Raw genomic sequence first — 250,946 nt, 5'->3', positions numbered from 1 at the left:
TGTCATCTTTGCTGCAGTGTCTCTGCGTGTCTTTTGTCCACTATTGATTCAGTTATTTTCTTATTGTTGAGTTGGAGAGGTATTCCTAAGTTGGGTGTGTGCTTTGCGGACATTTCTCCCAGTCTGTAGCTGGTGTTTTCATTCCTTTGACACTGTCTTCAGCAGATCAAATGTTTTTAATTTGGATGAAGTCTAGTTTATCGTATTTTTCTTTTATGGATTATGCCTTTGGCATAATGTCTAAGAACTCTGTCAAATGCTGGGTTACAAAAATATTGTCCTGTTTTCTTGTAAACATTTTAGTTTTATGTTTTACATTTATGTGTGACCCGTTTGCGGTGATTGTAAGGGGTAAGGTTCAGCTGTTTGCATGTGGACTACCAGTTGTTCCATCAGCGTTTGTTAAAAAGACTGTCCTTTCTCCACTGAACTGCTTTAGCACGATGGTCAGAGATCAAATTGCCCTATTTATGTGGGTCTGTTTCTGGACTCTAGTCTGGCCACTGACCTGAGTGTCTGTCCTTTTGCCAACGCCACACTCCTGATTGTTGTTGTGTTATTGAAAACATCAAAATTAGGTAGCATGATTCATGTTTTTCTCTGTAAAAATGATTTTAGCTGTCTTCGCTTCTTTACCCTTCCATAGTAATTGCGAATCATCTTATCTGTAGCTAAAGTGTCCTACTGGAATTTTTGAAACTGAGTTAATTCTGTGGATCACTTTGGGGGAGTTTGACCTCCTGACTGTGGAGTCTTCCAGCCTATGAGCATGTTACATCTCTCCACTTATGTGGGTCATCTTTAGCTTCTTTTATCAGCATGTTGTAGTTTTCAGCATATAATCCTGTATGTGTTTGGTTAGCTTTATACCTAAGTCTGACTGCCAGCCTTTCTCTCTCCCTCTCTCTCTTTCTTTCTTTTAAGGAGGCTATTGTTTTCAATTTCAATTTCCAATTGTTCATTGTGTTTTATTTCTTGTATATAGTAATAAGATTGATTTTTGTGTGTTATCCAGTGACCATGTTGTTGTACTTTTGGATTGGTCTGAGATTTTCTACATAGACAAACTTGTGCACAGGGGAAGTTTTATTTCTCCCTTTCCAACCTATATTACTTTTATTTCCTTTTCTTGCCTTATTGAACTAGGTAAGACTAACAGCATTGAAGAGGAGTGGTGAGAGAGGACATCATCAGCTTGTTTCTGATCTTAGGGGGAAAGCATTGAGTGTTTCACATTACATGTGATGCAATCACACAGTTCTGTGCAGTAAAATTCATAGAGCTTTACACTAAAAGAAAAAAATGTATATTCATGTATAATAAATTTCTTAAAAGTATAACTATCAGCAATGAACAATTGGAATTTCAAACTTAAAAGACTGTACCATTCACATCAGTACCAAAAAGAACAGAAATACATAGGTATAAATCTAACTAAATATGCACACAATCTATTTGTGGAAAGCTGTAAAACTGATGAAAGACATTAAAGAAGGTGTAAATAAATGGAGAGATGTTCCATGTTCACGGATAGGAAGACTCAATATTGTCAAGATGTCCGTTCTTGTCAACTTGATCTATAGATTAAATGGAATCCCAGTCAAAATCAGAGCACATTATTTGTGGATACTGACAAACTGCTACTGAGGTATGTATGAAGGCAAAGACCAGGGACAGCCAGCACAGTACTGAAGGAGAAGAACAAAGTCAGAGGACTGACACCACCTGACTTCAAGACTTACTGTAAACTACAGTCATCAAGACAGTATGGTGTTAGTGGAAGAACAGATAAATAGATTAATGGCACAGAATACAGAGCCCAGAAATAGATGCCCTCCTCCCACCGTAAATATAGTCATCTGATCTTTGACAAAGGAACAAAGGTGATACAATGGAGAAAGGACAATCTTTTCTGCAAATGGTGCTGGAACAACTGGACATCCACGTGCATAAAAAGAAACTCAGCACAGACCTTACACCCTTCACAATAATTAAGTCAAAATGGATCACAGACCTAAATACAAGATTGGACAAGTTCACGAACTCATCCTAGAAAAGGTGCCACATACCTCACTGCTGAATATCACTGCGGTCACCTTCGAAGGACTCCCCTTGGGAAGCTGTGCACCGACACCAGCACCTAGTCCTTCCTTCAAAGCAATTTTGGAACTCTTTTTCTGGAACGGCCATTAGAGCTGTGGTCGTTATTACCCCAGATGTCCTGAATGTCATCAAAATGTCTTCCTTTCAATATTTCCTTTAACTTCAGGTAAAGAAAGAAGTCATTGGGGGCCAGGTCAGTGGTAGGGAGGGTGTTCCAATACAGTTATTTGTTTACTGCCTAGAAACTCCCTCGCAGACAGTGCCGTGTGTGCTGGTGCATGGTCATGATGCAAGAGCCATGAATTGTTGGTGAAAAGTTCAGGTCATCTAACTTTTTCACGCAGCCTTTTCAGCACTTCCAGATAGTAAACTTGGTTAACTGTTTGTCCAGTTGGTACAAATTTATAAGGAATAATCCCTCTGATACCAAAAAAGGTTAGTGACATCGTTGTAAGATGTTCACGCACTTAACTGTCAGACCTCATATAAAATGTAAAAGTATAAATCTGATCTTCTAGAAGGTAACACAGGAGAAAACCTAGATGACCTTGGGTTTAGTAATGACTTCTTAGATACAACACCAAAAGAATGAAAGAAAAAATGATAAATTTGACTTCATTAAAATTAAAAACTTCTGCTCTGTGAAAATACACTGTTAAGAGAATGAAAAGACAAGCCTCAGACGGGAAGAAAATATTTGCAAATCACCGATATCTGATAAATGACTATTATCCAAATGACAGTTACACAAAGAGCTCAACAATAAGAAAACACACAAAATGGTCAAGAGACCTGAACAGACAGACACCTCACCAAATAAGATATACAGATGACAAATAGCATATGAATAAATGCTCAAAATCATGTGATTAGAATATTGCAAATGATACCTATGAGATCGATACCTATCAGAAGGGCCAACATCCAGGACACCAACACCACCACATGTTGGTGAGGATGTGGTGTGGCAGGACCCAGTGCTGGGAACGCAAATGGTGGGGCAACTTTGGAAGACAGTTGGGTGGTTTTATACAGAACTAACACGCTCTCATCATACAAGCCAACATTTGGGTTCCTTGGTCTTTATCCACAAAGCAGGTGAAAACTGACGTCTACACAAAAACCTGTACACGGGTGTCTACAGCTTTGTTCAGAATTGCCAAAACTTGGGAGTAACCAAGGTGTCCTTCAATGGGTGATGGATAAATGAACTGTGGTCCATCCAGACAGTGCAATATTACTAATCACTAAAAGGAAACGAGTTCTCACGCCATGAAAAGACATGGAAGAACCTTAAGTGCATGTTACTAAGTGACAGAAGCCAATCTGAAAAGGCTGCACACTGTGATTCAGCCATATGATATCCTGGAAAAGGCACAACTGTGGAGACAGTACAAAGCGGAGTCTCTGACACTATAGTGGTGGGTACAGATCATTATACGTGTGTCAAACCCATAAAATGTACAAGGAAAAGAATGAACTGTAACATATACTATGAACTTTAACAATGTATCTGTGGGTTCACAACTTTAAAAATGCAGCACAGGAATGCAAGATGGGGAACCGGAGAGGGGTTGAGGGGGCCTGTGAGAATACTGTGTACTTTCCACGCAGTTTTAATATGAACCTGAAACTTCTCAAAAAAACAAAGTCTGTTCATTTTTTAAAAAGACAAAAACCCAGTTTTTTAAATGGACAAAAGTTTCATGAACTGAGACTTCTCAAAGGAAGTCAGACTTCTCACAGGCCAACGAACACTGGTAAAAATGCTCATCGTTAGTCGTCAAGGAAATGCAAAGAAAGCCAAAATGAGAGCCCACGACAAACCCACCAGAATGACTGAAACTTTAAAGGCTGTTATGGACTGAATGTGTCTCCCCGAAATTCGTATGTTGAAATCCTGCCCCCCAAAGGTGATGGTGCGAGGAGGTGTGAAATGATCAGGTCATGAATGGGTTCAGCGTTCTTACAAAGGGGACCCCAGAGAGCTCCCTCGCCCCTTCCCCCACGAGAACACAGGAGACAATGCCATCCAGGAACCCCAGGAGGGCCGTCACCAGACACTGACTCCAGCCTCCAGACTGTGCGAAATCAATGTCTAAGCGTCCATCTGACAGAGCTACACTAGGGCAGCCTGAAGGGGCTGATCACACTCCCACTGTTGCAGACATTTGGGGTATTCTTCATGTATTGCCGCTACGACCACTCGAAAACAGTTCGGCAGTTTCTTCTAAAGTTAGACAGACACCTACCATGACCCAACGATGTCACCCAGAGGTACCTACCTAGAGAAATGAAAGCAAACTCCCATTAAAGGACGCACACTCATGCTTCGATTGCTCTGTCCAGAACTGGGTTCCAGCATAGAGTGTGGCGAGGTTTTACTCTTCCCACCCTTTCTGAGCCTGGTTTGCTTTTCCTGCCCTGACTAGGAGTGCTGCTGGGCTTCTGATAGCCCTGCTCACCTCCATGGCCTGAGAGCATTGCAGGGGGGTGGGCGTGTGGCATCTGTGCACAGAGCCCACAGTCCTGGAGCCCCTCCCACCAGGCGTCAGCCTCTTCCCTGGCCCCTATGGTTTGTCCCCCTGAGGCAGCTCAGACCTTGCTGGAAGGACCTTGCTCTTTGGGGCAGGGAAGTGAGAATGGAGGGCAGCAGCCTCGCACCACTCTCCCGTGTGGCTCGCAGGGGAGCTGGGGAGAGCCTGCACTCACCTCTTCTGTATCTTTCATTAGCTGCTGGTTGTAACAGTCATTTAATTTTTTAAGTACATTTTATTTTTAGAACAGTTTTAAATTTGCAGAAATATTGTGATGGCAGCGCGGTGTTACTGTCTGCCTGCACCCAGCGGTCCCCATTGTGAGTGTTTTCCATCAGAACAGCCCACTGTGAAATGTGTGAGCTGACTCACCTTTATTAATTGACGTCCAGTCTCCCTTCAGATGTTCTCACTTGTTACCTGATGTCTTTTTTCTGTTCTGGGCTCCCATCAAGGATCCACATGACATTTAGCTGTTGTGCGTTCTTAGGTGCCTCTTGGCTGGGACAGTTTCTCAGACATTCCTTGTTTTTGATGTCCATGACAGTTTTAAGGAGTGCCGGTCAGTTATTTTCGAGGATGTCCTGCACTTGGAGTTATTCTGATGTTTTTCTCACAGTTAGATGGTGTCATGGTTTGGGAGAAAGAGCAGAGGTGAAGTGCCCTTCTCCACGTGACTCATCACTGTGGTCAACCTTGACCTCCTGGAGGTGGTGGTTTCTGAGTGTCTGCACCGCAGTCCACTTCCACCTGCTGCTCTGCGGGGAAGTTCCTGCACTTAGGGGGGGGGGGCAGTGTCTAGGAAATTGCTTGGAATCTGCATGAGAGATTTCTCTCTTCCCCCCCAGTTTATTTATTCCAACCACTTATCTCAGCGTGCACTCATGGATATTTATTCTGTACTTGGGTTATAAGCCAGCACTACTTTGCTTTGCTGTCAGACTGTTCCAGCTTTGGCGAATGGGAGCTCGGCCAGCTGGCTGCCGTGCCTTTGACACACCCCATTAGTGTGGGTTTCTGTTTGTTCTTTAGCATTGCCTTGTTTCCAGGTTCATCTTGTATATTTCCTGCCCAGCAGTCAGTCAGTTTCTCCTGGTTGGGGGATTTTGATTATTTATTTATGTTCATTGAATGAGGAACTAACTGCAGGAGAAAGAATCTGTGAGGAGTGTCAATTGTCCATCTTAGCCTGGAAGTAGCAGCCAGGCAAAGCCCCTGTTCCCTGGCCCAAGTCCTGGACAGGTACGAGAGGTGCCATGGGCTGCACCCCTCCTTCTGGGGCCCCATGGCCAGGTCCTGGTGGACATGTGTGGACAGAGGCTGACTTCTGGATGACAGACCCTGGAATCTAGGACTGCTTGGAGAGAATCGGGGTTTTGCCCCCTGGACGCAGGGCACTTGGCCTCACTGTGGGCAACCTCTTGGTGCGGCTGCACGGAGGACCCACACCAAAGGTTTGTTCTCAGAGCAAATTACAGGTCAGTGCTTAGGCTGGCCTCAGAGGTCCGTTAATAAAGTCACATTTGCCTTTCCAAGTAGTTATCTTTGCACAGGGCCCTTTGAGAGAAGTGGGGAGACAAAGTGGCAGGCGCTGTGCCCCGGGATGTCCGCGGCCACCGAGCCTGGGTCCTGCTCCTACAGCGCGAGCTTCTGCCAGGCCCGTCATTCCACCCCAACCTCCAGGCCTCTCCCCATGCAGGCCGGGCCTCCTACCTCTCTCCTGGCGGAGTCCTCCTTCGCACACTACATGGCATAAATCTCAATGGTGGCACTCAGGTGCAAGAAACAGTTTTATTTTGTAGAAATCAACCAAAATTCAACTCCCTGCCTCATGCCTTGGGGCGAATAGAAATGCCCTGGCCCCCCCCATGGGCGCCTCAAGCCGGGTGCCCAGGCCTCAGTGGGCCCTGGGGGCCAGCGCAGGGCGACGCCGCCAGGCCCCACCCTCCGGAGGCGCAGTGCGAACAGCGCAGGGCTTGGGGTCCCCGCGGACCCGCACACCTGCCTGTGGGTCTCCTGCGCCCCGGGCTGCGGAGTGAAGCCCGGCGGGCCCGCACTGGCCCCTGGAGCCTGCTCCGCGCCCATGGCTCCCGGGGCCCTGCAGGAACCAACGCGGTCGCCCCCGAAGCTGGCCTCCGATAAGCACGGACCTCGGGGAGGCCACACGGGGACTCGAGGACGGGGTCTGCCGCGGGACCCTCCGTGCGCCTCCCGCCCGGCACTGGTGTCTCCCGGTTCCGATTGGCTAGGCACGCGCCACGGAGCCTCCCGGAGCCAATCGCGGCGATAGACCTCGCAGACTCTGATTGGCTCAGGCTGGGGCGGGGCGGGGCCTGGAGGGCCCCGGAGGCAGCGGGACCCGCCCTCAACCCCCGCTCCCGGGCGTCTGTGTGCCCGAGACGCCGGCCGCACTTCGCTCGTTGGGTCGCGCTTGGCAGGCCGGGTTCTGGTGCCTCGTCGTTTACAGCTCCCAGCTCGAGTGGCACTGGTCTGGGGTCCTGCCCTGATGTCCTTCCATCCTCGGGGCCACTAGGGGAGCCCCGCGGCAACCCCAGCCGTCCCCCACCCGCGACGCGACCCTTCCTGGGAACAGGCTGAGAAGCGACTGGAGCGTTTCCAACGCGGACAGGTGGCGCAGACCCAGGGTTCGCTGAGCCCCGCCGGCTGCGACTGTGGACAGCGGGATTCGTCTGGCTGCGGATTAGCAGAGCTGGACACACGGGCCTCAGTCGCCAGACCTCTAACGACGTGTCCTTCTGCTTCGAGCGGCTTGTGATTCAAGCAGCTCGCCGAGTGCAGGTGGCCGGCCAGGAGGGGCGACGGCACGTTCGGCGCAGAGCCCTGCCTGGGGCTGGCTGCGCCCCGGGACCGCAGGGGTCGCCAGAGCCGGGCCGTGGAGGACCTGCGTGCCCGGCGGAGGACGGCCGTGGGAGGTGGCCCGTCCCGAAGGGCGCTCTGCTTTGTCCAAACACAGTTAAATGCCCACCAAGAATAGAAACTGCCAAGAGTGTGTGACCAAAGCCAGGGCCCCGGCAGCTGTCACTCCACCTGAAATGCTCTCCCACCTGAGGTCCACGGGCCCCTCCTCCCCCCCTTGGGGCCTCCGCACACGTCACGCCCTCCGGAAGCGGCCCCCGTCTCCTGCCTGGTGTCCTCCACAGAAGGAATCACCCCTGGGCGTAGGTTCTTGCCTGTCACGTCTGCTGCCACTGGAAACATCAGTTCCAGGAGCGAGGACCCTCACTTACCCCAGCGCCCAGCACGGCTGGGCACGTGCCGGGGCTCTTCGCGCGAGTGAGCCCTAGCTGTGCGGCAGCCCGCGGTCACTCGCGCCTCGGGTCTGGCGGGGCTGAGGAAGGGCGCCGGGTCACCGGGCCCGTCTGGGCAGAGCGGGGTGTGGCGGGGCTGCGGGCTGAAAGCGGAGTGCTCTTCTACGGACGGCTCTCTTGGGGGCTGCGACGGTTTCTGGGCGGCTGTTGGACCCAAGGGAGGAGGGTCCACAGCTGCTCCCGCAGCGGGCGGAAGGCCATTGGGCGGCTGCTGTACTTGGGGCTGGAAGCCACCTCCGCCCCCGCCCCAGACAGCAGGTCGGGGATGGAAGACCCCCCACCGTGTGCTCCTGGAGAACAGACCCCCTCCCTGACAACACCCAGCGTCTGAGGCTTCCCTCGCAGCCTCCCGGTCGCAGCTCGGTGGGGAAAGGTGTAGGGGGGCAAGGGTGGGGGCAAGTGTGGCCCCTCTACTTGCTGAGACTGGACAGGCTTTGCCGCATGCTGCCTCTGCTTTCCCGGCCAGCAGAGTGACAAAAGTCACAGGTGACCCAGACTTGCCGCCCCCCTGGAGAAAGGCCCTCAGGAGTGAAGGAAGAACCAGGCCTTTCTGGGAACAGGAGTAGCTACCGCACCTTGGAGTGGGCTTTTGGGCAAGGGAAGGACAAGGGTGGAGGCTACAAGGGACAGCAGGGCTGTGCTCAGGTCCCAGCAGGTCCCAGAGCACCTGGTAGGGCGTCAGGGCAGATGGGCAGGCGGCCCCTGCAGGGTGTGGGCCCCAGAGCTGCAGTGGGGGACGGGGGCCTGCCTGAGGGCTCTGGACCGAGTAGACAGGTCCCTCTGGGCCCTGTGGGATTTTTCAGGGTGGGGCCAGAGGCGTGGCCAGCACAATGGGACCTGAGCCCCCAGGGAATGGCATAGTTGTGGGGAGAGGCCTGTGACGGAGCTTGCAGGTGCGGGTGGGAGAAGGCCTGAGGAGCTGGTCTGCGTGGTGCTTGGCGCTGCCTTAGGGGGAAAGGGTCAGAGGGGTGCAGCGGGGTCAGGGCGTTCGGGAGACCCTGCGGGGGCTTCCTGTCTGGGTGGGATGGGGGTCAGGGTCGCGCAGCGGGGCGGGAGGGTGTGCACCTGTGGGGTCCCACCGACACCGCCTCCCGGGCAGTCAGAGCTGTGGAGAGGCCGGCCACACGGCGTGAAATCACGATTTTATTGGCTGTGATTCCATCCGGAGAGAACACACGCGGCGCCCCCCCACATGCAGGAGGAGGTTCAGGCGCAAGGACAGATGTACAGACACGGACGGTCTACGCTAAGCTCGGCGGCTCCGGGCGCCCCACGCGCTGGGAACTGGATGCTGGGTTTCTACGCGACAATGGCCTGTCTGCTCAGGGCTGGCTTTTTAAAGTGTGAAAACAGGCATTTTAAAAAGACGTGGAATCGAGAGGAGTGAGAGGGCGCGGGCCGCGGGGCGCCGCACTGAGTATTGCAGTCTAATTGTATGGCTTCTAAACAGCGATGGAGGGCCGCGCCCCTGGCCCGCGACGCGTGGACACGATGAATTTCTGACGTGGACAGAAGGGCCCGGGGCGAGGAGACCGGCTTTCTGTCAAAATAAACTCCCCAAACACGTTAGACCTCATTTACCTGAGATTCAACACATTGTGATGCAAATTAAGGAAGGAGGAAACGGAGGGCGACGGGAGGCCCAGGAAGGGCGGCGCTTCTGTCTAACGCCCCCGGGGCTTCGCGCGAGGACACCTGCGCCCCGCGCAGCCCCAGCTCGGGGTGGGTCCTCACACGCGGCACTCAGGCCCCGGGGCTCTGGGCCTCCCCAGCTCTTGGTCACGGGGTGGGCGTCACGCAGTGAGGGCAGGGCCCTCCGAAGCCTCGGAGAGGCCGAGGTGCCAACCAGGGAGGGCAGTGGGTGGGCTCCGCTGGGCCCACGCACACAGAGGGGGCGTGAGTTATAGGGGGTACGTGAGAGACTGTGCCGCACTCAGAGGTGTGAGAATTTCCCCCCTAATCGTATTGCTTTGTTTCCCTTAGTTTAAGGAAAAGGCCGTGGCATTCAAAAGAAGCAAAGCCTTCCAGAGGAGTGGGCCAAGACGGGAGAAGGAAGGACAGGGGGAGACGGGGACAGTGAATGTGAGCGGTTCGGATGGAGCGAGGTGGGCAGCCGACAGGAAGATGCGAAGATCCAGCAACCAGGTGTCAGTACGGGTGGAGGGGGTCGGGGGCCAGGCTGAGCGGGCGGGGAGCGGCTTCCCACCTTGCCCCACGGGTGGGGCCCCGGGCACCAGCTGCTCGCCCCTCCCAGCACCCCCACTATGGCTGTGCTCCTGAGTTTGGGCCCGGACAAGCGCGCACCCAAGCGTTGATCGCGCACCCAGGGATGGTCGAGGGGCTGGCCCTTTCGGTAGCCGGGGCCTCGGGCGCTGCTGGGCGGGCGATGAAGGGCGGGAACAGTAAGGGGCGGTCCAGGCTCTGGGTGAGGGTCCAACCCACTCGCGGCCAGAGGCGCAGGGGGTCTGGCCCCGGCCCCTCCAGCCCGGACCGCAGGGCCCTGGGGGTCGGGCGCCCCTCCCACGGTGGCGGTGGCGACGGCAGTGCAGGGAGGGGGAGGGCGGAGGCTCCCGAGGCGCGAAAGGGCGTGGGGAGGATGGACTCAGGACTATGGCTTATATTGGCGCTGGGGGGCTGCACTCTGCTCCCGACATCCCTTCGGGGCCTCCGCGGAGGGCGGGCAGGGGGCGTGGGGGAGGGGCGCGGGGTGGGGGCTCCCGGCTCGAGGGGCTCTCCGGCGCCGGGCGTTACTTCTTGAACATGTCCTGCAGCGGCCCGGGCAGGTACTTGATGACCGTGTCCAAGATGCTCTCGTCCTCCTCCTCCGGCTCGTCCCCGCAGCCCGGCGGGATGGCCTTCTTGGGCCGCGTCAGGCTGCCCTCCGCGTTGGCCTCCATGGCGGCCTGGGCCTCGGCTTCGCGCTCCTCCTTCTTCTTGATGCCGTACTGCGGGGAGAGGGCGGGCTCAGGGTCTCCCGCCCGGCGGCGCCTCGCGGGAGCCGGAGGCCTGGACCCCGCCGCGCGGCGGACGGGCCGCGGGGCCTGGAGAGGCGGCGGCGGGCGCGGGAGCGCCAGGCCCCACCGCCGGCCCCCAGGCCCCCGGAAGGAGTCCCCAGCCAGGAGCGTGCCGGGAGGGGCGGGAGGCGGGGGACGCGGTGGTCCCGCCTCCAGGGAAGCGGTGCCGTGCTCCCCGGCCTGGTGCGGCGGGCAGTGGCGGCCAGGACGCTGCTCCCTGGCTGGCTGAGCCCATGCAGCCCAGGTCCCTGGTCCGGTGACAGGAGGTCGTGCCTTCATGCCAGGGCCGAGTCTCCCCGGATGCGGCCATGACCGCAGGCCCGGGCAGATGACTGCACAGTCCTTGGGCCGCTGGCAGAGGACTGTGCCCAGTGGCCACCTCATTGTGTTTGTCCTGGACGCCCCCGGGTGTGCCCTCAGCCAACACACTAGGCACCCGGGAACCCCCTATTCTGGTTTCCTGTGTCTGCCCCCCACCCTTACCCAATTCTCTTTGTAGAGGGTTGAATGGTGTGCTCCCAAAACCCATGTCACCTGGAACCTCAGAATGTGACCTAATTTGGATACAGGGTCCTTGCAGATGGAATGAAGGTAAGGATAGAAATGAGATGACCCTGGGCCATATTCTTCCAGGACCCGGAAGAAGTGTAATGAGAGTTTCCTGGTAAGAGAAAGAAAAGGACACAGAGAGGAGAAGGCCATATGAAAATGGACAAAGATTGGGAGTGACACTGCCACAAGCCAAGATTGCTGGACGGCAGATCCTCTCCTGGTAGGTCCCAGAAGGAGCACAGCCTGCCATCTTCATTTTGGCCTTCAGGCCTCCGGAAGCCAGAGGAGTTTCTAGGAGACCAGTACCTCCACACCCCCGACCCATGAGCATAGATACAGTGAACCTGTGGTCGTGGTCACCGTGAGGCCTCCAACCTTATGGCTGGGGGTACCAAGCTGTCAAGCTCAGGACCCACCCTTGCTGGGGGAGGGGACACCCCTCAGCTAGGTCTGAGATCCCTGTCACATTAGGGAAAGGACGGGAGCAGCAGCAGTAAGGAGGGTAAGAGGAGCACTGGGAGTGTGGAGGTGTCAGCGATTGACACCGACAGGCTGCAGAATCCTGCTGAGGGGCATACGGGTACTCGGCCCTGGCCTTGGGAGGGGGGCTGCCCCTTTGGAGACCCCCATGGCCCACTCATCCCTGTTCGTCAGTCCCTCCCTAAAGAAGTGTGGTTCTGCTTGGTGGTGGGGGGGGGGTGCCCTGGCTCTCCTGAAGGCCCTTCCTTCTGCTTCCAGATGGGGGGGGCTGACTGTGCCCCACCCCCAGCCTGCAGCCGTGTCCTCCCCTGAGGCTGTGGATGCCTTCAGGCATGGGGGAAGCAAAGGCCACGTTCAGCACAAGTCCTAGAAGAAGAAGCCAGGCTCTCAGCCCACTCATGACCAGAGCACAGCATCCTGGGCACCTGCAGGCCCTGAGGACAGGAAGAGGGTTGTGGGTGCTTCTCCAGCAGGGGCCCTGAGCAGCACAAAGCCCCTTTTGCCCCCTGACCAGGAGCGTTGGGAGGGTCTCCATGAGGGGCAGTGAAGGTGACCTGAGAATGTCCTGAGCAGCAGGCACGTTGCCCAGAGGGCCCTCCCTACTGAGCACTGACGTCAGGTCTGCAGTGTGCCGACACCAGGCACTGCCCTGGGACCAGTGTGAGGAACACAGGGCCCTTTTCCCAGGGGTCACCGCTCTGGGACAACCTCACCTCTGAGAACAGCGTCCCCAGGGCACAGAAGGGAGGAAAGGATGTGAGGCAGAGCGTGGGCTGGGGAGAGATGCCACCAGAATCTAGGTCAGACCAAGGAGAGGCTTCCTCCAGCCAGGGCATGGAGCCCAGTGGCCACCTCCTCCCACAGGATGGCCGTGCACACTGAGGGAACATGCATGTGTCAGGGTGCAGGTCTGGGCTGGGCCCAGGAGCTGCACTGCTCAGCCTGCACTCATCCAGAGGTGCATGTGCTCAGGGGAACATGTGAGCAACAGTGAGCACGCGTGTGGAGCAGGGAACATGGGGTATTCTGTTGAGCAGAGGGAGGGACTCTGACCAGGGAAGCAAGTTCAGGGCTTGTGGACGGACCCTATCTGCAAGCAGGGGTGGGGTCCTACCCTCGGGTCCAGGACAGAGACCCCAGGCCTCAATCTAGTTGCTCCACGGAGGCTCAGAGGCTTTCTGAGGCTACAGCCCCTCTGGGCTCCACCTGAGGGTCATGGTTACTCTCTGGGGATGGGGACCTGGGGTCCACCCCAGAGCCTGGCTCTGCTGTGGTCAGGCTGAGAGCCGCTTTGAGGCTTCCAAGCTCCAGACACAAATGCCCAGCCACACCCGGTCTAGGCGTCCATCTATTCACCAGGCCCCCTGACCACAGAGGTGCCTCATCATCATGTTGATCACCAAGAGGATCAGAGACCTGTGGCTGGTAGGAAGCCCCGGGGCACCTGCCACTCATTAGCGGTGAGAATCTGCAATAGGACCAAACTAATCGCAATCACGCCAACACTTGTTATAATCGGCACAAACCTCAGACCAAGCCTTGAGTGACTTCAGGGCCAGTGGGGACTGGGACCAGCCCGCTCAGCACAGAAAGGATAGTGGTTCTGGCTCAAAGTTGCCAAATGTGGACACGAAACACCAATCGCGAAGAAGAAGGTATGCAAACGACTTGAAGGTGGGCCAATCCCTCCTCCCACTTGGACCCACACAGGGGATGGGGTGGAGGAGGCGCTGCCCACCAGCCTGAGGCGACAAGGCTCCCAAGCTAGCTCCTGCTTCCTGGAATGAGGTCGCTCAGGGAGCTGGGTCCCAGAGGACGCGTGACGCCGGCCTGGCCCCCTGGCCTCCATCTGACGGAGGCCTGAACTGGGGCAGCTCAACACCCCCTTCTCTGACCTGCTCCCTCGAGACCTGGGGGTAGGGAGGAGGGTGGGAGGAAGCCAGGTCTGGAACCTGGAGGCCAGCAAGGGCCATCTGGGGGAGCCACACCTCAAGAGCAGGGTTCCCACCTGTGGGGAGCAGAAGGGCAGGGGACGGGATACCTGGGTGTGGGGACAGAGTCCCAGAGAGCAGTTTCCAGGCTCTCAGCCTCACGTGGAAAGATGCTGGCTTGGGTAATAGATGGTCATCAGCTGTTACTGGTTGGCCATTAGTCACTAATATAATTGCCATGGCTAAGGTAGCAAGTGCTGATTGTGGGTTGCAGAGAGGCGCAGATTGCAGTTAGCATGGCGGATTGCAGCTAGCGAGTGGGTTTCGTTGGTTGGCAGAGAAGCGGACAGCAGGTTGCTGATCGTGTGGATCCTGTTTCCTGTGTCTCCAACCCAGCCGCCAGCGAGAATATAGTGATTTGACTCCTGTGGGGACAGAGCCAGGAGTGCAGTTTCCAGACTCTCAGCCTCACGTGGAAAGGTGCCAACTCGGGTAGTAGATGGCCATCAGCTGTGGCTAGTTGGCCGTCAGCTGTAACCAGTGAGCCATTGCCACTAATATAACTGCTGTGGCTACGCTAGCAGGAAATGGGGGCTGAGCTAGTAAGGATTGTGGACTGCAGAGGCAGATTGCAGTTAGCAAGTGGGGTTGGTTGGCAAAGAAGTGGACAGCGGGTTGTGGATCCTGTGGCTCCTGCTTCGAGTGTCTCCAGCCCAGCCGCCAGCGAGAACATAGTGGTGTGACTCCCGTATCTATGGCTCCGTGGGTGTTCCTTTTTGGCCTCACCATGTCCTGCGTTCTTATGCGGGGAGCGGGACCTGAGACCCTGCATGACACTGGGTATACCCAGGTGGAGATGGGCTCTGTGGAGAATGGTGCAGACCTGGGTGACGGGCCAAGACCTCACCGGGGCAGGGCCCTGTGGTGCTGAGGACACAACGGGGACTTTGTCGGGCGGGAAGTGCCAGGCACTAAACCTCCCCATACCTGCCACCACGGGGTGCCCTGCCCCAACTGGTCAGGGGGCAGCTCTGGCCCTGCACGTTACAGCGTCGGAGCCCAACCTCTCCTCCCGCCACGCATGCTTCCCACTGGGCAGGGGGCTGGAGCAGGCGGGCACCTCTTTGCTGAACTGATGGCTCTCCCCGGGGTGGATCAAATTCTAGAGGCTGGAGTGGTGAGGTGGGGAAGACCTGGGTCTCCAGCATCCAGAACAGGTCAGACCCCCTCCTGAGCTGCTCGACCCAGCAGCTGGGGGGCTCTGTTTCTCTCTCTCTGGCATTCCCAGTCACAGCCTACTTGGTTGATGGTGCCCATTTCCTGGCTCTTCCCCAAAGAGCTCACAAAGCTCTCAGTAGGAGACTCCTGGGGGGAGGGGGCTGCCGAGGAGCTGCTGTCATAACAGAATCGACTGAGCTTTCTGCAAGTCCCAGGAAAGGCGTCCAGTGACCCATGGTGTAACCCATGTCCCATATATGTGGGGGCTCCTGTGGGCTCCGAGACCTGCAGGCATCCCACCTAGCTGCCCCACTCGCTAGGTCTGGCTTCTGCATTGGGCTGGATGGAGCTGGCCCTTCTCCGGGCACACTGAGGCAGAATCCACGGGCTTTCTTTCCCTGCAGCCCCCGCACTTCACTGGTCCAGGGCCAGGCAGCCTCAGCATGTCAGGCTGGGAGCAGTAAGGAACCTAGCAAGGCAGCACCCCCCCAAACCGAATCTCCCACCAGGGCACCTGGACCCCATGTCTTGTGAGTGCCTTCACAGAGGAGGAAGCCTGGCGAGGGGCCAGTGATGGGGGACAAACCCCATGGTACGGCCTCCAGGTCCTTGGGAGGCCATGTGGCTCACGGGTGCGCAGACCCACACCACTCATGCCGCCTGAGCCCCCAGGGGAGGGCCCATCGCCTCCCTCCTGGCGCCCAGCCGGGCCCACCTTGGATGAGTGGGAGCACCACCCCACTGCCTGCCTTTCCCTCTCCCACCCTCCAACAAGGCTGCTGGATGGACCGCTGAGGATGGCCATAGACTTGTCCCTGGGGCACTGACCACCTGTGGCCCGTCACTGCACCGGACACGCGGGTCTCAGCTTCCCCAGGTGACAGGTACGTGCTCCCAATGCCCCACTCCCGCAGGGGGAGGCCACCCAGACGGTGTGGAAGGGCTGCGGCTGACAGCTCACAGCCCCGCCTCTAGCCAGATCACACAGGTGGAGGGCCTGCCGCCCCCCACACCCTGTTGTCCGCGTGAGAATGTTGGGGGGGGTGTCAGGCTTCCCATGCCCTTCTCCTGGGAGTACCTGCGGCGAATCCTGGAGACAGCCAGGCTGGGGGGCTGTCCCCACCCACGAGGGCGGGACCAGCCTCCACAGGGGGCACTCCGATCCCCGCGAGCCTCTGGTGCAGATGTGGACCCTTGGGGCGCAGTGACCTCACCTGTCCTGCGCCCCCTAAAGTTCCTGAGTGGACCATCCCAAGGTGAGTTCTGAGAAGCGGGGCGAAGGGGCAGGCGCGGGCAGGGCTGCACGCGGCCCCTCCCGGCAGACGCCCGGCCCAGGCCAGGCCCCTCGGGGGTTCCGGCCCCAGCACCCACGCTGGGCCCCGCCGCCCGGCAGTGAGGTCCCCGCGGGGCTGTGGTCGCGGGGCCCGGGGGCTCCCCCGCGCGGCCGCACCTTGTCGCGGATGCCCTGGCGCATGGCCTCGCGCTCCGCCTCCATCTTGGCGTACTTGGCCTTGCGCTCCTCCTCCTCCTGCCTCAGCGCCTCCTGGCGCTCCTCCTCCTTCTTGGCCGCGTCAGGGTCCTTCTCCTCGTCGCCCCCGAGCATCTTCCCCATGTCCTTGGTGGCCCCTGGGAACAGAAAAGCGACGCCGTCAGGGCAGCCGCGGCGCGGAAGGCGCTGCCCCGAGGGAAGGCACCACGCCGGCCTGGCGTGTTCTGCCCACGGGGGAAGCGGGCCGTCGTGTGTCAGGTGCGCGCGGGCGAGGGCTGTGCGCGAAGCTCGCCGCGCTCCCTGCCCGGCGCTGCCGGCGGGGCCGCTGCTCGTGGCCCCTCTGGGTCCGGGGTCCGGCAGAGACAAAGCCTCGGGAAGGTGGTGGAAGGGGTGGCCAAAGGCGCGGGCCGTGGACGGAGGGGCATCGGGAGGCGGCGCGCCGGGCCCTGGCCTGCGCCTCCGCGGCTGCGTGTTGCAGCACCAGGGCCCTCATTTCTCCGCCGCGCCAGCCACCACTTTTCTCATGAGCTCCTGATTCACAGGAAACAACAGTCACCTCCCCAGACGCCCCTGTGACTCGGCCCACAGGACACAGCCGTGTAATTACAGCTGCGGAGCATGGCAGGCGCGCAGCAAGCCCTGGCCCTTTGGTGGCTCCAGGGAGCCCGGCGGCGCGCAGGCCCCTGGGGCAGCAGAGAGGCCAGCACTGCCTCAGCCCATCTCAGCCTGGAGCAGCCGGCCCGCAGGGACAGCCCGCGCACGCGTAGCGCCGCGGAGAGAGCAGGAGAGAGCCAGCCAACCCCATTGCAGGCTCCCTTGGGACCAGCCGTGTTCATGAAGGGACTCCCCTCTTGCTCCCTGTGCCTGCCATCCTCCTCCCACAGTCCCGAGTGGGGACCAGAGGCTGCATCCCCACTCCTGTCACAGAAGGTCATGCCCCTTCCTCTGGTCCCTTCAGGACCCCTCACCAGCACTGGCCAAGGCTAGCCGAACCCATGTTGGGAATAACCCGGCGGTGGACATGCACAAGAATCCCCCAACCAAGTTTGTGTGGATGGGTGCTAACACTACTGCCCGTGCCTGCCAGTCTCCAGAGGTGCCCATCCCTCCCTGGCTTTGAGGTCCAGCACTAAACCCCCTTCCCTCTGCCTTCAGCAGCTCCTTGTTCAGATTCTCCATTTCCAGGTCCTTGGTGCTCTTGGTACCATTGTGCTACTATGATACTGCACAGGTCTGTGCAATACTGAACCTGGAGAGGTCCCCTTTCCTGCAGGTGAGTGGGCCAAATGCTGCTTTTGCTGCAGCAGCGGTCCTCTCCCCCCCAGTGTGGGCACAGGGAGTAGTTTGGGAGGCCACCAGATGTTGGTGGGACAAGAACAACTTTGTGATTGAGCCCTGGGCTGGAAACTAGATGCCCATCAGGCTGGGCCACGCCTATACCACAGGGCCTTCTGGCTGCCGGAGGCTACTGTAGGGTCCTGGGGGGTGGGAAGGGCCAGGTCAGCTTGCCAAGCTATCACTGTGAGCACAGGACGTCTGCCTGTACCAGATACCAGTGGCACAGATCCACACAGACAGCCTCAGGGTCAGTTTGCAACCACTTCAGCAAAATTTTGTAAAGCAGATTTCAGGCCAATGAATGAAGGGAAACTGGGTCATATTGCCACTTATCTACTCTCCTTACAGTTCCCCCAGATAACTAGGCCAGAACCTGTCTGCTATCTCCGGCAGGTGGGGTCCCCAGCAGCAGCTGCAGTCTTCCCATCCCTCCCGGCCCCTTGGCTGCCCACAGCACTCTGGATACAGCCTCTCACCACTAGAATAAGCTAGTTCACACTGAAGTGAGAGTGAACAATAGCTTTCCCTCGAAGGTGGAGGTGGGTGAGCCATTTCACACACATCTCTCCTGAGAAAGAAAGGTATGTGGGGGTTGGAGGACGGGGTTTGAAGGGCCCTAACTCGGTAGGCTGGGCCTCTCAACCTGCCTCTCTAAGACATTACATGGGCCAGCATTCTCATAATCAAAACAGGTATTTATTGAGCACCGACTGTGTGCTGAGCTCAGCTCCACCAGCTTGGGGGCTTGCCCGGGGCCCTTCTGGCTCTGAGTGTCAGGGTCCCCAGCCCCCAGTTGAGCTCTGGGGTGTTTCACTTGACCAGAGGGGTCAGGAAGGCCGAAGGAGGAACTAGCGGGCGAGGGGCATCTCTGAGAGGCTGGGTGACCTCTCCTAGTCCAGGGTGAGGACATGGATTCACACTCTGGCTGCCACTGCTGTCCGAATAGACGGTGCTCCTGGGGTGTCCACAGCGTGACCTTGGAGTGCCACAGGACCCTTCTCTGCAAGGACACACCCCAGAGCCGCCCCCCTAGCTGGAGATTAGCAGAGGCTACCCTGCAGCAAACACTGCAGGGAGCTTGTTCCCGGCACAGAAACCCAACATGCTGTTTCCTGGCACAGACGCAGGGGAAGCGGGGCTGGTGTGGCCAGGTGGTGGGGGCCGAAGCGGGGCTAACTGGCAGAACCTGGGGGTCTCCGTTCCATGCCCTCTGCCTTTTGCCCCTGAACCTCTGTGCATGAAGACAACCCTACATTCTCCCCGGGGAGAGGGACTGCGCATCACCCGTTTAGAAGTGACAAAACCGAGGCACTGAGCAGTTGCACTGGTGCCCCAGTCTCTGACTGTGGGAGGCAGCTGGACTCGACTGGGGTCCAACAGCTGGGGTCTGGCACCGGACTTGCCATGCAGGCATGGCGTGGAGGGGTGTCCTGGGTGCCAGCCCCACCTCTTCCTTCACTCTTCTTAGAGGTTCAGTTTCCCCGGTGACACGTGGGGACCAGAGCACTCAAGAGGGTGGTTGAGGGGTGGATGGGGCTGGTGCTTCCCACCCTCTCCCGTATAGTCAGATAAAACTCTGAGGGCAGAAGGTCCCATACTGGGGTGGGGGGGTTATGCAGAAATCGCCCAACAGCTAGAGACAGCTACTCACCAACGTTCTCAGAGAACCTGCAAGGGAAGAGATGGGGGTCTGCCCTGCCCCCACCCACTCCTCTCACTGCGCCTACTAGTATCACTACAGGCCTGGGGAGGTGTGTGCTGTTCCCATCCAGAACTTTGTCCCACTTCCTCCCAACCCCGTGTCTCCCCAAACAGGTTCTCCCGGGAACCACACGTACACAGGTGCCCTAATGGTCAAAACAATGGACCCATGTTCACTACATTTTCCGTAATTGATACAACATACATTTAAGTAGTACATACATTAGAGTTGATTTTTAAAACTTCATTCTGAAATAATTTTAGATGCGCAGAAGTCAGACAGGTTGCAGGAAGGGTTCCCGCACACGACCAGCTTCACCTAGTGTCAACCACAGGCCAGCTGTCAAAGTAAAGACATGGACACTGGAGCCACACTGTTGACCCACTACAGGCTTGAAATAAAAGTATGAGAAAAATTATACAACTTAATGAAAAAGTAAAAAACAAAAGACACTTGTAACATTCATGGATGGGGAGACTCCATAATGTAAAGATGCCATTCTCCCCTAATGGAGTTATGAATAAGTGTCATCGCAATCAAACACCTGAGTTAAAAAGGAAATTCTGTAAACATCGACGAGCTGAGAAAGTTTCATATATGCAAAGGCAAAGGCCCCCATCAGCCGGGACAAACACAGGAAGGAGGAAGCAGGATACACAGTGTGGCTGGTGTGGCCGTGGTGTGGTTCGGGGAGGGTGGGGCAACAGCCCCACAGACACGGGACTCAGACAAGGGTCAAGGACAGAGGGGGACCCCAAGCCCTGGAGAAAGAACCAGGTTTCCCTAAGTGGGGCTGAGGGAACCAAGCAGCTTGTACGGAAGCATGAAACCAGACTCCTACAAAACATCACAAATTCTTGTTACTATAGATCTGAAAATTAACCCCAAATAAAAGTGGGCAGAGAAAACACAGCCCTCATCACCTTCTAGCCCTATTTTCATCCCCAGCATGTGCCATTACTTGAAATGATGCCATGTTTGCTTGTCAGTCTCTGCCAACAGAGAGTAAGCTCGTGAGGATGAGACTCTCACTGGCTCGTGGCTGCAGTCCCAGCACCCAGGTGACACCTGGTACATAGTCAGTGCCCAACAAATATTTGGCAAGTTGTGAATTGAAAACATTTAAGAGATAAGCGTCATGCACTCAGTCACAAATACCACCTTCATAAACCCTACAACTAACATCACGTAGTCTGTGCTGAGACGGTGCACACTTTTCTCTTAGCTCAGCAACAAAGGATGCTCTCTGTCACTGGTCCCATCCATAGAGGACCTAGCCATTGCACTATGGCAAGAACAGAAATAAAGGGCATGACGATTGACAAGAAAGAAGTAAAACTGTCCTTCTGAACAAACGACATGATCATCTGTGCAGAAAATCCGAAGGAATTTACAAAACCACTACCAGAACCACGAAGTGACTCTAATAATCACGAACAAATGGACTTTTATATACCAGCAGAAAACAACTGGGATATGAAATTTAAAAACAATTCCATTAACAATACTGACAAAAACATAAAATACCTGTATTTTTAATAGACGTGCAAGACTGCTTCACCTAAAACTACAGATTTGTTGAGAGACATGAAAGAAGACCTGCATAAACAGAGACATACCATGTCCATGGAGTCAGTGCTGCATGAGGTCAGCGTCCTCACATGCAGTGCAACCCCAATCAACATGCAAGTAGGCTTTATTGAACAAACTACCAGGTGATCCTAGGACTTATATGAGGTGGCAAAAGACCGAGAGCACACGAAACAGTTTTGCTGGAGAACAACTGTGGAGGGCCTGCACCACCTGATGTCAAGAGTGTGGTATTGATGAAGAACGGACGTGTGGATCAATGGGTCAGAACAGGGCCCAGAAGGAGACCCACCCACACAGTCAGCAGATGGTGTTTACAAAGCTGCAACGATCATTCAATGAAGAAAGGGTAGTCTTTTCATAAGTGGCACGGGAACAATCATATTTCCCTTACATCACACCTTACACAAAGCTCAATCATAGACCTAAATGTAAAATCTAAAATTGTGAAACTTCTGCAAGAAAGCATACAAGAAGAATCTGTGATCATGGCTTAGGAAAAGTCTTCCGACACAGATGACAGAAAGCATAAACCTTAAAATAAGACATTGAAAAATTGGACTTCAACATTGATTAAAAATATTTGTTCTTCAAAAGATCCAGATAAAATGGAACGGCAAGGCACAGAATGAGAATATGAGGTCGGACAATTAAGTTCACGAACTTGTTGCAATGATGTTGCTAACCTTTTTTTGATATCAGAGGGATTATTCATTATGAATTTGTACCAACTGGACAAACAGTTAACCAAACAGTTAACAGTTACTACTGGGAAGTGCTGAAAAAGCTGCGTGAAAAAGTCAGAAGAAAAAGACCTGAACTTTTCGCCAACAATTCACAGCTCTTGCATTACGACAATGCACCAGCTCCCATGGCACTGTCTGCGAGGGAGTTTTTAGCCAGTAAACAAATAACTGTATTGGAACACCCTCCCTACTCACCTGATCTGGCCCCCAGTGACATCTTTCTTTACCCGAAGAGAAAGGAAATATTGAAAGGAAGACATTTTGATGACATTCAGGACATTAAGGGTAATACGATGACAGCCCTAATGGCCGTTCCAGAAAAAGAGTTCCAACATTGCTCTGAAGGGTGGACCAGGCGCTGGCATCAGTGCATAGCTTCCCAAGGGGAGTCCTTGGAAGGTGACCGTAAGGATATTCAGCAATAAGGCATATAGCACTTTTTCTACGATGAATTCCTGACCTTAATTGTCAGACCTTGTATATTTACAAAGCATGTATCTGATAAAGGTCTTATATATCCAGAAGACATAAAGAACTCTTATAACTCAGTCACAAGAATACAAAGAACTTGGTTTTCGAAAGAGAAAAGACTGGAACAGACACTTCAAATAAGTGCAAAAAAAGATGCACAAATATCTTCAACATGGTCAGAAGGGCTGCAAACTCATCCACAGAAAGAAACCACCACAAGCCTCCTCAGTTCCAAAATGAAGAGGATGGACCACCGAGTGCTGGTGGGGATGCCAGGGGCTGGCACCCTCAGACACCGCAGCTGGGGGACACCTGGCGGTTTCTTATAAAATGGCACATGCCTTCCACACTGCCCAGCAGCTCCACACCCAGGTATTTACCCAAGAGAAATGGGAACAGAAGTTCTCACACAGATAGGACTGGGAATGTGCCTAACGCCCCAAACGAGAACCACCTCGAACGTCGTCTGCAGGTGGATGGGCACACAAACGGGTCCGTCCACTCAGTCACCAGAAGGCGTGAGCTGCTGCCATCAGCGACGCGAGTCTCCAGATTTTTACACCGAGAGGGAAGCCAGACCCAGGGCTTCACTTACGTGAACAACAGCACAAGCTAGTCTAGTGACACATTAGGGATTGCCAGACCCAGGGCCGAGGGAGGGCCAAAGTGATGATGTCACTGCTGCCAAGTGGGGGAAGGCGTCCTCTCAGTCCGCACAGAAAGATGGATGACCACAGCCGCTGGGAAAGCAACTGGAATTCCTGAAGCACATTTAGAACCTACCCACCCTTCACCACCACCCTCCGCTAGAGGTCTGTCCCACTAAAACAAATGCCTTCCCTATAGGAACACGTGCCCACAGACACTTATGCAGCCTGTTTGTTTTGGCTGTGGCCCTGGCAAATGACTGGAGATGAGCTGACATCTTGGGCACATGGCCACACAGGCATATGGCCACAATGCACCCACGTCAGGAACTCCCAGGTGGCCATGTGGACGAGGGGCCGCCGAGCTCCGAGAAGAGCAGGTGCAGATGCCATTTTTGGAAGGTGAGGAGAAAAAAACCTTGGGTATGAACATCCCTATCTAAAGACAGAAAACGGATTGGCGGGTACAAAGTAGGCTCACAGTACCTGCACCTGAGAAAAACAGCACACATTCTTTTCAAAGCCTCCTGGAATGGTTACAAAGAGCAAAGATGTGTCCCCAGCACAGTGATGGCACTTCATACCCGTGACAATGGCTGTTACAGAATCTAACAGAAAACCAGGCACGTGCTGGCGGGATACAGGAAAGAGAGCCTGCAGGTCAGGCTGCAGGGACCACCTCAGTGCATTTCAAAGCAGGAACAAGGCCGGGAAAGTGAAGAGCGTGAGGAATAACCCCACCCCCAGGTGCCTGTGAGAATGAACTCTAACGACACATGAGTTAGAAAATACGATGCTAACCACAATAGCTGCACATCTGGGAACTGGAGGTATGAGACTGCGATCTGGCACCACCCAAAGGACCACCAGCGCGGCACATGCCCCTCGGACAATGCTCAGGTCCCCACATCAGCGCACACATGTGCGTCACACCTGCACCTGTAGCCTCCAGAGAGCAAGACGAAGCAGAGGGCGGCGTGAGCACAGCTAGCAGCACAGTCATGCGTCCAGGGCACGCAGGCCAAGTGCACAGTTCAGAAGGTGGCCCTGGAAACAGCCAGCCAGTAGGGCGGTCTGCGCAGGAGAAACGAGTGACAGCCCGCAGCAAGGGGCCCCACAGCACACAGCACACACAAGTCCAACTCATTTGAAAACTTGAACGAAACAGACTCTCTAAAAATGCTGTCAAAACTGAGAACTGTGTCTAAGCATTCACAGATGGATTCTTTCAAACATTCAAGAGATATAATTCCAGTGATATTTGGAATGTTCTTGGAAGGGAGATGAGAGAAGGAACTCCGCAGGTTATTTTTGTGAAACCGGCATGAGGACAATGCCAAAACTTAGGGAAGAGAGAGAGAGAGAGAGAGAGAGAGAGAGAGAGAAACATGAATGAATGGCGGGCCAGGCGCCCGCATAAATAGCAAAATGGAACCCAGAGAGCAGTTGTGGAGTTTGGCCTTTCGTACAGAGTCTATACTCAGTGGGCTCATTTGGGGAAGTAAAGACGGCTCGACATTCGAGAATTGTTTCACTCCTGTTGCTGCCCACACTCCGTGGGGGTCCTGACCCTGACATAGGCCTTCTTCTCTGCAGGGGTACAGCCAGGGGGACAGGGGTATGCCGAGGCTCTTTCTCCTCTATGGGGCCCCTGTGGCTGCTAAGACCCCTGCCCTGCCTGTCCTCTGCCACCTCCCCGTCCCCATCGTGCCTCAGGTGGTGACCACTGCATGGCCATCACAAAGGCAGGTGGCCTCAGTGACACTCACAACCTGTTGTTAATACAGCTTTATGGAGGCGTGCTGCACACACTACAAATCACACAATCTGACACATGTGCTCCTCCCCGGACGGCACCGCAGTCAAGACAGTGCTCACATGCGTCTCCCACTTTCCTGGTGGGAAGAGAGAGAAAAGGAATTTAAAATATAATTCCACAAGGACAAACGGAGCAGGACCGGAGGGAGCAAAGTCAGAGATACCCAGCTTGGGGACAAAGGAGGTCCCACAGAGCTCCAGGGAGACGCTGGATGTGGGTGGGAGTGCCAGGTCCTGAGGGGCAGTGAGAGCTGGGCTGAGATTGGTATAAAGGCACTTGCACTCCCGGCCCTGGGGACCCACTGCCCAGCCAGCAAGAGAGAGTCACATAGTCCTTTCCCTGGAGGAAAAGAACCTGGACCCTCCAGACTCAGACCAGTCCCAGGCACTCTGGGCGCAGCGGTGACAAGCCCAGCTGCAAACGGGTTAAGTGGGTATTTGCTCCCTGAAAAAGGCCTTGCCCAAGCCCCTGTCAACTGCCCTGCTCGCAAATCCTGTCATTCAGCCACATAAGTCCATTTCTGCAGAAATGGGACCATGCCCCCAAAACAAGACCTAAAGATCCTGGCATTTGGGGCTCCCCAAGCCTAACAGCCAGCTTCCACGTGTCAACCCCCAGGTGAGCACAGAAGCCCCACACAGCACACAGGCCTGGCCAGGCTGTGCAGACAGGCACGCAGTAGAGCCCCAACACAAAGACAATGACCCAGTGACAAACGGGCCTGACAGGGCTCGGCGCAGGGACGGAAGCAGGCAGACACTCAGAACACACAGAAGACTCCCTGCAGTTACAGACACAAATGCAGAAATTAAACACTGAGCTGAAGAGTGAGAAAATGCAACTAAGAAAATACCCCAGAAAGTAGAAGAGAAGGTACGGAGATGGAGACCAGGAGAGAAAATATAAGAGAATGAAGGTGCAGGGAGCCCACAGCTGGCAGACAGTCCCCTGGACCAGGAGGGGAGGATCGTGATGGGGTCTTTGAGGAAGCGACAGACAGCAGTGGCCCAGAAATGAACCCCTGCCCCACAACGAGGTCCTGACATCTTGAAACTCCAGAATGCCAGGGTCAGAGAGAAAACCTAAAAGCCTCCAAAGAGAGAGAGAAAAACAGGTCATGGAAAAAACACCAGAAGTGAAAACAGCATCTGACTTTTCAACAGCAACTTTAGAATCTGGAAGACAACAGGAAAACGTCTTCAAAATTTTAAGGAGGAAATTCATTTGAATCTAGAATTTTATATCCAGCTTAACTATCGACTGAGCATGAGGAAAGGCTAGAGACACTCCATGCCTTCCTATCTCAGAAGGTGCCTGAGGAGCCAGCCGGGAGAGAAGCTGAGCCGGGCGGGCGCTAGACAGCCGACTGTGTGGACAGCAGTGGAGGTGCCAGAGTCCTGGGGCAGACGCCGGAGGAGAGAACACCAACAGTCCATCTGAGGCCTCTAACCACATGGAGGTATGGTGTTCAGGGGGCTGCCAGTGGGTGTGGAAAGAATTAGAGACAATACACAGGACACTAGGCAAATGGAAAATGAGACGTATGGTAATCATAGGGCGAACCAAAGGCTTTATAAGGAGGAAATGTAATCGCGTGCCCTGTTCCTTGGTGAGTGCTACTTGCCTGGTCACGGTCACGCCAGCACCAGTTGCTGACAGGACCATGGAGGAGGCGTGGAGCAGCAGGTCTGCACAGAGCCCTGTCCCCATCCCTGACAGGAAACTAACAAAACATCGGAGGTGACCAGAGCGAGCACGTCACCGAGAAGCATGGAGGGACACATGCACCAGGGCTCACCTCACAGGTGACAAGAAATAAGTCATTTTATTTCAGATGATCTTCCTTTGGGGATCAGAACTGTACCATCACCCCAAGCCTCTGGGAGCAGCTGGTGGGGCAAGAGGGGCAAGTATTCCCAAACCGCTCCAGGAGCTCTGACCCTGCAGCTCACCCTGAGGGTCGCTTTCTGAGTAAATCTGTTTAGAGACTTCCCTGAGACCCAGGTTCAAAAGGCCAACCTCGAGGAGCTCACAGCTGGAAGCTATTCTAAGCCAGTCACCTTGGGAGGCAGACCCTCCTGCAGCGTTGGAACCTGCCCCCCACAAGTCTAATCAAGAAACAGCATACACACTGTTGGTGGGACTGCAGATTGGTGCAGCCACTATGGAAAACAGTATGGAGGTATCTCAAAAATCTGAAAATGGAACTACCTTATGATCCAGCAATTCCACTCCTAGGTATCTATCTGGAGAAATCTAAAACTCAAATTCAAAAATCTTTATGCACCCCTATGTTTATTGCAGCTCTATTCACAATAGCCAAGACATGGAAACAACCGAAATGCCCATCGGTAGATGACTGGATTAAGAAACTGTGGTACATTTATACAATGGAGTATTATTACACAGCCATAAAGAAGAAAGAAATCTTACCATTTGCCAACAACATGGATGGACCTAGAGAATATTATGTTAAGTGAAATAAGTCAGACAGAGAAAGACAAGTACCATATGATCTCACTTATATGCGGAATCTAAAGAAAAGAATAAGTGAATGAACTAATCAGAAACAGTTTTGGGGACAAAGAGGAAAAACTGAGGGTTGCTAGATGGGTGGGGGTTGGGACGAGGGGGAAGGTGAGGGAATTAGAAAACAGTCGGTAACCACTAGATGGCCACAGGGTTACGAAAGTCAGCTTGGGGAACGTAATCAATAATGATGTAAAGATTTTGCAGGGTATCCGATGGAGACTTGTCTCATTAGGGAGACCACCTCAGGGAAGATGTAGATGCCTGACCACTGCGCTGTGCACCTGAAGCTGAAGCTGAACAATAATGAACGTCAACTACAATTTGTTATATATGTACATATTTACAAGAAGCGGAGTACAGCATTAGGAATAGAGACAGTGGAAATGCAATGGCTCTGTGCGATGTCAGAGGGATAATGGATGGGGGAGAGGGGTTCACACAGTGTGAGGGATATAAATGATAAATGTCTAAGTATTACTTTGTCTTGTGCACCTGAAACTAATTTAAAAATTAATTAAATAAATAAATAAATAAAATTTAAAAAATGAAACAGCATACAGAACTTTGCAGTCTTTTAAAATTAAAAACAGATCTAAGGCATTCCTCCTTCAAAAATATTTTTGAATAAAGCAATGAGTGATTATAAGGGATGAATTTGAAAGCAACGCAGTATCTCAATTTCCCATCTCACTTCTTCGTATTTTTCTTTATTATTTCAATTCCCTACAATGAATATTTACTATTTTAATGATAGGAAAAATACCCACTTTCACATTAGAAAATGAATTTGTATAAACATCTCTTATAAAAGTGAAAGCAAAAACCAAAATATTTTCATACATGAAGCAAACAGGCTGCAGCACCAGCCCTCCAGGCCAGTCACAAAGACAGAGTCCGCATGTGGGTGCGGGAAGAACCCTGGAAAAACCCAGCCTCATGGTGACAAGTAGAGGTTAAGTAATGTCCTGAAAGGGCACACAGGTTTCAGAACACTGTAGGGGGGTTGTAAAAAGATAATTCAGCCCATATATTAGCATAAAGTAAGCCAAACAGCAAGGAAGCATTATAAAAAAGCAAAAGTTAAGATGACAGAGGTCAGATCAGATCCGCTCACTGTAACACAAATGTCCCCTCATCAGACTGCCCACCTGTCTGTAACAGGAGGGGCCCAGCTTCCCACAGGCCCTTCTGCTCCCACCCCAGGTTGCTGGCCAAGGTCAGAAAAGCAAGGGTGAGCTGATTCAGTGGAACTCGGCTTTCTGCACCACCCCGCTGGCACAGACAGAGCCACCCCCTGCCTGAGAGTTGGGTTCTGGGGCTAAGGCCCTGTTCCTGAGGCCACTGAGGGGCGCTGCGAGGGGCTGGCTGTGTTGGGGCCTCACTCCGAATGAGGCTGAGCCAGGCCTCAGGGCAGCGACCTTCTCTGCCCTATTGAATGCACTCCCCTAATTTTCCACGATGCTTCTCTTGCTTTTGCACCCACTTGGAGGTGCGCCAAAAACCTCTTCTCCCCCACCCCTCCTTCAACGCATTTGCAAACCTCTGTTAGTCAACTGGGAGTTTGCCCCCTGCTGTGAACAAAGCCCTCCACCTCAGTGGGATCAGAGGCTCCTGGCCGGCTGTGCTGGGGCAGGCAGTGGCCTTGGGCCTGTGGGCCACAGCTGTCCCTGCCGAGCTGGCGTCAGGCACAGAGCGTCTGGTCTTGGCTTTCAGAAGAGGACAAATGGAGACAGAGGCGAGATGAAAACGCCAATTAGTGAGCCCAAACGGAGCCAAGCTGGGCGACAGATGGCACCAAGGCTTCTGGACAGCTGTAACCCTGTGTCTGTCCTGCTCAGGCACCAGGCCACTCACTCAGCTGTGCTTCCACCGCCGACACAGAACAGCGGTCTGAGGGGAGCTAAGTGGGCCCTGGAGCGGGACCCTCCATGGCCCCCATCCTGCGCCTCGGCTGGAGGCCAGGCTGCTGCCCTCCCCGGGGAAGTCTGGAAGACAGAAGCCCCTTCTAAGCTTCCACCTTCCCAGTGACTCTTCAGGAAGGCCCTGGGGGCCTCAGGTGAGTTGCAGGAACCTCCCACAATGCCCCCAGCAACACAGAATTGGAGTGCCCTGAGCAGACCCGGGGGTCAGCAGGAAGGTCAGGGGGCCACGCAGGAGGGCCTCCCCTCTCTTGGTCCGTCCTGACCCACGATGGCTCAGAGGCCTAGGTCTTTGGCTGTGCCTCGCCAGACATTCCTTCTGAGCTAATGGATTCCTGCTCCATGTCCCATCAGGATTCTCCCGGGTCGTCCTGGGTTCTGGAGGCGCCTCTGATGTCAGCACAGGCTGGATCTGACCAGGAGCACTTGAATCCGAACCAACAAGGTGGAGAACAAGTGACCTTATCAGCTGAAGCGCACAGTATCTGCCTGTCCCCACACGGGGCTGGGGGCTATGACTGGGGTACAGCCTGTCCTGAGGGAACACTCTTTCATGGTTTCGGGAGAAAAGGCAGTTTCTCTAAAGTGAGCCATGGGATGAGAAACATCTCGTGAGCCCAGGAAGTGAGCCGTCTTTCTCTACCTCACATGGCATTTGCGGCTGTGGGTATTTTCTCAAGTATTTGTGGGCTGCCTGTAGAGGAGGCACTGGGCCCTCTGGGGGCTCCTGGTCTGGGGGTCTTGAACCTGAAAATCAAGATTCCTGTCGACATGAGCCAGGCACTCTGAGCTGCCTGCCCAACATGCCCTGCCTTGTCTGGGGGGTGATGTGGCCCCCTCGGCCCTGACCTTCCCAGACCCTTCTTGGCCATGACACATAAAATGGAAACCTCGAGATTTCACAAACACACTGGCTAAACAGATGAAGGGCTGTCCCTCAGCTCCTCCCCTCCTCTCTGCCCTGACTGTGGACGTGATACTGGAGCAACCACAGCCACTCTGCCACCGTGAGGGGCAGGCTGAGCGTGAAAGCTCCACTGGGATGAGACAGTGGCACAATGACGGTCAGAGCCAGGTCCCTGATGGCTCTGCTGAGCCGCTCAGCCACCTCCTGACACCCCACACGTAAGAGAAACAAGTCTCGATCCAAGCCACTCTGTGGTTCTCTGTAATTTAAGTCAAAAGTGCCTTCCCGGTGCAGAGTTCTAAAGCTTCCCCTTGCCATCAGTTCCTCCTGCAACCCAGCTCGGCCCTTGGCCACCATTCCTCCAGGTGCCAGACAACCGGGCCCCACCAGTCAGTGTCCCAGTGGGACAGTGCCAGGCCCATGGAGTGCCCCTCATAGACAGACAGGCAGGGAAGGAGAGCCAGTGGGCCCAGCCCTGCTCTCAGGACCTGGGCTTGAGGCAGGAGGGGGTGACTGGCCTCCCTGTGGCTGTTAAGCCCCATGGGTGGACACTGGGGTCGGGACAGGAACACCAGGGGTCTCAGGCTGCCCCCACAGGCCTTGACCTGACATCCTAGGAGGTGAGGCAAGAGGGGCTCAGGGAGGAGCCCCGCCTGACCTCCAAGGACCTCAGGAGCCCCAGTACTGGGTCCACAGGGCAGCTGTAGACACACACAGGCCCCTGCTGGGGTCCCGTGCAGCAGCTGGGGCAGGGGGCTCAGGCTGCTGAACAGAAGAGGGGCCCGAAATGCTCCCAGCTCATAGAGGGAGATGGCCCTACCCACCTGTGGGAGCCCTGAGTGGGCGCTGCCCTCCCTCTCCCAGCCCTGTCCTGACCTGGACACATCTGGGGACCCTTGGCTGTTCTTGGGGTGTCCCAGCCAAGAGCTCACGGCACACACCCCCCACAGGGTGCAGAGAGCTCTTAGGGTGTCTCAGGGTGCAGAAAGCCCAGACCACAGAGTCCCCCGAGGCTCTCCAAGGCTCTCTCCATGAAGTGCTTCTCCTCCGTCCATAGAGGCCTGGAGGACAGTGGACAGTCTCACACACCTGCTGCCTCACCCAGCGAGGCTGCTGTCCCAGCTCAGCCTCAGGACAGCGGCTGTTGGTTTCCGCCTCCCTGAGACACACCAGCCTCCCTGCCGCCAGAACAGTGCCAGCCGACTCCCCAGACTCTGTCCACACTGACGAAGCGACTGAGAGCCACTGGGGGTTCCAGGGAAGACGCGAGCTCTGTGAGAAGACCCCTTGGACTCGGGGTCGGGGTCCTGTCATGATCTCCCCTGAATCTCCCACTGTCTTCCACACCCAACCCGTCCCCTGCAGCCCCTGGTCCTTTGCACATGCTGCGTCCCAGTCTCATCTGTTCATTCTTGGAGCCCAGCTCAGATGTTCCCTCCTGCATGAAGCCCTCCCCTGACCCCCCCATAGGCCCCAAGAACCTGAATGTGTTCCAGACACAGAACGTGTCACACTGAGGAAGAATGATGGGACAGCAGGCCACGAGCTGGCTGGGAGGGCGAAAATAGCCACACGGCCGCTGGTGGGCGTCTGCAGCAGCACACCGACCTGACACTGGCCAGGCTCTCGCCCACAGTGTAAATACAGCTCCAGGGCCCTTTGCCACTTCCCGGCCTTGGGCAAACAGTTTCTTCAAATGGCGCCTTGAGGACCTGAGCCTGCAGATCTGCGGCTTGGCCAGAGCGCCTGGCCCCAGTTCAAAGCCCCAGAAAGGGAGCCCCAGTGCCCCAGGCGAGCTGCCCAAGTCTGGCAGGAGCATTTCCTCCTTTCAGAACAGAGCACTGTGAATTAAAATGTGGGGGTGTCTGCAGGGACCGTGGGGTGGTTCAAGATGGGTGACAACCACCAGGACGTTCTGTGGGAGGGAACAAGTTTGCCGGATGTGTCCCTGGATGATTTGGCCCCGAGAGCGTCTCCTGCCAGCCTCGGGCAGAACCCAGAAGAGCTGTGGCCGGGGGTCACATCTTCCGAGTTTGAAGGACCAGAGACGCCCCAGGCAGCCCACAGAGCACTAAGCACAGACGCTCCCATGGGCCCCGTCTGGCCACTCTCAGGCTGCATCTCGACAGAGAGAGACAGCCACCATGTGAAGCCCTCCATGTCCACTCCGGTGCCCAGAAGCTGGAGTGTCTGCCAGATCTTGTCACCTCGGGGGAGGGACTCTGGGAGCCACCTGTCCCTTCCTCTGTGGTTCACAGCCGCCCACCTGCCCATAGAGAAACAGCTCGGCGCCAGGAGTGGCAGTGAGGTCATGCTGCTGGCCTTGCTGGGGTGTGACGAGCCAGGGCAGTCGGTGCGCTGGCACTGGGTCCCACTGCTCACACCATGGCCACGCCGAGGACAGCCCCAGCTTGCCAGCCCACTGTGCCGGCCCCTTCCCGTCTGGGGCCTGCCACCCTCCCTCACTGTCCCTCATCACCTGGTCACCTCCCTCCCCTCCCCCTTCCCGGTGCAGCAGGTGCCCCCAGGGGTCTGGCCCTGCTCCGAGTGACCTTGTAGTCCCCAGAGCGGCAGGCTCAGCGTCCACGCAGACAAGCCGCAGGAGGAGAGGGCTACCTGCAGAGGCAGTCAGAACAACCAGCTGCACGATGGGGGCTGGCTGCAGCGTCCGAGGGGCGCCCAGGGCGAGGATGTCACGCTGTCTGGCTGCACGAGCACTTCTGAGCTGCCTCCCCTGGTTTTGCTGTCCCTGCGCAGTGTCACCCAGGCCCAGCCCGGCTGTGTGGTAGGTACGTGCCTGGTGAGTGGCACAGGCAGAGGGCAGAGGCTGCTGGCGGGGACCAGACGACTGCGGGAGTGAGCAGCCTCAGTGCCACAGAGAAGCCTGGTCAACCTCCCAGCAATGACCAGAGATCGAGGGCTGGGAGGGTGGGGGCACAGCGCCAAGGGCAGGTACCTCGTCTGAGGCCCAGCCAGTGTGGGACCTGGCTCCCCCCGAGTCAAGGGTGCCCCAGAGTGGACACAGCCCCGCAGAACCAGCCACATGCTGGGGGGTCTGCGGGCATCCATCTGTCCAACACAGGATTCTGTCCCCAGCAGAGGTCTTTCCTGAGACACAGGGTCGTGTCTCAGGAAACAGGACAAACAGGAAGACACTGGGGTGTGTCCCCAGCAGAGGACTTACGGTTGCAGCCCACCACGCTGGGGACAGCCTCAGATGACCACCAACTAATTAGGCCACATCTAGTCCTGTCCCCAGCACAGCTGAGGAAGGCCTGCCTGGGGCGCTTGCGGGCCCGTCACCCCCTCCATTCTGCTGAGCCTCTGAGTGTGCAAGGAGGCAGTCTCTCTGTCCCTGTCCGTCTGTCCCGATCTCTCCACCTCTCTCTGTGTCTCTGTGCCCACGTACTCTGCTCCAACATCTCTTGCCCCGTTTCCTTGGGTCCCTGAGCCCCACAGTGCTTTCCCCTGGCTGCCCTGTCATCTGGCCTCAACAGTCCTTGCTGTCTCGCTCCGGCCCTGCTTCCCCACATACTGTCTCGCAGGTCCTAGGGCATTTCCGTTTCTGTCTTTTTCTCGGTCTGTTTCTGGGCTGTGTCTTCTCTCTCCAACTCCATACTCAGACCCCGTTTCTCTGGCTTCACCCAGCTCTAGACACTTTGCTCTGTCTCTGTCCCTCTGTCTGTCTCCCTGTCACTCATGCTCGTCCTGAGAGCCCACAGAGAGGAAGCACAGAGACAGAACGAAGGCCTCTCCCGCAGGTCTAATGCAGCCGCCATCCCCAGGCCAGTGAACGGGGGAGCAACGCCCAGCCCGGGGCACCCCACGGGCCTCCCCCTCGCTCCCTCACCGTCAGGAAGCCCGCTGTATCGTCCCTGCCACAGGAGAAACTTGGGTTGACATGGAACAAAGGGAGCGCAGACTGGCAATTACCCAGCTAATTTCAGCTGTGTAGACAGCCAAATCAGATATTGCAGTTTCCCTACAAGCCCACCTCAGGGCCTGAATTAGCCGCCTAATTAATTATCTGTACCGGCCTGGGGCTGGCTGGGTGGAGCATGGATCCCTCCCGTGCCAGGACGCTGCCTGCCCCTGAATCCCATCCCGGTGACGTAATCATTATAATTGACTCAACCTGCAGCCTATCCTTGACCAGGAAACCTCAGGGAATGTGGCCCCCGGGCCAGGCCCAAATGTCTTTTCATTTGTGTTGAGCAGAAACGCAGCCATTCTCTAGGACACAAGCCCACAAGTGGGGCACAACACCCCCCACCTACGGCCAAAGCTCCCGGTTCCTCCTGACCTCGCACCCACCCAGACGGTGGCCTTGTCACGTAGCACCTGACTGAGGCCTGGCTGTGAACGGCACCATGTCAGGGTGTGGCCACGGAGGCCGCCCAAGGAAGCCATCGCTCACGGCGACGTGGGGCGCTGCCCGCAGGCTCCCGTCACAGGAGGTAGGGGCTGGGGGGCACAGCCTGGGGTGATGCATCTAGGCCAGCGTGGCCCACTGCCAGCCAATGGGGGGCGCCACACCCAGCCTGGGACACTGCCCAATGGCCTGCTGCCCCCCCACTCCCCCACCACACACCCCTGGGCTCAGCCCACCATCCTACACCTCCTCTCCTGGGCTGGGGGTCTGGCCACAATGATGGTCTTCAGCCAGGTAGGCACAGGACTCCCTTCTAACAGGAGTCAGCTGGGATGAAAGGGGGTCCCTCCCCTCTGCGGAGGGGCCGTGTCTCATGTCCCTGTGCCCAGCCAGCCCTGGCCTCCTGTGTACCCTGCTGCTGCAGCCACCCCCTGGCTCTGCTCACACCAGGGTGCCACCGGCCCCACCTTAGTGCCCCTGACACCCACCCTGGGGTGTCTGTCTGAGGCTGAGTGGGGCCCTGCTGCCTTGCCCTGACCACAGCATTCCAGCGCACATCCCGCCAACCCCAACTCTGCCCCACTCTGCCCAGATATGTGCAGCCAGCTGAGGGTGACCCATGAGCCTGCCTGGCGACCAGCTCGGTGCAGCGGCCCCCTCCTACCTCCCAGGGCCTGTTTCATCACGAACTCCATGACGATGGCTTCGATTCCTCAGCAGCTCCTCTGAGGGTCCGAGCTCACATGCAAGTGCGGCTGAGTCCTCTGCCTGAAGGAGAGGAGGTGGTCACAGGCTGCCTCAACCGGCTGCACTTCCTGCCCCACGTCCCCGAGCATGGGCCTGCAGTCTGAGAGCGCGTCATTTGCTGGACCCTGGCACTGGGAAGGGGCACCTAGTAGGGTCCCTGTGGGGGGAGCTTTCCCCACACTCCCTGAACAGGGCAGGCAGATCCCAGGAGTACAGCTGGATCTGCAAAGGGGTCTCACCTGGCCCCGGGGCTTCGGAAGCCAGCTTTCAGCTGCTATTGCAGGGTGGGGGGTGCTCACCACTTGGCAGAGCCAGCTTGTGAGAAGCAGGGGCAGGCCCCAGGGGCATTTGAAGGTGACTGGCTCTGCTGCCTCCCTGGGCGGCCCTGGGCCTTGGAGGGTGGGGTCAATCTGAGAAACAGGGTTAGGGTAGTGGGCCCTGAGTGGGCGCCCCTTCAGGGAGGTCCCTGTGGCTGCTGATGGAAGTGTCGGGAGACGAGGCTCTATGAAGGGAGAATCAGTACCCACTGCCACCTGCCCACCACAGAGATGGGTGTGGGAGAACCAGCTGGGGGCCCAGCCTTGTAGAAACAAATGGAAATGGGGGGCAGGCCACCCCTCCACCTGCATCTCCATGGGTGGGACTTCCTGGGTCCAGGCCAGCTGGAACTCTGGTGGGGAGGTGCTTCCTGTAAAACCTGCAATTCCCCCCCCCTCGTGGTGTCTCTCCTGGCAGGGAAACCCAGGTCCCTGCAGATCCACTGTTTTGTGGTTTTTCCTCTCCTTCCTCCGAAGGAGACCAGCGTGTGTGCGGGTTGGGGAGGGGTGGCAGCCGGAGAGTCCCCCTCCCGCAAAGCGCTGGTGCGCAGGGGTGCCTTTGCCGCAAAGCGGATTCTCTTCCAAACTTCTCCCCTGGCCCCTGGGGGAGAGGGAACCGCAGGGCCCAGCCGCAGAGAGGTTGGGGTGCTGCTAGAGCTCCCCCAGGGGCGGCGGGCCGGGGGTCCCGCCGTTGCCGCACCCCGGCTTTGCGGGAGGGCGAGTTGCCCGGCTTTGCCGAGCGGCCCTCAGGCGGGAGCGCGCCAGGAAAGAAAGAAAGAGACAGAGGACGAGGGAGGGCAAGGGGAGCCGCGCGAGGCAGGGGCGCGGAGAGCGAGCGGGAAGGCGAGGCCGCGGGCCGGACCGCGCGGGCCGTTTCAGCACCGCGCCGGCGGACAGCGCCCGGGGCCGAGGGCGGGCGGGCGGGCGGGAGCGGCGGGGCTGGGCGCGGGGTGTGCGCGGGCGCCGGTTACCTTCCCGGGGCCGGACGAGGGCGAGCGGACGGGCGGTCAGCGGCGGAGCGCGCCGGGGCCGGCCGGGTCCATGTGGCGCCCGGGAACTGCGGCGGCGGCTGAAGGGCACGGCGAGGAGGGCGCGTCACACGGAGGCGCTCCCCGCCCCCCGCCTGCGTCCGGCGTGACGAGGAGGGCGGGGCCGAGCGCTCGGCGGGCGGGGCGGGGGGGGCGCGGGGCGGGCGGGGGGCGGGGCGGGGGGGAGGGGGGGCGGGCGCCGGAGCCCCACCCCGTCTGCCCGCTGAGCCGCCCCGGGCCGCATCCGGGGCCCGGGGCGCGAGTCCTCCGAGCCAGCGCGCGTGACCGTGACCCGCTCAGCGGTTCAGCATCCCAGATACCGTGTCCCCCGCACCGAGATCCTCGGTGTGGACCCGGCGGGGGCCGCCCTCTCTCCCAGACGGGGTCCTGCACCCCCTCCCGCCGGCGGGAAACCTCGTGAGCGCGTGCGGGACCGACACACGCGCGACCCCCCTGGAAGCAGTCCTTTCCTCGTCGGGCCGGCGCGGGGAGGGCCTGGGGCTGCGGGGAGCTCCGCCTGGGCTCGCACGTGGAAGGGTCCGCCGACCCGGCAGAGCACCCCGGAGCCCACCGCCCCGACCCCGTCGCTGGGGGCGGGAGAAGGAAGCCCCCACTCCTAAAAACCCACCCGCCCCGGCGGACAGAGACCAGCAGACGGCCCAGACCTATTTTTCAGTGTAACCGTCGCAGAGACTGACCCCGCCCCGCGGACAGTCGGCGGCCCACGGCGGGTGGGGGGCGTGAAGGTCACTCGGAACAGGCCGCTCCGCCCCCGCGGTCCCCGCAGCCCCGCCCCCGCCGCGCCTCCCCCACCCCGGGGCCTCCGAGACTGCCTCTGCGGCGGAAGCTGCACTGCGGGGACAGCCGGCTCGCTGCAAGGTCGGCGGCTGGACCTCCGATCTGCCGCCCCTCCCGGGGGTTGGCCAACGCGGCTTCGCGGCCCCTGAACGCGGCTCCGCTGAGTCCAAGTGTCTCAGAGCCAGCAGGGCCGGCTGCCTGGTCGGTGGGTGGACACCCCTGGTGACCACTGCATTAACTTGTCACCGCCCCCACAGGACTGAGTCACTGGCTCCCTGGGCCTTGGGTGGGAGGGGTGGCTCCTGCATCTGCCCCTGCCCCTCTGCCATCCCGGGGAGACCCTCCTCCTGCTCCTCTCCCCTCCTCTGCCCTTACCCGCCTTCGTTCCCCAGTCTTCTGCTCCCAGCTCCCACCCTTGCTGACCCTCTCCAGACCTAACTGTAGCCAGTGGCCTGGCAGGGGCCCTCAGCAGCCAACGATTGAGGGATGGAGAGGGGCGCAGGGTGCTGCTACGGCCCCCTGGGAGTGGTGGCCCTGGGGAGGCCCACGTTCCAGGACACACAGCTGTGGGCTCCAGGGATCCCAGGGCGGTGGAAGGTGGCCTCAGCACTACCCATTCCAACTGCTGACAGCCTGTCATGTACATCTGGGCCAGGAGGTGCAAGGTGGTGGGGCTGCTCAGAAGGGTGGGCCTGGGGCCAGGACAGAGACTCGGCAGGAGTGCAGGGAGCCCGGTGCTGATCCTCCCTGGCTGATCCCCGAGAACGTGACAAGCACCTTTCTGTTTCGTTCTTCACAAGAGGTGGTCAAAGCTTCAGGCCTTGTGCCGGTCTGGGAACAGGTACTCTGCGGAGAGGTCGCCCGTCTCCAGATGTCTGATCTTGAGAGTCTGGCCTGAGCCCCACTCAGGGTGTGGTCAGTCCGGCCCTTCTGGTGTCCTCAGACCCCGGTAGTGGGTAGACAGGGGAGAGAGGTGGGTCCAAGAAAGTGAGAAGTCACTTCTCACTGGAGCCTCTTCCCTTCACACCCACCCCAGGTGACCTGGGAGTGACCCACAGGTAACATGCTGACGGCAGCCCCACAGAGGACCCCAGAGCAGGCTCCATGACCAACGATCCTACCTACCCTCGAGAGTCACCTGCAGGGGGACACCCCACTGACCTTAGGGTGGCCAGGCTGGCCAGGTGTGGCCCACACAGTGTCAGGGGAGAGCAGGCCCCACTGAGTCCAGGGCCTCGGGTCTGGCTGAGCTGCACTTGCACCCAAGCCAGGTGCTGTGTGACAAGGGATAGGCTTGGGCACAGACAACAGAGGCCCTCTGCCATCGGACCCTCCACGTCTCTTAGTCTCCCTCTCCCTGTAGGGTCACCATCTCTCTGTCTCTGTTGTTGGTCCTCTTACACTCACCACACACAGTGGGCCCTCAGTTCTCACTTTTGCTCAGGCCCAGAGACCCTCCCACCAGGGGGAAATAGACAAGGTTGGTGACAACCTTGGGTCAGAGTGACTGGTGCTCCGGGAGAGGGAGGACGGGCAGCTATGGAGCGTGAGCAGGACTGGTGGGCAGTGCCAGCTCTGGGCAGGAGATGAGTACATAGAATGCCCAGGAGCAGCTCTGCCCTCATGTCTGGCTCCCACTGGGCCATGGGTCCACACCCGGTGGCACTCGTGGCCCTGTGAGTGTCCTGGAGAACAGTCTCCAGACCTGCAGCGAGCAGTAGAGACCCATGGGAACTAGTGGGAAACTTGTTAATGGCTGAGAAAGGCTGAGCCAAGGGAGGCGCGGTCAGCAGGCAGAAGGCCCAGGAGGTCGCTGGGGAAGCACCTGGTTGTGGCCACTGTTCGAGGTGGTTCTGGGCGCAGAGGAGGTGAGAAGTCGTAAGATGGGGAAGGAAATGGCCAGGCAGCTGGCGTGAGCGGGGAGGGTGTCCCACCAAGACGGCGGCATCTGGGGCCTCCGCCAGGCCTGGCCAGCGCAGCGTTCTGCACACTCTTCACACCACTGCCCTCTGCAAATCCGCCTGGCACCCGACACGAAGCAGGGTTGTGCTAAAAGAGGCATGGTGCTGGGTTTGAGGCCCCTGCAGTCCAGTGGCCACATCAGATGGCAGAGAGAGGTGGCAGCCGCTCTGCTCCAGCCCCTACCCTGCCTTTCTGGAAGCGGCTTCTGGGCTCTGCTCTGCTCCCGCCAGGGAGGCCTGGCTGGCACCTGCTGTCCAGCTGTCTCCTGTGCCCCCAGGCACCCTGCTGGGAGTGCTTTCAGGGAACAGTTCTCCAATCCTGGCGTGGGGGCTGAGAGGGGGTACAGGCTCCTTGGGTCAGGCTCACCCAGAAACTTCAAATGCAAACTTAGTAACTTGACAAACTGAGTAATTCTGTCCCAGCACCCTCACGGGTGTCCTGCTGGATTTTGTCATTAAAAAGGTAATGTGGGCCGGCTCAGTGGCTCAGGTGGTTGGAGTGCCAAGCTCCTAGTGCTGACGTTGCCAGTTCAATTCCCACATGGGCCAGTGAGCTGCTCCGTCTACAGCTAAGATTGTGAACAATGGCTCTCCCTGGAGCTGGGCTGCTGTGACCAGCCAGAGGTTGGCATGTGCTGCCGTGGGCTACTGTGTGCTGCCATGAGTGGCTAGTGGCCAGAGTGACTGGCCGGCAGCCATGAGTTGCTCTGAGTGGCCGACCAACGACTGGCGACCGACTGCCTCAGCTGCTGGGAGCGCAAGGCTCATAACACCAGCGTGGGCCAGGGAGCTGCGTCTTACACAACTAGACTGAGAAACAACGGCTTGAACCAGAGTGGGGGGCGGGGCAGAAGAAAGAGGGGGAGAAAAAGTGACAATGTGTGAAAAGCAAAGCGGCTGAGCCAGGGCAGTGCTTGGTCTCCTGACGCTGGGCTCAGCCCCTGCCCAGACCCCAGTGGTCCTGGGGATGTCCAGCTCCCCCTCAGACCCTGCCTGGGCTGGGGGTGCTGAGACACCCGGTGCCTGGTCAGGCTCACATGCAGAAGTGCACTGTCTGCCCCACTGTCCCTTTCCATCGAGGCCCCCAGGCTGCTTCTCAAGATGCAGACACGAGCGTCCTTGGTCCCCTCTTCCCGAGGAGCCGGTCCAGGATCTGGGCTCAGAGCACGTGATGCCTCCGACCCCTCTGCCCACCCTGCTCCTTTCCCCACTTGTGCCCCTGCTCTGCCTCAGAACCCAGACCCCATGGGGAGACCCACACCGCTCCCTGCTCCTGGCACACACCTCCACTCCCTGGCTCTTGGCTGGGCCAGCCCCCACCCCCAGTCTCTTGTCATTGCCCAAACAGTCCTGTCACACACAGCACAGCAGCCACCCAGCGGGCACAGCGTCAGACCAGAGGTGCCACTGTCCGAGGTACTCACAAAGGGGCCTGAGGAGGGCTGGGGCAGCCGTGAGTCCCTGTCTGTGTTCCAAGGGGAAGAAGAGCAGAGTCCATAGGGGCCTGAAAACAGCTTGGTGTTTCCAGCTGCCTGAGTGGGGCTAAGGGCCTCGGTCACGAATGGAGAGGTGGGGACGATGGGGGAGGCTGCCAGTGGACCCCTCACTGTTGGGCGGCACCCAGGGCCTCTGCCTTTCATATCAGGGGCTCCTCCTCAGTCACCAGCAAGGCAGATCCTGAAAGCAACAGGCATCCAGGCTGAGCAAATGCCCTGGGATGTCTCTAAGTCTTGGGGGTGACGTCTGGTCACATCTGCTGGAGTTTGGTGATGACCCAAACTAGTACCCACACATGGGCACTGGGCTCAACTGTCTCTCTGACCCGTGGTCACTCTCTGTAACCACTGCGTGACCCCCACAGGGGAGCTCCCTGAGCTGCAGACCAGATGTCTCTTCGTTGTGAGTGGCCCTGCCTGGGGCTCCGGCCCCCGCAACCCATCAGGTCTGCCCTCACCCCAACTCCCTCAGTTGCTCTGCACTCCTAGAGGCCACCTCCACCCTCCAAGGACCTGCCTCGTCCTCACCACTGAGCCTCCCTGCCCACCCTCAGAGGCCAAGCTCAGCCCCGAGACACAGGACACCCATCTGAGCATGAGGCATGGAGTGAGCCTGGACAGATGTGGGCTGGTTGGGGGGTCCATCTGCACACTGGGGGGAGACACGTGCTCGGCTGGACTGGGTCTTCCTGCACCCTGGGACTTGACCGTCTCCTGGCTATGCTTATGTCCAGGGGTGGGGCAGCCCTGGTCACACAGGACGGCGTTGGGGCTGGAAACTGGGTCCCTGCAGGGCTGTCCCCTAGGCTCCGCCGTGGTTGTAGACTGAGGCCCCTCAGCGGGAGACGTGCCCAGTGTTCAGTGACTTCCTGTGGGCAGCATGGAGCCCCTGCGGGAACATTTACACCGTGGGGCTCAGCAGGCTCTGCACTCAGGCCTGCTTGTCCATCATCCTCCCAAGGCGGCCAGTGGCGAATATAAGCACAGTGCTGCTTTTGGGCTCCTGTGCAGGCAGTGGGTGCGCCAGGCCCTCCTGGAGGAGGCCGCCGGGGCCCTGTACCCACACAAGTCCTGGGGAACCCGGGTGAGCAGCACCCCATGCCGTGGGCAGAGGAACGTCCCGACTCCAGCTTGGGGTTGGGTCCAGGTGGGGCACAGGGCGGTGCAGAAGTGCCCATGGCCCCACACCGCCTCGGGTGCTGGGTGGACCCTGGGTTTTGTGACTCCCTCAGCTGTGCTACAGGTGAGAATGTTGTGGCCCAGAGAGGTGAGACCTCCACCTAACCACACACCACTGGCCCTAAAGTGAGGTCATCTGAGCAGACAGGTTCCGGGCTGCGTCCTGGGCGGTTCAGAGTCAGGCACACCTAGGTCCATAGGTGGGAGCCCTGGAGGGCTGGGGCACCCCTTCCCCAGGAGGAGGACGAAGCTGGGTAAAGTCTCGACTTCTTCCTGGAGGAGCAAGTAATTATGGGAATTATGTGTTTAAAGTATTGGTGCAGAAGAACAAAAATGATAATAAAAATGATAATAAAAACGAAAGGTGTCCCAAACCACAGGAAGGAAGCAGGCACTTCCCAGAGAGGAGCCCCGGGCAATTACTGACTAAAGCTGTCAGCCTCGGCGCCCTCGGCGCCTGGGGTGGGGGGTAGGCTGACGTGCTGTTCCCAGCTGGTGCTTTCCTGGCCTGGCTAGGGGGCTGCACCTACCACCTCGACCATGTGGAAGAGGCAGCAGGGGGTCTGCCTCGAGCCGGGTCGTGCCATGGACCATCAATGCTTGCCCCAGCCGACACAATGGCCTGGCAGCCTTGACGCCAGCCCTGGGCCAGGTGTCCTGGTTTAGAGCCTGCTCAGGTCCTGGCTGGGAGTCTGGAACCACCTGTTCGGCTTCCCAGGCACCAGGGCTCCAGTTCTCCTACCTCCTACCTGTCCTGGGGGCCCGCGTCGGGGAAGATGACCCAACACAGGCCCTGCCCCGACCCCAGGTGGTCAGGTGCCTTCCATGGGAAGCAGGACCATCCTCCAGTGGCCCCTCAGCTGCCCAGAGCAGCCCCATCTGTCCCCGGACATAACCTCTGCCCGGATTGACCTGGCCTGAGTGCACGGGCCCAGGCCACACTCGCCCATCAGTGCCATGGCTGCTGGGCTCATAATGCTGCCTGAGGGGGACCCCTCCACCCCCCTCTGCTCCTGCTCCCCCACGAAATGTGTCCCCGTGAGGATGCCCAGGGCCCTTCCTCAGCCGGTGCTCCCACTCTGGTTGGATGCCTCTAAACAGACACTGCTGTCCTCACGCTCAGGCCAGCTTCTGCCTACAGCCGCGCCGTCGCCCTCTCCCACCCTCTCCAGGATCCGGGAAGGGCAACACCTCCTGGGTTAGCGATAGTCTAAGGGTTCCTGGAAAAGGCAAGGCCTACGCCCAGGAGGCTCTGACCCCCAACACTAGTGGACAGGTGGGGGAACCGAGGTAGGGAGTTGGGGAACAGACGTGGACAGTTAGCTCAGCAAGGACTCGGACCCCGCCCCGCTCCTGATGGGCGCCCAGCAGGGCAGCTGGCCCTGGTCAGCAGAGGCTGTGCTTGTTGCCCGTGGCTCGTCCAGGGCTCTGGGGACCGAGGCGGGGCCACTGCCACTGGATCTGTCTGGTTGGACGGGCTGAGGTGGGGCAGAGGCTCCAGGGCTCCCTGTCAGTGGGACGAGGGGCCCTGCCAGGTTGGCAAGCTTGCTGCGACAGACTCGCCCCTCCTGACCTCTGGGGCAGCCAGGCGGCGGCCGGTTTGGGGACCCAGCTGACAGATTCTGCTGGTGTGGAGAAGGGATGATGGAAACTGCACAACACTTAGATTAGATTTTCGGCCTGAACTGAGGTGGCGGATGGGCTGAGCTGGGAGGTCGCCGGCCTGTGCCCATGGGCTGCTCTCAGGTCAAAGGGCACATGTTCCCAGCGTCTCTGGGCTCACAAGCTGGTACTCAGAGCACAGCCATGCCCTCCCCTCAAGGACCGGTGACCCCTCTGCACCCACCAGCAGCCCCTGGTCAGCACTGGCCACGAGCCCTCTGCACCCTCGGCTCTCAGAGTAGCGCCCCAGCAGCTCCCGCTGGGCTCGGCAGGACCTGGGACAGGCTGCCTGCGTGGGGCTGCTCTCCGGTGGGATTCAGAGGCAGGGCCGTGTGCGGGGAGGTTGGGGTGCAGACTGGGGGACGAGGCCTGGAGGTGGGGCTGGCTTCTGATGCTGACCTCCCTCCTCACCCCTCTCTGCCTGAAGGGTACATGGAAGGAGACAGGTTGGTGGGGGGGCTGGCACCAGAGTCCTGCTCTGGTGGGCAGTACTGGCGCCCACGAGGGGACCCCAGCAGTTAGGACACAGCAACCCTGCTCTGTCCCTGTCGTTTCCATGGCAAGTGCTTCCCAGCCAGGCTGTGCCCAGGTGCAGCTCTGTGAAGGACACGCCTCGCGGGGGCTGTTTCCAGGGCTGCAGAGCTCCAGCTCACACCATCCGAGGGACCCCTCCCCACAGGACAGGAACCGGGAATCTGTGCCCGAGGAAAGGCCTTTGTCCTGCCCTCTGAACGTTAGCACAGGTGTGATGCCCGAAGGTGCCCAAACTTATGGTGTCACATTGCTGTGGGAAGGCTGGTGGCTCCTTGGTAGGGAACACACAGCTCCATGTGTGAGGACCGGTCCCAAGAATTGGAAATGGGTCCAAGCACAACGTGCAGCCACGTCCACAGTGGGCGAGTCACAGCAGCCCAGCGTCCTCGACCGTGACTGTGAACAAACCATCGTGTTTGTCCAACAACTGTGAGGGACCACATCCTGATGTGCTGATACGGGGGGGGGGGGGGAACCTCAGACCGAGTCCCCCTCTCCCCTCCCCCTCTACACGCCCCTCTCCTTCCCCTCCCCCTCTTTGCACACCCCCTCCTCAAAGGGGAGATGCCACATGTCCCTCTCCTGGGTCACTGGTGCACTTGGCCTGGAGGACTACACTGTCTCCCTGGGGAATGTGCCCTGTGCGCTGCGGAACCCTGCTTCCTCCGTAACTCCCATCGGTGCTATAAAGCATAAAACGGACTTGTTTAATGACAAGGGTCAGGACCAGTTATGCCAACTGCAGGCCAGTGGAGCCTCAGCTGTCTCGGGCCACCTGCAGGGGTTCCTCTGCTCCGCTCAGTGGGCAGAACGGGAGGCCCCTGGCTCTGGGTCTCCCTCCCTCCGAGGGGTGGGGCAGAAACATTTCCTCCTGGTGAGACACTGCTCAGGCCTCACCCACCACCCAAGAAGGGCTCCTGCTGAGCGTGGGGCCCATGGAGGGGCGGCCGACGGGCCTTGGTGGTAACAGAGCCAACAGGAGACACGTGTGTGTGAGGACGTGCGGGGCATGTCCCCACTGTACCCTCCAGGCACCCAAGGCCTCCTCCCAACCCTTGGCCTTAGCTGCGAATGTGTGTGTGGTGGAGGGTGGAGGGGGGTCCTCGTGGCACTGAGGCTTAGCCAGCTGTTGTCCCTGAAACAGGCAGGCCCAGGCTGGACCATAGGGCACTGGGTGGGCTCGGGGAGCTCCTGGCAGTGGCCCAGGCACCTGGGGTGGGGGCTCAGAGCAAGGCCCCACTGAGGCTGCCCAGCCGCTGGGGGTCTGGGCCAGCTTTAATATGACCCCATGGTTCCAGGTGGGGCTGCATCTCCCAGGATTGTCTCCAGACATGGGGACACAGCGCCACACCCAGGGCCTGATAGGCACCCAGGAGCTGCAGGATGGACGAGGTCCAGAGGGGGTGTCTCTGAAGGGACCAGAGCCAGCCCATGCCACCTGGGGCTTGGATCCATGTGGGGCTCAGCTGACTGCCACCCCTGACCACGGGGTCCATGGCTGACTGCTCATCACAATGTCGCATGTCACTCTAGCACCCCACACAGGCTGCAGGGGTCTGACCCTGGGTCCCCCAAGGCAGAGCCTGGACCAGTGTCTGCACTGGGTTTGTTTCAGAGGCCTGAGGACGAGCAAGCAGGGCAGGGCAAGCCGTTGGCTGCACGTAGCCAAGCCGGTCCCGGCTCCTCGGAGGCCCTGCCACAGACCTGTGAGGTCACCCTGCTTTGCTGGCGCCCAGTAGGTACTCACTGAGCAAACAAGTACTTATCTCCTGCAAATGGGTGCGTGCTGGAACCAGGTGGGGCTGGAGCAGAGGACACGGCCTCTCCGTCTCCCACCACGCCTGCGTGAAGCCACCGCCCGAGAAGGGGCCGCTCTGGTGGGCAGTGGTGGAGCTTTCTCAGACCCAGGACTGAGGGGACCACCCCCAAGAGCTGAGGGAAGCACAGCAGGTGCCGCAGGACTGGGGAAGTGGCAGCAGGATGCCTGAGGCACAAGACGTGCGGCTGGACGAGCAAAACTCACTAATCTGGGGGCGCTTTCAAGACATGGGACGCAACATTCTGGCCAGGACCCCAGGGGTCTGGGAACTGGTGGGGAGGTGGGTATGGGGGTGCCGCGCAGGCCCCAATTAAGCGGGCAGGCTGCCCCAGAGATCCCTCGTCCGAGATCAGACCCTCCAGACCTGGAACCCATCTGTGGAGCAAGGACAAGGGCTGGGTGGGAACCGCTCCCCGAGGCCATGGCCATTTGGCTGCAGACTGGACGTCACCTGTCCCCTTAGAGCTGGGGTAGGGGTTGGCCAGTCTGCGGCCCCTGTGGCCACTCCCTGGTCTGAGAGGTTCTCTGGTGTGGACACACCTGGTCTTTGGAGCAGCCCCTGCATGGGGTCCTGGCCTGTGAGAACCACCCTGGGCCAGGTCAGCTGGAAATGCTAGATGGTCACCCCAGCAGCGGGGGGAGTGGCATGAGACACATGGAGGCCAGTGGGCAGGCAGGGCTCCCACAGGCCCTGATCAGGTGAAATGTGGCTGTGCCCAACCGGCCAGCAACTTTGATGGAAACCTGCACTGGTTCCATCATCCATGAATTAAAATAACTAAAAGCTCCAAATACTGGCAGATACGTAACCATGGTGAGCCTCATTATGGCTGGCCGGCCACCAGCATTCTTTCCTGCCCCAGCGCAGCCCCAACCAGGTGCACGGCTCACCCCAGCAAGGACGCCCTTCTCTCCTGCCTCCTATTCAGGCCTAGGGCAGAGTGGCCCAGGGCAAAGTCCCACTGGCACAAGACCTCCTGTGGGTGCAGAAGCCGCAGGGTCCCGGGGCCACAGCACAAGGCAGAGCAGAGATTCTCTGAGCTGCCCAGCTGCAGGCCACTGTCACCACAGTGGGAGGCGGGGTCTGAGTTCCAGGTCGGGTCCCCACCGCCACCCCCGCTCCAAGGCCAGGCCTGTGTTCCATCCAGGACACTGGTGCAGGTTCCCCCCCAGGAGCTTCCTGACCAAAGCCCACGACAACTTGCACGTCCCATGGAGACAGCAGCGGGTGGAAGCACCCATCTCCTACCCACTCAACACCCAGGACACGTCTGAAATCACCTAAATCTGCCTGACACCACTTATGAGTCAGTCACTCACATTTTGGGTGGAGACATGGATCCTCCAAGGCCTGCAGTGCTGACCTGGAGTGAGGGGAGGGGTGAGGTCACGACACCTGACCCCACCTCCCCAAAGTCCTGAACTGGCCGCGTCTGCAGGGCCCAGGCAGCACCAAGCTGGGCGGCCGGGGGTCGGGTGAGCTCCTGGGCCCCGTGTGCACACATTCCCACAGAAGGCTCGGAAAGTCACTTCTGACCAAAACTGAGTCGCGGCCATTGCGGCCATGTGCACAAGTGTGTTGTCCCCTAAGCCTGCGGGGACTGCTCTTGTGCAGCGTCCCAGCCACGTCTCCATGTACAAGACTGAGCAGCTGGTGCTCAAAGAAAGTACTTTTTGTTGTACTTTCCCTAACCCTCCCCAAAGGCCCCACACCCATGGTGCTCGGAGGAGGACCCAGCAGACACAGGCAGTCCAGGCCCACAGGGGCAGTGACCACCAGGAGGCCAGTGCCCACGGTGAGTGCCGACCCTCAGACCCTGAGCCACAGCTGGCCCCTCCATCCCCACGCACCTGCTGCAAGTGACCCCCCAGCCCAGGCCACCCTGGGGGCCCCCGGGGGTCAAGGCCGGTTGTGACAAAGAGCCTGATTCTGCAGCACTGCGTCTTCCAGGTCAGAGCCAAGGTCAGCCAGAGAACAGCAGGACTGCAGCTACTCGGCACGGACACGGTGTCATCAGAAAATAGTTTAATTATGTACAGGTGGCCGCCCGGCTGACTACACATTGGGGACATGAATGTTCACGACAGTCAGGACAAGACGGCTGGGCAGCACGCACTACCCTGAGGGGACACGCTCTAGAGGGGACGGCCACTGACAGAATAAATCACAGACTATGACAATTGGAGGAGGGGCGTGAATCAACACTTTCCTTTGGGAAAAAGAAAGAAAACCAAGAGGCTTCGGAATGCTTTCTGTCCCCGCGCCTGCCAGGACGCAGACTGGGACACTGTGCCCAGGCCCACCGCGAGCAGGGCACGGCCATGGAGTGCAGGCGTCAGCAGGCCTCCAGCCTGCAGGGCCTCCAGGCGCTCTTGGCTGAGCGCAGCGGCTTCCAGCTCCGTGAGCCACATGCGCAGCCACGGCCACACGGCCTCAATAGAGGGGACGGGAGCCCTGGCTCTCGAACTCGGCCCAAGCGTCGCTCAGCTCCATGAAGATCATCCTGGCCTGCTGCTCGTAGGGCTGCCCAGCTGCCTGTGGGACCTGGTGGTCAGCAGGGCCTTGCCCACCCCGCCCCATGCCCCCCCTACCCCAGCCCCCCGCCCCATGCCCCCCCCACCATGCCCCCCCCCCCACCCAGCTCCACCCCTGCGCTCACCTTGTCCGGATGCACCACCAGCACCGCCCGGCGATACTGCTTCTTGACTTGTCCGGGCGTCACCAGGTCGGCCATGCCCACGGGTGTCCAGCGGCTCTCGCCATCCCACAGCACTGTGTGCAGCGTGGACAGCAGGGCACGTATGTTCCTCTCCTTGCCCTCGGTCCAGTCCAGGAGCTACGGGACATGCGGGTGCTGCAGAGCTGGCTCCTGGCTGCAGTCCCCCCCCCCCCCCCCCGTGCAGCTAGTGGTCATCCTGACGGGTCCCCAGGAGTCCGTCACACGGACCAAGATCCCACCACGAGGCGCTAGGCCAGGCCCACAGTCCCAATCTGTCCGCTGACCCCACCCAGGCAAGGTCCACATTGCTCCCTAGGCCTGGCTGGACACCACACAGGACCACACAGCACACAGGGCCTGGTGACCCTTGTTAGTGGGGACTCACAGATGACCCTCCCCTGTGGCCTCGCCCTGCCTGTCCTGCAGCCCCAGTGCCTGCCCAGTAGGGACGAGATCGGGCTCTTCGGTGGCCTGCCAGATGATCCCCAAGGCCATGGGTGCCCGCTGTCACCTGCAGACCTGTATCACCACTGACCCCACAATGAGGGCACCTGACACTGTGATGTTGAGGCTCACGGCCACAGTGCCCGGCTGGCAGGCGTCACCCCAGTGCCCCGAGCTGCTCTCCTGGGGGCACGTTTCCCTGACCAGGATTACGTCTGGTTAGGGCTTTACAGGAGTGAGGTGCTTAGTAATAAAACGAGAAGGTAAACGCCTCCTGTCATCAGCCACCAGGTGGACGGTGCTGAGGTGGGACAGCTGTGTCCGCCCCAAACCTCAGGAAGCCTCAGCGGAGGGCATCAAAGCCCCTCCTGCATGGGAGGTGGGCTGGGGGTGAGGTCCCTAGGCACATTCACCGCATTGGACACCCACCACCCTCAGACCCTCAGGGACCCCCGGACCCCGCAGGGCCACATGGGCCTCCACTCTGCTGGGCCTTCCCAGGCACTCCTGGAGGTGGGGAGGGGGTCTGGGGACCCCTGCCCACTCGGCCACCAGGCGGCAGCCTCCGGCACCTTCAGCTTGAGCGGGTCCGTGTCCCTCGCCTGGTCCTGCCGCCTCATCTCAGCGATGGTCCTTGGCCCCCTCCTGTCGGCCTTGGAGGAGAAGCCGTGATTGCAGAGTAGGTCCTCAAAGTCGGTCTCGGACACCCGCGGCTTTTGCACTGGAGGAGGACAGATGCTCTGCTGAGAGACACTCGGGCCGCAGACACGGGCGCCATCGACATGCCTCAAAAGCCAAGAAGCCCAGGATGTCCCATGCCTTAAAAACAGGCCTGCCTGCCGTCATAGCCCGCTGGGCTCCTTTATGACTGCGTTTCTGGCTCAGCGACTCTTTGGGAATGAAGGGCAGCTGAGAAAAGGGGAAAACATCCAACAGAGCTCCCTGGGCCCACACACTGCTGAGAGTGGCGCTGTCTCTGTCACCTCCTGAGGTCAGCACAGGACTGGCCACCCCCGTGACTGACACCACAGCCAGGCCAGGGCTGACTAGCTATCCAGCTGCCAAAAGCTGAGGAGGCTGAGTAAGGGTCTGGGACAGCGTGGGCCTGGGGAGGGAAGGGATGCCCACGGACACCCATCTGAACCATTTCCTCTGCCCAAAAGTGTCTGGCGTGGGTGACAGGGCTCTGGGTCTCACTGAACACTCTTCCCCTGGGCTGGGCTGTGAGTTAGAGAAAACCAACCAGGACATCAGGACACATCTGACTTCGAGCTCAAGAAAACCACACAGGGGAAGGGGAGGCCTTACCGAAGCTGGGGGCACGGACACCCCTCTCCTCTCGGCCACCAATCACGCTGAAGTTTGCAGCGTAGCTCGGCCTTGGCTGGGCACAGGACTTGAGGGGAGGCTTGGCCTGGGGCGGCCGTGGGGGGCCCGGGGCTGGAGGCCGACTTGTCTGCCAGGAGCCACTGCCCTTAGGTGGGGGGGCCGTTTTGGGACCAAAGCCCCCAGGAGCAAATCCACCGGGTGAGCCTAGGGAGACAGTCATGGCGGGCGAGCGTCAACAACACGTGACAGCTACCTAGCCCCGTGAGGCGCTATAGACGGCGGTGTCCTGGAGACACGTGTGCTGGGAAACACGCCTTTGTAAAATGAACATTCACGGGAGGCGGCCGGATGGCTCAGCTGGTTAGAGCACGAGCTCTGAACAACTGGGTTGACGGTTCGATTCCCACATGGGATGGTGGGCTGCGCCCCCTGCAACTAAAGATTGAAAACGGCGACTGGACTTGGAGCTGAGCTGCGCCCTCCACAACTAGATTGAAGGACAACGACTTGGAGCTGATGGGCCCTGGAGAGACACACTGTTCCCCAATGTTCCCTGGCATTTCCCTGGGGACCTTTTCAAGCTCGCTAGCCATCTGCTCGGCCCCTGCACTGGGGCGTGTCTTCCCTGCACGGAGACCCTCCAATAGCGCTGGTGAAGCCAATGGCGCTGTGATGCTGACCAGGGGACAGCAGGGAGCCTGAGCCTCGTTCATGCTCGTCGGCCCGTGGGACGGCGGGTTTCCTTACAAGCCCTTTCGCTTCGAGTCACAGATACGATGGACGACAGTAAGTTAAGGCTGACTGTACTTACACTTCCTCGACGTGAGTTCTGTCAAACGTGGGGTTTGAAAGCATTTCCTCCTGATTGACAGCTTGTCTTTCCACCCTTTTGACCGTCTTTAGCAGAAGATTTAGTTTTGATCAAGTCCAATTAAATCAGTTTTTTCTGTTATGGAGCATGACACTTATACCTAGCCCTAGGTCCCAAAGATCTCCTGTTTTCTTCTACCGGTTTACATTTAAATCTATGACCGATTCTGTTACCTGAAGTTTGAGGTGTGGAGTTCAGGATGAGGTTACCTGGTTGTCTACAGGCAGACAGACAATTGTTCCAGCACCAACCGCAAATGGTTTTTGCATCTCTGTCGCTCGGCCGGTCTTATTTGCGCGGGTCTACCTCCGGCCCTCTGCTCCCTTCAGCTGGCCTACATGTCTGTCCTTCTGCCAACACCATGTGCTCTCGATTCTGGCAACTAGAGGGAGCCCAGGGCCAGGAAAAGTGATTCCTCTACGTTACTCTTCCATCACAAAACTGTTACAGCTATTCGTGTTCTTCTGACTTTCCAAATAGATTTTACAATAAGCTTGTCTGTGTCTACAGAAACCCTGACTGAGCTCTGGGAGGAACTGCACTAACCCTGGGAAGGCCTGACGTTTTTACTGTGTTGGGTCTCTCTATTTATTCCATCATGTTTGGTCCTGTGGTTCCCCACACACGTCCTGTGTCTCTTCTTTCTTGGCGACTGCGAATGGCGCTGTTTATAGTGTGGGGTCTGGTGCACAGGGCCAGTAAACACTCAACTCTGTTGTCTGCTGGCCATGTATCTGAGCCGACTGGAGCTCTCTCCCTGGATCTGAAAGATGTTCAGAGAGACCTATAGGCCTGCCACACAGACAAACACGTCACCTACGACAGGAACAGTGCAACTCTTCTCTTTCCTTTCCTGCCTACCTGTGCGACCTGGGCCTGGCAGTGAGCAGGGGCAGGAGAGGGCACTCCTGTCTGGACCCGCTCTCGGGGGCAGTGCAGCCTTGCACACTAAATGAGGCTGGCTGCGGGGTTTGTAGACGCTCGTTACCAAGGTGATCAAGTCTTCTCATTCCCAGTTTGTTAAGCGTGCTTATCGTAAGCAGGTGCTGGGTCATCAAATACCTTTCCTCACTGTCCGTGCAGTCACACACCTCTCCCTCCTTGGCCAGCTGATGTGGCAGACTCTGTCAGCTGGTTTTGGAGCGCTGCACCTGCCTAGCGTCCTTGGAGTGGACCCTGCTTGTTCGGATGTGTGGTTCTTTTTATATCCTGATGGTTCTACTTGCACAGACTGTGTTGTGTGTCCAGGACTTTTGCATCTACATTTACGAGGTATGTTGAGCCCTGTAGCTTTCTTTTTCATACTATCTTTGTCTGGTTTTGGTATGAGGGTAATTACAGCTTAATGAAATCAACTGGAGATGTCGCCTCCTCTTCCCAATTCCTGGAAGACATTGTGTGGAATTGGTATGAGTTCTGTAAACATTTGGTAAAATTCTCCAATGAAACCATCTGGGACTAGAGATTTCCTTCTGGGGAGGTTTCTAACGGTTCATTTTCTGCACCGTTAGAACTAGTTAGATGGGCTCCTTTGCCCTGGGTGCTGGGTACTGAGGTTTGGAAGAATCTGTACACGTGCGCACACACTCACACACACACACACACACACACACACACACACACACAGCACGCTCACGTGTGCTGCTGGTACATCCCCTTACTATCATCTACACCTGTGCTGTCGTCCCCATAGCATTTCTGGTACTGGCAACTCGTCTTCCTTTAAAAAACTTGTTTTATGGGGCGGCCAGTTAGCTCAGTGGGTTAGAGTGTGGTGCTAATAACACCAAGGTTGCGGTTCGATCCCCACATGGGCCACTGTGAGCTGCGCCCTCCTTAAAATAAATAAATAACTTGTTTTAGTACAGCTTTGTCAATTTCATCCATCTTTTCAAAGAACCAGCATTTTGTTTCATTCATTTTCTTTCCCGTGTTTGTTTTCTATTTCACTGATCCCGTTGGCTCTTTATTTCCTTCCTTCCATCTGCTCAGGTTACTGTGCTTTTCTTTTCAGATACCTTCAGTGCAGCCTCACGATACTCATGAGACGTTTCATCTTTCCTAAAGGAATGCTCCCTGCTATCCCTCCCCTCTCAGCACTGCCTTAGTGGCTACCCCGGCCTCGCCATTTCAGGTTTCATCCTCGTTCAGGTCACCGTGTCACTGCCCGTGAGACTTCCTAGGTAACCGTGTTATTCAGGAGTGTGCGCCACTTCTAAGCGTTTGAGGATTTCTCAGTTGTCTTGTGTCACTGATTTCCATGCAGTCAGAGCACGAGGACGGTCTGCAGGTCTTCCGTGCAAAATTCGCCGAGGGGAAGACCATGGGCTTCCTTGGAGGTTTCCCAGGTGTGTGAGGGGCGCGTGGTCCCTGGCCAATGCCAGGTCCGGCGAGGGTCAACATGCTCCCCGGCCGGCCGGCGATGCCAGCAGCTTGTCCCTCGCTTACTGACTCTCGGCCCAGCCATTCCTCCACTTGGTTAGAGGGATGTGCATGTCTCCAACTAGAATTTGAATTTCTCTACTTCTCCTTTCAGTTCCATCAGCTTTATTCAGAATTCAGTTTTCCCAGGGATGTGACAGAGGGTCTTGGGTCACAGTGCAGAGCTGCGGGCAGGCTCCATCCTGAGAACGGGCGACCGGGTCCTGAGAAGTCCTTTCCTCCCACCGGATGTGGAGCCGCCAGCACCCAGGAGGCTCTGGGTGCCCCGCCCCCCAGTGCGCGCAGACAGCCTAAGACAGGCCGTGCAGGGGCAGAGCCGCCAGCACACGCCCACGCTTCCAGGAATGCCCCTGAGAGACACTGCAACCCGAAACACCAGGAAACTTTTTTAAAAGGGCTATTCAAAGAATGATCACCTCTCGGAGCCCTAACAACACGGAGATGTGGGGGTGGAGGCAAACAGCGGTGGGCAGAGGGGAGCAGACACAAAGCAGGGAGCTCCCCCAGCAGCCAGTAGCGGCCACTTCCAACCCGGGGCTCGGCAAGCATCTGTGCGGGGCTGCAGGGAGTGGTCACCACGCTCCCGCGGGAGGAGACACCGCCCAAGGGCCAGACAATGTATCCCCTCTGACAAGTGTTCCAAGGAGACATGATTCCCAACCTAGAATTTGAACATACCCGACTGTCAAGGGACGAGAGACACTCTCAGACACTCATGGTGTCTAACTACTTCATTCCCCATGTTTCTGGAGGAGCTGCAGGGCCCCAGGGACGTGTCCCCAGGATGTGGGATCAGCTCCAGGAGAGTCCACACCAACAGGGGCAAGCATGGCGTGGTCTCCCATGTGGACAGCCCGCTCCCCATACGGCCCCACACGCACGGCGATGCCCATGATGGCCAGGCCCCAGCATCAGTCTGGAAACTGCTTGTGTTAGCTTGGTTACAAAGCCCCTGCAACGCTAGCAGACAGGCTCTTTCTGGTGTCACTGCACCCTGGGCCTTGGTGGACAGAGGTAAAGGCCTCATGGAGGGCACCTGAGTCTGATGGGGGAGCAGGGCCAGAGGACAGACACACTGAGCCTCCTATGAGCAGGCCTGGCACTCTACACACCCGACGTGTCCTGCACGGTACCTTGGAGGCTGGAACTGAGGTCGCCGAGGTCTGCAAACGGGTCCAGGCTCTGAGACTTGGTCTGGCTGGCTGGGGGGCCGGGAGGGGCCGGCTGGCCTCCAGGAGAGAAGAAGGGGCCTGGAGAAGGGCAGAGGGTGTTAGATCGAGCGCCATGAAGTAGAACACAGCCTCTGCTCACCCTGTTCTGCTCCTGAAGACCGCACGCAGCCCAACGCCAGCACCGGCACGGCTGAGGCCCCCGAGAGCCCACAGCCTCGGGACCCGGCCGCACGCGTGACCAGAGCCGCCTCAGTTGCCCCCACGCGGTCCCCACAGACGACGCAGTCCCTGCTAGCGTAACAGGCCTGAGGGCGCACCCTTCTGAGGCTCCCTGGGGTCGGACATGTGAAGGTGCTTCACAATCGTCTTTGTAACAGTCAGTTTGAGAACGTTCCAAGTGTAAAATACTGAAATATCTAAGTAAGTTATTCTATAGCCACTTGATGGAATATACTTGTTACAAATAATGGCTATTCATACGTGAAAAGTTCTTACAAATTAACAGGCAAAAGATGAATTTCCTATGCAAAAAAATGATTAAAGAACATGAAATACTCATAGCTCTCAAAAGGATTACAAATAACCAAAAATATACGAAGTAATAGTGAACCTCATTTATAGTAAAAAGTGCAAAGTAAAATAAGGGACGGCCTAGCAAATTGGCAAACAAGTATTTACGCTTATCACCCAACTTTGGTGAGAAGCTGAGGCCATGAACTGCTGCTGGCCAAATAAATTAATGAAAGGTGTCTAGAGGGGGGCACGTGTCATAGGCGTCACCATGATCGCCTCTGACAGCTACTCACTAGTGGACATTTCCCAACAGGACAGTCACGGACGCACAGAAAGGAGGACATGCCCACAGAAGGAACGTGCTCAAGGGCAGGGCCCTGAGACGCCAACCACGGCACGGCCCCCGGGCCATCAGCAGGTTCCCCAGGGTCCTTCAGAAGGCACTGCCCCCACAGGACACGAGAAAATGCTATGAAACATGATGGGTGCAAGTGCCGGCAGTAAGCATGTGCGAGGCCCGAAACTGTCACCCACACGGGGCACCCACCGGGGGGCGAGGAAGGACCCGTGGGGACGGCACTGAGTGTGTGAACACCGTGTCCCGCCAGTGTGCCCGCCTGTCACTCCTTTTCTGGGGGGAGGGCTGTGGTTAGGTCACGGTGAGCGGGCATCCTGTCTCCAGGGGGCCAGGGCCGTACCTTCTGGGGCTGGTGTGGGGACCGGCGCTTCCGCCCAGGTGTCCCACCCGCCCAGCAGGTCTGGGTGGCTGGCCGACGCGGTCATCTTGCTGGACTCTGCTAGTACATCCCCTGGAAGAGAGCAGCAGTTTGCGTGTCCCCTGGTGGGGCCGGGCAGTGGCCTTCACAGGGCCTCCTGGGGGCCCTGTAGGCTGGGTCAGCCTATCTGTATCGCCCAACATGTGAGCAGGCAGCCCAGCGATGTCTGCCTCTGCCGGAGGCCGGGGCCTAGCTGGCTCATCGGTGCAGCGGGTCCCAGGTGGGGCTGTGCTCACGTGGCGGGGGGCGATCCCTGGCCTGCAGGGAGCCTTACTGAGCGCTGGGCTGGGCCAGCACTGACCAGCCTCCCTCCTCACCGGCTGAGGACGCGTCACAGGGACACTGAACTGACCAATGGACACGAGGTCAGCAGGTGGACGAGCTTCCAGAGCAATGCTGCATGCTACTCATCTGGAAGGGTCTTCAAAGACCACCGTTCCCTGTGGTTGGCCACACACCAGCTCCCCCAGAAACTGCCTCCCTCCCCCAAACTGAGCGGAGCACTCAGGGTGGACACCCGCCACGGCGTCACCTCCCCTGGGAGGGAGGACCTGCAGCCACGCTTGGTCAGCCCAGGGCCCGCAGCAAGGACCACTCACCCAGCTGTAGGAAGTCTGTGCTGCAGGCCGGGGGTGGGGCACTGTGTGTGGAGGGGAAGGATGCGGAAGGGGCAGCTGGAGAATCTGAATTAAGGAATTCGCCAAAGAGGTGGGGCCTGGAGCAGGGCGGGGCGTCTGGGTCACACGTCACCAGGAGAGGGTCAAACGGGTCAGCTGTGCAGACACATGAGAAGCAGGCAGAGGTGAGGGGCTGCGCAGACCGCACACAGTGAGCCGATCCCAGACCCAGGCTGAGACCGCAGCGTCCAGTCCAGGACAGCAGTGTGTTGATGGGCACACCCTTGCCCCATGCCCCCAGACTCGTGGGGAGACAGCAGCCTATGGGGGAAGGACTGGGAGTTCCCAGCCGTGAGCACAGGAAAGGCTGTGAGGGGCAGAGTGCTGACCCCTGGCCCTGTCACTGGCTCGCAATTCTACGAGGCCAGACCACAAACCGTATCACATGTTCAGCACGTACCCGCCACAGTGGGCCCTTCGCGAGGCGTGCTCCGTGCACTCAGGGGTGGGGCTGGGCTTGTGAAGAGCAGGGGGGCCTCGCTGCCCAGGAGATCGCCTGGGCAGCCCTCTGGGGCAGCCTCGGGGGGCCCCAGGAGGCTGCTGAGCAGGTCGGCGTTGCTAGGGGGGGCCCCGGAGGCCTGCGGGAGTGGCGCTGGCCCTGCTTCGGAGTGCAACCCCAAAAGGTCGACGCCATGCTCAGGCAGGGTGGGCTCCTGAGGGACGGCCGGTGTGTCCGCATCCAAAAGCAGCTCCTGGTCTTGTGCTGTCACTTCTGCGCCCGGCGTGTCCTCGTCAGCCGTGTCCCTGCTCTCAGCAGAGAACTCTGCCACATCCTCATCAGATGGCTGACTGTCCCCTCCGTCTTCTGCCAGTGCAGATGGGGTCTCCTTGGCCAAGTTCCTTTCAAGGCCCATCTCGGAGTCTTTTTCCTCTGCAAAGAGAAAAGCACGCTGACACGGCTGGCAGTCCGGAAGAGCGGACAGCAGGGCAGGCAGACCAGGCGGGCACCGGGCCTGCATGCCAGAGCGGACCGCACGTAGGATGCCGGCCGTGCCTGTACCTACCCTGCCAGTCCAGCGTGTGCAGGAAGTGGCTGGTGTCCGCGCTGCTGCTCTGTGGTGATTCTGACTCGGTGGGCTCCGCGTCTAGGGACCCCGTCTCAGCATCGTACTGAGCGGTGGAGCCAGGCTGCCTGGGGAGCTCCGGCTTCCCTGCCAGGGGGAGGGGTGTCAGACCACCCGGCGGGGGGAGTGGAGGGGGCACTGCACCACCAGGAAGGTGAGGGAAGGCGGTGTTGGGCTGCAGGGCAGGGAAGGCGGAGGCAAGGAGGCTCGCACCACCCAGCCCAGGGTGTCCGTCGCCTGCAGCAGCCAGCACCACGGGCCAGGGCGAAGCCACAGGGAATCTGTGCCAACAACTCCCTGGGGGCCAGCCTGTGAAGGAAGCCCAATGTAGGCAGAGATGCTGCCCCGGCTAATAGTGGAAACACATGTACATGAGTACACACATGTACACACATGTGCCCATGTACACGCCAGTGCATAGATGCATACATGTACACACATATACATACGTGTGTGCACACAGACTTTTTAGGGATACCGACTTGTCTTCGCATAAGAAAATGTAAAAAGGGCAAACCGAAAACATGAAGGAAACTGATGTGGCCGCAGACAGACTGAGAAGTCCTACCGGCCAGTGTACTTTTCATGTTACTTTTCTGCAACTGCTCTGAAATAAGGTAACAACTGAGCTGAAGGGATCCCCAGGAAATACCAGCTCTTATGCTGGTGGCCTCATGGCGCCCCGCTGGCCCAGAATGAAGCTCGACTGCTTCTGGGTCACAGCTGAAATGATGCGTGTCCAGAAAAGCAACGCTCTCTGAATTAGCCAGTGACTCGAACCCGACCCTCCCCACCCAAGTCCCAGCCCCACCTGTGACCCTCGGACAGCAGGTGCTCCAGTTCCTACAGAGGGGTCATGGTGTGTGACGGTCTGAGTGAGCGTCCCTGCACTCCACACACAGCCTGACCCTGAACTGTTTCTCGGGGACATGTCAGAACTGGCCACCCACCAGCACATTCGGAAAACAAAGATCTTACCGAACTTGGACAGAATGTCTTGCTGCTCGTCCCGGCTGGAAAAGAGGATTTTAGGGTTCAGCCCCCTCATGCCCGTGCTCTCCCAGGGCGGAGCCTCCCGGCTGGGTCTGTCTCTGGGCTCCACTTCCACTTCCAGGTTCACTTGGAATAAATCCGGGTATTTCTCCTGAATGTCACACGCGTCCAGGTCATACCTGTAGTGGAGGCCAGACACCAGTGAGAAGGGACCGTGATATGCTTCAGTCAGCCCAACGCCCACCAGAAAACAAGCACAGCTCAGGGCCGAGCGCTCTCCAGGCACAGGAGCGGACACCCCACCCTGCGCCTCACACGCGGGGCCCGCCGTGGCCCGCAGGCCCTCAGGTTCAGGTCAGGCCTTCTGAGATCTCCAACGTGTGCTTCCATACGAATGGGACCATCAGCCCTGGACAAACTCCTTGACTATCAACGGACACCCAGAGCACAGGACGGGCAGCTGTGGTCGCTCTGGGCCAGGCAGCACCCGTCTGCCCTGCTGGGCCAGGAATGGGAGCAGGGGGATTCTGGAAGGCCCTGCTCTGAGCGCTACCTGAGGCAGCGGCATGGGGCCCCGGCACAGGTGGGACACAGGTGTGTCCAGGGGCCTGGCAGTGATAACAGGACTCCGTGGCCCTGTGTCTCTCCAGGGAGTCGCAGTGTTTTTCAGCTCATCCCAAGACCGTCTCTGACAACTCTCACAAACCCGCTGATAAACCAACTCTCCAGCCGGCAGCGGCCCGAGCGTTTCTGATGCCACCCCACACTGCGTGCCCTTATTGTTTTACGTATCACAACAGTAAAATGACAAAACAGGAAACACAAAAGGGGTTCCAGAGACCCAAGGTGTTGAGGGAGGGGCCCTGCGTCCTCTGCCACATTCGTGTGGCACCAGTGACCCCAAATGAACCACACTCAGCTGGCGGAAGGACTGGGCAAAAGGGTGCACATGTGGTCGGTCTGGTTGGAGCCACCAGACTCTGATCTTACTTCTCTGGACTCCACACAACACAATCCGTGAGCATGCGTGACCCAAGGGAGCAGGAGCCGGCAGTTTCGATCCCACGCACTCCTGTGACAACACAACCACCTCTGCACAAGGGGACAGAACACCGTGGCGAGCCACACGCCCTTCTCAGGTGGCGGCGTCCGTCCACTCACTCCTGGCCCAGAGGCCACCACGGCCTGCCTGCCTTTCTAGGCCGGGCGCTCACAGCAGGAAGACGACACAGGTGACCCTTCATGCAGGCAGGAGCAGCTAAAGTGGGAACCACGTGGGGCCAGCCCAGGGACTCCAGCAGCCAGTGAGGATCAGGGGGCCTGGACCCAAAACCCACAGGAGGGGTGGCCAGGGAGCAAGGGAGGAGGGCGAGGCGGGGTCTACACCAAGGGCCACATGAGCTCTGGCTCAGCTCCGGGCACCACACTGGTCGCTGCCCATCTCGGCCTCACCCCCCTCCCCAGCTGGCCCCCAGACTGCCCAGGCCCGGCCTGCCCACTCACCCAGCAGGCCAGTGAGGGCACAATGAGGGTCTGTGAGCAGGGATGCAGCCCCCACGGGCCCTGGATTTCAGAAGGCACAGGGCCCAGGCCCCGCTAGACCCCTGACACGCATGGGCAGAAAACAGAAATGTCAGCCTGTGTGCTGAACCGCACTGGGGACCATCCGTCAGTCACGGGACACCTCACCGAGGACAGACCCACTCAGGTTTGTCTGACAGCACCTCCTACTAACATCGTTCCAAATCCCTCTCAAACTGCCATTTCAGCCACCTCTGCCCGCAGGACACACGTGTTCTCCCATCAGTGAGACAGCTCAACAGCTCCCCCAAGTCAAATGTCCTGGAAGCACAAGTCATGCCTAAATGGAAGCGTATTCAATGAGTTCCCAAACTTGTGTAACCACACAGTCAGAAAGAATCTCTTCTCTGGGCCCCAAGGTGCCAGCGCCTCCCCACGCCACCTCTCCCGGCCACCCACTGGCACCTACGATCACACACGAGGCCTGAGCTGACAGATGGTCATGTGACCTGAGTCCCCTGCTTCAGCCGTCTGTGCACACCGCACACCACAGCTCAGCGTCCATCCTGCTACCAGCGATGTTGGTTCCTTCCCCTCTGGAGCTGCTCAGGATAAAGCTGCCAGCTACAGCATGGGGTGTGATTAGGAATGCCGCACACATGCGTAGTCTGAGAGCCCTCAGGCATTAATAGCTTGTTGTGACCATTTGGTGACAGGCGCACACACCGAACCGTCACACCGTACACCTGAAGCTGACGTCAGTCATGTTGGTGACAGAAATCATGCTGCAAGGGGCCGTCTACTGAGCACACGCGTTTCTCTCTGGAACGCACTCGGGCACATGGCATCTGCAGGTTCCGGAGACGGCGCCACACCAGTGCCATCTGGGAGGCCCAGGGGCCCCACGTCCCTGCGAGCATCACCAGTGCCAGTCTCTTCCACTTCCGCCATCCCAGCCAGAGCACACTGGCTTTAACTTGGACCTCCCCGACGAGTGACGACCGTGAGCAGCTCTTGGTGTGCACGTGACATGAGACCACCCCATTTTTAATGGGCTGTCTTTCTTTTCAATCTGCAATTCTTCATAGATTCTGGACATGCGTCTCTTGTTTGAATACCTACTACAAACATCTCGTTTGTCTGAAACCATCTTTAATTGACTTTCATTTTTGGAGGATAATTTCACTGGAGATAGAAGTCCATGCTGGCAACTTTCCTCATTCGGCACATTTAAAAGATGTCCTCCAGTGCCCCCTGGCTTCTGTCATTTTGGTTAAAAGGCAGGTGTCAGTCTTGTTATTCTGAAGTTTCTCTTCCTCTCAAACCAGGGGGCTTTGAAGTTTTTATCTTCGGTTTTCAGCAACTTAACTATTATGTGCTCAGGTAGGGAGTCTTTTTCTTCTTTTATAAAAATCCTTTTATAAAAAGAGCTTTTTAGTTTATGGTTTGATGTCTTTCATTAGTCTAAGAAAATTTTTAGCCAGTAATTTTCCAAATATTACTTCTGTTCTAGTCTTTTTTCTCCTACGACCCCAATAAAAGTATGCAGACCTTGTCACGGCACGGCAAACACCTCTTACAATCCTTCCATTACTTTTTCTCTGGGCTGCAGTCAGTCTAAAGGTGTTTTCTTTCAATTCACCATTTCTATGTCCTACTGGGTCTATTCTGCCATAAACATGTCGACTGAGTTCTCGGTTTCACCTGTGAAAACATTCAGCTCTAGAATTCCTGCCTGCTTCCTTTATACTGTCCAGGCTGCTAGCGAAATTCCCCATCTCCCTACTCTCCTGAATGCATTAGCCAGTTGTTGGAAGCCCCTTCTGCTAAGTCTAGCATCTGACTCACCTGAGGGCCTTCACCTACTTTTCCTCCTGTCTTCAGTCCTTTGGTCTTCTAAAACAAATGCTTTTAAATGACGCTTGCATTGTGGTTAAAAACTATTGAAGCTTTGGGGGCTATCTTCCTCCAAAGGAGGGAAAGTAACCCAGAAACATTACAAAGTTGTGACATTTCTTGTCATTGCAATGTCTTTTTCATGTTGGCACTTTACAATTTTTTTAAGTGCCAATATGAAAAAGACAAGGCAGTAAAAACATTTAAGAGTAGTAACCTACGGAAACAGACGTGCACCGTTGGCCTCCTGACACTGAGGCGAGGGCAGCATGCACCACGTGCAGGCCCCACGTGCCAGGCCCTGGCTGCGTCCCAGGTACTCGCTTGCCAGGGGGCTACGGCAGAGCGCAGAGTGTAGCCCTGGGCGCTGTGGGCTCCACCTCTGGAGCTTCACCATGTGCTTCCGCCAGGAAAACACTCGTTTGCGTCTCTAACAGCATGTCATGAGTGTGCGTCACACACCAGCAGGCTCAGCCTGTCAGGCCAGCGGCCGAGCCCCAGTGTCTCCACGTAAAACAGAAGCTGACTGATACTTGCCACTCACAGAGGGCCAGGTGTGTGTTGCTGGGCCTCTCCCTAGTACCTGTTGTTTTAACAAGTTAATGTGTCTGAAAAGGACAGTAAACCAGAAAGAGCTGGAGGAGACCAGACGGGTTCTAAAAGCAGACTGTGAGCTCAGCTGAGTGACTGACGCCTGCCTCTCTGCCCAGCAGAGCTCTCTGCACACAGCGGGTGCTCAAATAGAGTGCCGCAGGCAGCGAGTGCCCGCTCACCGGCCCTGCCACGTCAGCGTGTGAGCACCTGAGCTCTAACAGGAAGTACACAGTGTCCAAAGGAAGCAAGGCACACAGCGGCAACCACCATAGTCCAACCGAGGGCCACTTGGAAACCAAACACCCTCAGTTCTGGGAGGACCCAGCACCGACACCGAACCTTACACATGGGTACCCATTCACTGGCACGCGGAGCACTCCACACCCCCCGTCCCCTCCCACGGATGACACTTGTGGGTACATGTGCACTCCGCCCATCCCACAGGTGACAGTGGTGGGCATCTGTGCACTCCATCCCTCCCATCCTCCCCCACGGGTGACACCAACATACTTGGCAAACTTCACAGTAGTGGCGTTCCGAGGCACGAATCCCGTGTGGAACTGGACCTGAAACATCTTCATGGATGCCATCTGCCGAGAGAGTAAACGGGGGAGAGCAGACCCTCAGGTGAGACACGTTTCAGTCAACAAGGCTGAGAGCCTCGTGTGGCTCCAGGTGCTGGGACACATGGATGGCACAGTCCCCTCCGAACAAGTGGCTTCGCAGGTCTGTGGTGGAACGACCCCCAACCCCCAGCCAGATCTGTAGTGGGGGTGCCCTGGGAGTATGGGCTTACGCCTCCTGCTTGGTGCTGCCAAGGTGGGGACTATGAGGGCAGCTACAGAAGGAGCATGAGCCACAGGTCCCTGTGTGAACCCAGCCCGCGAGGGCTCACCTTGGCCTGCAGCCGTCCACCCAGGGTGGACCTCGCATGGTAAATTGCAATGAGCACGTCCCCTTGGACAGTTGTGCCCAGGGGAATGACTGCTTTGCCATCCTCGATTTTAAAATCACTGAAAGACAGAATGATGAAAACTGCTCACTTAAGAGAAAAACGTAACGTTGTGATGAAGAGTCAGCTCCGAGCTCTCCAGAAGCGCCCTGCTTAAATCCACGCGTTCTTACCTTGCTGGTTTTGCTACCAGACTATTTCGGGGGGTGGTTCCAGGAGATGAGTAAGAAGCTCGCCCACAGCCTGACAGCATGGGAACCTCTCACCTGGACCAGCCACCAGGCCCAGGGCCAGCCTGCCACACTGCTCGTGGCCTGGACCATGGCTGCACTCACGCCCCCCCAGTGCGATCCCAACTCCGGTTTCCCAGTGGAATGAGCGTGACACGTGAGGGTCCTGGGCGAAGGTGGCCCTGCACTGAGCTCACCGCATCTTGTCGTACTCCTGGGAGGTGGTTGTTACACGCTCGTCCCCCACGTAGACCTCGCAGAAGGGCCTGCAGCCGCTCTTCTGCTTGTTGAACAGGGGCACAGGCGTCATGATGACAGCCCGCACCAGGACGGGCTTGCTGTGGGGCGTGATGGGCTCCTCTGCCACCATGTCACACATGTACTCGATGTACCTGCAGGGGCGGGAGGCATGGCATGGCACACGTAGGCTCTGTGCTGTCCACACACCTCATCACACGTGTTCTGTGAATAGCCATCTCACCACACATGTTGTATGCAGTCCACACGCATCACATATTCTGTGTAGCCTACACACATCACACACGTGTTCTGTGTATACCCCACATACCTCACCATACGTGCTGCATATAGTCCACACACCTCATCATGTGTACTTTGGGTACAGCCTACATGACTCACAACACATTCTGTATGTAGTCCACATGCCTCATCACACGTTCTGTGTACAGCCCACATTCCTCACCACACATGCTGTACAGTGCACACACCTTATCATACATGATCTGGGTATAGCCCACATGCCTCATCACAGCTGTGCACAGTCCACACGCCAGGCCACACACACGCGCTGGGGACAGGCCACACGCCATGTTCCAGGCATGCTGGGGACAGTCAGCATACCAGATCTTTTGGATCAAGTAGAAGTATTCAATGCTTTCCTCTTCCCTTGAAGCAACATTCTAGTTCCATCCCCCAAATCTGATGATTCAGTGCAAAATGTTTTTATATTTCCCTTCAGACTCCCTCTTTCATTCATAGGTTATTTAGAAGTAGACACTGAAATATTTAGGGATTTTTCCAGCTATCTTTCTGTTCCCAATTTCTAGTTCATTTCTATTATGGCTCACGAACATATTCTGTATGATTTCCATTCTTTTCAGTTGGCTGCGGTTCCATGGCCGAGCACGGCTTTCTCACTGAATGCTCCGTCCGTGTGCACTAGAAAGGAATATGTCCATTGTTGTGGAATGTTCTTAGAGGTCAGACAGGCCTGGCCGGTGGGGGGCAGTGTTTGGTTCCATCCCCATTCCATCGTCACTGTGAAAGGCATGCTGAGGTCTGCACTGTCACTGCGATTGCCCACTTTTTCCCACTCTCTCCGTGTTCTGCTTCTCGCATGCGGAGGCCCCTTGCATGTGAACTGCCGCAGCCTTCTCTGGTATGTGTCCCCACAGACCCCTTTTTGGCTCACACGAGTGACCGTCCCTGCCTCTGCTCCTGTCATGTGTGGCCCCTCCTTGTGTCGGGGAAGCAGTGCTGACTTGCTTCTAAACAACAGAAGGGAAGGGAGGTCACTTCTGTGCGGCTGCCACACACTCCACCTGGCTAATTGACCACCAGCAAGATGCAGGATGCCAGACCTTCCATCCATAACCGCCAACCAGAGTGAGCTGGGTAGCGGGTTCAAAGTGAAGGACAGCACTGGCTCAGAATCCAGGTTGTGTGAGAGCCCGTAGGGGAGGAGCCTAGATGGGCCTGGGCTCCTAGCAGGGGACCGGAGTGGGAATCGGGCGGTTGTTGTACTGGTCACACAGCTAGCGGCCCTCTGTCTCCCTCCAGCAGTGGCCGGAGCTGTCCCTGCCCTCTGTCCCAGCAGACGGTCCAGCACTCTCCTGCTCTTCCACCCACTGTTCACATGGATCCGATAGCCATCTGGCTGCTTGTTTCTGCCTTGTCTAGCTGTTCCTGTATTGACTGCGCATATTTTATACTTTCATTTCATTTCCCTGGGACGCCCTGATTAAGTACAGCACTTCTGATGATCACTGCTCCACGTCTGCTGGAATCGCCATCTTTTCCCCTGGCTATTCCAACTGTCCGGTGTGGTTTCAGCACTGAGCAGGCCATGCCTGGCTGGGTTTCCTGTGTTTGGTTTTCAGTCCTGCTTGGTGTCCTGAGTTCCGAGCTTTGGTGCTGTCACTAACTTGGGGAAATCCTCAGCGACTCCTCTTCAGTGTCTCTGACGGGTCTGGCTGCTCAGTTCCCTTACACAGTCCTCTCCTCAGTGGCTGACAAGCCCGTCCTCATGCACAGCATTCCTACGTGCCACGTGACTCCCCCTCACCATCCCATCTCTGCTGAGCACCTGGCCCACCAGTTCCTGTAGGTATGGTCACCCACCTCCTCCAGAAGTGTCTTCAACACGCGACTGAGTTATTTGTTTCCCGTGGGTAGTTCTGGATCTTGTGTGTTCTGACTGCTCCACTGGGAGGCTCCTCAGGCCCTCAAGGGGCCAGTTCTTCATCTCCAACCTCCATGGGCACCCAGCAGAGACGCAAGAGGCCAGCTTCCAACCTCTGCAGCCTCACCTGCTGAGCGCTCACTGACTCTGCCTGTCCCCGCGCCCTGTGGACACCTGCCTCTCCTTAGGTTCTCAGCTAGCCAATTGCTCTAATGACTGGCAGCTATTCAACGGGTTCGGAGAGTCATGAGTCTGAGTTGGTCACACTGTTTTCTAAGTAGACAGGGTGGGAACAGTGCTCCCCACATCTGCACAGCTCCAGGAAACAGCCTGGGGTTTGGGTGGGGGTCTGGGAACCAGGCATGCTCTGCCATTAACAACAGTCTTCCTGGATCTGCCCCAAATGTGAGCTGCTGCTCAGGAGGCACAACCAGGGAGCCCCTGAGATACTCAGACACAGAAGCAGAAACGGTTCCCAGGTCAACATGGAAACAGTCAGCTGTCCATCACTTTGCTTGGTGGCCTAGCCTGCTTCCTAGCCTTTCTGCATGAGTGACACAGAAGACACAACCCAGGCCGGCTCCCTAGGTGAGCCAGGGACAGAGTACGGCACCACACCCTGCCCCCATACAGGGAGGTGGACCCACAGGCTGTGTGACTATCTGGGGCAGACCGAATGGCCTTAAGGATCCCTTGCGGGCCTGGACACCTTCTTTTTCTTCCTGGAGGAAGCAAGGAAGGCAGGAGCAAGAGAGGCGGCAGGACCAGTGTCGGCTGGGCCCCCCCACCCTCGGGTCTGTGTGTCACACCCAGACTAGAGAGTGAAGCACTCCTGCCGGCACCCATGGAGAGGCTGTGCGTGGGGAGGTGACTCCACAGACCCAAGTATCAGAACAGCTACTCCTGCTGCAGGGAGTGGACAAACGTGGGGACAGTGACATGAGAAGCCAGCCTGGCTGGAAAGGGGCCTCGGGAGAGGAGAGAGCAGCCCAGGCAGGGCCAGCTGCAGTCATGAGAACCCATTTACTTTATGTCGTCAGGCGACGCAGAGCAGCATACAAGCCCCAAATCATCCTGCTCCAGCACCCCTGACAGCAGAGCACGATGCTGCTCCGTGCGTACGGCAGCTGGCAGATGTCACCCCCCCAAAGAAAACCACCGAGCCCCCTACAGAGGGGCTCCCGGCCTGCCTGGCCGAGGGCCTGGACCCGTCTGCACAGCACAGCGTGGACAGCGCAGGGCAGGGCTTGGCTCGCAAGGCCGCTGTTCCATCCCACACCACATGGCCCACACCCTTTCCCAAAACCCTCCCGCCTCCCAGGGCACACAGCTACAAGCAGCCCCGGGGAAGCTGCATCCAACGTCTCGCAGGGGTGCATGGTACCTTTTGTGGGACGGCCAGATGCCCGGTGGGCAGCGCTTCATGCTGAACATGTACACAGCGGCCTCGGCGGTGCGGAAAAGCCGGCAGAAGCACAGGAACGAGCAGACAGCCACGGCAGATGCCGCTCGTCCATCCTAGGACACACAGCAAGGGCAGCTCACAGACCGCACGCAAGGACAGCTGGCTTCCTACTCACCCGGTTCCCGAGGGGGCAGCAGGGCCCTGCCTCCTGGCTGAGAACACATTCCACAACTTACAGAAACACACCTGATGAGGTGAGATTCAAATCCAAAAAGAAAAAGCACAAGATGGCCAGCCTCTCCAACTGGACACTGCTCATGCTCATTGTTCCCCCAGGCTTCACGCTCACGCTCACTGTCCCCCTGGGCCTCACGCTCATTCTCACTGTCCCCCTGGGCCTCACGCTCACTCTCACTGTCCCCCTGGGCCTCACACTCACTCTCACTGTCCCCCTGGGCCTCACATTCACGCTCACTGTCCCCCTGGGCCTCACGCTCACTCTCACTGTCCCCCTGGGCCTCACATTCACACTCACTGTCCCCCTGGGCCTCACGCTCACTCTCACTGTCCCCCTGGGCCTCACACTCACGCTCACTGTCCCCCTGGGCCTCACGCTCACTGTCTCCCTGGGCCTCACGCTCACTGTCCCGCTGGGACTCACGCTCACTGTCCCCCTAGGCCTCACACTCATTCTCACTGTCCGCCTGGGCCTCATGCTCACCCTACTTAATCCTTGTCATCACCTACTGTGACTTTTGCCAACACAGATGGTAGTACTGACCTTCGTGTGCACATTTGGCAGGTGCCACACTGTGTGACACCCATAAACCTAAGCCTCGCTATGCGGCTGGAGACCTGGAAATAAGGCTGGTCCTCAGCTACAGTAAAGAGGGACAAAGACAGGGCCCCAAGAGGCAGAGTGACCAGGCCGAGACCCCTGGGTGCTGCTCTGTGGAAAGATAAAGGAATGACAACAAGGACCCTGTACGTTTCATGAAGAGGGGGCACCACCTGTGCTGGGTGTCTTTCCTAAAAGGCACCTGCTGCCTGGAGACCCAGGTGTGCGCCTAGAGGGCATGGTGCCTCTACTGTCCACCCAGGGCGGATCCCACTGGGCTGGGGCACGTAGGCCTGTGGGGGCACAAGGCCTGTCAGGAATGAGGCCTGTGGGGCACCAGGTCTGTCGGGCACCAGGCCTGGCCACTGGCTGCAGACACCAGGGCAGATTCTGCTCCTCCCTGGATGCCAGGAGTACACATGCTAGGCCAGCGCCACCTGCAGGCTCGCACATGTGCCCCCACCCCGCCCTGCGTCACTGCTGTGGACAGCAAGCCACCACCTGGCCCCCACCCTCTGATGCCCTGGGTCTTACTCCTATCCCATCTCCTCACTCCTATCCTATCCTATCCACTTACTGGTATCCTGTCCCTTCAGTCCTGTCCCATCCCCTCAGTCCTGTCCCGTCCCCTCAGTCCTGTCCCGTCCCCTCAGTCCTTTCTCATCCCCTCAGCCCTGTCCCGACCCCTCAGTCCTTTCTCATCCCCTCAGCCCTGTCCCGTCCCCTCAGCCCTGTCCAGTCCCCTCAGCCCTGTCCCGTCCCCTCAGCCCTGTCCAGTCCCCTCAGCCCTGTCCCGTCCCCTCAGCCCTGCCCGGTCCCCTCAGCCCTGCCCGGTCCCCTCAGCCCTGTCCCATCCCCTCAGCCCTGTCCCGTCCCCTCACTCCTGTCCCGGCTCTTCAGTCCTGTCCCATCCCCTCACTCCTGTCCCGTCCCCCTCACTCCTGTCCAGGTTCCTCAGCCCTGTCCGGTCACCTCAGTCCTGACCCGTCCCCTCACTCCTGTCCCGGCTCCTCAGTCCTGTCCCATCCCCACTCCTGTCCTGTCCCCTCAGCCCTGTCCCGTCCCCTGGGCCATCCAGGAATCTCCCTGGTTACCGTTTTCCTGGCAGAGCTGCACACTCACCATGCAGTGCACCACGCACACGTTCTTGTGGTCCTGCCGGAGCCATGCATGCATGTTCCTGCAAATGCTGTACAGGCTGTGAAGGTTTGGGGCCCGCCTGACTGCCCAGCCGCACTCGGAGACCTGCGGGGAGCGAGGGGAGAGCTTGGCTCAGCCAGGACTCCCTGTGCCACTTAGGGAGGGGGCTCCGGGTCACAAGCTCGCCCACTCTGTGAGGTGACTCCTGCCCCACTCCCACCCAGGTGTCTGCAGGATCTGCCCCCAGCCACTGGGCTCCTCAGTGCTACAGCATCCACGCCAGGCCTTCGCAGAGTCACCAGTTGTGAAATCCGTGTCTCCAAGGCTCATTTACCAAGACAACCAAGTGGCCTCAGGCTCCCTCACAGGCGAGAAGCAGCGAGCAGTGCTGGCTGCCACAATTAAACCACCTGACCTATTCAGTTTTCTTGAGAAGCCGTTGCCCCTGCCCCCCGCTGCAGGCAGACCCTGTGCAGCCCCGGGTCATCACAGCCCTGAAAACTCCCAACCCCAACTGTCAGAGCCCCAGGCTGCAGTGGCTGCCAGTGCCCGGGGATGTCAAAGGTCGGTGTAGTGCCATGCCGAGAACCAGCCCTAGGAAAACTGCCCTGAGGTGGCAGGGAGGAGGAGCCTGCCACTCACCCGGTTGTGAAACTTGGAGTGCCGATACGTTCGCGGGGACAGGTTATAGACCGCGTAATGGCCCGGGTGCTTGGAATCCAGAAACAACCGCACGTCTTCTATGTTATTTTTGATAGCTGACTCCACACCTTCTGCTGGGAATGACATCACTGCAAGAGAGCAGCCCACATCAGCCGCCTGGGGGGGGGCCCACACACAGCCAGCGCTTGCTGCACAGGCTGCTCCTCTGCTCCCGGGGCCTGTCTGGAGAAAGGGTGGCCTCCTGCAGACTCACCAGCCACTGGCTGGACAGTTGGCCACACTCAGGCCCCTGCTTCTTGCCCTCCTACGGCTGGTGACCGGTCAGCACAATGGGTGCTGAGAGCAATGGAGCACAGCCCCCCCCCCCCAACTGCCTGTCAGCCATTCACAAGGAAGACCCTTCGGACCTCCAGACGGCGCCTTCTGGGGTGTAGGTTCGGCCAGAGACTCGATATACAGCAGGGTCTCCATGTCTCCAGACCTTGTTTTTGGTTTGACTTTTTGACTGGAGACCCAAGTTTGAAATGTGCACGGCCTTGCATCATTCCTCTCATGATCTCAGAGTTCCAGAAAGTTCCAGAAAAGGGAGAAGCTGAGTGGGCATTGCCAGTGTCCGCCACTGGGCCTGGAGGTGTGCGCTGGACACATCTCATGTGAGTGGCTGTCTTAGAGGCCCCGTCACCTCTCCCAGCGGCCATGCCTTTCACTCCCCGCCTGAGCCTGCAACAAGGGTGTGCCAGACACCAGCATCCCATGACCGACCAGCATATGGGGAGAGTCAGAGTCCATCCTATGCTTCAAGCTGGCAAACGTACCTGCAATTCGGGATGTGATGTAAGATATGTCCAAATCTCCCTTTGCGTAACTGGAATAAAAAGAGCGCTGGGTTATTGCAGGAAATCTCTATGGTTCAGGTACAAGAGCTTAAACTAGAGCAGATCCTGGAGAAGCTGGGTGGGGGTGAGGAGTCATGGACTGCAGCGCATGGGAACATTGCATGTGCATGTGTGTCAGGGCGGTAGTGTCTACATGGTGTTGTGCGTGCGTACATGTGAGGATGACGTCCACACAAGAGGTGGATGACACATAATAAATTGTAAGTAGTAGAGAGGCAAGGACCCAATAAAAAAATTTTGACTACTTAATGTTATTCCACACTAAAGAGGTATGCCACCAGGAGCTGGTTTTGAAGGGAGACAGTAATGGACGATAGAGCTTTTGACCCAGTACATCGTATCTGGCCATCAGGAAAAAAATGACAAGGCACACCAAAGGCAAAGACACAGTTTGAAGACACAGAGCAGCATCAGAACCACATGTGGCAGGGGTGTTAGAAGTATCAGACCAGGAATTTAAAACAACTATGATGAACGTGCTAATGGAGAAAGTAGACCACATGCTAGAACAGACGGGCATTGTGAACAGAGAGATGGGAATCCTAAGAAAGAACCAAAAAGAAATGCTAGAGCTAGAAACACCATAGCAAAAATGGAGAATGCCTGTGATGGGCTCAGTGGACTGGACACGGCTGAGGAAATAATCTCTGAACTAGAGGATATAGCAATAGAATCCTAGAAAACCGAAAGCAAAGAGTGCTGAGAATAAACAAAGACAGTATGCCCAAGGGCTGAGGAACAACTACAGAAGGTGTGACGCACAGAACAGGGACACCAGACGGAGAAGACAGAGGGAGAGAAGAAATATTTGAGACAATAATGACGATTTCCTCCAAATTAATGTCAGACAGCAACCCATGGATCCAGTAACCTCAGAGAACACCAAGTAGTATTAAGTACCAGGAAAACTACGCCTAGGTATATCACACACAATCTGCAGAAAATCAAAGATAAAGAAAAACTCCTGAAAGAAGCCGGGGGAAAACCACCATACCTACAGATGAATGAAAGAAGAATTACACCAACTTCTCAGAAACCATGCAAGCAAGGAGAGTAGAATAAAATACTTAGTGTTAAAAGAAATAAACCACCAACACAGAATTCTCTGCCCTGTGAAATTATCCTCCAAAAGTGAAAGAAGAAGATTTCCTCAAACAAAAATTGAAGGAATTTGTAGACCTGCCTTGAGAAAAATATTGCTAAAATTCCTTCGAGAGAAAGAAAATAGAAGTCAGAAACCCCAATCTACATAAAGAATAAAAGCACATAAAAGAAATGAAGGTAAATAAAAACTTTTATTTTTTATTCCTAATTGATATAATTGTTCAAAATAATCGTGGCAACAACGTACCCTGTACGTGTGCTTATGTACACATTTTATGTATGTGCACATGCTTATGTGTGAGAAGAATGACAGCAATGATGAAGGGGATGAAAGGAGAAAGGAATCAGGACTATTAGTGGTAACACAAAGTACTCCCGACCCACCAAGAGGCAGTGTTATGTGAAAGTGGACTTGGATTTGCTGTAAATGTACACTGTAAACCATAGGACAACCATTAAAGAGTAAAAGAAAACATATGAGGTGTGATAAAAAAACATGGCGAATGTTTAAATTAAAAAATAAATACGACAATAAAAGACACATTGCCATTAATCCCCCTGGCTTCCAACACACTTATCCCATCATTCTTGCCACTTTCTGAAGCAGTTCTGGAAGTCCTCTTTTGTGAATGTCTTTAGTTGTGCTGTCGTGGCTGCCTCAGTGTCCTGAATCATTTTGACTTTGGGGAAGAGCCAGAAGTCACACGGTGCCAGGTCCGGTGAATAAGGTAGATGAGGACACACTGTAATGGTTTTACTTGACAGAAATTGCTGTACCAGACGCGATGTGTGACATGGAGCGTTGTCATGATGGAGGATGATTTACAGCACACTTTAAAACACACTTTCTCTCAACCGTAGCTCACACCCGACTGACGGTGCTAAACAAGTTGAAACTTGTCACACACTTTGTTACTAAAGTTCAACGCGCCGCTTCCCATATTGAAGGTCCCTGGCTTTATGTTGGATGGCACTCGGCAGCAGCATTCACCGTATTTCTTGATCACAATGGAATGGCTCTGTGTCACACATTGCTTCTGGTACAGCAATTTCTGTCACATAAAAACATTACAGTGTGTCCTCATCCACCTTATTCACTAGATCTGGCACTGCGCGACTTCTGGCTCTTCCTCAAAGTCAAAACGACCATGAAAGGTAAACGTTTTGAATCGATTCAGGACATCGAGGCAGCCACAACAGCGCAACTAAAGACACTCACAAAAGAGGACTTCCAGAACTGCTTCAGAAAGTGGCAAGAACGATGGGATAAGTATGTTCGAAGAGAGGGGGAGTATTTTGAAGTGGATTAATGGCAATTTGTCTTTTACTGTAATAATTATTTTTTAATTTAAATATTGACTGTATTTTTTAATCATACCTCATAGAACTGACACGCTAAGAATGGAGAAAATAGAATCAAATAAAATGATCAAGTAAAACTAAAAAAGGCAGAAAAAGAGTGGAAGGAAAAACAGGTACAAAGAACAAGGGCAGAGTAGAAAACTGTAACAAATGTAGTAGATATTAACACAGCTGTCGACAATCACGCTGTCAATCGTCTCAAACGCACCACCTGAAATAGACCCGACTGTATACTGTCTACACTGAAGCTGAACCTCTTTTCATAGTTTAGTCAGCATGTCCTGCTGTCTTCAAGCATTTTCACCTTTCTATTAATTTTCATAATTCACTGTACATAATATAGTATTCCTTTGTGAGTCATATAATTTAAACATACTTACTCCCGATCAATGCTGTATCTTTTTGTTATTTTAAAGAAATGTAGGGTTTTCTGAGGAATAGATCATTTTTATTTTAAATTAAATTTATTAATCATTTCCTCCATGGCTTATGTATGTTTTGCCTTATTTAAAAAATCCTCCTCACTCTAGTACTATAAAAATGTCCCTCTATATTTATTAATTTTTCCTCAAAAAACTGCTTTTCACAATCAAATCTTTTAACTAATCAGAACTAATATATTTGGCTGTTATTAGATGGGGATCTAATTCTTTCTTTTTCCATACAGATACTCATGTTCTCAGCATCATTCATTAATTAACCCATTATTTTCATTTGGTTCATACCTGTCCCACACAAGTGTGTCATTCATTAGTTTAACAACTCAGCTTGTACCAAGACTGATATTTGAAAAAAACTGATATATGTATATAACAGGTTCATACCCTATTGTTCTTACATTTTAAAATACTGCTGGTGATTTTGGGTAACATGAATTTTAATATCAAAATCTGTGGAAACAATATCGGAATTTTTATTTGCGTTGCAATAAATTCATAGAGTAAGTGAAGAGTAATACTTTAAAATATTAATTCACTCAGACACAAATTTGGGGTATGTCTCCACTTACTTGGGTCTAATTAGGGGGTTCTCATTGAACTGAGCTGGGCAGAGCAGGGTGGAGCGCCCCCCGCAACACACCGCCTGGGCAGGGAGGTCCCGCCAGCTCCAGGCAATGGCTCGGAGGGAGACAGCCTGTACAGGCGGGCTGCTCCACAAGCCTGCTGCCCCTCTTCCCTCCCTCCAAGGGCAGACAGCACGCATCAGGGAGGACAGGAAGGGAGCCCACAGTCCTGGGGACACGTCCCTGCTGGAGCCTAGAATCAGCACCATGGAGATGGACTGTCCCTAATCTGGTCAGAAAATGGATAAAACGCAACATCCTAAGTAATCATGCAGGCAATTGAACACATTTATTCTAGAATTCACCCCAAGGAACAGTTGAGGAAAAACAGCTGACATTCTTGGGAAGGAAGGAAAAAGGAGGAAAGTAAGCGTCCCCACACCACAGTGCAGAGGCTGCAGGGACTGGGGCCAGGTCTGCACCAGGACAGAACAGGAGCTCACACCCATGCACACACTCACGCGTAAGCACGCACGCCTTTACCTACTGATAAAGTTGGACGGGACTCTCCCTGACCACAATCAGTGGGAGAGCCTGTGGGTGGGGCCCGGGCTCATAGGAGGAGATCCTGACTGTGCAAGGTCCCTTGAACGAGAGCAAGCACGAGAGCGAGAGCAAGAGCGAGTGCGAGAACTGAGAACTCCCATTTATAATGAAGCCCTAGGGCTCTAACTCCTTCCCCTTAACTTCCTTCCCTCCGTCTTGGCACGCAGGTCGGAGGGTTCATGGCTTGCCACGTCTGCATGCACTGGCTTGCAACCCTCTCTTTTCCCGAATAAATCTTTTCTAGAACAAAACATCTAGTCGGTGTTCGTTTCCAGTCGACGTGACGTGGCCGACATAGGTGGGGACACAGAATGATCATGGCACACAAGAAAACGAGGCCAAGAAGTTTCCACAAGTGTCAGTGGAACGTGGTGCTCACAACCAAAGGCACGGGTGTTCTGACCCCTGGACTGAGCAGATGTGACACGTCAAAGACAATCGGGCTCAGCTCCCATGCACGATTCCTGAAACAGCCAGAACAGGGAGCAATGGCCACATGCTGATGCGGCCACCTCTGCAATGGCCGGCGCTGCTGGAGAGCTGGGCCCGCCCACAGGGCTCCCTGGCAAGGACGTGGGCCGTGGGCAAGCCTGCAGTGTGCAGACACATACACGCCCAACAGTTTGCTCAAACACGGTTTCATGCACCCAGCCACATCTGAGTGAGCTCACATTTGTTAGCGAGATGCCCTATGCCCCACGACTGCCCCGTTCTCTCCACCTCACAGAAAGGAAGCAGCGCAAACATGAGGGGGGTCACCACAGCGAGTGGGACGCTGAGGTGGGGATCACGGTCTCCACGAACAGGCCCCTTTGGCGAAGGTGACACTAGCCCACAGCAATGCCAGTGTGGCTCTGCTCTGCACCCGGTCCGTCCACAGCGGGGGTGGAAATGGGGCTTGCCACCGGCAGGGTCCTGTCAGGTTTGGAGGGGGGGCAACGCCCAAGACTGGGAAATGTTCACGCCAGAGAAATGGCATGCTGTCGCCTGAGACCTGTGCCGCGCGCGCCCGCCTCACCTGGCGACGGACTGGATAACCTTCGAGGAGGTGTCCTTGATGTTTGTGAGCAGGCGCCCAGTGCCCCCACGCAGGATGTCCAGCAGCCCGCCGTAGGGCTGGTCGTACTCGGCAACCACCAAGCCTGCAAGCAGAGATGGGCCTCGGGTCACAGCTGGGGCCAGAGCCCGATCCCCAGAACCTGTGATGAGCCACACCTCCTAGCAACTCCGACCGTCTGCGCGCCACATGCAAGCACAGGCATGAAACCAGCACCTACAACGTGCAAACCCAGGTGGCTTGCAAGGGCAGAGCTGGGCTCGATAATGCGAGCCAGGCCCCAGTGACGTAAGCTGGGCCCTGATGACACGTGCTGAGCCTATGGGTGCTGGTGGCCGACCATCCCTGTCTCCGGGATGTTCAACCAACACACTCTCAGCATTCCTGCACGCCAGGGGACCCCACCACCACACACATGCGTGCTGAGAGGCCCGTCAAAAGTAAGACAGCCTCTATCCCTGTGGCAAGGGGACACAGGAACACAGGGCACAGGAGTGGGGCCAGGCAGATGGCCCCAGCTGGGCACAGAAAGGTTGCATGGCAGGACCTCGGGTGTGGGTATGGTCCAGCTAGCTGCCCACGTGCAGGTGTGGGGCCCCGGAAAGGAGCCCAGCCCCCTGGCCACAGCTCCAGGGGTCCAGCTGGATGTGAACAGAGATGGCAGAGAAAGGGAGGTCCCAAAGCCAGGGCCCTGGGATGTAGCACTGGTGAAGTCACGGTGACAAGAGGCAGGTGTGATCCACACACTGCGTCTGTGCCCAGGGACGGCCTGCAGTCTCTGCCACAGCCTCTGTGACCAACGTAGCAACACCGGACACAGGATGACTGGGTCACAGGCGGGACCAGGGACCAGCCTCTCTCGGGCTGCCAGGCAACCACTGAAATGCAGCCATGTCCTACGTGCTTGTGCAGTAGGAGCAGCCCAGCCCCAGCAGACACGCGTGTGGTGTGGTCTTTCCTCAGCACTCTGAGAACCCACCCCCAGGGCAGTGCAGGCGGCCCCACATGCTGGGCACCCAGGGAGGCACCCAGGGCCAGAGGCGGCCAGCTGCTGGGAAACAGGAGGAAGAAGACCCGGGGGATAGACCCATACCCTAGAGAGAGAGGTGGCCAATGGATGGGGATGTGGCAGAGAAGTGCATCCTGGCATGACATTCCAGAACGTGCCTGGGCGTGGGCACAAAGCCCAGGCTGAGGGCTGCTGCAAGACACAGCACGTTGTGCCAACACCGGGCACCCTGACCCACATGGGATGAGGGGTGTGGTCAGTCACCAAACAAAGCCCGACCGTGAGGGCTGCAGGGCCACCTCTCCCACCAGGGCCGTGTCCTTCCTGCTTGGAGGGGCCCCAGCTTGTGCACCTGCAGACGCAGGCCCCTGCAGCCCTGCTTCCTGGCTTAACACTCTACTTCCCCACACTCCCTGCCAGCGCCCCGGCCCTCACGGTCACTGGACCCACCCTGCAAGGAGCCCTCGTCAGGCTGGACCAAGGTCAGGCACATCAGCCAGGCCTCTGGCCACGCAGGCAAATGACAGTGTGTGGCCACAACAGCCCTGTAACCTGGCGCCAGGGCTCGGCTCCCAGCGTCAGAGGAGCCTCAGAGAACGAGTGCCAGCCCGACAGCAGAGGTATAGGACTGCGCTCGCACCTCTTCCCTCATTACTGGTCCTGAACAGTGGCCCGGAGTGACACCACGGCCGAGCTCAGGGATTGCTGAGGGTTCCTGGGGCCCCAGAATGAGCAGCTCTCTCGCTGCAGGGCCAAAATCAAATGGCCCAGGACAGCAGCATCCAGGTGCCCAACACACGGCAGGTACATCAGCCCCAGGACACAGGGCGGGTGTGGCAGACACTCACCTGCACGGCAGCCGCTGCTCGTGGGGCCCCCGGGCGGGGGTGAGGCAGCATTCCCATAACCTCCATTCTGTTCCAGAAGCTGTGAGGGTGCAAAGGGCAAGGACTCAGTTCCACAGTTCAGGGCCAGTACATACCACTCCACGCCACGAGACAGCCAGCTCGCAGTGACGGAGGGCTCCTCTCACCGTCTGAGTTATCGCCACATCCGAGGGAAGAGCTTCTCCTGCCTGTAAACAGTCCCCCTGCACTGAAGGGCCGTCACACCAGCCACAAGCTCGGCTCACAAGGTCTGTCAATCCAGCGAGCATCTCCATGCGCAGAAGGCAGCTGCAGACCCCGCGTGCCCGGCTGTGCACTGAGAGACCAGCACTGCCAGCGCCCTGGGCACAGCTCCGCCCTGGCACACGGGCCGCGGCCCGCCCAGCCCCGCTCAAGCACCGGCCGCAGCCTGCTGAGTCCCTGCACACCGTACCCACCGTCAGCCCTGTAAGTTACTCGGAGGTGTGCTTCAGCCCCATGGGATTTGAAAAGGTACTTTGGGTGTTGAGCTCACATCCTGTCACATGAAGTTCGGAAGGCGGGAGAGTCCGTGTGTGTCTGTGACCCGGCAGGCGGCTGGGGCTCTGCACGCTAAGGCAGCTTACAGCTACCAGGCCGAGCTGGCCTCTTCTCACATCCTTAGTACCATCGATTTGTTCTCGTTGCTGACAGTAACGAAACATCTTCCGCTGTGACCACTGTGACACCCACACGTCACACAGTCCCTTTGAGGCCATGATGTCAAGGACGCGTAGGTGGCAATGTCCCCTAAATCCCACTGAGCGGAGCGCCCCATCCTAACGTGGCTGTTCCTGAGTTTCAGGTTCGGTCCCTGTGTTCACCCTCTGGGGCCACGTCTGCCCCCTGTGGGGACAGCGGCTTCACTGCCCAGGACACAAGACCCCCAATCAGGGGTCTAATGCTTGCAGCACGGTCCCGGGTTCGAGAAGCGCTAAGACCAGAAGGTTGAGGAGCCCACTGCTCAGCGGCCTGCGTCTGTCCAGCGGCACTACTGCCACCCCGTGGAGAGCTCCCAGAGGCACACACGCAGTGATGGTAACATGTCACGGAAGATGTCCCTACACCAGCTGACACCAGCTAGCCCTGCCGTGGCAGCTGCCGCACACATGCTCTCCCACTGCCGCCTCCTCACACTGGAGGCCGCCAACACGCCAGTTGTTTCCTGGGGACAAGGACAGGCGCCCAGCGCTGTCCAGTGCAGAATCACCTGCTTCGCTGGCGGGAACCCCACACCCAGTTTGTTCCCCGACTCCCAGGACCCAGAGCACATGCTTCTCGTCCGCTGACCCCGGCCCCAGGGGCACTGGGGTCAGGCACCCCAGGCGGGTGGGCAGGCAGGCGGCATGGGGGGGGGGGCTCCTCCTGGCACAGTAGGCACGAGCTCCCCAAGAGCTGCGTCAGTCTTACTGCAGGCAGGGCCTCGGCCGTACACTTGGAGTGACACCTGGGAGACCTACCTCGGTGACAGGCGACTTGGGGTTCACGTTCCTGGCAGCCGCAATCTCCTGCAGCTGGTTCACCAGCTCCGTGATGGACAGCCGCTCCTCCGGGTTCACCTGCAGCATGGCACCTACAGTGGAGGCAGCACGTGCTCAGTGGCCCAGCAGCCCAGCGTCCCGCCCTGGCAGAGGTGACGCACCCACAAGGCCCCTCGTTTTACTTCCATGACTGATTTTAAAAGCAAGCGAGGGAATGATGACAATAAAATGGAGTACATTTATCAAAATCAGCCATTCACAGCACCATGTAGTCACAGGGGTGGGCACCCCAGGAGATGCCCACGCGGACGGCCACCAAGCGCAGCACTTACGGATGAGGCCGTGGAACACGCAGTACCGAGTGTCGTCAGGTGGGATGGAGAACTTCCCGTTCACTATCCGCAGCTTTGCTCCATCCTCAAAAGGGTGCTGCCGGAAGCACAGCAGGTACAAGATGCAGCCCAGGGCCTGTGGGAGCACGGGGGTGAGGGCCGGCCCATCCCAGACCCTCGAGGGGACCGGCCAGGCTCAGTCTCTGCTTGCCCGTGACTGAGCCACACCTGGTCTGATTCACACCCATGAGCACAGAGTCCGGACTATGAGCCTCGAGGTGCGGGGCTCAGGGAGGTCTAGGGTCATTGTACCATTGTTCCTGCTCTTAGGGAGGCCAGGGAGGGGGCAGGTCACCAAAGGAGCCCAGCAAGGCATAACGCCCAGCCCACCGATGCCGGACTGTACTCTAGCCAGCCCCAGACAGCACAGAGCTCCAGCCGTGTGCATGCCCAGGGTCTGGCCATGTGACCCGTGGCTTCGTGAATGCACAGACCCTCTGAAGGGGCTCTGGCCCGGACAGCAGGCATTCCTGTGTCAGCGGAGCAGCAGGACGTCCGGAGGGACCCGTGCTGCCTCCACTCCACACTGACACCCACCCAGGTTCTACTCATCCATCTCCTCTAACCAGTCACAGCAACTCTTAGAAAAATGAAGCCACAAGAAACAGAAATGGAGGCCAAAAGGAATGTGGCTTCCTGAGCTGTGGGCAGGCCTGATCTGTGGCCGAGGGCCTGTCGCCCACCCAGCGCAGGCACACCCTGGAGCCACACACAAGTAGTGGGCCTCACCCAGATGTCCTGCTTCTCGCTGATTGGGAAGTTCGAGTACAAGTCCACGATTTCCGGTGTCCTATACATGGGTGTTGTGTTCCTGGTGATCTGAAAACACACACATTTCAGAGGAAAGTTACCTGCATGCACTGTTTTTATTGTGTATTGATGCCCAAGCTTTCCCAAACACACTGTGTCCGCTCACTTTCATCCCACTGCGTTCCAGAAAAGCCTCAGGCTGCTTGCCCCTCATGGCCCCTTCGGCCACCTGTGTCCACCTGTCTCTCTTGGTGTCCAGCGCCTGATAAAGCAGCCATGCCAACACACTCACTACAGACACCTCAGCTGTATGTTCACCTGACAGGAGTACATCCAGGGCAGCCCACAGGCCAGCTGCATGAGGTGGGCCACTTGCATGTATGGAGGGAAGCGCTCTTCTAAAAGAGTCTTCAGGAATGGGAGAGGCAGAGAAAGCTGAGAGGCGCGTATGCAGGGCGGGGCGTGTGACAGATGAGTGCTGGCAGGCACAGCATGACGAGAGCTGCCTGCCGCCAGCGCATAGCAAGTGCACAAATGCCAAGCTCAGGGCCTAGATTCCCCATGGAAATGGTCAACAATGCAACCGAAACATGCACTTGAAGACCTGCTATAGGAAGAGGTCAGCCACAGGCTGGGCGACACACATGACACCCAGCGCCGACAACGGGCCTGTGTCCAGACGCACAGACTCCTGCAACCAACCCCTCAGAGATAAACGAGAACATGCTCAAAAGTGGGCGTGGGCCGAGAGCAGGCCCTTCCCAAAACTGCCCTCCCGCTCAGCTTAAGCAGGCGGACCCAGGACCCTGGGAGGGAGACGAGGTCGGCAACAGCATGCAGCCCGGATGTGGGGAGAAGGGGTGTCCACAGGAAGCCCTCAAGCTGCAGGTTCTTGGCCCCGCACCACTGTGCAGTGACCTTCTGCTGAACACGTCACATCCCGTAGCCCAATGGATGGATGGCACGGACCCTCCACCCAGCATCAAACTTGTAGGGTGGTGCCCGGAGGACACAGGTCCCACGCGGGGACGCACCTGCAGGCTGCCCCGGCGGTGCCGTGTGCAATGCTGCAGGCGGGGCCAGGCCAGGGCTCACCTCTTCCTCTACCAGCGCTCGCTTCTGGGCGCTCCAGCTGTAGTCGGGGAAGTGCGATACGGTCGTGGCACTGCCAAAGTCACACAGCTTAATGGTCCCCTGGTTACTCAGCAACAAGTTTTCAACCTGCAAAATTTCAGAAGATGGCCCTCATGAACTTAGGGAGCAGACACAGCTTGGCCCCGGGGAGGGGCTCACAGAGCGGCTGGCAAGGGAAAATGCAGGTCTTTTCTGATCAAAATCAGTACATGTACTTTTAAAAAGGGTATGTCAGAAAAACAGAAGGAAGTTAAAACCAACCATAAACCAAAGATAACTCCAATTAATAACATGGGGTATACAATAAAAGCCTTCAGAGAAATCGAAACACAAAACAAAAAAATGAACATAGTGTTTAAAAATCATCAAATATATCAAGAAGCTAGCAAGAAATCTAACAAAAGAGACACAAAGACATCGTATGCAGAAAGCTAAATAATTGAGATACATTTTTAAAACCCCAATAAGCAGGGAAGTAGACCACACTGGAGAGCAGGTTAGCAGTGGGCAGGAGCCAAGTCCCGCTACCCGCATGTGCAGGCCCAGCGCCTGAGGATGGCCCTGCGTATTGAGGTGGCTCGGAGAAGTCTAAGGGCCAGTAGTGGACCTGTCACGACAGGTGTGCGGGCAGCCCACACCTGCTCCGACGGCCTGTGGCTAACACAGAGCTGGAACGTTTGAAGTCTGACCCTTCAGGGAGAAAGTCTGTGGACCCCTGCTCTGGGGAGAGTCAAGGCAATCCCAATCAAATTCCCAAAAGTTTTTTGGATGGAACCTGACAAACTGATCCCAAGATTCATCTGGAGACACAAAGAGCCAAGAAGAGTCAGGCGACCCTGGAGAGGCAGACGTGAGCTTGCTGTGCAGCTCTAGGTAGGGGACTGGGGACCATCACCCGGCCCAGGGCCCATGGGCGTCCCAGGGAGCCGCGTGCAGGGCGAGGACAGCCGTCCAGCCAAGGTGCTGGAGAGCAGGATAGCAGCAGGGAATGGGAGGCCCTGCCTGAATGCAGAGCAGAGCACAGACCTTCAGGACAGACACTGGGAGAGAAGAGAAGGGCCCCGAGAGACCCAGAGCACAGGTGACTCATGGGAAAGGAGCGCCCTCTGCAGACACTGGCCACCGAGAGTGCAAGCAGGCCTTGCAGGGACCCAACACGGGGCCTTGGGGAGGAGCCACGGAATAACTCAGCAGAAAAGCAGGCCAGCACCCACAGGCACCCCCCGAATAGGAAGTGCAAACTCTAATAAGATTCACTCATAACAGGAAAACGTCACTAAAACCACACGATCTGCTGCCCACACCCAGGGCTGGCACAGGGACCAGCACGTGCTGCTGGTGGGCACGTCCACAGAGAGGCGCCAACACCTTCTGCCGTGCTAGGGACATGGACGTCCGGAGGCTCAGAGCAGCACTGCTCACCACCAAAGGGGAAGCAGGGACCCCATGGCTCCCACGCTGCTGACTGTGCACACAAGACGGGCGGGCCTTAAAACCACAGCGCAGGGGCAGACGCGTTGCTCAGTGGGTTAGAGAGTGAGCTCTGGGCAACGGGCTGCCAGTTCGATTCCCACGTGGGGGAGCAAGCTGCGCCCTCCACAACCAGAATGAAGTCAACGAGCTGCCGCTCAGCTCCCGGATGGTTCAGTTGGTTGGAGCGCAGGCTCAACCACAAGGTTGCCGGTTCGACTCCAGCAAGGGATGGTGGGCTGTACCCCTGCAACTAACAACAGTAACTGGACTTGGAGCTGAGCTGCGCCCTCCACAACTAAGATTGAAAGGACAACAACTTGACTTGGAAAAAAGTCCTGGAAGTATACACTGTTCCCCAATAAAGTCCTGTTCCCCTTCCCCAATAAAATCTTAAAAAAACAAAACAAGAAACCACAGCACTGAGCAAAACGCCCAGCACAAAAAACGCATCCTGGAGCCACGAATAGGGCCCAAAACACCTGTGGGGACACCTGAGGGAGGCGGCTGCCTCGGTCCCTGGAGCACAGGAGGCAGGGGGAGAAGGGAGGAAAACCCAGACCAAGCTCACAAATATGGGCTCTGTAATATCATTCTCCCTATTTCCCTTTCCTTGAGGACAGGACACTGCAAGTGCACGCGCGCGCGCACACACGCGCACACACACACACACACACACACGCACACATACGCACGCGTGCGCGCGCGCACACACACGTAAGTCAGAACAGTGCTGACGGTGCAACAACCCAGCAGCCTCCGCTGACTGAGGAGTCGCATTCAGAAGGCAGAGGGGGGCCTCCACTCACATCACCACTGAGGTCCAGGTGCTCCCCAAGCACCCCTCCCAGCTCTGCAGGCGCGGTGTCCCGGGCAGGAGTCCCGGGTGGGGCCCTGACCCCACAGGTATCTGCAATGGGGAGCCTGCCAACTGGTCACCTTAAATCAGTGTCTTGGGTTCAGGGGACAAAAGAGAAAGGCCAGGCTCGTCAGAGGTTCAAGTTAATAACAAGGCCACCCCACGACAGGGTGCCAGTGCCAATCCCACCAGGCGCCCAAGGAGGGCAAGTCCCACAGCAGCGAGATTTAGGAGACCACCCTTGGGGAAAGCAAGGACCGGCCGTGAGGCACTTCTGCAGTGTCTCAATCCTGCTGAGCCGTGATGGTGTTTGTTTTGTAAGAAACAGCCTTGTTTTCTCAGAGCTGTGTGCACAAGCCCCTGTGAGGGCAGCGGCGTGGAGTCTGCTTGCCCGTTTCAGCAGAAACCACATGCCCCGGCAAATAGGACGAGAAGCTGCTCCGGCCTGAGACATGGGCAGAGTTGGTGCACAAGCTCCATTGGACCTGGACCATTTCCCAAGTCTTGGGTTTTTCAAAGACACAATAGGGGGAAGAAAAACTAGGCCATACACCAGGGGAACATATTTGCAGCACACATAACGCAAAGAAAACTCCTGTAGAGACATACAAGGCACTCTGATTAATCAAAAACAATACAACAGACAAAAAAAAAAGAAAAAAGCAAAAAAAAAACCTCACTGAAAAAGATGCTAATGACTATAAACAGCAAAAAGCATTTCACTTCATTAATAACCCGGAAAAAGCGAAATCACTGCACGTAAGGTGCCCCGCAGCCAGTAGGCTGGAAGAGAAGTGCAGCTCTGGCCTGGAAGCCCGTGTGGCGGGGCTCCGGCGGCACTCTGCCCCTCAAGCCGAGACCAGGGTGCAGCACAGCCCAGAAGCGCATCTGGCTATAGCACTGCAGCCGCAGGACAGCAAACGCTACAGTGAAGGACAGGCACGGCCACACAGGCAGGGGCGTCACCCCAGGGATGGGGAGTGGACACACAGTGGCCAGAACGTCCTGAGGAAGAGGCACTTTCCTCTGTCCAATGACATGGAAGAAGGGAACTGCAGCCCAGAAATATTGGGGGGCTAAGGGGAGCAGGAGGGAGCCCCAGGACCAGGCAGCGGGGAGCATGGTGTCTGCATCAGCAGTCGGGTGACACGCAGAGAGTCCTCTCCCTATTTCCAGCAAGAAGCTTCTGGAAAAGCCACTCAAGTTACGAAGCTCCCACACTGGTCTGACATCCACTGGCAAAGCCACTGGATCCTCGCCAGTCACAGGCAGCTGGGGGTGGGGGGGTACCTTGAGGTCTCTATGGATGATGGGCGGCTTCTGTCTGTGCATATGTTGGACCGCTCTGCATGTCTGGTAAAAAATCTTCAGGACAGTGTCACACGACAGCGGCCCTCTGGATTCGCTTTTCCTTAAAAACTCCACCAGCTGCCCTAAGAGACAATTAAACTCGCATCACCAGAGCCCCCAGCGCTGACCCTGACCCGTGGGTGCAGGGGAAGGGACCGAGGCTGCTCGGGAAGGAACAGTCACCGCTGATGTGGCCCCCACACACAGACTTCCAACCACATGGTGTCAGTGACACGGCAGCTACAAGAGACCACAAACACGCCCATCTTTGCAACTGGCTCTTGCAAAACAGTCGCTCATTTCCTGCCAGCATACGACCTCAGTGAACACGCACTGCACACTTCCGCACAGGCAGCACGCAGGACGAGTGTGTGCTGACCAAGACCAAGCTCCCCACATCGCCCCGGGACGCCCAGGCCTCCTGTGACTGGCCCCAGCCGAGGCCCTTCCATGACCACACTCTCTGCTGAGGACCCAAGTTCATGTCTCCAGCACCCGCCACGCCCTCAGCCCCCGAGACCAACCGCTGTCCCCTCTCCCAGCCACACCTGCCTCACAGGCTTTGCCCCGACCCTCAAGAGGGCCTGAGTGACAAAGTGACCGTCAGACTGGCTGTGGGAGGGCCGATGAGCTGGTGGTGCACAGAGAGGGACTCACAACGTCCGTGTTCGTTGGCCTCTGGTGCAGAGAATGGTTATTTCCACAAATAACCATTCCGTAGGTGGCAGGGGGGCCGGAAAGGGCACTGCGGAGGGCAAGATGGGGGTGAGGCATGTGGGCCACCAGGAAGGGGTGAGAGGCCCCTGAGGGTGGGCCAGGGGCCTTCCAGGAGTCCCCCCAAGGCCCTCCTTCAGCAGAGCCGGCACACACGCCCTCCCCCTTCCCAAAAACTCCACCACACTCCCCTCCCCATCGATGCTGGGAGCCCCTGCGCTATCCTGAGCAGCTCAGGCATGTAGCCCCCAGCCTCACACGCCACCCCCAGGCTGGCGGTCCCGGGCAGTGTTCCTCGGTGTTGCCTGTCACAGGGCGGCGCCGCCCATGCGGGCGAGGGCTGTGAGCTGTCAACGCCAGGCCCTACTCCTGACACTTCCATCAGTGCACAGCCTCACTTGTGAAATGGATCACACAGGTCTAGCTGAACCCACAGCCTTCTGAAACCCAAAACTAAAGAGACACAAAAGCGTCTGAGCCTCAGGCACAACAAGCAGGCCCCACTCGCGGCCAACGGCAGAGGCATCACCATCACCAGCAGGACGTACGGGAAGCCACGGGGGCCTCACCCTGCCGCCCCAGGTGTGCAGAGCAGGGCCTCCGAGTGCCACACGCCCTGACCCAACAAGCCCCCTGCTAATCCTGTCCACAGGGACGCCAGGCTCAGTGTCGGATACGTAGCACTTGGTCAACACAGCACATGTGCTGCAAGGGAAGGACCTGGAGGTTCCGACCTACGGACACCGAGCCTCTGAGAGCGAGCAGGGCATGTGGACAAGCCACGCAGCGAGTCTTCCAGAAAGGAGGAGCACGTCTAGGGAACAATGCTGGGCACCCCACGAGCACGGTCTTTATAAGAAGAGGCAATGGCAAGAGAGAGCACCGTACATGGATGACCGCAGCCCCAGCACGAGCTGTGGAGCTGGCACCTGCGTGGCTGCTCTGTGAGGGGACGCGGCACCAGGAGTGGCATAGGTGGCTCCCATAGCGCCCGCCAAGCACTTTGCAGCTCATGTCCACCTTCTGCCCTCACAGAGGTGAGGACCCCGCTCCCCAGCTGCCCGCACCTCCTGGCTCAGCATCACAGCCATCTGCCCACAGCGCTCACCTCCCTGCCAGCTATTCAGTGACAGCCCCTCCCAAGGAGGCGCCTGGGCTCTGGCTGACGAAGAAGCCCACTGTGACAATATGGTGGCCCCTGTGCAGGCCTTATGAGTCCTGCCTCCACTCCTTTCCCCTGCAACAGCTACGCCAGTACCCGTCACCCACTGAGACCGTGAGCCCAGCACTGCGGTGCCACCACAGACACACACAAGACCAAGCCCTGCCTGCCTCTTCCACCTCCTGGCCACCACCGCGGCCCTTCGTGTGGACCTCTCCGCCCTGGAAACTCTGTGGGAGCTAGTGCCCACACCCCCTCACGCCCCTCAACCCCCCACCCTCCAGAGCACAGTGAGCGCCTCGCCCTGCTTTGGTCACGTGCCCTCAGGGGCCCAGGCAGCTGCTGCGTTGGTCCCCCACAACAGTGCTTTCGGGGCTGCCGGCAGTGTTAGGGGCTGTCCCAATGGGACGTTACCTTTGCAGAGTTCTGTCAGCAGCAGGAACTCGGCCTGCCCAGTGTCCGACTCCTCTTTCCCTATTGAAGCTGCAGAACAAAACTGGACAATGTTGGGGTGGCCAGACAGCTTTTTCTGCAGGTGTCTCGTTAAAGGGCAATGCACAAGTCTGCACATTTAAAACAGATGCATGCAAGACACTAAGACATGAATGTCCTAACAGGGTGTGAAAGGACCTTACAGTCTTAGCACGTCAGAGCAGAATGGTCAGAGAGAGAACAGGGGTAACCAGAGAGGCAGGGGGAGGCTGAGGGAAGAGGGTGTGCAGAAGTGGGGGATGGGGCCAGGCCCATGCTGGTCACACCTGACCACAGGCCAGGCAGCGCAGTAGAGCGGCCGTGGGGAGTGGAGGAGTGAGGTGAGCACCCAAAGGTGGAGGTGGCCAGCGGGCTCACGGGGACAGAGCTTCGAGAGAAGCGAACACAGATTCTGGCCGCAAAGGGCAGACCCCAGCTCAGGGAGAACACGTGCCAGAGTGAAGAGCAAGCAAGAAGCACTCCACAGTCCACCATCCGAGCAAGCAGACCTAGCCCGAGTGCTCTGGGCAGGGCCAAAGGGACAGCTGGGTGGCTGGCCAGGAGAAGTGACAGAGGCAGTGAAAGGCCCTGGTGATGGCTGGGTCACAGCGCTCAGCTGCGGCAGCCAATCCCCTGGGCACGGAGACCTCGGGGCAGGGCCCACATGTCCACTCCCACAGCCATGGAGTCTTACTGCAATTCTGGGAGTGAAGAACGAGGAAAAACCCCCTTTTTACTAGAAGCAGCACACAGATAAATCCAGGGAAAGCAAAAGGCCAATTCTAGTAGAAAGAAGCTCACAGAGTGGCTGGCGGCCACAGCCTGAGGCTGGCCTACCGCTCTGTCCAGGAAAAGGATACCATGAAACAAACTTCCTGAATGATGGCTCTGCTCTTCTCCTCTTCACTGGACAGCAGTCTCTGCATCAGGAAAGAGCACACACATGGTCAGCACTTCTCAAGGACACAAGAAAAACTAAAAATAGGAGTCTTTCTTCAAATAGGCTAGAGTAAAATAAGACAGTGAAAGAAAAAAAGAAGACACAGAAAGGAGGGCCACGTCTTGGTCCCAAGTCAAACTGGGTACCTTACAGTTCAGCCACATGCCAGCTGGGCCCACCCCAGTCCACGGCCAAGGCTGGGCATTGCACCACCCCCAAACAAGCCCAAAGCTCTGAGGCCAGCACCCCAGGTAGCCCAGACGCCCCCTCCCACTGTCCCCCCATGTGACCCCCTATTAATGGGTACTCTGTGGACACGTACTTTACACGAGTGGCTTTTAAACTCCTTCCCTGACTGTGCAGTTTCGGCACCGTGAGGTCACTTTCTCCCCAGGCAGCGCCCCTAGTCCTCACCCCAAAGTCAGACACCACAGCTTTAAAGTTCCCTAAAACTCTGATGGCTTCTCGCCATCAGAAGAGACAAGAGGACACACAGACTGGAAAAAAGGAACCAACAAAGTAACACGGATAAATCCCTCAGAACACTGTCACTTTGAGGTGTCCTTTCAAACCAACCTGATAAAACCTGGGCATCCTGCCTTACCTTTAGCGCATACTCTCGGCCACTTCCCAGGTCTTGAGCTTCATACACAAATGCAAACCCTCCTGAAAATTAGGAAATCACACGTCAGTTCAGTGCTATGATTTTACTCAACATCAAGCTTTTAAAATATCTTTACCAAGGAAAATACAAACTGGACTTGTGGACAGCAATTTGTATTCTGCAAAAATAATGGCTCCGATTTATGTAATGCCAGTTTTTAGTTATCCTGACTCAGAGGCAGGAACAGAGATCAATAAACGGAAAAGTGGAGAAAATCAGCAAAGCCAAAGCCAGTTTTGAAAACAAATCAATGAAACTGATAAATTCTAGCCAGAGACTGACAAGACAAGACTGACAAGGCGAATTACCAGCACCTGACGGCCTCGCCCCAATGTGGGAGAGAGAAGAGGGCACTGTAAATGCAGAGTAGCATCACACATGGACGTGGACCAAAGAATGCTTAACAAATCCTTAATGCTAAATAAATTAAAATGTTAGCACATCAAACCCAACAATAGATAAAAAATGATGACATATCATGACTAAGCAGAGTTGGTTTAACAGTTGAAAATCAATGTAATTCTGTTGTTTTTAGGTTTAGTTTGTGTAGCTTTTTCTAGCTTCCTACAGAGAAAATTACATCATAAAATTAAAAACTGCCAGCACATGAGGAAGAGGAGGAAACGTGCTCGACCTAACAAATGACACATGAAAGCTCAAGGGCAGCACCGTGCTGGGGGAGGGGGGAGGACCTGGGCCCAAGACCAAAAACAAGGCAGGACACGTGTTCTCACCACTGCTATTCAGTGTTGTACTGGACTCCCAGCCAGGCAGCCAGGCAAGAAAAAGAAAGAAAGGCACCCAGATTGGAAAGGAAGAAGCAAAAACATTTTTCCTTGCAGACAACATTGAGTGCGTATGTGACAATTTTGTGAACCCCAAAAGCCACGATACAAATGAGGTTTTGGAAGGCTGTGGGGTATCAGAGCAGCATACGAAAGCCAGCTGTATTTCCACACACCCTGGGTTAAGCAGAGAGCCTTCAGAAACAGGAACAACTATATGACCCATAAATGCAAAAATGAGAAATGGGTTTCATCAAAGTGAAACATTTCTGTTTCTGAAACATGCTGTGGAGGCTGAAAAGGCAGCCACCAGCAGGACTTCGCAAGTCACATTCCGGGTAAGGGACTTCTGTCCAGAAAATACAAACAAAACCCACAATTCAGCAACAAGAATGTTAAAATATCTGAAAAGACACTTCAAAGACATGCAAGTGGCTACAGCATGTGAAAACACCTTCTCCAGCAGCACCCACACGGACATGCAATTGGAAGGTCTACATTAAGCCTGAGCCCCGCGGGTGCCGGAGGACGGGGAGCATGGGTGCTTGCCCACTGCTGAGGGGACGTAAAACACCGTGACTGCTGTGAAAACCAAGCTGGCAACTTCTGTGGTCAGGCTGCCAAGTATCTCCCCAGGAAGAACGAAGGCACACCTGCATACAAAGTCTGGTATACGGACGATCATACTGCTTCACCTGTAACCACCCAAACGGGGAACGACCCACGTGTCCATCAACGTGAACGCACAAACCCAGTGCCCCAAGTGGGACACGACTCAGCAGTAAACAGAACACAGGCTCCTGCTGACCTGCAGACACGGAGGGCTCCACACTCCAGAAAAAGTCATGCTGAGGGAAAAGAGCCAGGAGAAAGAAGGCAAACTTATGATTTTATTTACAGAAAACTCTAGAAAGTGCAACTAATCTGCAGTAACAGGTCAGTGGTTGCCTGGGGGTGGAGCATGAGAAGGAAAGGTTGTCCCGGGGAAGGGGGAATTGCGGAGGTGATGGGTATGCCCACTATTTCAATTACAGGCATAGTCACGAAGGTGTGTGTACACGGCGTGTAAAGTGTTTTGACACATATGTGTGCAGTTTGTGGGTCATTTGTACTGCAACGCAGCTGTGAAAAAAATTAAACTATGTAAAAACAACAGATGAAAAGAAATACATGAAAACCCATGAGACAGACATAGCCAATGGCTGGTTTCACTGGTGGGTTCTAGCAAGCATTAAGAAAGCAGAACATGCAGCAAAAAGAATAAAATACCTAGGAATAAACTTAACCAAGGATGTGAAGGACCTAGATGCTGAAAACTGTAAGACATTTTTGAAAGAAATTGAAGAAGACACAAAGAAATGGAAAGACATTCCGTGCTCATGGATTGGAAGAATCAACATAGTTAAAATGGCCATATTACCCAAAGCCATATACAGATTTAATGCAATCCCCATCAAAATCCCAATGGCATTTGTTGAAGAAATAGAACAAAAAATCATCAGATTTGTTTGGAACCACAAAAGACCCCGAATAGCCAAAACAATACTAAAAAAAAAAAAGAACAATACTGGAGGTATCACACTCCCTGATTTTTGCTTGTACTACAGGGCTACAATAATCAAAACCGCATGGTGTTGGCGGAAAAACAGACACTCAGACCGATGGAACAGAATTGAGAACCCAGAAATAAAACCACATAAATATGGACAGATAATTTTTGACAAAGAAGCTAAAAGCATACAATGGAGGAAAGACAGCCTCTTCAATAAATGGTGCTGGCAGAATTGGATAGCCATGTGCAAAAGAATGAAACTGGACTGTTATCTGTCACCATGTACCAAAATTAATTCAAAATGGATCAAAGACTTAAGCATAAGACCTGACACAATAAACTGCATAGAAGAAAACATAGGTACTAAACTTATGGACCTTGGGTTCAAAGAGCATTTTATGAATTTGACTCCAAAGGCAATGGAAGTAAAAGCTAAAATAAACTAAAGGGATTATATGAAACTGAAATGCTTCTGCACAGCAAAAGAAACTATTGACAAAATAATGAGGCAACCAACTGAATGGGAGAAGATTTTCGCAAACAGTGCCTCTGATAAGGGTCTAATATCCAAAATATACAAGGAACTCATGAAACTCAACAACAAAAAAACAAAACAACCCAATTGAAAAATGGACAGAGGACCTGAAGAGACATTTCTCCAAAGAGGATATACAAATGGCAAATAGACATATGAAAAAATGCTCAACATCGCTAATCATCAGAGAAATGCAAATGAAAACCACAATGAGATATCACCTCACCCCAGTCAGAATGGCTTTCATCAACAAGACAAATAGTAACAAGTGTTGGAGAGGCTGTGGAGAAAAAGGAACCCTCATACACTGTTGGTGGGAATGCAGACTGGTGCAGCCGCTATGGAAGGCAGTGTGGAGGTTCCTCAAGAAATTACGAATAGCATTACCATATGACCCAGCAATCGCTCTCTTGGGTATCTACCCAAAAAATCTGAAAACATTTATCCATAAACGTTTATCCATAAATCCACGTGTGCTCCAATGTTCATTGCAGCTTTGTTTACGGTGGCCAAGACATGGAAACAACCAAAATGTCCTTCAATAGATGAATGAATAAAGAAGTTGTGGTATAGATACACAATGGAATACTATTCGGCGTTAAGGAAAGATGATATAGGAGCATTTGTGACAACATGGATGGATCTTGAGAATATAATGCTAAGTGAAATAAGTCAGACAGAAAAAACAGAGAACCCTATGATTTCACTGATATGTGGTATATAAACCAAAAACAACAAAGTAACAAGACAAACAAATGAGAAAGAAAAACTCATAGACACAGACAATAGTTTAGTGGTTACCAAAGGGTAAGGGGGTTAGGTGGTGGGTGATGAGGGTAACGGGGATCAAATATATGGTGATGGAAGGAGAACTGACTCTGGGTGGTGAACACACAATGTGATATATAGATGATGGAATACGGAATTGTACACCTGAAATCTATGTAAATTTACTAACAATTGTCACCCCAATAAATTTAATTAAAAAAAAAAAGAAAGCAGAACAATTTGTACGAAATCTCTACAACAGAAGAGGAGAAAGTAGTTCCTAGACCATTTTTTGAAGCTGAGGGAAGACAATAAAAACACAATTACAGGTCAAATCACTCATTACCACAGACATAAAAACCCTCAGTAAACACCAGCAAAGCAATTCTGATAGAACCGAGTAAGGACAACACACCACAGCCACGTGAGACCTGCCCAAAAAGGCACGGCTGGTGCAGCACCACCGCCCAGCGCTGCCGAGCACAGCAGTGAGCAGAACCGGGGAAGTCGGCCAGCTCACCAGACAGAGAAAGCCTGTCAACATGCAAAGCCCACTCATGACTTCTTAAAATAGTAAAAAGCTCAGCAAACTGGGGATCAAGAGAAACGTCTTCCATCTGAAACGTGGCAACTACAGAAACCCTACAATTGACATGAGCTTTCCTTCTGAGATTGACGACACGGCGAGGATGTCTGCTCTCAGCACCACAGTATGTCCAACGGGCTACTAGAGATCCCAGTCAGTGCACGAAAACTGCAAAAAGAGACAAAGAACGAAGAGCTAAACTGTTCCTACTTGCAGATGACATGACTGTGAAGTCAGACAACCCCAAGGGCACTACCGAAAATTCTAGACCGGAACTGTAACCTCAGCAGCGCTCTGCGGTCCCCGGCCTGCCCTGCGGCTGAGCCGAAGCCACGGGCGCTCGGCTTCCCATTACCACCCATGGCCTTTCTACTTGCCACACCCAATGGCACCCTCACCCTGGACACAAGCGGATGCCCTCGCGCCCACGGCTCAGGCTGTGCGCTCCTGCCCCACTCTGAAGGGCCCTCCCTGAGTCACCACCCATCCCAGCCACTCCCTGTCCCCAATTTTGTTGCTCCCTCCTAACGCTTTCTGATACGTGATTCTGTATCACACATTCGTTTTGGGTACCTGTTTACTGTCCCTCCCACCAGACTGTAAACTCAGCGAGGCAGAAATTTCATCCCTGTCACTGACATTTGTGCTACCAGCACTTAGAACAGTCCTGACGTGCACTGGGCAGTCGGATGTGGACTGGACAAATGAACAGGTCACAGCAGCAGAATCCCAAGGGAAAGCAGACCTGAGAGCATTCTACCGCTCGTACTGCATCTGACGGCCCGAGAGCAGGCTCTGTACCGGCTGCGGACAGGGGTGCAGGCAGGCAGGCAAAGGGGGAAGGGAGAGCAGGCTTGCATGCCCAAATTCACACTGGCGGCTGCCTCTGGAGAAGGAAACGCAGCAGGACAGAGGTCACGCAACTTCCAACACTATCTGTGAGGTCCCGTTAATGAACGCTTGAGCTAATGCTCATTAGTTCTGGGGGGAGGGTGTGGCACAGACGTGGGTTCTGTTACTCGACCCGCTTGTCTGCGCTGTTGAAATTTCCTAATGAGACAAGAGAGTGCCCATTTCAGGATTGCCTTCCAGCTGCAGAAATGAAGACGTGTGGGCAGGGACGGCTTCAAAATCAGTGAAGCAAAACAGAGAAATCCCAGGAAGAGAGCCACACAGATATGCCAGGTGGTCCCATGGAGGAAGGATGGCGTTTGCAGTAAATGGTGCTAGAGCGACTGGATATCCTTCAGCAATGGATAAAAGGGCTTTTGATCTAAATATTACACCTTACAACAAGGACTCAGTGTACAAATGTAAAGCCAGGAAACTCAAAAAAGCACAGGGGAAAATCTGCCTGCTCTGCATTGAGGCAGAGTTCCTAGACTCGGCAGCAAAGCAGTCACACAAGCAAGTGCGTTAAAAACTTTGCAAAAGCCCGTTGAGAGGGTGGAAAGACAAGCTACTGACTGAGACAGTCATATCTACAATAGATGAAGAACCCTTACACTCAGCAACAATAAAAATACAATTAGAAAATAGGCAAAAGACACAGACACTTCACCAATGAGGATAGGCGGGCGGAAGAAGCACATGGCTTTCAGCCTTAGAGAAACACCAAGCAACACTGCAGGGACGCACCAAGACACACCTGAGAACAAGCACGTAAACACATGGTACAAATGCTGACCAGGCCACTCAGACACTGGGTCAAGCTCTGTCCCCCAGACGTCACGTGTGGAAGTCCCAACCCCCACGTGAGTGTGTGTGGAGCCAGGGTGCCAAGGGAGGTGGCCAGAGTTAGAGGGAGCCACAGAAGCGGCCCTGCTCCCAGAGGCGGGCATCCTAGAGAGGCAGCAGCCCCAGCAGCTTGCTCCACTCACCTGCAAAGATGGTGCCAAACAAACTATGGACATACCCGCCTGGATGGATCTCAGAGCAGGGCGGGGTGGGAGGCGAGGGGTGAAGAGAGCCAACTCCACACGCACGTGGGGCATTCTTCAAAGGACAAAATTAGAGCAATGGGGAGATTAGTGGTTTCAGGGCACAGTGTGCCTAGGAAAGGACATGAGGGACCCGTGTGGGGATGGGAACTTCCGTGTCTTGAATGTATCAATGTCGAGATCCTGGAGATGACCTCACTCTAGCTTTCAAGATGTCCCCATGGGGAGAAGTGGGCAAAGTGTCCTGGGATCTCTGCGTCACTCCCAACCACTGCATGTAAGTCTGCAGTTATCTCAAAATTAAGTTTAAGTGAAAATAACAACACAAGCGAGTAAGACGAATCAGGGAAAGACAGGCCATGCACGCTAAGATACCATAGTGTGCAGTCACTTCCCTGGGTATGTTCTGGAACAGGAACCAGGCACAGACACCTGACTGCCCAGGCTGAGCACGAGCTATGGGGCAGCCCAGTGGGGGCAGCAGTGACCCACACGTGGCCGGCTCTCTTCCTCAAGCACATGTGTGTGTCATATAAAAACAGGACTTGTGTTCAGGAGAAGAAACCCCCCACAACTCCCGTCAGTAAGAAATTGGACAAAGACTGGAACGGACACTTTACACACAAAAGACACATGACTGTCTAATAAGCAGGTGAAAAATGTCCAATGTGGTTTCATCAGGCAAATGAAAATCCAACTACAAGTAGACATGACTGCATGTGCACACGAACAGACACAACGAAAATGACAGACGGCCGTGCATGCTGGCGAGAGTGCGAAGAAGGGTCTCTCCTTGCTGGGGTGCAGGCTGCACCGGCATGGGGGAAAGGGACTCTGTGCTGCTGGGGTACAGGCTGCACTACTGTGGGGGAAGGGGTTCTGTACTGCTGGGGTGCTGGCTGCACCAGCGTTTGAGGGAAGGCGCTTGGCAACTGAGGTATTTTACCCGAGAGAAAGGCAAACATAAGGCCACCAAAAACGTAAGAAAGTATTCTTGGCAGCCTTATTTATAATAGCTGCATGCAAATACCCAAATGTCGATTAGCAGCCGAGTGGACGGACAAACTGTGGCAATGGACAGAGTGCACATGAGAATCACGGTGCCAGCCCTGTGAGCACGGCATGCCGGGAATGTTCTGGAAGCGGGGATCGGGGGGCATGAGAGTCTTTCTGGGGTGACTCCTGGTTCTCCATCTCGACAGGTGTTTGGCTACACAAGTGCACGCACCTGTCAAAGCACTTAAATTCTGCATGTTTTACTGTACATCAGTACCTCAATTTAAATTGTTTTTAAGTTAAACAAAACCAGGCACAGGACACGAGTGCGTAAGTCTAGGAGGGAGGGCAGAAGGCCGACAAGCACTGACAGCTGCTCCCATGCATGAGCCAGAGACAACTGGGCAACACCCAACGCCACTCTTCAAGGGACTTGTGTGGGGACGAGAGTCTGGCAGGGCAGCCACAAAGGGTCCCAGACATGGGGTGGCACAGGGCATCGAGCACCAGGACAGTGAGCACTGGGGCACACACCCCATTCAGTGACCTCAGGGGGTGGTCAATCAGCAGAGTCCACATTCTACACACACGTGGTCACTGCCTGTCTTACAGGGACAGGCCCCCATGCAGACAGCAGAAGCCCACAGAGAGAAGCAGGCCAGGGCACGCCACAGCAACCTCCTCAGGGGAATGTCCCCCCATGGTGTCCCACTCCAGGTACCTGCACGCCGCCAACGTGGAGCAGCGGAAAGGCTGTGTTCAGCTCCCACCCACCCCAGTGATGCCCCGTACACAGCAGCCCAGGAGTCCACCGCTACCTGCATGTACTTGAGACGCTGCACCCTCCAGGACAAGCTCAACAGACAGACGGCCGTCACACAGACTCAGAACTTGTGCTTTGTCAGACGCCAAGGAGCCCGGGCCTCCAGCCCATATTCTACCACCCACCACCCGGTGGCTCTGGCAAGCCCAGACCTCAGCCACCGTCGGGATCACAGTCCACATGAAGCACCAGGCTCTGCCTGCCAAACAGCCGGAGCCCCATAAATGTGGGGGTGGTGTCCACGGTCACTGCTTCATGTGGGCGTTACTTACAGCGGACGAGAGGCAGATGGTAAAGCCACCAACCTACAAGCGAGGAGACTAAGAGGGAGCAATTCATCAGGTGCAAGACGTGGGCCACACGCCAGGTCCCCGACCCCTGCTGCAAAGACCCTGGTCACTGGAGAATGACGACTTCCGCTCAGCACCCATGGGGGGCTTCTGTTTTGTAGAACTTAAGACACACGCTCCAATGACAGGACAACGCAGTGCTGAGGGACCTTTGGAATGGGGCAGACAGTGGGGAGAGCAACCCCTGCTCAGGCCTCTGGGTCCAGGGATAGGTGCAACGAAAAAAGGCCGACAAAACCAGGATGTGAGGAGAAGACACCCAGCACAAGACAGCTTACTACGTGGAAAGGGGACGCACTATAATGTCAGCGTGCCGTGACCACGGAACCAACTTCTATGGTCCACCTAAAAAACACTGCACTGTGGATACCTGTGGAGGGTGTCCTGGCCCAACAAAGATCCTCTCCTTCTGTCGGGCCAACTACGGGGTTTCCAAAATGTGCGGCCAGGAGTCCTATCAGTCCTGAGAACACCAGTCCATATGGAGCAGTCCTGCACCCTCTACCCATCACAACACTCTATGCTATGAAGGGAAGAGCCCTCCAAAAGCAGTGGCGGCGAGGGGGACATTGGGGTGGGGCTAGGCTGCAAACAGATGGCCCTGAGTTGGTGTGAGGTGTACCCTCACAGTACCCCAGAGAGAACACACAACCTTGAGCAAGTACCACATTACGTTCATCAAAGGCCACTGATACCATGCATGGCACACAAGTGTCCCAGCAAACAGGTACTGACTGACTGAAATACCATGCAACCTCTAAGTAAACACACGTGACCAGTTCCAGTCGGATTCCATGACATTTGTGTGGTCGTGTCTTTTTTTCGTGAAGAGCTGCCCACATACCACCTTATCCACCTTGCTGCCAGTGAGTCGGAGAGGAAGCAGCCCAAGCGGGCCTTGCTGTGCTTGGTGGGCACTTGATTTGGCAGCGGTGACCACCTCAGGCACCCATTCTGGCAGTAGGACATGGGATTGAGCGGACCCACAGCAGGAGGAGCCAGGAACTACCCCAGAACCCATTTGGACCAAGTGTCTCTGATACTGTGGGTCCACCCAGGAGTTTCCTTCTTTTTTTTTTTTAAATGAGAACTTAGAGAACACGTTCTGAAAAGATTAGAAAGCTATCTCACTCCACATACATCTCTGCCCACAACACATTTCATGCTATAGGTGCAAATTCCAAAAAGCTATGAAAACCCATATTCTTTTTCCTAAATCGTTTGACAGCAAAACCTGATTTATTGTAAATTTATCGGGGTAAGACCTGACATGAACTGATGTGGGGCCATTTAAAGACGTAATTAGCCCACAGTGAGGATAGTTACGCATTTACTCATACATATTAATACATGTATGTATTTGATTACAGAATACTTCCCAACCTGGTGGGAGTACCCCAACACTTACAGAACACACGTTACCTTTCAAAACCTGAAGAATTCTGAAATGCTCAACATCAGTACCCAAGCTTTAGGCTTGGGACCTTCCCCGTATTTATACATGACAGCTTGTATTTCACAGCCTATGTGCCGAGGTTGCTGTTTTATGTGCAAGACTTCCTACAGGTTTCTTACCGTTTCAGTTCAGAAAACAAAGACACTTCACAAGCTTTCGAGGCTTCAAGCCACCTATTAATTTTAAAAGGAGGAAATCTACAGTTCATAACTGTTTTTTTACCTCCTGACTTGCCTGGTTAGCAAAGGGAATAGGCTCTTTTGTACAACCAGAGGTGGTCATTATTCCTTGCTCTTCTTCCTGGGCACCTAGAAATGGGCACAAGTCCCTCTTTACGTGACCCACCTCCCATCTGCAATTACCCCTCCTAAGCCCTAGCCCTGCTCCTGGCACTGGCAGGGGTGCATTCTCGCCCCTCCCACTTCAGCTTGGCCCTTGGGAACCCTCCCCACTCTCTGCCCCTCCCTGAGGGTCCCCCTGCACGGTGCTGTCCTCTGTCTTTGGAGTATGTATCTTATTTTAAGTTCTATAAGGCAGGGACCACCTACTGTGCACTGTGAATTTCTTAAAGAACCAAAATTATTGCCTGGTATTTTCAGAATAAATGAATTGGTCTAGAGGAACTCTCGCCGTTCCAACAGGTGTGAGAGAACAGCACACTTCAGCATGTTAGAGAGAGGTACTGGTACCTGTGAAAGGAGAAGAGCCTGGGGTTTTTCTCACCGAATCACACCCAAAATGTTTCTTTCTGACCACAGTGGAGAAAAAGCGTGTGATGATTCTCGGGACAGAACATCCCCTCCAGCCTTTAGGACTGATGACAGCAGAACGGTCAGCGGGTTTGCCGCTTCAAGCTGAGCCCAAAGGGCAGCAGGGGTGGCCATGGTGACAGGCTGAAGCTACAGCCCTGAGAGCTTCCACAGACAGCTTTGGTCTTTCACGTGGTACCACTGCCTCACCCCGTGTTCATGTGAGGGAAAGAGTTGTTTCAGCACCAGTCCCAACGCCAGCTGTGCCAACTGTGCATGGCCAGTGAGCACCACGACCAGTGAAATCTGACATGTCCCTGTGTAGGCCAACGAACAAACCGTAAGGAGACTCCAGGGGAAAGGGGACTGCGCCAACACTAGTGCCAGATTCTCTGTGAGTAAGGGAGAGGGCATTCGGGAAGCTGGAACTCCGTGTGGGGAAAAGCTGACCAACTGCAAACTACCCGGAAATTCCCCCATTACTGACCAGTGAGACTGAGGCAAGGGGAACACTCGGTGCTAAAGGAGGACGCAGGGCTATGGGACACGCACTGCCTGTTTGTGCCAACACCCAGGAGAACAGGACGGCGACCACCGAAACCCAGGTGCGCAATGACCCACACTCGGCTGAGCAGCGCCAGCCCCTTGTGCAGAGGTGCAGCCCTGGCCCAGCGCCCCACAAAGCCCTCGGCGTGCGAGGAAGGGCCACGTCACATGCTCCCCTGCGGACTCCAGCCCCGGGTCCCCTCCGTCTGCGGCCATTGTGGCTCTTCGTCCACCCGGCTCTCCCCCTGCCCGGTGTCTGCTTCCCACGGCCATGGCCCCCCAGCAGCCGCACAACTGCTGCCACGACTGCCTTGCCCCGCCTGACCCGCGCCCCCGCCTGACCCGCGCCCCCGCCTGACCCGCGCCGACCCTGGGCGACCCGCCCGGGCCTCACCTTCGGCCAGAACCCGCCGCACCCGGAGCCGCAGCTCGCCCAGCTCCACCGTCTGCCCCACGAAGTCGGTGTGGTCGCGGCCGGCAGCGCCGCCCAGGGACCCCGGGCCCGCCAGGAAGTCGAGCGCCGACTGCAGCAGCGACATGGCGGCGGCCCGCAGCGGGCGCCGAGCGGGGACTCGGGGGCTGAGGCGTCGGGGTCCGCTCGGCAACCGCCAGCCCCAGGCGCACCAGCTTCCGCCCCGACGCGGTGACGCAAACCCGGAAGGACGCCGGCGCCTCGCTTCCGCCGCCCGGGCGGCCGCGCGTGCGCAGAGCCCGGGTCGCGCCCGCCGCACGGAGAACTTCCGGCCGCCGAGCGACGCGCTCCCGGCTCCCGGCTCCCGGCTCCCGGCTCCCGGCTGATCCGAGCGCCGACGCGCCGAAGAGTCCGCGGCGACCTCCGCCCAGGTAGTGCGGCTCCTGCCCCGGCTCCTACCGACCCGCGATGGTCGTGTCTGCGGAGGCGGGCTGTCAGGGTGTCCCGTGTAAATAAGCGCCGCGGTTGCCCGGGCGGAGCCTGCCCGGTGCGCGGCGGGTGGCGGGCGCGACGAGCGCGCGGTGTCACAGCCCTCGACAAAGGTCTGCTTTTGCCCACAGCGACCGAAACTCCCTGAGACATTTAGTAAGAGCGGTAGCACCGTGAACGTGCCTGGCTGGTGAGGGGCCCACATAGGTGTTAATTTTAAAGAATTGGTTGTCACTAAAAGACGGAGAGACTTAAACTTGAAAAACCCAGTTTTCCAGCTAGCGTCTGTAGACAAAGTTGGACCCAGAATCCCGGTGTCACCAATCCCCGAGGCTGTCCCCTCAAGTAACCCACTCACTCGCCTGACCTGCTTGGCTCTTTTTTGTTACCTCGCGGCTCCATGCAGGCGTTTGACGCTGCATCCGTAGCCTATTTATTTGCAAACTGAAAAATGAATTCAAAAGCCTCCATCACCATCTTAATCTTCGAGAATTCCAAGCTATTAAAAATCTCTTTCCAGACAGATAGCTACATGTGTTACCATCTTTATAATAACAGGACTTAGGTTATACAGGACTTTATTGCTTACGACAGCCTTCTATGTAGTGGTTCATTTTAATGACCTTTGAGTATCTAGGAGAAAACACAGTCTGATTAATACCCCACCCCTTTTACTGATGAGAAAACAACAATGTTACTTGGCCAAGGTCAACTGGTGATACGCTAGAATTCCACACAAGTCATATGGCTTTTCCAACTACTGCATGTGTCCGGTAAATGGAGTACAAGGAAGGGGAGCTCAGGCTGGAGTACGGGCTGGAGACATATCAATGTCCTCAGCATGTAGGTGGCACTTGACTCTAACAGCCAAAGAGCACCAATGAGAACAGCGTGGTTAGAGAAAAGGCTTAGAGACTTCGGATGGTACACCAGCATGTAGAAAAGGAGCAGGGAGGAAACCAAGGGAGCATTGTGTCATGGAGCCAAGGAAAGAGGATGTTTCCAGGGACAGAAACGCAAAGTGTCTACTTAATACTCCAATGGAAAAGGAATGAGATGAGCCTTGGATGGAGCAACAATGAGATTGTTGGTGATCTAGCCAAGAACAGTTTCATTGCAGTGGTGGTGTGGAAGCCGGATGTCACCATATGCGGAAGGAGAAATAAAGAGGTGGTGATAATGCAGGAAGTTTGGCTGTGGAGAAGGAAGTGTGGCAGCTAGATTGATGATGTGGTATTGAGATGTTGTAAGATGGGAGAGTCTTGAGCAGCGTGAAGTTGATGGAAGGGAGGCAGTAGAGAGACGTTTGCTGGTATAGGAGAAGGGGGAATAATGGAGTGAGGTACCCTCTAAGATAGGAGGAAATGACTTGCAGAGCACGGGGGAGGCATCCTTTACTTTGGACATAGGAAAACTCCTCACTGTGAAAGGAGGAAAGGAAGATTGGTTGTAATTGCAGGTAATTTCATGTGTTTATTGGAATGAAAATGAAAGAATTCTCTAATGGCTCCTGTTTTCATTGTGAGTAAGGAAAAGAAAACACCTACTGAAAATGAGAAGGTTGATGAGAAAGCTAAGGTTTAAGCGGTGTGGAAAAATCGATAATAGTTTTGTGGAAAACTCACCTAGAAAGCATGATAAAATTTGAGGGTTCATTTGAATTTGGAGGCCATGAATTTATCCTCATGTGACCTAGGATTGGGTAGAGCTTTCCAAATAGTGTAATTACTTTGGAAGCCAGAGTCTACTCAGACTTTTTACGTCATAAATATTTATGGAGCACCTTTATATACTGGCACTGCCCTCGATGCCCTAGTTACACCATCTTGACCAAAATCGGTATCTCCAAGCCACACTTCTTTCTTGAATTCTTAGACATTTGTTCTGAGATATCTCACCTCATACATACATGCCTGAAACTGAATTTATGGTCTTCATCCCCAAATGTGTACCTCTGTAGTAGATTTCATAGCAAAGAATATTACCAGAAATTAAGAGAGGATCATTGCATAGTGATGAAGGGTTAAATTCATCAAAAAAACATAAGTATCCTAAGCAGTCCCACACCCAGTATAAAGCTTTAAAATGTATGAAGCAAAACTAATGGAATTGCCAGGAGAGATAGAGACCCCACAGTTGCAGTTGGAGGTTTCAATACTCCTGTCTTAGTAAATGATAAAACAAGTACCCAGAAATCACCATCAATCAATTTGACCTAAAGACATCTATAGAACATTCTACACAATAACAGCAGAAGACACACTTTCAAGTGTAAGCAACAGTTACCAAGATGGATCATATTATGGGATATGAAATGAATAAGTTCCCTGACCACAAGGATAGGAAGTTAGAAATCAACAGGTACCTGGAAAATCATCCAAATATTTGGAAACTGAATGACTCACTTTTGATCCATCACCCATGTGTCAAAGGAGAAATCAAAGGGAAATCAGAAAGAAGTTAGAGTGAAAATAAAAATGCAGCATTTCAAAATTTGTGGAATATGGCTAAAACACGATAGATCTCAAATCAGTAGCTTCAGCAGTCATCTTAAGAAAGTAGGAAATTGAGGGGCCGGCCCAGTGGCTCAGGCAGTTAGAGCTCCATGCTCCTAACTCTGAAGGCTGCCGGTTTGATTCCCACATGGGCCAGTGGGCTCTCAACCACAAGGTTGCCGGTTCAATCCTTGAGTCCTGCAAGGGATGGCGGGCAGCGCCCCCTGCAACTAAAGATTGAACACAGCACCTTGAACTGAGCTGCCACTGAGCTCCCAGATGGCCAGATGGCTCAGTTGGTTGGAGCGTGTCCTCTCAACCACAAGGTTGCCGGTTCGACTCCCTCAAGGGATGGTGGGCTGTGCCCCCTGCAACTAGGAATGGCAACTGGACCTGGAGCTGAGCTGCACCCTCCACAACTAAGATTGAAAGGATAACAACTTGAAGCTGAATGGCACCCTCCACAACTAAAGTTGAAAGGACAACAACTTGGAAAAAAGTCCTGGAAGTACACACTGTTCCCCAATAAAATCCTGTTCCCTTTCCCCAATAAAATCTTTAAAATAAAATAAAAAGAAAGTAGGAAATTGAGAGAATATATTTTAATTGTTTTAAGTAAAAAAAAAAAAAGGGACAAAAGCAAATGAAATCCAAAGGAAGTACAAAAATGTAATTCATAATAAAATAAGTGTAAATTATTAACACTTGCTCAATATAATAATATTAGCAATGACAAATATCACAGTAAAGCAATGAAACAGAACAAAAACAATAAAGAAAATCAAACCAAAAGCTGATTCTTTGAGAAGATCAATAAAATAGAGAAATCTCTGGCCAAATTGAACAAGCAAAGACAAGACAAATTAACTATCATAAATAAGAATGATGACATCATAGCTAAAAGGATAATCAGAGACCACAAGTAACTCTGCCAATAAATTCAACAACTGAGACTGAAAGAACAAATTCCTTGAAAGACACTACCAAAGCTCACTCGAGAAGCAATAGATAACCTAAATAGGTCTATGTCTATTAAAGCATTGAAGTTGTAGTTAAAAGTATTCCCTCAAAGGAAGTTCCAGACCTAGATGTCTTCACTGGGAATTCCACCAAACATAGAAGGAGACAGTAATACCAATTCCAGATAGACACTTAAAATTGATTTCCCAGCTCACTCTATAAGGACAGTGTTACTCTGCTAGCAAATTTGACAGATGTTACACAAAAAGAAAACTAATGGCTAATATTCCTCAGACATAGATACAAAAAAATTTTAAAACATTTTTTAGCAAATTGAATCCAACATTATATAATTTGGAATTTTGATAGGGATTACATTAAATCTGTAGATCAATTTGAGAAGTATTGACATCTTAACAATACTGAGTCTTCCAGTCCATGAACAGAGGATGTCTTTCCATTTATTTAGGTCTTTAATTAATCTCAACAAAGCTTTGTACTGCCTTTGTTAAATTTGTTCTAAGTATTTTGATGTTATTATAAATGTAATTGTTTTCCTGAATTTATTCTCAGATTGATTATTTCTAGTGTATATAAATACATTTGATTTCTGTATATTGATCTTATTTTGTGCAACCTTGCTGAACTCATGTGTTAGTTCTAACAGTTTTCTTGTGTGGATTCCTTAGGATGTTCCATAAACAAAATCATGTATTTACAAATAGAGATAGTTTTACTTCTTCCTTTTTAGTCTATATGCCTTCTGTCGCATTTTCCTGCCTAATTGCGCTGGCTATAATCTCCAGTACAGTGTGGAATAGCATTGGTTAGAGCGGACACCCTTCTCTTATCCTTGATCTTAGGGGCAAGTTTTCAGTCTTTGCCATTAAGTACGGTGTTAGCTGTGGGTTTTTATAATAGATTCCCTTTATCAGGGTGAGGAAGTTCTGTTCCTAGTTTGTCGAATGTTTTGATCATTAAGAGGAACGACCACACCTCCCTCGGGGCTGACGCCTTGTGGGCATGTGCACTGCGGCGTATGACTGTTCCCTTGGCTCCCAGCGAGAGGGGCACCCCTTCCTGCTGACTCGTGTCCCCTCACCCTGCCTCCTAACTGCTGACTTGCAGACTTGAGTGGCGTCTTGTCTTCACTGCACCCCTGGTTGCTGGCGACGCCAATCCCTTACATGTTTATTCGCACTGTGTTCTTCCTGTTCAGAAATGGCAGATAACCCTCCGTGACTGGTTTTGGGTGCTGTCTGTCTGCTCTGCATCGTCATGGTGAGGGTTGGCACTCTGGGTAGCAGCTGCTGCATCTCAGTGACCCGCCTCCCTGTCCTAGTTCCTGCTGCTTAGCAGTGTCAGCAGTGTCCTCTGCAGGGGGAACGCAGGGCACCCTGTCCCTTCTGAGCTTCCTTCACCTTGGGAGGTCTGCCCCTGGTACCACCGTCCTGACGAACCCCCCGCCCTCTCGTCTGAGAGCCCTGGTCATGCTGCAGTCTGGACCCTGCTGCGCCTCTCAGGTGCCTGCCCCTCTGGACAGCATCCTGCTATCCCCACTCCCTGTCAGACACCCTCGTCCGTCAAAAGCATTTGCTGGGAACCCAGCCCCTACCTCTAGCCTGACCTTGACATGCTGTGTCCACTGCCCACAGCACCTCCACGATGGTGCCCAGCTCTCCAAATAGCCACTCTGGTGGTCACTCACTTGCTTCAGTACACATCCACAGTTCCTGGGGCAGCCTAGGGCCCTGCAGTGGGGGGACTACCCTGTGCAGCTGGGGCTCCTGTCACAGCTGGAGACTTCCCAAGAGGCACCAGAGCCAGCCTTGGTGGCCTCTCACCTGTCTTCACAGACTCACCTCTGATACTCAGATGTCCAGGGAGCTCTGTGCTTGGGGCATTTGCTGGCTGTGTGCCTCAGCCCCAGGTTGCCCGGCTCCCCGGGTGAGCTGACATCCAGGACCCCATTTTGCAGCACTCTCCTGTGGTGCGGGCAGGTGAACCGCCAGGATGGCAGCTGCCTTACTACCCAGGGCTTGATTTGCCCCAAGAGTGCAGAGGCAGTGCAGCTCCCTTCAGAGAAATGGACGGCAGCTCACCCTGCACAGTTAAGATGCAGTGATGGAGTGATGGAGGGATTGGGGAGGCTGGATCTGGCCCCCACAAGGCCTCTGGCACTCGGTCCTATAGGACATCCCATGTTTAGGATGAAAGCGTCTGACAGCACAGCATCTGGTGTTGGACAAGGGTTTTGGGCCCCTTCCCTGGTGACACAGGTATAGAGCACACACCGTGTGTCCTATGTGCCTTCTCTTGGCTCTCCTGTTTCTAGAGGGGAGCTGCGGCACAGAGCACATCTCCTAGGTCACGGCGCTCAGCAGTGACATGGTGCTGTTCGTGGAGGATGGACAGAGTGGCAGGGACTCTTTCCACCCTGTGTCACCCCTGAAGCCAGCAGGGACAGCCCCCTGGGAGCACCCCGGCATGCTCAGAACTGTGCTTCTTCTCAGGCCCTACCATGTCCAGGCCCCGGACCCCAGAGCCAGCCCTGGACATGCAGGGAGACTCCCCCATGGGCACGAGGAATGAGGACGATGCCGACAGGACCCAGCACGCCCATCGCATGCTCAACTTCAGCGACGCACTGCTGTCCATCATCGCCACTGTGATGGTCCGTGGGGCCGTGCCGCGCAGCCTACCCTGCCCAGCCCCCACGGACCCCAGCCAAACCCTCCCAGCAGACCCTGACCCTTCTCAGCTGCATCCTGGGCTCCCCAGCCCCTTAGGCAGCTGTGGGGGTGGGGGCGTGGCGGTGGAGAAGCAGTCAGTGCCCACCCAGCCCAGGAAGTGGCCTCAGCCCCTTTTGTCTTTGTTCTCGCAGATCCTGCCAGTGACCCACACGGAGATCTCCCCAGAGCAGGTACTTGATCACAGTCTGCAATATCTGGGGTCAGGCTCAGGGTCCTCGAGCCCAAATCTGGGCTCTACTCAAGGAGCCAGGACAGGAGAGACAGCACTCAGCCCCAGCCCAGCCTGCAAACAGAGACAGGGTCCTCGGGAGCCAAGGCAGGTGCGAGAGCCTGCCCGGGTCGGTCCTGATGTGCAGATTCCGCCGGCGGCCCTGGAGCGGCCCTCGCAGCGGGTGCTCAGGGAGCAGCAGGCGGCCTGCCTGTCTGACCAGTGGGCCCGCAGCTGACGGCCTCCAGGGAGATGCCCCACCTGGGCCCTCTGGACGCACAGGGACACGGGTGGTTTTTGTCACGGAGGTGAGTGAGAACAGTGTTCTAAAGCAGTTTCCATTGACAGCCAACTTGGAATATTTCTGTTTGTAAGTTAAATAGCAACAGAGCTGGACATGATTTCAGAAGTCATTTGAAAGTCTCTGGGGCCTCCTTGCATGTGGAGGGGTGTCCTCGAAGCTGAGGTGTGGGTGGCTGTGCCGGGCCTGCCAAACCTGCGCACGGCTGCAGTCCAGTCCCTACCAGTACACTGAGCCCGGCTGCCAGTGGGGGCTGTGGGGCTGCTCAGAGTTGGCTTTTGCGTCTGGAAAGGTAACAGTGCTTCTCGTAGGGTTTTGCTGGGAATGCAGCAAATTAAGTAGGAATGCAGGTGGAGCCTGGCATGAGCAGCCGGCACCCAGGACTGTGACTGAGGGCCCAGTGCCGATTCCTCTGTTCCGGAGCCCCCCACAGGGGGACACCACTGGGCTCAGGAAAGCCCTGTCCCCACTGGGGGCCGCCGGACACCATGGAGTACAGCTGTGTGATGGTTACGCTTTTCTCTGTTCCAGCAGTTTGACAAAAACATACAGAAACTTCTAGCAACCAGGATTGCTGTCTACCTGATGACGTTTCTCATCGTGACCGTGGCCTGGGCAGCACACACAAGGTACGGGGTCTGGCCGGGGCTGCCCCTCAGTGCGTGAGCCAGTGGGTGCAGCCCACCAGGCTAGCGTCAGCAACACAGCAAGCGACAAGACCCCGCTCTCAGGGTGTCGGGGTGTCGAGCAGCCCCTGGGGCTCTTCCAGGCTGAGCCCCTCCCTGCCCATCCCTCAAGTGCTGGCTCCACGCCTCTGCTTCCTCCTGTGCGCAGGACAACTGAAGGCCAGACCGCTCCAGGGGCAGTGAAAGGGGGCAGCATGTTTGCAGGTCTGGCCAGGGCAGCCACCTCACGACGGCATAGGGAGGGCTCGGGAAGGGCTGTGAGCTGACAGCCCCTGCCAGGGACTGGCCCTCTGCACCCTGGACCCATCATGGCATGCCTGGCCCCCGTCAGTCCCAGGACCCTGTCCACAACGATGAGGCTCCAGGACCCAAGCTTCCTGTGAAGGAGGAAAAGGGTCCTTAGGGTCCGAGGCAAACAGCTGCAGAACTTCAAGTGACCCCTGAGCCCCCAAATGGGGCACCCAGGCATAGAGTGGGTATGGATGTGGGGTGTCTCGAAAAGGAGATGCTCTCTGGCGGGCCATGCTGGGTGCTCAGGAAAACCCAGGGGCTTCTGCTGGCACTTGCATTAAAGGTGTCTCAGTGTTTTCAGCACAATGACTGTTCCTGGTGGGGACAGGCCCAGGGACAGCTTTTCTCCACCTCCCTTGTTTACAGAGCTGGGTGGGTCACAGCAACCCCGGTCCCATCCTGCTGATGGCCAGGCTTCCGTTACCAGCAGCAAAGACAGGACCACACAGCATCTGATTTGTCTGCTGGTTCACAGAGGACACACCCTGCAGCTTCTGGGGCCCCCGGGGCCCTTGTGGCGGCGCTGGCATCTGTAGGGGACATGGCCCCTTCCTCTGACTTTGGCAGAGTGCACTGCCCTGAGGCCACCATTGGCCCCTGGCTGGACGCAGACCACCCAGGTGGGGGCACTGAGGCCTGCTGAGCCCAGCCCAGGAGAAGGCCATGTCCTCAGAGGCATCAGAGCCCTGAGGGGGCCCCTGGAGGGGCTGCGTGAGGAGGGTGGGCCCTCAGAACAGGGTTTTTGTTTCTAGGTCCTGAACTGACCAGTGAGCTCTGCTCAGTTTTTGGTCGTGCCTTCCTGCAGAACCTAGAACCATCTCTGCAGAATAGGCTATTCCAACGGGTTTAGTGTATGGCATCCTTCGTGAAAGGATCTCCTTTTTTAAAAATGGTCTTTGGACACAGGCCTGAAAAACAGATTCATTGTAGGTTGGAGCTTGCCCGTCACAGGGTTTCTGGTCTCCTGGGCAGCCAGGGGACGTCCCAGAGCATTGGAACGGGCAGCCAGTGACCCCTGAGGGTGTATCCTCCCATGGGCTCCACACAGGCCCCCCTCCATGGCTACGGCTGCGGGAGCAGGGTTGGCCTGCCCCACAGCTACCAAGTGCTTCCATGTGTTGGTAGACTGGTTCTCTGTTCAGGGCAGTGGCTGTAAGTGACAAGGGGACATGTGGACATGTTAGCATGGCAGTTTCCCTGAGACTTACATTTTCTTTATGTTTCCAGCATTTTCCAACCTTCATATGCTGCATAGCATTTTAAATTCAGTTTAAAGGACATATTTTAATGGTGTTTTAAAGAGAAAATACTGGAAGATGTGTTTGATGCTATTAGGGCCATATTTTATTGATGGCGTGTCTTCTCTTTTCCTTAAATCTTGTAGATTGTTCCAGGTTGTTGGGAAAATAGATGACACACTTGCCTTGCTCAACCTGGTGAGTTTTTCCTTTTGTTTCTTTGGAAATGATTCCATGTGTAACCCCGCTCTCCGTGGAAGAGTGAAAGGAAGCACTCAGCTTGTCTGGTGTCCTATGCACCCTCTGGGCAGGCAGGGGGTGGGGCCCGGCCAGCCTGGAGTGACCTGCCTGCCACCCCTCCTACTTCCCAGGCCTGCATGATGACCATCACCTTTCTCCCATTCACAGTGAGTACTGGCAATTTCCTAGGCCTCACTGAGCAGCCCCTGGGGTCCGGCCCGCATTCTGCTAGGTTCTGGGAAGGGGCCCCCAAACCCAAGCTGCTCCCTCCTCAGAGGCTCAGACCCATGGGTGGTCCAGGGCCCGGACTCGCACTTGAAAAGAGGAGAAGAGGTTCGGGGGGCTGGCAGGCCTGTCTGCCTGGGGCTGCAAGCTGGGTGGAGGAAGGGTCCTCCCAGGGCCAGTGCGGGCCCAGCCCCTGCATGGAACCCCACTCCCAGAACTCTGTGGGAGCCGAGGCTGAGTGCACAGGGCCGCCCACCACAGCATTGGGGCCTGGGGATTTCTAGGAATCTGGTGACAGTCAGCTTTCAAGGCTTAAAGCATCCGAAGGAATTGCTCTCATGGGAGGAGACCCCAGGCCCGGCCGCCCGGACCGACCAAGACCGTTAGGCCTGCACACCCTGCTTTGTCTTTTCTTGGCTGCAGTTTTCTTTAATGGTGACCTTCCCCGAGGTGCCCCTCGGTATCCTCTTGTTCTGCGTGTGTGTGATCGCCATCGGGGCCGTGCAGGTGGGATGCTCGGGCCTGCCCTCCCCTCCCCACATAGTGTCCTCCGGGACACGGGCACTCGGGGGGGATGTGGCGTGGTGGCTGCCGGGAGGGCCGTGCAGATGGAGCTCGTTGTGGAGCGCCTGTCACAGGCCGCAGCAGAGAACCCGGAGAAGCTGGGGTCCCAGGCCTCGGTGCCCGTTGCCAAGAGGTTGCAGTGGGGCCACCTGGGTTCTTGGCGGGGTGGGGTGGAGCTGAGACCCACCCCACTCTGCCCAGGAGCAGAGCAGGACTCCTGTCCCCCCTGCAGCCCTAGAAGGCGCTGCTGTGAGCCTCAGCACAACCCCCCTGAGTGCTGCGCCCTAGGCTCTGCTCTCCCACAGGCGCTGATCGTGGTGTACGCGTTCCACTTCCCCCACCTCCTGAACCCCCAGATCGCGGGCTCCGCCCACCGTGCCCTGTGCCGGCGGCACGTCCTGTATATCGTACTCCGGGGCCCAGCGCTGTGCTTCGCAGCTGCCGGCTTCTCCCTATTCTTCTACCCTGCGGTGAGTGGGGTGGGAGGCGCCCACAGGAGCCCTGCGTGGCGGCGGGTGTCTGCTTTGTCACCAGCAGGATACTTTCAAGGTTCACATGTGCTGTGGTGTGTCGGCACCTCCTTCCTTTTCGTTACCCAGTAATATCCCACTGCGTGGAGGGACCCCCTTTGCTTCCCACCATCCGCTCACGGACACTCGGGCAGCTCCCACGTTTTCGCTGTAGTGAGCAGTGCAGCTGTGAACACGGGTGTGCAAATCTCTCTTCGAGACCCTCTTGCACTCCCAGGTGTATGCCCAGAAGTGGATTCCTGGGTCACAGGAAGGTCTGTGTTTAGCTTCTGAGGACCCCACACTGTCCCACAGCGGCCAGTGCTTTGCGTTCCCGCCGACAGCACGGGGCTCCCTTTGCAGCGTCCCGCCTGCGCGTGTGTCTGCTCCTTTGAGTGGCCGCCGTCCTGGCTTCAGGGGCGTCCCCCTGTGACTTTGATGCCTCTCCTAGGTGGTTAGTGACATGAGCGTCTCACGGCTTCTTGGCCATCGTGACTCTTTTGAGAAATGTCTGCTCAGGGCCTCTGCCCGTTTTCAGTTGGGTGTGTAGCCCTATTCTGGATACTAGAGCCTCATCATGCAGGCGCCTGGCAGGCATTTTCGCCCACTGAGCAGTCTGACCTCTCCGTGGTCATGTTCCTCAAAGCACAAAGGTGTTCACTTGGTGAGGTGTAACTGCTGTGTCTCCATTGCTCATGGTGCCCTCAGGAGCAGAGCGCTGGGGGGACTCTTGGCTCTGCCCCTGACCTGTCATGTGTCTTGTGCAGTCGTACCTGCTGATGGCAACGGTCATCTTTCTCCCCTACGTGAACAAGGCTGCCAGCTGGTGCCGACGCAGGCTCGTGGGTGGGTGCCCAAGCACCCGCGACGGCACGCGTCCCTGTGGGGTCCCCTCCCCTGGCCTGCATGCTCCCAGCCCCGTGGGGAAGAGGGCAGTGATGTCCATGCTGGCCCCACAGCCCCAAGGGCTTGGCCAGCTCCACCTTCCTCCCACGTGCACAGGCCCCCAGGAGCCCCCAGCCCACAGCGTGGAGGTCTTCACATTCAACCTGCAGGAGCCTCTTAGCAAGGAGCGGGTGGAGGCCTTCAGTGACGGGGTCTATGCCATCGTGGCCACGCTCCTCATTCTGGACATCTGGTAAGAGGCCACGCTCAGGCCATCCCAGCCTCCTGGCACCACCCTCTCCCAGAGAAGGAACCCACCTGGGGCAGCGCTCCCAGTGTGCGGGGCCTCCTGTGCCAGCAGCCCCACCTCAGCACTGCTGGGGCAGGGGGCGCCGGCAGAGTGCACAGACCAGTGGGCAGGCGGGCCTCCTCCCGCCCCATCTTTCCCTGCACCGTTGCCCTCCACTCTCCCGATCCACCCCTTCAGGCTACCACAGGTCTAATCTTGGTTGTCATATTTTCACTTCTGAGCGTTTTATCTGCTGCTTTTCAAGTCTCTCTCCCTTTTCAGTCTCCTGTTCCTTGGTTGTATCTCAGTACATTCATAGTTTGTTAAACATGTTAGTTAGAAACTCTGATTTTAGGTTCTGTGTCTGACAGTGTAGTCTTTTTTTTTTTTTTTAATTGGGGAAGGGGTGCTATTGGGGAACAATGTGTACTTCCAGGCCTTTTTTCCAAGTCAAGTTGTTGTCCTTTCAATCTTAGTTGTGGAGGGTGCCGTTCAGCTTCAAGTTGTTGTCCTTTCAGTCTTAGTTGAGGAGGGCGCAGCTCAGCTCCAGGTCCAGCTGCAGTTTTCTAGTTGCAGGGGGCACAGCCCACCATCCCTTGTGGGAGTCGAGGAGTCGAACCAGCAACCTTGTGGTTGAGAGCCCACTGGCCCATGTGGGAATCGAACCAGCAGCCTTCGGAGTTAGGAGCACGGAGCGCCAACCGCCTGAGCCACCGGGCCGGCCCCCGACAGTGTAGTCTTGATTCTCCTTATTCTCTCCTGATAGCTCTTTCCTACTGTAATTTGAATTTTAAAACTCAGGAGCAAGGATCCATTGGTACGGATCTCTGAGGCCTAGACCTAAGCTTCCAGAATGATCTGCCATTGCTACCACCTGCAGCCAGGGCCATGGTAGCTTGGGTCCCTTCAGGGACTGGTGTGAGCACAGAGCAGCTGTGGTTGGGGGCCTGGGGAGGGGACGTTCTCCCTCCACCCTCCACCCTCCATCCAGAGGCATGGCCACCTGCCCTGCTGGCCCTGAGGACCTGGCTGGGGCCCCCAGGCAGCACCCCTAGGCTGGCTCCTGCTCCCACCTTTAAATCCTCGAGGTTCCAGTTCCCCCACCAATACATGTGCTGTGTCACTTGGGGACAGTGTCTCAGGCCCCTCCCCCTCCCCCACCCTCCATGCAGAAGAGTTGCCACCCTGGGCTCTGGGCTGTGGGTTGCAGGGCGGTAGCCCCACGACCTCCAGGAAGGGGCCTTGACCAGCCTTAGAATGCTCCGAATAGTAAGTACCAAGGCCCAGGAATCTGAGCTCTGCAGAGGCACACCCCCAGGCCTGCGGGTCACCCTCCAAATGGACACGCAGCTGCAGGGTGCAGGGACCTCACAAGAACCCAGCTATGGTGCCCGGTGGGCAGAGCTACCAGTTAGCAAAGGAAGTGAGGGTGCAGTTGAACTGAGACGAATGGCGCATGGCTGTTTAGTGCACCGAGTGTGTGTGCAGATCCAGAATCGTGTGAGCGTAGTGTGCCCTGCCCGCAAGGCTCATCTGAAATCGGGAGCCTGGGCGAGCCTGGACGGGCGGGACTGCAGCCCCGAGGGGTGCCCCGCTGAGGCTGCTGCACGTGCTCTCTGTTCACACCCTCAGTGAGCACAACGTCCCGGATTCCAAGGAGGTGGCGGAGCGTTTCCATGGCAGCCTGGTGTTGGCGTTGAGCGCGTCGGGGCCGCGCTTCCTGGCATACTTTGGCTCCTTCGCCACGGTGGGGCTGCTCTGGTTTGCCCACCACTCACTCTTCCTGCACGTGCGCAAGGCCACGCAGTCCATGGGGCTGCTGAACACGCTGTCGCTGGCCTTCGTGGGCGGCCTCCCGCTGGCCTACCAGCAGACCTCGGCCCTCGCCAGGCAGCCCCGCGATGAGCTGGAGAGTGTGCGCGTCAGCTGCGCCATCATCTTCTTGGCCAGCGTCTTCCAGCTCGCGATGTGGACCGCGGCGCTGCTACACGGCCCCGACACGCTGCAGCCATCAGCGCGCTTTGGCGGCGAGGAGCACGCCTTCATGCTGGCCAAGCTCGCTCTGTATCCCTGCGCCAGCCTGCTGGCCTTCGCCTGCACCTGCTTCCTGACTCGCTTCAGCGCTGCCATCTTCCATCTCACACAGGTTGCCGTGCCCTTCATCTTCCTGCTGCTGCGCCTGCTGGTGCGCCTGGCCCTGCGCCTGCTGCGGGCGCTGCCGGGCCTGGCGCGACCAGCCCCCGACGCCCAGGATGCCGCAGCGCGGGCCCCGCTGCTCCCTGCATCCTGCTAGCGCTCCAGCCTGAGCGCAGTGTCAGTGGGTGGCCGCCTTTGGGGAGACTGTTTGCTGCACTTTCGCGGCCCCACAGGGACTCAGCTTCGTGGCACTGCACGGCCCCTCTCCTGCGCCACACTCGAGCAATCCAGGGGTTCCAGGGATTGCTCAGGCCCAGCAGGAGTCCTCAGCCTTGTTCCTGGGAGCCACAACAAGCAGCGCAGCCCCTCCTGGGAGCCAGCCAAGCCCACCTGCCCACCCTCTCCACCCGCCCCCTGGGGGATGCTGGGCTGCAAATCCCCTTCCCCACACACTGGCCTTATGCACAAAGGAGCGAGACGTGCACAGCGACGCCCAGGCTGCATTTGGTGAAGATATAAATTAGGCGGGGTTCAGGAGGTGTGGCTACAGAAGAGGACACTGCAGGCCCACAGCCCCACCTGGGCACAGGACAGCTTCCTTCCCGCTAGGCACAGTTTACAGCAAGTCCTGCAGACCCATCACCAGCAGGGCCTGCGAAGCAGAGACTACATCACGGGACAAGGCGCAAGGAGGCACACGACTGCCAAAGGCTGTTCAATGCAGTTGTCAGTGTGATTTTGGCAGAAGCTTGAGGGCACAGCTGGGTGGGCCGCGGCTGAGGGCAAAGGCCGCCAGGGTGCCAGGGACCCAGCCCCACCAGACGGCACCAGCAGCAAGGGGACAGACGGTGGGGTGGTGCCCAGATTCTCTAGGTACTCTGAATGTTTGCTCAGGGTCCACCTGGGGTCTGAGACAAGGCTGGGGGTGGCCTGCCCAGCAGCCACGTCCCCCATCACCAGGTGTCATGTGGGAAAGCACTGAGACTATGAAGTCCTGTCTGCTGAGTAGACCTGGGGGCTGCCATGTCGGTCGTTGGCCTTGGTGATTAAAGCTTGGTAATGAAAGCCGGCTCCTGCACACCTCACACTACTGGACGCCCTTTGGGCCTGCAGGCTAGGCTTGCAGGGGTTTGCTTCTGGTCCCTTCCAGGCACGCTGTGCCCCACCCCCTCCAGCTGCCTCCTGGGCACCATACTCCATCTTCCAGATGGTGGCTAAGCCCACTGGCCTCAGGGCCCTCTGCAGTGCAGCCCTGTCACTCCCGGTGACAAAGCCAGGAGAGAAAGCAAACAGCAGGTGCCACACCCAGCCCTCTGTGGTGACGTGAGACCAGAGGAGCTGATGGTGGGCGCCCCACATGTGCAGGGCCCACAGAGCCAGCTGATCTGTACGCACATCCTGGGGGACTGCCCAAGGGGCACCAATGAGGTCTGGTGCTACCAGCTTGAAGGGCTCAGGTGGCTGTGGTACAAAAGGAGGCATGCCTGTCCTCCATGACGGTGGCCTGGGAGCAAGGGGATCGGCTCGCCAGAGCCCCACCCCCACCCCATCACTGGTGCAAAGGCAGGGGCGTGGGGAGGAATGCCCCGAGATGGGTCCGCAGGCAAGTCCATCCACTGCCAGCCGCTGCTGCAGGGTGGGCACAGCCGACTCCGGGCTGTCCTCTACTTGGGGTCCCCCTCAGGAGCAGGCACCCCATCTGCTCGTGTATCCTTTGGGGTCCCGGCTTTCTTGGGCTTCTGCTTGGTCTTCCTGAGCATGTGGGCCTGTCCCGGGACAGGCAAAGTCAGAGGGCTGGGTGACAGGCCAGAGTCCCCAGCGCCATCTCAGCCCACTTTACAGAGAGGAAAGGAGCAGGGGCCATGTGATTGTAGCTTGTGGGGCAGGTGCTCAAGCCTGCCACTGCACAGCACACACCCTCTGAGGCCCCAGGGTGGCTCATCTCCATCGAGAGGCAGGCGCTCGATGCCAGACAGCCTCACCTGGGTCCCATGACCCATCAGGGTCGGGGAAGACCCGGCCACAGCAGAACCCCACCTGACTCTCCTCACAACTCACCTTTGGGCTTGCGGCCGAGATGATCATGTGCCCGGGAGCCTGGACCCAGGGTTCACCGTCGACCTGCACAGGTGTGGGCTTGAGCAGGGTGACGCGGAAGTAGGAGCCTTGGGCAATGCGGATGCCGGAGCGCAGCCCCCCCTGGACCTGGCCCTGGTGGGGAGAGGGTGGGCTGGGCTCAGCAGGCGGCAGCGCCAAGCGGACGGCTCTCCAGGCCCACCCACACTCACCATGTGCATGACGCCCGTCACCCCCACCACCTCCAACAGCCCGTCGTCCATTCGTGGCTTCTCAAACCGCGAGTCACTGTCGGAACCCCACAGGTCAGCGCCCGACCCCCAGCTGTACCAAGAGGGAGGGGTGCACAGCTAAGCCTGCAGGCTGCACAGGACCCAGGGTCCCACTGAGGCCAGACTTGAGGCTGCAGGTGGGGCAGAGCCCCCGGGGAGCCCCCACCCCGCACCTGGGGATGTTGATAAAGATGAGACCCTCGATGCTGGGCAGCTCCACCTCCTGCTGCTCCACCTGCAGCCGGATCTCCTTGTGCAGGCTGCGGGAATGGTTCATCTTCTGTAGCCCGACCCGCACGTACACACCCTTGTTGTGGAACCTGCAGAAGGGGGACACCTGTCACGAGGTGGGGCCCTCGCTGTGCCTAAAGCAGCCCTCAGGTTCCCCCAGGAAGCACGCCGTCACCAGGGGGCAGCCCCTGCTCTGCCCAGGGCAGTCCCAAGCCACTTGACCCTTGGGCACCTGCTCGTGAACTTGCCGGGCTCCTCTTCTCGCGCCTGGTGGAAGTCCAGGCTTAGCTCCGCGTCGATGCCAATGCCACAGTAGTTGCTCATCTGTACTACCTGGGGACAAAAGGGATTCTCCCATGGCCCCGTCAGCCCCCACCCGCTGCTGCCACTGCCCCAAGCTGGGTCCAGCCTCCTCGTCTCCAACCCCACCCCACCGCTGTTGTCAGAGCTGCTCTGTCCAGTGACTGTCCTGCTTAGTGACTGCCAGCACCCAGGAGAAGGCAGCATGGCACATGGTGTAGGCAAGGCTGTGGCCAGCCAGCCCTGGGCATGCACGTCGCCTGGCCGACCATAAATGGGGTGGTACTGTCCCCTGCACCAGGGTGTGGCTGGGACAAGGAAAAGTCCCTGGACGCATGTGGTAGGGTGACCGGCAGAGGACCCGCGCTGCCACACCCTCACCCAGGCACACGGTACCTTAGGGGGCTCCGTGGCGGCCAGGCCATTCTCCGCACTGCTGGCCTCGTGAGCATCCAGCAGGATGGTCCAGCGGTCCATGAGCACAGCGTCGGCCTCATCCACTGACACCAGCACGGAGAGTGGATCCTCACCACTGTAGCCTGCCCCCCAGCGTAGGACCCGGCCAAGGTCATTCCCTGGGACAGGTGAGGCGCAGGCTGACTCTCCACCCTTATCCCTCCACCCGAGGCCTCAAATGAAACTTGGGGCAGGAAGGTATAAAGCCCAAGGCCCCGTCTCCCAACTTGCTGGCTCAGCCCACCTGTGCCCAGGGGCAGGATGGCCACAGAAGGCTCCGGGCAGGCCAGACGATACCGCATCTCCTCCAGGGCGGCCAGCACCCAGCCCACGGTGCCGTCCCCACCACACACCAGCACCCGGAAGCAGGGCACCTGGGAGAACACGTGGAACCTGGTGATAGGGAGACAGGAGCTGTCCTGCCACCAGCCTCAGCCACCCAAGTACGCAGTGAGCGGGGCAGGAGTTGTGACCTGGCTACAGAACGGGGCTGCAGTTCATCCCCCAGGCAAGACAGGCCTTGAGGGTTCTCTAACACCGAACCCCAACCTGTTCCCACCGGCCCCTCCCAGGGCCTGGCAGGCAGGCAGTGGGGGCCCCACCAGACTCACCCGGGAAGAGGTCCCCCGTTGGTCAGCTCAAAGACCTGGTGAGGGTTTAGCAGCTTCCGGAAACTGCAGAGCAGGTCACGGCCCTTGAGGCCTCCACTCTTTGGGTTCACAAACACGAGGAGGGGGCGGCAGTCTGGGGGCAGCTTGGTGTGCTGACAGATGGGGGTTGAGTTAGGGCAGGTATCTCCCCCCACCACACTGGCTCCCGACCTGAGCCTACCTGGGGCAGCCCCCTCCCAAGGAAGGTACACATGAGGCCCAGGGGGCCCACATGGCCATCCCTGGCTCACCACTGACCAATGGGGGTACCCCCAAAGCAGAGGGGGCATCCAGAGGCCACTGGCCAGTGGGGCCAATGTGAGGCCGGCCAGCCTGGAGCTGAGTACACAGGCCGAGCCACACCCTGACACACATCCTGACACCACATACCACTGACCCGTGAGGCCACAAGCCCAGGCTGGAAGCCCATGTGGGACCCCATCTGCATCTCGGGGGGCCACCTGTGCACAGCCTGGGAGGACACAGCTGCCAGGGCCCCCGGCTACCCACATGGCAGCTACACACCTTCCCTCAGGCTCAGGACAAAGCCCATCTCCCCAACTTCCAAACCACAGTGCCCAGGAGACTGGACAGGGGGCTGGGGTCCCCACAATGGTGAGGATGAGGGGACTAGGTCCTTACAGGTGAGAATGGAGGTGCTAGGGTCCCTACAATGATAAAGACAGAGCACTAGGGTCCCCACAATGGTGAATGTGGGGGTCCCTACAATGACAAGGATGGGGGGCTGGGGTCCCCATGATTGGGGTGCTGGTTGACAGGAGACATACAGGCCAGGCTCAGACACACTGGCCATGGCACAAGGCCAAGGCCACTGACTGACCCACTGGGCAGAGCTACCTGTAGGTACCACTTACTTGCTCATCCCAAGGCAGGCAGCTGCCAAGAATGAGACAGGGCGTGTTGGCCTCGCCTGCCTGGCTCTGCCTACAGGGCCGGCTGACAGGACCCTGACCTGCAGGACTGTGTCCCCTGGTTGCCCACTCTGTCCTGAGCCAGCTCAGGGTGGGGAGGGGGCAGCTGGGACCTGCAGGTGTCCCCCACCCAGTCACAGCCCCTGTACTCATTCTGTAATTCTGCTTCCCCTGGACAGGGTCAGGGGTCAGGGACAGTGCAGCCATGGACACCTGGGGGGAATCCTTGGGGGCCTGCGGGGCTGAGGACCAGAGACTGCTGGGAAGGCACAGAGCAAGGAAGGGCTCCAGGGCTCCTGCCCTGCCCCAAGCTGTGTCCATGGCAATCAGGCAGTTCCACCTACTGGCCAGGGGCCTGCTGGGTAAGGGGACTGGAGCCACGCCCAGTGACCCCAAAGAAGGTGAGGGCCTGGCAGGAAGTCTGGATGGTTCCCTGCCTGTCAGCCTCCATGCAGGCCCCTCACTTGTTCAACAAACCAGCCATGGAAGCCACCTCCCCCGAGACCCCAGCGGCCACTCACCAGCACATCTGGGAGCACCAGGGCGATCAGCGGCCGGCCATGCACAGCCGTGTCCCTGACTAGCATGTACAGCCGCTCAGCCTCTGCGAAGCAGGCCACGTCCAGCACCACAGCACCTGTGGCAGGTGGGCCGTGAGTTCAGGTGGCGGCCAGCTCAGGTCAGCCTGTCTGAAGGTGTTCTCACAGTCTGGGATCCCCCACCCTTGGGGGAGCCTTCAAGGACGGCTGGACTCAGACATAAGACATGGTGAGTGGACGTGAGCAAGGCCACCAGGAGGCAGGATGGGAGCAGCTGGGCGCACCCTCGCTCCCTGGCCTGCTGAGCCCCCTGGGACCCACAGAAGGGACGTGGCCCACGGTGCTGCTTCCCATTTCCAGGTCTATCTCAAGTTTTCTGTGACAAGGATGTGAACCCGTGGGCAGAACGGGTAACGCTTTCTGTGCCTCGGTCATGTTTTAACCAAAGCATTATAGCTGTGAGCCAGGAAACAAAACCACGTTTCCCTCACATGTGGTTCCCTGAGAGAAAGGTCAGATCTAAACAGGTGACATTTAACTTGGAAGCAAGAGGGCAGGCTCTTCCATCGAACTAGTGAGTGACTTTTGACCAGACCCGACCGGCCATGGGGGCAGCTCACCTTGCGAGGAGTAGATGTGGCTGAGGGACACCAGGCCAGCTGCAAGACAGGATACGATCAGGGGAGGAGCAGGAAGGCGCAGTGCAGAGGGCCCTGCCCCCTGGGCACTTCGCTCTTCACAGGGGCTTCTTCACACCACCCAGCAGGGGCAGCCACCCCAGGAGTGCCCAGGGCCCAACTCCAGGCACAGCAGGAGGCTCAGAAGCCCGTCAGAGGCGGTGTCCCAGCCTGGGCCCCAGAGGTGAGGAGAGACCCACTGGGTGGGGAACTAGCTGGACAAAGGCTGCAACAGTGGTAGGAGGTGGCAGGAGGACCCGGCCTCGCCCAGCAGCCCCACAGCCTGCTCGCAGGACTCCTGCCCCACCCCGGTAGCCAGTAGCCAGTAGCCCCAGGCCAGCACAGGTGGTCACACCTTTGATGGCCACCGTCTCCTCCAGGAGGTTGCCATACTCCTGGGGAGACAGACCAGGAGGCAGGCCACCAACAAACAGAGAGACGCGTGGGACCACAGCCCTGCTCTCAGCCACGTAGAAGCGCGTCTGACTCATCTGCCGCAGGGATGTCTGTGGAAGGGGAGGGGTGGCGCTGAGCACAGCAGGGGGAGCACCCCAGTGCCAGGCCCCTCCACTTGTATCCGGAAAGGGACCCTGGGAAAATCCCAGGCTAAACTACACCAGCTGTAGGAGAGGGTGGAAGACACAGGAGCTCAGGGGTCCTGTGCTCAAATCCCCACCTTCCAGTAACAGGTGACCTATTATGAAGAGGACAGACCAGCCAGGGCCCAGACGGGGAGGCAGTGCCAGCCAGGAGGGTCAATTACCCGCCCAGGGGACATGGGGACCCTCTATGAGGCAGAGGCCAGCAGCTCCTCAGGGGCAGTGTCCACACACACTGACCTTCCGGATGTCTTGGAGCCGGTCGAGCAAAAGCTCCTCCTCGGCCAGTACTGTCCGCTGGACTGCGGGGTGAGAGGGGATGCCGTCAGCACCAGGCACCATGCCCACCTCTGCAGATAGCTGCCTGAGACCCAGGGCACCCAGGGGCAGACAACTCAGAGCATTGCTGCATGCCGCCCACTCACCTTGCCTGCTACCCATGAGCACCTCCACCAGCTGGAAGCTCTCAGGACCCTCGGCCTGTGGGGGGCAGAGTTGGGGTTATGAGGCTGGAACCAGCCCCCACCTCCCACGTGGGGCATCCATACCAGGGCCGGGACGGCCGCCTGGCACACTGGGCTGGCCAGGACCGCGGCAGACCCAGGTACACACCTGGCGACCGAGCAGCGGGAGCACCTCCAGCACCACAGTCCGCGCAGTGCTCTGTGGGGTCACACGGAGGGACACGTAGGCCACACCCACCCTGCGGGGGACAATCTCAGGAGCTCGGGCCACACAGTCCCACCCCTCCTGACCCTGCAGGCAGGCCCTATGCCCGGGGCCTGCGTCTCACTTGAGCCAGGCAGGGTAGATCTTCAGGACCTCCTCCGGTCGGGACAGAGCTCGGATGGTCCAGGCCTCGGGACTGGCCTCGCGGGCCCCGGGGCCCCGGCTGCCCTCCTCCTCCAAAGTCCCACCACTCCGCGCCTTTCCCTGGCCCCCCGTGTCGCCGGTCTGTACAGATGAGGGGAGCGCCTGCAGCTCGAAGTCTCGGGGGTCCTCCGTGATGTAGAAGGCCCGCAGCGCGGCCTCCTGCGGGGTGGGGCCAGGTGTGGATGGCTGTGGGCCCCGCTGGATGGGCCCTGTCCCCGCCCCGTGCGCGCTCCCTCTTACCAGCACCTCCTCACTCCTGGCCAGGCGCGGGACGCTGATGACACGAAAGTGGTTTCGCTGCACAGCGTCGCTGCCGTCAAAGATCTTCAGGGTCTGCTTGCCTGAGCCCGGGTGAGGGGGTGTTAATCCAGGGCAGGGCGGAGGGCGAGGGCGGGGTGGGGGGGAGGTGGGGACGGGCCGGGGCGAAGGGGCACATACTGGACTCGGCCGCAAGCACGTCTTTGGCGGCGCTGGAGGCGGGGGCGCTTCCATCCACGCTCTCGTCCCCTTCGCCTGTGGTAGGGCACAGCGAGCCTCACTCGGGGCCTGGCCCCCATCCCGGCGCCCCTTCTAGGTCCCCCCCCACTAACCTGGCTCACTCTCAGAGATACGGAAGCAGTGCATCTTGCTGAAGTTGCGGGACAGCAGGCGCACGCAGGCGGGGGGCAGGATCATGGTGCGCAGGCGCCCAAAAGTGCACTCGGGCGCGAGCGCCGCGCAGCAGACTGAGTGGGCCTGGGGGAGCACGGCCTTGAGCCTGGGGCCTTTGGGCCGGACAGGGCCGGCCCTCCGTGACTCTGCGGGGCCCACGCAGGACTGACGCCTCCCACGCGGCCTAGACTGTGCAACCCCCCAACCAGAGGGAGCCCCGACGTTGCTGTACGATGGGGATCCATACCCCGAAAGAGCACGACACAGAAGGGCTCCTATAGAAAGGAGACGCCCAGGCCCCGCCCCCAGGCCCCGCCGCCCTCCGCCCCAGGCCCCGCCCCCAGGCCCCACCCCGCGCCACCTGGATGCCGCACCACTCGCAGCGCAGGCCCGCGAGCACATCTGAGGAGCCGCACGCCTTCCTGCAGACCTCGCAGCGCGCGCTGGAGGGCAGGTTCCCCTCCCGCCAGTGGTGGTGATGCGTGTCCTGTGAAGGGGCCGTCAGCAGGCTCGACCCGGCCCCCTCGGCCCCCTCTCCCCTCCCCAGCCTCGGGCTCCTGCTCACTCACGTGGTCCCGGTGCCCGTCCTGGTGGCACTGGCGGCAGTCGCTGCAGGCGAAGGGCACACAGTCGGCGTGAACGTGCAGCTCACACACTGGGGGGCGGTCAGGGTTAGGGGCCTCTTGCCGCACCATGGCCCCGCCCCCTTCGCGCCCGCATCTCTGCCCGGCCTGAGTTCTGCCCCCGCCTGGCTGTCTTTAACCTTCCTGTGCCCAACGCGAGGCGAGGACAGCCCCCTAACTCGCCGCATTTCTCCCTGCCCGGCCCACGTCAACACGCAGCCAGCCCCCTGCACCGGCCGCCCTGCCCAGGCAGCTCTAGAATCCAAAACACTCCCGCCCACCACCCGTCACCAGCAGCCTAGCCGCGCACGGCTGGGCCACTCTGTGCAGCAGAGACTGGGCTCTGGGTCGGCGGTACCTTCACAGCGGAGCGCGGGGGCCTCCAGGCCCCTGCGGCACACGGCGCAGAACTTGCGCTTGTAGAACCCCCGGGGTCCAAAGCAATGGGCTACAGGGACCTGGCGGGAGTAGGGCGCTTCAGCCCGGGGACAACCGCCCACTCCCCCACCCCCAATCCTGGAGCCCATCCAGTCCTCCACACCCCAGGGAGCACTCACCACCTGCTTGACAGCTGCAGTCCCCCCAAATCCTCCTGAGCACTATTCACACTGTGCTGGGACTGCCCCACACGGGTACCCCCAACTCTGTGCAAGACCAACACTGCCCCGCCCCTACATGATCTCAGGCAGCCGCTTCTGCCCCGACCTCCCTGCTGGTCCTTCTCCAGGCCTGCTCCAGCTGCACTGCCCAAGAAGCCCAGGCACTGACCACTTCCCCCAGGTCTGTTCCCCTGTGGTACGTTTGGGACAACTCAGAAGAAGCACAGATGCAAGGGGCCCACCAATAAGCAGCAGGGACAGTGCTGGGGACCCCGGAGGAAACAGGTGAGAACCAGCAGGAAGTGAGGCCCCCCCTGCTGCTCTGGGAGGGGCTGACAGGCAGGGATGCCCAGCTCAGCTGGGGGGGGGGGGACCCAGCTGGGCACGAAGGAACACTCCCTCCAAGGAACACTCCCTCCGAAGCCAGCCACAGGCCTGACCACCAGCCTCTCCCTGCCCCTCGGCCCCTCCCGGCAGTGTGGCAGCCCACACTCTGTACGCACGCGGACCAGGCTGGGTGCCACGCTGGTACAAGGGGTCTTCACGTGCTTCAGGCACTTCTCATGGGACATGAAGTTGCACACTGTGGGAAGGAGAGCCATGTGAGTTGGCCCCTGTCCCACTCTGGAATTAAGAGACCCCAGATTGGCATGCAGATGGGAGGCCACCAAGGGCCATGGTGGTCACCAGCATTCTGCCAGGGCAAAGTGCCCATCCCAGTGGGCCCACTCTGCCAGAGCTGATGGGGGACAATTCCTGCACGGATGAGTCGCTACAGCGCCCCCCCCCATCCCATCCCACTGTGGGAGTGACAGGGAGAGTGGTTCCTGCCACCGCCACTGTCACGGGGAGAGAGGGAGGCCACAGAGACCGCCTCCCCCCCAGACGTGTCAGGGGACACCCTGCTCTGCCTCACAGCACCCCTGGTCCCGAGAAAGCCCAGAGCAGAGGGAGAGGGCAGGGGCCTGATGACTCTGACCATCCTGGATGACATGGCTGGTGTCCTTAGAGGGCCTCTGCCCCCGCAGGCAGCTCTCCTTCAGGTCTCTGCGAGGGGCAGGCAGGTAGATGGGCATCTCTGCACATCCTCCCAGAGGGCCTCGCCAAGGATGCCTTCCCTCACTCGCCCACAGCTGCATACACCCCAATCTCCCCTCCCACTGCCTGCCGACACCCAGAGCCAGGCTGATGGCCAGGACCCCGCTGAGGAAGGCAGGCCAACTGGCCCAGCGAGGGTTGCACCCGCCCTGCTCCAAGGGGTGGGCAGTCCAGAGGCCCCACGTCCGTGTGCACTTAGACTGCCCTGTCCTGAGATCCAATGTCGTGGAGAGGCCCAGCGAGACAAAAGGTCAACTGGGAGACGGACCCAAAGATAGAGAGCAGTGGGGAGATGTCGAGAAGGAGCGGCCGGTGCAGCCTCGGTGGCACATGCAACAGGGGTGGCTCCAGTGAGGACAGGGGGCCTGGGGGTCCCCACTGGGGTGGGATGGGATGGACAAGCTGCAGGGGGGCAACTCTACAACACAGCCTTGGGTCAAACTGTGCCCGTGGGGCCTCGAGGAAGCCCCGTCCCACACAGTCCCTAGAAAGAGACAGACAAGCTCCTCCACGGGCTGGCAAGAGCAGCCCTGAAGCCATGTTCAGAGAAAACTCCAGAAGCAGACTGGCGTCAGATGGGTGAAGTGGGGACACAGAGGACGAATGAGCACTGCTCCTCTGGCTTCCCCTCCAAGACACCCAGCCCAGCTCTGCCACAGCTGGGCAGGCGGCACCCAGCTTCCTCCTCTGGCCCGATCACCCCACAACACACATCCTGGGTGCTCCCTGGTGGGGGTCGGGGCGGGGGAGTCTTCTTCCCACAGCCTTGTCAGACTCCTCTGCTTGCTGACAGCCTGTTTTCCAAGAGGTGGGGAGAATATCCACACCGCATGCCCAGTAAAGGCCTCCCACCACCCCCAAACCTAGCGCCTCCTTCCTGAGCTGCTGTGTCCGGCTAGGCGGAGGGTCCTTGAGCCCTTCAGACCTGGAGCCCTGCCTTCAGCACCTCTCACCTGTTCAAAGGGCCTCAGACAGGAGCCGATGGCCTACACAAGCACACCTCCCAGCTTAGGTGAGATTCCTGGCACTCCCAGGGGTTAGGCAAGGCAGTGCAACAACTCCCATATGACAGAGAAAGCAGAGGTAACCACTCCATGCCAGCTAGCCAGGCCACCTGGTGCGGCCCTGGGGGGTCAGAACAACCATGCCATTTACCCTGCCGGAGGCGTCCTCTGTGAGGTGCCGGGCCTCTACAGACCACAGATTGAGTTGTCCCTCTCCCCCCGGAGCTAAAGGCCTGTCTCCCTGAGGAGGGCAAGGGTTCCCCACCCTATTACCCTCCATGATCCTGGGCAGCTTCGTCCCCAGGGCCAGCCCACCTGCCCTGCAAAAGGGAGCAGGATTAGAAGAGGGCGGACCCTGGAGGCACTTGCACGGGAGGAAGGAGGACCAGGAAGGAGGACCTTCTCACCCCGCCAGGCCGGCTTGGCAGCTGGGTGGGAGCCCTGTTGGGGCACGCTGAACTTGGGATGGCAGGCCCCAGGTGGGCTGTCCCAGAGCCTGAGTACCGGCAGTGCTAGCACCCGTCCCCTGTGGGCAGCAGAGTGCACCCAGGGCAACAATAGACCAGCACCAGAGCACCGGAGCCAGTGGCCAGGCTGGTCCTGCCCAGCCACACTGCTGCCCTTTGCTGCCCTAGCCTCTGGGGGTGAGGAGCCCAGAGGAGTAATCCGACTGTCGGAGGTGGGCTGATCTCATCCTCCACTCGCTGCACCTGCCCCTCTCTCACGCTGCCCCTCCATCCGTTCCCCACTGGATCCCCACCCCGGTGAGAAAGCCCAGGCAGACCTGGGGGAGGGGCCGCGGCCACCTAACGCCCCCCAAACCCTGGCAGAGCCGGCCCTCGTCACCTCCATGGGGAGGTTCTAGCCGCACACTCCTGCCATTGCTGGGAGTGCAGAGGCCAGAGGTGAGGCGCCCGTCTGCGCCAGGGGCTGCGGTCTGCAATGGGGTCGCGCGCGCTCACCGTCGCAGAGAAAGCCGGCCAGCCCCCAGATGAAGTCGGAGCAGAGGTGGCAGAAGGTGGGCTTGGTGAGCGTCACTTTCCGGAAGCTGTGGCCCAGCGCGGCGGAGCCAGGGGTCCTGGCGCCCGCCCGCTCTGGCCCTGACCCCGGCCCGGCCCCTGGCCCGGGCCCCGGCCGCGCGCGGCCTCTGCTGCCCAGATCGGGGCTGGAGGCCGGGCTGCCCCAGAGCGGCGAGCCGCCGCCGAGCCAGGAGCGGGTCCCGGGCTCGGCTGCCGCCTCCATCCCCAGCCCGGGGGGCCCGAGCCCCGGCGGCGGACGAGAGCCGGGTCCCCGCTGCAGGGGAGAGAAGCCGTGGTCCTAACTAACCCCGCGGTCCAAGCCGGGCTTCCGACTGCGCCCCGCCACTGCGCAGGCGCGCACTCTCGGGGCGTGGCCCAGCCTGGCGGTGGGGCGGGGCGTACCGGCGAGGCCCAGTGGGGTGTGGCCTGTGGGGAGGGGCCTGGGGCGCCAGGGAGGGCGGGGCCTGGGAAGGCGGGGCCTGGGAAGGCGGGGCCGACGGTGGCCGGGCCTGCGGCCTTAGGATTGGGGACTGGGGACTGGGGTGAGGCGGGGAAGTGGGGCCTGCAGGGGCCGGGTCTGGGGAACCCGAGCCTAGAGGTGTGGACCTGAGAAGAGGGGCCGGAGCTGGGGGCGTGGCCCGAGTCAGGAGGAGGGGACTGTGGGGCGGGGAGGCGGGGCCGGCCTACGGAGCCGGAGTCTCAGCGGGGGTCCCAGCCGGGTCGAGTGGAGAGACCTAGAGAGCTGAATAATAGGTCCGGTGGCCTTGGGCTGACCCCCAGCGCCCAAAGCCGGGACCCAGTTCTCGGCACGCAGTCTCCCGACACCGATGCGGGGCGTTTGCACCTGCGGAGCCGAGGCGCGCGCCTGCGCAGACTGTCGCCTCCCACGCGGCGCCGGGATCCAGCCTGTGGCTCGCGGTTGCGCAGGGCGAGTCAGTGAGCGCTCCGTACAGCCCGGGGTCCCAGGGTGGGCTTGCGGGTCCAAGGCCTGGCCTGAGGGCCCCCGTCCTTGTCCTCGGGGCCCAGTGTGGCGTCTACTGCAGAGGAGGGCGAAGGAGATGGCGCTGCGCTGGCAGGGCCTTGGACGCGCGGCCCCTGCGCTTCCCGGAGCACCCCAGGCGCGCGGCCCCTGTCCTCACCACAGGTGGGAACTGAGGCTTCCGCCAGCAAAGGCCAGGGCCTGCAGCCCGCCCGGATGTTGCTGCCTCGCCCGTTTGCGGGTGGTGCTACTGGAGCCCCCGCCCGTCAGCTCCCCGGTGGGCAGCGGGAGGGCCCGCGTCCCTCCCACCTGGCCCCGGCCTGGCGTTCCGGTCCCGGGCGGCCCTGCACCCTCCCCTCTATGAAACCCCGCCCCCACCGCGCCCCCGGTGCTGCAGTGAATCGTACCACCCGGCCCTGCAGGCGGGGCGCCAGGCTCTGCGCAGGGCCAGCTACAGCACGCACAACTTTGTCTTGTCCAGGCGGCGCTGGGGACGTGTCCGCGCGCGTCACCCTGCCGCATCGCCCGCCAGCAGTGACCGTGGGCTGCAGTGCGCGTGGCCGAGTTGGACGTCGTGGGCAAAGGGGTTTGCTGGGAACCCTTCTGGTCCCCGCCTTGTAGTTGTGGGTTGCAGTCCAGTCAGGCTCCCACCCTGGCAGGGCGAGCAGAGGCTGCAGGGCCTCGATGGAACTGGCTCCCATGGGTGCGGGGAAGGGTGGGGCGTCAGGGTCCCAGAGGGAGACAGAAACGGGGCGGGGGATGCAGCCTGGGGACGACAATATCCCGACAATATCCCGGGAGAGGGCGTAATGACCACAAATGCTAGGAGGAAGTGCCTGGAAGTGTGCTCGGCCTGCTGGTAGGGTCGTCCGCCCGGAGGGAGAGACCGACGGAGAGGCAGCCTTTTGAGCAGAGGGGGATTCCAGGAGTGGACTCTGGAGAGAGGGACGGTGGTGCCAGGGACCGAGTCTGAAGAGAAGAGGAGCAGGTCCTGAGAAGGTGGACGGAGACTCCGCCCCCAATCCCAGGAGGGCTCATCACCTGTTTAGAAACTGTTAAAGGAGCATCCGCAGAGAAACAGAGCCAGGGGAAATGACCAGGAGGAGCTGGCCGACCGCAGCAGAGAAAACAGAGCGAAGACCCTGGGGCAGGGGGATCGGGGAAAGGAACCCTTCCCATGGGACTCCTCAGACCGCAGGAGAGGTCTATGTGTTGGGGCTGAGTCCCTGGGCCTGGAACTTTCAACTCACTGCCAACCTCCACCCCCTGCTCAGAACCTCAATCCAAACGACTGGGAGCTCCCCGGGTTCACTCCTCTCTGCTTGTGTCCTCAGCACCACCTAGCCCCGGAACCTGCCTTCAGCCAGGTCACAGGTCAGTCCTGAGCCAGGCCCCAGGACTGACCTGCCGCTTGCTCCGAGGGTTATGACCCAGCGATGCTGCTGGTGAGCAGCGTTTTCTATGGACTCCCAGTGCCGCTGACTTCTAAGGAAACAGGACTTGAGGACATACCTTTCCCCGTTTGTGAAAAAGTGGAGTGCAGGAACATCTTAAGAAGGAAAGTCCAGGTCTGAGCATTTCTGCGCCACTCTAACTGCTTCCTCATCCCGCTTATTAACTACAGGCAAACAATACTTCCATCAAATGCTCCCACGAGCTTCTTAGAATAGCTTCCAACAGACATGCATTGTTAAGACTGCTGTCCAGTTTGGAGAGGACTTTGACAAGTGTGTTCATTTGTCAGCTGGCAAGTGTCTGGTGCCCTTTCCTATGCTGTGGCTAATCTAAGGAGCCCCTACTGATCCGATGAACCCTTTTACATTACGGCCTTGTCATGCCGCTGTGAGGTTCTAGGTTATCTTGTCGATGTCAGCATTTCCTGTCAAATCAGCAGGATGTTTAATCCCTTTCCAAAAGATTGTGTAATTCACTCCTCTTGGTTAACTGCCATGGGTGTTCCTGGAAGCTGTTTTCTGTACCAGGATGTCTGACTCTGAGTTTGCCGCGCACAGAAATGACTGGGAATGACATCAACACTGCTAAACCCCAGCTGATGTTTCCACAGTTTGACTTCCCCTTGGCCAGATCCCGAAAGTGTCCCACCTCTCCAGTATCACCCCACCAAGAGGGGAAGTGTGACAGAGGGACTCTGAGATAGTGTGGGAACCGCTGTGGTCACAGTGTCTTAGTTTAGCCAATTTACAAAACCGTAAGACCATACGACTGAGGCCTTCTGTGAACCCAGGCGACTGTGTGGACCTGCTGTGTCCCCGAGGGGCCCAGTGCCATGCTGTCTGCACCGCTCTGGCTCTGCAGGCCTGATCTACGATAGCACATGCTCTCTGTGTGTGTGCAAGGTGCAGGCAGGACCATGCCCGCCCGAGGCCAACTGCTGGCCCTGTCCAGCTTCTAGAGCCATGTCCCCTGCATTCCCTCATGTGTGGCCCTTCCTCCATCGTCAAGGCAGCAGCATTGCATGTTCTAAAATGTGTACCCGGGATTGTATTTATCAGGTGGTAAGGTGACAGAAACGGAGACAATGCCTTTGAAGGAAGAAGCTACTGCTCACAGTTCCCAAGAGGAGGGGGACACCATGCCACGCAGGGTCACACAAGGACACCCCAGTTTGGGGCAGGAGCAGAAGCAGGAGTGAAGAGAACGTGTTCCAGAGCCTGGGTTGGGGTTTTTGCAGGAAGGAGTAAGTGAGGCGGCATAGGTACGCAGAAGGTTAGACTTGAACGGATGATTCAGTGGCCTGGGCGATAGGGCAGTCCCTAGTCAGCCACTGCCTGGCCCTGGGGTGATTTGGGGCAAGGGGATGTTGGCTCCGTGTCTGAGGATGAGGTGAGGAGCAGGTGGAGCATGGGATTTGGCCGGGTTAGTTTGGAATCGAAGGTGCTCACAGGGGAGTCTTGTCCATCTGTAGGGACGGGCGAGCCCCGGGAGGGCAGTCTCTGCAGGTCCAAGGCCCTAAGAACTGAGCCTACAGAAAATAAGCCCTCTCCTGCCTCTCCGTGTGGCCCAGCCTCCTGTTTCCAGGGACCTGTGACTACAAAGTCTCCCTTCACGACAAACATCTCTGTGTCTGCTGTCTCAGCATATGGATTAAGACCAACCCCGAGCACAAACACAAATTTCACAGCGGTCTTCTGTCTTCTTTTTTTTTTTTTTCCACATGCATGGTGTATTTTATTCTTTGAAGTATTGTTCTGAGACATCACACTAAGTCAGGCTGAAGGTAAAGTTTAAAACAGTTTTATAAGGATATGTTATAACATACGTAATGACTGTTCACTCTACACAATCTTGATCATAGAGCTTATGATACACCTAGTTGGCAGTAGCATCCCAAGTGTTCCAAATAGTCATCATTTTTGTCTTGTCTGCATAGATTTCTTCTCATTAGCTGCTTTCTGCTTTTGTTGCATGATCTCAGAGTCCTTCTGCTTTCTCTGAAAGGTAGTCAAGCTATCATCTTTTCTTTTTCCTTTGCTAATTTTCTGGGATTTCTTCCTATTTTTCTGGCAGGCAAGTTCTCGTTGATTTCCACGGGCCATGCCAACAACCGGACCGAGCCTGCAAAGGAGCTACTCCGAAAAACACCGGCTTCCTCGCACGCTCAGTGACCGATCCCACCAGTGGACCTGGAAGGCTGAGCCGGCGCGGGCCGTCTGCTGGGCGACGCCTCTGCTCTGTCCACCGCCCCGCCCACCGAGCTGTCTTCTGTGGTCATCCCATGGCTGCTTCTACATCTAGTCCCCCTTACAAGGATGCCATGATGACATCTGGGGCTCACTTGGATCATCCACGATAATCCCTCCATCTCAAGATCCTTACCTTAATAACACCTGCAAAGTCCCCTTACCAAGTAAGGTCATCTGCACAGGCCCTGGGGGTTAGGACAGTGGACACAGCTGGGGACCAGCCAGTCACACACGATGCACACCCCCCTCCAAACTTCTACGCTACTGTCACACATTCCAATTCTCTGGACATATAGTAAGCCCCACAAGACATCATTATTTTTGTTTTACAAGTCACTCTTCACTAGGCTTTTCTGTGACACACCCTCTCTCTTTCACCCCCTTCCCTTCTGTTCAGGGGTACGTACCTTCACGACAAGTGTTCTAGGGTTTGTTTCTCTGACACGTCTACTTAGCTTTCATTTTTGAAGCATACTTTTTGCTGGATTTAGAATTCTACATTTGCAGCCATTTCCTTTCAGGACTTCGTTGTCTGTGGTCTCAGCCGCTCACTGCTCTGCATGGCAGAGGCAGCAGGTCTTCCGGGGGCTGCCTGAAGCCCCCTGCCTGTGGCCTCAGCACTCCTTCACCACCGAGGCAGCCACTTTCTCGGTGGTTCTCCTACCTACACAGCACGTCCTGATTCAGCAGCTGATGTCTTCTATCGCTGTTAGAAAATTACCAAATTTTATCACTTCAAATACTCTTCTGTCACCAACCTAAGGGACTGGGACACTGGCTGACTCCAGGTGGGACTCTGCTGTCTGAGAAGACGGTGCAGGGGCAGACGTGAGGCTGTAGGACCTCGGTGGATATGTACAGTTGAAAACATAAACACTTACAGTGCGACGCCCCTCCTCTCACACCCAGGCCAGGCCATCCGCTCTCTGCTACTAGAAATGTCCACTTGGCTTCTCAAAGGCAGCTTGTCCCCGACCACTCTTGTGCTTTTATGACAGCCCCACTTTCAGAAAACGCCGTGTTCCCCCCCAACACACACACCCTCCAGCCGAAAGCCTAGGATCACCTTTGACTCTGCTCTTTCCCTCCCACCCCCACATCCCACAGCCGGTGGGTCCTAGCGCTGCGCCTTCCAAATTTGTCCCACGTGTGACCACCTCTCTTTGCCGCGCGAGCCAGCAAGTAGCCGAACATTAGGCACCTCACGGCCTCCAGGGCGACCTTCCGCTGCATCCCCAGGACGGCGGCTCTCCTTCCTGCCGCCGACTGGAAGAGCTGTATTCTATGCGGGTCCGGCACACGGAGCCCCTCGGTCCTCACACGGCTGGCGATGCGGGACTGTCATCCCGGTCGGCTGGGGAGGAGGTGTGGGGAGGAGTTTGCCAGAGGGACAGCATTTCAATTTCCCCACTCCACCTAAGCCACGCCCACGCCCACACGCCCACCTAAGCCGCCCACACGCCCACCTAAGCCTCGCCCACGCCCACACGCCCACCTAAGCCTCACCCACGCCCACACGCCCACCTAAGCCCCACCCACGCCCACACCCACACGCCCACCTAAGCCTCACCCACGCCCACCTAAGCCTCACCCATGCCCACGCCCACACGCCCACCTAAGCCCCCCCACGCCCACACCCACACCCACACGCCCACCTAAGCCTCACCCACGCCCACCTAAGCCTCACCCATGCCCACGCCCACACGCCCACCTAAGCTTCACCCACGCCCACACCCACACGCCCACCTAAGCCTCACCCACGCCCACCTAAGCCTCACCCACGCCCACACCCACACGCCCACCTAAGCCTCACCCACGCCCACCTAAGCCTCACCCACGCCCACACCCACACGCCCACCTAAGCCTCACCCATGCCCACGCCCACACGCCCACCTAAGCCTCACCCACGCCCACACGCCCACCTAAGCCTCACCCATGCCCACGCCCACACGCCCACCTAAGCCTCACCCACGCCCACACGCCCACCTAAGCCTCACCCATGCCCACGCCCACACGCCCACCTAAGCCTCACCCACGCCCACACGCCCACCTAAGCCTCACCCATGCCCACGCCCACACGCCCACCTAAGCCTCACCCACGCCCACACGCCCACCTAAGCCTCACCCATGCCCACGCCCACACGCCCACCTAAGCCTCACCCACGCCCACACGCCCACCTAAGCCTCACCCATGCCCACGCCCACACGCCCACCTAAGCCCCACCCACGCCCACGCCCACACGCCCACCTAAGCCTCACCCACGCCCACCTAAGCCCCACCCACGCCCACGCCCACACGCCCACCTAAGCCCCCCCCACGCCCACCTCCATGGCGGGTCCACTCCCACCGCCCACCGCCCACCGCCCACGCCCGGCTCTGCACCTTTGGGCGCTCGCTCCGCCCCCACGCCTTACCCGGCCTTCCTAAACCCCGCCCCAGCCCCAACTCTCCGGGGTTCCAAGCACCCGCCCCGCGGTGGTGGTCACGTGGCGCGCGACCCGGAGGCGGAACCCGCCGGCGTGGCGCAGAACGCGGCTCCGGGAGCGCAGAGGACCCGGCGGGCCTGCAGGGGTTGGGGGTGGCCCCGCGCCGCGCCCCGGCGATGCGCGCCCTCGCCGTGCGCTCCTCGCGCCCCCACGCCGCGCTGCTCACGCTCCTGGCGGCGCTGCTGACCGCGCCCCAGGCCGCCTTGGCCGAGGCCCCGAACTTGGTGCGCATAGACGCAGCCCGCGTGGTGAGTCCCCTGCGGCACTTCTGGAGGAGCACAGGCTTCTGGTGAGCCCACCCGCGGAGAAACCGACGCTCGATCGGCCCATGTCGCCTCTTTCCCGCCGCGCTCCGCCTAAACTTGGGCTGCGCACCCTGCCCCAGGCCTCTGGGACCGTCTTGTCGCAGGTGGAGAGACCTAGGCTCCTGCCGCCATGGCGCTCAGTAGACACAGCGAAGTGAGGAAGGCCGCCCTAGCCGGCTCGCTGCTTCCTCTAGGGGCCACCCTCAGTCAGAGTGGGGGGATCTCCTCTCTGTCCGGCCGGTCCAAGTGGTGTTTGGGGTCCGGCGGTGGTTTTCTAGCTGAGTGGAGCCCCGGCTGGTGGAGGCCTGGGGCCAGGCCCTGACTTCACATGGTGGCCAGGTCTGGCGGTGGCCCGAGGCAGCCCACGCTCTGGGGAGGGATGTGGCTCCCGGCACTGCTCTTGGCTGCAGACCAGAACCCTTCCAGGGGGCAGCCCCAGCCGTGTGGAATGTACCTGTGGTGGGACCTGTCCCCCAACCTTGTGTTCCTGACCCCCTCTGTCAGGTTTTGAGCTGAGCTCCCTGCTGATGGGACAAGGAGCAGGGTGGGGATTGGTTGTCTTTCCTCGGAGGCCCCCGACCCCCATAAACATGAGACTTTATAACATGCCTGGCGTTAGAGGTTATTTTATTACATCAAGGACGGTAAAATTCACCAGCAGACACTCCCCAGGCTGGAGCCAAGTGTCCCAGGCAGGCCTAGGCCCTGGCTTTGTTGGTGTGCAGTGTGTACTGAGGCTGCCCTGTGGACCCCAGCCATGGGGACTGATGCTCCACATCCTTGTTCTGTCCCCAGCCCCCCACTGCCACACAGCCAAGCTGACCAGTATGACCTCAGCTGGGACCAGCAGCTCAACCTGGCCTATGTGGGCGCCGTGCCTCATGGTGGCATTGAGCAGGTCCGGACGCACTGGCTGCTGGACCTCATCACCGCCAGGTGGGTGATGGAGGGCGTGGGCAGCCCTGGGGTGGGGGACGGCAGAGCCCACGTTATGGAGCTGAAGACAGGCTGAGAGGAGGCTGTGTCCACTGTGGAGAACAGTGCAGTGCAGTGGTGGGGGCACAAGGGATGGGGGTGGGGATGTCCTGCTCTGTGGAGCCATGACCCCTACACTTCTCAGCAAAGCGTCCAGTGGGGAGGGCAGGAGGGAAGATGTGCTCCCTGGCTCGAGGAGGCCCTGGGTGCTGGGGCAGCCCCAGGAGCAGGCACAGCTGGCTTCCTGCCGGAAGTCACCTGGAGGCTCAAGGTCAGGCTGGTGCTCCTCCACCCAGGCACTGAGGCTGGACCCATCTTCAGCGAGTCTGCAGTAGGTGCCCCGTGCTGGGTACTTGCGGGTTGGCCTCTGCAGGGCGTTGGTGCCTGAGGGCTGAGCCAAGGTTGTGTGGGCCACTCCCCCTTTGTCCTGCCGACCCCGCAGGGACCCAGGCGCTGAAGTGTAAGGAACACTTGGGTGTGTGTGTTGGGCAGCTTCCAGAGGCACAGAGACCCTCACACTCAGCCAGAGCTACTAGCTCTCAGCTGGTGGGGCGGGGGCTGTGGGGGCTAAGGGACCAGTGTCCTGGCTCCTTGAAGGCCACATGATGGCATCGGGGCCCTTGGTCAAATAAGATGGCGACACTGGGTGTCAAACTGGCCCCACAGCCACACAGCATCAGGGCCCAGCTTTGCACCAAGGTGGCATTTGTCCTACAGGTGTGGTTCTTGGAATCTCTGGGTCCTTGTCTGTGTTCACAGTGGTGTCCACCCTGTCCCAGTCGGGGCTCCCTGGTCCCTCCAGAGCAGAGATGGCACAGGCTCCTAGGAGGGTCAGTCTGGGTAGTCGGCATAAGGACGTGTGTGTGGGCACTGGGAGGAAGTGGGCCTGGGGGCAGGCGCTGGCTCTCCTAGATGGTGGAGTCGAGGGGTGCTTGCTCCCTGTGGCGGGCCCTGGCGGCCTGCACAGCGTCGTGCACACTGTGAAACAGCTGCGCGTCCTCATCCACGTCCCCCTGGCCCTCCCGGAGGAAGCCACCTCTCCTCAGGGCGTCCGTCACCGAGGGGCTGCAGCAGGCCAGGAGCAGGTCAATGCCCAGTGCCCCATAGTCTCGGCGCAGATCCCGCAGTGTGGCCAGGCCGGCTGCATCCAGGAACAGCAGTGGGGCACAGTCGATGACCACCGTGTGGAAAACAGCTGCTGTGGGCATCAGTGCAGCCGTGTTGCTCACCGGGCCTGGGTCCTTGCCCTCGATGGGGTCTCCTTCGCTGACCCCTGCCTCTGGGCCCTCCTCCTTCCTCCTGGTGGCCGTGCGGCCTGCGTGCAGCCCCGTGAGGCTGTAGAGGGACCGCAGGAAGAAGTCCTTGTTGGCGTAGTAGAGGGGCCCTGCAAAGCGGAACACCTGCACCCCAGGCTCAGGGACCAGGCCCTCAAACTCCGCAGAGTCCTCATAGAAGCCGGAGCCCCCTATGCGGGCGAGCAGGGCTGCGCGGGGGCGCTGTGTGCGGCGAGCCAGGCTGAGCAGCGACAGGAGCACGCCGGCCAGCAGCCCCACCTCAGTGCTAAGCAGCACACAGGTGGCCGCCGTGGCCACCCAGACCAGCGCATCCGCCCTGCTGAGCCGCCACAGCTGTGGGACGTCCATCACCTTGCACAGGGCCCCCCGCAGGCTGACAACAATGACGCAGGCCAGCACGCTGCGCTGTAGGTCCCTGAACACAGGTGCCAGTACCAGCAGCACCAGCAGCACCACAGCGGCACTGACCACGCTGGACAGCTGTGTGTGGCAGCCGGTGGCCGTCTTCACCAGGCTCTTGGCCAGGGTGGCGCTGGTAGCAAAGCAGTGGAAAAAGGCAGGCAGCACATTGCAGCAGCCCACGGCCAGCAGCTCCTGGTTGGCTCGCACCGAGTAGCCGTGGCTGCGCGCGAACATCTCCGCCAACGAGACAGAGAAGGCGGAGCCCACAAGGGCCAGGGGTACGGCGTCCAGCGCCATGCGCTGCATCAGCCACAGGTCCGGCACCCGCGGGGCCACAAAACCAGTGGGGATGTCGCCAGCCACACTGGAGCCGAAACGCTCATGGAGCTGCCCGAGGTGGGACACGAGCGTGGCCACCACAATGACCAGAAGCTCTGTGGGCAGGGGCACCTTCAGACGGTGCTGGCAGCGGTCCGAGAGCTCCTTAGCGGCCAGCAGCACGGCCAGGCACACGGCACTGGTGAGCACGTTGCACAGGTTGGCCTGCCCGGCACGGTGCAGCAGGCTCAGCCACGTGCTGACCACCATGCCCGGCCCCTGGTGCCGTGGGACCCGCACGCCCAGCAGGTGCTTCAGCTGGGACGTTAGGATGGTCACCGAGGCCCCCATGGCGAAGCCGTCAAGCAGTGGCTGTGAGAGATAGGCAGACACGAAGCCCAGCCGGAGGACACCCAAGAAGAGCTGTGAGCAGAGTATTGTCAGCATAGAGGGCTCTGCCCTCCCAGGAGGTGGTTTTGGTTTGTGCTAGAGCATGAGCGGGGGCAAACCCGAGCCAGCTCAGCCCGGGGCAGCCACATCCCAGCTTCTGTTCTGTGTTCTTGTGTCGAAAGGCTGCCATGTGTGTGTGTGTGAGAGAGACAGGTGCTGGGACACACTGTTACTAGCACGAGCCCACCCAGCTCCTCCTACCCCATGAGTGGTACCTCCCCACTCCCTGGAGACCTGGATCCAATGGGAGGGACTCGGGGTGGCCCCTGGGAGGGGTGACAGGGCTGGGTTGGACAGGTATAGGAGAGGGCTGGGTGTTGGGAGGTCACGGAAAGGCAGGCAGCCCCCCAGGGTCCCACCTGGGACAGGAAGCCTAGGGAGGCTGTGTGGGCTATACTTGAGCCACCTAGCCCTGCCCAGGCTGCACCTGGCTGGATAGGCTCCCCGGGCTGGGGTGTCCTCTTGGGGTTAAAGCCACCGTCCTTCGAGGCCCCAAGCCTCTGCTTCCCCTCGGCTCAGCCCTTCCAGTGGGCAGGCCCTATGTGGTCAACTCCTTACCTGGTAAATCCCAGCCACCAGCGTGAGGGCGGTGGCCACGCGGATGGCGTAGCAGTCCCGCCCACAGTCCTGCATCCCGAGCGACAGCATGGCAGCTGAGGCGTTGGGGGCACTGCTGTTGTCCCTAGGCCCCAAGACGTCCTCGGCAGGGTCAAAGCCGGCCAGTAGGAGCTCACGGTCCACCACCTGCCCCACCAGGAGGCAGAGCAGGCTGAAGATGCCCACGGAGACGTGGCGTGAGGTGCCCATGAGGAAGTAGATGAGGTTTGCAAAGAAGGACGTGTAGAGACTATAGACAGGCTGCAGCCCGGCCAGCAGCGAGTAGGCAATGGCCTGGGGCACCGGGATGATACCAATGACCAGCCCAGACAGGATGTCGCCTGCCAGGTCCTCCCGCGGGCAGTAGGTCCTGCACCAGTGCCTGGGCCCCCTGCACACTGCACATACAGCTGCGCCGCAGCCTGGCCTTCAGAGTCTCATGCAGGCCCCGGGGTGCCTAAGGTCGTCGGCGGACCAGTATCGGCCCCCCGCCATGTCCCACAAGCTCAGGGGAAACATCCATCCTGGGGTACCAGGTCCCTCGGGAAAACCTGCAATGGAGAAGCAGGCATGGGTGCTGGGGCAGTGGGATGTGCTGGGGCAGAGGGTGCCACAGAGACCCAGATACGTGTGGCCAGACCATGGCCCTGCTGCTTCCTTTGCACTCTCGTCGAAGGGCAGGCCCTTCCATTGCCCACACTTGAGGCCCCTCCACCAAACCACCGAGGTCCCCTCTAGCGGTCGCTCCATCACTTCTGCATGGTGGACCCTGAGGCTGGCAGCTCGGAAGAAGAGCCTCGCAGAGGGCCAGAACCCCAAGCCGATGTCTCTGCTGGCTGGCTGGACCCCAGAGCCCCCCTGGATTCTGTTACTGGAGGAGGAGTGCGAATAGCTCGGGCACAGAGCTGGCTCCAGGAGTGGGCCGTGGCAGGCCTGGCACAGACCGGCAGGCAGTGCTCTGTGGTCAGCATCTGATTGCTTAGCCGTGCGGGGCTTGCAGTTAAATCACTTACCCCAAAGATTGCTGACTCACACGTTTCCCCAGGCAAGTGTTGCCTGAGCTGCTTACTGGGGGAGTTGTACTGTAATTAGAGGCTCACAAATAATTACATTGTGTGGCCTCTGAAAAGCTCCCAGTCCCCCAGGAACAGGGCTGCAGTGCGAGAGATGCGGTGGGGGCAGCGTGTGCCTGGAGCAGGATGATTGGGTTGTGGGGTCCTTTTGGCAGTCAAGGCTCAGGAACCTGGCCAGCCCTGGGACAGGCGCAGGCAATATGTGACCCTCTGGCTCTGGGGCTGAGCGCTCTGGCTCCCAGGGCACTGGAGGGTGGGCATGGACCAGAGGGGACCAAGGGAGGGGCTGGTCTCCTTGGCCCATCCCTGCACACCCTCCCTGCCCTTCCAGGAGGTGAGTTTGGTCCATGCTGGAGCATGAGCGGGGGTGAACCCGAGCCAGCTCAGTCCCGGGCAGCCACATCCCAGCCTCTGTTCTGTGTCCTTGTGTGGAAAGGCTGGTGTGTGTGTGTGTGTGTGTGTGTGTGTGTGTGTGTGTGTGTGTGTGTGACGGGTGCCAGGACACAGTTACTAGCAGGTGTGCCCTCCTTGCTGTGAGGATGGGGGTCCTGGGTCTGGATTCCAGCCCAGCGCTGACCCCCTCTGAGTGGGCAGGTGCCTGTCCTCATTGCATTCTCTCCTCTACGGAGGCGGGACCTGCCCTGTGGGGCTGGCAGGAGGTAAATGAGAGCTTTACACGGTTCCCCTCGTGACCCACAAGTGATAAACGAAGGGCAAGCTGCTGTTTTACAGTGATTATTCAGAATCTCAGTCCCTCACCTTTAAAGTGAAGAAGTGGGTGAGAAGGGGCCCACCACGTGGGGGCTGAAGCCCAGGTGGCTCCCTTTGGTGGGGCTGGAAGGCCAAGCTGGCCTGGCTGCTGTCCCCAGAGGCCCTGGCACCATGGGCAGCCTGGCTTGGTCCTGCTTCTCCCGTCCTCACGAGAGCTGCCAGATGCTAAGCAGGAATTAAGAGCAGCAGCCAAATGTCCTGCTGAGCTCCATCCCCGGGGCAGGACAGTGAGAGGTTGAGGAGCTCCCACCCTGGCCCAGCCACACAGCCCCACTTTGCAGGCCCTGCCCTGGCCCCGAATCTGGTGAGCCTGGGTGGGGAGACTAGGAGCCCCATTTGGGGCCAAGGATGGGAGTGGTGCCTGGAGGTGGGGATGGCCTGAGACTGGGTGGGTGAGGGTCAGGCTCCCCACCTGCGATGCCATCTGCACCTCTCCAGATCTGACTCCTTGTCCGAAGAGTCTGCGTTGGGCCCTGAATTCTCCCCCAGTGCTCTCAAGTCAGAGCTGGGGCCTCCCTCTCCTCCCCCCCACTCTGGCCTGGGACCCATTAGGCCTTGGGCAGGGGGGCTGTTTGCCCAGACCAGGAGCTGTGGTTTACTGGACCCTGGCCTGAGGGCTGGCAGGGTGAGTCATCAGTTCGGGGCCTCAGGCTTCAACTTGGGGCAGATAAGGTACATGGGGGGGGGGGTAATGGCGAAGTGCAGCGGGAAGGGCAGCTACTGAGGCGTCATCAAAGGCTTATCTTCTCACCCAGCTACTGAAAAAGGGTGTGGGATGGGGAACAGTGGTATGGAACTCAGTGGCATGGAGGGCCCCTGGGTGCACAGAGCAGTGGTGGCCAGTGCAGACACGTGCAGGTGTGCTGGGTGTTGGTACAGAACAGGGCAGTGGGGTGATTTGCGGGGAACCTACTGTAGGAGGAAACCCCTCCTTCCCCCCAGCAATGGGGGAGGGCAGGGATTTTCAGAGGCTCTCTGGGTTTGTATAACCTGTGCTAGGATTCCTGGCAAGTGGCACTCTTTAGGGGAGGGGCTGTTCTCAGTGCGAACAGCACCTAGCGCCAGCACCCTGACAGCTACACTGTCAGGGCCCAGCCTTGGCTGCCCTCAGTGGCACGAATTGGGCCCCGAACTTCCCCAGCTTCTACCCAGGCTGTTTGTCCAAAGCAGGTGAAGAAATACAGTTGAGGTCACATCTGCCCTTTGAGAGGGTTGTAGGACCCCTGGGGTCTAGGACACACCCACAGGCACCATCCCTCTGCTTCTCTGTTGTGCATTCACTGCTGTGACCATCCTGTGGTCTGGCCAGGCACGTGGGCAAGTGCCTGGGGCCCACTCCCCCCCACCCGCTGGGCCTACTGAGTGCAGGCTCTGGGCCGGTGGCAGGCGGCAGACGGTGGCATGGCAGGCGGCAGGCTTCCCGGGTCTCCAGCGCCTGCCACTTGCTGCAGCCATTCTCATTGGCCTCCTGCCCAGTCCCATGCCACACGGTTGTTTCCTTAATAATCGTCTTTAAGGCGCCTGTTTTAAATGATTAAGTACACTTATTTGGAAAGGAAACACTATCTCTACAAGTAAAAAGGCTGGCAGACAGCCCATTTGGATCCCAGGGTCCTGAGAACCGGACCCAAGTTTCTCCCGAAGATCCGGCCACACTTGCGTGCCCTCTAGGGTTCCAGAAGTTGCAGGGCTCCGGGCCGACCCGCCTCTCGGCCAGCGGCACGGGCCCAACACCTTCCCTCCCCTCCCGGGACCACGGCTGCAGCGCGGCCCTTGCTCATCAACCGTCAGCACGCGCGGCCAGGGTCCCTGCCGCTCACTCCTCCCCCCGCCATCCCCCTGCCACGGAACGCGCGGCCAGGGTTTCCACCCCGAACCCAGGCCCCCCGCGCCGCGCCGCGCCCCCTCCCGCGCGTGCGCCCCACTCGGCGCCCCCACTGATGAGCACACGCTGATCGGTCCTCACAGCTCAGGCACTTGCAGCCCAGGTCCCCGCCCCGCGCACGCGAGCACTTACCAGGCCCGGGCCCCGCTGTGTCTTCGCGGCGCACGCGCTCAGGCCTGGGAGGGGCGGGCTTGGTGCCACCGACCGGCCGCAGGCGCGCGGTCAATGAGGCAGTTGTGCGGCCCAGGCCCAGGTGCCCCGCCAGAAACGGGAAGCGACCCCGCTGGTGCCTCGCGGCCAGATTGGGCCCCTTGCGGGGTGGCAGGATACACTGACCCTCGGGGGTGATTGCTGGCCGGGTCTGCGACTGATTCAGGCCTGTGCAGGGGGAGAGCTGGGGTGGGCTGCGCACTTCAACTTACCGCTCACCAACCCCCAGCCCTCCCGCCCATCTTGGAATGTACAGCACCATTTCCCCTCCCAACTGGGCCAGGGGCGCCTGGACAGTGTGGCCCAAGAACTGTCCGGGGTTCCTTGTCCCCCACTCCCTTTGGGTTTCCTGGGCCCTGGGGTCAGGTGTACTGTCCCACACCCCCACCCCCGCATCGCTGGCTGCCCAGGCTGATGGAGCCAGCTGACACTCACGTTTACCCAGGGTGACAGATTGGGGCTTCCCGGTTGGTGCCTCACTGGCCCACAGCACTGAGCAGGGACCAGCATTCAGCAAGCAAGCGGCGGCCTGCTGTGCTCCCCACCCCTGTCAGCCCAGTGTGGCCAGGATCTGTGCAGAAAGTGCTCCTATGCTCTCACTTCCCATTTGGTCACCCATGGCTTGCACCAGCTCTTTCACTCAGCTCCCCCTCCCCCCCTTCTTCACTACCACCCCACCACTTGTGGGACTTTGGAACCCATCTGTCTTCTGCACCCATTTAATTTTTACCCAAGTGCTTGTTAAGTTTTATTTCTTTGCAGGCATGTGCACAAGGACCCACCCACCGCCGTCCCTCCCATCCAAAGGTCACAACCTTTGGATGGGGGGGAGGGGAAGAGGTGGGTCCTTGTGCACATGCTTGTCCTGCTGCCCCCAGAAGGTGGACACAGCCCCTGCAGAGGGGCCAGCAAGGGCACGCAGGGTGTGTGGCCCCAGAGGAGCGAGAGGCACCTGTGTGTGGTGGCCAGACTCGGGCCCCTGGGTGGACTTTGAAGGCCAGGCCCAGGATCTGCCTTGACCTTGTCTGAAGTGAGGAGTGGGGTGAGAAGGACCTGGAAGGGAGGTGTTGACTTGTCCAGGTCCTCACTGTGTCTGGGAGACAAAGCTGGGCTGGCCAGGCTGTGTCCTGGGATGGAGACTGACAGACCAAGAGCAGATTAGGGTCTGATTCCAAGGTGCCCTCTCCTTTCCCCTCCCCCACCGTCGCACACATGGGACAAACCTTGCTGCCACATTACAGGCCCTCTCATCATTTCTTGCCTTCCTCCCTCAGATCGATAGGTGGAGCAGGCTTGTACTCAAGGGGAGCCCTCAGGCCCCCTGCCAACCCACCTGCATGTGCTCCTCAAGTGGCAACACCCCTAAAGGGTCCCCAAGCTCAGTGCTTGCCCCTGCTTGCTCTACCTGCCCCCCGCCCCCACCTGGGTCTGACTGAGGGCCACCAGCTTCCTCACCCAGCCTCCAAGGCCAGGTTTACCCATGGATGTCCACTCCCCATGGCCAACTCCGAGAACCATCTGACTGCTATCTGGTCCCCAACTACCTCTGCCCTCTGCACCCCTGCCGGCCTAGCTGCTCAAGCAGAAATCCGAGGGGCTCACCACAAATCTGTCCACACATACTGTTCCCTGTAACTCGTAAATCCATCCACTCAGCCCCTCCTTATTTTCTCTGCGGCCACCACCTGGTCTGGGCACCACACCTCCCCCTGGGGAACCATCATCTGACTTCAATTAGCAGCCAGAGGGACCCTTTCAAAACATCGTGGCAAAGGCAAAACCATGGGGACTGAAAAGATCTGTATGCCAGGAGTGTGGGGTGGAGGGGACATGAATAGGGGAGCACTAAGGATTTGGGGCAGGGAAACTATTCTGTGACACTGGTGATGGATACATGTCACATCTTTCCAAACCCATAGAACATACAGCACCAAGGGTGACCCTAATGTCAGCTACGGACTCTGGGTGGTGATGATGTGTCAGTGCAGGTTCATCAGTCCTAACACATGTCCCCTAGAATGGGGACATTGGTGATGGGGGAGGCTGTGCAGGTGTCCTAGCGGGGGGGAATGGGAACTCTACCTCCCTCTCAGTTTGGCTGTGAATCTAAAACTGCTGTAAGAAGAATTCAGTCTTGAAAACAAGCAAACCAAAAATGCGATGGCACCTCTCTGCTTGGGTCCCTGAAAGGACCCCAATTTCACCCTGAGTCAGGGTCCCATCCTCACCCATATTCTGCCGAGGTCCACTCACTGCCTTTCTGCTGCTGAATTGCATGTTCATTTCTCCCCCAGAGCCTCTGCACAGGCTGTCCCATCTGCCCCCCAGGCACGCTCATTGCTGGCTTGTCCCATCACTTGTGAGGGCTGACATGTTACCTTGGGGAAGCCCTCACTGCCTGGTCCCTTGCTCCCTGTCACATCCTCTTCACAGCACATGGGATTTGAGTAATTGCCTGATGGTGCCCATCTCCTCTCAGCATGAGCCCCAAGGGAACTGGGCCCCAATCTGGGGTGAGCATGGGGTGGGGAGGCTGCCCTTCTCCCTTTCTTGCTTGTCTGTGTGGCCTCGGAGTGTGGGAGGGGGGACAGGGTACTGCTGAGACAAATCTGGGTCCCTGGCCTCCAGGGGGCACAGAGAAGCAGGCTGTGGCACCTACCAGGTCCTGTCAGGCCCTTGTCCATAGCCCTGCACTCCATGGTCAGCTGTCTTCAGGATGCCATGTGCCCTGCTCCATCCTGTTGTACCTTTCCCAAAAGACCTGCCTGCCCAGCCCGCCTCTGAGCCCCAAACTGTTCTGAGCCTCTGAGGGCTTTGGGGTGGGGGTTCCAGTGCAGGCACACTAGTTCATACCAGGCTGTGACTGCCAGCTAAGCTTCCATAGTTGGTGTTTTCCAAGGGGAGGGGCCCGCTGAGTCTGGAGCCGAATCCCGTGTGGCACCTTGTGGACTCCCCACCTGCTTGGATGTGGCCACCTCGTCCGTGACATTGCATGTCCCTCTCCAGGGGATCGGCTAGGCAGGGCCTGCACTACAACTTCACCCACCTGGACGGGTACCTGGACCTTCTCAGGGAGAACCAGCTCCGCCCGGGTGAGTGGCTGGCCCTGCCCTCTGCCCATTAGGTGCTGTCTACCCCCGACCTGGCCCCTCTGGGTCTGCAGTGGTTGTCCACCACGATTGGCCTTGGTGCTGGCCTGGTGGACCCAGGCTGGGTGGGGCTTGGGGAGCTTGGGGATGGTGTGGGTGGTGGGCAGGGGGCAGCCACCGTCCTGTGTTGCAGGCTTCGAGCTGATGGGCAGCCCCTCAGGACGCTTCACCGACTTTGAGGACAAGCAGCAGGTGTTGGAGTGGAAGGACCTGGTCTCCCTCCTGGCCCAGAGATACATGGGTGGGCAGGGGCAGGCCCTGGGGGTCCGGGTGGGCGCTCCTGGGCAGGCTGTCCTGCACCACCCCAGTCACCTGGCTGCTCTGCCACATACCTGCGGGCCAGGGCCTCCTGATGGGAGCTGGAGGAGGGCCAGGCTCACATATCAGTCAGCCCCTTCACATCCAAACCCCCCAAGCTTGGGCGCTGCGAGTAGGTATGGGCACCCTGCTGCCCCAGGGGAGGGGGCAGCGTGACAGCAGGGACACTCTGCAGGTAGGTATGGATTGGAGCACGTTTCCAAGTGGAACTTTGAGACGTGGAACGAGCCGGACCACCACGACTTTGACAACGTGTCCATGACGATGCAAGGTGGGCGGGGCCTCCGGGTCCTGTGGAGCTGAGGGGATGGGAGCGGCCCTTCAGGTGTGAGCTCCCTGGTCCCTCCCGCCAGGCTTCTTCAACTACTACGACGCCTGCTCCGAGGGTCTACGTGCGGCCAGCCCTGAGCTGCGCTTGGGTGGCCCCGGGGACTCCTTCCACCCGCCTCCGCAGTCACCGCTGTGCTGGGGCCTCTTGGGGCACTGTCACCACGGCACCAACTTCTTCACGGGAGAAGTGGGCGTGAGGCTGGACTACATTGCCCTCCACAAGAAGGTAGGGCCCCAGGACCTGGCCCGCCCTGCAGCGGCGGTCAGGTGTGCTGGCCCTGGCCGCGCTGAGGCCCGCTGCCTCCGCAGGGTGGGGGCAGCTCCATCGCCATCCTGGAGCAGGAGAAGGTGGCCGTGCGGCAGATACAGCAGCTCTTCCCCAAGTTCGCCGACACCCCCATTTACAATGACGAGGCGGACCCGCTGGTGGGCTGGTCCCTGCCGCAGCCCTGGAGGGCCGACGTGACCTATGCGGCCATGGTGGTGAAGGTGGGCCCGCCCCCCCCGGACCTGCCCATAGGAGCGGCCTCCTCTGGGGTGGGACAGTGGGGGCGGTGGCCGTGGCGACGTGGTCCCAGCTGCCGCTGACGCCTGCAGGTCATTGCGCAGCACCAGAACCTACTGGTGGCGAACACCAGCTCTTCCTCCGTCCACTACACGCTCCTGAGCAATGACAACGCCTTCCTGAGCTACCACCCACACCCGTTCTCCCAGCGCACGCTCACTGCGCGCTTCCAGGTCAACAACACACGCCCGCCCCACGTGCAGCTGCTGCGCAAGCCGGTGCTCACCGCCATGGGGCTGCTGGCCCTGCTGGGTGAGCCGGGCGGGTTCCGCATCGCTGCCAGCCTGGAAGCAAGCGAGGCCAGACTGGCACACTCTGGGCCCAGGCCTCCTTGCGCAGGGCTGTCATTCCCGGCCCTGAGTTGCCAGGGAAGCCGGATGGAGGTGCCTTGCTGGGGGGAGCACGCTTCCCCCAGCTCTGTGGCCACAGAGGTTGTGGTGTGACCGGGCCCTCCAGGCTGGGGACCTCCAATGGAACGGGGCAAATGGTGAGAAGCCAGGCCCTGGGTGGGGTGGCAACCTCCGTGTGGTGACTACCGCCCCACACCCTGCAGATGAAGAGCAGCTCTGGGCCGAGGTGTCGCAGGCAGGGATTGTGCAGGACAGCAATCACACTGTGGGGGTCCTGGCCAGCACCCACCGCTCCACTGGCCCCGCAGACGCCTGGCGCGCCACGGTTCTGGTCTACGTGAGCGACGACACCCGCGCCCACGCCAACCGCAGCGTCGCCTTGACTCTGCGCCTGCACGGGGTGCCCCCGGGTCCAGGTGAGTAGGGGTCCCAGGGCGGGGGTCGCGGGGTGTCTGGCGGGGTGGGGCCTGGAGGTGGCCGGCCTGGTGAGACTCGGCCCCAGTGTCCGACTTTGCAGGGCTGGTGTACGTCACGCTGTACTTGGACAACCGGCTTTGTAGCCCCCACAGCGAGTGGCAGCGCCTCGGCCGGCCGGTATTCCCCTCGCCAGAGCAGTTCCGGCGCATGCGTGAGGCCGAGGTCCGCCGGCGGGGTGGGGTGAGGCGGGGACAGGGCTGCTCCAGAGGTGCGAGGGCCCTGAGTACCTGCGTCTGTCCCTAGGACCCTGTGGCCACAGCGCCGCGCCCCTTTCCCCCCAGCGGCCGCCTGACGCTGCAGCCCGAGCTCCCACTGCCCTCGCTGCTGCTGGTGCACGTGTGCGCGCGCCCCGCGGAGCCGCCAGGCCAGGCAAGTGGCAGCCCACCCTGACCCTACCTTCCCCACCCACCCCACACCCCTGTCACTGTTCCCCCCTCTTCCCAGGTGACCCGGCTCCGCGCTCTGCCCCTGACCCACAGGCAGCTGCTTTTGGTCTGGTCTGATGAGCACATGGCCTCCAAGTGCGTGAGTGTGGTTGTTCCGCCTGGCACGCGCCCGTTGGTCCCCACCCAGGTGCTCACCCCCAGCCCCTCTGGGCACTGTGACCACGTGATCACTCCACTCTGTGCCCTAACCCTCCACCCTCACCACCCCCAGGTTGTGCACTCCTCCTCTCGCATACCTGTCCCCACAGATAACCCAGGGTGTCACCCCGTCTGATGCAGTGTGGGGGTTCCTACAGGGGACATTGCAGGTGGCAGTTGGGCTTCAGCCTCCTCCCCTCATCACTTCGGGAAGCATGTCCACGGGGCTGGAGGGAGTAGGGCTCTCTGTGGGGCCTGCCCAGCCTCCCCCCTGGACCTCAGCCCTGGTCCTGACTGACCTTCCCCAGGTGCCTGTGGACATATGAAATCCAGTTCTCGCGGGATGGTCATGCGTACGCTTCTATCAGCAGGAAGCCGTCGACCTTTAATATCTTTGTGTACAGCCCAGGTGCGTCCTCCACTCACTCCCGGGCCTCAGCACAGTGCCCTGTGCAGTGGGGCCTGGGACCTTGCAAAGCCTGGAGTCAGGGAATTGGGGTGGGTTCAGGGGCCACACGTTTAAGATCATGCTTGTACCTTTGTGTCCCCAGACACAGCTGTCGTCTCTGGCTCCTACCGGGTTCGAGCGGTGGACTACTGGGCCCGGCCAGGTCCCTTCTCAAACCCTGTGAAATACCTGGAGGTCCCTGTCCCATGAGGGCCACTGCTGTCTAGTGACTGTGAGCCTCTGCTGAGTGGCGAACCCCGGGCAGCCAGGGGCCAAGATGCTGGGTCACCATCAGCCGTCAGTTAGTCGTTAGCTCTATTCATCCCTGCAGTCCCCCACTCACCCCCTTAAAGTGCCTTTCCACATGTTGGACTTGGAATTGCCCTTTTTGGACAGACGCTGGCTGGAGCAAGCTGTCCTCACCCCCCTCCCACTCAGACCACTCTCCCCACCTGTGGGTGCCAGACGGGAAACTAGATGGGCACAGACAGGTCTGAGCTGCGGGAGGGGGCTAAGGTGCAGGGGCCATTAGGATGGCTACCCTGCCGGACCGGGGTCTCTGGTGGCTGCGCCAGGTACAGCAATCCCATCCCGCCTTCCGCCCGTTCTGCAGAGGGGAATTGAGGCTGTGCTGGGGAGGGGGTGGCCCGCGTCAGGAAGAGCCCAGGGGCACCCACTTCCTGCAGCCCAGCTGGCTGCCCCCGACCCCCTGCCAAGTGGGGACTAGGGTGGGGCTTCCAGGCTGCCTGGCCAAGACTGGCCAGCAGCAGAAACAGCCATAATGTCCACTGAGGGTTGTGCCCGCCCCCACAGACATCCTGGCTCCATGTCTGGGCCCAGAAGGAAACAGATGGCATGCTCAGATGAAGGCAATTTGGGGACTGTGACTAGACTTGTGGGCAGGAGGCAGGGAAGCTACAAGAGGTGCTGCAGAACCCGCGGGCCCCCCACTCCAGGGCAGACAGAGCAGATGGGGGAGCACTTACCCTTCCAGACAGAGAAAGGGGTGGGGAGCCCACCTGGTGAGGAACAGAGACCTTTGGCCAAGGCCTGGGAGCCCTGATCCCGCTGTCCTCCCTCTGGGCTGCCCTGGGCTCAGGTGGGGGAGGGGACGCATCTGGAAGGGCAGATGGAAGACAAGGCCCATAACCCCTCTGGCGCCCCTATACCTGCCCTCCCTGTGTCGATGCGAAAAGTTCAGGGGCCACCAGTTACCTTGTCATGGGCAGTTAATTTGGTCATCTGTCCGTCTGAACCCTGAAGCCAGCACCTGTTCCCCATGTGGGTGCCTGAGACCTTGGTGCTTGGGGGCTCAGACGGGTGGCTCGGACACCAGGCCTCGTGTCTGTGGGGCACCATTGCCCACTAACCATTGTACCACACAGGGGCTCCTGCCCCGTCACGAAGCACTGTCTTAGCTCGGGCTGCCCTTGCTAAAGACCACCGTCTGGGTGGCTCAAACAACAGGTTTACCTTCTGGCCCTGGAGGCCAGAAGTCAGATCAAATGTGGGCAGGCAGGTCCTCTTGACGCCTCTCGACGTGGCCTGCAGGTGGCGCTCTCTCCCCATGTGAGTCTGCTTATGTGGGTCCCAGTCTGGCCCACTCGAAACCTCCCTGTCTCCAAATGTCATATTCAGAGGTGCGGTGGGTATGTGGGGGGGGTGTTAGAGCTTAAATATATGACCTCCGCGGGAACACGGTTCAGCCCTAACTGACCCTGTTTCTCTGTGGTGGCCCCGGGCCCATCACCCCAGAAGCAAAGCAGCTTCTTCCATTTGCTGGCTCAGTGGCCTGAGGATCCCAGAGACCATCTCAGCTTCCAGCTCAGTGGGAGGGGACTGGGTTCCCTGGTGGACCAAGTCCTTCCTTGGGCACCAGGAAGGACCTGCAAACCTGCTGAGCAGAGATCCCAGGGGCCAGTGAGGGGTGTAGGGGCCTCTCCGACCCTCCGTCTCAGCCCTGTGAGTCCTGGCTTTGAGCAGAGCTGCAGTACCCAGTCAAAGTCTGCACCTCAGCGGGTGTTCTGGCCCCAGCCATGCCACCTGTCCTGCTGGTAAGATGGACCTTCATTTGGAGGTGACTGTGTCTCCAGGGTAGTCACCTGTGCTTTGTCCCTCAGTCCCTGCCTGGGACGCATGTCACTGGCTCCTCTGATGTAGCTTCCATGTAGTCAGGTGGTCACCAGACTGCTGACGCATCCCCACCCTCTCGCCACACTGATGGATTAGCTTTGGTCTTGGCTGGTTTGGGATTGGGCTTAGGGTTGTGCGAGAACTGGGGAAACCCTGTGATTGGCTCACGCAAGCCTCTGCCCCCAGCTGCCATGGCCACTTGGCACCTGGGACCGTGGGGTCATCACTGGGATTGGCACACCCTGTTTATGAGAGACTCCATGTAGGGGGTGGTCCTGTTTCTGTGGGACAGGGCACTCTCACTCTGCCCCCAAATTTCTTGTCTGGGGCTTTCTGAATCGGGCAACTGATCAACCTCTTGGATGCAGAGCCAACTTGGGCCCCTTGTGTCACCTCGGCTGTGCCCTCTGACATGTGGGTATATGCACCCATATGCCCATCAGCCCCCTCTGCTCTCGTTTCTACCCCGGCAGCCCCAGGGGAGGGGGAGGGACAGTTCAGCGGAGCTGGAGCCTCCTCTCCAACACTTGACTCACCCCGACCGCAAAATGCTGCATGCACTCGGCTCACTGGGCACTTGGGCCCCTCAGCAAAGCAGGTCAGACCTTTTCCAGAACTTGGCCGCAAGTCTGAGGCTGCTTTCCCGGTGGAGACTGGATGTTGGAGAGGAAGAAGGGGCCACTCTAGGGGCCAGGGGTCTGGCCTGAGGTGCTGCTCTTGGTCTGCCTCAGATAGTGTGGGGTCCGAGGGGCTGTGTGCCCAAGCAGCAGCGTGGTCGTGTCACGCCTACACCTGCCCCATAGCCTTTTCTGGCAACATTACCTGGCCCAGGAAACGGGCCAGAACTGCTGCCCCCAGATTGAGGCCCACTGAGCACTGTGCCTCTGAGAACAGGGTGTCCCAACACTGCCAACGCTGTGGGACCCCTAAGACCTCCCAGAGGCTCCTGGACTCACACTGTGTCCCCCACCCTCTGGTTTACTAAGGCAGCGAGAGACTTCTTACCTCCTGCGTACCAGCCCACTTGGCGTGATATTGTCAGGGAGATTGAGCTTTCAGTGGGTCAAACTGAGACAGCAGCAGAGTTGGTGCCATTGAGGCAAACTGTGGAAATGTGCTGATGTCCCTGTCACGTGACAGCTCAGTGCTGCTGGTCCCTTCCTTGATGGGGACAGAAAAGGAAGGGTTTGCAGGTCAGCTGCATACTGAGTGGCATGGCTGTGATTTTCTCCAGCAAAGATACTGCACCCAGACCTCAGCCATGCTTGGTGGCACCATGGGCCACATGTCATCTGTCATTCGGCACCGACTTGGCAAGTTACACAGAGAACATGGAAGGCATCCTCCTGTGTCTTCCATGTGTCTGACACGGAGGCTGATTTGTGCGGCTTCCCCATGGAGGGGCCACTTGGGGGCGTGGAGGGACGTCCCCATAGCCCCCACCCAGGTCAGGGGCCCAATGTAGGGACGCTGCCCCAGGCAATGTGTGGATGTTGCCCATGTGACCAGCAATGACGGTGCTCAGGTGTCGAAGTCAGCAGCAGCTCGGGGCCAGCAGGCAGCAGCGCTGGGGAGTAAGGACTTCCCTCTGCAGGGCAGACACCTGAAGAGGGCACAGGGCCTCTTGCAATCCTGGGGACATGCCAGCGGCTGCACTGTGAGCGCTTCAGGGATGCAGCCGCCCCGTCCATCACGGGCTCTGCGTCCATGAACTGACGCAGGTCTGAGATGACGCAGGCCCTGCAGCCTTGCTGTGACAAGTGTCAGAACTGCCCAGCACACCCTTGGTCTGCACATGTTCCCAGCAGCGCCTCATCTGCTGGACCCTGTGTTAGTCGGCCATCTCACATATGACAAGGACCCCTGTGAGGCCATCATTTCAGGAACTGTGTGTGTGTGTGTGTGAGAGAGAGAGAGAGAGAGGGAGAGAGGGAGAGAGGGAGAGAGAGAGAGAAAGAGAGCCGGGTCTTGTTAAAACTCGGGTTTGACTGCCAGGCACCACTGGGCCTGGGGCTCATGTGGGGAGCAGTGGGGTTGGAGCTGCAGGCCGGGTTGAGACCAGTGCCCAGTCTCCTGCCTTTGGCTCCACTCCCAGGGGCTCAGCTGGTCACGGGTGGCTGCGTCCATCACCTCAAGCTGTTTGTGCAGTGGTTTGTCCTGCCAGCACTGGCTGCTGGGGGCCCATCTCCTTTTTGTTCTGAAGGTAGAGGAATGGCCCACGTGCAGACATGACAGGTTTTCCATGGGGCAGGCCCCCTGCTGAGGGCTTCCTGCCTGTCTGTGCCTGTGTCCCTCCTGCATCTCAGCCAGCGAGGGCCTTGGCGGGGACCAGCCTTCCGTCACCACTGTGTGGAGCCCCTGCCCCATTGCCCTCAGCTCTCAGATCTGCACCTCTTCCCTTTCAGGGCAGAAGCAGGGACAGCCAGTCCTCATGAGTACTGCGGTTGCCATAGCAGCCAGCCCCTTACTGGGGTGTAACGGACACAATAAAGTGCACTATTCCAAGCATACAATTTGATCAGTTCTAACACGTTTACGTGATGAAACCATGACCATAATCTAGATAGTGAACATTGCCATCATCTCATGCCTCCCCCCGGCCCCCAGCCCAGGCAGCCCCAGGTCTGCTCTCTGTCCCTCCATCAATTTTTCCAGAATGTTATACAAATGCTGTCATATCACATGCACCTTTTAAACTGACTTCTTTCACTCAGCGTAGTTATTTTGAGATTCCTGTGTTGCGAGTGTCAGTCGCTCACTCCTTATTGCCGACTGGGCCCCAGGGGACGGGTGCACAACGGTCGGTCTGTCCATTCCCTTGTCACGGACTTGCCAGTTTGGGGCTACTCCAAAGAAAGCTGCTGTGAGCAGTCGCGTACAAACCTTCATGGGGACACGTGCCTTCTCTTGTCAGGTAAACACCTAGGAAGGAAGGAATGGAGCATAGGACCAGGTTAGATACGTGCTTGGCAGTTAAAGACTCTGCGGAACTCTTTTCCAGAATGGTTGTATCTGCCTGTCAGCAGCAGCATGTGACAGTCCCACGCCCGCACCCCTCACCCCACTGACTTACACACTATGCTTGTGTCTTGCCACCGTGCTAAGTGCACTAATACAGAGGATGCCAAAAAAAAAAAATGTATACACATTTTAAAAAAGGAAAAAAAACTGTTAAAATTGTAATAACATATACCAATGACAGATGATGACTACGAGACATGTTTGACTTCTGCAATTACAAGAAGTGCTCAAAGTGGTTCCCATCAGCGTAGTTTTAATACAGTTTTTTCCTTTCTTAAAATGTGTATACATTTTTTTGGCACCCTCTGTATTATTAGCTGAGCGCCCTTTTTCTTGTCAATTTGGTAGCACTGTCTTTTTTTTTAATTTTTAAATTTATTTTAAGTGTGTCTTTTCAGGACCTCTCAGCTCCAAGTCAAGTAGTTGTTTCAATCTGGTTATGGAAGGCGCAGCTCACAGTGGCCCATGTGGGGACTGAACTGGCGACCTTGTTGTTAAGAGCTCACACTCTAACCAGCTGAGCTAACCAGCTACCCCAACTTTGACACTTTCTACATAGGTGATCATGTCCTTTACAAATTGGACCATTTTGCTCATTTCCTTCCAATGTGTGCTGGCTGAACCTCCAGCCTGGTTCTGGACAGAACGGAAAGAGTAGCTCAGTCTGCTTCTGATTTGGGGCAAGAGTTAGTTTTTAACAGTTCGGTGTGACGTTGGCCGTAATGTTTATCAGGCTGGGAAAGTCCTCAGTGCCTAGTCGGCTGAGAGCTGTTTCTTTAAAAATCAGGAATGGGTGTTGGATTCTGTGCAATGCCTCGTTTGCATCTATTGAGATAATTGTATGGTTTTCTTTCTGTCAACTAGAAAATCATATTGGTTGGTTTTCAAGTGTTAAACCAACTTTGCATCCCTGGGATAAACCCCACCTGATCACAACGCATTATCCTTTTTGTATACTGTTGTATTTCATTAACTACAATTAAAAATGTTTTGCACCTATGTTCATGCCAGATACTGTCCTGCACTGTCTGTTTTTGGCCTCAGGGCCATGGTGGCCTCGTGGGGTGAATTGGGTGGTCTCCCTTCCTTTCCCTTTTCTGGTAGTGTCTGTGTAGAATGGGTTTTATTTCCTCTTCCAATGTTTTGTAGAATTTATCACTGAAGCCCTGTGGGCCTGGTGTTTTCATTGGGGGAAGGTTTTTAAGTAAAAATTCAAATTATTTAATAGATACAGTCAGGTTACTTATTTCTTCTAGAGTGAGGTTTGGTATTTTTTGTTTTTCAGTGAACTTGTCCAGTTCATCTAAAGTGTCAAATTTATTGGCACTAAGTTATTCATAATATTTCCTACTATTCTTTTAATGTGTAGAATCTATAGCAATGTCACCTTGCTCATTCCTAAATCAATAATTGTGTCTTCTCTCTTTTTTTCCAGATCCATCTGTAGGAGATTTATCTATTTTATTGATCAAAGACCCAGCTTTTGGTTTTATTATTTTTCTTTATTGTTTTTCTGCTTTCTATTTCTTTGATTTCTAATGTGATAATTACTCTTTGCCTTTTTCTGTTTCATTTGGAGTTTATCTGTTCTCATTTTTTCTAGTTTCTTTGGATGGAAGCTGGGGTCATTTATTTGAGACCGATCTTCTCTAATATAGGTGCTTAGTGCTATAACTCTCTCTCTCTAAGTACTGCTTTAACTGCATTCCACAGTTTTTGATATTTTGTCTTTCCATTTCCATTCTGTTCAAAATAATTTTTATTTTTTCTTTTGGTTATTCTTTAGTCCATGGGAAATGAAGAAATAGATTGTTTGGTTTTGCAAATATTTGAGGCTTTGCCAGATTTCTTTCTGTTAGTGATTTCTAGTGTAATTCCAATGTAGTCAGAGAACATTCTTTGAATGACTTGAATTATTTCAAATATTGAGACTTGTGGTCCTGAAAGTGTTGGCCTGTTCTATATGATATCAATTAGGGCAAATTAGTGGATGGTATTGTTCAAGTTTTCTGCGTTCCTGGTGTTTTCTATCCCCTTCTTGAATCAAATAAGGGGAGAGGAGTGTTGAAATCTCTGAGTATAATGGTAGAGTTACCCACTTCTTCTAACCAGTTTTGCTTCATGGGTTTTTATTATCTGTTATTAGGTGCATACAAATTTAGGGCTGTTAAATTTAGGGCTGTTCTTTTGATGATTTTACCAGTTTGTCATCAGGAAATGATCCTCTTTCTCTCTGGTAATTGTCTTGTTCTGAAATCTACTTTGTCCGATATTAATGTAGCCCTCCACATTTGTTTGGATAGTATTTAACATGGTGTATATTTTCCCATCCTTTTACTTTCAACCGTAGTGTTTATATTTGAAGTGTGTTCTGTGTAGGCAGCATATAGTTGAGTCTTGCTTTTCTACCCAGTCTGCTAACCTCTGTGTCTTCACTGGGATGTTTGGGTCATTTACATTTAGTGTGATTAGTGATATGGTTGGGTTAAATCGACCATCTTTGATATTTACCTTTTATTTGTCTCTTCTGTTCTTTCCCCCTCTTTTTTTTTTTTTTGTTTTCTTTTGGATTATTATTATTATTTTTAAATTATTCCATCTGTCTCCTTTGTTGGCTTATTAGCTATAATTCTTTGTTAGGTGACTTTAGTGGTTGCTTTGGGATTTACTACTGTACATTGTTAACCTGTCAATGTCTATTACAAGGGATATCATACTATCGCCTATGCAGTAAAAGAAACTTACAGCAAGCACCATATTTTCATTTCCCCTCCCAGCCTTTGTGCTCTTGTGGTCATATATTTTATTTTTACATGATATAAATCCCATAATACATTGATGTTATTTTTGCTTTTGACAGTTCATTATCTTTTTTTTTAATTTATTGGGGTGACAATTGTTAGTGAAATTACATAGATTTCAGGTGTACAATTCTGTATTACATCATCTATAAATCCCATTGTGTGTTCACCACCCAGAGTCAGTTCTTCCATCACCATATATTTGATCCCCTCCTTACCCTCATCTCCCTCCCCACTCATTATCTTTTAAACAGATTTAAATAAGAAGAAAAACATTTTTATAGTTACTTATGTAATCATTTCTTCATTTCTTGTTACGATGTCAGGTTTCTGTTTGCCCCCATCTTCCTTCTGCTCAGAGGATGCCCTTTAACATTTCTTGTAGTGTAGATTTGCGCTGATTAATTCTTTCAGCTTCTTATGTCTGGAAAAGTCCTTTTTTCACCTTTGTTTTCCAATGATATTTTTGCTAGTAAAGAATATAGGTCGATGGGGTTTCTTTTTTCAGCATTTTAGAGATAGCGCTCCAGTGTCTCCGCACTTGCATTGTTTTCATTCAACAAGACAGCAACAGAAAGCCTTTTCTTTGGTCCTGTCTACAAAATGCTTCTTTTTCTCTCTGGATGCTTTAAGCTATTCTCTTTATAACTGGTTTTCAGCATTTTGAGAGTGATGTACACTCCTTGGTGTAGTTTTCCTCATGTTTCTTGTTGAACTTTTGGGAACTGTGGGTTTATGTTTTTCATTACATTTAGAAAAATTCTGGCTGTTTTTTTCTTAAAATACATATATTTTTCTGCCTCTGTCTCCTATCCCAGGGAGACTCCAATTATACTTGTATTACATCACTTGACGCTGTCCCACAACTGACTGATGCTGTGTTCATTTTCTTCCACTCATTGTCTCTCTGTGTTTCATTTGGGTCATTTCTATGGCTATGTCTTTAAGCTTACTAACCTTTTCTTTTGCAATGTTCCGTTAATCCCATTCACTGTATTTTCCATCTCAGACACTGTAATTTTTACAGTTTGAGGCTTAAAATTTTTCCATATCCCTACTTAATATAGTTAATCTTTTCCCCAGCATCTCACATGTGGAATACGGTCATGCTATGTGTGTGCGATGTTTTCATTTACTAATTCTATCATCTTTGTTGTTTCTGGGTGGGTTTTGATTAATTTTCTCCTAAGTGTGGGTTATAATTTCCTGCTTCTGTTCATGCCTAATAAGTTTTGGTTAGCTGTCAAACACTGTGTATTGTACAAGGTTGCACAATTATGATTGCAAACTCATCCTAGAAAAAGCGCTACACACCTCATTCCTGAATATCACTACAGTCACCTTAGGAGTACTCCCCTTGGGAAGCTATGCACCAACGCTAGCGCCTAGTCCACCCTTCAAAGCAATGTTGGAACTCTTTTTCTGGAATGGCCATCAGAACTGTCATTGTATTACCCTTGATGTCCTGAATGTCATCAAAATGTCTTCCTTTCCACATTTCCTTCATTTTCGGGTAAAGAAAGAAGTCACTGGGGGCCAGATCAGGTGAGTAGGGAGGGTGTTCCAATACAGTGATTTGTTTACTGGCTAAAAACTCCCTCGCAGACAGTGCCGTGTGAGCTGGTGCATTGTCATGATGCAAGAGCCATGAATTGTTGGCAAAAAGTTCAGGTCGTCTAACTTTTTCATGCAGCCTTTTTAGCACTTCCAAATAGTAAATTTGGTTAACTGTTTGTCCGGTTGGTACAAATTCATAATGAATAGTCCCTCTGATACCAAAAAAGTTAGCAACATCGTTGCAATGAATTCGTGAACTTAATTGTCTGACCTTGTACCTGTGGGTGCTGAACTGTTTTGTATTCCTGTAAATGTTTGTGCATTTGGGTCTTGTTTCTAAGCCTTGTTCGACAGCACCAGAACCACATTTAGTCGGCAAGACCCTCTCTCTACTCTAACGATGCCCCCTGAATTATGAGGTTCTCAGTTCTGCCTGGGGGACACAAGCACCCTCTATGGCCTGGGTGGGCTCTCGGCCTTGGGCAGTTCCTTCTCACTCTGGCTCCCATTTACTGTGGGCTGAGGACCCTCTGTGGGCCTCTGGGTTTCCCTCTCTGTGCAGTTGCAGCTCTCTCCTCGCCAGGACTCTGTCCTGTGAACTCTAGTCGCCTTGCCCGTCCTACAGCCTCCTCCATCCCCTCACTTGAGGGAGACCTCTGGGCTCTGCCGAGGCCCCTGCTCCCTGCACGGTGCCCTGGAATTCTCCAGGCAGGGAGCAGGGGTGGTCACAGGGCCCCCCTCATCTGTTTTCCACCTCTCGGGGATCACTGTTGCTTTTAGTATGATGTCCGGTGTCTTGGGTGCTCTTCTTCACATGTGTTTATCTATGCTTAATTTTCTTTTCTGTTTCAGCAGAGCGTGTAATCCAGCCTCTGTTGCTTCATGTGGAGCACAAGCAGAAGCCAGTACATCAGCCAGTTACAAATCCCTGTCAACCACCTTCCAGTATCTGATGCACTTCTCATCAGTCACTGCACCTGCTGCTAAGATGCGTCTCTGTGAGGGCTGGGCCCAGGTCCTTCTGCTGCACCCCCATCTCCAGCCCAGACCCAGAGGCAGTTTGTCATGGTTGAACGATGATCACACGGCCAGCAAATTGACGCTTCCTGGGGCTCACCTGTGCCGGGCAGGTGGGAGACAGAAACTCTTGGCAATCCTCATGATTCTGTGCGATCGGGGGAGTAGATGGGGGGACGGACACCCAAGAGGTGAGCAATTGCCCTGAGTCCCAGTTTAAAAGGGGCCGTTGAAGCGGTCCCGTGTTGCGGATCAGTTGTCGCGAAGGGGTAGTGGGAACCCGCTGCTCAGGAAGGGGCTTCGTCAGGGCGCTCCGGCACGCCTGACGCCCACGCAGGGAGCCTCGTCCTGCGCGAGACGCGGGCACCACTCCGGGGCTCGGCAGCTGCGCGGCCGCGGAGGGAAGCGGTCATACCCCGCGCCTCCGCCCGGGGGCAGCGCGTCCCCGCGCAGGGAGGCGGGTCGGAGCTGTGGGCGCCCGCAGCTCTGTGGGGCCGAACCTCCCCACCTGCCTGGACTGCCTCCCCATCCCAGCCCGCTCAGCTGCTGTGACCCCTCCTCACTGCCCACCTTATCCGCCACCTCCTCCTGTTCTGACCTCCGCCATTTCAGAGCCACCTTTCTACACACCCGCCCTTGGCAGCTCACACATCTGTGGAGCTCTTCGGGCTCCCGGTATCTCCTCACAAACCTGTCTACGAAGTCGGGGCAGACTGACTCTCCTCGCTGCCTCCCTGCCGGCGGGGCCTGACTCTAAGTGCGGGAGTGCTCCTCAGGTCTGCCTTCTGGATCTTCACCCAGGGTGCAGGCAGGACACTTCCACCCACCCAAAGTGCCCACACTGGTCCAGAGACAGAAGGTGGGAACCTGCCTTCTCCTGGGCGTCCATGGGCCCCAAACCGTGACTGCTGGCATCCCTTCACCCTGCTCTCCTCTGCCCTGGGGTCGCTGGCCCTCAAGGCCTCTCCAATTCCAGTCTTCTCTGGAAGGCTTCCTGGAAGAGGGGGCTCCTGAGAGGAGACAGGCTATTCCAGGCAGGGTTCCTGATGTAGCTAGCAGTCTTGGCAAAGGTCCAGGGGTGCTGCATGGGGTGGGGGGAGCTGTAATTTGGGCAGCGTTGGGGTGGAGAGGGACAGGACGCAGGCATCCAGGGCTTCACAGGTAGGGGGTTTGTATTGTGGACAGGGGGTAGCCACAGCAGAATCAGGGTTGTGTTTTAAAATGATTTTATATTCAAGTGAAGTGACAGTGAGGGGAAGCCAGGGGGCCAGGGGGAGTGTGGCCCAGTAGTTCAGGCCAGAGAGGATGGGGTGGGGGTTCAGAGGGGCTGCTGGGTGGGGGTGGGGAGGGGTGGGAGCCAGCGTGTGCAGGGTGCTGAGCCAGGCAAGGGCAGGTGGGGCAGCGTGGAGAAAGACTCGCTGGAGAGCTGGATCCTACCCGGCCAAGCCAAGTCCTGGCCGGGCATCTTGGGTAAATCACCTGCCTTCTCTGTGCCTGCGTTTCTTGATTTGCACCAGATGACAGCGAGACACCTGCCTACTTGTGAGGATTAACGGAGGCGCTATGTGTGTTGTTTTTTACTATTATTAATGTCCTTGTGTTATTATCACTCACCATCAGGTGACAGGCTGGAAGCCTGTAGGTGGGCGGTGGGAACATACCTGCCCTCAGTCAAGGGCACCAGGTAAGTCTGTGCCCCACATCACCTGAGACCTGCCCCCTTTTCGCCCCTCCTCCGCCCGCAGGCGCTTGGTATCTGAGCCAAGTCTTGGATCTCCCGTGTGCTCCCTGAGGCCCAGAAGCGCCCTGAGGCCATCCAATTTGCTCTTTCTGGCCAACCGGATGGGGCTGGCCAGAGGTCAGCTCCGGGGGTGCCGGGGGAGGGGGTGCCCTCAAGTTGAGGCCTCTGTTGCGAGCGCGGACGGACACCTGGCGGTGCAAGGAGCCCGATGGGGGCGGAGCCGGGGCGGACCCAGGAGGGGGCAGGCCCGGGCGGGGGCGGGGCCGCGCCCCGGGGAGCCGCCCCGCCCGCGGGCTGCCCGCACCGCGAGGGTTAAGGCCCCAGGCCCGGCGGGCGGGGCGGACGCGCCCGCGGATTGGCGGAAAGTTCGGGCGCGGGGCGGGGCGCAAGGCGGGGCGGACGGGCCGCGGCGCGCCGATTGGCGGGAAGTTGTGCCGGGGCGGGGCGCGTGGCGGGCTCGGCGCTCGCTCCGGGAGAGTTGACAAAGCCCCGCAGGGAAGGACGCCTCGCGGCGCGCCGCCCCGGGCCCCTCGCCCCGCCGCCCCGGGACATCGGCGCCGGCCCCCGGCACCTGGACGCGACCCCGCTGCCTGCCCCGCCCGAACCCCGGCCCCGGCCCGAGCCGCCCGCGCCCAGGTAGCGCCTCGCCGTCCCGAGGCCGGGCCCGGGGGCGCGGGGCGGCGGGGTGCGGCGCCCGGGGCGGCGATGACCGCGCAGCACGCCCCGCGGGCCCGGCCCTGAGCCCCGCCGCCCGCGAACCCCGCCGAGGTGAGCCTCTCCGCGCGTGCCCGCGGCCCCGGGAGCCGACTGGGAGGGCCGGGGTCCGGGGCGCGGGCCGGGGGGGTCGGGATCCCCAATCCCCGGGGCCGCCGCCGCTCCGCCCGCTCCGGGGTCTGCGCGCCCCGCCCCCGCCCGGCACCCCACGTGGCCCCCTCCAGAGCAAATTTGTCCGCTAATGGCGCAGGCGATTATCTGCGGGGCCGCCGGTGTTGTGTGTCCCGCGGGCAGGCCCGAGTTACAAGCGCCAGGAATCCAGACGGTGCTTGGAGAGGGGCGGCGGGGAGGCGGTAATTAATGTAAACCCTTTGTCTGCTTTGATACCCACGTCTCCCGCCGCCGCTTCCTCCGCCCGGAGCGCGGGCCCGCACCCCGACCCCCGCGGCGCGGGGCTCTAGGCCGGAGTGTGGCGACCCCCGCCTCGCGAGCCAGTGACCGGCCGCCCTCATACTCCCAGGTCCCGACCGGCCGAGATGACGCCGAGCCCCGCGTTGCTACTGCTGTTGCCGCCGCTGCTGCTGGGGGCCCTCCCGTCGGCAGCCAGCGCCCGAGGTGAGTCCTGGCGCCCAGCCCGGCGCCCCGGCCGCCGCGAGCGCCGCCCCTTTCCCTCAGGCCCTCAACCCTGCCCCAGTGCCCGCCTGGCGTGTGCCTGCGCCCCGCCCCCGCGGGCCCTGTGCTCATGGCCCCTCAGGGCCTGGCACCTCAGGTAACACACGGGGTCCCCCAGCTCACCTCCGGGTCCCCCTCACTCACGGGGGGCCCTCAGCGAGCCCCCAGTTGACCCCCAGGATCCCCCAGCTCACCCACAGGGTTCCCCCTCAACCTCAGGGCACCCCCAGCTCACTGGTGGGGCCCCATGCTTGCTGGACACAAACAGCCACCTGAGTAACTCCACTTGAAGGCAGCTGGTCCTTCTGGATCCTTGGGGGGTAGGCTCTTTGGCCACAGTGGACCCAGTTAGGCCCCTGGGAGCCTGCAGAGACCCCCATCGTGGCCAGGCTGGAAAGTACAGACCATGGGGACATTCTTGGTATCTGGGACTCATGACCCAGCCCGGTCCCCCTGTCCCCTGGGCCTGCCCACCCCAAGGAAGGTACAGAGTGGGAACTGTGGGGCTGGGACCTGTTTCAGGGCAGACCCCAGGACCACCTAGTTCAGGCTGCATACTGTAGCTCTCAGCCTGCACCACTCCGGTGCCCACGTGGCCAGGCCTGGGACGCCTCCTGAGGGGCCCCTGCCCCCAGCCCCAGCCAGGAGTGCATCCTCGGCAGATGGGTGACGGGTGCCCATGGACTTCTGCCCGCCATGCTCTGTGCTGGCCTTCCCTCAGCTAGGCGGGACCGGTGGCCGGGCCGGCCCTTTGGGTGTGTTGACCACTCAGGATCGTCCTTGCCCTGTCCACCAGTCCTCTGAGGCTTCGCACCCCTCCCCCTCCGCTTGGCGGGCACACCGCGAGCCCAACCCGGCCTTATATGGCCACATTCGGGTGTTGGGTGGCGGGCGGCAGCCCAGGTGGGACTCATGCCATGGTACCCCCCCTCCGCCTGCCCTGCCGGGCACTGGCCGACTGGCTTGAGGGTGGGGGCTGCCCAGCATGGCTGAGCTGGGCAGTGCCCTGGGCACTGCGGGCACTCAGGCACTGCGGGCACTCAGGACCTTGCTCAGCAAGGTCCCCCTGTGACCAGTGGCTCAGACTCTGATTCTTCTTTCATCTGCTTGGACGCCCCCATCCCCGCACCTGCCTGTCCCTGGCCACTTGGCCAGCCGTGAAGCTCCGGAGGCTGCTGTCCGGGCCTGGTTATTGGTTGGAGCCCAAGGTGGAGTGGGGGGTGGCAGCGGGTAGCAGGGCCTGAGTTGGCTGAGGGGCCCCAGAGGAGCCACGCCCTGTTCTGTGCCCCTCGGCCACGGCCTTGGGGCTGTGCCGGGTATAGAGCCCCCACCCGGCTTGGCTGTATGCAGTGAGGGCCTGGCTGCAGTGGGAGCCGGAGCCGCCATCCAAGGGCAGGGCCTCTGTGGTTTGGGGTGGGGGTGGGGGCACTCTTCCTGCATTGTGCTGGCTTCTCCCCAGGTCTGGATGTGAGGGGTGAAGTTGTTGTGGGCCCATCCCACTTCCCGGGGCGAGCAGGCCCAGTGTGGACCGTCTTCAGGCCGGCACACCAGTGCAGAGGGAGTTGGGATTTTTTCTGAAAGTCGTTTCCCGTGGTGTCACAGTTTCTCGACTTGGATCATATTTTTAAAGTTCCCCTTTTCCCAGTTTCACAATCTTGGTGGGTTTGTCTTAATCTGTTTTTTTTTCAAATTTGACAAAAGATGGGATGGCTTTCTCCATTTCCATTTTATTTCTCACAGTGGGAGCTTGAGAGGTTCAGAACGAAATACTTTTCACAACTAACTTTGGAAGGAGTTGTTTCAGGGGTTTTCTGAGAAGTGCCACGTTTGAACTTTTCCAAGGAGGGCGCAGTGGAACGGTCTCTGAGCAGCCAGCCCTGAGGTCACTGCCCTGTCCTCTGGACCCAGCCAACATGCCCTGGGTGAACTGAACGCCGATCCCAGGAGGCCAGGTCCTTGCAGCTGGCCCGTACATGGGGTGCCCCAGCTTTGTGGGGAGGGCGGTCTTGGGGCCGACCCGCTGTCAGGGCTGTGTGGGGAAGGGTCTGCCCGTGTGTGTGAATCAGCGGGAAGATGTGTGGCCACCAGGATGGCTGTGGTGGTGTGCGTGGGCACTGCCTGACCTCGGCCTCTGGCCAGGCTGCCAAGGGCCTCCGCCCTTCCCCCCAGACTCCAGGGGCAGCAGTGGGGCTGAGGTGGGTGTGTGGGAGTGCTGTGAGGTGGTGGTGTGGGCCAGCCCCTTCATTTGCCTCTTTGGCCAAGGGAGAATAAATCACTGCCCCCTTTTGGGGGAGGAGGGAACTGTGAACAAAGTGGCCTTTGGCTGGGCCTGGAAATGCCGGCAGGCTCCCTCTCCATTGTGCGGGAATCAATGGGCCTCTGGGCTCCGCCTGCCTCAGCCCCACCAGGCGAATGCTGCTTTCCCCTGGCAGTGGCCCCAGCCTCTGGCTCCCCGGGCCAGAGCCCAGGCACCACTGACTGGCTGCCGTGGGCTGGAGCGCTGGCTGCCGGCTGCCCACCTTCCCTGCAGCTGTCCACGTTGGCCTCCTTTCGTCCCCTCTGTGCCTTGTCTGGTGACTGCAGCCCGGTATGTCCCGGTGATGGTCTCACTGGGCAGGTCTAAATGTGGAGGGGTAGGGGTATCCAGGCTGCTGTCCCACACCCCACGTCCTCCCCCGCCACCCTGCCCAGCATCCACGCTTCCTAGTGCTGGTCACTGGGTGCTCCTGGTCAAGCCCTGGGGTGCCCAACCCGGCTGCTTTCTGGGCTCTGTACTGGGCTACAGGACGAGGCTGCAGCCCAGAGCCCACAGTCCCACAGCTGGTGGGGGTAGGGCAGGGGCATGCACAGTGGTGTCACGGGGCATCACGGGGCCCGGCCAGGGCCAGCCTAGAAGGAGAGGTGGGTGCTGGTCAGGTGAGGGCAGAGAAGGCCTCCAGGTGGGCCTTTGTGTGGGCAGGGGCAGCTCACCTTGGCCAGGGCAGATATCCAGGGGACATGAGTGAAGGTTTAGCTTGACTGGGGGCCATGAGTGGGGCCAGGCCAGGGCTAGACTGAGAGGCTGATTGGCAGGGGAGTGTCAGGGGTGTCCTGGGTGGCTCCCTGCCCAGTGTGGAGTCCTGCAGTCTTTGCCTGACATGCCTACACTGGGTGGCTGGGGTCAGGGCCTGGAGGCTAGACCGCCCTCCTGGGGTGAACCAGCATGGGTGAGGGCTTCCAGGCGCTGTCCCCAAAGCCGAGGCAGTTTTGGGGTGGGGGTGCTCCAGCCTCAGGGGGATGCTGAGACCCTGGGCTTCCCATCTTGGCAGGAAACCACTGCCTTTCTTCCTGCCTTATTTCTGAGAGAGTTACACAAGCTGTTGAGTGGCTGAGGACTGAAGAGCGGGGCCTGCAGCCGCAGGGAGCTGAGCCCGCTCTGGCCTTCAGACTCCCCATGCGGGCGGGCAGGTGGGCAGTGACCCCGCTGGCTCCCACAGTGCTGAGCCCAGCTGAGTGGGGGCTGCAGGGAGCACGCTCTTTGTCCGGGGCCAAGGGCCGCTGGCCTCGGGGCTACACTGTGCGTCTGCAGCCACCTGCCCCCTCCCAGGAGGAGATGGTGGGGTGCACTCTGGAGCAACGCATACATGTTGCTCTCGAGTGCTGTGTGGTGTGGCCTGTCCTTGAGAGACCTGCTCTGGGTCAGGGGCCATGTTGTGGGTGGGTGCGAGGGGCTCTGGCCTGGCGGCTCTCGGCATGCTCAGGCCACAGTGTGGATTGGGCTGTTAAGTGCACGAGCTCTCACAGCAGAGGGAACATTGGTTCTGCCTAAATGCTCGATTTCTGACCCAGGGGCTCCAGGCTCAGGAAACGTTCTTGTCACACTTACAAAGTGATAAGAGGACCTGGGTAAGGGCCCATGGGGGGTGGGGCCCCTTGGGTGGTCTGGGTCCAGCTCTGGCATTCAAGGGAGGCCCCAGAAGACAAGGGATTCCTTGACAGCTGGGGTTGGGTGGGGCCCCTCTGGGGAGGTTGTGATGGGGACCCGTTCTTAGGTAAGTGGCATTTGTGAATTGCAGAATGGGTGGTAGATTTGGGCAGGGTGGAGGGAGGGGTCTGTTTGGAGCCTGGTGGACCTGGTGAGAGCTGGACATGGGGTGGGGCTGCCAGCTGTCCCGCTGAGCTCTCTGGGTGGGTGCTGTGGCAATGGGTCTGGGTTTTACCCTGGTTATTGCCAGCTGTTGGCAGTTTACATGGGGTTCCCCCATGACAGTGGCACTGTTGGGGACACTGTTCCCCCTGGGATGGCAAGGAGGAGGAGCCCTGTGGCCAAGGGTCTGCTGAAGCGTCCACCTGAGGCCTTTCAGGGAAGGGAGCAGACCTGAGGCCCCCAGCCTTTCCGCTCACCTTCTGCTCTGCTGGGCAGTGGGGAGTGGGGTGGGGGACTGGACTCTCCAGCCATCTGGCTTGCTTGGTGGGTCAGGCTGTCCCTTTGCCGCACCCAGAATGGCTTTGTTTCTGGGGCAACCACCTGTCCTGCGGGTCTTACCAGTTCCACCACAGATCCTGTGGGTCCAGCCCCCGGGGGCCGCCCTGGGCTGGCCGGTCACTAGGAGTGTGTGTGTGCTGTGTGAGTACGTGTGTCTGGTCCCCGCCCTCCATCCCTGCTGTGACTGTCCTCCTAGGGGCAGCCCTCTCCTGCCCCCAGGCCTTGCCTTCCTGGCAAGGGTGCTGGTCCTGGGGCCACCACATCTGGGTCTTCCCAATCAGCCCCTGCTCCGATGTCCTCCAGTTGTGGGGAAAGGACACGGGTTCCCCCACCCCCATCCCCAGGGAGTGCTCACCTGCCCCAGCTGGTGCAGGGTGTCCAGGCAAGCCAGACTGCCCTCAGACCAGGTCCCACCACTATCCCCAGGCCACTTAGCTCCTCCAGGAGGGGTGAGGCCCAGCAGGTCAGTGGCTTCTGGACAGCACCCACAGCCAGTCCCAGCATGCATAGCCTGACGTCTACCCACCCCTGGCCAGAGAATCCTTCCAAGTTGGACATTTCTGGGGCTTCGCAGGGCTCGCTGGGGACAGGGCCATCCCTGATGAGCTGGCCAGGCGGTTCCTGCACACCCTTGCTGCCACCTGTGTCGGCAGCTGCCGGGGTGGGCATAGCCATCTGGGGGCTGGTGTGGGATGAGGCCTGACTGGGCTCTGGTCTCAGGGCCTGGAGCGGGGTGGTGCCTGGTCCAGCCCCTCTTGTAGGGAGTTTGGGGTCAGCAGGTCAGACCCACATGGCTCCTTGGGCAGTGGGGAGAGGCAGAGGCTGATGCCGCATGGCCAGGCCTCTGAGAGACTGAACAGAGCTGGGGCTTAGGTGCTGCTCAGATGGAGTGGCCAGGGCAGGCCACCCCAAAAGGGGTGTGGGAGCCCTGGGAGGTGGGGGAGGGAGCAGGTCACCAGTCCTGGGCGGTCATTGCAGAGGCTGTGGGTCAATGAGGAGTGCGGTGCTGAGCTTGTGGCGGCCCCTATGGCCTGTGGAGACTGCATGGGGTGGGCTGCAGCTGGGGTCCGGTCCCTGTGTCACCCCTCCCTCCATCCCAGCATTCTGGGCCCACTGGGGCGGGAGGGGCGTCCACTGGGCTTTTTGAAGGATCTTGTTGTATTAAACCTGGGGAAACGGCTCCCAGCCAGGTGGGATACGGGGTGGGCCTGGGGATCTCAGGTGCTCAGAGGTAGGTTGTGGTCCAGAGTGGGGGGGTCTGCATCTACTGTTAGCGTGTGTGTGTGTGTGTGTGTGTGTGTGTGTGTGTGTGTGTGACCCTCTGTCTGGGGCAGAGTGTGTGTCTAGAGGGCAGAGCATGGGACTAGGGACCGCATCTGGGGGACAGTATGGGTCTGGGGTAGCATCTCGGGCAGAATATATGTCGGGGACAGCCTTTGTGTCTGGGGACAGCCTCTGTGTCTGGGGGGGCAGCCTCTGTGTCTGGGGGGGCAGCCTCTGTGTCTGGGGGCAGCCTTTGTGTCTGGGGGGCAGCCTCTGTGTCTGGGGACAGTCTCCGTCTGGGGCAGCATCCTCTGTGTCTGGGGACAGCCTCTGTGTCTGGGGGGCAGCCTCTGTGTCTGGGGGGCAGCCTCTGTGTCTGGGGACAGCCTCTGTGTCTGGGGGGCAGCCTCTGTGTCTGGGGACAGTCTCTGTCTGGGGCGGCCTCTGTGTCTGGGGGGACAGTCTCTGTCTGGGGGGGCAGCCTTTGTGTCTGGGGACAGCCTCTGTGTCTGGGGACAGCCTCTGTGTCTGGGGGGCAGCCTCTGTGTCTGGGGACAGTCTCTGTGTCTGGGGGGGCAAGTCTCTGTGTCTGGGGGGGCAGCCTCTGTGTCTGGGGGGCAGCCTCTGTGTCTGGGGACAGCCTCTGTGTCGGGGGGCAGCCTCTGTGTGTGGGGGGCAGCCTCTGTGTCTGGGGACAGCCTCTGTGTCTGGGGGGCAGCCTCTGTGTCTGGGGGGACAGCCTGTGTGTCTGGGGGGCAGCCTCTGTGTCTGGGGGGGCAGCCTCTGTGTCGGGGGCAGCCTCTGTGTTTGGGGGGGCAGCCTCTGTGTCTGGGGGGGCAGCCTCTGTGTCTGGGGGGGCAGCCTCTGTGTCTGGGGGGCAGCCTCTGTGTCTGGGGACAGCCTCTGTGTCTGGGGGGCAGCCTCTGTGTCTGGGGGGACAGCCTGTGTGTCTGGGGGACAGTGGGGGACTGTGTGTTGGTCTAGGGGACAGTGTCTGGGGACAGTATGGGTTTGGAGGCAGTGTGACCATCTGTGACACCTGAGATTTGGGTGGCAGCTGGGAAGCCTGGCCGTGTGGACTGGATGTGAGGCCTCCAAGCTGCTGCACCTTGGCCCCTCCTGGCACCCCAGTTCCTGGCCTTGTTTTCACGGCTGGTGGGAGGGGAGGGAGGAGAGAGGGCTCGCGACTCCTTCCCTGTCCCCCAGCTCCACGTTCAGCCCCCACCGAGGGGCGAGACCGTGGCCCAGCCTCCAGGTGGCCATCTGCAGCCTGCTGGGCCTGGAACTTCCCAGGGCTGTGGCTTAGGGTGTGTGCAGGGGTAGGGGCTTCCTGGAGGGGTGCTCACGGGGGGGGGGGGGGGGGGGGCTAAGTTTGGGCGGAAGGACCGTGGAGGAGCCATGGCACTGCTGGGAGCTTCAGCCTTTCCTCCTAGGCACCCCCCCTCCAGGTGCTTGAGGGCCTCAGCCCTTGCCTCAGTTTCCCCATGGCTGAGTGGTGGGACACCTATCCAGGGACACAGTGGGAACTTGTGTTTCCCAGACTGAATGTAGAGTGTGGCAGTCACGCTGGCAGGCAGAACTCCTGGGAATCTGTGTGTGTGTGTGTGGGGGGGGGCGTCCGGGCTTCCCGCTGGTGAGCCTACTGGGGTCTGCAGAGGTGTGGGGGTTCCCCGGGGCCGGGCCTGGCCTCGGGTCCAGCATGGGGTGGGCAGGCTGGCTGCAGGGGAGGGGAGCGGGCTGTTTGCTTTAGGATAAGGCTGGCTCCAGCCTGCCTGTTCCCCAGCGCTGCTCACAGGGCGGCCCTGGGGCCACACTTCCGGCCGTCTGGCAGTCACTTGGCTCCGTCCCTCCCTCCTCTCCGCAGTGACAAAGGCATCCGACCTCTGCACTACTAGCTTGTGGCTCCTGCCACCCAGTAGGTGCCCCCCACTTCTCAAGCTCTCTTGCCTGGGGTTCAGAGGGGGGCTGGCGGTGACCCCCAGCACGGCAGGCCTGTCCGTTCTCTGCCACTGAGCAGGCTCCTTTGGGGGGTGGGGGTGTTGGACCAGCCCCCAGTTGTGTCCCCAGGATGGTGTTGGGACCAGCAGACCCCCGGGGACTGTGCTTCAGGCCAGTCCTGCCCTCCCCGTGCTTCCTGAGCAGCTGCGTGTGTCTGTGTGTGTGCACATGTGTGTCTGCGTCCAGGTGTCAGCCCAGGAGGCCCAGGGCAATGGGCAAGCTGGCAGGGGGTGGCGCCCTCATTGTCCTGCATCCCGAGAGGCCCCAGTGAATGGTGGAGTTTCATGCAGTGACAGGTGGCAGACAGGGTCTGCCTGAGAATGAGGGTGGGACCCTGGTTGGGCTGGGGGGCCTCCGGACCCTGCAGCCCCTTCCACTGCAAGCTGCAGACAATTGAGTAAGTAGGGAGAGGTTGGTCTCAGACCCCTCCCACCTCTGCTCTTCTTGGGGTGGGGGTGCTGGTGAGGAGGGGGCTTGCTGGGGACAGCCTCGCGCCCCTAGTGCACTGTCTAGGAGCCCCGTGGTGGGAGGTACCTGAGTGGGGGCAGGCTGTGGGTCCCCAAAAGGCAGGGGAGTGGGTTTACATCTTGACAGGGTGGGCTCGATGGAGTAGGGTGTACCAGACGGGCGTGGGTGAGTGAGCAATGGGGCTGGGAGGGGCCTGTTCCCCCAACCCCCAGCCCCAGCCGTTTTTGTTCGTGGTCCTAGAGGGAAGATGCCCAGTGTCACTGTCCCTCACACCCCAGCCCCCCATCAGGGCTGGAATCAGAGACTGGACTCTGGACCCCTCCTGACCTGGGAGCCCTGAGATGCCTGAGCCCTGGGCTGTCAGCTGCCTCCATCCAGATGGGGCCTGGTGCCCCCCCCATGCAGTGCCCCCAGACAGAAGTGGTGACAGAAGACAGTGTTCTGTGATGGTCCCTGGGAGGTGGGAGGTGACGGGTGAGAAGCTGCTGCCTGAATGTCTGACGGACCCACAGAAGCACTTGGGGCCTGGTTGCAAAGGCCCAACGTAACCAGCTGGTAATTGCATGTGGAAGAAACACTAGCTGCTTATTAAAAACACATGCTGCCCTCAGGCCCTGTGCCATAGCATCTGGGAGCAGCCGCCACGTCCTGGCACCTCCGCGAGGCTAGGGCACGAGACGCTGGCCCTTCTGGCCTGGAGTGGCCACAGCGTGAGGTGGATGCCCCTTGCCAGCAGCTGGTGGGCGGGGTCATGGGAGCCTCAGGGGGCACAGTGAGGGGGGCGGTGACTGTGCCTGAGGACCCCGCACCCTCTAGGCTCAGAGCCGCAGCCCCAGGTGGGGCCTGAGGGCTGGCCAGGAGATGGCCCCAGTCCTTTGTGGTACCGTCAGTGTCCTCAGCGCACTGACCTCCAGGTCTGGTCACCCTGCTGTCCTTGCACTGGGCTCCAGAGGCACCAAGGCTGGACCCGGGCTGGCAGTGTGGGAGTGGGTTTCTTCCCACTGGTGACAGGCGCCATGGCCTCAGCCTAGGGTGTGGGCTTCGTCCATGGGGGGCAGTGGGTGGGGACTGCCAGCTGGACGGAAACCCTGCACCTGGGCCAGCATACCCAGCCACTCGCCTCTGACTGCAGGCCTTTGGGATCATGCCCTTCCCTCCCCGTTAGGCCACCTGTTGGGTGTGGCTGGCAGCACAGGCAGGTGTGGCCCAGGCACACAGACAGGCATAGACAGGCCACCAGGCACAGGGATACCTGTGTTTGCCCATGGACGTGGGTCTGTGTGGGGCCAGTGAGGGGCACAGGTGCTCCGGTCCCCGAGCCATGGCACGTGATGGGCCCTGGCTGCCGTCCAGGAGGAGGGCCCCACGTTTCAAGCCTCCACCGCTTGTGCCAGGGTATTGGGGTGGGTCCTGGGTGGGGACCATGGGGACGGCCCCTGCCCTGGGCTTCGGTCGGCACCTGTGCTGCCTCAGCTGCTGACCCCCTGCCAGACCCTCCTCCTGACCGAGCCCTGTGACCCGTCTGCAGGCCCCCCGAGGATGGCAGACAAGGTGGCCCCACGGCAGGTGGCTCGGCTGGGCCGCACTGTGCGGCTGCAGTGCCCCGTGGAGGGGGACCCACCACCACTGACCATGTGGACCAAGGACGGCCGCACAATCCACGGCGGCTGGAGCCGCTTCCGAGTGCTGCCCCATGGGCTGCGGGTGAAGGATGTGGAGCGGGATGATGCGGGCGCCTATGTGTGCAAGGCCACCAACGGCTTCGGCAGTCTCAGCGTCAACTACACCCTCATCGTGATGGGTCAGTGATCGCTCGGCCAGCGCCAGTGCCCCGAGTCAGCCAGACCCCAAGGGTGAACTTTCACTATGTGACCCCCGCCCTGTCTGAGCTCAGCCCACTGTCACCAGGATGTCCAGCCACCTCCTCTGAGTCCAGGACAGGCGCCTGACCTGTCACAAGCCCCAGCCTGGGCGCCTTCTCAGGGAACCTTCCTCCTGAAGGGTGTGCTAACCTGGAGCCAGGGCTAGCTGGGGGGCAGCAGGAGTGGGTATTGGGGCCTGGGGTCGTGGTCCCACTGAAGGGCAGGCTGACGGACCCTGGCGTCTGCTGTGACTTTGAGGCTGTGGTTTTGGAGTTCAGAGGGGTCACCCCGAAGCCAAGGTCTTGGGTTCTCTTCGGCCTCTGGGGCCCAGGCTTGGGAATGGGCGGTGTCCCCTGTGACATACCCTCCGCTCACTGGTACCAGGCGCTGGCACCCGGCCTCCGCCACAAGCTCAAGGTGTGGGTCCCTGGGGATGGGGTCCCCTGGGGGTGGGTCCCTGTCAGGAGGAGCCTGACCCTTACTTCCCCCTCACTGGGTCCCAGGTGGGGGCCTGCGACAGCCTGGCCTTGGTGCTGGGCTTGGCGGAGGTGCGGCTGTCCTGCGAGGGGCATTGCTCAGCGTGCCCCACCCCCGTGGGGCCTTCTCTGGTTTGTGGAATGGGAACACTGCGGGTGCCCCCCCATGTCCTTCCAAAGGGGAGGGTGACGGGTGGTATGTGAGCCATGTCAGCTCACCCAGCCCTCGGCCCCTTGATGTGGGCTAGGGTTACTGCAGCTGCTGGCTGGGCCTGCCTCTCCTCCCCTGGACCCTGCAGACCCCCCGGAGCCGGGGTGGGGGGCCAGCTCTTGGGTCCCACCCGCGCCTGTCGGGGTCACCTGCACCCAGGGAGTGGGCTGGGCAGGCACTCTGCCCAGCTGTCTCTGGAACTGTGAGATGTGGGTGTGTGCCCATGGCCTCTGCCTGCATTTCTAGAGCTTTCCCAGCTGGGGTCTGGGAACTAGCCAGGGTTGGGAGGGGGGCTGCTGGGTCCCATCTCATTGCCCTCCCCTCTGCAGAGGATGCCAGCCCAGCCAGGGAGAACCTGGGGCATGAGGGTTCCTCCGGGGGCCAGGAGGACCCAGCAAGCAAGCAGTGGGGTGAGCATGGGGCACGTGTCACTGTCATCCTCGGGCATGGGGTGGGGGGCTGGCCTTGGGGCCCCGCTGACCACTATGCTGCCCACCCTGCAGCGCGGCCCCGCTTCACACAGCCCTCCAAGATGAGGCGCCGGGTGATCGCACGGCCTGTGGGCAGCTCTGTGCGTCTCAAGTGCGTGGCCAGTGGGCACCCGCGGCCCGACATCATGTGGATGAAGGATGACCAGGCCTTGACGCGCCCAGAGGCCAGCGAGCACAGGAAGAAGAAGTGGACGCTGAGCCTGAAGAACCTGCGCCCAGAGGACAGCGGCAAGTACACGTGCCGCGTATCCAACCGTGCCGGCGCCATCAATGCCACCTACAAGGTGGACGTGATCCGTGAGTGCCGGGCCGGGGCTGGGGGCTGGCGGGTGCCCCGGGGGCCGCACCCACATGTTGTGTCCCTGCAGAGCGGACGCGCTCCAAGCCTGTGCTCACGGGCACACACCCCGTGAACACCACGGTGGATTTCGGGGGCTCGACATCCTTCCAGTGCAAAGTGCGCAGCGACGTGAAGCCGGTGATTCAGTGGCTGAAGCGTGTGGAGTATGGCGCCGAGGGCCGCTACAACTCCACCATCGACGTGGGCGGCCAGAAGTTCGTGGTGCTGCCCACGGGCGACGTATGGTCTCGGCCCGACGGCTCCTACCTCAACAAGCTGCTCATCACCCGTGCCCGCCAGGACGACGCGGGCATGTACATCTGCCTGGGTGCCAACACCATGGGCTACAGCTTCCGCAGCGCCTTCCTCACTGTGCTGCCAGGTGTGTGTGCCGCCCGCCCCGTCCTGCCTGGGCTCCGGCGACATTCCCCTTCACTCCCTCTTCCTGCTGTCCTGCAGATCCAAAGCCGCCGGGGCCTGCTGTGGCCCCCTCGTCGTCCAGCACAAGCCTGCCGTGGCCTGTGGTCATCGGCATCCCGGCGGGCGCCGTCTTCATCCTGGGCACCGTGCTGCTCTGGCTCTGTCAGGCCAAGAAGAAGCCATGTGCCCCTGTGCCCGCCCCCACTGTGCCTGCACACCGCACGCCCGCACGAGACCGCGCTGGGGACAAGGAGCTGCCCGTGCCCCCCGGCCTTGGGACCACCACTGGCCTGGGGCTGTGTGAGGAGCTGGGGGTCCCAGCGGCCCCCCAGCACCTGCTGGGCCCCGGCTCTGCTGCTGGCCCCAAGCTGTACCCCAAACTCTACACAGACGTGCACACGCACACGCACACGCACGTGGAGGGCAAGGTCCACCAGCACCAGCACATTCACTACCAGTGCTAGGTGCCGCCCGGGGGCTGGGGCCACGGGGAGGGGTGCCGGTGCGAGGTGTTGCACGCACACCACCGCCCCACGCTCACGCTCGCCGCCTTTGGGAAGGCCTGCGTCTGGAGCTCGGCAGCACCCATGCAGCCATGGCAGTGGAGCCCTTGGCCTGTGAGGGGGGTTCACAGGGGCCGCCGTCACCACCCCAGCCTGGCAGGAGATCTGAGAGGCACCCTGGACAAGCAAAGCAAAGCCCCCACCCCGCCCAGGCCTCGGCAGGTGGGTGGCTATTTTTGCCACCGCCTGTCCTGGGTGTCCAGGAGTCCACCAGTCCCCTGGGCCAGGCGTCGGGCACAGCAGTCCCAGGCCCTGTCCTGAGAGGCTGGAGCCCAGCTGGGGGTGTCTCTGTGGCACCCAGCCTCCCACTGCCAGAGGGAAGGGGGCCTTGATATTTATATTTAAGAAATTAAAATAATAATATTAATAATGATGAAAGGAGGGCTGGGCCACAGAGACCTGGCCTCTCCTGGGGCTGGGCACCTGTCACCCCACTGCCCAAGGTAGCCCCAGACTTCTGTGATTTTATATAGAGTTTGAGCTGAAGCTTCGTATATTTAATTTATTTTGTTAAACAAGAAAATGTGCATCCTTTTCCTCCACACTCGTGTTTCTGCCTGGGTCTTTACAGGTGTGTGTACATGTGTGTGTGCATGTCTGTAGGTGTGTGTGGATGTGTGTGTACGTGCACGTGTACCTGCCTATGGGCTTGCTTCTTGGGCTCCAGAACCAGGAGAACAGAAGGCTCTCAGACTCCCGTTGCTGGCCCTGAACGTCTGGGGCGGGGACCCCGGTGTCCCCAGGGCCCCTCATCAGTGCCCTGGAACAGCCGCAAAGCCCCACACACCTGCATGCACCTCCGTGGCTCCCCGAGGCCTGCAGACCTGGTCCAGTGGATGCCCCTTTCTGTAGTGATGCAGTTCCCTCGGTGCAGGGCCTGTGCCTTCCCCCCAGCCCCCAGGGGGCTGGCTGGGGCTGCAGTGTCATCATTCAGGCGCCTGCCGCCTGCAGGGGTGTGGCCCTGAGGTGTACAACAGTGGTCTTATTCTCCAGGTGAGGAAACTGAGGCTCAACTTGCTGGGCCAGCACTCGAGGGTGGGGCTGCCTCCCCCAGGGGTGTTGGAGCCTCTTAAAAGGCACTAAGGTAATGTGTGTGATTTTAGCAAAGCCTCTGGCCGAGGCACATTGTGTCCCCAAAGCCTTGTAATGTCTGGCAGGAAAGGCAAGGTCTTGCTAGTGTAACAAAATAAGGACAGGCTCTGCCCGTGGGGGACCCACCGTCCTTCCCAGGACCCCAAGGTCAGCGCCAAGTCCTCCCTGCCCCACCTCATGCTGCCCATGGGCGACGTATGGTGGAGCCTCCCTACCCCCAGGCCAGGGCAGCTCTGGGGCTCCTCCCTCTCGTCCCCCAGGACTGCCCCCAGGCCCCTGCCTCCACTAAGACCCCCACACAGTCAGTGCAGGACAGGGTCCCCTCTGAACATCCCCCAGCTCTCCCCAGGGTGGACCCCACCCCTGTCCCTAGGAAGGCAGGGGCTAGCCCTGAGGGAGGCCCCACTGGAATGGTCCTGGCTCCATGGGCAGTGACCGAGCTTGGGCAGGGCCACCTATGGCAGACACCGTGGGAGACTTGAGGCCTGGCTGCTGTGGGCAGTCCAGCTGCACTGACCGGGGGCAGGCAGTGGTGGCTGCAGGCGGCCCTCAGCTGGTGACCCAAACAGATGTTCCCCAGACAGAGCAGGCTTCGGGCTGACACCTGGTTGGGTTTCAGTCTAAGGTGGGGGAGGGGCAGAGAGGTGACCTTGGGCAGTGGGGAGACCTCGGGTGGCAGGTCATAGGGTGAGCTGTCCCTCCCTAGGGAGTAGTGAGGGGCAGGCACCTTGGAAGGGGCAGCCCCCAGAACCTCCTAAGGGGACAGACCCTGAACGTGGGCCTGTGCACCCATCTTGGCCTGAGGTCCAGTGCTGTCCACCTGGGGCTTCCATGGGGAGTGCCCTCACATCAGCCCCAGGGAACTCTGGGGGCTAGTGACCAGCCTGCCCTCCTTGGCTACTGTCACAGGCAAGACAGGCCAGCAGGGCCGGGGTCCTGGGTCTGGCTAACACCAGTGGCACTGGGCTCCCCCTCCCCGGGGGCCACTTCAGGGGTCCTGATGGGGTGCTGGGCTGGTTATGGGAACAGACGGACGCTGCCCATCTTCAGAAGGCTGCCCTGCTGCCTCGCTGCTCAAGCCCCCACTGCCCGCAGGCTACATCCTGGAGCTCAGAGCCGGCTCAGGTCGTCAGCTTCCTCCTGTCAGCAAACACTGGGGCCCTTCTCAGAGCTGCCTAGAGGTGGTCAGCTCCTTGCTTCCCTGCAGCTTCCATACTCTTTTCCCTCAGCCCCCCAGCCCCCAGCTGTGACACCCCTCACACACATCTCTGCTCTTCCTGGGCTGCCTCCCACTCCACAGGGGCCACGACCCCTAGTGACTTCAGTGCCCACATGGACCTCTGATGACTTCACTCCTGACCCCCCACCCCTCGTCTGCAAGGCCTGGTTGGCACCCCACACTCCCAGGATGGAATTTCATTTCCCTACATCCCCATATACGAGGGGCAGCTGAGGGGACAGTGGTGGGGACATGTATCCTTGCTGCTGGGGGCTTGTAAGGGAGGGGCTGGATAGAGGGGAGCAGGCATGTGCCAGGGTGTGAGGGCTGTGAGACTTGCAGAAAGGGGTTCCCTGAGGGTGTCGCAAAGTCCACCCTGACTGGCTTGCTGAGTGACCAGCCGGCGCCTCTGCCCACACCCACCCAACCCTACAACTCTGTCTCCCCAGGTGCCAAGCCCCTCCAGGACTCCCAGGCCAAACGCAGAGGGATGTGCGCTGGCTAGGTTCTGGGGTGGTGGGGGGATCCTCAGGGAGCTGGGGTGTTCACTGAGGGGCCAGGATGGAGTCACACCGTGGCTGGTCCACGCCGCCCTCAGTCTTCCGCTTCCCCTGGGCCCCCCACCCCCACACTCGTGGTCTTCCCTCCACATATAGGCACCCCAAAGTGTCCTTGGCCACAGCCAGAAAGTCCAGTGAGCAGCCACCAACGCTGCGGTGCCACCAGCTGGACCCCCTCATTACTTCCCCAGCTATGGCTTGGGGGTGGGGTCTGGGTCCTGCCCTGGGGCTCCAGCCTGGAGGTAGCGGGGCATGCAGCTGTGTCCTCAGAGAGGCTCCCGAGCCAGGCCAGGATGGGCCATTCCGGGGGACTCCTGTTGTCCTCAGTGGGGAGCCAGGGTGCTGGGAGTCTGCGGCCCCAGCTGCCGAGCCAGCCCAGCAACCTTCCCTCTGATCCCGTCCTGGGCATAACAGGCCGGTCCCCTTGAAGCCCAGCGAACTTGAAAGGGCGGCCAGGCTCTGACACCCTTGGGCGTGACTCTCCCTGCTGCTGCCCAGCCCTCCTGGCTTCAAAGGGGTGTCGGCGAGCTCGGGCTGAGCCGTCCTGCAGCTGTCCCGGGGTGGGGGGTGGGGGCCTGAGGCTGGGGCCCAAGAGGCTGAGGATGGGGGCACGTGGGACAGCCCTGCCCCCACATGCCTTGTGTAGGGAGGACCCGCAGCAGATCAGAGCCTTGTCCTATGGCCAGAACGGGGCCACGGGCCAGGCCAGGGGACCTGAGGCAGGAATGTAGGATGCAGGACAGAGGAAGGGGACAGGAACATGGGACATGTGGTGGGGACAGACTTGGCCTCGGGCTGGTGCATAGGTCAGGACATGCAGGTGCCAGCCAGGCTGCCCCCACCTCCTGGCTGCTGTGTGGGGCTGAATGTCCAATGCCCCTGAGGCGCTTGCCCAGGCCCAGGGCACAAGGACATTGAAGCCTGTAGGGTGGGGGGTGCTGTGAGGACAGGTACAGAGACGGAGGGGCTGGTGTGCGGGCAGCTGGGCCCCTGGGCTGGGATGGGACATGGGGGAGCAGCTCCTGTCCCCTGCCTGGCACTGACATCCGGTGTCTGGTTTGAGAAGCTTCTGGTGGCCCAGGAGGTCAGGGCTCTCAGTGACAGCCTGCCACGTCCAAGGGGCAGGGGCCGCCCCACCTCTCACCACACGGAGGGGAGGGCCTGGTGGCTGGGGGCTCCTCTGTGCGAGCTGACCTCACCCTGTGCCTGGCCTGGTTGGGCTCAGGGCTCTTACGGGACAGACGGTGTGTATGTGGGGGGGTGGGCACCGGGTCAGGGTGGGGGAAGTTGGGGCCCAGGGGCGCTCCTGGGGACCTGGGGCCTCAGACACATTGGTGACCCAGGCCCTGTGTTCCCCAGCTCCTGGGGTTCAGGGTTTATTTTAAGGACACTGTCTCTGCGGAGAACTATTTACCTGAGGGGTGTTGCTCCTGCCCAAGGGGGTGAAGGTGCAGGGGTGTTCCTTGACGTCAGCCTATGCTGGCTAAGCTCAGGAACCTTCGGGGCCTCGCAGCAGAGCTGAGCTGGACGCCAGCCCTGGTGGGCAGGCTAGCCCCAGGAAGCCAGGCAGAGCGGGCTCAGTCTCTGGGAGCAGACGGAGGGACCGTGGTTTCCTTGGCCGCAGCACCCCCATGGGGCCCAGCCAGTGTGCAGCAGGCAGGGTCAGGGTCGCTGGGTCCCGATGTTGGGCTCCCAGTCTTGGCTGGACCCCATGCTGTGCCCTCCTGGCCAGTCCCCCACCCTGGCACAGTCCCTCAGGTGTCCTACCCCCAAGCCTCTCCAGGCTACTCCCCAGCCTGGGACTGACCCCATTGGCGGCTCTGTCCTCCAGCACTGACCGCCCATCCTCTTATGGGCATGGGCGCCCATCCCGCCCTTGCTGCCCTCCTGATCCAACCCCTATCCTATTAGCCCCACCCAGGGTGTCCCCACCCCATCCTGCTGAGCCTTAGTCAGTCCTGGCCTTGGGTCCCAGCCCCTACAGGCCAGCACACCCCGGCCCCAGCCCCCAGCCCCCAGCCCCAGCCACTGTCTGTGCAAGCCCGCACTCAGACCGGCACCCCTGTGACCCCGGGTGGGAGCTTATACAGGTCCCAGACCTCGGGGAGCTGCAGGAGGACCTGCTCCCACAGGGGGCTTCTCCTGCGGACACTGGCTGGGGGTCGCCCCGGGAGCCCCGAGCAGCTGATCCCCATGGCTTGTTCTGACCTCGCAAAGTCAGTACTCTGTTGCCCCATGTCAGCCAGGGGTCCTGTCCGATGGGCTCAGGAGCCGACACGCAAACGTGCCTCTCCTTCACAGCAGCCTGGCCCAAACCCTGTGGCCCCTGGTGCCCTGATCAGCTGCCCAGACCGCTGGCATCACTGGTTTTGGGTGGAAGCAGCTGGCACAGGACTTGCACTAGCCCCCCGCTCAGCGCTTCTGTCCACCACGTGGCCTGACCTCTCATGTCCCCCGCGAGCACCTCAGGCAGCCCCGGGAATGGGGAGGAAGGTCTGCCAGCCCAATTCAGCATGAGCTTGGGGCAGGGGGAGGCCCTGGGTCAGGTATCCCTCAGCACACATGTGCTTCTCGGGGTGCAGGCTGGTTTCTTTTGGGATGGGATGGTCAGGCACAGTGGCCAGTGCAGTGGCCTGGGGCTTCCTGGGGCCGAGCACACATACTGCCCTCACTCCCCGTGCTTGGTTTGCCAGTGGGGTCTCCCTGTCGCCTGGCACAGGCCTCTCTCCTGGGCAGGGGTCCACCCCCAAGGCTGCACTGTGCTGGCTTGCAGCGTGGGTGGGAGACCCAGGGGAGGTGACCTCAAATTGGGGCCAGATGTCCACTCCCCGTGGTGACTGAGCTGAGACACACACTCTATCTCAGGGCAGAGTGTGGGGACCGACACTAGCTCTGTAGCAGCCCCAAGTGAAGGTAGCAGGGGCTCAGTTTCCCTCCGCCAGGGTCTACACGTCCCACCCCCGCTCTCCCAGCAGCCACTGGGCATCTGGCTCTGGGCCGGCAGGTGGTGACAGCTGCCAACAGCTGCTGGAGGGGCGAGCGCTTTACCCTGTGTCACGAGTAGGGGTTGGGGGTGGGTCTCGCTGGGTCCTTGAGGAGCTGGGCCAGTGACAGTTGTAGGAGGTATGTGCGAGTCCCTGGGAGGCCCAGTGCTCCTGCCCTTGGCCCCCAAACCCCCTCCTCTAGGCCCTGGAAGGATTCTCGCAGAGGACAGCAGGGAGAGTAGGGAAGAGGTAGAGCTGTTCTGGCCCTGGGCTCAGCCTGAGGGTGCCAGGAGGCTCCATGTGCCCTGGGGGGTCCCCACAGGGAGAAACCAGGAGAACGGAGGAGGCTGGCAGTGGGCAGGGAAGCCCTGCCAGGAGGGCCCCAACTGGCCCACTCTCTGGCAGGGACCTACGGGCGGGCGTGGGCTCCCATGGCCTCCGCAACGCCCTGGAGACCTGGTTGGGTGGATGGGTTTACACCGCCAAGAGCACGGGGCCACCTAACTTTAGGTGGGGGCAGCCAGTTCAGGGAGGCCACAGAACCCCTGCTCCCGCTGGCAGCCCTTCTCTCCAAGCCTTCTCTGTGAGACAGCATCACTGCCAGCCCCCAGAAGGGTCATCTTGTGATCCAGCACCTGGCAGGCACAAAGTGTGGCTGTCCACGCCAGCAGTGACCCTCTGACGTGTGGGCAGGAAGGTGGGCATCCTGGGGTCACACCACAGCCCTCCCGGCCCTGGGCTGCAGGGAGCAGGACTCCCGTCTTCCCCTCATCGGGCTCTCTGTAGCTGTCAGCATGTCCCACCCGTGGAAGAGGCACCCAGCAGGGCGGCTGGCGGGAGCCCGTGGTGACCCATGGGCAGGAGGTGAGCCCTGGCCTGGCCCCAGAGAGCACAGAGTGGTCCAGGGAGCTGCCAAGGCCCAAGCCTGGACCTAGGCCCCGGGGGGAGGGCGGCACCAGGTTCCACGGAAGCAAACTCCTTCTCGCTTCACAGCTTTTTCCTTTATTTTTCACTTTTTTCCAAAGGCCGTCCCCCACCGTTCGTTCCTGGAGCCCCTCCAAGACAATCGCGCCCGGCTCGCTTGGCGGCCACAAAGCTCCTTTGACGGTGGCGGCCGGAGCTAAACCAACAGTAGGGGTGGGGAGGGGGGCGAGACTCTGGGCGTCTTCTGTGGGGTGGGAGGGTCGACTGGGCTTGTGCTGGGACCCCTGCCCAAGGCTCTGCTAGGCTGAGCTGGCACCTGTTTCTGGCCATGAGGACGGTGCCCCCATTCGTGTGCCCAGGGCCAGCAACCCTGGCTCCTTAGGTAGAAGTGTGGACGTCACCAGTCCCTGCTCTGAGCTGCCTGCTGGCCTGGCTGCTCTGGGGAGGCCTGGGAGCACGTCCCTGTCTCCGTCAGAGTGTCTGAGTGTGGCACTGGACTGCTTGAGGGGGGTCTGCAGCCACAGGCTGCTGGGTCCACCTGGGAAATGGGAAGGTGTTTGCCTTGGGTTGTTCCCTTCCAAATGCCCCCCATCCTGCCTGCTTGGGAGCTGAGAGGTCTTGGCCCCCTTCTGACCTCAAAACTGACACCAGATGCCCAGTGATGAGGAGACCTGGCCACGGGCAGACAGCAGGGGGTCTCTGCTTCTGGTCCGGCAGGGTGGACAGACAGTGGCGGGTGTCACAGGACACTGGGTGGGGAAGCTGGGCTAGTGACAGGAAGTGTCTTGCATAGGGAACGTGTTAGGCAGGCCCAGCAGAGCTGGCTGTGGGGGCCTCTGGGGAGGGTGACAGAGCAACTCGGCCTGGGACAGGCTCCCGGGCTCCCGGGCCGGTGGCTGGGGCCCGTCGCTGTCACTCACAGAGCCCTCTCAGGCTGGCCAGAGGAGCTGTGCTTGGCTGCAAACACAAACATAGCCCACGGGGCCCCGGCGGGGGCAGCGGCCCAGAACAGGGCACAATCCACCCTTTGTTCCCAAGGCCGCCCGGAGCCTGCGGGCCAAGAGGAAATGAGGGGAGCGCCAGCCAGCAGCCCTCGCCCGCCCGGCAGGCCTCACCGCCAGGGCCCGGTGGACGCCAGGGCCGGGCCCAGGAGAGGACCTGAAGAGCCGGCTCCAGGGAGGGGCAGACTGCCCACCCGAGTCCCAGCCCAGCATCCTTTGGGGCCTGGGAGCCCATGCCCAACCCCAGGCCCTGGCCCACGGCCCCGCCTGCGCCCACCCTTTGGGAGACTGGGGGAGGCGCGGCCTGAGCAGGCTGGGCACAGTGCCTAGTCAGACCCTGCTCCAGGCTGAAGGGGTCTGTCGTGGGCACTGCCCACCTGCTTCCTTTCTCGCCCATTGTCCCCAGACAAGTACCTGCGTCTTTCCTGCTGGGGGCGGGGTGCGGGTCAGCATGGGCAGGGGTCTGGCTGGAGGGTGGCTGGCCCATGTCCCACTCTGCTCCTCACCGCTCACCAGAGCCCCTGAGACATGACGGCAGGGCCTCGCCCTCATCCTTTCATAGCCTAGCTTATCCCTCACCCGCACAGGGGGGACCCTGGGCCTGAAGGGCCAGTTGTCTGGCAGACCCCACCTCGGGGTGCCGTCCCCTCTGCCACATCCCATCCAGGGGCCACCCAGGCCACCGATGGGATGTGTGCCTGTGAGCAGATGTGTCACGTGTGTCCATGTATGTGTTGGGTGCGTGTGGTGTGTGGGGCTTGAGACCTGTCTGTCCCTCTCTCACACCTTCCTTCCCTCCACCCCTGGGGGGCCGAGCACCGTGCGGGCCGGGGCTCCCGGGTCTCCCAAGCTGACCCCCACTGTGATATCCTCATCTCAGAGCATTTCAGCCTCACCTGAGCCTGTGTCGAGGCTGACATGTGACCCCTGAAGCCCCATTATCACATGGTGACCCTGACCTCCCCTGGGAGGGCCGGCTGCCCCATGGGACTGGATTTGATCCTCGGGCAGCGGGAGCACCTGGGATGGGGCCATCCTCGTGCCTCAGGTCTGGGTGCTGGGCCCTGTGGGCAGACCTAGGCCTTGAGGCCCACCTGAAGTGGGAAGGCCCTGGGGGGCAGAGAGGCCCATCCCAGGACAAGCCTGGGCTGTCATCACAGCCCTGGGATATGGGCTCAGCATGAGGCCCCTGGGGTGCTGAGTGGCCAGCACATCCCTGCACTGGACGTCAGGCCCCAGACCACCCAGCATGGCAAGGAAAAGGGCCTTTTGAGGCCGGGGAGCCTGGTCCCTGCCCATGTGAGGGGTCAGGGCCATCCGTGCCTGGGGACGTGTGTGTGTGTGTGTGTGTGTGTGTGTGCGCGTGCAATGACTATACTAATCATCACTCATGGCCTGTGGCCTTGGGCTGGAGAGCCAGCTGCTGCTGGGGAGGCTGGAGCCTTGGCCTGGGCAGGAAGGGCTCAAACAGCCTGTCTCCCATGCCTGACAAGGGGCTCCCTCTGTTTAGGGGTGCCCTGGCCCACCTGGCCTCACCCTGGCTCCCCCAACTGCTGGGTCTCTGGACCCAGATGGTCTGGATTCCAGGTGTTCCTGCCACCCCTTACCCCCCACTCCCCGAGTCTAGGCCTCAGACCACAGCAAACTCCTGGACGGTTTCTCCGCTGCACAGTCCCCAGGGCTGGGGGCCCAGCCCCCTGCCACCTCCGGCCCCTGTGGAGGCCCCTTGAGAGACAGAGAGGTGGGGGCCCGGGCTCTGCAAACAACAGTTGGAGCTGTGACACCGGGTCCCCAGGGTGGGGCTGACTTCCTGTGGCCTTTCAGCCCCCAGTCCGCCCTTTGCCCCTGAACTTGGGGCTGTCTGAGCCTGGGGTTGTCTGAGCTGGGCCCAGCTGGCCACGGGTGCAGGCCCAGGGCCGTCCCTCCTTCTGATGGGGCCCCTGCTGCCTGATGGGGAGGACCGGAGACCAGACACTCAGGAGGAAGGCTCACGTCCACCTTTTCAGAGGCCACCACTTACCCCACCCTGATGGTCCCATAGCCTGTCCCATTCTGCTCTCTGACACCCTGTGGGCACGGCGGGAACAGACCAAGCAGAACGCTGAACTTTCATGCTACGGGATCTGAAACACTGCCGAGAAGACATGTGCCAGCGCCGCCAGGTGTCACCAGGGCTCACAGGCCTCAGGTGTGCTGGCGTGTGGCCACAAGCCCCTTGTGTGAGGGACTGAGACAGGCACTTGCCACCAGGAAGTCCGCCCTGAGTCCCTCTGGGCCCAGAGGGCTGTTTCTGGGTCTGGCAGGATCCTCAGCTCAGGGCAAACATCTGAGGGGGTGCCCACCTCATTGCAAGGGGCAAACTGTTCTGTCCTTCAGGGAGGTGGGGTAGCAGGATGGGGAATGGGCCCAGAAAAGGCGACTTCGTGGCTGGGACCTGCCCTGCCCACTGGGTCCTCTGCACACTGGACAAACGAGACCATCCTGCAGGGTCCATCCTCCAGGATGCGTCTGCATGAGGGGCCTGGTGCTTAGCGTCCAGGCCGGGTGAGAACAGACCCCCCCCAGTGGGGTATCGGGGGCGTCAGGCCTTGGGCTTCCAGGAACCCCTCTGAGTTTGCCCAGTGTGGGCGCTGAGATTTCAGGAGGCACTGTGTGTCTGCTTCACCACCAAACACCCGCGAAGCACAGCTCCCCGCCCTCCAGAAGCGTGAGCTACAAAGCTTGGGACCATTGTTTCACATTTTTGTCACTTAAGTAGAAGCAGGGTGGAATGAGCAGGGTCTCCCTAGGGGATAAGAAGTCACAGGCAAATCCGGCCTGGGTGGCTTCAAGGATCACAGCGCAGCCTATGGCCGGCGGCCCCAGGAAGGCTGCGTGAGAATGTCCATTCTGGCCCATCTCAGCTCAGATGTCAAGTGCCCCGTGGTCCTGGGGTCATGGCCTTCAGGGTGCCCTTGGAGGACAAGCCATCTGCCCAGACACTGGGCTTCCCGAGGAGCCTGGATGGCAGACTGGCCCGGCCATCTGAAGCCATAGTGCCTGCAGTCAGGCCTCTCGTGCCCCCAGCTGGCCAACTAGGGCCGTGAGTGAGCAGCCAGTTCTGGCTGAGGGTTTGAGCCAACGCTGAGAGGTGCTGGGGGAGGGTGATGGAGCCTCCCCCTGTTTCTTGCGTCCCAGCTGGACCCGACAGCCACCCGGCCTTGCTCCACCCTTGCGTGATCCCGGCTGCCGCGTGTTGGGGAGCGGGAGCGCGTGGAGGCTGAGCCAGGCGCCGGCTGGCCTCACTTGTGGAGGGGCGTCGGGGTGTCTGTGCGGCGAGCAGGAACGGTTCTGGGCTCACGTTACACTTTCCACTGGAAAAACAGCCCCGTTTTGAATGCTGGCTGAGCTTTTAAAAAATTGCAAATATACCCAGTTTCCTGAGGCGCGCTCTCTAAGTGAAGTGGTCGTTTCTGCCGAGTGTGGGCGCCCGCCCAGCTGGAGAGGCAGGCTGGGCCGAGGGAGGCCAGTGGGGGGCCAGGCCTGCTAGGCTGACCTGCAAGTCCTGGGGGGACACTCTGTCAGCCTGGCCAGTGTGTCGGGCCCCTGGCACTAGGATGGGTACTCGGGTTGCAGGCCCCGGTCCAGGGAGGTGGGGAAGCCGACGCTGTTGTCACAGAGGTGTGCTCTGCCCCAAGTGGTCACCCACCTGTCCACTTCCCCCATTCTGCACAGGCCATGCAAGCTGCACCCCAACACCAAGGCTAGGGAGCCCTGCCCAACGGAGCCAGGCCTCCAGACGCTGCTGCGTCCTGTGTGCACACGCGGCACTGCGAGGTCCAGCCCGGACCAGGCCTCACCAACAGGAAGGGGGCACTAGGTGCAAACCCTGGTTTTCGGGGGCTCGGGGCGGTTGGCTCCGCGAGGCCTTCACCTGGGGGTGCAGTTGTGTGAGGGGCCTGAGTACACGCACGTGTGCATGCATGTGAGCGTGCAGTGTGAGTTTGGCGTGTATCTTGCCTCCCCCACACTCAGGGTCAGCTTTCTGGGAAGGATTTAGGGTCCTGGGCCTCCCCTGTTTGCCGGCCCAGGGCTGGGCGGGCAGCGTCTCTGGGGAGGGGGCTGAGGGGGCAGAAGTTTGCCACCCTCGTCCCTGTGTGTCCCCCACTCCAGGCGCCCCCGCAGGCCTGTTTTCTTTGGAAGGTAGTGAACATTCTTGGTGTAGTGTGGCTGACACACCAGATGACAAAAGTGCCCACTGGGTAAACCAGGACCCCCGCCCTCCCCGGCTGTGTTCCCAGGTTCACGGAAGGCTCTTTCTGATGCCAAAAACATCTGGAAACGCTTCCAAGGCCGGATCCGAGCTCTTCGCACTTGGAAGTCGGCCGCCCCGCGTAGGATGGGGAGGCTGGCGGCTAATACCTCCACCCCACAGGAGTGCCCCCAGCTCGGTTCCCAGTGGAGGCTCCTCCAGGCAGCAGCAGAGATGATGCCAGAAGGCCAGGCGCTCGCCCCTTTCTCAACCATGACCGTCCCTCAGCTCTGGGGTGGGCTGGAGGGCTTCCTTTTCCACCTGGTCTTGTCAAGTGTCTCCCATGAAAGAAAGGTAATCCTGCAGAGGCTTCTAGAAGCCGCAGTGACCCCAGCCCTGGGTCGTGCGCCAGGAAATCACTTCTGTGGCTCTCACAGGGAACATGGCCCCTGCTTGGGTGACGCTCTGTGAGCGCTGCCCAGACGGCTGACCGCAGGGCGCTGACTCCAGGCTGGACTCAGCAAAGGAAACGAGCTGAGTGTGAGGACACCCGCTCAGTGCCGGCTCCCACATTATTCACCAGGGGTCTTGGCTCAGAAAAGTCCTGAGGCAAATCGTTTTTCTGCCAAATGTAGGTCTAAAACTTAAGAACGCAGGAACCAGAAGCAGTGAGAGCGAAAGGAGTGAAAGACTAACGTGCAGGAGGAAGGCACGAAAGGGGACAAACGGTGCCTCCTGAGAGACCTGGGTCCCCCACAGGCTCCGCAGGCTCAGGAGGGTCCTTGACCAGGGGTCCTGCACCCTGGCCTGAGTCCCCCAGTCAGGATGGACTGTGTCCTCCCCTCCAACCGTCCAGGTGCCAGACGTGACAAGGGGGGGAGGGGCAGCTGGACGCCTGGACAGAGCTATGGTGCAGGCCCAGTCACACGTGATGTCCCGGGCAGCCAGGGAGGCCCCCACGTCCCATGCCATGCCTGGGGGATGGGCTGCATGGGGACAGGGCCCCGCCCTCTGGGGGCTCAGCATGGCTTTGGGCCTCAGTCTCCTTGACCGCAGCCACAAGGCCACACTCGCCAGCTCCAGTTCTTGCCAATTCCAGCACCCTCAGCCCGAGTTTGGACTCCTGCAAGGACGCTGGCATCACAATGACTCATGTCATTGTTACGCTCCTGAGTCAGCGACCCTCCGCAGGGGCTCGAGTCACTGAGTGACGTGGCTGTGTCGGGCAGCTGGGGGCCACGACCATGTTGCAGTATTGCTATGAAGGGAGAAAACGCACTTCCTGAAAGTGAATTTATGAGGTTTCCAGAGGCCCTAACTCCAGTCACCAAATTCGACCCCCCAGCTTCTGCCGCTGAGCCACTACTCTCCTGCAGGGTGACACCCCTCCAAAGGTCTCCCTGCCAGACTCGGGAGGCCCCGCCCACCACCTACTGCCCACACTGTCCCCTGAGGACACAACAAGGTCACAGCCACAGTGACAGGCAAGTGACCACGAGGAAACAGCAGACGAAGCCAGAGTGAGAATGAGTCCACTTGAAAAACAGACCAATGTCCGTGGTCATGGTCCAGAAAGAAGTGTGCATGAGAGCGTGCACACGGGCAAGTGCGTGTGAGTGTGTGTGAGCGTTTGCGTGCATGTGCAGCCCGCGTGTGCAGCTGACAGGCTAGGTGTCAGCAGGGCTCTCTGCTTTTATCTCACTCTGCAGCTTTTCTCTCCATGTGAGAGTCCTTCCAACTGGAAGTCAAGACAGAGGACCCTGCGCTGGGGCCAGCCAGGCACACACCTCTCACGGGGTGACGAGTGGCTCCCAAGACACAGGCCTCATGGCTGTGTGCAGGGACCGCGCTGGCCACCTGTCTCAGCGGCCTCTCCTGTGTGTCTGGGTGCCGACTCACACAGACAGCAGATGGGATCTCGAGGACAGAACCAGTGGGACACTCAGGGCACTGTCACCTGGCCAATGGCAGTGCCAGGATATTGATGTCTATTGAGCTCCAGCAGGAAGACAGTGAGCATTGAGGCTGCAGGACCCGCACTGGTGGGCGCTGTCCTTTACCAGCAGGACCCCTGGGATCTTGGGTCCCGAGAGGAGCATGTGTCCTGCCCTCCTCCCATCGCAGCGTCCTGGCTGTGCCCTCCCTCCAGCATGATGCAGGACTCAGATTTACCACCGAAGAATTTCAGGAATTTCCTCCGCATCTGAAAGAACAGTCACTCAAAACCGGCCTTCGTGTCACAACTGTAGGGTGTGAAAGGACCTTTGTGCTCTCAGCAGCCACGTGCGTTTGTCTGCAGCATGGGCTGTGCTTCTCTGGCTGCCCAGACGAGCCCTGGCTCCACCAGGGGGCCCGGGTTGTCACGGGGCCAGTGGACACTCCCCAGGGAGAGCCGAGCCCTGGTGTCCTGCAGTGACAGGTCAGCAGTGGGGGCTGCAGAGCCGAGACCTACGTCCCATGTACCTCTGATCACAACCACCCTCCACAGCAGGGCCCCTGGAACCCCGTCATCTGGGACCCTCTGGACCCCCTAAATCCTCCGCTTTCCAGGCCGAGCCCCACTCCCGGGGGGCCCTGTCCCTCTGGCTCCCTCAGATGGGAGTAACACCCCTCCCAGCTTTCCTAGGCCAGGGGCTGCAGGGCGCTTGTGACTGGCTGGGCCTCCCTCGCATCCCTCCAGCCCCAAGCCCGCAGTGAGGATGGGGCACGGTGACAGGACTGAATGTGCAGACGGTTGGTAAGTACAGCTTTGCTTACTGCCCATGGGACCACCCAGCCACGGGAAGACTCACCACCAAGCTGGCAGCTCCGGGACCCAGCAGCATGCTCCTGTTCTCATTCAAACCCAAACGAGGGACCTCACCCACCAAACGCGGTCTGGAAGGTCCTGAGCTGCCCGAGGACAAACATGCCTGACGGTGTCAGCTGCACGGGGGTCTGGTGGGAGGTGGGGATGTGCCCTCTACCCTGGGCCACCCCACAGCCTGTGGCAGCTGGTGTGAGTGGACTGCCTCCCACTGGCTCAGCCTTGGGCTTGAACGAATAGGTGTCATCTTGTAATGAAAACAAGAGGAGAAACAAATGAAAACCATGACAGCAGAATACTGGGTACTTTATGTTTAAATGGATCAGGTATACCATACAAACACTGTCAGCGGGCTCATTTGAATAGAACACATGGCAGAACAGGACGCGATGCCACTAGGAGGTTTGGGTTGAGTCCCTTCCCAACCTCACATCTGTACCTTGCACGTTGTAGAGCACGGTGACAGGTCTGTCCTCGAGAACTGGCCACGGGCTCCAGCCTCCTGCCAGGCTCCATCGGGATCACTCAGCGTGACGGATTCTGGGCACGCTCTCGCCACTGGCACCTGAGTGTGTCCCTGGGCTGCGTGTCTGCCTGACCCCACTCCACAGAGAACATTCTGTCAGGTGTAGTGCTGGGTGCGCCCAGCATTAGTGCCCAAGAAATGGCAGCACCTGGGGATGGGGACGCAGGCCATTCTGCGGTCGTCCGCTCGCTAGTGGAAACTGAACAGGGAAGTCAAGCATGTCACCGTCACCCTCTTAGCTGCGTGGTTTCCTGCAGCTGCCTGAAGCCTGTGTGGACGCCCTCGGGCACGGTCCAGCGCCCTCTGGTGCCCAGGCCGGAGCCGTGCGGAGGTTGATGAGCTGCGGTGTGAAACCTGCCATGGCCCGCGAGGATTTGACCTGTGCTTCTCAGGGGCTGTCACCAGCTGCACTCAGAACTCCATTTTGCCACTGGAACTGCGTATGGAATACAGACATCTGGAAGGGAACAGAGTTTAGCCCAGCTGAACGCAAGTTCCATTATTTTCCTGAAGAACATGCAGCCACCGTGGACCCTGCTCCATTGTCCAGCACATGGAGACTGTTTTTCCTGCGGGTCCCGCCCAGGGCGTCCCCTCCAGTCCCACAAGCGTCTGCGACGTCCCCTGTCTATACACACTCGCCTTCATCTCAAAGGTCTGTTTCCTCAAAACTAAGAGGCTTAGCAAAGAAAGAACCACCATTAGAAACGTTGACACCGGGCCCTTCTGGGAGGTTCAGTGTGTGGCACGCAGGGAACTCAGAGGCACATTCTTGTCTGCAGGCGCCTGTGTGCAGCGGTGACACACTCAGGGCCCATTGTCCCTCGGTGAGGGGCCTCACCCCTCACCGGTGACGGCTACCGAGGAGATGGGCCCGATGCTGGAGCGGGGCTCTGAAGCCCTTGCAGGACTCACGGCTGAGCAGAGTCCTGCGAGAGTCCTGCCAGAGACGGCATCAGTGCGTCCAGCTGCCGCCACACGGTTCTCATGTTAGACTCTGGCAGACAGAAACCGAGGTCCTGAGACTGCAGGGGAGAGGTTGCCACGCACACCCCGGCCCTTCTCTCTCCACAGTCCTGGCACAGCGCCGCCCTGGGGCCACAGCTGCCGGGCAGGACAGCTCACATGCAGCTCAGCTGCTGGGGCACCCATCCACCCGTGAGCCAACCGGCAGCAAGGCTGTCCCTTAGCTGCCTCCGTGAGACACGGCACTGAGAGCCCAGAGCCTGGCACAGGCTGATTGACGCTAGCTGGCCTCCCTCCGGCTGGCTGGACGCCCTCTGACCCGTCCTCATAGCAGCTCATTCCCTACTGCTCACACTCATGGAGCCCCAGCAGAGCCCAGCTGCGTTTCTAAGCTGCACTTGGGCTTTTACATATCAATGGACAGATATCTTCGCTCATACCCGGTGGTGTTGGCTGACACTTTAGTTGTGGCGGTGTTGTCATGTGTGTCTAGAGTGGGGCTCATGCTGTTATTTGGGTGTTTTATTTAATTTTGCTTTTCCAATGAAAATTACTGAAAAAGAAAAACAGATGTGCTGATTTAGCAAAAAGTCGAGTGAAAGGGCGATGGTCCCAAGTGTTGACCAGGTAGGCTCCCTCTGGGCTTTATACTGGTCGAATGGACGTTCAATTGTGGAAAAAAACAACAAAAAGGAAGAACGTAAAATGCTAGAAATATGGCATCAAAGTTTGTGTCTAAAAAGCAAGGTGAGGTGATGAGACAAACAGTGAGCTTTTAGAACGACGGACTGACAGCCCCCAGGACCAAAGCCACTGGACGTGCCACCTGGAAGAAGACGCAGTTGGGCTGTGTAGCCACCGAAATGTCTCCTGGCCGCTCTCCAGGAAGCCCGAGGCCAGGTCGCCCTGCTTCCGGGCCCCCCTCAGAAACCCCATCTTCCAGGCTCGGGGGCAGAAATCGACCAAGAAGGTGGAGCCAGGACAGGGTCTGTCGACGACGGGACAGTCACTGTCTGCGTCCTACAGGGGCACCGGAGGGCGCTAGGCATTTGTGACATTTAAACATTTGCAGGAGTGGAACACACTGGGAATGTGTATGCCCAGTGCGAGCTTTCTGAATGACAGACTTTGCATGCGATTGTCGACTCACACACAGGACAGCTGTCCATGCACCGTGCCGCTTCCACAAGTTCGGCAAGCACGTGGGGGCCCCTGCAACCTGAGGGGGGACCCCGGGCCTGTGTGACAGGAGTGTGCCCACAGCCTCGCAAGAGTGTGAGGGGACATTACTCCATCCTCCCTGTGACATGCCTGGCCCAGGTGAGGTAATGCACATCACGTTTCTTGACACCTTCTAGGTAATTGCGACATAAGGGACTGTAATGAACGCACAAGCCTCTTTTTCATCCTGGTGTGGTCCCGACTAATGGGTGAAGGGGAGCGCACTGCCTTCAGGCCGACTGTGAGCTTATCACCCGTCTGGCAGAGGAGGTCAGGGCGACACTCACCTCTGGAGACACAGTTATCGCTGAACACAGTATCACAGGTGAGCCACGAGCATCACGTGACAGAACTGTGTCCTGCAGGTCACAGGCACAGGGGCTATGCCTACGCGTGGGGCTGTGTGCAGGACTCTGTCACAGGCTTCCTTGTCAAGCTGGGGTCAGAACACGTCCCAGCAGGCAGGTCACCAAGCTGCAAGGATCTTGGCAGAGTGTCAAACTTATCACACATAAACTGTCCCCAGACAATCAGAAAAGCCCTTTATTCGGTTGTATTCCTGCATTGCTGCACAACATTACAGCTGCTGCCTGGGGTAGTGGTGCTGCTGGGCTGTCTGCAGGGTTGGAGAGCCACAGAGGTGGGCAGGAACTGGTCGTCTCTCCAGCGTGGCCGCCCTGAGGCCAGCAGACTCTGCAGAAGCAACGGGAGTCTTGTCACTCACTGATGGAAAACTCAGACACCGTCCTCCAGAACATCTAAGCTTTTTCAGATCGTGTCGCACACATTTCAACACTTTCTCACACGTCACGTGTACTTTCCAAGGGGACCAACGCACACTTGCCTAAATGCTGCCTCTGCAGCAGCCCTGAAAGGCTGATGGGTGGCCGTGACGCTGGGCCGGGGTGGCCTCCGAGGCTGGGCGAGCCCCCTCCTCCTGCTCTGCCGGGTGCCTGGGGGCCTAGACTCTGGGCCGGCCCCTTGCTGGCGATCCTAGTAAGTTCAGCAAACAGAATCACCAAGGCGTCAAAGGAGTTTGCAGCATGATGAGGCAAACATGCACTACTTTTTAGTTTTAAAGGCCACATGTTGATTCCAAAAACACATTGAGTGCCGGGGAGTGAGGTCTTGTTCTGTGCCGGGGCTGACAGTCCCTGAGGGGGCAGCTGCATGTGCAGTGCCCACCAGAAGGCCTCCTCCGGGCTTTGCTGACCATGAGCAGGGCCTGCGAGGATGGCTGCCCAAGTACCAGGTCCAGGGTCCGCTGTCAGCAGACCCTTCCCCTGCAGCCTCTGTGCTGATGCTGACAAAAGTCAAGAGTTACAATCGGTAGGCACCAAGCAGGGAGGGCCGGGTCCCCTGGGCATCAGGGCACCAAGCAGGGAGGGCCGGGTCCCCTGGGCATCAGGGCACCAAGCAGGGAGGGCAGGGTCCCCTGGGGGTCAGAGGGCATCAAGTAAGGAGGGTGGGGTCTCATGGGGGTCAGAGGGCACCAAGCAGGGAGGGCGGGGTCTCATGGGGGTCAGAGGGCACCAAGCAAGGAGGGTGGGGTCTCATGGGGGTCAGAGGGCACCAAGCAGGGAGGGCGGGGTCCCTTGGAGGGTGGGGTGGGGTAAGGAAAGGAATCCCAGTCTTGTCATGGGAGCAAGCTGCTCAGGCAGGTGGGTGGGACAGCCTCAGGAATCGAGAAGCAATGGGCACAGGTGTGGCTCTGGCTGAGCTGAGGGAGCTGGAGGCCACTGGCGGGGTGGCCAGACGGCCAAGTGTGAATGTGGCCTTTGTCATTGGATGCCACTAAGGCACTGTAGGTGGGGGTCAGGGGAGCGTCCACCTGGCTTCTGGTGCTCAGGCAAGGGCTGTCCAGCATGCTTCCGCAGAGGAGCCCCACGTCTGAGACGGCAGCACGGTCAGTGGGTCGTGGTATACCCAGGGGTCAGCACACAATGGCTCACGGGCCAAACCAGCTGCTGCTTTTGTAATAGCTTTGGTGGGACACACATGTGGCCGTTTGCTCACTGGCCACCTGCAGCTTTCTGCACACACCTGCCCCTCACAACCAGCCCGTGGGCCCTGCCCTGTGATGAAACGCTGCAGCCTTTACACGGCAACTGCCTAAGCTCTATGTGAGCTTCAGCAAAGCAAAACAGAAAGTGGTCTACAAAACATAACCTCAGAACACGTGAAAACGGGTTAAAAGGCAACACATGAAGACGCTCAGAGCATTACTGCTAGTGAGGCAGATTATGAGTTTTGTTTTTCAAACTTTCCACTTTCAGTGTCTTTAAGGAGCTGCATGCGGGGTCTTACCTGAGAGCCTGGGACACGCTGGCGTGACTTGGAGTCAGGCTGAGGTGCTGAGGGCCTCGGTGGGACACGCTACCTGCGGGGATAAGAGGAAACTAACACACCGCTGCTTTAAGGAAGAAGACATCGCACCTGCGGGTCTCTTCACTCCGCTGTCCCCGCCCACTCCCCGTTTAGGCCCCGCCCATGACAGGAGCGTGGAGCGTTCGCATCTCACAACTCAGTCTTCTCCTTCGTGCGTGCAGACTTTTCAAAGCACCCGCACCAATGTGCGTCCTGATACCAAGCCCTGGGACAGGGCTGTTCAGGCCGCAGAGTTTCAATCTGACCTCGGCGCTCTGGCCTTGGGGGCTTCCACCTCCACTGCAGGTGGGCTTGGCTAGGGAGGGACACCCAGGTATGCAGAAGGCACCCCACAAATGCCTGGAGACCTGCACTCTTCCTACTCTGAGTCCAGAAGCTCTCAGCTTGGACAAGAGGGTGGGAACAGCGGACAGACCGACGCTGCACTTTGCCTGCTGAACTCTCCAGGGTTTGTAAGAAACTTCTTTGGGGTGTGAATGGTCCCTGGTATGCTTTAGGCGCACCTGAGGGCAAATCTGGAAGATTGCTCTTTTTATACTTGAGCTCCTTTGCACCCAATTTTGCAGAATTTTAGCAGCAGAAAGGCAGGAAGGAGGGAGACAGCATTTAGGTGAGGCTCCGTCAGAGTCAGCCCTTTCATAGCTGAAGAACTTGGGTCAGAGAGGCGAGTGCCTTTCCTGGGGCACAGCATGAGTGGCCCTGGGCTGTGTGGGCCGTGGGGGGCCCCTGCCTGCTGCTGGCTCTGGCACCAAAGCACTCCTAAGCCTGGAGGTGAGCCTCAGGAGAGCTGGCAGATGGCTGAGGACCCGGGAGGCAACGAGCCGGCAGGCCGTGTGAACCCTGCTTTTACGTTCCACACTGCAGGGTGGATTGACATCGGGGCCGTGCTGATCCCAGAGACACGGCCCCTCCCAGGCCGGGGGTTTGCCTGCAGGCACAGCCGCCCAAAACCTGTGCTCTAGGCTACCTCCTCCGTCCAGCCCTCATCACCAAGGCAGCCGTGCACCCCAACACCCCTAAATGACGCAAACCAGCCACTTCCTTCCCAAGAGACCCATTCAGGGCTTTTGCCCACACAGCCCCGCATGTGCCCGGCCTCCCGGCGTGGCTGCCCCTCTCCTGGTTCTAGGGCTCTGTGAGTAAAACATGGTGGTCATCTCCTGATCCATGGGCCTCCCCACCTGATTCACAAGTCCAGCATTGTGACCCCCGGGCAGGTCCACACACAACAGTGTGGTATCTTCTGTTTGGCGAGCACATGCGCAATACTGTGGGTGGGAGGTCACTGAAACAGTTCCTTATTTACTCTTTACAGTAATTTGTGAGAACTGTTGTCAACAGAGATGAGGAAACTGAGGCCTCAACAGGTCAACTTGCAGGGGTCGTGTGGGCAGTGATCTGGGGCTAGGTGTGGCCCTGGGCTCTGGCCGCCCCATGGACGTCAGGCTCTCGGTCAGGGAGGCCAAGGATAAGGAAAGCCTCTGGAGAGCTCAAGGCGTCACAGAGGGGATGTCCCATAGACAGGAGGCCAGAGTGCAGCTCCTTGGCCACAAGACCCACCATGCCTGGGCCTCCGATTTCTGCTCAGGAAAGCAATGCTACCTGATGGGTGTTAGAAAGGTTTCCACCTGAAATTTTTAAATGAAAAACATCTGACATCTAAGAGGATAAGTTTCATTATCTGGAATACGGAAAAGACCACCTCCCTGGAATGCCAGGCACGGGCTCTGTGGGTCCTGGATGAGGCCACACAGCTCAGGTGATTGTCTGTGCCGACAGCTGAAGGACGACCTCAGGTAAGTTCTGACGTGTGATCAGACATTCCTTCTAGGGGATGTGTTTCAACACGTGTTTTGCTTTGGGGTCTGGTTACAGGGACTCTGACCAACTTACCCATGCGTCCGTCTCGAGGTGGGCTAATCAGAGAGATTCTTGTCGGGCCGGCTGCTATCTCAGGCTAAGAACACAAAAAGAAAATGGCTGAGATGTTCCAAAGCCCATTTAGGACAGCAAGACTCTCCCTGCCTACTGAGAACACAGCTCCTAGTCAGCGTGACACATCTCTGGTTGACCGGGTTTGCCTGGGACACGGGTCCCATGACACAGGAAGTCCCCCACTGGGCCCCCACTGTCCCACCAGCACCCACAGCAGTGAGTGGATGAAGGACTAAGTGCTTATAAGAGTTTCATAAGCAAGAAAAAGCAAACAAAGTTTGTGGTTGATGTTAGAAAATTTAAAATCCTGAGTAAATCCTCATTTGTGGTGCACAAGTCTGTCACCTGGAAAACACAGACGTCGGTGACCAGCAGGGGGCGGTGTGTGCTGGGTCCTGCTCAGAGCCTGGCACTTGCCAGCACAAGGGTCACCCAGCAGTGTTCGCACCCTGATCCCCACGGGGGAGCTCAGAATGGAGCAGGAGGGATGGTCCACGCAGCTTCCAGCCCCCTGTAACCGCCGGGAACTGGGGCAGGAGGCGCACAGGACCGAGCTGCACCTTTGTGCCGTTTAGGCTGCCGTCCTCACCTCCACAGCCCGTCTGCCTCATTCTTGGGCCCCGCCAGGATCTTGGTGGCCCGTCCTCCCTGCTCCTGTGCTCTGGCACACCCACCCCAACGACCCTGGGCCCACCAGCGGTGGCCTCTCTCCATTGCTGGCCCCTCATGATGTCCACCTGCCACGTATGTCCAGTGCAGGCCAACTCTGACCAACAGGCACAGTGTGTGAAACTTCAATGGAAAAAAGTCACTTCCACATGGTGAGGACTGAAGTAACTGCTGCCGGATCAGAACCGGGGAAATTGTGTGCCCTTATCCTGGCTTCTAATGAAAAAACTATTTGTATTCGTAGGGTCTGCTTGGGGGACACTCCAGTAATAGGTGAAGCAGTGAACCGAGAGACGTGGCCCAGGACAGTGGCCACGACCCAGAGGTGGTAAATGGCCAGCCAGCCAGGCGGGCCAGCGGGGAGGGTGCCAGGGCTGCCAACCAGGGCACGCTGACGAGGCCCTGCCGGGAGAACGGGAAATAAGACACGCCCAGACTGGGCCATGGGAGGACTGTTTTCTGTGCAGGTTCTGGGGTGTCGGCTGCCCTGTGCCAAGCGCACCCTTCACTCTGACCACTGGCAGTGGGGCTGATGTGGCCCAGCAGGACCAGACCCGGCCGGGCACGGCAACAAGAAGCACAGGGACTCAGGGAGGTGCCCAGCGTTTGGGGGGGGCCTGCGATGGTGGTGCGGAGTTTGCGAGAGGAACATGAGAACAGAAGCCATGCGTCCCCCATAAGCTCACAGGACGGGGTTGAAACCCAGCCTGTCTCCTCTGCTCACAACTTGCTGGGACCAGCTCGTACCAGAGAACGAATGCTCTGGGGACACTGGGGCTTTGGGGTGTCAGGAGGGCGTTGAGTCTGAAGCGGGTAGAGGGCTGCATGTCTATGTGCCCTCCTGGTGCCTGTGGCTCTCGGTCCGTTTCTCCTCATCCCGGGGTGCTGGCTGCTGAGAACAGGTGGCAGTGGGGCCCATGTGTGACGTTGGTGCCTGTGGGCACACTGCACTCGTCCCGGGCCATGTGGGTCTGCATCTGTCAGCCCCGGCCTGCTTTCCTGATGGCCGGTGTGGGTTAGTCTGGACTCTCCTTCAAAGCAGCTTATTTTGCTGATTTCCCTCATCAATTCACGAGTTCAACAAAGTATGCGTTCACTGTTGGCATGAGTTGGCTCTTACCTTTAAAAAGCCAGTATCTGTTAACACTGGACAGTCATAACGGAGAGTCCTCAGCTCCTCTGCAGCTAAGGCCTTGACCTGGAAAGCCGCGTCCAGCTGGCCCTTCACCAACACTTGCAGGCGGCAGCAGGCTCTGCGTCTGCCACCTGCTCTCCAGGACACCAGACATGGAGCCGGGCAGTGGGGCGAAGGGACCAGCACAGGCCCCCGCCACGAGGCCTTGTGGCTGCCAGTTTGGTGTTCTTGCCCTCTGTCCCCAGAAGCTCACCCTGATGTGATGCCCACGGCTCTGGCCACTCACCTGTGACAAACCCTCCGGGGCGGGGACCCCGCCATGACCATCCAGACAACGCCCCTTCTGGGGGCTCTATGGTGGGGCAAGCACTGGGGGTCCTGGGCTCCGCTCCAGCACCGCAGGCCGGTCCTGCTTGTGCCATATGGGTGGGTTCCTGGGGCCTCCGCTTGGGACTTCCAGGACACATGGTTCACTCGACCCACTGGGGGCTCACAGCAGCTCTCCCCAAAGCCTTTGTGTGCACCCACTCTTGGACGGACATGGCGCGGGAGGCAAACAACTGGCTGACAAGTTTTCCTTGAGAAGCTGGGTTCTGCTCTGGCTCCAGGGTTGGCATGACACAGCCCACATCCCATGTCTGTCAGTAAAGTTGTACTGGAACGCAGCTGTACCCACTGTTCCCACACTGTCAGCCAGAGACGAGTGGCTGGGGCAGACACTCTGGTCCATAGAGCCTCAGCCTCTCACCGTCTGGCCCTTGATACAGACACTTGCTCACTTTGGAATTGGAATAATTCATTGCATTCTGGTCCCTTAGCTGGGATTTCCAAGGGAACACCAGTGACACGCAAGTCACTTCAGCCTGTCAGCTTTTAATCTCTGAAAGAGGCCACACATGGGCTGAGGCTCTGGTTCAACCTCAGGGGGCACGGAGCCTCGGGGGGCATGGACGAGCCTGGGGGGCCACCTCATGAGCTGCGGGCCAGGCTGAGAGGCTGGTGGGTGAGGACCAGGCACAGGTGCCAGGGCAGGGAGGGCTGTATCCTGGCCACTCCCAGGTGTGGCGGGAAGCGGGTACCGGCTGGCAGACACAGAGGCACGGGCAGAGTGGGGAGGTGAGAGGGGCTGTGGAGGAGGCTGCCGAGGGCTGGAGGTCCTGCCCCAAGCTGTATGCTCTGCGTTGCTGCCACCTCACCCTGGGCTCCAGGTCCGGGCAGAACCTGGTTCTAGGACGCTGCCTGTTTGTCAAGTGCTCGTACAAGGTGTGATCAAAATATGTGGAGAATGTTTAAACTGAAAAAAACTTATAGTAAAAGACACATTGCTATTAATGCCCCTCAGGATATTCCCTCTCACTTAGAACACACTATCCCAGCGTTCTTGCCACTTTCTGAAGCAGTTCTGGAAGTCCTCTTTTGTGAGTATCTTTAGTTGTGCTGTCGTGGCTGCCTCAATGTCCTGAATCGATTTAAAACATTTACCTTTCACGGACATTTTGACTTTGGGGAAGAGCCAGAAATTGTACAGAGCCAGATCCGGTGAATAGGGTGGATGAGGACACACCGTCATGTTTTTATTTGACAGAAATTGCCATATACCAGAAGCGATATGTGACACGGAGCATTGTCATGATGGAGGATGATTTATGGCACACTTTAAAACACACCTTCTCTCAACTACAGCTCACACCCATTTGACTGCACTGAACAAGTGGAAACTTGTCACACACTGTTACGAAGGTTTGACACGCAGCTTCCCGTATTGAAGGTCCTGCCTTTCCATTGGATGGCAGGCACTTGGCAGTGTTTTGATCACACCTCGTAGGAGTGTTTGCCAACAATAGGTGCTGAGTAAGGGCTCAGAGCAGCGTCTCCACTAAGTCTGTCACCGGCGCTGCCAGACGCGCACAGGGCCGCCGTGGACACCTGCTCCTGCCCTGCCCTGTACTGAGACTGGGCTCAGCCTGAGTGACCGAGACCGGGCTCGGCCTGGGTGGACAATGATGGCCAGGCTTGGCTGCCCTGTGTTCCGGCCACAGTTCCTCTGGTCTTGCTTCTCTCCGAGTTGAAGCTGTCCCCTCCCATTTCGGTCCCATCTCTTTACCTGGCAGGGTTTGTCCTGGTTTCAGCCAGTACCATCTGTGTCACTTGTCCAGGCCACAGGGGAGCAAGGTCATAACATGAATGGTGCCATTAACCAGTGCTGGGACACGCAGCACAGAGCTGACGAACTTACCCTTCTCCTTGGGGAGGGCGTGAGGTCAACGTCCATGGATTCCACTCTGTCAAATAAACAGGGAGACACACTGACTGGGCCTGGGTCTTCTCTGCAAGGGAACACGCACATAACGCCCCCGAGCTGATGCCCACATCCCCCTCGTGCATGGCTTCGAGCTCAGAACTGCAGGCCCCATCACTGTCACTTCCCTCCCTCCCTTTTACTGCACCCACTGTCTGCAAAACCAAACACAAACCCCACACAGCATGGAGGGCCCCGCCCAGCTCTGGAGCCTCCGTCCTGGGAGGGCATGCAGACTTCTAGCCCAGCACCCTGCTCTGGCTGCCGGTTCTGGGCTTGTCCAGTTCCTGTGACACGTCCACAGCTGCAACATCTCATTTACTCACCTCAATACTGCTGGCCACGCGCTACACAGCCGGCCTAGGCGCTCTGCACACCAGGCCCACACGCGCTACACAGCCGGCCCACGCGCTCTGTACAGCTGGCTCACGCGCTACACAGTCGGCCCACGCGTCTGCACACCAGGCCCACACGCGCTACACAGTCGGCCCACGCGCTCTGCACACCCGGCCCACATGCACTGCACACCCGGCCCACGCGCTCTGCACACCCGGCCCACATGCACTGCACAGATGGCTCAGAGAATGTTATTCCCTTCACTTTGGCTAGCAGCTGACAGGGAAACATGATTTGGGCCTCCCCACAGGACAGGACAGAAAGAACAAGGAAAAGGAGGGAGGACAGTGACTCAGTCACCTTCAAAGAGTGCTGAGAGCCACAGGCTGCGCTGCCAAGACATGGGACCCACAGGCTCTCAGATGACCTGCCACTGGCCGTTTTGTGCCACACTTGTCCCCAACTCCCATCATTTCAAGAAAACACAAAGATGAAGGAGGGACACTCTGGGGACCGCCAGCACAGTCACCAACGTCATCCTTCCCTTGTGCTGGATTTGTTCCTGAGCCTCCCTGACCACAGACGGTCCAGCGACACTGCTGCTTCAGCCCAGTCACACGGCCACTCCGCAATCAGCCGCGATGGCCACAGGGACACGGCTATGACTGGGCAGCTGGGACCACACCTGACTCTGGGACCTGCTGCAGTGAGAGCCGGGGCTGGGCATTGCCCAGCGTTCGGTAAGTGCCCAGAATTTGGGGACGTGGAAAGGACAGGGATGGGAAGGGAATGTACCAAGCAGACAACTTGTGCCTCATCAGTGTCACCCAATGAGTCCCACAAACTCCCAGACCAGTCGTACAGGACACACACACCTCTCGGAGGTCGGCGAGTCAGGGGGCAGGAACAGGCATCCGTCTGGCTTTGCTGCAGGGGCTGTGAGACACACCTCAGAGCTCAGCATGTGGCTGCCGCTGGCGGCACCATCCTCATATCCTTCCCCACAGGCGCGACTCCACTTACTTGAAACTGGATGTTTGATTGTGCTGAAAACTGTTTCTTGTGACGGTCTCATACTAAACAGATGGGAAAAGGGGTTAATTAAACCAGGAAAACTTACTTCCAACCAATTCATTCCAATTGAAAGTACGAGGACTGAGACAGGCAGACCCTATCCCTGGGCTGTGCCCGACCCCTCGCCAGCATCATTTCCCACATGCTCCCTTTCCACCCCGAGAAGCTCCCTGAGGACAAGCACTCGGCCTGCGGACCCTGCTGAGGACACAACCGGTGCTCGGTGACGACTGACCATGGTGGCAGTGCTGGGGCTCAGCTCCTCTCAAGGGCACTTGCTCCTCCTTCCAATGACTCAGAAAAACGGGGTGTGGAGGCGGGCAAGTCCCCCAATGCCCCATCGTCACAGAAGCTGGCACCCACAGGACCAGCTTGGGGTTGCTCCCCGGAGCAAAGAGCGAGCCACATCAGGTGTGCACGCAGTGAGTCCCCGGAGGACCCAGCACTGATCACCACCGTGCCAGAAACACTCCACCTCGAGCAAGAGCCGAGGAAAACACGGAGGATTTCAGGTATAGGAAATAAACTGCTGGTGAGACACAAAAATACGCAAGCAACACAGTTGTAAAAAGAACCAGGAATGTTCTAGAAATGTAATAAAACAGCAAATAAAAGCTTGGTGGAGGTGTGAGCAGTAGAGCTGAGTTGGGCTGCATGTAGTCTAAAGGTCAGAGTCGACGGCCCTGCAGGGCTGCTGTCTGCCCCACCGGCCGCGTGTGCAGGTGACCCAACTAGCGTGTGCAACCCACCACCCTGGGACTTCTGAATCAGCACGTTCAAAACAACAGAAACTACACTGTGTCCTCCTGGACCACAGGCATGGCTGAATGCATGTGATACCGTGTTCACTGCCGCTGTCTCAATCAGCCCAGCACAGATGGATGAGCGGCCGGGCTGCCTGCCCTCCCCTTTCATAACTGCTACCTCACAGCTCCTCCTGTTGCCCCAGGAATCACGAGGACCCCACCAGGAACCATTCATGCTTTTCTACTTTTTCTTTTTCATCTCCATTCTTTCCCTCGGCTTCCTACTGCATTTCTGCTGTGACGGAGCTTCTGGTAAACCAAGTGCTTTCTTCTGCTCCCTGGGTGTGGCCTGTGTTGGAGACAGACGAGCGGACACCTGCGTGTACGCTGAGGGAACCCACCTGTGCAGCTGCTCCATCTGCCGCACAGACTTCCTGAGGGCGTCTTCCAGCTTAGAAATCTAGATACAATGAGAGGACTTCCATTACCACACAGGCTGTGCCAAGTGACAGTGAGCAAAACATGCAGGCCCTCTCATTTCTTAGATCCTAAACCAGGATGTGAGTCATGTGGTTTGTAGTGCACGTGCGCCACGCCCAGCCAGCACCTGGGGCCCTGTGGGAGCTGAGACTGGCACCTGTCAGTGCTCGTCTGCACGAGCACCCAGGAGCCTCAGTGCTCCAGTCTCAGTGGTCCCGTCAGGGTCTGGGCTCCGGCCGCCCTGTAGCAGGCTGTGAGACCTGCAGTTCCTCACTGACATTGTCTGACCCTACATCAGCCTCTGGACAGCGTGGTTAACTCCATCTACTCTCCACTTCTGCTGTGAGGACTGACGGGTAAGACACACAAAGGCTTGGTCGGGAGCCTGTGGCCACAGCCCACAGGGGCCAGGGCTGGGCAGCGATTCTCCTCCTCTGGCTGATCTCTGAGCAGACCCACTGCCTGGGGCACATAGGAGGAGAGAGGACAGGAGGCACCAAGCACTTGGCTGGCCAGGCCTCAGGGGCAATGCCGCCCTGACACCTGCAATGTCCAACATAGAGCTGGTGGGACAGCTTCCACACTCGAGGAGGTGGCTGCAAGTTCCGTGACTTCAGAGCCAGCTGCTGACTCTACTTACTTCACAACCTTCAAAGGTCTTACAAAAGGACTTTTCTAGAAAACAAACACAATGGTATGTCTGAATAGAGAAGTCTAAGCTGCCACCTGTGCTAAAAGCCCTAATATCACTCCCGACTAGGTAAGGAGGAGGGCCCGTGGGGCGTGTCCTGTGGGGGTGTCTCAGGCGTGTCCTGTGGGGCTACACTCTGTGGGGTGTCTCCAGTGGGGTGTGGCCCCCAGCCACTCTAAGCTGACCTTTCCCCTTTGCCCTCCACCCGGCTGCTCCCCCCTCCTCTCCTTGTCATCATCCTTCCTGGAGGTCTAATCTCAGTCAGAGCTGAAGCTCCGATGAATGTCTGTTTTCACTGAAGCTTTATTTTCCATTGTTTAGTTTGGAAATCAAGGAAGGAGGATGTTTGTCGGGTAAACAAAAGGCGCTTCGAGCTTCCTTGTGTGAGGACCAGCCAGAGCACGTTGGTCGTTAGTCACTGTTTATGGAAAAGTGCCTGTGAGTTTGGGGGACAGCAGTGGACCCCGACATAAAACTGGCTCAGTGACCATGGCTGGGCCCAGAGCAGCAAAGGGGCCGACAGGAACCGTGCAATGGCTGAGGGTCCGTGGGACAGATGGCATCCAGTGGCCTCCATATTGTGACACAGCATTGGGTGACAAGTCTGACAGGAAATCAAAAGATCAGCACTTGTGGCAAAAAATTTACCTTTTCTCTGTAGAAGGCTAACAGTCTCTTCCTGTGTTTTTCTTGAAATTCTGAAATCTGAGAAGAGAACAGATGTCAGCTCCTAACACTGCACATGGCCGTGCTTGCTTCCCCCACAGACATGCGCCCCTGCCCGCCTGCCAGGACATGGGCGCCATCTATGCCCAGAGAGGGTCCCAGGGTCGCGGTGCAGTGAATCAATGAATGACGCAGCGGACACTCTCTAGGGCAAACACAAGCTAAGGTAGCATGTCCCACCTAGTCGGTAGAAACGCCAGGGCTGCTCTGTCTCCCCTCCACGTGCCTTAGGTGGCGCTCTGGGCCCTGGCCATAGGAAGGGACATGACCTACATGGACCAATCACAGGATGGTCCAGTCCCTTTGACAACAGTGACTGGATCACAGGATGGCCTCCTGACCAAACAGCACCCATGAGAACACACTGAAACTGTGACATGGTCCAGGTCTGGGGTGGGTGGGACGAACCAAGGTCGAGAGTGACGCCAAGACTGGCAGAGCTGAGAGCTTCTGAGCTTCCGAGAGCCAGTGACTGAACCTGGGTTCCTAGGGCCAGCTGCGTTCTCTGTTCATAGGAGCCCACGTGTGCGCTGGCAGTGCATACAGGCTGGACTGAGCCCGAGAGCACAAGTGATAAAAGTGAGCTCTGACACTTCACATCAGGGACGTTTTCAGACAATGAACTGAGAAGACCCATCTGCAGCCAGGAGAACGGCCAGCCCCACGGGTCTCCAGTGCCTCCGCTGTAGCCGCCTCCAGAAGGCAGGACTGGTCAGGAGTGACCAGCCCCCTCTTCACGGTCTCCCGACCTCCTGGCTGCTTGATGTCCTTGGGACTCAGAGCTTGATGGATGCAGCGCAGGTCCCAGCCTTCCAGTTTTGGCCTCAGGCCGGCTTTATGCTCTGGAAGTTGCTGAGGACCCCAAAGAGCTTTGTCATGTGGGTTTCAGCTGTTGATGTTTACCCTGCTAGAAATTAATACTGAGAGACATTTAAAATATTTATTATTTAAGAAAAATAAACCCAATAGGTTGACAAATAATGAGATGCAATTTCCCATGTCATAAAGTCTGTGGAAATCGCACTTGGCACCTGTGACAGACGAGGTGACATGACCCAGAGGCGTGGAGAGAGGTCACTCGGCAGCGCCTCACGGTCCTCGCTCTGCACGCCTGTGCAGGCTGTGTGGTCTGACGGGGACAGTCAGCCCTGCTTCTTCTGGAGGCAGGACGAGGCCCTGTGTGGCGTCTGCAATGCCATGTCCTTAGCCAGATGGTCCAGCCTGCTGGTGGTTCTGAATGCTGTGGGTGAGGCTCTCCCCCAGTTCTCAAACACGGCAGTTTCTGGGCTCCAGGGGGGACTCGGCCCGGAAAAGGGTCCACTGCAAACGTGGCAACAATGTTGGTCTGCATCCCTGCCTGGCTCTCGTCTTGTGCTGATGCTGCATTCTAGGGCATCCATGTGTTCCCTGGGGAGCCCCCAGGACAAAGGGGGACAGCTATGACACCATGGGCACACAGCCAGAAGGCAGCTTCCCAGAGGCAGACTGGCTGACCATGGCTTCCCGACAGACCCGCCCACGCGCCGAGCACGGTCCCCTCAGCCTCTGCTGGCCGCCACCTCGGCCTCTTTGGGGTAATGCAGGTGGGTGGTGGCCAGCGGCACGTTAGCAGAGGAGGAAGTAGGCTGGCAGGGCAGAGGCAGGGCTCCTCCTCTCCCGGGCAGATTCCCGGACAACCTGGTGGATGACCAGGTCAGCCATGCGGGACGGGGCTGGGGGTGGCAATGGGGCCGCACCCCTTCACAGCTTACAGGCTGAGGCGGGGGAGAGCGGGCAGAGCATGGAGCAGGAAGGGCTCGGGGGTCAAAGGCCACAGCCCAGTGACCCTCAGGAAAGGACAGCTTCACGAAGCAGCTGCTGACCCAGAGGCATGTCCAAACCCGAGATTCTAAGGTCCGTCCTCGAGTCGTGTGGATCAGCAGGGCATCGGACCAATGACCACGGTATCAACCACGGAAGGACACAAACGGCAACAGAGCAAAGCAAACGGGCTGTGCAGTGAAGATGGCACAGCACACAACTGGGCAGGAGACCACTTACTCTGGGCCCACAACCGCACGGCACGCTCACCTGGGAGGTCTCCTTGGAGTACTTCTTGCACAGACTGTCTATACCCGCAAACAGCGCCTGGATGCCTGAGTCCGTCTGGAAGAGAAAGAGAGAGGCGTCTCCATTTGCTGCCTCTGACCCCACACTCATGGCCACTCGTTCAAAACCGAACTGAAGACCCAGAAGGAGCCCGGACAGGAATGACCAGTGTATCCCAGTTGTCTCCAAGAGGCACTGGGGGGAGTCCCGCCTCCTGGCTGCCTGGGATTGTTGGGTGAGCACAGTGCCACTGCCCAAGGACAGAAGGGCAGCATGGCCTGGCAGCTGCTGGAGCCCTCTGGGCCACATGTCCTCATCTGCCAGGTGACACTCATCTCTGCTTGCAAAGGCTCCCGCGAAGGTTCAAGGAGGCCGGAGGTGAGAGCCAAGCACCAAGGGAACACTGAGACCAGAGGAAAAGCCTAAGAGCACAGTGTACCACCATGACCAGTACGGGGAACACGAGGAACTAAAGGAAAAGCAGGGTTTCGGAGTGGTGTCCACCTACTTACAGACGTGGTTCAGATACACGCCAACCACCGCGTCCACAGGCACTGACGTGGGAGTGGCGCCCTTGACCGGAGGCAGGACGAGAACACAGCAGGGCCCGGGAAGGACACACACAGGGCCCAGAAGATGCAGGAGAGCCTCGTGCCCCTGCCCAGTCCAGTCTTTGCTTCAGAACCACAGGTGTGACACAAGCATCAGGATGGAGATTTGATCCCACCCATTTAACCTACTTGTGCTCCCCAAATTCCATGACTTGACAGTGACACTAAATTTAGGGATAAAGTGGCCCCGTGGTAGAATGGAGGAAATGCCCCCTGAAAGGCCAAGGCCCTAAAGGGAAGCATGGAGGAGACAGCGAGTGACTCTGGCTGGTGAAGTGACTCCAGGATCCGTGCACAGTTCACAGGGTCCCTGGGCCCAGCCACTGAAGGCGCGGGGGCTCTGGGTCCGGGTCCGGAGAGCCCTGCCCTGCACCAACTCGACCTGCTGCACATTCGGGAGCCTCCACCCCAGGTCACAGAAAATGGGAGAGCACCAACAAAGCGTGGCTGCCTGGTGCTCAGGGGTGGAGAGCACGATGTCATGTGCGGATGCATTACACCTACATAGACGCATCCCAAACAACATGATTAGCTCCCCATCCGGAAATGGAAGCCACTGGAAATGCTGTCGCTGATGAACTAGCTCCGCGGCCTCTGTGACGGGGAGCGAGTCCCTCTGCACGGAGCGACCCCGAGTGGGACAGAGGCGCGTGACTTCATTCCACATGGACAGCCACCCCGAGCGGGACGGGGCGTCACCTGAAGCCCAGCAGGATAACTACACACTCAATGGCTAACCTGTGAGAGACCAAAGCAAACAGGGAGTGGTATGACCCAAGCCATAGAAAGCGTTCATTTTCAGTAACGATTCTAACCCTGGGGACAATATAAATTCACAGTGAAGGCAGGCAGAGGAACGTTGGAGAATTCGTCACCAACAGGCCTCAATAAATGACATGACAAAAGGAACTCCCCAGAAAAGTACCCTCAGGGACATTGGGGGACTCGGGATGTGGGAACCCTAAGGAACGTTAACCCCCCAGTAATGTCTGTGGGGTTTAGTACAGAGAGTAAAACATACACAGCAGTCCGAGGCTAGGTGGAAGGAGGTCCGTGGAGCCGAACACCTGGGGCCTCGATTTGTGAGGGGACCCCATTTGCTGTAGTCTCTCAGGTCACACAAATGAGTGCTTTCTGGAGCAGAGTTATGCACTTCTAATTTGTGCACTTTCGTGCACTGTACTTCAACAAAAGTCAGCAAAAATGTTAACTAAAATCCCCAAATATTTCCAAAGTAATCAACATACACCTGGGTCACCAGAGTCATCAAGTAGAAATTTGAAATGATTTTGAAGTGAAGACAATGAATATACAACACAGCCAAACATACATAATTCCGGCAAGGATGAACACTAAATAGGCCTCACTAAACGACGAGGGACAGTTAGGACCCTGTGATACAAATGTTAGAAAGGAAAGGTTGGAAGTTGATGCTGAGCACCATCTTAAAGAACAAACTAAACCAAAGGAAAAAAGAAAACGATAAGGAGAACTAACAAAATGGAAACAAATGTAAAATAAAGATAAACAGAGCCAAAAATTAATTCTTTGAAAAATACTAATAAAAGTCAATAAACACTTGATAAGACTGTTCAAGAAAAAAGAAAAGGCACTATTAAGATGAAAAAAGGACATTACAGATATTATGACACTAAAAACACCTGCAACACATTGGTGACAAGATGTTTGAAAATTCAGATGAACTGTACAAATTCCTAGAAAAATACAACTTATTTAAATTGACCTAAGAAGAATTAGGAGTTCTGAATCGTCCCATATCTAATAAAGAAATTTAATCCCTAGGTAAAAACCTTCTAGGTTCAGATAGCGTCACTGGTGAATTCTCCCACACATTTTATAAACAACCCGTCTTCCAGAGGAGAGAAAATGAAGAAAATGTTCACCTCCTGTCATGAAGCCAGCACAACCCCGATTCACTAAAGCTTGCAACAGGCATGAAACGGGGAAGCAGTCAGTTGTCACATGAACACAGGTGCAAAACATACAGGCTAAGCTGCCTCACAACCAGATTGCATTTATTCTTAGAAGCTAACATGGGTTTAAAATTCTAAAAATAAATGCAATTCACCCCATTAACAGAATAAAGTAGAAAAATCAAATGCTAATCTCAATAGTTACAGAAAAGCTATTTGATAAAGACACTGTTCATGATAAAAACCCTTAGCAGAAAACCTATGTGCGCCCAATACTTCACGGCGAAAGACTTGAAAGTTCCATCCTGAAATCAGGAAGAGACGCAGGACACCTGCTGTCACCACCATTTCTACCCCACATGGTACTAGAGGTCCAGGCCAATGCAGGAAAGAGAAAAAGGCAGAAGGACAGAAGGAGAGGAATGAAACAAATATACATTCAGAGATGACATGACTGTGAACAGAGTCTAGAAAAACAGATACGCCAACAGAATTTCAAGTGACTCATGTGAGGTCACTAGGTGTAAGTTAATGGGCAAAGCCCATCACATGTCACACAGCAGCAATAAGCACTGAAGAGATGGAGTTAAACATGGCTGGCAGCACCCACACAGCGGGTACCTGAGGGTAACGCTGACTGCAGCCTCAAAGAAAACCGACGTCATTGCGGAGAAATCTGAGTGTATCTAAGTGAATGGCGAAGTGTGTGTGCCACGTTCACGGACTGGGAGAACCAACAGCACACAGATGTCAGTTTTACCTACATTCTGACTACGTGCAAGCCCGATAGAAATCCCAACAGGATTCTGTGTGTAGAAACTCACAACTTGACTCCAAAACTTAGATGGACTGCAAAGGCTAACATAGGCTAATGATGCACCAGACAGCTTCCCAGTCTCAGGGGTTAGGGGGGCATTTGTTCTCTCCTGAGCTTGGTAGGTGGCTTTCCACCAGGACCAGTCTCCTGTCAGCAGCTGCCCTCTGCTGGGCCCTCAGCATCCAGCTGGAGGAGGGGGAGGGGGAAGGCTCTCTGGGAGACTTGGGGGCCAGGCCCAGAATGGCATGTCTCACAGGATGTAGGTAGAAAAACGAGTCTCACTGGGTGTGCAGGAAGAAAGGAAGCAGGGATGAGGACAGCCTCCGGCTGGGCCAATCTGCCATTCCAGCCACTGGTGTCCACTTTTCTCTTCCTCTACACAGACAGGTCACCCCCCCTCAAATGCCCATCACTGTGTCCACACCACAGCCCAGGGTCTTGGGTGGTCCTCTCCTTCACGTCCTGATCTGGTCTGCAACCTATGACCTTGGCGCACCCCACCATGACCAAAGTCTGACAGGGGACTTGGTCAGCACAAGTCAATCAACACCCCCAGTGGCAAAGGGGGAGGGGGAGGACACAGCAGTATTGGGGCCCTGCAGGCGGCTGTCCTGGGGCTCCTACCTTGTCGTCATCTTGATTATAGACTGGCCTCTGCCATCCAGGGGACCTTCCTGCCCACCCATCTGCTGCCCCTGGTTCTATCCGCTGAGGGTTCTTCCTTGTCTCTGGCTCCCCAAGGCCCTGTGGGAAGTGGGCCCTGATCACTGAAGACCTCAAAGTGTCATCTCACCCCTGGAGCCCAGAAGCACATAGCTGCTCACCTGCTCCTGCTCACATCCCTCCCGACCTGCTGCAGAACCAGCCAGGTCGGCCCATGGGTACCCCTGGGTCTGCACGTCCTTCTGCTCTGCACTTCAGCAGAGGCTGCCTCCTGGGTCTCTGCAGGCTCCCGGGCTCAGTCTGCCCTGTTCCCTGGCCTCCCACCACCTGACACATAAGGCGGCTCGACACTGTGTGTGTGTGTGTGGGGGGGGTGGTGGTGACAGTAATGGCCCGTTTTAATGACACATGAACCGACATATACAGGTCTGTTAGGTGCTGTCTGCACGGCAGGGCAGAGTGAGCGCCTTCCCACGAAGGACCCTAGAGATCAGCTTGGCCTGTTGCAAGGCGGTTTGTTTTAATGAGAGAAACTGATCAGAACAGAAGCCACTAGGACACTGCATCTAGCCAGGGCAAGTGTTGCTTTGTGGAACTGATTCCCTGTTTTTGCACACACGTCTGGTACACATGCAAATGCACACACACTCTGTCCTGGTGTCATCAATGGTCAGGGTCAGGGAAGCCACCGCCATGCAGGATGGCCACAGAGACCTGAAGGCAGTGGGGGAGGAGGAGAGCATGCCAGGGCCAGGCTGCAGGGGCCGCAGCAGGTCTGAGTTGTGGGCCTGGGGACCAGGTGTCCACCAGAGGCCAGGCCACAGAGCTATGGGTAGGAGGAGCTTGGGTTTTACTCCAGGGAATTTGGGAATGTGACCCAGGATGAAAACAGAAGGGAGCTGGAGGTGTGGGGCTTCACCTTGGGGGGGGGGGCGGTGGGACAGGAAGGGATAGCATCCCAAGGAGACTGCTAAAGAGCCTGTGAAGTTTCTGATGGGTTAGAATGTGGGTGTGAAAGAAAGAGGAGTCAGACCAACTTCTGCGTTTTAAACAACTTCACTCTCTCTCTCACATACACTTACACAGAGGACAAAATCTGCACTTTTTCAAACACCCACAGAACATGGAACAATTATGTACTAAGCCACATGAAAACCTTGGTTAATTAAAAACCATATAGCCATATTTTCTGGTCACAGAGAATATGAAATAAAATTAAATTTTATTTCATAAAATAAAATTACATAAAATTACATAAAATTAAAACTCTGCCATAAAAAAATGACAGTGGAGATAAAATCTAACCACTTAGAAATTAAAGAATATTCTTTCAAACAATTCTTGAGTTAAAAAAGGAGTAAAAAGAGAGATTAGAGACTATTTAGAAATAAGAGAAGCAATATTCGAAGTAATGTGGAATGGCAGTGAACAGAAGGAAATGGATGGTCCTAAATATATTTACTAGGAAATAAGAAAGAACATAGGTGGACTAAACAGTCAACTCAGGGAGGAAGAGAAAGGCTAGGGGCCTCCATCCCTCAACCGCAAGCCTGGCCAGCTGTGCTGCTAGTAGTAGTAGAAACGGGCAGAGTTTAAAATGACACATTTGGAGGGAAACAAGGCACTGTCTATTAAAAATTTAAATATTTAAACCTTTCCCACTTCTAGAAATTTACGCTACAGAAATATTCTTACAAGTATGCAGAGATGTTAGTGAAAAATGTTCACTGTATGATTGCTTAAAATAGTGAAATACTGAAAAACCCCAAGGCTTAACAGTAGAAAAATTATGAAATACTATGCAGTCATCTTTAAAGAGTGAGGTGTGGCCAAAATATGTCAACTGAGAAAATACCGGTCTTGTAAGAAGATAACTCACAGTAACATACACAGAACAGGGATTCTACTGTTCTGTGGCTGCTGTCTCTTTGGGGACAGAATCTGGGGGACTTTCACATCCACTAATGACCTTATGTATCAGATGCATTTGGGGTAACTTTGTATTAATATGTAATTTAAAAAAGCAATTGTTATAGATCAAAACACTGGATCAAATACATATCTTGGAGCCTAAGTATAAGGAGAACAATTATTTGTAATTAAATTGAAACCAAACAAGTTAAACTGATGTCTTTCATAGAGAACAAAAGGCATTGTTTTAAGCCTACTGCAACAGTAATCAATTTTAAACTTACTTTCCTCCAACCCTCTTAACTAGATAGGAGCCCTGTTGAAAACTGAACTCTATCACTTTGTTAAGGAGCTTGTATTATACTGAAGAAATCTATTCAACCCATTTTAATTTCCAGAAACATAGCACAGCAAACCTATGAACAGGCCAATCTACGATTAAGAAAGAAAATTGTAGGAGGTATCTGAAATCAAATCCTAATTACACTTTGATTACTCAGAAATCTTGTAAGATCTTCTAGTTAACCTAACAAAGTGAATGAAAATTTTACACACCACAAATGACTAAAAATTAAATCTCAAGTTTAAAGAGAAACACTGTGATCAATATTAAAATACTACAGATTTCAACTTACATGTTTTGAAAGTAAAACTGTATGACAAGGAACTTTACAAATCAAGCATTCATCCTTTTTACCTATAAAATAAAAGTAAATTTTACTATATTAGTGTGAGTACTGTTTTTAAATATGTATAGACACACTTTAAATTATAATGCTTCTTCAAAAAATATACAGGATTATAGCACTTGTATTTTTCACATTCAGATACTGGATGAGACCATGGGTATGGATACAGGTGAAAAAAATTTATACAACTGACAGTCCTCTTCTTCCTGCTTTGCAACTATGCCCCAAACTAGTGGCCATAAAGATCAACGGTACTTAAACTTAAGTCTATCCCTGATATTTCCTACACTTAGATTTTACAGTGATATCTTAATTTGAAAATAGCTCCTCCCAGCCCAGCCAACAGTGAATTTTTCGATTGCTCGCGCGTCCGCTCCCGGGATGAATGTGAGTATCCACTGAGCCCCTGCTAGCCGTACAGCAGTGCTCGGACCTAAGGACGGAAGGTCAGTATGTCCCGCCTGCTCGCAGCAGCCGAGTGCCCTCCTGTACGATCTCTGCCCACACCCACGGCGGCCCTAGGATCTATTTCACCACGTTCCTCTCTCCGAAACTCGTTCTCACCGTGGCGACCTGCACCTCGGTGGAGCGGAGCGGCGCCAACAGCAGCCGCGCCCTTCCTCCTGCCCCGCACACGGGCGCCTTCGCCCGTGACCACAGCGTGCTCCAGCGGAGCGCAGTGTCATCCGGGAACTCGGCAGTCCCTCCCACTGCCCGCCGCCCTCGTGCCCGCTCCTCGCGTGGGGGCAGCAGAGCGCCTGGTCCTGGGCTCCGCGCCGCCCGCAGCCTTTCACCCAGCAGCCTGGCGCCAAGCCTCCGGCACGCGCAGCCCACTCCGCCTGTGCCTGTCCCCTCCGCTGGCCACGCGGCTGGGAGCCAGGAGACCCACCCGCTGACTGAGACGTGGGCCCAACGTGGAGTCCAACCCAGCCGACGCTGCAACCCTGCTGGGCGCCCTCCCGTCTTCTGGGTCCCCCGGCCGCACGTGGGCTGTTGGCACGAGCCCCTCGCACACGACGGAAGAAAGGAGCCCCAGTGGAGGGCCGTCCCTCGCCACCTCAGAGCCCAGGCCCCTGGCCCTTCGTCTCCGCGAGCGGGGAGCCTGACCCCCGGCCTGGGGGCCGCCCAGGCCAGACGCACACACGGAGGGCGGCCCCCTGCGCCCCACGACACCGCGCGCGGCCGCCCGCCGCCCCACCCACATTTGCTCAGGCAGCCAGCGCAGTACACGTGGCCGCAGCTGGTCAGGCTGAAGCACGCCGCCCGGCGCGGCGGCTGGAAGCAGCGATTACAGAACACCCAGGTGGCCATGCCATGCACGTCCGCCGCCGTCCTCACGACGCCCAGGCCACACGACACCCACGCGAGACCGAGCCGCGGCCTCCAGGTGCGGGCCCCACGGCGATGAGTCCGCGCCTGCGCACGCGGCCGGCAATTTTGCGCGCGCGGCTGACAATTCTACGCCTGCGCAGACTGGAGCGCGCAGTCCCGCGCCTGCGCACCGGAGTGCGGGCCGTTCCCGCCAAAACCCTGACTGGAAGGCGCCGACCGGCGGCCTCTTCGTTTCGGCTGCAGGTCCGTCCGAGAGGAGGAACACGCACGGCGGACCCTGGTGCCCCTCATTCCAGCACTACCGCTCCGGTGAGTCTCCCGTGGGACAGCATGCCTCAGTCCGGGCGCCGGTGGAGGTGCGGCGTCCGCGACGTGGGCGCCGGGAGGATGGCCGCGGGGTCCGGTGAGGCTCTGGCCGCAAGGACAGCCAGGTGGCCCGCCACACCCTCCGTGTAGACGTGAGGCAGGGCGGGGTCCCGGGGCCCAGGCGGACGGCTGGTGCCGCGAGGGCGGAGGAGCACGCGGGTGGGGGCGGGCGCGCGGGGCTCCGCCAGGCCCGAGGCCGCGCCCGCCGCTCGCGTGTGCGTGTGGAGGGACTTGACTTAGGGGCGTGTTTCCCTTTAAAAGTTATCGGTGCGGGGAGCTGCGGGAAGGGGCTCTGCTGTTTCCGCAGTAGGACAGTAATTACCTCAAAATTGTAATGTAAGGGAAACACGTGGAGGTCACGTGTCGTGGGGTTGCCCTCCGCTCGTGGTGCCCGTCCCCCAGGCCTTGCGAGAGTCAGTGTCCGTCTCCCTGTGGAGGCGGATCCCCGTCCCCAAGGCCGAGCGGACCGCGTGGGGGAACTCGGTTCCGAGAAGGCTTCTGGGCCGCCGGGCACTTGCGTGGAGAGAAGTTGCGGCCTCCGGGGAAATGAGGGAAGCAGAGAGCTGGGGTGACCTGGTCAGCGCGCCGCGCGGGAGTGGTGTCCCCTCCTCCCAGCACCGGGGCTGCGACCTCAGGTGGCCCCTGCGCCCTGGACGGTGCTTGGTCCAAACTGAGACGCGCTTTCAGGGGAAGCATACCCGGGTTTCCAGACCTCATCTCGAAAGGGAATGTGAACTATCTTGTTAATTACGTTACGCCGGTGATATGTTACAATGGCAATGTGTTTGATGTGTTGGGTTAAACGTATGTCTCTAGGGTTGGTTTTTTACCCTCTTTAAAAAGCCTTTTTAATGTGGCAACCAGAAAACTTAAAATGTACGTACCTAGCTCACGTTTTATTTCTATGGGACAGGACAGTGCCTATTTATACCGTTTGAAGTATGCGCTGGTGATGTGCTTATCCTATCAAACTCAGGAGCTACATTGTTTTTGCTTTGTTTTGTTTTTGAGAGGTAGAGGAGCCAAGATTTTTATTAAAGCGGAAGTGCAGCTCTTTTATGAGAGGGGCTACCTGAAACTGGGATGCCCCAGCAGCTGCGTTGTTAAAGCAATGTCGTATTAGTTACAATGCGATAACATTAATTTCAACCTCTATGTCTGAGATCGTGAAAGTACAGTAAGTTCTCACTTAACATCATCGATATGTTCTTGGAAGCTGTGACTTTAAGCAAACTGATGTGTAACGAAACTAGTTTTACCCCAGGCTTATTGACATAAACAAGACCTAAGTTCCTATGGCCACACACACACACAAAAATCACCAAACTTCTAAATAAATAAAGACCCAAAATACTTCTAATATTACACATCGAAATAAATGTGAGCTCTACATAAATTTTAGAACAATTGATAAAAACAAGTAAGGTAATGATTTTCCAACCCGCTTATTCCAGTTCAGGGTCATGGGTGGCCAGAGTCTGTCCCAGCAGCTCAGGGCACAAGGGGGGGTCCTGCCATCACATGGTGCACCCATGCTCACTCGCTGACACTGGGACAATGTAGACACACCATTCACCTCAGGAGCACATCTTTGGGACGCGGGAGGAAACCGAAGGACCAGAGAAGATGAGGGGAGAAGGTGCGAACCCCACACAGATAGTGGCCCTGACTGGGGATCATTTTCTTCCTCATGAAAGTTAACAAAATAACGTTGAATGAAACAATGTATTTTGATTTATTAACTCAAAGATTAGCTTGTAGTTATTTGTCTTTATCAACATTTTAAACAAGCTTCTTAGCTATAAAGAAGTCTTTAAGGTACTTCATTTGGAAAATTCCAACTGAGATAAAGATTAATGTTTGTGCAAAAGCCCATGATAAAACATTGTTGTTTGTGTCTTCACTGGTCATTCGGAAATTTTCTTCACGGTCCTATGTAGAAGAGAAATAGGCAGGTTTAGTCTCTTAACACATGAATTTGAGGGGAAGGTACTATATGCATTTGAGATATTTAATGTTTCCAATTAGTATCTTGTACCAAAGTGAGGTCTCTGATTTTCTAACCCAAGTGTGTTGTTAGCTTAAGACAAGGAGTAAGAATCAACCTTATAACACAAATATTTGTATTTTGGTGTAAAATATCAAGTGTTTGATTGCTTATTTTATACATTTGTCACCATTAAGCAAAGTGAATATTACCCAACAGTAGTAGATTTTCATTGTTTGAATTCTTACTTTACTTTAAGCTGGGCACTGTGCCAAGCACACCTGTCTTCATCTTATTTTCCAGATAAGGAAACTGAAGTCTAGAGATGATACAGGGTTAGTGAGTGGTGGAGTGGATTTGAGCCCTCATCTGACCAGAGTCCACTGAGTGCAGTGGCCCAGAAAACACAGAACGTCACAGGAACAAAATTTGCGATTTAGAAAGGGGGCATACTGAGCCTCTTCAGATACGTGGTTTGTGTTTGAAAGCACTTATTTATTTATTCTGTAAGCTCACACCCCAAAGGTGAATGTGCCAGTGCCCTCTTTCCTAGAGTAGCTCAGGGTGCAATGGACAGAGTGAAGGACTGTTTTCCCCCACATATCACCTGTCCACAGTTAGGCTCAGAGGGGAAGATCGAGGAACAGGAGGTTGTTCTTTCCTTGGTTCAGGGGCTTTGGAGAATTACGTTCCTGGCAGGAAGATGTAAAAAATGAGCTGACTAGGTATACTGACCCTTTGATAGTTTTGTTCTTTGACTATTTGCTCAATTTGCTCAATTAGATGTTCAAGCTTGAAGCTAACTTCATTAACTTTGTCCTTTGCTTGAGCAATAGCGGCATCAAGGTCATGTTCTCCAATCCGAATGTCTAAGTGGATCCTCTGTGTGAACAGTGAAAGGAAGAAGCATGTTTTTAAACAGCCCCACATTCTCCGTACTTTTCCCCTTTCCATGTCCTCGGTCCCTCTCTCCTTCCTTTTCCCCTTATCAAGAGCAGGCCCCACTTTATTCTCCATCTTTTTTTTCCCTTACTACCATTCTCTTCCCTATTGTTCTCAGTAGTGTTCTTTGTAATAGTAACCCGCTGGCCTGAGGGCAGTCATACTTCCTGAGTTTGCTATCAGGCAAATTCACTTGGTGCTGAGAGATTCTGGTCTCCGGAAAGTTCTCTTTATAGATAACTAAGTTTCTGATAAGTACAAATTCTCTTCATTTGTTCTCAGCACATTTAGAAAATAGCCGATCACCATCTACCATGAAGAGTTTTATTTATTCGAATTCCATTGTTAATTCACCCTCAGCCTTCACTTGTTTTCAAGCCTGAATAATCACAGTTCTTTTAACCTCCCCTCACAGTTCTTATTTTTCAAGCCCTTTAATCAACTTTATGGCACCCCCTTGAATCCCTTCCAAGCTCCCCAGACCCCATCCCCATTGCTGTACTGAGATCTGGGTGCAGGACTTCAATCAGTTTGTAGCCAGTCCAGGTGTCAGAGCTCTGGCTACTGATGTCATGCCTGAATAGTGCTGGCACCGCATTCATCAACAGGGATGTGCAGGCGGGTACTCACCAGCCCTCTCCCTCCAAGTGACACAAGCCTCGTCGAATTAGATTTCAGGCAAATGATGTGTTCGCCAGGTGAATGTGAGGTAAAGTAGAATGTTCCTTGCGGGCCATGTAACTTTGACAATAATACCTAGGATTGAGGATTTCCATAGTTTAAGTTTATTGTCTATTCGCCATTCTTAAAAATAAATCTCCCCTATATAATCTAGTAAAAATTATGTAATTCTTGAAGAAGAAATCAAGTGGCCAATAACCATGAAAAACTTTCAGACTTGCTAGTAATAAAAATACAAACCACAGTAAGGTATCCCTTGTTTGTTACCAGGTTGGCAAAGATTCAAAAGTACCCAAGGACAGCTTTGAGCAATACTATCTCCAGGCACTGTTTTGGGAATGTAAATCGAACAACCATTCTGGAGAGCAGCTTGGCAGTATGTATTAAAAATTAAAATGTATATAACCATTATTTTTTAAAAGATTTTATTGGGGAAGGGGAACAGGACTTTATTGGGAAACAGTGTGTACTTCCAGGCCTTTTTTTTTTTCCAAGTCAAGTTGTTGTCCTTCCAATCTTAGTTGTGGAGGGTGCCATTTAGCTTCAAGTTGTTGTCCTTTGAGTCTTAGTTGTGGAGGGCGCAGCTCAGCTCCAGATCCAGTTGCCATTTTTCTAGTTGCAGGGGGCACAGCCCACCATCCCTTGCGGGAGTCGAACTGGCAACCTTGTGGTTGAGAGGATGCGCTCCAACCAACTGAGCCATCTGGGAGCTCAGCGGCAGCTCAGCTCAAGGTGCTGTGTTCAATCTTAGTTCCAGGGGGCGCTGCTCACCATCCCTCGCGGGACTCGAGGAGTTGAACCGGCAGCCTTGTGGTTGAGAGCCCACTGGCCCATGTGGGAATCGAACCGGCAGCCTTCGGAGTTAGGAGCATGGAGGTCTAACCGCCTGAGCCACCGGGCTGGTGCCCCAAAATGTATATAACCATTGACCCAGCAGTTCTACCTATAGAAATTTATCCTACTGTGTTTCCCCAAAAATAAGACCTAGCCAGACCATCAGCTCTAATGTGTCTTGGAGCAAAAATTAATATAAGACCCGGTCTTATGTTATAATAATAATAAATATATATATAATAATAATAAATAAATATAATAAATATAATAAATATATATATTTATTATATATATATATTTATATATATATTATATAATTATATATTATATATAATTATTATATATATATAATATATATATATATAATAAAAATAATATTATATAATTATATATTATATATATATTATATATATATTATATATATATTTATATATATATTATATATATTATATATATTTATATATATATAAATATATATATTTATATATATAATAAATATAATAAATAAATATATAATAATAATAAATAAATATAATAATAAAATAAGACCGGGTCTTACATTAATTTTTGCTCCAAAAGACGCATTAGAGCTGATGGTCCAGCTAGGTCTCATTTTCGGGGAAACACGGTACCTCATTGCTATATATCATTATGGTAACCTTCGAAGTACTCCCCTTGGGAAGTTATGCACCGTCGCTTGTGCCTAGTTCACCCTTGAAAGCAATTTTGGAACTCTTTTTCTGGAATGGCCATCAGAGCTGTCATCGTATTACCCTTGATGTCCTGAATATCATCAAAATGTCTTCATTTCAATATTTCTTTTATCTTTGGGTAAAGAAAGAAGTCATTGGGGGTCAGATCAGGTGAGTAAGAGAGGGAGTTCCAATACAGTTATTTGTTTCCTGGCTAAAAACTCCCCTCACAGATAGTGCTGTGTGAGCTGGTGCATTGTCGTGATGCAAGAGCCATGAATTGGCGAAAAGTTCAGGTCGTCTTTTTACTGCGGCCTTTTCAGCACTTCCAAATAGTAAACTTGGTTAAATTAATAATGAAAAGTCCCTCTGATATTGAAAAAAGGTTAGCAACATCATTCTATTAATAACAAGTTTGTGAACTTAATTTTTAGACCTTGTATATCCAAATGTGAAGTACAAAACAATAAAACTCCTAGAAGACAACATAGGAGAAAATCTAGATGACCTTGGGTTTGGTTATGACTTTATATACAACACCAAAAGCACGATCCATGAAGTAAATAATTGAGAAGCTGGACTTGATTAAAATGAAAAACTTCTGCTCTGCAAAAGACACTGTCAAGAGAATAAGAAGACAAGACACAGACTGGGGGAAAGTATTTGTACAAGACACAGTGATAAAGGACTGTTATCCAAAGTATACAAAGAACTCTGAAAACCACAATAAGAAAATGAACAAATCAATTAAAAAATGGTCAAGAGATCTCAATAGACACCTCATTAAAGAAGACATACAGAGGGCAAATAAGCACATGAGACGATGCTCCCCATCGTATGTTATTAGGGAATTCAGATTAAAAATGAGCTACCACTTCCTTTCGGCTTGCGACTCAGAGGAGGCCGAGGTACAACTTTCTTTAGTTTTCCTGAATCCGGGTTCATCCGCCACCAGCTGCCTCCACCGTGCCCCAACGAGATCCAAGTCGTGTACCTGAGGTACACTGGTGGGGAAGTTGGTGCCACGTCTGCCCTGGCCCCCCCAAGATCAGCCCCCTAGGTCTGTCTCCAAAAAAGGTTGGTGATGACATCGCTAAAGCAACCGGTGATTGGAAGGGTCTGAGGATAACAGTGAAATTGACCATTCAGAACAGACAGGCCCAGATTGAGGTAGTACCTTCTACCTCTGCCCAGATCATCAAAGCCCTCAGAGAACCGCCAACAGACAGAAAGAAGGAAAAACAAAAACAAAACAAACAAACAAAAAAAACATTAAGCACAGTGGAAATATCACTTTTGATGAGTTTGTCAAATTGCCTGACAGATGCAGCACTGATCTTTAGCTAGAGAACTCTCTGGAACCATTAAAGAGATCCTGGGGGCTGCCCAGTCTGTGGGGCATGTTGATGGCCGCCACCCTCATGACATCATAGATGACATCAACAGTGGTGCAGTGGAATGCCCAGCCAGTAAGACTACAAAGGAAAGTATTTCAATGAAAGATCATTTGGCAACCGGTGTGTGTGGGGAGGCAGAAATGAGATACCACTTCACACGTATGAGAACAACAAAAATTCAGAACACTGACACCACCAAGTGCTGGTGGGGACGTGGACCACAGGAGCTGTCACTCACTGCTGGTGGGGACGCACAGTGGTGCAGAGACTTTGGAAGACAGTTTAGCAGTTTCATACAAAACTCAACATACTCTTAGCATATGAGCCAGCAAATATGCCATTTATTTACCCAGATAAGATGGAAAGTGATATCCACACAAAAAAACCTGCTCACAGATGTTTATAGCAGTTTTATTCAGAATTGCCAAAATTTCGAAGCAACCAAAGTGTCCGTCTGTAGGTGAATAGATAAATACACTGTGGTTCATCCAGACAATGGAATATTATTCAGCACTAAAGAGAAATGAGCTCTCAAACTGTGAAAAGACATGGAGGAACTACATACTGTATGGTTCCAGCTATGTGACAGAGTGGAAAAGGCAAAACTATGAAGACTGTAAAAAGATCCATGATTGTCAGGGGTTAGGGAGGAGAGAGGGAGGAAGAGGGGGGAGCACAGAGGAATTTTAGGACAGTGAAGACACTTTGTATGACACTATAATGGAAACCCACAGAATGTACAACAGGAATGAACTCTAGTATAAACCATGGACTCTGGATGATGATGACGCGTCAGTGTAGGTTCATCAACTGTGACAAAAGCACCATCTGGTGCTGATAGTGGGGGAGGCTCTGTTTGCTATTAAATCATTGAAAATCAGGTATCTATTACACATAGAAAATGCAATTAGTATTCCTTTTTTAAGTCTTAAGTCTTTCGATTTTAATTTGCAGAAAATTAGAGGATCTTGCTATGTACTTAATTCCTTTTAACAGACTGCTGATAGGGAAATTTTATTAAATAAGATTGCATTCAAGGGTCAGATTTTACAATTGAGTTATAATTTTGAATGAATAACAAAACTCTTCTCTCTGAAAAAAATATGCAGGGTCTGCTCATTAACTATTAAATTCAATTTCTGAGCTTTAGTTTCATATCAAGTTTCTGCATAGTCTACTTCCAGTGAATATTCAAGTCAGCAAACATGTTTTGAATGCATACTAGTTTGGTGTATTGGAAAAAACATACTTGAATTTAAACCTCAGTGTTTCACCTGCTGATGAAGCAATCTTGTGTGTCATTTAACCTCTCAGAAACCACAGTTTTTCTTCTACAAAATGGAACAGGAAAGTTGGACATGGAATAAGGGAAAATGGAAAGCAAGATGCATATATATTGTTGATGTGGTCTGCCCTGCTCACACTGCCAGCCATGTTGTCCCCTTGGGCTGTCAGTCATGATTGGGGTGGGGGGCCAACATAGAGAAGCCCATGTCCGCAGACACACTGGCTCAGGTACGAGCAGTCGAAGTTCTTGTGGGGGTGCTGACAGGGGCCTTAAAGGAGATCTCAGCTTGTTAGGAATGTTGTAGCTAGAACTATTTCATATTCCAAGTGGAGAGGGCCTTCCTGAAAATAAGACCTGTGGTGAGAGGTGTGTCTCTCCTAGGCCAAGAAGAGGGCTGTGTATGTATTAGGCCCATGAAAAAATTTGTTGTATGTTTGCAAAATGAATGAAAATATTTCTCCTCTCTTTTAGAAGGGGATAGGTACTGTTTCAGGCAATTGTACTTGTGGAAAACAAACCTTTTTTATTTTAAAAACAGTGAACAGGTTTTTCTGTGACAATTTTTAGCCCAACTAAAATTTGGGTCCTGGGCTTACTAAACTAGGGAGACATTTGAAGGGTTGCTGGGGAAAAACCAGAGACCCAGGCCTTGGGGTCCCTGGTAAGAAGCACAGGAGGTGGGGGGTGTAGGGTTGCTGTGCTGACAGATGATTGGAGTTGGGAAGAAGGTCCCAGTGGACCTATTGTCAGGGAGGTGCCAAGTGCACCAAGAGAAGACTGACAACAGGTGAGAATCAAGTGTCCAGTAGTCCATTTGCAATGGCGTCCCCAGTGACCCAGCTCCAGTCTCCATGTGAGTGGGGGTGTCAGATGTCTGCCCTGAGCTCAGGTCAATGTATCATCATCCAGTTTTCGCAAGAATAGGAATGATGGCCTGTCTACATCAAGAGCCTTCTGCCCGCCAGAATAATAGGCTGTTCTGTTCTGCAAGGCTGTGCCCCACCACCATCCTGTCACCCCATGAACACGTCCCAGGATGACTATACGTCCAAAGCGAAGTGTCCCCACACCTGTGTGAGTTACTGGGCCCAGCAGTGGGGAGTACTGAGGTGGCATGGTCGGAATGGATGCCTGTTACATGCACTGTACAGATGGGAAAACGGAGGATCGGAGCAGGCAAAGAACCTGCTCAGCACACAACGTGTAGAGGGCAGCCTGCACTTGAACTTGGCTCTGCTCCCAAACCCATGTTCTTTCCACCTGCTCATGGTGCCTCCTCTCCTTTGCTGGCTCCCAGAGAGACCACACAGTCCAAAGGCTGCCTCATACTAGAGGAAGCCCCGGATAGGACAGGAGTGGGCCTGTCTGGCCCTGGCGCTGGGAGGTGTGGGCTGTTGCCCCTACAGAGCTGAAGGGACACCTTGGCCCTGTGGGTCCCTCTGCCCAGCAAGACCAGTGAACCTGCTTGTGTTATTTGTAAACTTCCCGTGTCCGGCGTCTGCTCTCAGCTAGGTGAGGCACATGGAATGCAGGTGCCTTCTGAGTTCCTAGGCGGTGCCTTAACTTGTGGTTCTGCACATTAAAGATTGTAGGCACTGGTTACTGAGTGCTTAGCGCAGACCTGAGGGTTTGTGGGGGTATATGACACATGAATCATAGCAACAAACGTAAAAGGATGATTTACCTCATCATTGTAAGTTGTAACAGTCACAAACAGCCCCAAACCAGGAGCAGATTCCAGGAAATCATGTCTGCCCACGTCCCATTGCTGTAGCTTGAAAATCCCTGTTTCAAAAATACAAGACATTTATATAAAGTAAATGTAAGGAACAGTTATATATGACTACTGACTAAGGAATTTTTCTTTTTCAATGTATCCAAATCACAAAATACGGCTGCTTTGTGCAGCTTAATCTGGTGGTTAGGTTACGCAGCAAGTCAGAAGATGGATATGCAGGAAGACTTGGTCTCTTGCTCCTGTCTCTCTCTTGCCTGCAAGCTACTTCGCCACGCTGAGCCTCAGCTCCTTATTCAGAAAAGTGGGGATAGGACATATCCCTCCAAAGCCTGAGAGCTTTGAGGACTGTGAAAGAAGACAAAACAAGCCCATGAGGGCTGTCCACCCAGAATGTAACTTCACGTTGGCAGGCGCTGAGCCCTTCTCCGACACCTCTTAAGTGCTTCTGCCTTCATTTTCTGCCTCCTGGGACTTATCTGAACACTTCGGCATAATTCCTTCCTAAAGCTCAGGTGTGTCATGTTGAATCCTTCCTTGCGTTATCTCCAGAGGCTCCTGCTACTGTTTGGATGGCCGGAACGGCCCCCACTATATCCCGTTAGGACATAATAGGCCTCATATGGCTCCACTTCCTCCTTGTGTCCTTCAAGGTATGATGTGGATGAAAAAATAGCTAACATTTATTTAAAAATACTGGGAAACAGCTAAGACGAGTCCCTGCCAGGTACTGTGTAAAGCACGTAACAGGCCTCACCTCATTTACTCTCAAAGTGTGCTCGTAGGGGAGTATTTTTATTCACCCATTCACCCAGTCATTTGTCACTGAGCACCTCCATGGCGGAAGCACTGTTCTGCGAGCTGAGGACAGAAGTGGACAAAACAGACTACATCTTTGTCCCCGTGGAGCTTTCCTACAGACAGAAACAGACAACAAGCAAACCAATATATAATGTCAAAGTTGTTAATCCTGGAAGAAGCAGGTGACAGGGATAGGATGGTGCAAAGGGACTTGAGGGTGATGGGGTGGGAGGACTCAGGGCGCTTTGCTGACATTTGAGCAAAGACCTGAAGGAACAGAGGAGTGAAATATGTACAATGTTATAATACTTATAGTTATGTACTATAACTATAATATATATAAATTATAGCCACATATCACATTCAGTGCTAATTATGTGCCAAGCACCAGTCTAAGGAATTTACATATATAATCTTAATTTTTAATGACATTATGTAGGTAGATACTATTTTTATGACGATTTTTGTATTAGTTATATATGATGAAAGCAAAGCATAGAAAAGGTCCTTTGCCCAAGGTCACATACCTAGCAAGTGGCAGACTCAAGATTCAAACCTGGGCACTGTACCTTTTCCTTCAGCACCATGTGATGCTGTCTCTGTCTTGGGAAGGGCCATTCTGTGTGGGAACATGTGCAGAGGTCCTGGGGCAGGACCATGCTTGGGTGTTCAAGGAACAGCAGAGTGGCTGCAGTGAGGTTAGCAGGGAAAGAACGGTAGGAGATGAGGCTGAAGGCCTCACAGAGGCCAGACCAGGGAGGGCCTACCAGTCTGCTGTGAGGATTTGGAAAGAAATTGGATGGAGGAGTGAAATGATGTGGTTTTCAGTTTGAAATTTGTATTGTGTGGAGAAAAGAATAAAGAAGGATCAAGAGTGGAAGCAGGATGCTGTCATCATGATCAAGGTGCTGGACCAAGTGCTAGTGGTGGAGGCTGTAAACAGTGTTGAATTCTGTTTTACAAGTTGGGAACTGAGTCTCAGAGAGGTAAAGCCACAGCCTAAAGTCACCTGGGAATAAGTTGTAGAGGCAGACTTGGCACTGAGGTCATCTGCTTCCGAAGCCCAGGAGTACAGCCAGTGCACACTGCCCCCCTGGGAGGCAGGAGGAAAGCCATCCCCGACAGGGACCTGAGACGGGAGCTTCATCCAGCCCCTGGCACGTGAGGGACTCTGGGGACATTGAGAAAGAGCACTTCCTGGAACTGAAGGCCACAGCAAAGTGTCAAGCTCTGCCTGCACTCTGGGGTGACTACAGCCTTAGCCATCTTGTGAATGGACCTGGTCTCTTCCTTCCTGAAATCTGTGAACTATATATAATGCATATTCTATGCTTTTTAGGCTGGTCCATCTGAAGAAGGGCTTTAAACAAAAGTGTCATTGATGAAAAAATGGAGCAAGTCCACTCCATCCTATTCCTCCTGCTAATTACAACTAAAAACGCTGGGCAACTGTCATAAGACTGAAAGATGAAGAAAGAAGATGACTGGCTAAGGACCTCATGCATAACTCAGCAGAGAGGTCCCTGTTTGTCTCCCGCACCCCTGTATGTCCTCGCCTGGGAGCTAGAGAAATTGCAACCACAGGTGAAATTGAGAGAGACGGAGACAAAGAAAAGAGTGAGAAAATCTGTTTAAGAAAAACCTCTCTGTAGCCAGAGGATCTGGAGCAGGGCAGTCCTGCAGGATGGAGTTCTTTGAGTATACCTGCCCTGCTCCAGATGAAAGCAACTGTAGCCCTCCCCACCGGGTGCTTCCAAGGTGGAGGCAGGTGGGTCCCTGTGGAGATGCGCACCCCACTCTAAGAAGGGCAGGAAAGAGGCTGCACCCCTCTTCTGCACTAGAGAGCTGAGGGAGGATCGCAGAAAGGAGGGGGCTGGAGAAAGGGGTCTTGGAGACCATGTCTGAGGTCCTGGACACACTTCTGAGCAGCCTGGGTATGGAGCCAACCAGAATCAATGGCAAAAGCTTTGAGAATCCACCTGTGGTGTGGAATGCGGCCCAGGTTTTAGATTGGCCTCTGCACACAAACAGGGTAGACCAGAACAGTAGGGCAAAGTCTCAGAAAACTGAATTAACTTAAGGGTGTGTTCTGAATCTAATGTGTTGATTGCCTGCTGAAATAGGATCTTTAAATACTCAAAATGTCCAGGATATGTTACAGATTTACTCATCATACCAAGAACCAGGAAAATCTGAACTTGAATGAGGAAAGACTGTTAAAGGACACCAACACCAAAATGAATAGACACTGGAGTTATCTGACAAGAATTTTAGGGGTGACCGGTTAGCTCAGGTGGTTAGAGCGTGGTGTTAATAACATCAAGGTTGCCTGTTCCATCCCTGCATGGACCACTGTGAGCTGCATCCTCCTTAACAAAACAAAACAAAAAATTAAAGCAACCATCATAAAAGGGCATCAACAAGAAGTTGAAACCCCCTTAAAATAATGGCAAAATAGGAGGTCTCAGCAACTGTGGGACAATAGTCGAAGGTGTACAGTTTGCGAATCCCAGAGGGAAAGAAGAGATAATCGTGTCTCAAACATGTTGAGGGTTCAGCTCTAGACCACCACAATAAAGCACACATTGCAATAAAGCGAGTCACACGAATTATTTTGGTTTCCCAGTGCATATTAAAGTTATGTGTGCACAATACTGTAGTCTATTAGGTGTGCATTAGCATTATGTCTAAAAAAACAATGTACATTTCTTAATTAAAAATACTTTATTGCTAAAAAATGCTAACCATCGTCTGAGCCTTTAGCAAGTTGCAATCTTTTTGCTGGTAAAGGGTCTTGCCTTCGATTTGTAAAAAATGTAACATCTATGAACCGCAGTAAAGCAAAACTCAATAAAACAAGGTCTGCCTGTATAGGGCTGAATAAACATTAGAAGAAATGACAGCTGAAAACATCCCAAATTTGTTGAAAGAGAAAAACTTACAGATTCAAGAAGCTGAGTGAACTCCAAACAAGATAAACTTCTCCAAACCCATCGTGATCAAATCTCTCAAAACTAAAGACAAAAAAATACATATATGTGGAAAATAGAGCAAAACAATGCATTACTGATAGGAGAAGCAGTTTGAATGACAGCAGGGTTCTCACCAGAAACTTGGAGGCCAGAAGGAAGTGGCACATTTTTAAAGTGTTGAAAGAAAAGAATTGGCAACCAGAATTCCTTAAGAATAAAGGCAAAATATTCTTAGATCAAGGGAACTAAGAATTTTCTACCAGAATGCCTGCTTTAAAATAATGGCTGAAGGAAGCTCTTCAAACAGAGAGAGAAAGTGGTAACAAGGAAACTTTGAATTTCAGTAATGAAGAGAAAACAACGGACAGAGTAAATATCTGGGAAACTGCAGTAGAGTATTCTGGTTTTTTTAAAAAAAAGTTGTTTGATTGTTTTTAAATGTTGGACAGTTGAAGCAAAAAAAAATACAATGTTCTTAAAGTATGTAGATGTAATGTTTAAGACAACTATATTATAAAGGGTGGATGGCAAAGGAATTTACATGGTGATAAGGTTTCTACATTCCTCTTGAAATGGTAAAATGTTGATCTTCCTAGACTAGGAAGTCAGGTATGTGTATTGTATTCCCACGGGCAGTGACCAATAATAACAACTATACAAAAAGACACAGAGAAAAATACTACAGATAACACAAAACGTTCAAGTGACCCATAGGAACATAGGAAAATGGGAATAAAAACCAGAGGGAGCAAAAAGAAAACAGCTAGTAAAATACCAGACCTAAATCCTGACATGTCAATAATTACATGTAAATGGTCTAAACAGAGATTAGGCAAAGATGATCAGAATGGATTTTTTAAAAATGACCCAGGTATTACTCGTATGACGTTCACAAGAAAATCACTTTGGATATAATGCTATAGGTAGGTTAAAAGTAAAAGGATAAAAACATACCACTCTGACATGAATCCAAAGAAAGCTTGAGTGGCTTTACAGATGCCAGGTAAAGTAGACTTCAGAGCAGAGAGAACTAACAAGGACAGAGAGGGTCCTTACCTAGTGATAAAGGGGTGAATTCACCATCCCCAGTGCATCAAACAACAGATTCAAAACATGAAGTGAAACAACTAAAAGGAGAGCTAGACAAACCCACTACAACTGTAACTGGAACGTCAGCCCTCCCCAGGAATCGCTAGAACCATTAGACAAAGAGAATGAGGAGAGAAGAGGGAGCAGCCCATCAACTGCCCTCAGGGCTGACGTGACAGGGCTGACATTACAGGGCTGATGTGACAACAGCAGAACACGGGGAACGCTTTCTCGCCAACTCACCCTGATCAGGCACCTTTGCAGAAGCAGCTGAATGTTCTAGAGAAAAGCACACAGCCATGAGGATCAGCCGCTTCCCAAATATGTGGCCACCTGGAAGTTTCTGTTGTGTGTTTCTGTCCAGATAGAAACCCCATGCTGTGCCCCATCCAGCCTCCTGCCGCCATCTCTCAGATGGTTACCTTGCCTCCTAGGAGGACAGTGCATCTTTCCACCCCCCTGCCTCTCCCCTTCTGCCTGCCTCTAGTTGGGGTGATTGGGTGTCCCTGTTCTGCCAGGGGCCATCCTCCCATTTCTCCGGGACTGGGCTCTTGTCACTCTGCCACACTTGCCCACACTGGGCTCTTGTCAGTGAGCCAGCTGTTCTGGGGTTGATACCCTGTCTGCACTCTGTAAGGTGCTGGAGTGCAGGAGACATGCTGTGTCCTCTTTCGCGGGCCACTGGGGCCTGGCCATAAGCCCAGTGCGGTGTTTGGCTCCACGGTAGAAGCTCCTGAAGGATGTGTGGGGTGAGTGGAAGTACCCCCAGTACGTGTTCAGTAAAGGGTTTTGAATGAATGATGCCAGAGCGCCCCTTGTTAAAGCGCTGTGATCTCAAGCCCTGAGCACTCCGCCAGGCCCTCCGTGGGAGGGGAGCATGGCGGGAGGTGTCATGCCGCACGGCTACCACCAGGTGGCAGAAGAGAAGCACTGCTCACCAGCACCGCCTGAGAGAGCGTGTGCTGGGTGAGGATGGACCAGGCCAGGGGACACAGCGGGGACAGGCTGCCTGTCATGCTGCTTACCGCATAGCGAGAGAGTGGCAGGGTGTTCTGGCTAGGAAGAGGATCACTTGGGCAGGACGCTGACCTGCCTTGTGCCTGTTTCCCCTTTGGTAAAAGCAGGAGAGTAAAGGTATGAGGAGTAAGTGCGTTGTGTTTGTGGACTGCTTCACACAGAATTTAGCAGATTGTAAGCTCAATGTAAGCCCTTGAGGAATGATTCCTGATACTATTATGGGTTTCCAACGTGCAGTGTTTTCTACCAGTTCCCACCGAGTCCCATAACTCAGAGGAGTTGGTAGAATAATACCCACTTTCACAGATGGGGGCTAAGTGAGTTGTCTGGACCCCCCAGACAGTAAAGGCTGAGCAGGATGAAAACTTAGCTCACTTCTCAAATCGAGGGTCATGCTCCTCACCACAACCCCTTGGCTCACCGCACAGCCGGGGACCCTGCATGCACTTCAAAACAGTGCGCTTCTGACACAGATTGCGGCCATCCTCGCCTCCCAGGCTGTGTCCCCCAGGGGACACTGGCTGAGAGCTGGGCGCCTGCAGGCCAGCTGCCTCACTCACACCCTGCCTTGTGGCCCTGATGTGGGTCTCTTCCACTCCTGACTCCCTGCAGGTCCCTGAGGTCGGGACCATGGGCCATTTCAGTTGGCATTAAAAGAATAAAATGCATTCATTGTGAAATTTTAGGAAGTAATTCCTCTGGAAGTTTTCTGTATTGGGCACTATCCTTCTAGCCTTTTCCCATATGTACATATTACGTGCTTCATAAAAAATGAGCGCATAGTGTACCTGCTATCTGTAACTTGCTTTTCCCACCCTGTGTTTCGTGACCATCTCATGTCCTTATGCATTTCTTCTCTAACCTCAGTTGAGGTCTATTCAGAGACCTGGAGAAAGGTCCCGTGTCGGGTGTCCAGTGCTGAGCGCAGAGCTCTGCGGACATGGATTGCTTGCCTGATGTTTGAGGAACGAGTGAAGGAGTGACGGCGGGGGCCTGCAGTGTGGTGGCTCAAAGACCAGCTGTCTGGTTGACCCCAGTGGGACCTGGGCACAGAAAGCAGTTGCTTTCGAGTAGCTAGAATGCTCCAGATTCCCTCAGGACCCTTGGCTTCCCTACAGCTTGGGAACCTTCTTGAGAGTCCACGCTGGGCGAGGGCAGAGAGGTGATGTGTGGCTGACAGGCAGCGCAGCATGCAGCACGCCCCACATGCACCGTCACTGTTTAGCTCAACCAGTTGTCACAGATGGGCCAAAGCACAGTTGGCATCCTGACATGCCCATGCCACTCACCATCGGCCCAGAGGTGCCCACCCCTCTGACTTCCGGAGACATCGTTCTGTCTCTGAGCTTCAGGTGAAGATGTGCCCTTGTGTCAGCTTCTGATCGCTGTTTTGTGGAGGCCTGTCTGTGCTGTGTCGTGAGGGTGTAGCTCAGCCATTGTCATGGCCGCTCACTGTCTCACTGTGTGGAGGTGACTTATTTTACATGGTATACTGATGGGCCCCGGGCAGGGTCCAGTTTCCGGCCACAGATACCTCCCCGAAAATAAGACCTACCTGGACCATCAGCTCTAATGCGTCTTTTGGAGCAAAAATTAATATAAGACCCAGTCTTATTTTACTATAAGACCCACTATAATGTAATGTAATATAATGTAAAACTGGGTCTTACATTAATTTTGCTCCAAAAGACACATTAGAGCTGATGGTCTGGCAAGGTCTTATTTTTTGGGAAACACAGTAGTAGTACCGTCGTGAAGATGCTCCTCATGCACGTGGACCCAGGCCTGTGTTCCTGTTGGGATTTGCCGTCTACTGGGGTCGCGGGGTGCCTGTGCTCCGCTCCAATAGATGCCACACAGTGGTGAAGCCGGCCAAGCAGGCGAGGGCTGCACGTGTGCTCGCACGCCTGCTGTTCGGTGTTTCATTCTGCATTTGCTGGGTGTCTGCACCCGCTGGGCTTTGCTCTGTGCCCGGACGACTGACAGGCCAGTGCCTTTGCACCCGTTCCTTCCTGGCTTCTCAGGCCTCCTCTGCTGAGGCCTCTCCTAATCTCTGCCCATTTTCCTATCATGGGACAGCCCTCTGTGCTGGTGTCTGTTCACATTCATTCTTGGGGAGTTGCATTCTCACGAGGATGAGTGACTGGAAGTACAGACGCTTGTCCCAAAGCGCTGGCCTTGGAAACCACAGGTGTCTGCCAGCAAGGCCTCAAGAGATGTGAGTGGCCCTCCGCATGCGGGAGCACTTTCCGTGGCCAGGGAGGAATAGCTGCCTTGACGCAGTCACACAGCTGTGGGGGACACTGTGGAGGCCACACATGGCCGGCTTTGCTGTGACCTGTGACCTACTAGCCTGAAGCCAGCCAGTAGTGAAGGGACAAATGCCCAGTTCCTTTGCCTGGAGATAGGACAAACCCCGAGGGCATCTCATCCGACTATTTTGTTAAATGTCTTTAAATATATGTAACAAAATTGAACATTTGAACCATTTTAAATGTGCAGTTCAGGCACATTAAGTGCATTCATTCACGTAGCTGTGCCATCACCACTGTCACCCCAAACTAATTCTGCCCCACCGACATGGCACCGCCCTAGCCCCTGCCCCAGTCCTGGCCCCAGCCTCTGGTAAGCTCCATTCTACCTTTTGCTTTTGGAAGTTGCCTCTTCTGGGGACCTCATATAAGTGGAGCCATGCCACATCTGTCCTTTGGTGACTGGCTGCTGTCCCTGAGCATGGTGTCTCCCAGCTTCATCCATGAAGCAGCGTGTGGCAGGATCTCCTTCCATTGTGGGGCTAATCCCCCACCGTATGTGGAGAGCACTGTGTCCACCCTCCGTCCCTCTGTCGACAGGCATTGGGCTGCCCCCACCTCTGGGCTGCTGTGAACGACGCTCCCGTGGTCCTCGCTCTCACTTCCGGGCCTCCACTCAGAAGCTGAGGTGTTGGTCATGTGTCTGCAGTGTTACCACGTGTTTTTGAGCCTGGCCTCACTGCAGTCCTGCCTTGTGGCTGCTTCGCCCGCCCCTGGGAGCCCCCTGAGGCATCACTGGCACTTGACTCCTTGGGTCAGGGCTGCTCCAGGGGGCACCAGACCCCCACACCCCAGGTGTGGTGGGCCTTCCCCAAGGACACAAATAGGAGCTGCTTTTAGCAGGACACTCACTTACCTTCTCCTATTTCCTAGTTTTAATAAGTTTTGTACTCTGAAGAAAAACAACGCTGGTATTTGGAAGAGTGCAGGGGTCATAGCTGGGGACCTTGGAAAGGAGGTGACCAGGAGTAAACTCCCACTGGTTCTGAATTCTAATGGCTCTTTTTTTTTTTTTTTAAAACAATCTAACAGGTTTTTTTTTGGTTTTTTTTTTTTTTTTAGATTTTATTGGGAAAGGGGAACAGGACTTTATTGGGGAACAGTGTATATTTCCAGGACTTTTTTCCCCAAGTCAAGTTGTTGTCCTTTCAGTCTTAGTTGTGGAGGGCACAGCTCAGCTCCAGGTCCAGTTGCCATTGCTAGTTGCATGGGGCGCAGCCCACCATCCCTTGCAGGAGTCGAACCGGCAACCCTGTGGTTAAGAGCCGGTGCTCCAACCAACTAAGCCATTCGGGAGCTCAGTGACAGCTCAGCTCAAGGTGCCGTGTTCAATCTTAGCTGCAGGGGGCACAGCCCACCATCCCTTGCGGGACTCGAGGAATTGAACTGGCAACCTTGTGGCTGAGAGCCCACTGGCCCATGTGGGAATCGAACCAGCAGCCTTCGGAGTTAGGAGCACAGAGCTCCAACCACCTGAGCCACTGGGCTGGCCCCTCTAATGGCTTTTTTTAATGAGGAGCCTCCCCCATATGGTCCTGTGCTCCGTGGCACCTCCCCCTTTCTCTTGGTGCTCACATCTTACAAGGGACCAACAGTTCTGTTTTTAAAATGTCTCCAAGGACAGCTGGTGGTTTTAAAACTCACCAGGCCCGCTAGAATCCCCACCCCGCCCCCATTGGGGGTGTCAGCACTACTCTGCTTCTTGGGCAGTTTCCTGCCTGTGGGGGTGGGGTTGAGCCAGAATCATGGTTACACCTGCTTCTCTGGTGGTTTAGGGCAGACTCTGGGAGGCCGAAGTACAAGGTGGGAAGTTACCTCTCAGAACACCTGCGGTTGGTGACAGCTGTGCCAAGTGTGGGTGGGGGCAGGTGTAGCTCCAGTCTACAGATAAGGGAACAGGTCAGAGTCACCAGTTACTGGACACCAAAGCCAACTGGCACTTGAATCCTGTGTCTGGGCCGCTCCAGGGGGCACTAGCTTCCCACACCCTGGTGGCTGCGGCCTTCCCCAAGCACCCCGTCGGCTCCAAAGTGGTCTCTGTCCTGTGGTGCTCTGAGCCACCTCCTTGGGAGGGAAGGAAGAAGGCCGAGTCCTTGAATTCCTTGCAGTCTATTTTTAGTCCCTATAAGCAAAATCACACTTTTAGGTAAATTTTGATGACTGGAACTGATGTCTCACTCTGGAACTTTCTAGATGGGTGTATTTTATTGGACCCTTGGGGCCTCAGAGCTGTGAAGAGATGAGACAACAGGTGTGTGCTCTTACTGGACCAGGGATATCAGACATGGTCTCAGGTCCCCATAGATACCCAGGAAAACTTAAAATTTGTTTTTCCTTTTAGTGGTGATCAAAAAATTACGTGTAAATGTATTTTGGAACAGCGCTTCTGTTGTGCCGGGCAGCCTGCGGGGTCTCTGGTCCCGCTCCCCACATAAGAACGCAGGACATGATGAGGCCAAAAAGGAACACCCACGGAGCCATAGATGGGGGAGTCATATCACTATATTCTCACCGGCGGCATCCGCCTCTCTGCAATCCGCTCTTGCTAGCCCCCATCTTTTCTGCTAGCGTAGCCACAGCACTTATATTAGTGGCCAATGGCTTACGGGTTACAGCTGACGGCCAACTAGCCACAGCTGATGGCCATCTGATTACAGTTGATGGCCAGCACCTTTGTATGTGAGGCCGAGAGCCTGGAAACTGCTTTTTGGGGCCTTGTCCCCACAGCTTCTTAACCCAATAGAGTCTGACACATGTGTTCACAACCAAGGTCAGGGACTTCATAGGCAGCACGGGCTTTGCGACGGTTTGGTGACAGAGGGTGGAAATACAGAGTCACCTCCTGGTGCGGGCGTACAGAGCTCTGGGCCAAAGTCTGGCTTCAGGTCCAGGGCTTGCAGCACAGAATGAGCATGAGAGCGTACTGCAGACATGAAAGGAAGCTCTTGTATAAAAGGGATGTTTATGAATTGTACTTTGGGGCATGCTATTACATTACTTGGCACATCACAATAATCGGCTGATGATTAGAGACACAATTATAGTTAAAGGAAAATCATAACAAGAGTGGAGATTTAATTGATGCTCAAATTCCTTTTTAAAAAGTTTATAAGAGTTGAGGAGGAAACACATCCAAACTAAACCAACATTGACGATTTGTGTCTCTTTAGTGATAATTATTTTCTGAAAGTCTATACCACCTTTCCCTTTGTTTATATGTACGTGGTATGTCTTCCCATTCTTTCACTTTCAACGTTTCCTTATATTAAAGTGTTTCATTTGGAAACAACGTCTAGTTGCTTTGTTTTCTAAATCCAGTCAGTCTTTGTCTTTTCATTGGAGTTTTGTGCCTTTACACTTAATGTAATATAAAATGTATTTGGATTTAAGCCTACCATCTTGCTATTTGTTTTCCATTTGTCCTGTTGGTTCCTTGTTCCTTTATCCCTTCTCTCTTGCCTTTTCCCATTTTTTCTCTGTAGCATATTATACATTCTGGGACGGTAGACCACATTCTCCTTTAAAGAAAACTTAAAACTTGTGACCTGACACGTTTCCATATTTTCCTGGTAGTTGCAGTAGACTTTGGAAGCTGTTCCGACCCTAAGGGGGTGAGGGCTGTGGACACCGCAGAGTGGGGACATCAGGGACGGAGGCTTGAGAAGGCAGGGATGAGGGGTAGCTGGGGAAGGGAAGGGCCAGAACAGGACAGGGAAGGGGTGGGCTGCAGTGTCCATGGGGGTGAGGACTGAATGGCTCCTCACAGAGGGGGGCTGCCCAGACTCAGACCCGCCCTGCACGCCTCTGCGGGTCACTGAGTGGCCACACTAGCCTCCTGCCTCAGACCCTGCAGGGGGTCTTTCTCCACGAGTCTCTCCAGCGGGCCACAGGCAGCAGTCAGGGTGCTCGTGTCCCTTTCTCCTCCTGCAACCCGTCAAGTGCAGTATGAAAAAGCTGTAGGTTACTAGGACATCGGCCACATACCACAGAGCAGCTCACCCAGGACTCGGAGCGTCCCTGGGATGAGGGGGTTAGGGTCCGGTGACACAAGCAAACCCTTAGAGTATGTTCTGTGTGTCTGGCTCGGTCCTAGGAGCTTGACAAGTATGAACTCAGTCGTCATCACAACCAAAAGAAATAGGTGTCACTATTATTTTCATCCTGCTTTACAAACGATGCAGAGAGGTTCAGGCGCTTGCCCAAGGGCACAGAGTTATTAGGTGGCAGAGCTGGGACCTGGATGTGGGCCATCTGTTCCCATGCCACAGTCCCAAACAAAGCTTCTTTCCACAGCGACCACGACAGAAGTGCGGGCTCTAACACCCGCCAGCTTTGCTCTGTGTGTCTCCGCATCCTACACATCCCAACCCCCTCATGTTGTACTCCCTCTCTTTGCCTCCATGCTGGCTGCATGGTTTGACTTTCTGCAGGATGGGCATTAGTCTTTGCGACAGAACACTCCAATGTGACAGCCAAGATCAACAGAGGAGACAACACGATTCAACGGGAACTTGAACTGGACGTAGGAATACGTGCTCGGCACTGATAAAGAGAACCCTTAGATTTACATCCTGCTTCTCTTTTTTCTTTTTTGCATTAAAAGCAGGGAATTTAATGTGGGCTCTGACTTGACGGTTGAACTGGGTTTTTTACAGTTCTCAGACCCTGGCGCTTGCTTCTTCCTCCGCTGGCCGGGGAAGCTCACTGTGGCGCGTACGTGGGAGCAGAATCCCCGCCATGGCAGGTTCCCCAGGCAGCAGTCTTGGGTAGGCTCATGCGTGCCCTCAGCAGCCTCCCTGTGGGATGCGGGTGTTCAGAGGACACGTCAGCGTGTGCTGCTTTGTCCATCTTACTGGGCCCACCGCGAGCCCTGACATAGCTTCTGAGAATTCAGCCACGGCTGGCGTGGTTAACGGCATCTGATCCTTTTATTGAAGGAAACCTGACAACTGGAAAAGCAAATCAAGCTTGGAGTCTGTGGTGTTGCCTCTGGGTTTCCTGTTTATGAATTATGCAATTCACTTGAAAGGCTCTTTTCATGTTGGTCTGCATGACTTGATAAACTGTCTCGAGAAAACCATACAGCACGATACTCACTGCCAAACCGTATATACACACCAAGAGGTTAGCATAATCCCACAAAGGACAGCTTGAGTTCAGCATTCAACAGAGTACATTTTACCTACCTGTTATCAGGGTGTCACTGGGAATGTCTTCTATGATGCACTTCTCCTCTTGTTCCCCCATGTGGAAATAAAAAGCAGTTGAAAGTGAAGCACAGACACTCAAAAGAAGTGTTAACGTTTGCATTTCTGTTGCTTTAGCCACTTGGGGTAGTGCTTTCTTTGAAATGGCCAATTGCAAATGATACTGCTGATGGAGTGTTTGTACTGCACTGGATAGGCTTGTAAATTGATTTGTGTGAGAAGAGACACATGGTGGTTACCCTGGGTAGGTGATTGCAGCAAGTCCCAAGGAACAAGACGTCTCAGTCTTGGGGCGTGTCCAAGCCCGATGACGTCAGAATGACTTCTGATCTGTTACTTTTTAAGGATTTCAAAATGTTCTAAAGGAATGAAAGACAGTGTGAGGCCTGGAGGGAACCACAAAGTGCCAAGCCCAGCAGACTCCCAGTGACCAAACCAACATGGATATTTTCTGGTCGTCTCTACTGCTAGGCAGGAGGTGCGGGAGAAGGAAGAAAAGACTGTGTCCTGGGGGAAAGAAGTGAGAGGAGAGGCGTGCAGAGCAGGGAGATGGCCAGGAAGAAGTGCGAATGTGGCAGGAGGAGGAAGCAGGTTGCCGAGATGGCTGGCGGTAGAAGCCGGATGCCAGTAGCGCCTGAGTTTAATGGAGGCCTCGCCCTAAAGGAGACTGGCGTCTCAGTTTCCTCATAAAAAAGGGAGTTAAAATCACCCAGTGTGATTTACTAGGTCCTCACTAGGTTCTGGCATCCAATATATACTTTTTAAACTTTTTATTTTGAAATATTTATAGGCTCACAGAAAGTTGCAGAAACAATACAGAGAGGTCCTGTGTGCCCCTCACCTAGCTCCCCGCAGTGGTGACATCTCACCTAAGTGCATCGTGGAAATGGAACTGGAACTGGATGTTGCCCTGTTTCTTTGAGCATCTTTTAAAAAGTCTGTCTAGCAGGTCTGCCGGTAGATTGTTTTCAAGGACAGTTTCTGTGGAGTTGTTTTTCCTTTGAATGGTCCACACTTCCTGTGTCTTTGTAGCCTTGTGATATTTGTTGAACAGTGGACATTTGGCTCTAATAATGTGGTAACTCTGGAAATGAGATTCTCCCCTTTTCCCTAGGTTTGCTGTTTTGTGATTGCTGCAGGTGGTCTCTGTGTTGAGGACCACGTGACATGTATGTAAACTTAAAGTCTTCTCAGGTCTTTTCTGAGATGTTCCCTGGGCACACACTTTCTATTTTCCTTGTATGTGCAGTTGTTTCTCACTGTCCTTGTCTTTAATATCTAGCTCCTTCCTGAGGAGAAAAAGTGAAATATGAGTGAGGGTAAAAAAGGGCACTGGCCCTTTAAGTCCCCTGGTAGTCCCTTCAGCTGGAAGGGGTGGGGCTTGAAACAAGTGGGGAGGTGCAACAGCAGTGGCTCCCGACCTGTTTGTCTGCACCTCTGTTATTAGAAGCAGCAATCACTGATACTTGGAGGACAAGGCCCTCTTTGCCCACCTGGGCTCCTGCAAGCTGCACGTAGGCTGCTCCAGGAACAGGTGCACAGCTGCCTGCTCGGAGGCTGGGGAGGGGGTGGGTAGCTGCTGTTTAGCTGAAACTGACCAGAATTAACTGCAATTTTCCAGTCAAGTCTTCCCCTGGAAGTTGCAAGCCTTCGGCAGACTCCAGAGTTGCAAAAGAACTACCCCAGGCAGATTCTGCCCCGATTGTTGTCCAGGTCGGGAGACAGATGCTCACATTTCAGGTGCTGCCTGCTCCACGTCCCCTCTGGTCTTTTGGCTCCTTTCACGTGGAAGTTATGTAAGGGGTGTTGGTGTGTACGGAGCTGTCAGGGCCTTGAAGTCTTTTCAGAGACAGAGCTGCGAGCTACTTCATGCTGAGCCACATCTTCTAGAAGCTCCTTCAGTGCAGTTCTCTTGGTATTAAACTCTGTTTTTGTTCATCTGAAAATGTGTAAAAGCTTTCTGCTTGGAAGGTGGTGTTGAGTGCACAACTCTGGGTTGACGGTTAGCGTCTCTCAACATGTTAAAAGTGTCATTTGATCACCTTCTGACGCCCGTGGCTGCTGTTGAGAAGTTGCAGTCGTTCCAACAGATGCTCCGTTATGGGTGAGCTGTCCTCTTCCTCTGGACCCTCTGAAGGTCCTGTCTGGTGCCTGTGCTCTGCGGTTTCATGTCGTACGCATGGGCATGGGTGGCTTTCATCTGTCCTGTTTGGGATATATTGTGCTTTTTGGTTCTGAAGATACCTTCTAATTTTAGCCAGTTCTGTAACTTTGGCACTATTTTCTCTTTAAATAGTTTCTTCTCCATTATCCCCGTTACATTTTTCAAAGTGTCACATTTAAAACATTGTAAAACTTCTCATTTTGTCTTCCATATCTTTCTGAAGTTTTCTGCCTCTTCGTCTCTGTGCTGCATTCTGGGTGATGTCCTCAGTGACATCTTCCAGTTCCCTAACTCTTTCTCCAGCTGTGCCTGGATTAGCTTTCACCTATTGACTGAGGCCTGTCAGCCCACACAGTCCTTTATTTCCAAAAGTACCTGTTTGTTTCTAATCTTCCCTTGTTGATTGGTCATTTGTACCTGTTCTATGTTCTATTTCTGCCAATTTCATATCTTGGGTGTCTGGATCTATTGGATATTTTCCTGCTGACTTTCAGTTAATCCCAGTGACTTGTTTTCTTGTTTAACTGGTGACTGGGATTGGTGGGAGGCCTGAGACCCACACTTGCCGTTGGGAAAGCTTCCTTCAGTGCTGTTCTCTTGGTATTAAACTGCTTCTGCTCTTCCCTGATATCAAGGGACACCACTGTCCTGAAGGCCCCACTCAACAGCAGCCCTCAGGGAGCCCTGCCTTTCCCAGCTGCTCACTTAGTTTGGCCTACCCCCACCTCCCCTTTGCTCCAGCCCCAGTTCCATTATTTTGTTGGTTTATTTTTGGAAGGAGGAGGAGGAAGGGAGAGTGCTCCCCTACCTCTTCTGAGAAGGACAGAGTCCCTGATGGTGTTTTCATCCAGAGTTTAGGGTCTAGTTGGACTGTGTTGTGGAGGATGTCCCCTCGGAGCATCTGGGCTGTGTCCTCTAAACATCCTTTTCTATAGCTTTAGTGGAGTTTGGGCAGAAGTGGGTTAGATGTGACAGTTCAGTCTACCATCTTTGCCAGGAGGTCCTCTCCCATCACTTGTCAATATCCTGCCTTCTTCCCCCCAGTGCCACCCCAATGCCACCAACCGCTCAGCCCCAGCCCCCGTCACCTGCTTGGTGTTGCTGAGCGCAGTGGACCCGTCCAGAGATCCTCCCCTCCTTCAGCAGTTAGCACTGCTGAGCACTTCCATTGCCACTCAACATGCTAGCTCTGGGTCCTGCACCTGCTGGGCCCAGGCTGCAGCCCCCTTGAAACCCAGCGTACATTGCTAGCCTATGTAAGAGGCCTACAGGTATCAGTGTGGATGCTGGGACAACCTTGTTTGGCCCAGTGTCCCTCACTTGTTCGGTAAATGAAAGTGTCGCAGAACCCACAGCAATAAACTTGTCTTCATTCGTTCCTTCTCTCTCTCCCTGGGCTGACCTAGCTGGGCCAAAACCTTCCTGAACTTAATGCTGTGAACAGGGTTGGCTGAGACATCTCCGCATTTTGTCGCCAGTCTGTGAGTATCTGTATTGCCTTTACATCCAAAGAAAACCAAAATTCGTCCATTTTTGTACCTCTTCCCCCGCATCTGTGTGGCCAAACCTCCCTCTTCTGTGTTATTGCTATAACCTCTGACTCACTGCCTTTTCCTGCCCTCCTGTACTCTACTCTCAGAATGACAAGATGAGTCTTCACATCGTATACTGAGGAGTTGTTATTTTTCATTCGAAGCCTTGCCATGACACCACACCCCAGTCATCTCACTAGGAGCACAAGCTCACAACCCATCTGACCGGGCCTCCCACCAGGCTTCCCCCAACTCTCTGTAGCAGCCACACAGGCCTCCTGGCTGTCTCCCTAACACAGTGGGGCCTTTGCTTTTGGCTGTTTGTCTGCCTTGGACACTCATCACCAGATACAGACTTCCTCATTTTCTCCTTCAGAGCTCTGCTCAGAGGTGGGCTCATCAGTGAGGGTGTCCCCATCTACCTTCCTGAAAGTGTTCTGCACCACCAGCACCACCACCACCAGCACTACCACTACTGTGATCAACACCGCCAGCACCAGCACCACCACCATCACACCATCACACTATCGTAACCATCACCATCATCACCATCACACCATCATCGTCATCACCATCGTCATCACCATCACCGTCAGCACCATCATCACCACCATCACACCATCACAACCATCACCATCACCACCACCATCATCACCATCATCACCACCACCACCATCGTCATCACCATCACTGTCAGCACCACCATCACATCATCATAACCATCACCATCATCACCAGCACCATCATCACCACCACCATCACCATCATCACCACCACCACCATCGTCATCACCATCACTGTCAGCACCACCATCACATCATCATAACCATCACCATCATCACCAGCACCATCATCACCACCACCATCACCATCATCACCACCACCATCACCATCACCATCATCACCATCATCACCACCACCACCACCATCACCACCACCACCACCATCACCACCACCACCACCACCACCACCATCATCACCATCACCACCACCACCACCATCACCACCACCACCAGCACCATCATCACCACCACCACCATCACCACCACCACCACCACCATCATCACCATCACCACCACCACCACCACCACCACCATCACCACCACCACCACCACCACCATCATCACCATCACCACCACCACCACCATCACCACCACCACCACCACCATCACCACCACCACCACCACCAGCAGCACCATCATCACCATCACCACCACCACCACCATCATCACCATCACCACCACCACCACCATCACCACCACCACCAGCACCATCAGCACCAGCACCACCGTCACCATCACCACCATCACCATCACACCATCATCGTCATCACCAGCACCACCAGCACCACCTGTACTGGCAGCAGTGTTCTATCCCCTCTTCTCCAGAGCCTGAGCGTTTTCTAACACAGGATTTCCTTGCTGGCTTACTTCCATGATCTGTCTCCCTCAAATCTCAGTGCTTTAACACAACAAAGATGGTTTCGAAGTCGGTCACAGGTCCTCTGGAGGTGGGCGTGCTCAGTGTTTGGGCCCAGGTGGCTTCTGCAGAGGTGCCTCCATGTCGACATGCGCTTTGGGGTCTGGAGCGCCTCACTGAGCAGTAAATGTTCTGGCCCCAATGATATTGTCATTTCTCCCCCTGCCCAGGGCCCACCATGCCTTGCTTCTGGAAAGGGGGGAAAGCAGACATGGGTGTCCACAGGGGTCTCTACCATAGTATCTTCTCCCGGCCTTTCAGTGTCCTTCAGGGTTTTACATGTCTCGTAGAGAGCACATGGATTTGGGGTCCAGTCTGCCGCCGTCTCTTCAGGTTTAAGTCTAGCGTTGTGTTGTGTGCTTGGTTCCGTGGTGTCCTTGGAGTTTTGCACTCAGGCTTGGGTAACACAGTCAGCATGTTTCATCACATCCTACCGTGTTTCCCTGAAAATACGACCTTGCTGGACAGTCAGCTCTAATGTGTCTTTTGGGGCAAAATTAATATAAGACCTAGTCTTGTTTTACTATAAGACCGGGTATAATGTAATATAATATAATATAAATAATACAGTACTGGGTCTCATATTAACTTTTGCACCAAAAGACGCATTAGAGCTGATGGTCTGGCGAGGTCTTATTTTCAGGGAAACACGGTATATGTGCTGATCCCAACATAGCGACTTTGCAGTTTGTTGTTGCCTCTTATTTAGGCGTGTCCTGCTTGTTTTCCTGTGTGTTTGGTGGGTTTTGATTGTGAGCTCATGGTGGGAATTTTTTGAGTCCTGAGTCCACAGTGGGGTCTCCAGGGAAGATTTGCGCTCATTTTCTTTAGGCACCTCAGGGCATTACCAGCCCAGGAATTTTTTAAAAACCTTTTTAACTAGGATTTTTCAGATCGCATGTCCATGTGAGTGAGGGGTTATATTCAGGAATTTTCAAGGACAATTTGTTTCTTCTCTATGCAGAGCCAAGTGCAAGAAAGGCCTGTGTCTGGGGCGTGACCCCTGTTTGGGAGAGACCCTCCTCTCAGGGTGGGTGGGTGGCCTGTGTCTGCTCACTCTGCCCTTGCCCAGTGCCCATCCAGGAAATGCCACTGTCAGGAAATAGTTTTTATTCAAGTGCATAGATCAGTAAGGTAACAATGCTAGGTGAGGTGTCCCAGCCTGCCCCCCTTTACTTGTCTCTTGCACGTCACCTGCTTGGATGCCTAGAGCAGCAAACACTGGTGGCAGTCTTGCCCCAAGGAGCAAGTATGGCTGCCAGGCTACTGTGCCAGCGGCTGCCTGGGCACTAGGTCCGAGCTGTTTCACAGCGTGTGGGGTTCAGGCTCCTGGCCTGGGGCACCCTGCTGTCCTGCAGTGCACCTGCCTGGGCATTGAGTACACACCGTTGCCATGGCAAACAGTGGCTGCACGTGGTAGACATCCTGGATGTGACTCAGAGCAGACTCGGGAGCCTCCACCAGAGGGAGCCTACCTCCGCCGTGGGGCCCCACCCCGGCAGCACTTGCAGAAAGGAGGCGCCTGTTCACCGCGGCCCCTCCGGCCCAGGCATGTCTGTGTGAAGGGACCAGTCAGCAGGGAGCTCAGAGAGGTGATGACACTGCCAGCTTGGCCCACTTTCTGTGTGGCCCTGACCCAGCTGCCATGGAGCTGAGGGGCTCACACACAGTTGTCAGGGATGCACTCTGCCTCCTCTTCCAGCTCAGGGCAGGGCGCCCCGTGGTTGGCAGGCTGCACACGGACATAGCGGGTCCTGCTCTTGGCTCCCAGCTTCCCACAGGGACCTGTGCACAGCCCCCAGGAGGACCACAGGGAGACCTCGCAGTCCAGCGGCGTTTCTGGAACTGGAGCAAGCACAGGGGAGACCGTGCATGAAGCGCGTGGAGGAGGAGCGAGGGCAGAAGGGGGCCCAAGGTGGTTCGGAGTGCATGGGGAAGAAACTCTTGCCTTTCTCAGCACAGTTCAGAGTCAGCTGCGAGAAGATGCCACTAAACGCACCTCCTAAGAAACCACGACTTGACTTAATATTTCTATGCTAAGAGCCAGATGCTGTGCTCGTGTCCACTGTCTGGGGCTTTGGGGACCAACTCTGACATCGTGGTGGCAGGAACTCCTGGGGGACTTTTAGCTGTGTTCACGGTCCCCGGGGTGAGTGGGGACCACTCCTGTTGTGAAACGTGCTGTGGGGGCGCGCACTGAGGGTCTAGACCTCCTGCTACGAACCCAGTCACTGACATGTGTCGGAGCTGACCGTGGACGGAGTGTGGCCCCCCGCGCTCGCCAGCACCTGGCACACAGGCCCTCCCCCAGGGGGCAGGGCCACCTCCATGAACACTCCCACCATGCCCTTTGCTGGGGAAGGGACAGAGGGATCCACTTAGTGAAGTGTTCTTCCTGTCAGCTGTGACACGGGCCACGTGGGCTCACCAGTGACGGGGCCTGGGGCCTCCTCCACACCTCACTTCTGGGCTGTGGACGTGTGAAACACTTTTGCTTATAAATGTGGGGCAAGAGAATCAACCATCAAATCTCTCAGAATTCGTGTCGTCCTCACCAAATGCTCTGAACCCCAGGACCCGTGTCATCTTGTACTGAATACTCTGACCCCGAGAATCCCCGTGGTCTTGTACTGAATGCTTTGATCCCCAGGACCCCATCATCTTGTACCGAGCCCTCCTACCCCATTTTGAAGTTGTCAGAGATTCAAGTGACCTTGTGAGCACGGCACCCTTGGCCATCTGAGCACAGTAGCCTTGGCCTGAGTTGACTCCCTTCCTAGCACCCCTGGTGGCTTCGGTGGCTTGGCCTGGCAGTGGGTTCATCACACCCAAGAGCCTAGCTCACAGTTGGGGACCTCAGTTGCAAGTACGGGCTGCTACGAGGATGTGTCATCAGGGTGAACGACGTTGCCTGGGCTCTGGACCGTTCCACCTCATGGGGTCACATGTGGGCGACAGGCTTGGCCTCAGGAGAGTGCTGGCTGTTACAGTGCCATCACTGCCCCCCCGCAGACAGTCCCTCCTAGCTGTGTCTGGCCTCTGAGTGCCGCTGTTTCCACGGGGTAGACACTCACTTTCCCAGCTCTTCTAAGGGCGAGAGGGAGGAGCCTGGTGCAGGGACTCGGGACCCTGTCACACGCCCCGTGTGACAAACCTGAGTGATGCTCTGCCCCCTGCACCAGTGCTGGACATGGCAGCTCCCGTGAGCCTGAGCGCTTGGCCCCAGGGTCACGACTGTTGGGGGCAAGAAACGAGGTGTGAGCCCAGCAGTGGGGTGGGAACCGTGTACCTGAGAGGCTGTCCATGATCTCATTGCCCCTGCTTGCCAGGTCCAGGGCGGGTGGGACGAAGGCCCGGGGGCTCTGCCGGAGTCGCACCAGGGTCACCCTGGCGATGGGGGGCAGGGCCTTCAGCCGTGGGTAGTAGAAGGAGTTGGCTGGGTGGCTGGGAGAGGAGGATGTTATCTGGGGGAAGATGGGGCGATGTCAGCAGGGACCGAGAACCCAGAGCCCACCTACTTCTGCTCTGTGGCCCCAGACTGGAGCTAGTGCGGGGTCCAGCGGAGCAGTGCAGAAAACACCCCACCCTGGGCCTCCTCTGGGCGACATAGCCCAGGGTGGTCTCCGTGTCTTATTGGGGAGCAGGGCTCATGGCCTGGGGAACAGACCCGGTCTCCAGGGCCCTCCGCTCTCCCCCCTCCTCAGCGCAGCAGGCTCCCCTGGGGCAGGGCTGCACCCTGCTCACGGGGATGCTGCGGACAGGGGTGCCTTCTAAACAAGGGACAAAGCTGGGCAACAGGAGCCTCCCTGAGTGGCCAGTGCTGTCACCCCTCGCCTAGGGCTTTCGTCCTCTCACCTCTGTCACCGTGTCCTGTGGGATGGTCGCAAAGTTGGGAGAAGAGAAGGTGAAGCCACTGTCTGTCCCGGCGTCATGTGGGTAAAGGTCCACGGTGACCTGCTCCCTCCATCGGTCCCCGTCACACATATCCAGACTGTCAATGCCCACAAACCAGTCGGGGCTGGGGACAATGCGGACCACAAAGGACACCTGGGGGACGGGTTCTCAGTGAGGCGGCCACCACGGCTCACGCCCCTGCCCTCCCTCTGGCCACCACCACTCACGAGCGAGTGCCTGGCGTGGACCTCAAGCTCCGTGGAGGTCTGGCCCGTGCCGCTGGGCACGGCGGGCGCTGAGAACACCTCGTGCACACTCTGCAGCTGCTCCCCGGCCGCCTGCAGCTCCCTCATCAGGACCCAGGCCTCGCCGCGCTCAGCGAAGTCCCTCAGCCCGTGGCTGGCATACTGCCTCTCCCTCCACATGCTGTAGTCAGAGCTGTGCGCTGCCCCTGCAGACCCCCGCAGGCCCCCGCGTGAGCAGTGCCCTCGGCACCGGACCCACTTCCCGCCATTATGTGGACATCCTGCGGCCTCATGCTGCCCGGGCACCTTGCGGGTGGGACGGGGTCCCGCTGGCCCTCCCCATGGCTGGCTGTCCTGCCCCACCCGTCCCCAGAGCCCAAGCATGCAGCAGGCTCTCAGCACATTTTTCCTGCATGAAGTGAATGGGATGAGAGTGCCCTCCAAACTGTGAAGTGCAGTGCAGCTGTCGGGTGACTGTCCCCTGCAGGGCAGACACACGGGTGGGGGGACGGGCTGCACTCACCCAGCAGGGAAGACCACTGTGCAGGAGGCCGAAACAGAGGGTACTGCTTGGGGAAGGCCGTCTGGCTCCACTTGCCCATGAAGCTGAGGCTATACTTGGCCAGGGACCGTGCTGTGCACACGGGGTCTCCCCCCAGCGGCTGGCCGGCCACAGAGCCAAGTGTGGCCAGGAGGAGAGCCCAGAGGGCCCTGCCCTGGGCAGCGGCCGGGGTTGGGGCTTCCATCACCTAGGAGAGGAGGGAGAGCACTACAGCTGCCTCTGCTGGTCCCCAGCCACCGGATAGGGACCGAGGGGGCAGCCACTGAACATTCCTTAGTGCTCCTCTTCTGGGCTCAGGCGTGGCCTCACCGTTCCTTCGTTCGGGGAAAGCAAAGCCAGGCAGGTTACAGCTGGGTCCACAGGCATGTCTGTGGGAACCCAAGGTACCTCGCAGGCATGCAGCACTGGCACCGCCAGCTTGCAGCCCGGCTGTCCGGGCTGCGGCGTCCCTGGTTACTCATGCTGGCGCTACCCTCTGAGGTACGCAGGACGCTGGAGGGTGAGTTGCGCCCAGGACTCCACAGCCCACTCGGGCTTCCCTCTGCGGCACTGCAGGTTCTGGGGGGACAGGCACACCCCGGGTACTCACACAGCAGGAGCAGCAGCAGGCAGGCGTTGGGGCTGTGGCAGCCGTCCCAGCAAGAGCCCGGAGCTCCTTTATCCCGAGGCTGGCACCGGGTGGCCAGTGAGGCCCAGGTCCCCACCACTGTGGTAGCGTGCCACAGATAGAGCGCTGGAGAGAGAGCCCTCCGTGCCCTGGAGCTGCCCTCCGTCCTCACTGACTCGGAGCAGAGGCTTCTCCAGCGCTGAGGTCACTCTCCTCCCTGGGGCGGGTGCCTGCCACTTGCCGCACCCCTTCCTTTGTCTTCCCCTCCAGCCCTCCCCTCCTCCTCTCTCCCTCCTGCTGTCTGCTTTCCCATCAAGCCGTTCCTAGTGTCTCCCTGGAGGTGGTGCCACAGCCAGTGGCTGGAAGAGCAGCATGGGCAGCCAGCGTGTCACAGCCTGAGTTAGTGCCAGCGGTGGAGCGGGCTGGGGAGTGGGGCCTTGGGGCGCGGGGGCTCTGCAAACACAGCTGCCTCCTCCCATCACAGCTGCACAGGCCACACTGCTGGCCTCTGGGTGGTGGGGGACAGCCTCAGGGACAGTGCCAGGCCTCAGGGCCTGGCAGCACTAGGACAGGACACATTGTGAGGTTTCTCTGCTGGCCGTCAGGAAAA

At 56.8% G+C, this 250,946-nt stretch overlaps 10 protein-coding genes and 1 pseudogene across 37 annotated transcripts; 4 read left to right on the top strand and 7 right to left on the bottom strand.

Moving 5' to 3' along the window:
- Positions 1-9,094: 9,094 nt before the first annotated feature.
- On the bottom strand, positions 9,095-36,887 carry CPLX1 (complexin 1). The gene is made up of 4 exons (XM_081043741.1): positions 36,732-36,887; positions 35,361-35,464; positions 16,615-16,790; positions 9,095-10,914 (listed from the first exon to the last, which is right to left on the bottom strand). Exons 2-4 carry the CDS (start codon positions 35,389-35,391, stop codon positions 10,717-10,719), a joined length of 405 nt encoding a protein of 134 aa, XP_080899867.1. The 5' UTR covers positions 35,392-35,464; positions 36,732-36,887; the 3' UTR covers positions 9,095-10,716.
- Positions 36,888-48,248: 11,361 nt separating this feature from the next.
- Positions 48,249-101,953, bottom strand: GAK (cyclin G associated kinase). 6 transcript variants are annotated; one of them, XM_081041840.1, is made up of 28 exons: positions 101,709-101,953; positions 90,169-90,230; positions 89,485-89,544; positions 88,568-88,682; positions 86,218-86,360; positions 82,560-82,685; positions 81,444-81,533; positions 80,655-80,790; positions 80,302-80,414; positions 78,785-78,863; positions 76,889-77,012; positions 71,715-71,764; positions 70,879-71,027; positions 70,219-70,341; positions 68,238-68,371; positions 64,629-64,823; positions 64,145-64,262; positions 63,760-63,839; positions 59,224-59,417; positions 58,186-58,332; positions 57,582-58,052; positions 57,104-57,277; positions 56,427-56,537; positions 55,177-55,293; positions 50,710-50,934; positions 49,974-50,122; positions 48,898-49,074; positions 48,249-48,773 (listed from the first exon to the last, which is right to left on the bottom strand). In XM_081041840.1, the coding sequence occupies exons 1-28, from the start codon at positions 101,851-101,853 to the stop codon at positions 48,672-48,674; spliced, it is 3,909 nt and encodes a 1,302-aa protein (XP_080897966.1). In that variant the 5' UTR covers positions 101,854-101,953; the 3' UTR covers positions 48,249-48,671. The 6 variants fall into 6 exon arrangements, with proteins under 6 accessions (XP_080897966.1, XP_080897970.1, XP_080897969.1 ...); XM_081041844.1 differs by having other exon boundaries at positions 82,499-82,685; positions 101,709-101,951; XM_081041843.1 differs by lacking the exon at positions 101,709-101,953 and adding an exon at positions 100,709-100,728.
- An 81-nt stretch (positions 101,954-102,034) lies between these two features.
- Positions 102,035-117,060, top strand: TMEM175 (transmembrane protein 175). 8 transcript variants are annotated; one of them, XM_081045320.1, is made up of 11 exons: positions 102,035-102,157; positions 108,184-108,344; positions 108,555-108,593; positions 109,467-109,561; positions 111,294-111,345; positions 111,519-111,554; positions 112,036-112,119; positions 112,482-112,646; positions 113,453-113,531; positions 113,688-113,823; positions 115,492-117,060. In XM_081045320.1, exons 2-11 carry the CDS (start codon positions 108,192-108,194, stop codon positions 116,150-116,152), a joined length of 1,500 nt encoding a protein of 499 aa, XP_080901446.1. In that variant the 5' UTR covers positions 102,035-102,157; positions 108,184-108,191; the 3' UTR covers positions 116,153-117,060. The 8 variants fall into 8 exon arrangements, with proteins under 8 accessions (XP_080901446.1, XP_080901445.1, XP_080901449.1 ...); XM_081045319.1 differs by having other exon boundaries at positions 109,464-109,561; XM_081045323.1 differs by lacking the exon at positions 112,482-112,646.
- DGKQ (diacylglycerol kinase theta) lies at positions 116,495-130,076 on the bottom strand. Of its 8 annotated transcripts, XM_081045246.1 has the most exons (25): positions 129,981-130,076; positions 129,439-129,631; positions 128,538-129,336; positions 125,977-126,056; positions 125,233-125,332; positions 124,821-124,906; positions 124,613-124,738; positions 124,191-124,335; positions 124,039-124,113; positions 123,841-123,941; positions 123,521-123,759; positions 123,340-123,430; positions 123,153-123,207; positions 122,968-123,029; positions 122,484-122,634; positions 122,072-122,110; positions 121,434-121,549; positions 119,942-120,093; positions 119,575-119,723; positions 119,271-119,449; positions 118,807-118,907; positions 118,517-118,663; positions 118,284-118,395; positions 118,054-118,206; positions 116,495-117,761 (listed from the first exon to the last, which is right to left on the bottom strand). In XM_081045246.1, exons 3-25 carry the CDS (start codon positions 128,815-128,817, stop codon positions 117,660-117,662), a joined length of 2,841 nt encoding a protein of 946 aa, XP_080901372.1. In that variant the 5' UTR covers positions 128,818-129,336; positions 129,439-129,631; positions 129,981-130,076; the 3' UTR covers positions 116,495-117,659. The 8 variants fall into 8 exon arrangements, with proteins under 8 accessions (XP_080901372.1, XP_080901370.1, XP_080901374.1 ...); XM_081045244.1 differs by having other exon boundaries at positions 128,538-129,631; XM_081045248.1 differs by having other exon boundaries at positions 118,284-118,359; positions 128,538-129,631.
- Positions 130,077-132,926: 2,850 nt separating this feature from the next.
- On the bottom strand, positions 132,927-134,733 carry LOC308496348 (small EDRK-rich factor 1-like). Its single transcript, XM_081045480.1, has one exon. The coding sequence runs from the start codon at positions 133,128-133,130 to the stop codon at positions 132,942-132,944; it is 189 nt and encodes a 62-aa protein (XP_080901606.1). The 5' UTR covers positions 133,131-134,733; the 3' UTR covers positions 132,927-132,941.
- Positions 134,734-135,551: 818 nt separating this feature from the next.
- IDUA (alpha-L-iduronidase) lies at positions 135,552-156,430 on the top strand. 6 transcript variants are annotated; one of them, XR_013993163.1, is made up of 14 exons: positions 135,552-136,053; positions 136,865-137,005; positions 147,052-147,137; positions 147,328-147,435; positions 147,688-147,783; positions 147,866-148,068; positions 148,152-148,331; positions 148,440-148,659; positions 148,961-149,173; positions 149,275-149,396; positions 149,478-149,603; positions 149,679-149,807; positions 150,127-150,227; positions 150,370-156,430. XR_013993163.1 is itself a non-coding variant. In XM_081045395.1 (14 exons), exons 4-14 carry the CDS (start codon positions 147,339-147,341, stop codon positions 150,474-150,476), a joined length of 1,542 nt encoding a protein of 513 aa, XP_080901521.1. In that variant the 5' UTR covers positions 135,553-136,012; positions 136,865-137,005; positions 147,052-147,137; positions 147,328-147,338; the 3' UTR covers positions 150,477-156,430. The 6 variants fall into 6 exon arrangements, 4 of the variants coding, with proteins under 4 accessions (XP_080901521.1, XP_080901520.1, XP_080901519.1 ...); XR_013993164.1 differs by having other exon boundaries at positions 149,260-149,396; XM_081045395.1 differs by having other exon boundaries at positions 135,553-136,012; positions 149,679-149,755.
- SLC26A1 (solute carrier family 26 member 1) lies at positions 137,953-140,629 on the bottom strand (the record flags this gene model as incomplete). The annotated part of the gene is given in 4 exon segments (XM_081044582.1): positions 137,953-139,482; positions 140,068-140,467; positions 140,469-140,563; positions 140,567-140,629. Coding segments are annotated over 4 exon segments (2,088 nt in total).
- A 194-nt stretch (positions 156,431-156,624) lies between the features above and the next one.
- On the top strand, positions 156,625-177,022 carry FGFRL1 (fibroblast growth factor receptor like 1). Of its 2 annotated transcripts, XM_081045453.1 has the most exons (10): positions 156,625-157,078; positions 160,634-161,654; positions 162,416-163,304; positions 163,501-163,612; positions 163,771-163,865; positions 173,645-173,917; positions 174,995-175,075; positions 175,169-175,453; positions 175,525-175,878; positions 175,956-177,022. In XM_081045453.1, coding segments are annotated over exons 4-10 (1,515 nt in total). In that variant the 5' UTR covers positions 156,625-157,078; positions 160,634-161,654; positions 162,416-163,304; positions 163,501-163,610; the 3' UTR covers positions 176,381-177,022. The 2 variants fall into 2 exon arrangements, with proteins under 2 accessions (XP_080901579.1, XP_080901580.1); XM_081045454.1 differs by lacking the exon at positions 163,501-163,612.
- A 41,659-nt stretch (positions 177,023-218,681) lies between these two features.
- Positions 218,682-240,027, bottom strand: LOC308496236 (transmembrane emp24 domain-containing protein 11-like; the record flags this gene model as incomplete). Its single annotated transcript, XM_081045135.1, has 5 exons — positions 239,833-240,027; positions 226,405-226,505; positions 220,459-220,584; positions 219,622-219,768; positions 218,682-218,831 (listed from the first exon to the last, which is right to left on the bottom strand). The coding sequence occupies exons 1-5, from the start codon at positions 239,954-239,956 to the stop codon at positions 218,682-218,684; spliced, it is 648 nt and encodes a 215-aa protein (XP_080901261.1). The 5' UTR covers positions 239,957-240,027.
- LOC308496028 (large ribosomal subunit protein uL11-like) lies at positions 222,859-226,179 on the top strand (annotated as a pseudogene). Its single transcript has 3 exons — positions 222,859-222,870; positions 222,991-223,504; positions 226,127-226,179. The product of its transcript is annotated as a large ribosomal subunit protein uL11-like (transcript).
- Positions 240,028-246,123: 6,096 nt separating the features above from the next.
- On the bottom strand, positions 246,124-250,611 carry SPON2 (spondin 2). 2 transcript variants are annotated; one of them, XM_081047558.1, is made up of 6 exons: positions 250,319-250,611; positions 249,691-249,916; positions 249,150-249,373; positions 248,884-249,075; positions 248,318-248,492; positions 246,124-246,873 (listed from the first exon to the last, which is right to left on the bottom strand). In XM_081047558.1, exons 2-6 carry the CDS (start codon positions 249,911-249,913, stop codon positions 246,689-246,691), a joined length of 999 nt encoding a protein of 332 aa, XP_080903684.1. In that variant the 5' UTR covers positions 249,914-249,916; positions 250,319-250,611; the 3' UTR covers positions 246,124-246,688. The 2 variants fall into 2 exon arrangements, with proteins under 2 accessions (XP_080903684.1, XP_080903685.1); XM_081047559.1 differs by lacking the exon at positions 250,319-250,611 and having other exon boundaries at positions 249,691-250,001.
- Positions 250,612-250,946: the final 335 nt, after the last annotated feature.

This window comes from Rhinolophus hipposideros (genome assembly GCF_964194185.1).
Source record: "Rhinolophus hipposideros genome assembly, chromosome: 1".
NCBI classification, from domain to species: Eukaryota; Metazoa; Chordata; class Mammalia; order Chiroptera; family Rhinolophidae; genus Rhinolophus; species Rhinolophus hipposideros.
This window is presented reverse-complemented; position numbering and strand designations above follow the sequence as displayed.

Bases quoted from the DNA above. Each gene is read 5' to 3' on its own strand.
- GAK (XM_081041840.1), bottom strand. From the start codon at position 101,853: ATGTCGCTGCTGCAGTCGGCGCTCGACTTCCTGGCGGGCCCGGGGTCC. The intron at 78,864-80,301 runs GTAGGTCTCCCA...GCACCCTCACAG, and splicing joins CCAAGTCGCCTGTCACCGAG to CTTCTGGAACAGAATGGAGG. The intron at 58,333-59,223 runs GTAAGATCTTTG...TCCCCCTGGCAG, and splicing joins AGACATTCTGTCCAAGTTCG to GGAAGCCGGAGCTCCCCAGG.
- IDUA (XM_081045393.1), top strand. From the start codon at position 135,881: ATGCGCGCCCTCGCCGTGCGCTCCTCGCGCCCCCACGCCGCGCTGCTC. The intron at 147,784-147,865 runs GTGGGCGGGGCC...CCCTCCCGCCAG, and splicing joins CGTGTCCATGACGATGCAAG to GCTTCTTCAACTACTACGAC. The intron at 149,604-149,678 runs GCAAGTGGCAGC...CCCTCTTCCCAG, and splicing joins CCGCGGAGCCGCCAGGCCAG to GTGACCCGGCTCCGCGCTCT.
- CPLX1 (XM_081043741.1), bottom strand. From the start codon at position 35,391: ATGGAGTTCGTGATGAAACAGGCCCTGGGAG. The intron at 16,791-35,360 runs GTAGGAGGGGGC...TTCTGTTCCCAG, and splicing joins GATGAAACAGGCCCTGGGAG to GGGCCACCAAGGACATGGGG. The intron at 10,915-16,614 runs GTGCGGCCGCGC...CTCTCCCCGCAG, and splicing joins GCCAGGGCATCCGCGACAAG to TACGGCATCAAGAAGAAGGA.
- LOC308496348 (XM_081045480.1), bottom strand. From the start codon at position 133,130: ATGGCCCGTGGAAATCAACGAGAACTTGCCTGCCAGAAAAATAGGAAG.
- TMEM175 (XM_081045317.1), top strand. From the start codon at position 108,192: ATGTCCAGGCCCCGGACCCCAGAGCCAGCCCTGGACATGCAGGGAGAC. The intron at 108,594-109,463 runs GTACTTGATCAC...TCTCTGTTCCAG, and splicing joins CGGAGATCTCCCCAGAGCAG to CAGTTTGACAAAAACATACA. The intron at 113,824-115,491 runs GTAAGAGGCCAC...TCACACCCTCAG, and splicing joins CTCCTCATTCTGGACATCTG to TGAGCACAACGTCCCGGATT.
- FGFRL1 (XM_081045453.1), top strand. The intron at 175,454-175,524 runs GTGAGTGCCGGG...GTGTCCCTGCAG, and splicing joins CTACAAGGTGGACGTGATCC to AGCGGACGCGCTCCAAGCCT. The intron at 175,879-175,955 runs GTGTGTGTGCCG...GCTGTCCTGCAG, and splicing joins CTTCCTCACTGTGCTGCCAG to ATCCAAAGCCGCCGGGGCCT.
- SPON2 (XM_081047558.1), bottom strand. From the start codon at position 249,913: ATGGAAGCCCCAACCCCGGCCGCTGCCCAGGGCAGGGCCCTCTGGGCT. The intron at 249,076-249,149 runs GTGAGTGGTGGT...CCCGTCCCCCAG, and splicing joins TCCACGCCAGGCACTCGCTC to GTGTCCTTTGTGGTCCGCAT. The intron at 248,493-248,883 runs GTGAGAGGACGA...ATCTTCCCCCAG, and splicing joins CACAGGACACGGTGACAGAG to ATAACATCCTCCTCTCCCAG.
- DGKQ (XM_081045244.1), bottom strand. From the start codon at position 128,817: ATGGAGGCGGCAGCCGAGCCCGGGACCCGCTCCTGGCTCGGCGGCGGC. The intron at 124,336-124,612 runs GTGGCGCGGGGT...GTGCTCCCCCAG, and splicing joins GCGAGTGGTGCGGCATCCAG to GCCCACTCAGTCTGCTGCGC. The intron at 123,431-123,520 runs GTGAGACGCAGG...TGTCCCCCGCAG, and splicing joins ATCTACCCTGCCTGGCTCAA to GGTGGGTGTGGCCTACGTGT.